The sequence below is a fragment of the Patagioenas fasciata genome, chromosome 10 (genome assembly GCF_037038585.1).
Source record: "Patagioenas fasciata isolate bPatFas1 chromosome 10, bPatFas1.hap1, whole genome shotgun sequence".
NCBI classification, from domain to species: domain Eukaryota; kingdom Metazoa; phylum Chordata; class Aves; order Columbiformes; family Columbidae; genus Patagioenas; species Patagioenas fasciata.
The window spans coordinates 11,562,440-11,792,421 of record NC_092529.1 but is presented as its reverse complement, the minus strand read 5'-3'; the positions used below and the strand labels follow the sequence as shown (position 1 = coordinate 11,792,421).

The 229,982-nt window shown below is 52.7% G+C and overlaps 9 protein-coding genes across 15 annotated transcripts; 1 reads left to right on the top strand and 8 right to left on the bottom strand.

Moving 5' to 3' along the window:
* Nucleotides 1-1,459: 1,459 nt before the first annotated feature.
* On the bottom strand, nucleotides 1,460-6,355 carry LOC139828698 (uncharacterized). Its single transcript, XM_071812841.1, has 2 exons — nucleotides 5,689-6,355; nucleotides 1,460-5,163 (listed from the first exon to the last, which is right to left on the bottom strand). Exons 1-2 carry the CDS (start codon nucleotides 5,781-5,783, stop codon nucleotides 4,449-4,451), a joined length of 810 nt encoding a protein of 269 aa, XP_071668942.1. The 5' UTR covers nucleotides 5,784-6,355; the 3' UTR covers nucleotides 1,460-4,448.
* Nucleotides 6,356-6,544: 189 nt separating this feature from the next.
* On the bottom strand, nucleotides 6,545-11,568 carry LOC139828803 (uncharacterized). The gene is made up of 6 exons (XM_071813340.1): nucleotides 9,122-11,568; nucleotides 8,716-8,784; nucleotides 8,130-8,201; nucleotides 7,869-7,940; nucleotides 7,679-7,777; nucleotides 6,545-6,846 (listed from the first exon to the last, which is right to left on the bottom strand). The coding sequence occupies exons 1-6, from the start codon at nucleotides 9,216-9,218 to the stop codon at nucleotides 6,545-6,547; spliced, it is 711 nt and encodes a 236-aa protein (XP_071669441.1). The 5' UTR covers nucleotides 9,219-11,568.
* Nucleotides 11,569-16,280: 4,712 nt separating this feature from the next.
* On the bottom strand, nucleotides 16,281-20,986 carry LOC136105769 (acylamino-acid-releasing enzyme-like). The gene is given in 23 exon segments (XM_065845588.2): nucleotides 16,281-16,432; nucleotides 16,499-16,605; nucleotides 16,673-16,775; nucleotides 16,845-17,035; nucleotides 17,152-17,240; nucleotides 17,325-17,405; nucleotides 17,486-17,569; nucleotides 17,643-17,781; nucleotides 17,853-17,941; nucleotides 18,027-18,078; nucleotides 18,169-18,266; nucleotides 18,337-18,397; nucleotides 18,541-18,662; nucleotides 18,739-18,779; nucleotides 18,849-18,940; nucleotides 19,029-19,166; nucleotides 19,239-19,402; nucleotides 19,480-19,555; nucleotides 19,640-19,727; nucleotides 19,808-19,934; nucleotides 20,016-20,166; nucleotides 20,508-20,855; nucleotides 20,858-20,986. Coding segments are annotated over 23 exon segments (2,637 nt in total). The 5' UTR covers nucleotides 20,948-20,986; the 3' UTR covers nucleotides 16,281-16,326.
* Nucleotides 20,987-21,004: 18 nt separating this feature from the next.
* On the bottom strand, nucleotides 21,005-113,671 carry BSN (bassoon presynaptic cytomatrix protein). 3 transcript variants are annotated; one of them, XM_065845484.2, is made up of 12 exons: nucleotides 113,424-113,671; nucleotides 88,927-89,326; nucleotides 63,676-64,452; nucleotides 36,681-37,112; nucleotides 28,636-35,256; nucleotides 25,809-27,927; nucleotides 24,773-25,521; nucleotides 24,398-24,491; nucleotides 24,133-24,276; nucleotides 23,875-23,929; nucleotides 23,692-23,788; nucleotides 21,005-23,157 (listed from the first exon to the last, which is right to left on the bottom strand). In XM_065845484.2, the coding sequence occupies exons 1-10, from the start codon at nucleotides 113,591-113,593 to the stop codon at nucleotides 23,889-23,891; spliced, it is 11,547 nt and encodes a 3,848-aa protein (XP_065701556.1). In that variant the 5' UTR covers nucleotides 113,594-113,671; the 3' UTR covers nucleotides 21,005-23,157; nucleotides 23,692-23,788; nucleotides 23,875-23,888. The 3 variants fall into 3 exon arrangements, with proteins under 3 accessions (XP_065701556.1, XP_065701557.1, XP_071669248.1); XM_065845485.2 differs by having other exon boundaries at nucleotides 24,133-24,273; XM_071813147.1 differs by lacking the exon at nucleotides 113,424-113,671 and adding an exon at nucleotides 95,107-95,293.
* A 2,567-nt stretch (nucleotides 113,672-116,238) lies between these two features.
* On the bottom strand, nucleotides 116,239-137,639 carry TRAIP (TRAF interacting protein). Of its 2 annotated transcripts, XM_065845985.2 has the most exons (15): nucleotides 137,462-137,639; nucleotides 136,210-136,267; nucleotides 134,877-134,960; nucleotides 130,768-130,807; nucleotides 128,060-128,187; nucleotides 124,984-125,078; nucleotides 124,291-124,404; nucleotides 123,266-123,353; nucleotides 121,633-121,722; nucleotides 121,326-121,414; nucleotides 120,405-120,560; nucleotides 120,156-120,204; nucleotides 119,531-119,653; nucleotides 118,934-118,984; nucleotides 116,239-117,525 (listed from the first exon to the last, which is right to left on the bottom strand). In XM_065845985.2, exons 1-15 carry the CDS (start codon nucleotides 137,557-137,559, stop codon nucleotides 117,397-117,399), a joined length of 1,392 nt encoding a protein of 463 aa, XP_065702057.1. In that variant the 5' UTR covers nucleotides 137,560-137,639; the 3' UTR covers nucleotides 116,239-117,396. The 2 variants fall into 2 exon arrangements, with proteins under 2 accessions (XP_065702057.1, XP_065702058.1); XM_065845986.2 differs by lacking the exon at nucleotides 121,633-121,722.
* Nucleotides 137,640-138,002: 363 nt separating this feature from the next.
* Nucleotides 138,003-145,308, bottom strand: CAMKV (CaM kinase like vesicle associated). The gene is made up of 11 exons (XM_065846055.2): nucleotides 145,119-145,308; nucleotides 141,861-141,969; nucleotides 140,584-140,715; nucleotides 140,433-140,507; nucleotides 140,219-140,357; nucleotides 140,020-140,140; nucleotides 139,672-139,747; nucleotides 139,454-139,590; nucleotides 139,293-139,371; nucleotides 139,132-139,219; nucleotides 138,003-138,943 (listed from the first exon to the last, which is right to left on the bottom strand). The coding sequence occupies exons 2-11, from the start codon at nucleotides 141,953-141,955 to the stop codon at nucleotides 138,680-138,682; spliced, it is 1,206 nt and encodes a 401-aa protein (XP_065702127.1). The 5' UTR covers nucleotides 141,956-141,969; nucleotides 145,119-145,308; the 3' UTR covers nucleotides 138,003-138,679.
* A 6,590-nt stretch (nucleotides 145,309-151,898) lies between these two features.
* On the bottom strand, nucleotides 151,899-160,396 carry MST1R (macrophage stimulating 1 receptor). Of its 2 annotated transcripts, none has more exons than XM_071813148.1 (21): nucleotides 160,313-160,396; nucleotides 158,420-159,730; nucleotides 157,023-157,211; nucleotides 156,816-156,941; nucleotides 156,563-156,739; nucleotides 156,194-156,363; nucleotides 155,926-156,103; nucleotides 155,693-155,838; nucleotides 155,418-155,579; nucleotides 155,058-155,151; nucleotides 154,735-154,962; nucleotides 154,508-154,654; nucleotides 154,274-154,433; nucleotides 154,101-154,193; nucleotides 153,801-154,022; nucleotides 153,640-153,720; nucleotides 153,379-153,560; nucleotides 153,199-153,308; nucleotides 152,922-153,087; nucleotides 152,706-152,842; nucleotides 151,899-152,626 (listed from the first exon to the last, which is right to left on the bottom strand). In XM_071813148.1, the coding sequence occupies exons 2-21, from the start codon at nucleotides 159,662-159,664 to the stop codon at nucleotides 152,353-152,355; spliced, it is 4,287 nt and encodes a 1,428-aa protein (XP_071669249.1). In that variant the 5' UTR covers nucleotides 159,665-159,730; nucleotides 160,313-160,396; the 3' UTR covers nucleotides 151,899-152,352. The 2 variants fall into 2 exon arrangements, with proteins under 2 accessions (XP_071669249.1, XP_065702122.1); XM_065846050.2 differs by having other exon boundaries at nucleotides 160,349-160,394.
* Nucleotides 160,397-161,618: 1,222 nt separating this feature from the next.
* Nucleotides 161,619-166,683, bottom strand: MON1A (MON1 homolog A, secretory trafficking associated). 2 transcript variants are annotated; one of them, XM_065846053.2, is made up of 6 exons: nucleotides 166,465-166,683; nucleotides 165,365-165,506; nucleotides 164,664-165,131; nucleotides 163,688-164,453; nucleotides 163,447-163,594; nucleotides 161,619-162,977 (listed from the first exon to the last, which is right to left on the bottom strand). In XM_065846053.2, the coding sequence occupies exons 2-6, from the start codon at nucleotides 165,489-165,491 to the stop codon at nucleotides 162,837-162,839; spliced, it is 1,650 nt and encodes a 549-aa protein (XP_065702125.1). In that variant the 5' UTR covers nucleotides 165,492-165,506; nucleotides 166,465-166,683; the 3' UTR covers nucleotides 161,619-162,836. The 2 variants fall into 2 exon arrangements, with proteins under 2 accessions (XP_065702125.1, XP_065702126.1); XM_065846054.2 differs by lacking the exon at nucleotides 166,465-166,683 and adding an exon at nucleotides 166,030-166,441.
* Nucleotides 166,684-166,900: 217 nt separating this feature from the next.
* On the top strand, nucleotides 166,901-223,829 carry RBM6 (RNA binding motif protein 6). 2 transcript variants are annotated; one of them, XM_065846051.2, is made up of 23 exons: nucleotides 166,901-166,989; nucleotides 172,518-172,627; nucleotides 174,692-176,030; nucleotides 176,790-176,879; nucleotides 177,797-177,866; nucleotides 189,004-189,077; nucleotides 207,491-207,565; nucleotides 209,144-209,204; nucleotides 210,291-210,359; nucleotides 211,461-211,712; nucleotides 212,209-212,369; nucleotides 213,117-213,211; nucleotides 213,702-213,744; nucleotides 214,335-214,395; nucleotides 215,349-215,440; nucleotides 216,132-216,284; nucleotides 217,299-217,388; nucleotides 218,144-218,233; nucleotides 218,836-219,105; nucleotides 219,668-219,742; nucleotides 220,350-220,447; nucleotides 221,679-221,790; nucleotides 223,546-223,829. In XM_065846051.2, exons 2-23 carry the CDS (start codon nucleotides 172,584-172,586, stop codon nucleotides 223,669-223,671), a joined length of 3,540 nt encoding a protein of 1,179 aa, XP_065702123.1. In that variant the 5' UTR covers nucleotides 166,901-166,989; nucleotides 172,518-172,583; the 3' UTR covers nucleotides 223,672-223,829. The 2 variants fall into 2 exon arrangements, with proteins under 2 accessions (XP_065702123.1, XP_065702124.1); XM_065846052.2 differs by lacking the exon at nucleotides 166,901-166,989 and adding an exon at nucleotides 167,209-167,227.
* The last annotated feature ends 6,153 nt before the right edge of the window (nucleotides 223,830-229,982 follow it).

Below are 229,982 nucleotides of genomic sequence, written 5' to 3'. Positions count from 1 at the left end.
CCTGGGGGGGCTGACACTTGCCACTGACAATGCACCTGTTTTGGTAATGCTCTTTCAATGAATAGTCATAGCATCTTTAAAAAAAATGCGATGTCATGATTCACACTGCTAATTGGTTTGTTCTTACTTCATTTTATTATTAATGGCTTTGTTTCAAGATATTGCTGTCTGTTGGCTAAAACCTCTCCAGACTCTACCCTACTGCTCTGTAACAAGAACTCCTCTGCCCAGCCGCAGAGCTCAGTGCAGGCACATAAGGAGCTGCACGTATACAATGTTCCTGGCGGGAAAAGTGATACATCGTGGCGGGAAGCGAGCGTGTTTGCTATTGGCGGTAGCACAACAACGAATCACACACGGCACAGCCATAGTGATATGTTTAATGAATAGGCTGGGCGGGAGAAATTAATGAATATGTAACAGGTACCAGGAGTGGCAGCAGGGATATGTCTGTAGCCCTGTCGGAAGAATTTTATCCTCTGAGTACCTCAGCCGATGCGGATGGGAGGAGGGACCACCTGCGGCCGGGGAACAGGATCTATAGGGGGGTTGCGCCTCCCCCATTTTTAGAGACCCCGCAGGTACTCCTGTGGACTCTCCCTTTATTAGATTTTTAGATTTTTAATTTTTCTTTTAATTTTGTTTTCATAGAATCATTTAGGTTGAAACAGATCTTTAAGATCAAGTCCAACCATAACCTAAATCTGGCACTAAACCATGTCCCTAAGAGCCTCATCTGTGTGCTATTTAAACCCCCCCAGTGCTGGTGATTCCACCACTGCCATGGGCAGCCTGTTCCAGTGCTCAACAGCCCTTTCCAGGAAGAAATGTTTTCTCACATCCAGTCTGAACCTTCCCTGGTGCAACTTGAGGCCAATTTCTCTCACCCTGTCATTTGTTACTTGGGAGAAGAGACCAACACCTTCCATGCTACAACCTCCTTTCAGGTAGCTGTAGAAAGTTGACCCAATCCACATGGTATTTGGAAGCATCCAAGTGTCTAATGAAGTTAGAACACTGTGTAACATTAGCACTGGGGGGAGCTCTTCTAAACAAGTACAGAAGTAGTTTTCACTTAAATTACAAAACATTCACCTCATTAAAAAGATTTAAAACTGACTCAGTCAACAACAGTGCCCTGGGAAATCTAACACTATAAAGAATCTCTGTAAGCAAGAGATGGTCATGTATTGTGATCAAACCACAATAAAATGTAACCAGGGAAGACCTTTGTTGTGCCTCCAGTACATCTGCTTGTCACGCTTGTGTTCCTGGAGGTGCTCTTGATGCCTTCCCTCTTTTGCTGGGTATCTGTCGTGTCCCAACAGATGGGATGAGGGATGAGTTAACTCTAGACGTGACACGCGCCCTGACTCAACAGATGAGACCAGGTGTGAGTTAACTCTGGGTTAATTCTGCGCAGTTATGTGAAGTGAATGACAGACAATCACCTCCGGGGTCCAATTCAATTGTGAGTTTTACTAAAAGAACTTGTTGGAATACTGGTTAGAGCGAATGGTGACTTGGCGAAAGTATAACAGAACTTGTCAACACATTAACAGCGAAAGTCCTGCTACAAGCGGTATATTGACAACCATCAGTAGCTATAATATGAAATTTAATCAGAAATCAACAGCAGAGCTTAAAGATGGTGTTATCCTTCTATGTTCAAAAGGGAAAGAGAGGAAGAGAGTGGTAGAGAAGGAGGAAAACTAAGGTATAAGGGAGAGAGAAAGAGATACATATATATATATATGGAGAGACAAAGAAATTAGAGTATAGAAAAAAGGAGAGAAGGAAAGAGCAGAGAGAAAGGAAGAAAGAAAAGTGTGAGGGATCCAGTCTCTTACAGCCCCACAGTGTGGACGACAGGACTTGTACGACGATGCGTGGCCTTGGTGTTCCACAGCGAGGATGCTGGGTTCAGGAGTGCAGCATCCTCCGATGTCTGGTATTCTCTTGGTGAGGCCGAGCTGGTATTCCCTTCGGTGAGACTGGTAGGCCGGTAATCCCTTGATGGTGACTGGACAGGTCCTTATATGAGACTGGTATTCCCCCCACTACACCGTGCTGTTTTAGCTGGGCTTTTTATAACTCCCAGAATAGAGGAAGGTCGGGGGGGGGGGGGCAAAAGCGCTGATTGCGAAAGAGGGACAAGTCTGGACAAGTCCTGGGCCACGTTGAGGGTCTCCGCCTTGTGTCATGCAGAAATCCAGGGGGAAATGGTGACTGCAAAAGATCAACAAGTTTCGACAAGCCCTGGGCCATGATAAAGGGGTCTCAGCTTTTCCCCTTTGTTTGCCAAGCTTGGCATATCACGAGATGGGGCTATGTGCCCTCCAGCACATCCTCCATCTCCTGTCGGTCAGCCGGCCTGATCTGTGGCTCGTGAGCTCGTCGTTGATGTGCAGATCGCAGTTTCTCCTGCTCTGAATGTGTCTTCTTCTGGCTGAACTAGTCACAATGTTTTCAGCCATGATCCTTATCAATACTCAACAGTATCCCACTGGAGGACGTCCATGGTCAGAGGATGCCACTGCAACAAACGTTCCCTCACCTCACAGACCCTCCATAGGGCCTGTGACTGCCCAGACCAGGCGCCTACCTCTGCCGGCTTGGCAGATCCAGAGACTGGCTTGGCGGTTGAGGAGACCGGCTTGGCAGATGAGCTCTGGGGAAGGAGGCTGGGGGCTGATCCCACCAGTGCAGGGAGAGGAGCTGGATGGCCTCCTGGCCTGTCCCAGGCACTGCTGGACCTCAGCAGCCATGCCCAGCCAGGACACCCTACCCCACTCTGACGGAGGTTTGCAGTCCTGGGCACGCTGACCTCCTCTTCTGAGGTTGTGTGCACAGTAAAAACCTCACCCAGGGAGCATCTTGACAGGGGGCTCAGCGCCCACCCACAATGGGGTCCATACTTTGCAGCACCCCCAGCTGGTCATGGCCATCAATGAGTGTCCATCAAGGGCCCATTAACCAAGGAAGATGGGGTGGCAGGTGCCGGGTGCCACCTCCTGGGTCCTGCTGCATCAGGGTGGGCTGGGAACGGCTCAGGGGATGCGGAGACCATCTTGGGGGATGTGGAGGCCGTGCTGTAGGCGAGCGCTGGAAGCTGTGTTTACTCGGGGGCCGAAAGCCACTTTGCTGGTTCATCCTCGGTGGGGCGGCCACAGCCAGGTTGGGTGGGTGCAGGGGCCATGGGGAGGCTGGGTGCTCAAAGTCTTCTTCGGCCTGGGGCCAGTAGCCACCGTGCTAGTCCCTCCTCATCAGGTGGCCAGGCTGGGAGGCCCTTGGGGTCATGGGGTCAGCAGGCATGATGGTTTGGGAGGCGGAAGTGGCAGCTGCTGGGGTTGGGTCCAGCTCTCATGGATGTCTTCATCCCTGTCCCAGCTGTCCGGGCCAGTGGGGGCTCTGCCATGGCACCCCAAGCCCTGCCCGGGGGGGCTGCCTTAAGCCCCTGCCAAAGTGCTGGGGTGATGGGGGACGATGGGGTGGCGGGTGCCGGTTGCCATCTCGTGGGTACTGCTGCATCATGGTGGGCTGGAACCGGCTCGGGGGACGAGGAGACTGGCTTGGTGGATGTGAAGACTGTGGTGTCGGTGGGCGCTGGAAGTCCTGTCTGCTTGGAGGCTGGAACCCACTTTGCTGGTTCATCCTCGGTGAGGTGGCCATAGCCAGGCTGGCAGGACGTGGGGGCCGTGGGGAGGCTGAGCGCTCGAAGTCTTCTTCAGCCTGGGGCCAGTAGCCACCATGCTGGTCGCTCCTCATTGGGGCCATGGGGTCAGCGGGTGTGATGGTTTGGGAGGCAAGAGTGGCAGCTGCTGGGGTTGGGTCCAGTTCTCATGGATGTCTTCCTCGCTGTCCCAGCTGTCTGGGTGTGCGTCCCAGCTGTCCGGACTAGTGTCACAGTGATCCAGGCGTGAGGGGCAGCCTCTGGGCAGCCACTTGCTGTGAAAGCTTCATCCTGCACTCCGTGGATGGAGCTGTGGAGGCTGCTGAAGCCTGAGTTGCAGGTGGGCCCATTAAGGGCCCATTAACCAGGGGGGACCCTCCTAATGCAACAAACATTCCCTCACCCCACGGACCCTCCCTAGGCCCTGTGACTGCCCAGACCAGGTGCCCATCTCTGCCTCCCGCACCATGCACCAGTCAGGTTGGTGTCTCTGTCTGTTGCTGGTCATGGCCGAGGGCTCACCCAGCCCCTCTGGGCCCCACCGCTGGTGGGGGGAGCCCGTGCCTGGCTCCTGCCCACCCCGTGGTCAGCCAGGGCTGTGCCCGGGCCCGGAGATCAGCCAGCACTGGTGCCTGGAGGGGTTTGCTGTTGGTACCACTCAGACATTTGTGTGACAGCTCAGTCCCTCTTTATTTGGATAGAAAGGGCTGATCCCCAAATCACTTGGTGGGGGCTCTGCCATCGCACCCCAAGCCCTGCCCTGGGGGGGCTGCCTTCAACCCCTGCCGAAGGGCTGGGGTGGTGGGGGACGAGGGGGTGGCGGGTGCCGGTTGCCACCACGTGGGTCCTGCTGCATCATGGCGAGCTGGGACCGGCTGGGAGGACGTGGGGACCGGCTTGGGGGACGTGGGGACCGGCTCGGGGGACGTGGGGACCGGCTTGGTGGATGCGGAGGTCGGCCTGGCGGATCCAGAGACCGGCTTGGCGGTTGAGGAGACCGGCTCGGTGGTTGAGGAGACCGGCTTGGTGGTTGAGGAGACCGGCTTGGCGGATGCGGAGACCGGCTTGGCGGATGCGGAGACCATGGTGTTGGTGGGCGCTGGAAGTCCTGTCTGCTTGGAGGCCGGAAGCCACTTTCACGGGTCATCCTTGGTGGGGTGGCTATGGCTGGGCTGGAAGGACGCGGGGGCCGTGGGGAGGCCGGGCGCTCAAAGTCTTCTTCGGCCTGGGGCCAGTAGCCACTGTGCTGGTCCCTCCTCATCGGGGTCACCGGGCTGGGGGGCCGTGGGGGCCGTGGGGTCAGCGGGCGTGATGGTCTGGGAGGCGGGAGTGGCGGCTGCTGGGGTTGGGTCCAGCTCTCATGGATGTCTTCCTCGCCGTCCCAGCTGTCTGGGTGTGCATCCCAGCTGTCCGGGCCAGTGTCCCAGTGGTCCTGACGTGGGGGGCGGCCTCTGGTTTCCTTCTTGGCTCTGAAAGCTCTGTCCTTCTTTCTGTGAATGGAGCCATGGAGGCTGCTGAGGCCCGAGCTGCAGGCAGGACACGGGAGCTCTCCTCTGCAGCACGGCCCAGAGCTCGCACGGCTCACACCACAGCTGAGCTGCTGGCTCCCCTTGACCGAGGTGGACACCTGCACCTCAGGGCACCGCCGAGCAGGGGGTCCCTCTGGGCAGGTTCCCCTCAGGAGCGGTGACAGTGCACATCTCGCCTTCTAGGGCGACCTCATCCCCACACCTTCTCTTCCTGCCCTGGCTTTGCCTGTGCCTGTCGCTCCTGGGGCTGCTCTTGGCCAGGCAGGGTCAGCCAGAGCTCACTCTGACTCCAGCCAGAGCAGATCCCGAGGAGGTGGCCCAGGAATTAACAGGCCAATTAAGGCACCCAACAGCAACGTGAACTTCAGCAGAATTCTTTGGCCAACCACTAATTTGTACCTTCACAGCAGCCTGAGCAGAAAGGCTTCGTGGCTACAGACAGGTACCTAAGGAAGCAGTTGGAGTGACAGGAAAACAATAACTCACTTTTTTGCCTTCCTCCGCCGCCAGATCAGGAAGGCCACCACTGCCACCATTATTCCAAGTGGCACTAAAGTGATGGTTAGTACTGTCTTTATCATACAGCTCTTTCGCACATCTTGGGGGCAGAGAGGAAGTTCGTCCTCTTTAGAATCGGAAACATCTGCTTTCCCCTGGACTTCTGAAACATCTGCGCGTCTCTTGTCGGTCGCACCTGTAGGAGCAATTCTGTACTTTACTCTGTTCTGTGCACCACTGGTAAGCCTGCAGCACCTTTGATATAGCCAGCAAGTTCTCTGTTGCTCCCAGTGCTGGTGCCTGGAGGCACCATCCCACCCTTTGGGACAGGGTGTCCCACCGACAAAACTCAGAAGGCCACAAGGAGAGCACAGGGTGGAGCGCAGCAGCTTCACCGTTCGCTCCTTCAAGGGACGCGGACAAAGCCCAACCCTGCAGCAGGGAGTGCCACCCCAACCCGAGGGGACGGAGTCAGGCCTTCACAGCAGGCACTTGAGCCTTGCTCTCCCCTTCTGCCTTTTCTCCAGAATGGGCACCACTGCAGGTGCTCCCAGGTTTCAGGACGTGCCTCCTTTAGGAACTCCCAACGGGATCGATCAGTACCTGAGTCAGTTTGAAAAAATTCATATACTCTGCTATGGTGGACTTCTCCTGGCTTGGGCAACACTGCCAAAAAACAGAGACGACAGGTAAAGCCTCAGCACAGCTCGGGCACAGAGCATGCAGGTTCCCTCCAAGCCCAGTCTGGCAGCCAGGGCATCACTTTGGACCCAGCTCACGGGAAGGATCCCGCTCTGTGCTGCTCTTGTGCTTCTGGGAACTCACAGCAAGATCTGGGCTGCAGCTACAGCGGGAGGTACATTCGTAAGAGAGTCCCATTTCCCACCATCTGTGGAATGGGGTCCAGAGGCCCCCAACTCAAAACACTTTCAGCTTTGGCTGCTGACGTGACGTGCAAGAGTGGGCACTGGGGGAAGAGCCTGCTGCCACAGCCCGGTCCTAATGGGTGACACCGGCTGATCACGGGACAGCAGTTACCTGGCCGACCAGTGTCTCGCATCCCCTCCAGTTTTCCACCAGGGACTGGCAGTGAGTGGCTGCTTCCTTCTGGAAACGCCTCCTTCTGCACAGCCTTGCGGTCCGTATCTTGAGAAAGAAAGGGGGACAGCTGGATCAGATGGAACCCTTCCCATCAGGGAGATGGCATCTGCAGGAGGCAATACTTCTCAAAGGCACCAAAAAGGATTAGAAACAAGGCCTGGGCTTTCAGGACTGCGCCTCGTCCCCACTCCAAACAGCCACGCCTGACCTGCTGGGAGACCAGGCAATTGCACGCGACCTCCTGGTTCCCATCTGGCAAACTGGCAAGCGACGCTAAATGCCTCCTGCAGGGCGGACGGGAAGAATTTGCAGCCAGGCCAGCCAGGGAAACAGCCCTTCAGAGAAGGCTCCTCCGCAAGGCCCTCACGCCCTTCCCCCTGAGCAGCAGCCATGGCCACATTTGTGCCAGCCCTGCTATCGGCCTGCAGACAGGAAATCGAGCTCAGTCCAAAAAGGCAGCAGAATCAGCATCTCCACCAGATTCCCAGCACAGGAAAGGGCAACCAGCATTACTTGGGACCTCGATCCCGCCTTGAACCGGCCCTGTGGGCAAGCAGTGCTACATGTGAGCTGAACACAAGTTCAGCACACACCAGACCCTCCAATCTGTGTGCTGACGCCTGCACAAACCAGCTCTGAGCCCTAATGGTGAAATGGGGGCAGCAGCTGCCCCTGGCTCTTGGCTGGAACCACAGCTGGCAGCAGAGGCTCTGCACCATCTCTGTGTCTCACCAGAGCCTGCAAGGAGTGAAAGCCAGCATCACTGCGAGGCTCTGATCAGCCCCTTCCCACTGTGCAGGCCACAGCGTGTCCAGATGTGTGGCTGCATCCTTTGGCTGTCCTGTCTCATATCTAATGCCGAGTGAAATAGACCCACCGTGTCCTCCCTGGAGTTCCTTCAGAATTTGCTTCCTGAATTCAGATGCCTCTGGGGGCTTTTTTCCTCCTTCAGCTTGATACTTTGGTCTTGGAAGACCTTAACAGAAAGTACGAGGTTCAGTTTTATGTCAAGACATTACGGAAAAACAACGCACAGCTTGTGAGGTCAGCAGAGACAGACTACTCACCCCTGCGACGCCAGCCAGGCTGTAGCCCAGCATCCAGGCGAGGAGCTGGAAAAGTCCTTCCTACGGGCACATCTGTAACCGAACACCCAAAGAAGCCTCTGTCATCTACAGTGATCTGCATCAGCAGAACCGAATCGCAGCTGCAGTGAGGAGAGGGCACACACGTGCCGGTCTCTGTCCCCACGCCCGAGAGGTGTCCGTCCGGAGGACCCTTGGGCTTGCAGCTGGCAGCTCAAAAGGGAGGAAAAAGCCATGACGTACCCACAGCATCTCCCGGAGCCTCCATCCTGGAACCCGGATGGGAACCTGGATCACCTTGGCCAACAGGCACGGCTGCAAACAAGCGCAGGACAGAACAGCTCCGTGACACAGTGCAAGTCACTTGTTCAGCTTGGAGCGGCAGGGAGTGCAATATCAAAGTGGGGATTATTCCACGGCACTCGTCCCTCCCTCCCACTCGGGACATGTGGCAAAGAGTTACCGTGTGCCTGCAGCGGCACCGTACTGGGACAAACGAACCACGCGTGGAGCTGCTGGGAGAAAGGACTCCCTGGAGCTCACAGCTGCTCTGACTCAACCCCAACAAGCCGCTGGCTTGGCAGCTGGCACCGGCAGCAGCTCAGGCTCTGAGGGGTGGGCAAAGACACTTTCCCAAGGGAAAGCGCCCTGGGACACATCCCTGAGCTCTGCCCGTTCCCGCTCTGCTCTGCTCTGTGTCTCTGCTTTGGTCACAGAAGGAGAGACTTCCCTTACCCACGGAGAGAAGATTAAAAGGTTAAAGCTCCTTCCCCACACTGAAACATTATCAACGTTTCTTCCTTCAAGGAAAGGGACATTGAGAACTTACGACCAGGACGACCCAAGGGCTCCAAGCCAACAGCCAGACGAGAGGATTGATCAGGGCCACCACCCCTATCTAGAAGCAAGCACAGATGGATATCTTCCCGTTACAAGGTTGGATCTACTTGCTGCCTTAGTGAACCATGGGCACTGGAAGGGGCTCAGGTAACTACACAGGAGCCAGGCGTAGGTCGAGCTTCCCAAAGCTGCAGAGGGGCCTGGTGACCTCTTGGCTGGCTCCTGGCAGCTTTGTGAACATTCTCCCCAGGCCACATGCAACACTCCTCAAGGAGCAGATGGATCAAGACACAGAGGAAACCCTCACAAAGCCCTGGAGGAAAAGCCATCCTGCCCTCTTCTTGAGGAGAGGAGCCTGCTGGCCGTGAAAGGCTGCACCAGTGCCACCCACTTACCCGCTCCCTGCGCTTGCAATGGAGCAGCCTGGGCAGTCCTGGCGTGCAGGGCCACCAAGAGGAGGAGGAGGGGGAGGAGGCGCTGGGCGAGGGCCATGGCACCCGCGCTTGCACCACACTGCTTTGCTGCCGCTGCTGCTGCTGCCGCTGCTTTCGCTGCCGCTGCCGCCGCTGCTGCTGCTGCAGTGAGGGCAGGGAGCTGCGCGGTCCATTCATATGGCTGTCACGGCACTGTGTGGCTCTGTGACCTCACAGACCCGCTGTGACCTCATGGCTGGGCCGAGGCTGCAATAGGGGAGAGAAACAAAAGGGAAGGCAGAAACTGGGATTGAGATAAAACAAAAAAAACTACTAGTAAATATATATAAGAGGAGATAAAAAATAGTCAAGGCAATTCCTCACCAACTGTAGGGTTTCTAGCTGCATGAAGAAAATTAACTCAGTTTCAGTCAAACCAGCACAGACACCTACAAGGCTGATAGCTATATTCCGCACAGTTCTTTGAGCCCTCCCTTCTCCTCCCTGACACCCTCCAAGGGTGCAAAGCTTGTGATTGTTTTATGTGTCTGTGCTAGGGGGAGACCACAGCCTTACAGGAAAAGCGTCCCAATGTTTGTGCAGCACCCTAGCTGGCGTAGCTCAAACGTCTAGAGTCAGACACCGAAAGTTAGACAGATGTCAAGGAGTCCGTGACACCCAAGGGGAAAGAGCCCCCAGTCCTGCTGTTGTCTCAACAGGCGGATTGCGTCTAACCAAAGGCTGGTCTAGCCTAGGGTGCCTGGCCTCTGGGAGAAGCCCAGGACGGCACCTAAGAGCAAGGCGAGCAGGGGAGAATTCCCTTGTGTGCTCTCCTGTGCCCTGGTGATTTAGAGCATCAGTGTCATGAACAGCAGACAGGCCTGGTGACCTCCTGGCTGGCTGCTGGCAGCTCTGCAAACACTCTTCCCAGCCACATGCAAAACCCCTTGAGGAGCGGACGGACCGACATACGGCGCCTCGGGGCTTTCTGACCGGGAGGCTTTCGCACACAGAGGAAAGCCTGGCAAAGCACTGGAGGAAAAACCATCATCCACGCTGCTCGGGGAGACACGTTGAAGCCTTCAACACTTTCACCTGCTGTTGGCAATAGCAACCGTGATCTAAGCAAAGGCCTCAGAAAGGACATCAGGCTCGGCCTCCCTTTAGTCTAACAGGCCACGTGCTTACTGTTGTACCCCCCAAAACTGTCTTATCGGTGCTAATGAACAGCCTACCTTGTAACCGTGTGTCTTGCTTTCCCGACCAGAGGGCACAGCCTTGCAGCACAGCACAACCCTTAGGAACGGCTCAGCCAGCCCGTCCACTGGCTGTTCAGCAGGGGGTGGTCACCACTTGGTTACTCCCAAGACAGTAAAAACCTTGCTCAGGGAGCATCTTAACAGGGGACTCAGCACCCACATGTGGAGATACTTTGCAGCACCCTCAGCTGGTCATGGCCATCAATTAGGGCCCATCAAGGGCCCATTAACCAGGGAGGACCTTTGTTGTGCCTCCAGTACATCTGCTTGTCAGGCTTGTGTTCCTGGAAGTTCTCGTGATGCCTTCCCTCTTTTGCTGGGTATCCCACTGGAGGACGTCCATGGCCAGAGGATGCCGCTGCAACAAATGTTCCCTCACCCCATGGACCCTCTGCAGGTTGTGTGACTGCCCAGACCAGGTGCCCATCACCGCCTCCCGCACCATGCGCCAGTCAGGTTGGCGTCTCTGTCTGTTGCTGGCCATGGCCGGGGGCTCACCCAGCCCCTCTGGGCCCCACTACTGATAGGGGGAGCCCCGTGCCTGGCTCCTGCCCACCCGGTGGGCAGCCAGGGCTGTGCCTGGGCCTGGAGATCAGCCAGTGCCGGTGCCGGGCGGGGTTTGCTGTTGGTACCACTCAGACACTTGTGTGACAGCTCAGTCCCTCTTTCTATCCAAATAAAGGGCTGATCCCCAAATCAATTGGTGGGGGCTCTGCCATTGCACTCCAAGCCCTGCCCTGGGGTGGCTGCCTTCAGCCCCTGCTGAAGAGCTGGGGGTGGTGGGGGACGAGGGTTGGCGGGTGCCGGTTGCCACCTCGTGGGTCCTGCTGCATCATGGTGAGCTGGGACCGGCTGGGAGGACGCAGGGACCATGGTGTCGGCGGGTGCTGGAAGTCCTGTCTGCTTGGGGGTCGGAAGCCACTTTGACAGGTCACCCTCTTTGGGGTGGCTATGGCCGGGCTGGGACGACGTGGGGGCTGTGGGGAGGCCGGGCACTCAAAACCTTCTTCGGCCTGGAGCCAGTAGCCACTGTGCTGGTCCCTCCTCATCGGGGTCACTGGCCTGGGGGCCGTGGGGTCAGCAGGCGTGATGGTTTGGGAGGCGGGAGTGTCGGCTGCTGGGGTTGGGTCCAGCTCTCATGGATGTCTTCCTCGCCGTCCCAGAGGTCCAGGCCAGTGTCCCAGCGGTCCAGGCCAGTGTCCCAGCGGTCCTGGCGTGGGGGATGGCCTCTGGTTTCCTGCTCAGCTCCGAAACCTCTGTCCTGCTCTCTGTGGATGGAGCCATGGAGGCTGCTGAGGCCTGACCTGCAGGTGGGACACGGGGACTCTCCTCCACAGCACGGCCCAGAGCTGGCACAGCTCACACCACGGCTGAGCTGCTGGCTCCCCTTGGCCGAGGTGGACACCTGCACCTCAGGGCACTGCTGAGCAGGAGGTCCCTGTGGGCAAAGGGTAATGGCCAAATGCTCCAAGTTTCTGTGCCTCCCAATCAGATACTCCTTTTTTCCCATTACAAGTGATCAACACTTCAAAATACACCCTCCCTTGTGGTCAGAAGTTTGGGAAAAAGCCACCAGCCTGTCAGCACTGCTGGAGCCCTTGAAGGGCCATGTGTGTGTAAGCATTTGTGCATAAAGGTCACCAGCGCAGGGCCTTGTCCCTGGCCATGCAGATAGGGTGCAGGAGGCCCCTGCCAGCAGCCTTGTGCCCACCCTGGCCTCCGTGTCCTTCTCCAGGGGTGTTTTTCAGTTGTGCTGGCCCTGTTGATGCTCAGCTCCGCAGGCTTTGCAGGCACAGGCTGTCCCAGCCCACCGCAGCGGCTGCAGCTGCAGCTGGCCGGAGCAGCCCCTTCCCAGCCACCATGGGCTCCCTGGCTGCTGGGCTAGGAAACGAGCAGCTCTGGCTTTTCAGCCATTCTGTACGTGGTGGAAATCAAGCAGAACTGAAGGCCAGTGCAGAGTGCTGACCGTTGTCATGGTTTAACCTGAGCCAGCAATACAACCGCTATAGCCACTCACTCACCCCTTCCCTCATCCCGCCCCAAGAGGGGAGAGAATCAAAAGGGAAGGCAGAAACTTGGATTGAGATGAAATATAAAACACTACTAGTAAATATATATAAGAGGAAATAAAAAATAGTCAAGGAAATTCCTCACCAACTCTGTCTACTGCTGAGCAGCCAGTCCCAGGAGAACAGTACCTGGTGCCAAAGCTGATCCCAGAGAGAGGAAAAGAGAGGAAAAAAGCAGAAAGGCTCAGAGGCTTCTGCAAAATGGCAAAAAGCCAAACTAAACGTCCTACACCAAAAACTCCCCTGGCTGTGCCCCAGAGCAAGCAAGAGCGAGAACACCTGAGAGAGCAACAGAGAACGTGCAAACCACCTCGAAGGTCCCGACTCTCCTTATACATGAAGCATGACGCTGATGGGATGCAATACTCTCACTGATCAGTCTGGGTGTCAGTCAAGCTCTGCCCCACCCATTCCCCCCTTCCTCAATGCCTCACACCTGTGGGCAGAGCCCTCAGAGTGTCCTTGGCTTTCAGACCAGAGCAAACGAAAACATTAACTCTGTGAGAGGGTGTTATTATCTTCTTCTCAAACTAAGTCCAAATAAGGACCATGCTATCTATAAAAAAGAAGGGTTCCTAACTGCATGAAGAAAATTAACTCAGTTTCAGTCAAACCAGCACAGACACCTACAAGGCTGATAGCTATATTCCACACAGTTCTTTGAGCCCTCCCTTCTCCTCCCTGACACCCTCCAAGGGTGCAAAGCTTGTGATTGTTTTATGTGTCCGCGCTAGGGGGAGACCACAGCCTTACAGGAAAAGCGTCCCAATGTTTGTGCAGCACCCTAGCTGGCGTAGCTCAAACGTCTAGAGTCAGACACCGAAAGTTAGACAGATGTCAAGGAGTCCGTGACACCCAAGGGGAAAGAGCCCCCAGTCCTGCTGTTGTCTCAACAGGCGGATTGCGTCTAACCAAAGGCTGGTCTAGCCTAGGGTGCCTGGCCTCTGGGAGAAGCCCAGGACGGCACCTAAGAGCAAGGCGAGCAGGGGAGAATTCCCTTGTGTGCTCTCCTGTGCCCTGGTGATTTAGAGCATCAGTGTCATGAACAGCAGACAGGCCTGGTGACCTCCTGGCTGGCTGCTGGCAGCTCTGCAAACACTCTTCCCAGCCACATGCAAAACCCCTTGAGGAGCGGACGGACCGACATACGGCGCCTCGGGGCTTTCTGACCGGGAGGCTTTCGCACACAGAGGAAAGCCTGGCAAAGCACTGGAGGAAAAACCATCATCCACGCTGCTCGGGGAGACACGTTGAAGCCTTCAACACTTTCACCTGCTGTTGGCAATAGCAACCGTGATCTAAGCAAAGGCCTCAGAAAGGACATCAGGCCCGGCCTCCCTTTAGTCTAAAAGGCCACGTGCTCACTGTTGTACCCCCCAAAACTGTCTTATCGGTGCTAATGAACAGCCTACCTTGTAACCGTGTGTCTTGCTTTCCCGACCAGAGGGCACAGCCTTGCAGCACAGCACAACCCTTAGGAACGGCTCAGCCAGCCCGTCCACTGGCTGTTCAGCAGGGGGTGGTCACCACTTGGTTACTCCCAAGACAGTAAAAACCTTGCTCAGGGAGCATCTTAACAGGGGACTCAGCACCCACATGTGGAGATACTTTGCAGCACCCTCAGCTGGTCATGGCCATCAATTAGGGCCCATCAAGGGCCCATTAACCAGGGAGGACCTTTGTTGTGCCTCCAGTACATCTGCTTGTCAGGCTTGTGTTCCTGGAAGTTCTCGTGATGCCTTCCCTCTTTTGCTGGGTATCCCACTGGAGGACGTCCATGGCCAGAGGATGCCGCTGCAACAAACGTTCCCTCACCCCACAGACCCTCCACAGGCCCTGTGACTGCCCAGACCAGGCGCCCATCACCGCCTCCCGCACCATGCACCAGTCAGGTTGGCGTCTCTGTCTGTTGCTGGCCATGGCCGGGGGCTCACTCAGCCCCTCTGGGCCCCACTACTGATAGGGGGAGCCCCGTGCCTGGCTCCTGCCCACCCCGTGGTCAGCCAGGGCTGTGCCCGGGCCTGGAGATCAGCCAGTGCCGGTGCCTGGGGGGGCTGACACTTGCCACTGACAATGCACCTGTTTTGGTAATGCTCTTTCAATGAATAGTCATAGCATCTTTAAAAAAAATGCGATGTCATGATTCACACTGCTAATTGGTTTGTTCTTACTTCATTTTATTATTAATGGCTTTGTTTCAAGATATTGCTGTCTGTTGGCTAAAACCTCTCCAGACTCTACCCTACTGCTCTGTAACAAGAACTCCTCTGCCCAGCCGCAGAGCTCAGCGCAGGCACATAAGGAGCTGCACGTATACAATGTTCCTGGCGGGAAAAGTGATACATCGTGGCGGGAAGCGAGCGTGTTTGCTATTGGCGGTAGCACAACAACGAATCACACACGGCACAGCCATAGTGATATGTTTAATGAATAGGCTGGGCGGGAGAAATTAATGAATATGTAACAGGTACCAGGAGTGGCAGCAGGGATATGTCTGTAGCCCTGTCGGAAGAATTTTATCCTCTGAGTACCTCAGCCGATGCGGATGGGAGGAGGGACCACCTGCGGCCGGGGAACAGGATCTATAGGGGGGTTGCGCCTCCCCCATTTTTAGAGACCCCGCAGGTACTCCTGTGGACTCTCCCTTTATTAGATTTTTAGATTTTTAATTTTTCTTTTAATTTTGTTTTCATAGAATCATTTAGGTTGAAACAGATCTTTAAGATCAAGTCCAACCATAACCTAAATCTGGCACTAAACCATGTCCCTAAGAGCCTCATCTGTGTGCTATTTAAACCCCCCCAGTGCTGGTGATTCCACCACTGCCATGGGCAGCCTGTTCCAGTGCTCAACAGCCCTTTCCAGGAAGAAATGTTTTCTCACATCCAGTCTGAACCTTCCCTGGTGCAACTTGAGGCCAATTTCTCTCACCCTGTCATTTGTTACTTGGGAGAAGAGACCAACACCTTCCATGCTACAACCTCCTTTCAGGTAGCTGTAGAAAGTTGACCCAATCCACATGGTATTTGGAAGCATCCAAGTGTCTAATGAAGTTAGAACACTGTGTAACATTAGCACTGGGCTAGGAAACGAGCAGCTCTGGCTTTTCAGCCATTCTGTACATGGTGGAAATCAAGCAGAACTGAAGGCCAGTGCAGAGTGCTGACCGTTGTCATGGTTTAACCCAAGCTAGCAACGCAACCGCGATAGCTGCTTAGTCGCCGTCACCATCTGCCTGCACTGTGTCTGCCGGCAGAGAGCACTGAGTTGCTGTGCCTGCCCCTCAGCAGTGCAGAGCAGGAAGGTCTGTCCCCCTCTGGCAGTGTCAAGGGTGGTATGGGTGACAGCTGGGAACCGTCTCAGATCCCAGTAGCAGGCAGTAGAGCTGCCAGCCGCCTGGGCAGGGGAGAGGCACGCTGGTGGGGCCAAAGCTCACTCCTCTGCCAACACCCACCTCTGAAAGGAGGCTGCACCCATCCACAGAGCCCCTCAGGCTCCCCTGCCCACCTTCGCACCCTGCTCAGTTCCCGAATCCATGGGGCCTTGCTTCACCATGCTGGGCCGCTGGCACTGGCTGCTTGGCAGCACAGCAAGCTGCCACGGCACGTGTGAGCTGCTGGCGTCAGGGGCCTGCCCGGCGCTGTCTGCCCTCCCCGCAGCCGCTGGGAGGTCCCACCCTCTGCCGTGGCACACCGTGGCCCTGGCAGCACACATGCTGAGTCCCATGGGAGACAAGTCTGCTGGCCGTGAGGCCCAGGTGCACCGGGAACGGAGGTGGCACTGGCATTGATACCACTACGAGAGACACCTGGGTGCTGAGCTATACTGTTTATTGGGGGGCAGCAGCAATGGTGGCAAGTTAGCACTGCAGGTGCTTGAGCAGCCACAGCACCATGTTCATGAAGCCGTCAGCTTCAGCCTCGACACCAGCCAGCGCGTGGTTGTTCCCCGGGTACCAGAGCAGCCTGGAGGGGACAGAGACTTAGTGCTGTGCCCATGCCCCCCACCCGGGCACCCAGCAACCCACTCACCGGGTGGGGATCCCTCGGGCCTTGAGGGCACGGTAATACTCCAGCCCCTGCTTGGGAGGCACGCGCCGGTCGTCCTCCCCCAGCATCAGCAGCACCGGCGCACGGACCTGCGGGAGCAGCAGAGCTTCAGTGCTGGCACTGCCAGCAGGGAGAGGGACAAGGACAGGGCCGTACCTGGTCAACATAGCGCATGGGTGACTTGAGCAGCATGTCCGTCCACTGGGCTGGGTCTGGCAGGGCGTCGGGTGCATAGGACAGCCCTGTCTCCGTCAGGCACCTGCAGGCAAGAGGTAGGGGGGCTCGTGTGGGGTTAGGGTGGTGGGGGCATGGGGACAAAGGTACTCACCAGTCAGGGATGTCGGTGGTGGCCACCATGGAGGCGATGTTCACCACAGGGTTGCGGACCACGCAGGCATGGTAGGTGTTGGGGTACTGGCCGAGGAGGTGGCACGCCAGGAAGCCCCCATGCGAGCCACCCACCAATGCCACCCGGCTGGCATCCAGCGGCTCCTCCTGCAGCACCCGCTCCACGCAGAACTGCCGCCATGGTGGGGGGAACACCCGCTGAGGCAGGTTGGCCCCACTTTCCCTCCCTGGGGCACCCACAGGAGCATGGGGCACCCTGGGGTCAGGACCACATGCCACAGCCATACCTGCACATCGCACACGTCCTGCGTGCCCACGTTGCCCGGCAGGGAGGCCACGCTGTCCTGGCCAAAGCCCAGTGAGCCACGGTAATTCACTGCGGGGGGGCAGCATGAGAGCCTTCCTTTCCCCACCACAAGCACTGCACACCCAGCAGTGCTCGGGCCCCGGCGTCACTCACCCAGCAGCACAGCAAAGCCCAGGCGGCACAGCGCTGCCGGGTACAGCATCCACCCAGCCGTGAAGACGGAGTGGGGACCCCCTGCGAAGGGCAAAGGTAAAGGGGGGGTGATGCTGCCTAGCCAGGGCAGGCGCTACGTTGGGGCAGGGACAAGCTCTTACCATGGGGCATCACAACCAAGGGGGGCTTCTGGGAGGTGAGTCTCTCGCTTGGGCACAGCAGGATGGCATCAAAGTCCAGGCCCCCTGCAAAGGTGAGGTGGGGGGGTCAGAGCTCAGCAGGGGCAGCAGAGCCCAGGCTGGCCCCCCTGGCACTCACTGTACTGGGGGTGCTCCTGCTCCAGCGGGGGCCGCAGGGTGCGGATGCTCCAGCTGATGCCAGGCACAGGGGGTGCATCCTGCAGGCAGACCCACTGCACCTGCGCCTCCTGGCCAGCGCTGGGCAGGACGGCCACTTTCTGCATGGGGACAAGGGTTAGTTCTAGCGCCGAGGGACTGGTGGGCACTGGGGAGGGAGGCGACACCTTACCAGTGTAGGGGGGCAGCTCGGGGTGGAGAACCTGGCCACCAAGAGGTCCCGGTCCATGGTGAGGACAGACCAGCTTCCCTGGGGAGCATCTGGGCAAGAAGGGGGGTCAGACCTGCAGGCCTGATCCCCTCGCCGGCACCAACACTGCCATGGCCCTGATGACCTGCCACTCACCGGCCGTCAGCGATGTCGTGGCACCCGTCACCGTGTCCACCACGAACACATCCTAGGGGCACAAGGGCAGAGTCCAGCAGAGTCCTGACATGGCTCAGTCCCGCCACGTGCCTCCCTGCCATCCCAGCATTGCAGCCCTCACCTGCTGGCTGCGCTGGGCCGTGTCCAGCACCAGCCTGCGGCTGTCAGCTGCCCAGCACAACCCTGGCAGGGCGCTGCAGTAGATGCCCGGGAAAGAACCTGTAATGAGAGGGGGGGGGTGCTCAGCACCGCTCTGTGCACCTCTCACCACCCCCAAGGCTGTACTCACCCCATGTCTGCCGTGGCACGACCTCCAGCACCACGCTGGTGTGCTTGGTGTACCAGTCGTACTGCAGGAGACATTCACAAGGTGAATTTTGCAGAGTCTCAGGCCCCACTGCAGCCTGGGGAGGGGGCACCACCGCCCTCCTACAAGCCCCCAACCCAGCACAGACACCCCACCACCTCTCCAGTGCCCCCTGGTGCTGCTCACCATGCGGAGGCGGCTGCACTGCTGGTGAGGGCCTAGGGTCTCGTTCTCCAGGTAGACGATGCGGCAGCAGTCGGGGCTGAGCCGTGGGGACCACACAGCCCTGGTGTCCTCAGAGAGCAGCTCTGCATGGGCATGAGGGGATGGTGAGGGGCTGTGGGGAGCTGGGGTGCTGGCAGGACCAGGGTGCGTGTCACTCACCGCATCTCCCCCCCGTCAGGTCCACGTAGAAGAGCGCTGAGCTGGGGACAGAGACAGGTGTCACAGCAGGGCCAGGGGACTGTGCTGTAGAGTGCCCCTCAGGGACTCACCGGCGGTTGGTGCAGTGGCGCAGTCCCAGGCGGAAGGGCTTGTGCCACCAGCCCACGAACACCACGCCAGTGTCACCAGGGGACCAGAAAGCCTGTGGGGTGGTGGGGAGTGAGCAGCTCAGCCTGCCACTGACCCCCAAAACCTCCCTGTTTTGGTTCCCCAAGGCACCCCGTTGTGACCTGGCCAGGGGAGAGGTGCTCTGGGATGCCCTCCAGCACCGAGATGTTGCTGCTCTCGATGTCCAGGACGCAGAGGACAGGCACACTGCGGGTGGTCAGTGTCTCACCCCAGTCCTCATGGTACGTGAAAAGCTCGCCCTGTGGCACAACCCTGTCAGCCCCATGGCCATTCCCGCTGGCCCTCACTGGCTCAGGGAGGGGAAACCCCACCTTGAGGGGCACGTCCTCCTTCTTGGGGTGCCCTGTGTCCTCATCAGAGGTGCTCAGCTCTGGGGCTTTGCTCTGGAAGAAGGACTCGGCCTTGGGACGCTTCTTCTCCGCCACATAGAGCAGGTGGGTCTCCGAGTGTGACCAGGCCAGGCAGCCAAATTGGTCTGCAGCAGGGGGTCAGGCACCAGCCCCCTGTCTCCCCAGGACCCCACATCCCCCCCAGCATCCTCCAGCCCCTCACCATCATCATAGACACTGCCGTGCTTGTCCAGCACTGTCAGATCGATGCTCTTCACCTTGCGGTTCTGATCCCAGACCTGGGGACAGAGATGCCAGGGTGTCCACGAGCTACAGCGTGGACCTGGCTGTGAGTCCCAGCAAGTATCCAGCCCCCTCCTCACCTCCAGAAACTGCTTCTCCTTCTCCTTGCTGGGGACCTTGCGCAGGACAGCCTTCAGCGCCCCGCTGGGGGACTCCCGGCTCAGCAGCCTGCAGGAGGGTGGGTGCCCTTCAGCCTCCACCACCAGCACACCAAGGGGATGCTGGCACGGGGACAGGACCGGACTCACTCATCCTTGATCTCAGAACAGGTGCCAGCAGGACCCGAGTAGACGACGGAGGCCCCGTCGTGGAAGATCAGGTACTGGCGGCAAAACTTGACGTTCTCGGCCCGCGGCAGGTCCCGCTGTGACCACTCTGAGAGGAGCTGGGTGAGGACACGCGCTGTGTCCCCGCGGGTGGGCAGAGACCTCCCGGAGGGACACCCCACCCCCGTACCGGTGTAGAGGCTGCAGTACTTGCCCCCGTACTGGGTGGTGACGTCGGGGCCGATGCAGGCGGTGCTGAGCGTCGGGTGCCGGCTCAGTTCCCGGTAAAGCTCTTCCATCTCCTCCGTGCTCGTCGGCACCTGCGGAACCCGCCGGGGTGGCTGCAGCGGCGGGGGGGCAAGAACCGGGGAGCAGCGGGGCACAGGGGGCAGTTAGCGGCGCACCAGGGCACATGGCGGGAACTAGAGGGGGCACTGGGGGCAGTTACTGGGGTACCGGGTCGTACGAGAGCATTGGGGCAGCACCGGGGCGCGGAGCTGGGGCAGTCACCGGGGCACCGGGGGGATTGGGAAGGTGCCGGGGGGATTGGGAAGGTTGCCGGGGGCAGCTACGGGTTATCGGGGTGCAGGGCCAAGGCAGGGGTGGTGCCCGGACGGTGCTCCCGGGGCGGGCACCGGAGACAGTGACGCCAGGGCACCCCCACTCTGCCTCAGCCTCTCACCGGCGGCTCCATGTCGTGGCGGCGGGGGCGGCGTGGCCAGCGCCGGCACTTCCGGGACGGAGGGGCGGGCCCGGCGTCTTGCGGCGCCTCCCATTGGCTGCGGCGCTGGGCCCACCGCCCGACTTGCGGCGCCCCCTGGTGGGCGCGGGTGGCGCCGCCAGAGGACAACTCGGTCCGACCCCAGCCCAGAGACACCGGTTCGTCCGCTGCCCCATTTGGAGCGGAAGCCCGGGGCCAGGGCGCGGCACCGCAGCCTCTGGGCCGCTCCGGAGCGGTTTCCCGGGCAGGTGGTTGCAGCACGGTGGCTCCGTACATAGGCCGGGGGTATCGGAGCTCACAGAGTCCCCCCCCCAGGCCAGCCTCGGGTGTGGGCGGCAGAGCCCACCAGCACTTGGTGCCGACCAGCCCCACGGGGCTCCCAGCGCGGACACCCCCTCCATGCCGGGGGTCTGGGTCCCGCCCCCTTGCCGCAGGCAGGAATCGGGGCCAGTCCGTGGTTTGTGTCAAGTCCTTTTTATTCTGTTCCCACAGAAACACCTGGTGAGGGGGCAGCTTCTGGGAGGGAGTCACGACACAGCGGCGGGGGCGGCACGGTACGGCACGGTACGGCACGGTACGGGGTCACTACGGGTGGCACAGAGCACAGCAGACACGCACACCGTTACAATGTTCGGAGGGAGCGCACCCGGCATCGCGCTGACCGCTGGAAACGGCGCCCGGCCGCGCTCAGCCCTTCGCCTTTGCACCCTCCGGCCCCGGCCAGCACTGCCACAATTCGGGCTGGGGGCCCGGCCCCACAGGGTGAGCTACCTGGCCCCGGTCCCGGCGGGCACAGAGGCGAGGTGGCGGATGCGAGACAGGCCCCAGCGGGGCTCTCGGTCCCGCCTGCGATTTACACACTGTACAAGTATTTACAGCGCGAGGAGTGGCGGGGGCCGGGGGCCCGGAGGAGGCACCCGTGGGCTGTGCACTTGTCATCCGTGGGGAGAGGCGGCAGGCATGTGCGGGCCAGGGCTCTCCGCGGTGGGGCTGCCCCACGGGAGCACTGCGCTCCCCCCAACCCTCCCCGCCTTGGGCACAGGCAGAGCCCGCTGCGAGGGACCTGCCACGGAGCGTGGGCTTCCCGCGGCGACCGGGTCCTCGATAACAAGTGCACAAATCTGCAAAGAGCTTTCAGTACAGCGATGGACTGATGGAAAAGAAAAAAAGAAAAGTCCAGGCAAAGAACAGCAAGCACTGAAAGGCGGGTGGAACCGTGCAGAGAAGTTGCAAGCCATGCTTTACGACGGGACAGACGGTCACGGGCGCTAGGGCTGCCCTTTGGCAAAGTGGCCCTCCGTGGGTCGAACATGCCACGAATTCATACGCACAGGTGGTCGATAAAGAGTAGTTCTCGGGTCGCCCGGCAGCACACTTTGCGATGAAACCCTTAGGCGCGACACTGAACTGAGTAGCTATTCACAGGTCTTGTTCTGGAGTCGTGGTATTTCCTTGCATAGAACATCAGGTGGGCGAGGGGGCAGCTGCCACCCGCCCCAGGGGGCACCAGGGGGGTGCTGCCGGCGCGGGGAGGCGGCAGAGCATGGGTGGCACACGGCTGTACGCTGGCAAGCCCCCTCCTCGGGCTGCCTCCCCCCCCAAGAACCCCCTCCTGGCGGGGCAAGTGGGCTTTGGCCACCGCGCTGGCCGTCCCCGCAAAATGGCTTGAGAAGGACTTGGATTGCACAGTAAGAGGAAGGATTCTGCCGGAGGCAAAGCTCTCCTGATCTTGTTCCATGGGATTTGTGCTCTTTTGTAGCCTCCTGCACTCTATTGCTTCTACAGACGACAGCCCGTGTGCTAACTCATCGCACAAAGCAAAGAGGAAAGAGGATTTGGTATAAAGGTAAAAAAAGAAAAGCCCCGAAAGCAAAATAAAATAAACCCAGAGAAACTGTGAAAAAAGGACCCCCCTGACGACACCCCGTGTCCCCCCCGGTGTGGATGAGGTATACACAGAAATCAAAATGGGATGATTAAGGCTGTTCTCGAAAGAAAAGGGGTGCCCAGCGGCGGGCGCGCTGGCTGCGTGGCGAGGGCGAGCGCGGCCCATTCGATGCTTCCAATGGCTTTGGGGCAGCGCCGTGGGCCGGGACACATGGCCACATCGGCAAAGGCCGGCCGTGCCGCCTGTCAGAGTCCTATGGCCTCGTATTTCAGTAGTGAAACAGTGTTAGGTCCTAGCTGACGCGCTCCGGGGCCCCCCAGGGGGCCGGGAGCGGGCCGCAGTGCAGGGGGCGCAGGGACGGCCCCATGGGGTGGATGGGGCTGGGAAGGAGGAGCGGTGCCCACAGCACCCAGCCCTCAGCTTGGGGCGGGGGAAAACCTATGAAGAGACCAGAGCTGGAGTTTGGAAGGAGCAACTCTGTGTATAATCTTGAGAAAGGGCCACAGCCCACCTACGAGGCCTGACCCGACTGCCCGGATCAGGCCCATCCCCTGAGGGCGACCATGGGGCAGAAGGTGCATCGCCCACCCGGTGCTGGGGCTCGCCGCGTGCCGTGCCGGAGCTGCTTGCCAGGCGTGGGGGGCACCCACCCCAGGGCATCCGCTGGGCCCCCATTTGGCCGCCGTTTGGTCCAGCATCCAGGGATCACCCTGCTTTCAAAAGCTTGTGAGAGACAGAGACAGGCATTAGTCCGAGCGGTGATGTCTCCACGAAGGGGACCCTGCCGAGCGGCAGTGCCAGCCCAAGCGAATAGGTGGCGGCGAGCCAAGATGTGCTGCTGGGGGAGCAGCTGCTGCCCGCCCCCGCGCTGGACGGGTTCCCGGAGCAGAGCTGGGGCCGCCCAAACCTTCCCTGCAAACCCAGGGTCTGCACCAGTTTCCACATGGCATCGGCCCACGCAGTGCTGCCGGGACCAGGGAACAAGGCTGAGCCCCCATGCCTTGGCTTGCGGCTGGCACTTGGGGATGAGGATGGGGACAGCATGAAGAGGATGGGGACAGCATGAAGGCGATGGGGCTGCACTGTGTCCTTCTTGCCCCAGGGGCCGGGAGTGCGGCAGAACTGGGCTCAGCAGGTGCCAGGGGGGACAGGGGTGCCATGGGAACCTAGGGATGGCACAGCAGAGGGGACTCATGTGATGGAGGGGATCGGTGCAATGGAGGGGACCAGTATGTGGCCCTGCCCCAGGACACTCACTGTTATACCCAGAGTCCGGCGCCGTGTGCTGAATTCACTGGCATCTTCATAGGTTTTTCCACGGCAACGACTCAATCTCCATTTGCTTCCCAAACTCCTGCAGCAGGAGGGAGTGGGAGGGTGTCAGCTGCAGCCAGGGCGGGAAGAGCCCCTGGCGCAGCATCTGGTGCTGGCTGCACTCACCTTGTGCCGTTCTCTCACCAGAACGAAGTGAACTTCTTGCCGAAAGCTGACACCGCTGCAGGGAAGTGAGAAAGGCATCAGCATGGAGCAGCCACGCTGGCCCTCCACCTCCCCATCTCCCAGACCGCTGCATTTGCCCCAAACTGCAGCAGCACCGCATCCTGCCATCTACACCTGGCCACCCCTGCGGCACCCAACCCCATCTTAGTGCAAGAAGAGCATCACTGCGCTGTCCCAGTCCCTAGGAGCAGCCCTCACCTTCAGTCAGTTTGCCTGCTTGTTCTGCTGCCCCCCCCGGCAGGATTTTGGAGAACACGCTCTCTCCTTCCGTTCCGGGCTGTCCTGTTGCCGGGCCGGCAGGACCACGCAGCCCGGCTGCCCTTGGACCAGCCTTGCTGTCTGCTGCATGATAAAGGAAGCCACCGTTAGCAGGAATGGGCCTGGTGGGAGCTTCAGCTGAGCTCCTGGGGTGCCAGGCAGCTGAAACGGGGGAGGATGGCACTATGTCCCTGGGCCCACTGACCTGCTGCTCCCAGGGGCTGTGCCATGGGCGCTCTCCCCGGCTGCTGTGGCACTTTCGCTGCAGGTTTGGATGTGTCTGTCTGCTCCGCTTTTGGCTGGAATGAAGAAAACAGCTCTCAGGGCTCACCCACACAGCAGAGCAGCCTATGGGGGGACCTGGGCTGGGAGGTGACACCAAAACCCCCAAATGCTGTAGGAAAATGGCCCTGCAGCCCCAAAAGTAGCAGGAAGGGATCCAGGGCATAGGGATGTCCCCCCCACGTTCCCTCAAGAGGATGGCTGCTTCCGCAGCATGCAGGGGTGGGCAAGACAAGTGAGATCCACCTTGCCCCATGGTTCCTGTCCCCACCCCTTCTCCTGCCAAGCCCGTACTTACCGCTGATGCTGTGTGCCCACCAGGCTGTGCATGGAGCGTGGCCGGCGCCTTCCCCACCGCCTGGGCTGGCCCTGACTGCTGTTGCTGCGGTGGCCGGGACGATGGGGGTCCCTGGGTCCTACCCCGGGCCTCAGGCTGTGCCGAGCTCCCCGGCTGGGCAGCCTGCCGTGCTGCTGGCTGCTGCCTGCCGGCTGGCTGCTGCCCTGCCTGCTGCTGCCTGCCTGCCGGCTGCTGTGGGTGTGCGACAGGCTCTGGCTTCGGCGCTGGGGTGGCCAGCCCATGTGGCTGGGGGGGCTTCTGCGCTTTGGGGGTCTCGGCGCCATGGTGGTGTGCAGCGGGGCGGGATGGCGGGGCGTACTCAGCAGAGCCTGGGCCATAGGGTGCAGGCACGCGGGGTTCAGGCTGCTGCGCCTTCTTGGGGGCAGCTGATGGCCCATGGCCACGTGGTTCATGGCGGCCAGGTTCCCGCGGGTGCTGCTTGCCCGAGCGCCGTGGGGGCTCGTCGCTGGCATGCCGGGATGTACTGGCGTGGCGCCCGTACTCTCCATGGTGCCGGTGCTCACGGTGCTGGGGGTAGTCGTCGTGCTGCCATGGGTCCTCGTCGGGGGGCTCGTCGTAGTCATGGTAGGTGTGCTTAACTGGGGGTCTCTTCTGCGAAGAAGAATGGCCGCCATAGTGCCTGGCCCTCTCCGCCCGTGCCTCCCTGGGCTTATCAAACCAGTCTGTCTCCTCCTGACCCAAATGATAGGCTTCGGAAACCAAAAACAAACCACAGTCAATCTCTCACTTGAGGACCCCCGGGTGAAGCCATGCAATGAGGTGGGAGAGGCAAGCAGCGGGCACACGCGTGGGGGACAGCCCGCGCCACTGGGGAAGGGACACAGCACGGGACCGGCTAACACCGAACATCCAGGGCAGGGGGAGGAAGGCACATGTCAAGCAAACTGAGGCGGTGAGAGTGTCTCTGCGTACGAGCGGAGGGGCATGCCCCGGGGAAGCGCCATGCTCTGGGGTGCTCACCACGGGGAGCCGTTACCTTCGCTGTCCGAGACAACGCAGTGGGCATCGTCCATGCTGTAGCCCTCCTCATGCTTGTACAAGTGACTCCTTGGCACATCTTTTATGTGCTCTTGCACATCAGGCAACGAGTGGCTGGAGCAGAACTGGGAGCAGGGATCCCCTGCCGACTGGGAGCCCGGCCCTCCCGCGCTGCGTGACCCCCCCACCGCCTTCCCCAGGGGGCTGACGGGGCTCTCCTCCTCCGAGGGCTGTGTGCGGATGGGCGCCCGCCCCCGACTCTGGCTCATGCTGAGGGACGAGGGCTTGGAGCCGCCTTTCTGAGAGCGCTCCATGCCCTCCCGCTCATAGGACTTGCTCCGGCTGCCTGCCTCCCGGCCAGAGGGCTTCTCCACCCCGTAGCTGGAGGAGCGGGTTCTGCTGCTGGCAGAGTAGACCCGCTCCTCCTCGTCCACCAGATCCCGGTTGGAGACACCGTAGTACTTCTGCTGCTCGTAGACATTCTTCTTCAGGCCATAGGTGATCTCCTCCTGCAGCTTCTTGGCCCTGGAGGCCACATTGCTCCCACCAACCGAGGTTGTCACCACGTAGGAGGCCAGGTCTGACTCCACATCTTTGGCTTCTTCGATGGGAGAAAACTTGGAGATCTTTTGCTCCATGCCTTGCTTCCTGTGCTTGCTGCGCTTTGAGGAGACAACAGCAGGTGCCAGGTTCTTGGAGGAATGCTTTGGCAGTGCTGCACTGGAGCTGTGCTTGTCAGCCCGTGAGGAGTGCCGGTACTCGCTGTCCCCATAGTAGTAGGACGAGCCAGCAGAGCTCCCCAACACCCGGCCATTGCTCTCAGTGCCCCGGTGGTAGCTGTTCTTCCCTCGGTGGTCCGGACCATGGTGGTCATAGACATCCTCCTCAGACTCCTCCTCAGCTTTGGCATAGCAGCAGGGCCGGCCAGAGCCCTCAGCATCCCCCAAATCGCTCTTCTCTCTGCCATGGCGGCTGTCAGTGCCTGTGCTCACCGGCTCCGCTTTCTGCCCCTCCACTGCTGGGCTCTCCTTGGTGAGCTCGCTGATGTCCTCGATCATCACATAGTTCCGGGGGATGTTCTGCTCCAGGCTGGTGTAGAGGGACTCGGACGAGAAGCTGGCCGAGGGGCCCTGTGCTGCACCAGCTCTCTCAGCCGGCCGGGCCTCAGGTACCTTGTACTGCTCGTAGCCACCACTCGCTGTCGTGGCACTGAAGGTGACATCGGGGACGGCAGAGGAGCTGGTGGCCGTGCCGATAACCTCATAGTTGGTGGGGATCTTCTGCTCCAGGTCAGCAAGCGAGGTCTGCCGTGGCTTCTGGTGCCCGCCAGTGACCTCGGCCAGGCTCTGGAAGAGGGAGGGCTGCGTTGCTGGCACAGCGGCCACCCCGGCGAAGGCGCTGGGGGTTTGATAGGGGTTTTGGGGCCGGTAGGCCGGCTGGCTTGGGGTGCCCAGTTCCGGGTACGTGGCACCAGGGGCCGGGAAGGCGCCGGGAGAAGCAAAGGTGGGCAGCGGGGCCGCTGGCAAGCCATCCTGTGTGGTGCTGGCCGCGGGGTATTGTGGGGGCTGTAGGCGTGGTGGTGGGAAGGCAGGGGGGCCGGGCGGAGCAGGGTATGGGTAGGCGCCGTAGGAGGCAACAGGGGCAGCAAAGTCAGGGTACTGGCTGGTGGGCGCGGGGTGCAGGGCAGTGCTGTCGTAGGTGGCGAGGCGCAAGCTGTGCAGGTCGCTGTCGGACAGGTAGTCGCGGCGGTCCCCGGGGCCGCGCAGGTAGGGGTGGTCCCGCCCACCCCCCCGGTCCTTCAGCAGCGACTCCTTGCGCTGGGTGATGCCCAGCTCCAGGTACTTCAGTTTGGCATCAATCTCCTTCTCCTCCTCGTCCAGCTCTGCCTGCTTCTTCCGCAGCTTGGTGGCCTCGTGCTCCACCAGCTTTAGGTCGCGGTCCAGCTCCTTCAGCAGGCTGGCCTTGGTGACCGGCGCTGTGGCCTTGGGGGCCAGGCTGCTCAGGTAAAGCTGGGGGGTGGCCGGGCTGGCCAGGGGGACGTGGGGCTCCTCAGGCGGTGGGCTGGGCAGCGTCCGCTTCACCTTGCGCGCCAGCGGGCTTGACTGCAGCCCCCCAACCTGCAAAGCCAAGAAAACCTGGTCAGGGCTGCGAATAGGTGTCCCCTCATGTCCCCCCTGAGCATTGCGGAGCTTCTCCTGTGTCCTGGGGCTGCAACGAGACAGCCCCCTGTGCACACGTTCCCCCATGCACCAGGGAAGTGGCATTTATGTAAAAGCGCAATAAATAGGATGGAAGTAACAGGCAGGGCGCTTTCCGTGAGTAATTACCGGGGTGGCAGCCAGCCAAGCGCTGGGTTGGCCACGTGCGTGCTGCCGCCTGCCACAAAAACTGCTCTGCGTCCTCAGGCACCCAGCAGCAGGGCTCGGGGGAGCAGCCGGGGCTGCTGCTGCCCCAACAATCGCCCCAGGGCAATTTGTGGGGCATTTGGCAGCCAAAGGCAACTTCGATGCATGGGGACAAAGGTGGAGCGAGAGCTGCCGCAAGCCAAAACAGAGCCGTGCGCAGCACCTGCGCCTCGGGAGAGGAGGGGAACGCAGCTGGGGCAGGGGACATGGGACAGCCCCGATCCTGCCACCCAGCAGCAGGTCCTGCAGCTGGTGGAGCTCCAGGGCCTCCCTCCGGCTGCCACTCCTGTGCCCGCTGGCTGCTGTGGGAAGCCAGCTTTTTAAAATATCAATTGCTGCAGCGCTAACGAAACTGAAATGTCCCGAGGTGCCTCCTGGGGCTGTTCCCCAAGGGAAAAGTTGTTCTCTGCACTGACATACCTGGGTGCTGGGAAGCAGTGGGTGCTGGTAGAGGGAGAACCTGTCCTTGCTGGCCTCCTCAGCGGTGGGGCTGATGGGCTTGGGGTCGGAGAGGGAGCGCTGCATGGTCTTGATGGGGCGCGGCAGCGTCTGCTGGCGCTGGGCCGAGTCGGTGAAGTGCTTCTGCGGGGGTACGTGAGCCTTGTTCAGCCGCTCGCTGGTGGCAAAGGAGGACTCCAGGAGACGGTGGGGGGACAGGGGGGAGACAGGCGAATAGAGGACCTGAGGAGAGCGGGGCGGCTGGCGGGTCACCAGCTGGGAGAGGGACTCGGCCGGCAGATGGGACTGGTAGCCGATTTCCAGGGGATCCGGCTTCTTCTTCTCGAACTTGCCCAGGGTTTGCTGCCGGACAGTGTGGGGGTCCAGGGGGCCCGTGCCCACCATCTGGATGTTGGTGGAGTAGGGGGGGATGGTGGTGGGCACTGTCAGCTGAGGGACCACCACGCCGGGCTGGGGGGCCGGCTCCGGCTCCGTCTGGCAGGCCAGGCTCTCACCTCGCTGCGTCTTCTCCGGGGCTGAGATGTACTTGACGATCTCCACCCGAGGGTCATGGGTGGTGATGTGGATGGAGGGGGAGACGCGGAGGAGCTGGTCAGGCTCTGTCTGCACTGAGCAGTCGCTGATGGTCTGGATGCCCACGCTGGCTGTGCCACGGGCCGTCCCCTCCGTCTTGCCCTCGGTACCGGCCTCGGTGTGCCGCGATGGCCGGGAGCGCCGGCGCCGCACAGGCTGCTCCCACTCCCCGCTGTCCTCCTCGTCCGTCTGCACGCTGCAGTCAGCACTGCGCCGCACCCGCCGCCGCCGCGACAGCAGGTACCGCTCCTCACCGTCCTCCTCGTCTGTCTGCACGCTGCTGTCTGCTGTCTTCCTCGCCGCAAAGGCCTCCCGTGCCGCATCCTTCTCGTAAGCATCCCGCAGCCGTGGCATCGAGTTCCTCTTCTTCATACCCCGGCTGGGCTCCCAGGACTCCTCGGCCTGCAGCGACATGTCTGAGGCCGAACTGCTGAGGGGCCGCTGCGGCGTGGGGTAACGAGGGCCGGTGGGTCCCTCTGGCAGTGCCTGTCCCGGCGGGGGCCATGCCTGCCCGTTGTGTGGTGGGCCTCGTGGCAGCTCGATGGGCCCCTCGGGCGGGCGAGCGGTGGGCTCAGCGGAGAAGACGCTTTTCTGGCGCTTCTGCTCCTCCAGTTGCTGCTGCAGCTGGTGCTGGAGCTGGTGGATGTGCTCGAGCTGCAGGCGCTGCTGGGCGAGCTGCTCCCGCTGCAGCGCCAGCTGTGCGTGCCGCTCCTCCTGCTGCTGCTGCAGCACCTGCTGCTTGATGCACTGCAGCTCCTGCAGCTCCCGCTGCACCAGCAGCTGCTCCTTTTCCCGGTGCCGCTGCAGCTCTGCACGCTCCCGCTCCAGCTCCTCCTGCAGCCGCAGCTGCCGCAGCTTCTCCAGCTCCACGCGCTCCCGCTCCAGCTGCAGCACATGCTCCTGCTGCTTGCGTTGCCGTTCCTCCTCCCGCTCCCGCTCCTCTCTCTGAGCCCCATCCGCTGCTGCCTTGGCTGCTGTGGTCACCTGCCCGCCCTCCTTGCCAGCCACGGGTGCTGCCGGACCCTCAGCACGGGGAGCAGCCCCTGCCGGCTCTGCTTTCTGCAAGCCGCTGGAGGGGGCAGCGGGGGCTTTGGGAGCAGAGCTGGTGCCTGCCGGTGCTGTGCTTACGGGCTTGCCCAGGTAGACAGGCGTCTCCATCAGCGAGGCCGCCGGCCGGCTGGGGGCCGGGTAGCGGTAGAGGCCCTGTGCTGCCAGCGGGACACGGGGGGAAATGAGCGGCAGCCGGGCCAGGCTGGCCAGCGGCACTGCCGCCACACTGCCCGGGCCGTAGGGTCTGTAGAGCCCGCGCAGCATGGGCCGCAGCACCGAGGCTGGCTGGGTGGTGATGGGCAGCGTGGAGGCGATGGGCGTGTTGATGGTGGAGTAGATCATCCCATCGGCAGCTCGCACGGTGGCGGTGGAAGGGAACATCTGCCGGACAGCGCCCAGGCGGACGCCAGGGACGTTGTACTGCACCAGGTTGCCGAAGCCCTGCTGTGCCTCGGGGAAGGAGGGGTTGTACACCCTGCTGGGTTTAGGGGGCGCAGGGCCCTGCTGCTGAGCTGGCAGCCCCCCCGCACCCCCTGGCCCGGCACTGGGGCCGTAGGGGAGCAGGTCGGGGCCGTTGGCATGCCGGCCCCCATACTGGTCCATGGAGTTGAGGGCAGCGCACATGCGGCTGATCTCGCGTGCGGTGGTAGCACTGTAGTGGGCCAGGCTGGACTCCTGGAAGCTGGCCAGGTCCCCCCGGGGCGAGAAGCGGTAGTCGGAGTAGATATTGGAGACTGAACTGTACCTTCGCATGGGGAGTGGGTGGCCCAGCAGCTCCCCTGGCTGGCGGAGGTCGGAGAAGGAGCCATACTGCAGCCCCTGGCCTAGGTAACCCCCCTCGGCGAAGCCCACACTGTAGGAATGCTTCATGGTGCTGAGGTCCACAGCAGCATCACGTGCCGGGGAGGGGAAGGGCTGATCCCCCTTTGTGGGATAGTAGCTCATCCCGATTTCAGAGAGGTTCGTGTCGGACATGGAGGAGTAGAGGCGTCCGAAGGTGCCGGTGGGGTAAAACTTCTGCTCCTCATAGAGCGCGGGCGCCGGGGCTGGCTGCTCCCGGTAGGGGAAGGTCTCTGGCAGCTCCGGCTCTCTGCTGCCGTAGAGGGGAACACTGGCTTTCAGGCTGGGCACCACCGCTTCCCCAGCTTTCTTCTCTGGCATCTTGGAGGTGGGGTTAAAAGCACCGGTGCAGCTGCTACCGAAGGGGAACTTGTAGACCATGTCACAACAGGCCACCTGGCTCTCCGGCTTCACACCCGTCAGGTCCAGCACGTTGGCTGGCAGCTCCTCCTTCAGCACTTTGGTCACAGGGCTGGCTGCCGCTTCCTCCATCTGCACCATCATCACCTGGGACTTCTTGCTGCCCATGGCAAGGAGCGGGCTCTGGCTCTTCAACTCCACTGGCACCGCCCGGTACAGCTCTGAGCCTGGCTCTGGTGGGAAGGGCTGCTGGAGGCCGCCGACATTCTGCGACCCGCCACTCTGTGTGATGAGCATGTCCTTCTTCACCACCTGGCCTGGCACGCCGTATCTTGCAAACTTGGTCTGCGGGGCAGCAGCGGGCTCAGGCTTGCTGCCGGCCACTCCACTGGCTCTGACAGTGGCTGTCTGGACACCCTGCTCCACCTGCTTCACCTGCGCCAAGCACACCGGGCTCCCAGTGCCCTGCCCGAAGTCCACCCGGCTCTGGAAAGGGTCTCCATACACCACAGGCTGCTTGGACTGCGAGAGGAGCATGGGGGAGGCGATGGCCAGGCCGGTGGTGCTGGCTGCTGCAATGATGGCGTGGGGCTGTTCCTGGGCATTGAGGTTGATGATCAGGGGCTGGATGGCCGTGGACTGCCGGCTGGGGATGTGATCCAAGGTCAGGCAGTACTTCCTGGCCTCGGTGGCCAAGGAGGTGAGATCCATGCCTTGGTCCGTGATGATGATGGGGGCGGACTTCAGTGCAGTCCGTAAGTCCACGGCATTAGTGCCCGATGCCTTGGGCCCTGGCTCGACTCGGGATGTGCCGGGGATGGAGGAGATGCGGCACAGGGAGATGTTTTCCGCAGGGAGTGCTCCCCAGCCGTACAGCCCCGCGATGCTGTCAGCAGCTGAAGTCACAGCAGGGGTCTTCTGGGCCTGCTCCTTCACTGGCTGTGCCCTGATGTAGGCTCCCAGTGGCTGCTCCGGCGCTGGGCTGTAGCCATGTGCTGGCAGATGCCGGCTCGTCCTGGTGGGGGATGAGGTGGGGGACGTCAATGAGCTGGAGCTGGCTGGCTTGGTTTGGCTGGCTGCATCAGCTGCCAGCGTGATCACCATGAAGGGGGAATCCTGCGAGGAGGGCTGCCGGGCCAGGCGTGGTGAGCCTGCCCGGTGCGGTGTCTGTGTCCCCTGTGCCACCATGGGGGAGGAGGTGGGAGGGCTGGCAGCTGCAGCAGTGGGACCCTCATAAGGGAGGAGGGGGCTCTGTGTCTGCGTGGAAAACTCTGCAGTGGCCTTGACAGCATGGGTGGGGCTCTGCGTGGGGGAGGTGGGTGAGAGTGGAGTGCTGGAGCTCTTGAAGAAGGGGTGCATCTTGGGCGGTGGGGGCTTGCTGTCGCTCGTGGCCGGGAGCTTCTCCCTGGCTGTCTGCACGCTGATCTCCACCGACGCCTTGCTTCTGCCAGGGTCCTCTGTCTGTGAGCCATAGCTGACTGTGCTCTTCACTGGGCTGTAGCTTCTGCTGGCTACAGATGGGGCCTCTGGAGCTGGGGAGCCATAGCTCTGCAATGTGCTCCCAGGGCCACTTGCCGCTGTTGTCACCGTGCTGGTAACTTTGCCATAGGTGTAAGGAGTGGTGGCAGCCTTGGATGCCAAGCTGGGCACTGCTGGGGAGCTCTGGAGCTTGGCTGGGTCTTGCCCCTCTTTCGCAAAATGCTGGGTTACCCGAACATCGGGAATGGCCTTGCCTGCACTGCTGTCAGAGGTGGCGAAGGAGACGGGAGCAGAGAGCTGCGTGGGGCTGGTGCCGGGGGTGAGGGGACCCCCGTTCTGCTTTAGTAGGTCGGCGTAGGCGCTCTCGGCATTGAGGAAGTGCTTCTCCTGGTATGCCTCCTCCTGCCCCTTCACCTTCTCTCCCTGCTCCAGGGCCAGGTCAAAGGAGGAGGACCTGCGCATTCTGGAGATGCTCTGTGAAGTCTGCAGGATCTCCTCATACACGGCTCCTGCCTTCGGCAGGGTGCTGGGGTAGCTGGGCTGGGAGGGGCGCGCGGGACTGCCCTCGTACTGGTACTCCTCACCGTACTGGTACTCAAAGCCATTCTGGCCCTCGCTGCTGCGGTAGCCAACCTGCTGGTAGGCACTGCCATAGGAAACAGCTGGCTGGGCCTGCTGGACCTGCTGCTTCTGCATCATCTCTGCCTTCCTCATCATTTCCTCATAGGCTTCCTCGGCGCTTTTGAGGGGCTTGCTGGTGGGCTGGGTGGGGCCGCTCTCCCCCTTCTCTGTCGGGGAGTACAGCGACATGAAGGTGGGCAGGTTGTACTCGCTGCCCGACTTGTACAGCTTGGAGGCCACGGCCTCGAAGCTCTCAGCCTCTGAGTCAATAGAGGGCGAGTACTCAGAGCAGGAGGAGCGGTGCAGCTCCTCCATCTCTGCCGCCTGCCGCAGCTCCTCGGTGGGGGAAGCGTCCTCGATGGGGGAGAGGTTGCTGGGGGGCGTTTTGGAGCGCTCCCTCCTCCGCTGGGCCCTCAGCTCCTCCTTGTCACGCTTGGTCTTGCGCGCCGTGCTCCGGATGCGCTGCTGCTCCACCTCCCGCATCTTCTCCTGCTCCCGCAGCAGCTCCTCTTCCTCCCGCAGCTCCTCCTCCTCAGATGAGTCCTCGATGGTGGGCAGCAAGGGGCCATGTGAGCGGTGGCGAGCCTTCCTCTGCTGCTTCACCTCCTCCAGCCGCTGCCGGCGGCTGGGGCTGCTGTCACTGTCCTCCTCCAGGGAGGAGATGGAGGTGGGCGAGGTGCCTGAGGTGTAGCTGGGCGTTGTGGCGGGCAGGGTGGAGGAGTACTCGCCGCGGGAGCGCTCCTCGGGGGAGCCCGTCAGGCTCTCCATCTCCAGCTCGGGCTCCCGGTCCAGGCTGGCATCTGCCTCCTGCCCCATCTCCATCTCCCGGCCATAGCCGGTTGTGCTGTTCAGCTCGATGGTCTTGAAGCGACGCAGCCCGCCTTGAGCGGTGTTCAGGTCATCGCCCTCTGCCACCTCCAGCTCCTTCCTCTCCTCCTTGTAGAGGCTGCCAGGGCTGTGTGGCAGGCGCCGCTTGGCCGACGCTGGCTCTTTGCCCTTCTCTGCCTCAGCCTTCTGCCCGGCTTTGGGGATGCTGTACTTGGCACGCCCGTAGCCTTCCTCCTCCTCCTCCTCGAGGTTGTCCTCCTCTGCACTCATCTCCATGATCTGCCTCCGCATGAACTCCTCATCGCTCACCTCTGCCTCCTGGCCCTTGGGCCGGGGGGGCACCGGAGAGAAGCCCCCCTCGCTGCTGTCCTCCACGTAGTCATGCCGTAGCTTGCTGCCAAACTCATCTGAGGACTCTGTGCTCTCCCGCCGCTCCCGCTGGTTCTCCCACTCCAGTGAGTCCTCATCTTCCTCCAAGATGTCCTCCAGCTCCTCATCCGAGTCAAAGGCTTCGGGGGTGATGGAGAGGTATCGTGGCCGCTGCCGCTGCTCCTCCCGCGGCTCTGGGCCACCTTTGCCGCGCTCAGCAGGCTCCGGTGGGGGACCCCGGCCTTCCAGGAGGGGCCGCATGCTGCTCTCCAGCTTGGTGAGCTCAGAGGGGCTGGGGGGACTCTGCCCGGCCAGCCCAGTGCCACTCAGCTTCTCCTCCTCCTGCTGCACCAGGCCGGTGATCTCGCTGTGCGAGCTGGAGATGCCATCAGAGGAGTAGCCGGTGTCACTGAGGCTCTGGGGGCTGCGGGACAGGTCCGGGGGGTACGGCTTGCTCCCCTCCTGTGGGCAGGGCAGAGCACAGTGTCAGACCTACACGGCTTTGGAGCTGCTACCCCCGCTGCCCCACCAAACCCTCCCCTGGGGAGCACGCAGAAGGTCTGGGCGGCGTTGGGAGGCTGGGGGCTGCCCCATGTAGCTCCCGATGGCTCGTCAGCAATTTGTCTGTGCGCTAACGAAGGCAGGTGATGGGGTGCTCTGCGTGCAGGGGATGGCACAGCAAATGTCCCCGGGGTGCAGGCATCGTGGGACATATCAATATGTTTAAACAACTGGGCCCTATCAGCCTTATTTCTCCAATAACTAGTAGGAGAAGGCTGTCTAATGGCAATATCCTTTTTTTTACTACTCACTACTCAGAGGCTCGAGGTGGCTGAGCTGTGTCGTTAAGCTGGGGTACCGATGGCTGTGTGCCCTTCGCTGGGGCGGGGGAGCACAGGCAGAGCTGCCGCTCGTCCCAGGCAGCTACCTGCACCAGGACAAGCCCAGGCACTGGTAATTGGGGGAGGCTATGAGGAGGGGACGGCCCTTGCACCCCTGCACCCAGCCAGACTGGCACAGTGGCACTGAGGGAACATGAGCTTCAGCAGCTGCAGCTGTGGGGATCTTTAATGAGCTTTAATTTCCCTGACTGACAGGCCTGCCTTCAGAAGCGCGGCAGCCCCCAGGACCCTCCTTAGATGCCAGCAGAAATAAACAGGCCTTTTTAATTGATGTTACAATTAGGCAGGGTGGGGGCAAGCCTTTGAGCCCTGGGGAAAGCTCTGTCACACTTTGCTCTGATGCTACGGGCAGGACCTGTCACCCCAGGGAGCCACCAGGCACCTTATTTGATTTCAGTAGTGCCAGCAGACAAGGATAGAGCAGCCTCTTCCCCAGGGGCAGCTGCCCCCCCAGCTGGTGGGGACCTCCTGCCGTGTCCCCTGCCCACAGGGGGGTTGCTGGCTGCTGCTGGGATGGCTGCTCTTGGGGGAAACTATCCTAATGCAGCCAAATGTTTCCCCAAACCATACTGAATTTTAAAAATGGTGGGATGAGGAGCTTGAAAAATGCCAACTGCTGCAAGACAAACTGTTCAGAAACGAGTTTTCCATTTAACAACAAATTCAGCTGCCCTTATATTATTTAAAACAAATCCAAAGGCTAAAGATTACATGAACTATCGCATTATGCCCATATCGATCTAATCCTAATAAAGAGCAGGCAAACACCAGCATGCTGCTGTAGAAGGTCCCGAGCAGTTTGCAGCTCACCCTTTCCCGTGGCAAGCGGCCTCCAGGACACGGTTTCTGCTCCGACTCAGAACAATTCCCCATCTGAGCATTGCTGCTGGTGTGGGCAGGGCTCAGCACTGCGCCAGCCCCGGGGACACGCAGCCCCAGGGCTGCTCAGGTGGGGACACAGGGACACGCACCCCCAGAACTCACCTCTTGCTCCTTCGCTCGCGGCGCCTCGGGGGGTGCCCGGCTCTCCTTGCTCTCCCCCTCCACTTTGGGGGTCTCGCTCTTCCCTTTTGGTGTGGTGGTGCTCTCGGGAGCTCTGGAAGGTTCCGGGGCAGCTTTGGGCAGCGGTTTTTCCTCTGACGGCGCCAGGGGCTTCTTCTCTGGCGGGGCAGGGCTGGGGGTCCGGCTCGGTTCGGCAGCCCGCAGGCTCCGCGCAGGCGAGGGCTGCCGTTCCGGGGGTGCCGCCGGTTCAGCGGGTGCCGGTGCTCTCTGGTGCTGGCTGGCAGCTGGCGGCTGGTGCCGGGGGGAGCCAGGGGATGGTTGCTTTGGGGCAGGCAAAGGCATGGGGGCTGGGTCACCAAGGCTGCCTTCGAGCAGGCGCTGAGTTTGGCAGTTCAAGCACAGCCATTCGTTTTTCTGCAAAACAGAGAAAGTTCTCTTCAAACTCCATGAGATTGGTCCCAGTGGGGGTGTCACTGAGATCTGCTGATGGGACACGCAGTGATGGTGCAAAGGACTCAGCCCACACAAAGCAGATAACTGGCTTTGGCAAGGCCAGGCGGTGAGCAGGCAAGTGTCATAACGCTGGCATGGGCTGTGGAGGGGTGTGCAGCATTGCAGCTGAATCCTACAAACCATCTAGAAGAGACCAACCATCCAGCTCAGACCTACCCCTGTCCAGGCCTCAGTGATGTTCAGCCAGAGGGATGATGGCTATGGCACATGGATTTCACACTCTCCTCCACGACACCTCAGTATCACCAGCTCTTTTCATCTCCAGCCTTGCCAATATTTCAATTTTAAATGAAATGAAACAATGAAGGCAGATTGCTACTGTAGCTTAACACTTTTTTGGCTCCACACAGCTTCTCTTTCCTCAATACAATAAAGGTTTAATAGCATAATCATAATACTTAAGGATCTTTTTTTCTAGGTTATCAGAAAATACTGGGTACACAAGTATGCAAAAATTTCCCAAAGATATTACTCAAAGTACACGCTGTGCAGGAAAAGAACAAGACAATCTTGTCTAGTGAAATTCTCAGCAAGAGCCATCGTTTTATGACCTGGAAAAAGCCGCTTGCACGCGGGGCGGTGAGTGGCAGAGAGCCCGCGGGGCTGCGGCGGGGGCTCTGCATTAGATCTCAAGCACTTTCCCCTCACGGGTCATGCAAGGGCTATTTTTACCCACCCAGGAATGTCCAGGAATAGGGGCCTGACATTTCCTACCCTTTGATGTTTCATAATCTTAAATCTTTTTAGTTTTGCTGCTGACAGTCTGATATGCTCCAACTCCTTTTCCCCAGACTTCTTCTTTGCTGATCCGTTGCTCCTGGAGCTCAGGGTGGCCAATCTCAGGGGGCAGCTGGCCCCAAGGAGCTGTCATGCTATTAGAGACATGGGCTTGGTCTTCAGCTGGATCAGCCTGGGATCAGGGCTGCAAGCCAGCCCTGTCTCCTGGAGCCACAGAGGTCATGGTCTCCATGGAGAAGATGAGGTTCACCAAAATAGTCTCAAAAAAAAGGCCTCAAGTTATACCATGGCAGGTTTAGATCAGTTATTAAGAACAATTTCTTCCTGGAAAGGGTTGTCAGGCATTGGAACAGGCTGCCCAGGGCAGTGGTGGAGTCACAGCCCCAGAGGGGTTGAACAGATATGGAGATGAGGTTCCTGGGGACATGGGTTAATGGTGGACTTGGTGGTGTCAGGTTAACAGTTGGACTCGATTACCTTAAGGGTCTTCTCCAACCTACTCTACGGCTCTAAAAACCCCACCTGTGAGATGGTGGCAGCACAACGGGCTTGGCACCTGCAATCAGGAGTTCCCCTGTTTTGAGGAGATGCTGGCGATGCTTTGCAGCTGGTGGTGGCCCCGAGCAGTGGGTGTCACCATGGACAGTACTTCACTCCCGCAGACACCTGAGCCAGGAGCTGCCACCAGCCCATGCTGGCTGGGGAGCGAGGGGCAGAGATGCTTCTCCTGCAGGGAAGGGGCACACGTGCAGCATCCTCCCACCACCCCACAGCAGCCCCCGGTCCCACACAAACATCTTAGGAATACAGTAGGGGCACAAAAAAAAATCCCTTTCAGCGCGGTAATAGTTAATTACTGCTTAATCAAAGAAAAAGTCTAATTAAGGGGCAAGTGCAGCCTATTGTATTGTAATGATTGCATTTATCTTTTTTTATTTCAGAACTCGTTCTTGTCCCCGTGTCTCTGAATCAGACCTCCTCGCCCCGCTCCAAGCCGTAATTATTTCAGACTGCAAAGGCAAAAGTGATTGCATGACACAAATTGAATCTCTGCCTCACGGAAATGCGCGGCCTTTCATTTTTCTTTGAGGAATCCCATTTTTCTTCACCAGAGCTCCCTCCCAACACTGGCATTGAGGGAGAGGTGTCCAGCCTGGCCTGGGATGTCTGCAGGGATGGGGCATCCATCACTGCTCTGGGCAACCTGGGCCAGGGTCTCACCACCTTCAGTGTAAATAATTTCTTCCTCATGTCCAGCCTCAATCCCCTCTCCCTTAGTTTAAAACCATCACCCCTTGTCCTGTCCCTACAGACTGTGCTAAAAAGTCTGTCCCCACAAAACAACCTGTCCTGCCCTGTCCAGGCCCTCAACACGCTCCCTGGATGGGGCACTGACCATGCCTGTGCTGTCCCACTCTGCCAGATCATGGTGGCTGGAAGCTCTGGACAAGGGGATGGGCACAGACTCTTTTGCCCCACTGGGGTCAAATACAAGCCAATGATGACCATGGAAGGCCAAGGCTGGCCACCAAGTGTGGAAACTGAGTGCCAATCAGGTCCCATCTGAAGAGGTGGCTCTTGTGCCCACATACACTCTGGCCATTGCCCTGCTGGGACAACCACTATGGCAGGGCACCTGCAAAAGGTGTTACCTCCCAGATCATCCAGTCCTTTTGTCCAGATGTACAGGCTTTGCACAATCAGAGGGTCAGGGTGGACATCAGGAAAAGCCCCTTTGCTGAGGCAGTGGTGCAGCCCAGGACAGTCACCGTGGGGTCTCTGTCCTTGGAGAGGGTTCAAGACTTTGCTAGACTAAGTCCCTTGTGTTGATGGCTCCTCTGCCCTGCATGGCAGACTGGACTGGAGACCCCCCATTCCCTCAGCAGCCCCTCCCCAGCCACGGGGATCTATAGCTCTGCAGACCGGTCTGAGCATCCTCCCTCGCGATGGTCCTGCCCGTAGCTCCACAGCCATTCCCCTGGGCAGCTGCCCCAGTGTCACCCACTCCAGTGTCACCCTGCTCTCGCAGACATGATGGCTCCACTCTTCATGGGACTGCACCGGGAAGGGGAGAAGGGAAAGATCTCTGGTAAAAACAGCCCTGCCAAAAAGATTGTGGAGCTCTGCTCTGAGATAGCCTTTGTCCTTCACAGCCTGCAGAAAGGCTGGGGCACAGAAGGGAGGCAGGAACCAGGGAATGTGGCAGGTGGAGCTGGCCCTTGGCCTTCCCAAGCTGAGAGAGGTGCCGGCCAAGCCCCAGGAGACACCCCAGACAGGAAACAGACACATGTTGAGTTTGCATTTTCTCTTTTGGGCTTTTCATTCAATACGCCGGGGCTCTCCCATGCCAGGGAGACCCTGCCGACAGTCCAGCACCCTGTGTTTTAGTCTGAACCCCCACAGAACATCACTATGCGGTTACAGCCTCAGATGGCAACAAAACAGGGGAGCGTTTTCTGTCCCGAGCTGTGGGAGAGCCCCTGGCCTCGGCAGCAGCACTGCGCAGAGCCCTGTGTATGCTGCGAGCATGGGCTGTGCTGGAGCTGCGTTTGCCATCGCGTTTGCCGTCACGTCCCGGTGCTGGCTGCAGTGACCATCTCCAGCAGCAGGAGCTCCAAGCTGCCCGGCTCCTGCACCCCCGCAGGAAGGTGTGAAATCTGCCCGTGGCAGCTGCGGGGAGATGGAGGCAGGAAAGGCCACCTGCACCCAGCGGGAACATCCCTGGCAAACCTCTTCAAGCGCTCAGTCCCCATCTTTAAGAGCCCTCTGCAGCCCAACCAACACCTAGCACTGACACTGTCACACTGCTGGATGCTAAAACCCTGGGGCTCAGTACAGATGCTGCGTCCAAAGCACCTCACAGCCCTGCACCAGTGTTCCAGGCTCTGTCGGTGACAAATGACCCACCCTCTCCCGCTGTCCTGCAGCGTTTTCAGCTTAGTGTTTGGTTCTCCTGCAGCCCCTCTGCTCCCTCCCAGAGGCGTCGGCACTGGAGCAGCTCCTCCAGACGTGTATCTTGGCCCTGGGCATTTCCCAGCCAACACGGCCAACAGGATTAAGCCACCCCTGAGAAAAATGCAAACATGTGACGACCAGCTGATTTACTAACAGCTTGTAAATCCCCAGCCAGATTAACCAGATCCCATGAAGATAATAATAATTAGGCTGTATTTAGTGCTTTGCATGTCCAAACGGTTGGATGGCCAGGAAGTCAGTGTGCCCCTCACCGGGGCAGTAAGCGGGTAAGGAGCTTATAGCAAAGGCACAGCAGCGCCTGTCTGAGTCCCTGTGCTTAGAGACGCTGGAAACCATGGTCCCCATCAGGATGGGATGGGGGCTTGCTCGACATCTATGTTTGCTGCACTGCGGTGCAGGCACAGGGGCTTTAACCACATAGAGGGCAGGTGATGGGAGCTGGGGCCCATGAAGACTGTGGTGCACCGGCAGCACCGCTGGGATGCAGAGCGGGGTGCAGGCGAAGGAAAGCATCAATAATTACAGAGAGGGATGAAACCAAACCATTCCTGAGATGCTGTCTTCAATGTCGAGGCACTGGCAGGGCAGGGAGCGCAGGAAACCAGCCAGCCTACACCCCTGGGCAGTCACCATCCTGACTCCTGGGCTCCCAGCCTTCCTTGCCCCCAAACCACTGGGATTTGCAGAGTTATGGGAAAACCAGGTTTCCAGCAAGAGAAAAGAGCTCTGGTGGGGGCAGGAGGGAGCCCGGGTGCAGGGCAGCCCTAGCCAGTGACCGAGAGCGAGTGGCTGCGTTCCAGCCATCGCAATAGTGCGGGAACAACTATTCCGGTTATTAATTGCACACCACGTGAGCGGTGTGGGGAAACGCAGGATGCGGCCACAATGCCGGCAGGCTCTGTGCCGATGGCTGCCCGTGCTGCCTCCCGGGCCAGGGAGGGTTTGCCACAGCCCAGCCTGCAGGGCGACACGTGGGGATGCGGTGTGAGGTTGGCGAGCATTGGGGCCTGTGTGCATGGGGGGTGTGCCGGGCTCCCCCCGAGCTCTGGCATCCACTGGCAGGTGGCCATAGCCACGCTCGCCAACCTCCGCTGGGTTTTACCCTGCAATTGTTTTAATCTACTAATGGGCAACAACAGAACTGTAATTAACTAAAATAGAAGTCTTCCAGCATAATTTTGGTCACCGTTACTGCTTGGCAAGTTAATTAAATGCTGAATCCCCCAGCACCGCTGGGTTTTTTTTAAGTGACGGAGCCAGCGAGCTTCAGCATTGTGGTTGCACATGAACCTCCTGTTCAGCAGCTCAGAGGTCTGAGAGCCTTGGTGGGAGATGGCGGTGCCAGAGGCTTCCCAGCTTCCCCAGTTAGCTCCTGGCTGCCAGTCCCACTGTCCCCATCACCCCCAAGGACCTCAATGTAACCTCTCAGGCTTCCAGCAGATGCACAGCAGTGATCTTCATCCCAATGCAAACTGCTCCCTGCAATATCATCCCTAGGACTCCACCCAGTTATTTATGTTCTGTGGCATTATTTTACAAAATTTAAATGATATCTATTAAAATACCAAGACAAAAATCTGTGCAAAATTAGATAAGCAGCATGAGGTATAAGTATCTCACAAGCCAGATCTCATTTCCCAGCATTAAATGCGTTGAATCTCACAAGAATATTTCATTTATTTGCTGACAAGTACTGTGCATGGCTCATCACTGTGACAGATGGGTGCCTGGAAAATATGGAAAACACTTCTGGTATCTGAATCAAGATCCAAATTAACAACAAGAACCTCAAAAAAATCACTTCTCAAGCACTCCTCTCAGTCTTGCTTGAAGGAAACCTCCCGTTTTGGAGTGCTCCTGACATCCAGCCACCTTCCCCGCACTCTCCCGCAGCAGCAATGGGAGCATCTCACTGCGTGATCCCACTTCCCAAGCGCTTAGCATCCTCCTGCTACAAACACCCCAGCTCTGTCTGTACTGGGGATGGCTTTCAGCACAGTTTTAAAGGAAAAGGACTGAGTCATGCTTGATCACTGGATGCTGGGGCTGTTTCAGACCCATCTTGTGCAGTGCCTGGGGTCTGGCTGGCAGCAGCCTCCCCGGGGCTCATTCCTTTTGGATGCCACTGCCTGAGTGCTGGTTGCTGCTCACTCACCTTCGGTGTCAGCCCATTCCCTCAGCTGAGCTCTCCCAGCCCCTCCAGACCACCTCCCCACAGCTGGAGGCACCACACATCTCTGCCAAACCCCTTCCACCGAGCCGCTGTTGTTTTGGAGGGGCGAGGGTGTGTGTGCCGAACCCAACAACCAGCGCTTCTCCAGGATGCTCACCTACAGAAGGGACAATGCACATCACAGTCCCGGCCACAGCAAGCTCGCAAAGCACGTTTGCAACCTCATGTGCCATCAGCAAATAACCACGGGCCTGGTTTTACCTCCTCCCCAGCCCTTATCTCTCCAGGCGCTGAGGCAGGGATGGGATTCGAGATGGGGACGAGGAAATGCGTCGCGACGGTGGAAGCACCAGAGATTGGGAGGCAAGATGGAACAAATGCAGGAGATGCTTGTCGAAGCTGTGCCTGCGGCGGGGAGAGGCCAGAGAGGTTTCAGGTGGTCCCAGTGACAGGAGGGGACCAAGGGGGACCAGGGCAGGCAGAGGTAGCCCTGGGGACAAGCAGAAATCAGGCAGAGCAGGAAGTGCCCTGATTGTGCCTTTTTTTTCCCTAAGAACATCCTCAAAATTCCACTCAAGCTAGATGCAGAGCTGCCTGCACCTGCGCTTGCTAACTGCGTTTATGCCAGCACACGCGTGCTGCTTCTGAATTTACGTATGCATATATATATATATATAAATAATAATAAAATCATTTTAGTTGGAAAAGACCCTTAAGGTAATTGAGTCCAACCGTCAACCCAGCACTGCCAAGTCCATCACTAAACCATGTCCCTAAGAACCTCATCTCCACGTTTGTTAAACCCCTCCAGGGATGGTGACTCAACCACTTCTCTGGGCAGCCTGTTCCAATGCCTGACAACCCTTGTGGTGAAGAAATTTTTTCTCATATCCAATCTAAACCTCCCCTGGTGCAACTTGAGGCCATTTCCTCTCGTCCTGTCATTTGTTACTTGGGAGAAGAGACCAACACCTTCTATACTACAACCTCCTTTCAGGCAGTTGTAGACAGTGAGAAGGTCTCCCCTCAGCCTCCTCCAGGCTGAACCTCCCCCATGTCCCTCAGGTGCTTCTTACAGGACCTGTGCTCCAAATAAAAATCTATACATAAAAAAGGCTAAACGTGACTCAAACACCGCGCAGCAGAGCAGGCGAAGTTTCTCCAGCCCGGCTGCCAGTGTGCTGACATCTGCCTGGCCAGGGAGCGAGGGGGACTGAGGGGTCCCCAGAGTCACTGTACATCCTTCCCATTGCCCAGCAGGACTGGTGCGGGCAGCAAAGAGCCAGCACTGCCTGATGTGATGCTGCAACTCCCAGCACAGTCCCCAGGGAAAGGACCACACGTGCTTCCCACAGCCAGCCGAGCTTCCTTGGCCGCCTGCTCCACACTAATTGACTTCATTACCATCAACCAGGCAAGTGTAGTGCAGCCACGGTTCAGAGATTAGCCCAGCTGAAAACCACCACAGTTATTTCAATACCTTGCTAAATATAGCATCTGACTAAGTAACCCAGTGATGTGCTTCAGCCTATTCTGTTCCCATGTCCTCTCTCAGGCTGATGGAGCCAACAGTCCCTCCCCAGCTCTATTTTAGATATGTGTGATGTATCAGTGGCCTTCACACCTCAATAATGTGATTAAAAGCAGTGCAGAGTAAAGAGCTCACTGGGATGAGCTCTGCCTTGCAGGGCTTGTTCTCTGCCTCCCATCTGCTCTGCTCCATCCCTCTTCCTTCTCTGCGCTGGGACCTCTCCCGGCTGGAAAAAAACACACAGAAAGAGAAGGTAGGAGTAGCTGCAGACGATGGCTGAGCACTGGGGCTGCCATCAGCCGTGCCGGGAGGGAAGGACGCGGGCAGCAGCAGCTCCCAGCCCCAGCTCCGCCACAGCCGCAGGGGAGATGCTGATTTTTCTCCTCCCTTGCTACTGGCCACAGCAGGGATGCATCAGCCCTCCATGACACAGCCCAGAGGCCAGAGAAAACAGCCCCTGAGCCTACAGTCCAACACTCCAGCAGAGGATTATTCCAGCTGAAAGTCTTTGACTGACAAGTCATAGTGACACTCCCCTCCGCTCGCCTTCGAGGAATCGCTGTGCTCTTGCCAAGTCAGCTTATTCCACTGCAGAGCCGATGGCCGGCAAACAGCCCAGCGGGGAGAACGCGGCTGTGGGAGAGCTGCAGATGCGGTTTCCACCAGCATGGCCAGCCTGGGCCACCCGTGGCTTCTCGCCCGCTGCAAACCCAGCAGCCTTGCTCCAGGGTCGGGCATGGCCACCCTGGGCAGCCCCAACTGTGGCAGAAACAGAGATCTGCATAGAACCAATGGGCTTTTTGGTGTGCTGATCCACGGAAAGGGACATGTGCTGCTCTGCTCTGCCCCCTGGGCTGTGCCAGGGCCCCCAGCAAGGCTCCTGCCCAAAACTGGCTTGCTGGAGGCTAGAGGAAAAGGTCAGCATCTCTCCCATGTTATTAGGAATTGTGGGGTTACACTCAAGCTCAGACCGCTTTTCGATATTGTTATTTCACTGTCAGGCCTAAATAATTTTATTCCCCAGAGCTGGGAAACAAGCTTGCCCTCAAACACCTGACTTGAATGCCACTGGGTGACCAGTTCGGAGGGTCCAGCTGCGACCCCAGAATAATGCCCCCTGTGCGGCCATAGCCACCTGCCAGACCCCCCAAGCTCATCCCTGCCCACCTTGCACCACCTCCAAAATCAGGGCAGCTGCTGCGGCAGGAAGAACCTTCTGTATTTTTGGAGCTAAAAAAAAAAATGGGATCTTTTGAAATGGCAAGAATGTTTCTAAGTTAAAGGATTGAAACTATTTTGCAATCAAGAAAGCGTATTTCCAAACCAACCCGATTGCGAGAGCCTGGGTGCTGTGTGGGCTGTGTGAAGGGGCTGCTAAAAAAGGGTACACAGCTGTCCAAAATTTGGAAACTGGTGCTTTTGCAGAGTATATATAGACATCCCTCCCCACTCAACATATTTCCTTCTAGTTCATTAGATAAAAACGTTTTAAAAAATCAGTAGGATATTGAGGAGAGCACTTGGATGCTTTGGGTTTTTGCCCAAGCCACGGGACTGATGTCCACGGCTGCGGGTAAGCATCCATCGCCCTGGAAATGGCCTGCGGAGCATCCGTGTCCCTGCCGTGCCTCTGCAGTGACACAGACACCCAGCGACACACCAGCTGCCATTGGGGACAGGAGGTAGGGACGCCAGCTCCCAGCATGGCAATGCTGGTGGAGATGAACACAAGCAGGTTTGCCTTGAGACGTCATGAAGGTGACACATGGAGTTGACACATGGAAGCCAAGCAGTCTTAGGCAGGACATGGGGCATCCTCTGTGCTACTATTTGGAGAAGACAAGACTAGTTTTGGGGCCAGACGCAACCACCAAAAATGCCCATCTTCACTCTGACCCACAAAGTTCACCCACCACCATGTGCACCAGCTCATCCCCTCTGCACTTTGGTTCAGATAAAAGACACTCTTACTTCACACGGTCCCCATTGTTGGGCAGCAGTTTTGATACTCATTTGTTGCTATTTCCAATCTGGATGTGCTCCCTTTTTTTCCTTGGCCACTGGACACCACTACAAATCTTCTGCCACCTTGACCATTACCCGATGGCCCCTTCTGCAGTGAGAAGGTGGAGACAAAGCTGCCTCTGGCCTGGGACAGGCTTGAGATGGAGCATCTATTCCAAAAAGTGGGAGAAACAACCCACCCAGGCTGGGCACCTGAGGGTGCCATTGCGGGAGGAAACGTGAGCACAGTACTGCATATTTAAGGAAAAGGAAAATCACAAAGAGTAAGAAAATAAGAGGAACAAGAGAGCAAGTCTCAGATGCTGAAAGTGCTTTTTGTTTTCCTTTTCACTGAGCCTTACTATTTCTCTGTGGTTTATCTTGGAGAAAAGCTAAATTAACTACCAGCTCAGTTCCGAGAGACTGGATCCAAATGGATGAAGAATTAAGAAGATTTTCTCTTCACAATAAAATCCAGCCAAGAGTATTAAAGCAGCAGAGGGTTTGCTCTGGTTTTCAAAGATTAGCTATGGCTGTCCCAAGGAAGACAATCTCCCATTTCCCCGTTTTGCTCCAACATGACGTTTATAAAGCTGTCTGGGTCATTTACAGTCATTACAGACCAGTCTGTGATGACCATCATGTAACCACGCAGAAGAGAGGACATGGCTCTTGTCTGCTCTTCTCCCCTGGCTCCCTGGCCCCTCTCACCCACAGACACACCAGTCGCTCCCAGTTCACCCTCCTCAAGGACCCCTCCGGGTCCCTGCTCCAGCACTGCCAGGATGCACCCACTGAGAAACCGCATCTTCTCAGCCAGCCCTGTGCTAACATCACACCCAGCTCCGCATCCAGCACCAAAACCCACCAGCACAGCAGCAGGAGTCTGTTTTTCCCCTACCGATAAAGAAGTAATATATTGTTCATTTCTGTTTGAATCGATCCAGCCGTGCATTGTAATTTACTCTGTGATGTAGTACTCCTTAACGAGATTTATCAGCCTGCCAGCCAGCCTTATCTGTAACAGTCCCCATTATCGGGATGTATTTCTCAGCCAAGGTTAACAGCAGCAAGAGGATCTCCAAACGCCAGCTGCATAATAATAATCCTGTAAGAAAGCCCAGGAGGTGCATGTCGGGTCCAGCATAGTCCAGACCTCGGTAATCACGGATCCCAACTCCCCTTGGTGCATGAGCACAGTGCAGACACAAAGTGTTTCTCATAGCCGTGCTGCTATTTCACATATGTTTGATGAAATAACCATGTCTCTTCAGGAACCGTTTGGACTCGTATATAGAAGATTCAAGTTTGCAGCAAAATAATGTTTGCTAAGAGAAACCTGGCCAAACTGTACAGAAAACAAATATAACATTGCATTCATTTTTGCAACAGAAGAAAATCCAGGAAAAGCTAAGTTTATCAGAAAAGTTTTATTTAATCAAAATCTTGGTTTTTCATAGGCACTAGAGTGTTGACTAAAATATCAACTAGCAATTTTCTGCATCTGATAAAAGCAGATTCAAGCTGTCTGATTGCTCTATTTTAAATTGCAAAGAGTCCTGGGTGTCTATCAGGCAGCAGCCACTCGCTTCCAAACCAGAAGAAAATCTGCATCTTCAAGAGGTCCAGCATCCTTCCCATTACGAGCTGCTCAGTCCCCAGTCCACTCATCTCCAAACCAGTCCAGTAGCAGCGAATGGGGTTTGAACCTATTTCATTATTATGATGGATTATTTTCAAAGCATCTTGGGGGGCCAACTGCTGTACAGTTTGGAAGCTGAGGCCATGCCAAACTGATGTCTAGCAGTACCTGAACAGTTATATAATGCTTCCAAAACTTTAAAAATAATTATAATATTTTCCTGGGAGACAACCCTACATCAGCAGAGACTGAAAACCCCATGTGGAAATGGCTGAGGGTACCCAGGGCTCTACTGCTGAGACCTACCAAATCTACCTTCCCATGGTCCTTGCACATTGGGTAGATGTCCCACCGGAGGGGACATCTGCTGGCAGTTGTCCTCAGCTCTCCCAGGCCCTGGGCAGCAAGCGGGAGATCACCTCATGGCTTTCAGGGCTGTTCAGCACTTGGAAAATAAGATGTCAAAGGACAAGGGCTTCACCTTTGGGTGGAGAGCAGTCAGGTGATGCATAGACACTCACAGGTATCTCAGGTACCTTGTGACCTCACTGATCTCAGCCCCTTGCCCTTCGCTCTTTCTCCATCCTGTTCTGTTCCTATTTCTATGGCCTCTGCCAGGATTTTTGCCCTGAAATACATGTGTTCCTAGAGAATTGGAAGCTTTGTTTTCTGTGGGCAACGCTGTCTGACCCCATTCAATGACTGTTGCTTCAAAAATATACCCTGTTCCAGGCTTCAAGATTATCAGTCCTGATTTCAGCAGCAGAAATATTTTAATTAAATGAACTACCTTTATAGAATAAATCAAGTGATAAGCCTGAAAAATTAACTCTCATAATCTTTCATGCTCCTGTGCAGGTCAATAAACTATTACAGGAAAAGGCTGAGAAACATTCTAGAAACACGGGTTGTTACAACAGAGACAGATGAGCCGTTTTACTCCCTAATTATAACCATCAGCATATTTTCATGCTCGGGCCTTGCACACTCACTCTTCCATCCCCTCACCTTGTGCCCACAGCATAAGCCAGCAGCTCCCAGACTTCCCTGTCTGGAGAGCGTCTCCCTCCCTGTGCTCATCCCATGAGACTCCTGACTCCATTGAACTCCTAAAATCTGGGCCATAAGGGCACATTTGGAGAACCCATGAGTTGCCTACAGAGAGGGCACGTGGCTTGGCAGGTCCAATATAATTTTCATCATCTTTAAGACCTATTATAAAACTTAAGTTTATTTTCAAAACCCTTTTAACTTAAACTTATTTTTAAAAGAGCTGATAGCCCCCCAGCTGCCGGGTGGTGATTTGATGGTGACCCCGACCTGGAAAGATGTTCCCACCAGTGGTGACAGGTCTCTCTGCAGCCAGGAGGTGGGAACTGACTACAGGCATCAAGGTGGAAGAACTGAGATTTTGCATCTCAAGAGTAAACACAGCAAGAATGAAGCTGAGAAGCCAGAATGAAATGAAATGGTGAAGTCCACATAAAATGGTTGCTTTAAAGAAAAATAATGACATGGATCTTTGCTCAGTTAAATATGGATCTCTGAAGGCATTTCCTTTCCCGGCTGCCCTTTCTGCAAAGACAAACAGATGCATGTGGGACCTCTTCGCTTCCTGAAGCCTCAGGAGGAACCACCCCATGCAAACCCTTTAAGTAATTTTAAAAGCTCTGCTTTAAGAGTAGTTCCGGGCCAGTCCCGAAGGAAACCTGCCCCTCTGAAGGCTGGCAACACTCATCTGCCTTCCAGTCTGAAGAAAAACCCAGATCTGTTAAAAATACTGCTGCCTAGCTCCAGTTTGCTCTTCTTTTCCTGATGTCCTATTTGCCGTCGGCAAGCAGATGACTGTTGGTCATGCTTAACAACTCCGAGTAAATCAGGAAATTATGTAAAGCTGGGAATTTCACAGCTCCTTTCAGACACGAGGGTGTTTGCTCCTGGCAGCCCCCGGGATTCGCTGCAGCCCCCTTGTCCCCCCACCACACTCATCCCAGACGTGGCCCCAGCCAGGACAGAGCCACAGTCAAACCCGCAGGTCCTGTCCTGACACCCACGGTCACACGTTCAGGGTTTTTTGCCAACACAATACCTTATTTCTTTGGCAAACTAAAGGGGGTTTTTTGAGAGTATTTGTTCTCCGAGTCAACCAAACACCGCTGAAATTGATACTTTTCTGCTTCGACATGCTTGGGAACCAAGTGCTCTTCGTGCTTCAATTTAAAATATCCTAACCAAAAAAAAACGCCCACCAAACTCATGTCAGAGATCTGCCTGTTAGTTATCTCCAAGTCATAGCACAAATAACGGCCGAAAGCCTCTAGCTGTGGGATGGGAAAACACAAAGCATTCAAAGATGCCATCTGAAGATCCCAAAGCAGATCTCTGAATTAAAGAAGCCTTCTTATCACTCCCAAAGGTGTCTCCACTTTCCCCAAATCCTCCCTCTGGGCTCCAGCATTTTGCTGTACTGCTTGCTTCAAGTAACTTGGGGCAATGAAGTCCCCAAGCTAACTCTGCAAAATATCTCCCCACTTCCCAGCCTCGCTATTCTTCCTAGTTTTGTGTTGTGAGAAATGTAAAAGTGAACGCAGGGCCCTGCTCCGCTGTGCCATTTCTGCTGCAGGGCACCGACCACCTGTCCTGGGCATTTGCTCTGTTGGGTGCAAAGGGGCCCTCAGAAAATCTCCCTTTGAGATGTTTCATCACACCAAGGAAGAGGGTGGTGAAGGTCCTGTGTCCACTCCCCCACAGTCACTCCTCTGCAAAGAGAGACAGGGACAGAGCACTGAGGGACAAGAAAGGCATGCAGGACTTGGCCCTTCTCCACTTAAGGTCTCTTAAGGTTTATTTCATTTCACTGGCTAAAATTTGGGCAGCTGGTCTCATCAAATCATCATCTGCCTCAGGAGTGAGATGAGCATCCCCAGGGCGGGGAGCCAAGTCTCCTGCAAGGAGCCACCCGATGTGGGTACTGCTCTCTCCATCTCCGTGGACAGGTGCCTCCGCTGCCAGCTCAGCCTGGTACAGACACCAAAAACCAGACCTGACAAACCCTACCCCCGGCAGCAGCAGCTTCCCCCAGACCACAGCAGAAGATGCCCAGCGGAGGGTCCCCCCGCGCACAGCACACCTCGTCCTCAGCACGCTCCTTATTTTAGCAGGCAGAGCAGATGGCAGTGGGAAGATAAGGAGGCAAAGCAGAATCAAAGAGAAAGCTTTTGCAATAAAGCCCCATGCTGTGCTGTGAGGGTTTGGTGCATTTTGACGGTCATAACCAGGATGAGCTTTGAGACAGCTCAAAGGTTTGCTGGTAGGGGACCTGCAACCATGGGGAGCAGAGGTGGGGAGAAGCCTGTCTTGGTGCCCAAGCACCACTTCACAGGGACAGCTGGCATTGGGTCAGCATGGCCTTGGTGAGGCACAAAGAGAACAGAGATAATCCTCAGCAAATGGAGGCAGAGCCCTGGCAGAGGCTTTCAGCCCTCACAAGAAGGTGCCTCGGCTCCAGCAGCTCCTGCCTGCAGGGCTGGGGGAGCCAGGACCTGTCCCCTGCCCTGACATCACTGTAGGTTTCTGCACGGCTGAGCCCGAACATCTCTCAGGGCTGCTGCCCAGGATCTTCACTGCCTGAAATGCAGGGGATCCTCTGCAGAGCACCCTGGTTTTCCCTCCTTCCTGATGCCCTGCAGAGATAGGGACCACGGCAGCAACAGGCAGGGATGGGTCCAGCAGCGCCTAGTCCTGACCTGGGGCTCCAGGACATGTTGAGAAGATGGTTTATGCCCCACCTGCCCTGTGCAGCCCCGTGCCAGCACAGCCCCTTTGTCCCCCAGAGACTGCACCCCCTAACGTGGCTGCTCAGGACGTGATGTCAAGGGCTTTGCAAGGCAGACGCCACCCACATGGGACCTGACAAATGCCATGAAGCCCAAGCCATCCCGCTGTCACCTTCAGCCAGTGTCATGTTCACCAGGACCAGCGGGATGAGGCACCACAGGGCAGGGAAGGGGAGCCCGCAATAACCCCAGCCGCATCCCCCAGGTCTCTGCCTCCATCGACAGAGAAAATACAATGCCAGCAGCTGCGCCTTTGTAATTGTTTCTCTTCCAGACACCCCAGAAAGTTGTTTAAGTTACAAAGTATTACCTGGGGCATTTGCATCAGCTTCTTAATTAGCTGAAACAGTTTGCTTTGTCGGGGAATCGTTTCCAGGAGCTCCTAAACAGCTTTTAATATCAGCTCTAGGAATAGCATCAGCAGGGAAAAGCATTTCTTCTGGGTGGCGAGTCAAGCACTGGGCTACACATCTGCTCCCCCCGCACCCCCCACCAATTTCTTTCTGCTATACAAAGAATTTGGGCCATTTTTTAACAAGAAGTTCCTTATTCCCTCCCACCAGCACAGGAGGCTCCCCAGGCGGAGCTTTGCAAGCTGGTCTGTCCCTCGCTCCCCGAGGTGCGGGCAAGGGCACATCAGCTCTCGCCTCCCCGGGAACCGCAGCTCCCATGGCAGCTGGTGCTGGCAGAGAAGGGTGTTCATGTTCCACTGGGACCGCACCAGGGAGAGCAGGAGACTATGGACCACCAGGGACATAAAACAACCTCTCACCCACCCAAAAGGAGGGCTCTTCAACACAGAGAAAATGTGACAGCATTCCCTTTAGCGGCTTGTTTATTTTCGCATCCTTTCTAGAAGATCTCACTTTTCTAGGTGCCATTTCAAGCAACATATTTAGAAACTCTTGGCAAAGTAAAAAACAATAAATAATTTTGGATGTCCTCTTCCAAGAGGAAAGACATGGCAGCTCCCACTCACAGTCTCCAGAGGGCACGGCAAAACCGCAGCTACGCTCCCCTTTAAACTAACATTTTGTGGCCTGTTTCTCATCCAGTTTCTTATGCCTGGCTGGGATCACCGTTAAAATTTGAAGGATTTAAAATGAAAATTAACTGGGTGACAAGAGCACCCACACTGATGCCACTTGCAGGCAGCACCCCCATTGTCACCCCCGATGCTGAAGGTGACTGTTCCCAAGCAGATGTGTGGGGGGACACGGAACAGGGCATGGCAGCAGTATTCCCTCTGTGCCCGTGCAGGGGGATGGAGACATTTCCCACCTACAGCCAGATCTGGCTGAACTAGGGAGAAAAGGATAATGGGGTAAACCCAAGGAATTCTTCAGAAATTATTCTAGCAAATCACCAAATAACTCTACAGATAATTTGGATGCGACAAAACCTTGAATCTGCTGTTTCACCAACAGTCCGTGATGCACCAGACCCCAAAGGAGGATATTACCCAAATGTACCTATGGTAGCACATGATACAGCTGGCAAGCCTAAGAGGAGCCAAACAGGATGGCAGAAGCTGTCCCCAGGGTTGTTATTTTTTGCTCTTTGGTGCTGGTGTTTGCACAATGGGAAAATTTTTTAGAGAGAAATACATTTTCTATTAGAGCAATCAATATCCTTAGAAAGCAGACATGGCCCTGGAGCCGTCCCCAACATGGCCCCTGGCACCCTGCCCCGCTTGGTGAGCTTCTCAAGGGACGCTTTCTACAAATTCCCCATTTTCTCAGGGAATGATCACAATTTGATGGAGTGTTTTATTCCCCAGGGCTTCTAAATATTGCCTACATGATCAGACCCTTCTGCAATGCATCCTGGCCTAACCTCATTTATTTATGGGTAAGGCCAGAGCAGGAGCAGGGTGAGCGGGCAGGAAGGAAAGCGGCCGCCTGCCCCCACAAAGTCGCATCTTGGCCCTGAGGGAGGCGGGACATGAGGCCACTGCAGGCACCGGCATCGCACCCCCAGGGCTCCCCGAGCTCCAGCATGGCCACGCGGTGCGGGATGGATGGTGGGGACAGGGAGCACCCCCCTCACCTGGACACTGCAGCAGAGTTGTCACCAATGTTTTGCGGGTCAGACTTCGCGGTGCCAGAAATAACAGGGAGCAAAGGCAGATGCAGGAGGAGAGATGGGGGCTCCCCTGGCCCCAAACACAGGCAGCAGCTCACAAACCACCAACAAGCAGCAGCCCAAGCACCGGACAAGCCTTCCCACCCACTCAGGGGAGCAGAAATGGGATAAAAATCAAAGATGCAAAAGAGTGCGATCAGTGTAGGATCAAGGACAAGCATCTATGTTAATGCTTTTTCTTATAATTACAATCACTTACATTAATAACTGCGCCTCCTCACTAATCCCTCCTACACTTCTGATTATTGAAAAGGAGCTGTTTTCCAGCCTGATGTGAAAAATGAGTCTACGGAAGCATCAGGCATTATAAGAAATCCCGTCTTAGCATCAAGGAAGCTGCAGCATGGCTTTCGCTCTGCCCAGCAGAGCAGCTGCCACTGCTCACATTCTACAGAAACAAAACAAAACCAAAAAACCAACAACCACAACAAGCAACATGGGAAAACAAAGCTGTTTCAGTTTAAATAGCAGGGGCAGAGATCATGTTCTGCACTGAACAGGTTCACCGAAAGCTGGGAAATGAACAGGGAGTGGAAAATGCAGGGATGTGTCTTTCCCTCTTCTACTCTGCAGATAAAACACACATGGAGGAAGTCGGGGTCCACGAGATCGAATAGCTCGGATGCCCTGACATCAGGTGTGCAAAGGCTTTTAAAGATAAAAAGAAGCAGCTGAAGCCCCTGGGGTGGTCAAAATGCCTGTAAAGGTTTGGTACCCAACTCCTCTGCACAGTGGGGTGCAGGTTCCCAGATGTCATCTCAAGAATTTCCTTTGGGAAGCAGAAAATAAGTATAAATAAATTAAAAATAATACATTTTCTAGCATCTGCTGTTTTGCCAGCCATCACCTGCCCTGAGGTTTCATGTGGGCACCTGGTTCTGCGAGGATCTCACACCTCCAGAAATCCAACCACCCCTGTGAAACATCACCCTTTCAACTAAGTAGCAAGAGACAACCAAAAAGGTGTTTAATCATGTGTTTTCAGCCAGTTCCTGACCCCTATATGTCTGAAAAATTAGTCAAAAGGCAGCCTTTATCCGTCCGCAACTCTGCGTTATGAGCAATTCCTGCACGGAGAGGTGAGGACGGCTGAAGTTCCAAGGGCTGTGAGGTGGCCATGGGTCACGTTAATGAGTGACCACCGAGATTGAAAACCAGCCCGGATAACATAAGAATGAAACGTTGCTCAGAATCTCCATCCAGAGACCTGCATGCACTCAGAGCCTTGGCTCGCTTCAAACACAGAGCTCGCTTTTATTTTCTATTTTGATTTTGCATTTCTTTGTGGTGCAGGTTGGTACCATCCACCTTTCCCAGCTCATCAGCGCAGCAAGCAGGCCACGAGGAGGAGGAAGCAGTCAGCAACTTGCTGTACCCCTTGGTCCATTCAGCTCTTTGACTTTTAACATGCTGTGAGGTTTTATGTTTTTAAATAAAAGGCTGAAGTGCCCCAGCTCATGCTCCCTGGTCCTTGCTGCCGCCTGCATTGCCCGGCAAAGGGATCACCATGTGCAGGGCACGTTGCACCAGAGCTCTGCTGAACCCCAGGCACTGTAACAGTGCAGAACCTCAGTTCCCCTAGCAATACTGATGTTACAAGGCTTGCTTTTTGACCAGGGAGAAAGCTCCCATGCCACTGGAGACCAGACTTCATGTTGTGTTGCAGGGAGACTTAAGGAGAGGGATGATGGTGAGGGTTCAGCTCTTCGTCCCACACCTCCTGGCAGTGCCACCACGCTGTCAGGGACCAGGCAAAGCCCCACAAGCCATTTAACAGAGAAAATGAACCCCCAGCTGGCTGACTCCTGAGCATTCACTTGTAACTGTGCTGATAATGCTGTTTCTTTACACAGATTTTCTTCCCTTGCCCAGCAGCATTTTCTTGAACACTCAATGTACTTCTCCAGAGATGTGATCTCACAGTAGTCACCTCACATGGCTCGCCCCAACACACAAGTAGTTGGGAAAAATTTGGCATCCCAGCACATAGCAAGGACTGAATGCTGAACCAAAAATACCATAAAACTGCCTTTTGGGTCCTGTCGGCCCTTGGAGAAGGCTGCAAACCTGACTACCATGCAGGTTTGCGCTTGCTTTAGCAGCCCAAGACCAATGCGTCTCCAACACCAGGAGGCTGTGCTGCCCCCACAAGCCTGCCCTGACCTTGGGCTTTACCAGCAACAGTTCTGATGTGGAAATGGATACTAGAGCCTGGCCTGAACTACTGATGCCCACCCCAGCACGTGCACATTCCACTGGTAATCCCATCATCAGCACCGTCGCTGGCTTCTTCCCTTGCACGCCCACACACTTCACTGTCAGTGGTCTCCCTCTCTCCTCATTCTAATTTTGTTCCATGGACCTTTACAGATACTAAAGACTGTGGGACAGAACTCCAAAAGGCCACTGGGACTGCCAGGAGAAACTATGCTGCTTTGGAAGGCAGATCATCACCAACAAAGTCAGCCCAAGATGTTCCCATTGCAGCTGGAAAACGAAGCATTTCTTCTGCCTCCCCCTCAACCCACTCAGAAAGCCAGTGTTACAAAGTCAATTAAACGCTCTATTAAGTGTCCCAACACATTCCCAAATAGAGCACTAACACGGGGCGTTATAAGAAGAAAAAGGAAGCAGCAAGCTCCAGGTTGTATAATGGCCTGTGCACACATCAGGATAATCTGTGCCACCTCCCAGGGGGTAGGAATAGGAGCTGAGCATCTGAATCCTCTCACCATCTCCAATAAAAAGAGCCATTTCTCTCTCTGCTGACTGCACCTTCAGACTGAAACTGATTGATACAGGCCCATCAGCCTCTCTGTCTGCTGCTAGTACCTGCCCAGGGACCGTGTTCATCCACTGTCAGTCCCCATGGTGCTGCTCAGAGCACATTGCTCCAAAGGTCCCCTCCAACATTCTTGTTTTGGTAAGAATTGTGTCTGCCATAGGGAGATGTTCTCCATCTCCAGGGCAGGGGCTGCTGGTGACACAGGAGCCCATGCACCTCACAGAGCAGCCTGGATTCGAGAGTCAAGGCTACTGTGTCCCATCCTGACTCCCAGCCCCACTTCAGCCCCCTGGGCTCGCAGGGGAGCTGGCAGGGAGCCCAGCATCGCCCAGCCCAGCCACAGAAGCTGGTTTAATTACAGTGGGTTAAGCAGCACAGAAAACTCCTGAGTCACAGCAAGCTGTTAATTACCAACCTGTAAAGGGATTTGAGGGCTCACGGCGGCGAAGCCGACTCCATCTCGTCCTGTCATTAGCAGCGCGCTTGGTTTGACTTAAGTTTATGTGACTGACCTGAATATTTATACCCCTGGGGGTGGGGTATTTTTTAAAAGCCACGATTTCTACACAAAAATTCAGGAGAAACACAGCAATTGCTGCACTCCATGGCCCTCATCTCCAGCTCCCTCTTCCTCCTGCAGGAAACTCCAGGGTCCAACCCCCTGCCCACCCCTCAGTGTGGCACCTCGCTCCTCCTCCTGTTCCCCAAGAGGGGACCCAGTTGTCAGCATCTAGTTGAGCCCCAGGGACCCTGCCAGTCATCATTGCAGGACTTTGGTTTTCAGGAAAAACAATGTCAAAGGGGTGACTGACAACAGCTGCTGCCTGCTACACCAGGGGCTGCAGAGCGTGTCCATCAGTACCCTTTGGCCCTCTGAGCCCGGTAGGAATAGCAGGACCTGGATTCCTAAGGAAAAATAATGCCTGCAAACTTTAAGCATCCATCTCCACTTGTTACCCATCTATCCTGTCACCGCAGGCAGGCGGGTCTTTGAGAAGGGCTTCACACACAAAGCATCATGTGGAGGAAGGACACGGGGCTCTCCGGGGCAGCGAGCTGCCAGATCCCCAACACAGGCTCTGCCTGCGCCTCAGGATGGAGGTTTTTCTTATGGCACTTCCATCCCATCTTTGCCCCCACAAGGAGGTGGGGGTGCCCAGGAGCCACGCACGGCCCCAGACGCCAGCCCGGGACAGCGCTGATCTGGCGGCACGCTCTCACCACAGCTAATCCTCTTTGCGATCAGCAGCTACCGACTAATTACATCCCCAGGGAGTGCACAGACCCTGTGGAAGGGGCTGGGGCACATGGTGCACCAGAGGTCCAACAAGGGCCGGTGGATGCCAGCTCCCACCGCAGTGAGGGCAGGAGCCCAGTGCTCCTCCCTGCTTGCTTTAGCCCCTTCTATGAAATTTACGTGCCAACACCAAAACAATTTCAGCACAAACCCTTTCCTCGGCAACCCCTTTCTCTAAACCCATCCTTCAGCTGCTGGAGTTTTTATCCATTTCACTGACCTCCCTTTTCCGCAGGCATCCCTCCCCGCAGCCGAGAGCAGGAGCTGCTGCGGTGGCTCCTGCAAGTAGGGCAGGATCAGCCCATCCGCGGCGTCAGCACCTCGCACTGCACCATGCCCCGGGGAGATGTTCTGCTCAGGGCACGGTTTTGCCCAGCAGCACAACTTGGACCACGACGGAAAGAGAAGCTCAGTGTTTTCTGGAAAGTATTTGCTACAGCGATTCACCAGCTCTGTGCAATAAAGCTATCTGAGCCGTGTTTGCACCCGGCTGCAGGTACAAGGGGAGCAGTGGAAGGGAAACACATTCCATGAAAGACCCAAGCACATGCTGCCCCTGCATCTTGACTTGTGATATCACATGCAGGATAATGCACGTGTTATAATATATACATACTTCATAGGCACATAAAAAGGAACCTAATAGCATTGACCAGTGAGACACAGCATGTCCACGACAACACAAGCATTGTAGAAAGTATGGTTTTTATAACACAGAAAAAAACAAATGCCATTCTATGGTCTGGATGTGGCGTGGTAGGTATCAAAAAACAGTAAGAGGACTCTCGCACCCACTGGGGGTCAGGACCTGGCACCCAGGGATCAGCAGCATTCTTCAATGAAACTCATGACAGCTCCTGTTTCAGGCTAGTTAATTAGGCAAAGGGGCATCCTGCCATGCTTATTTAGTAACACAACATGCATAGTTCATTCCTGCCTCAATACAAAACCCCTGGGGCCATCAGGGTTACTGGGAGAGCATTGTGCAGCACAGGGCAATCACACTCCAAGCCAGCTCTTGCCGGATCACTTGATCCCTTGGCAAACCAGGCTGTGAACAGCTGTGATTCCTTACACCCCAGGTGAGACAGCCCAGCACCTTGATGGAAACCTCCTCCCTGCCTGCATGTCACCAGGCTGAGGCTGCAGGGAATTTGGGAAAGCCCCAAAGCACCAGCTCTGACTTGGTGGGAACAGCTCGAGGTGCTGTTCCCAGGAGCTGGCTACTGGAGGAGGTGTGATGAGGTGGGAGGAAGCTCCGGGCACCTGTACTTCTGTTCTGGCAATTCACATAAACAACTTATTTAAAGCTGGGTAACGTGCATTGTGGCAAGCAAGCAAGAGAAGTGGAGGTCAGGCACACTTTTGGGCTTCCTCTCTGCTAGTCATTCACAACCTCCAGAGCCATAGACTACCACAGCCCACATGCTTCTCCTGGAATGTGCTGCCAAAATGCCACGCTTGTACCTGAATTCTTCAAGTGTCCTAGGCTCCCAGTCCTCACCATCATCTTCTGACCATGCCCAGAAGCTCTCCGAGACCCAAGGCTAAAGGAAAGCCAGCCCGGCTGATGGATCTCCTGGATCTCTGGGCTTGGAGGCACCACCCAGCTGGTTGCAGGTGGGATGCTCTAGGAGCAACCTTCAGCTGGACCAGAGCACCCAAGCACTCAGCCCAGGAGAGCGCAGAGACAATGAGGGAACTGTAAGTCACCTTTGCCTTTGGTGGCTTGGCACCTACACAACTCAGCTGTTTGAGTCCACAGGAGAACCTCTTTTAGTATTTTCTTCTCTTTTGCTAGGTTTGAGTGTGCTCGGCTGAATGAAGTGCTGGGGAGGAGGTAGCTCCTTGGATGCCTCCCCAGGTGGCTGCAGAAGGTGGGATGGGATGACAAGGACCTGGAGCCTCCGACTCCATCTTTAGATCAGGAGTGGGATGGGGACGAAAATACCATGAGTAAGTAATACTGCATCTTTCCAGGGAAATCAGAAGTTTTAGAGGGCTGTAGATAGGGGTGAAAGCCCTCCCCACTTCCTGCATTTCCCTCAATTTTCTTCTCCCTATTTCATAACAGCAATTGCCGGACACCAACACCTCCCACACTCCCCTGCTGTTGAGAGCGGCCCAGAGATTTGACCAGTTGCCCCTCCTGATGTACCCCTCCACATGTCCAACTAGTTGGGACCTGCCATGTCCCACTGATGGCCCATGCACGCAGCAGAAGCACACATGGATGTGCAGCAGGAGCTCTGCTTCCAGCAGCGTGCAACACCCTAATGCAGTCTCACCTCCATCAGTAGGCTAATGCATCTCACAAGGTCTCTCCAAGCATGCAGCTCCACTTCCCAAAGACCTGCTCTGGCCACACGCTCCCTCCAAGATCCACCTTAGCCACTTGCAGGGACGATTCCTCAACAGTTGTGATGAATTTGGAGGTGAGCCCACGCTGAAGGATCAGGGTCAGTGAGCGTTAGGTTGCCCTTCACCTGCAGCATTTTGCGTGATGCCACCAAGAAGCTTGAGCTCCCCCGGTGAAGTGGTGCTGCTAGTGTGGCCACTAGATACCATCATGTTACTGGGGTCACACCGCCCCCCCAACAAGGACCAGCCTTGGTTCGGATGATGTTTCCCACCAAGCTGTGACAGCTCACACCAGCACAGGGAGAGCAGTCTCCCTCAGCACAAGTCCATGAGTACTTCTGGCAGTGAAGATGACCTAGTTAGTGAAAATACACGTCCTGTATGAGCATATGAACATTATTTAGGGCTTTTTCCTCTCCCAAGACGGTTACACAGTTTTGCTGTGAAACTATAATCACATGCAACCCACCTCCAACACCACGACAAAGCTATCACTGCTCACAGTGACGACAACTCTATTCGAAGAAAACAGATTCTTTTAGCGCTGTTTTGCTGCAAAATTCCATCCTTCCTCCCAAAACCAGGCCACAGTGGCCCATGCTCACTCCCTCCCTGCAACTTGGGCTGTTTGAAGCCAGGCTGGAGACTTTGCCCAGGCTCCAGCGTTCCGTGCTGAGAATGCTGCCTGTCTCCACCCAGCTCGAACTCCTCTGCACGTACCTGACCTCAGCTCACATTTCCTCATCAGCTCACACACAGCTTCCCAGGGCAGTTCGCAGTCAAGGGCCTAATTCATAAAGCAATTAATGGATCAAGCCTCGCTACTTCAAAGAGCGAGTTCTGGTATTTGTGTGAATCTCAGGGCTTGGAACAAGCTTGTATGAGCTGTGGGCAAAAAGAGGATCAGACCACAGAGCAATTTTCTCAAATCAAGCAAACCTAAAGCCTGAATGCAATAACAGATCTTGCAATGTTTCTCTTTCCTCAGAAATTTTCGATCAAGAACATTCACAGCTCAGGTGCTGCATTTCTTCCTCAACTCTTACCGAAATAAACCCCATAAGCCCAGCCATCCATTCTGAGCTGCATAATGACTCTCTGTAAAGGGAAACAAAACCCTAGACATCACAAAGCCCAGGTGAGACCTCACTGTGGGGTTTCACTCTGTGTGAAAGCACATGGATATCGCAGTGCTGAGCAGCAGCCAGAAACCCTAAGATGCACACAGGTGCAAGGGTGAGTTTACCAAGGGTGTCTAAAAGGGTTTACTCAAGAGATGAGGGAGCCAAGACAGAGTCCAGCCTTCAAAATCTGAAATTTAATCCCAGGTGTCAGACAGTGACCCTAGAGACAAGCACTGGGGAGAGGTCATCTTTCCATGGATCCTGCAGAGAGTTCCACATTACCAGGCACAACCTGACCCCAAATTAATTCTCTAATTAATTAGTTAACAGGCGGGTGCCAAGGGGAGCACATTAAAGCCATTACACCAACCCATGAGGTTTCTGAAGTCTCGAAACACATCATTGCCCAAGGACTTCAACATGGGGCTTCAGCCCTACCCAAGGGACCACACAACCCTTGGACACCTCCTCTTCTCACCCAAGCCCTCAGGGTGGGAAGGAGGCAGCGGTAGGAGCAACAAGCAGAGCATTTCAGTCAAAAACAGCATTATGTACAAGGAGGAGGCCATCTGACAGCTTTACACCTCCGCACACGCTGTGTACCATGCCGGGAAAGCGGTTCTCCTCTGTCACAAACAGCAGCAGCTTCAGGAAGAGGAGAAAATTACTGGGTGTAATTGAAACTGCAGGGAGGAGCTAGGGACATAAAATGTAATTACCCACTGTGGAACAGAGCCAAGATTAGCAATCCTACTTCTGGTCATTTAAAGTTCCCATTAACTTTTCCTTGTGCTGATGATTTCGGTTTTGTGTCTTACTGGCTGTGAGATGGAGCACTTCCAGAAGAAAGCCCTGTGCATCCTCTCATAATGGTCTCAAACCACCTGAGAGGAGGGAGTGAGGGTCTAGACTTTAAACAAGGGTGTGGAAGATCTCCTTCTCTAGCTAGCAAAGGGGAGTAGGATGATGCTCCACCTGAGCCCCAGTTGCACCCCTCTCTTCTCCAGGCATCAGTGGCTGGAGCTGGCTAAGGTGCCTTTTTAGTGCTTGGGAAGATCATCTGGGTGGGCATCACAATTCAGAGACCTCCGTGACTACAGCTGGTGAGAACGGGTGGACCTCGGACCATCTCAGCCTCCTTCTCCTCTCCTTTCACTCCATCTCAGCAGGCTGCACCATCCCCAGCCAATTCACATTGGAATGACACCCTGGACATGTCCACAGCCCCCCTCTGCTCAGCCACTCCCCGGTCCTGCCCCGGGTACCATGGCACAGGGCCCTTCCATCCGGGGACGGCAGCAAAATCCAACAGGACATCGTCTGCCCTTAGCTGACTTGAAATCCTCTCGTTGAGGTCCTGCCACCTTCCCACTCCATGTTAGCTCCCTGACAGCCTCACCACCCGAGGATGCAGGAGCTGCAGAACACTCTCCACCAGCCTCCTCCCAGGCCTGGCCAGGCGTCCCCCTGCAGCACCAGGAGGAGGATGCTTGTTGGTGACTCTGGCACCTGCATGACCTGTTTCTATTTCCTCACCCTGCCCACTGACTCCTTGGACACCTCTGTGGAGCAGCGGGCACTGTTGGGGGTGCTCCAAACAGTGGCCATCCCTTGCTCCACTCCTCTTGCGAAACCAGCATGAAATCAGCGTATAGATTCGAAATCCATCTCCGTCAAGAGATGGAGGACCACAACCTCCAACACTCTGGCTTCACCTGGCAGAGACCAGGCTTCAGCAGCTTCTTACAGGTTTTTCCTTTGAAGGAAAATGCACCATGTTTTCTCCATTTTAAGCAAGGCGAAAGCACCAACCCCCAGTTCAGAAGGTGCCTGCCCCCGCCAGCCCCCTTACCTCCACCAGGTGAGGCGTGGGGTTGAAGCCACACATGTTGCAGACTTGCTGCCGGCAGCTCGTGCAGGTGTTGTAGTTGGGGGGCTCGCCAGAGCCCACGTTGATCTCCGCCTTGCAGAGCGGGCATGAGACCTTCGCTTTCGGCACTTCCTTTGGCTTGACACCCTGCTCTGGCTTGCCCAGCTTTGCCGTCGGTGCAGCACCGGCCTGGCCCTGAGCCCCCGCAGCTTTGGGACCAGCTTCTTTGCTGGCATCGCTGAAGACAATTTTTGGAGGCACTTTGCCAGGAGATGGCTGGCTCGGAGGTGGGGCCTCTGGCTGGACCGACATGAGCGTGCTCGCCTGGGTCAGGAGGGATGCCCCAAAGCCAAAGAGCTTCCCCGTGAGTCCCTCCTGGGCTTGCTCTTGTGCTCCAGCCCCGGAGGCCGGAGTGGTAGGCTTCACCCCGGGGTCTGCCACCATCTTTCTCTGCTCAGAGGAGGAAGGCTTCGTTTGCTGATGCTGCGGGGAGGACCTGGCCACCTCCTGAGGTTTCGGCTGGCCTTGGTCATGCGGTTCCCTCTGCGGCGTGGCGGGGTGAGGTTTGGGTTGCTCGGGAGGCTGGGCACGGGCAGCTGGAGGGGTTTTATCTGCACCCGGTGGGTGCTTGGCTGGGGAGTGGGAGGGGGACGGCGAAGGGGAGTGGAGCTGCTGCTGGCTCTTGGAGCGAGGAGCGGTGGTCATGTCCATCCCCAGCGCCCGCTGCATCTGGCAGTTCAAGCACAACCATTCCTGTACCTGCAAGACAAGGAGAGGACATTGGTAGTGAGCAGCAGGCAGGCTATGGCCAGCAGCCCCAGCACATCCTTAAGGTCCCCTAAACAAACCCTACACAGCTAGAGCAACAAGTCACCAACCCCTGAAAAAACACATTTCAGCACCACATTCTTCATGAAAAATATCTCTCAGTCGTGGCAAACAGACCCCCCCTCCCCATCTGTCACAGGTACTCATGGCACAACACATCAGTGCAAAAGCTTTAATTAGCTTTGCTTTGCTCCCAAGGCTTCTACTGTGAAGCTCCTGCTGCCACGAGGCTCTGCCTGCAGCCAGCCTGTTTCGTGCCTCCCCCGGGGCAGCAGGGTCTTTCCGAGGGCTCCCAGCCCCACCATCTCCCTAAAGCACATTTCTTTGTGCTCCTGCTTGGTGACCAGAGCCAAGGCCCCTCAGACAGGAGCAGAAGGCTGGCAGGAGGGGCGACTCCACAGAGAGATGCTGCTATAATGCCTGTGTACAAATGCGACGCTCCCCAGCACCGGCACGCTGCCCGCTGCCACCAGGTACTTCCCGGGGAAAAACCACCATCAGATGCCCAGTGTTTCCCTGGGGCTGGCAGAGATGTTTTTTTGGGAATCAGTGTGGTGGCTGTGATACTCCACCCAAAAAATTGGCTCTGCAGCCCATAAGGGACAATGTGGGGCGGGTTCTCCTCGCACAATGCATCTGCGCTGCTGGGCAGGCAAAGTGCCGACCAGGGAGTAAACAGGTAATTTTCACTCTCGACACTATGAACTTCTGAATGCAAATGAAAAATACAATGCTCTCTAGCTAAGTGGTGATAAATGAAAGACTTCTTCCCTTGAGAGATGTTACCTGTGACATATTAATGTCTGAATTAAGTTAATTAAAGAGGCTGTATGAAAGCTGTGTGTCTTCCCATACAGGGAATCCCCAGGATGCTCAGCAGCTGTACAAATATTAATATATAGCCCAGTCAGCAGGACAACCAGGTCTGCCTGCAAAAGATTTCTCCAGGACAAGCAACTAAGGTGGCAAAAAGAACCAGAGCAATCCCAGAAACTGGAGCAGCATCCAGGACAAGCAGATCCAGAGCACCCAACAGTTCCCAGTCCCTGCACTCTCCTGGGGCTGCATGAGATGCAGATTTTCCTGACTTTCATTGTAGGAGCTGTTTTCTCACCTTGGTGTTACAGATCACCTCTGAGACTCGATGTAATCCCACCGCAGAGACACCGACTGTCCCGTCTCCTTGCCCAGCCCCATGTCTCCAGGTCTGCCTGGCCTTTTGGTTCTGCACAACTGACTCATAACCTGCCTGCAGGGTTTTTACCCCTATACTGCAACTACAGGCACATTTTAAGCTTTTTTTGCCTCACAGGAGCTGTTGGCAGAGATGCAGTTGGGTGTTTTGGCAGCTCCTCTGATGGGACAGGACAGTGAGTGCTGGGAAGGGAGACCGATGTGCCCTGAACCCCTCCGCACAGGTCCCCTCCCCAGGAGCATGCTCATAAAGCCATCAAATAACAAACTCACTGAAACAGAGGAAATTCAGATCAACTAGGAAAGATGGATTAAAACCAAAGGGCGCCTGCTGGCTGCACCCCTTGGCTCCCTGCCCAGCCCCTGTCTGCCCCGCCAGGTTGCAGAGAGCTCCATGTTGCCTTCATCTCCAACAAAGCTCTTCCCATCGCCTCACAAGCCTTGTTGCACATCAGCTCCATCTTTTTCTCTCAGCCTTTGCTGTGTGTGCCAAGCTCCCACACCACTATCCCCACCAGCTTCTGCTCCAGTGTTTCACTCGGAACCCAGTGAAAAACAGCCTTGATTTTTTCCCAGCAATTTTGCATTACATTGTTGGTTCTCCAAGCTGCTCCAAATGAGCCATGTTATATTTAGCTCCTGAAAATACTGCTTTAGTTTTTAATTTCTTATGGTCTTGCTGTCTGTCTTCTGACATACAGAATTCCTTGCATTATTTTTGCTTTCACACCTCCTAGAATTTCTTCCCACTATTCTATTTCGGGAGAGCGTCTCCCAAAATCCCATCAGCTTTGCCTGCCGTCCCCATCAGCTCCGATTAAGGGAGAACCAATCCCTTGTATTCAGGTTCCCTCTCCCCACAAAGTTCCCAGTATTCAAGAAATACAAATCTTCCTTCTCTGCATAATCTCCTCGCCCACAATTTAAGACCCTCCAGCAAGGTGGAAATCAGGGGAAGAGAAGATATTCCAAGATCTACGTGGGGGCTGTTTCCATTTAGATTTTAGGGGACCACTATCACCATATACATAACAGAGGACACGCTCCACACTCCTGTTTTTGTGCAGTCTGTGTTTATTGCAGCCTGGCACAAGATTTAGCTTATTTTCTGGACTGGGAAAAACACTTTGCCACTCTTCTGCATAAATTTTAAAGCAATCAAGCAAAATATTGAGGGAATTCAATTGATCACCCCTGACTGTTTACCAGCTTTAACAAGAAGTGGACACTGCTGGTGAATACTCAACAGCTCTGGCTTTGCAGGAGAATGGCTCCTTGGGCACTCAGAGGTACCAGCCCCACATCCTGTGGCCTTGGAAGCCGCACACAGCTCATGGACAAGCCCACCAGAATCTTCCCAAGCTCAGGGGCTGGAAAGCAACGTGGTCATCGAAGGCTTCTCACTCTCCACAGTAAACATGGCTTATGCAACTGAGACAGAAAAAAGCCAGAGGGCTTTCAGGTGGGATGGAAACCATCGAATTGCTCTTGGTGACTTCCTGAGGAATGACTGAGGAACACCTGTGCTGAGGAGCAGGAGAGAGCTGCAAGAAACAGAGCAGGGCTGCTACCCAAGCAAGCATTTGAAATGTAAATTTATTAATAGTTGGGATTATCACAAATTGCCTGACCAGCCTCTGCTGATGCAACTGATGACACAATGCGTGGATTACACAGATCAAAGACAACTTAAAGGATCCTGGAGGGAACACAGTAAAGAGGAGGGGTCAAGTCATCCTGCCAAAGATCCTTCCCCCAGGAAAGAGAAAGGAGGATGGAAAAGCCTGGGCATAATCTTTACTAATCCAACCCCTGAAAGTTTTGATTTGGTGGAGAACTGGGAAAACAAGATGCAGAAATACATGAAACAGAGGACTATTCAGCTGGCTTGTGTCGCCGTCCTCTAAATGCTCCTCTGCTTGCCTGTAGATTCACCATACAGAGGGAAAATGCTCAGAAAATATAACAGAGATAAGGGCAAGAATGGGAAAAGAATAATTTGTTTTTTCAGCACAACGAACAGTCTGGGTCACTAGCAAAATGAAATGTCCATCAGTAAGAAGAGAAAAAACCCTGATTATTGAAAACTCTAGTTCCAGCTCACCTTGTGGGAATGCTGGGGTAAAGCTGCGTTCTCTTTAATACCCTGAGACTGGCTGCTCGAGCATGCTAATTGCCTTCAGCCCTGGGAATCTGACTGGAGGAAATACTGAAAAATACAAAGAACATGGGGATGTGGATGATAAGTCTGAAACCAAACTGGTGTCTCAATGAAGAGCAAATGGGACTGGCTAAAAGTGAAGGTGGCTGCTGTGCAAACCGGAAGGCACCATCAGAAATATAAATTCAAAAACCATCACAGCTCAGCATACCGATGTCAACCAAGGAGGCTCAAAGTGCTTAAACCCATATGAAAAACAAAGGAACTTCAGGAAGAAGTCTCTCAGAAACTGTAAGAAGGATCGATTGAGGGCATCAGGGACAAAGGCCACCCTAGAAAGGACATGGGTCCATCCCTGGGTGGAGATGGTGAAGCTGTTAATGAGACAGATACGGCGAATGTGCTGTAATTACTGTCATCGAACAGTTGGGAAGAAGCAGGATAACACTCATTACGAGGATGAAGCGTTTCCAACTTATTAGCAATTGAGAAGAACATTCAGCAACATCTACCAGCACCAGAAGATATTTAAATTTGGCAGATCTGAGCAATTTTGCATCCAAGAGATCCAAGAAAGCTAAGAAAACTGCTGCATGCTGATGTTCATTTCTAAGAGGAAATTTTAGAAGACTTCAAGTCTTCTGCTTCAATAGCCAAGAAGGCAGAGGTATGGCCTGAAGGGCAGAGCCAGACATCTGTCTAAAACAGAAAGACAGCACTGGATTCTGGCAGCAGAGAACCGAAGGGCACGCATATACGCCAGTCAACGTGGTTTTTGGGAAAACAGGACACGCCAAGCAAACCTGATTTTATTCTCTGCACATTTGATATTAGTAATGCACAGAAGCAATATTCTTGATGTCGAAAAGGTGTTTTGACCTAGTAATGCATGACATGCTGACAAAAAAAAAAGCGCACACTATAAAATATGAATAGCGAATACGCTAAATGGATTTCAGACTAGTTACCTGTCTGAGCTGGAAGACAACGAGGATTCACCACAACTTAAGTATCTCACTGTGGCTAACACCACTCACACGCGGCAGATTTCGGTAAAATGATGAATACCGATGAAGACGAGTCTCTGCTGCCTGGCAAAGCTGCGCTCACTCCGGAGCTGGAGGTGGGAGTGAGGAGGTGGCTCAGCCCCCTCCTTCCAGCACCCAGGGACTCCTTCCAGACCCCTCCACGGTTCCGCACTGGCATTTTAAGGAGATTAGTAAAACACTGCAGGAGATATAGACTGGATCTGTAAGAGTGATGCTAGGGATGCAGAAAAATGTCTGAAATGAGAGAATTAACGAGGTTGATCTTTTTCGTTTATCAAAGAGAAGATTAAGAAGTGACTTGATTACGATATAGCAGCACATTCGGGGAAACAATATCAGGTACTAAAAGGTTCTTAATTAGGCAGAAAAAAGCATAAAAAGAACTAATGACTGGAAATGGAAGCCAAATATATTAAGCATCACTTTTAACAGCAGATGTTTCTAACCATTAAAGCAAATTACACACATGCTGTTGCGCTCAGCAGAGTCTCAGGGAAGTAAAGCTTGCAGGGCTTTCATCTATAGGGTGTTTGGATCATCCTGTCTTTACTGACACATGGTATGTCAGCACTCAAGACCTGAGCTGCACCAGGCCCGTACACCGTACCCAACGCACCCACCACCACCAGCCTCCCCCTTCCCACCACCACCAGCCTCCCCCTTCCCACCACAGACCCCTGCAACACCCCAGAACATTCCTGTGAAATTCCTCTAAGCAGCAAGAAGAATTATAGGCGGGCACGTGCACGGCAGGTCAGACCCTGACTCTCTGCATAGAGCAGGGGTTTGCACGGGCATGTGGCGGGGACAAAAAGCATCCCTGTACACTGCAGCTTATCAACCTCTCGAGAAAAACACCACGAAAAGCACCCAGATAAAAACGATTTGAAACAGAGACAGCTTGAGCTTAGAAAGCTTCTGAAATTATTCTAATGCCACCTGTTTTAGGAAACTATGTGGAAACAGTCCGTCCCCTGGATTTGTTACCAGGAGATGCAAGGGATGCTGGTAATGTGCAGACTGTTTTGTTCTCCTGAGGTAAGACAATACAGCTCTCAAAGTAACCTAAGTATAGAGTTCAGCCTTTGCAGTAGACAGGAAAAACTTCAAAATGAGCTGTAAGCAGAAAGACTTCTTAACTGAGCGTGTGAGGTCTCTTCAAGCCAACAATTAGGATTATAAGGAAGAATAATTTTGTTTTTGCTGAGGGTTGGTTATTTTGGACCACTTGGAGGCCACCCAGGATGTTATCCTACTACATAAAAATAAAAAAACTGAAAAGAACAGGAGAGCACTAGATGATCATTTTTAAGACTTTAGAGACTTGAGACTGAAAGGTTCTTCACCAGCTCTGCCCATTTACAACACCTCACGGCAGCCAAAGCCATCTCACCTTGCCAGCTATGAGACCCTGTCTCACATATAGAGGTCATTGTGCACTTCAGGAGAACAGTTCATCTGACTTGGTTTTGGTGATTATTTTGGGCTGGGAAAAGCAGGTCCCAGGTCATCTCAAGTCAAGCATGGTCAATCTCATCCTAGGTAGGCCACTTTGAACAGGACAGAGCAAACAAGCTTTATTCAGCAGAATATACAACCCATCCCCCTCCTCTGGCAAGAGACAACAGGGTGCACAGCAAGCTGAAAAACCAGAAGCCAAGTTCCTGGGAAATCAGAAGAGAAAAGGAGCATGGGTTTCCTCCAAGTTGCCTAAAATGCATATTTCATATTCTGCAAAACTGGAAATCTTGGAAGAAAACACATTTGGGAAGAGCAAGACAGCAAACCCTCAGCAGGAACTCTTTGACTCCAAGAGGGGGTCTGCCCCAGAGCCACCTGTCGTGAAGCCAACCCCCAGCAGACACACCCCAAGGCCATGGTCACAGCTCCCTCCTCTGCTTTTCGCAGCCACCAGTACAGCCAGAACTAAACAAGTACAAAAATACCCAAAGCTGTAGTTGAGTAACTGAAGTACTGTGTTAATCAGCTCATAGAGAGGCTCCGTGCCAAGAGGCTGACTGGATGAAGAAGGGTTTCATTAATGGGTGCGACTGGCGTACCCTGGAGGAGCCCTGCAGCAGCCTGGCCTCTCCCCAGAGCTGCCCATGACCTGCCTGCCAGTGTCCTTAGGTGCCTTCAACCACTCAAAGAACCATCGTCCTGTGAAATCAGCCAGTCAGTGAAACGTCCCTTCTCCTCCGTGCTTCCCAGATCTGCTCCGGAGGAGCTCTCCAGGGGGTTCATCTTGCCTTTCACATCGTCCCGCTGAAACCTGCCACAGACATGTACCCCGCAATTAAAGCCACATCCCGATCCAAGAGCAGAGGTGGTGCCAGAAGGCAACCCCCAGCTAGAGAACAGAGGGAACAGCAACCGCGGTAGGAGCTGGGAATGGTTGCAGGAGAGCAGGTAAAGCTCAGCAGATCCTGGAAGAGCTGCTGATGCATGGAAAAAACTAAAGGTACCACCTGGAGAAGGCTTCCCACACCATCTCAGACCAGTTGGTGGAGCGTACAGCAAATATATGCCTTATTCTGAAGTGTTTGGGTTGTTTTTCAAAGCACAGCCACTGCTGTTTTCTCCTGTAGCAACACAAGGAAGTGCTGGGGGCAGGAAAAGGAGCCACTGTGGCTGGGATCAGCACACGGCCGGCGTGCAGATGCAAGAAAAAGCCTGCACAGCATCCTGTGGAAGCTGCGATGTGGTGTATGGCCAGGGTCTGATCGGAGAACAGACATCTCCCAAGACACCTCTGTAGGAGCAGGAGCAGGAGCAGCTCAGGGTGCAGGAGCTGCAGGGTGTCCGTGGCCATGCTGCTCGTCAAGACATCACCAAAATTGACGCCTGCACCCAGGTGGAGAGGAGGCGGATGCAAACACGCTGTGAGCGTGGGCTGAAGCTTCCTGGTCCAAATCTAAAGCACAGTTTGAGCAGAACCCAGGGCTCCGGAGGGACTGTGCAATTAGGAGGCTTTTGGCACTTAATTGACAAGGGAACTGGTCACTGAGGCACTTCTGAAAAAGGCCACCTTATGCTCATCTTTATCTTCAAACATCTCAATACAAACAGAATCTAGCCCTTAGCACTCTGCCCAGGAGGGGAAACCACCGAAGCCATCAGTAATCATCCTGCTAACTCTTGCCAGAAAATAATCAACTTGCTCGTTTGCTGGCGAGCGAGAAGAACCAACCCCCAAACTCATCTCCTTTCACCGCAAACAACAGATGGGAAACCGCGTTTGTTCAGAGAATCGAGCTGTGGAATAAGACAGTGCCATTTCATCCTATTAGTCACTTCTTAACCAGTTTCCTTTTCTCTAGTTAGCACTCCCCCAACTAACCGCAGGCTGCTGAAGCAGGTCATCTCCTCTCCCCAAAGCGTGTCGGGAGGCATTAACCCACCAGAGGCTCTGCAGATGCTCTGGGTTTTCAAGGCAGCCTCCAGCTCCTGCACCCCACTGTTGGGATGAACTTTACCCACACCATGCAGCCACCGACAGAGATGCAGCAAATGTTCCAAGAAAATAACTGCACGCTGCAGAGGTTTGCCACTAACCTTGGTCTGCCGTCACCCGTGGGACAGCGATTCCCCCGTGGCATCCCGCATGGCCATGGTGCCGATCAAGCTGCCAGCTCCTTGGGAAGCACAAGGATCCCCTTCTTCACCACTCGCCCATGCTGGCAGAGGGAAATGGATGGGCAGGAGGAAACCTCTCCAGTGACAGACCCAGTGCTGCTCCTCCAACCCCCGGCCCCCCTCCGAGAGCGGGTCCACCTCGCCAAAGCTAGGCACTGCCTATGTAAGCAGCGCTGCCGCCCCAGGCGAAGGGACAAGTCCTTCCAGTTCATTAGGGAAGGTTTCTTGTGCAATTTGCTGCCTGACTAGCTCCTGTTTAGACAGCCTTTGTTCCCCATCCCGCAGAGGCACATGAAAGGTTTGGACGGCTGCACACGCTCAGGGTGCTGTCCCTTGGGCTTTGTCGGGGGGACCAAAGAGCTCCCCAAAGGTTTTAACCTCTCAAGCTTTGCATGCCAATGTGCTTTAAGTGCAGCCCCAGGTCCCTCCTGCTCCGTGACGTGGGACATCCCCAGGAGCCCTCTCAGACAAGGACAGCCCAATGCCTCGCTTTGCCTTTTGCTGCTGCCGAAGGACAGACGTCCCAAGTAACAGGAGCCTCTGGTCCTGCTCACTTATTGTCTTCTGCAGGACTAAAATAGAAGCCTGGGAGGGAGCAGGGAAGCTCAAAACTTTCCATTCACCACTACCTCCTGCTCAAGGCCAAGAAACACATGAGGCCATGGGGTTTCTCTGGGTGCAAAGTGGCTGCCACATACATCAGGGATGCAATTTGGAGCTATAATGCTATAAAAAGCATAGGCTGCTTTTGATAAATAGACTTGTAACAGATTAGTTGAAAAGCAGCCCAGTTTTGTATCAGTAACACAGAATAAAATCATCATTCGGTTACTGCGTGGCACCACATTTATTCAGTTACAACAGGGCCCCGATGCAGCCTGGCCCGTGACTTTCTGGCTCCTTTGGGAACCCTCCCGGACAACTACAGCAATAAGAGATATCAGCTGCAGCTCAGGGACTCAACTAAACAGCCTGGAATATCCAAAGGTCCCTTTATGCCGCATACTGTGCAGTTCTGTGGCAGCACCAACATCAGAGTATGGCACAGCAGCAGTCAGGGTATAGAGGATCACAATCCTGTGACCCAGTAGAAAACATCTAGGACAGAAGTTTTCAAACAATAAAGACAATCCTGGTGCTAACATAAATAACTCTCAGTGTTTTCAGAGACAGTCACAGGCCAGGTGTTATAGTTTCACATTTTCTCCAGACTGACGGAGCCAAGTTTGGTGTCATTTATCCTGGTCCAATATGTATTTATGAGTGAAGCCACTGGAATGAACAACTTCTGCAAATGAACATGTTGGAGTGGATCAATGTGTCCAAGCAGAATGTATTTTCTGTCTTTTTTTTTTTTTTAATTCTGGATTAAATATGTAATAAATGCTCTTGTGGAATTTAAGGCCTGAATATAGACAAGCCATTGCACAATCTTTTTACATACCTAAACAGATTTAATTGCCCAATTATTCCAGATAAACACGATAAGTTCCCTGTCATGAATAATTTATAATCCAGCTAGCCACACAATCTATGAAACACCAATCTATGGTTGCAGCAAAGGAGAAGTGAGCAGATGCCATGATCCTGAGACGTGTTGCTGGGTGTCCCTCCTCAGGAGCTGACCGCACTGGTTTCCCCAGGAATCCCATCAGGTCATTGCAATGGAGTTTAGGAGCCGCAGAGCAGCCCAGCGGGACACAGGGCACTGAGGATGGAGGTCTGCAGGGCCAGCACGAGGGCCAGTACGGCAAGGGAAGGAGCACTGCGGTGGGATGGAAAGTCCTGTCCAGCCAGGACCTACCGCACTGGGGTAGGAGAGACCCAGGAGAGGGACCTGGAAGGTGTCCAGAAGGAGGGTTAATCCTAAACCCATGATAAAGCCATCCCAGGCAGCCCCTTTCCATGCTGAGGCGTAACGAACCACAGCACCAAGCACTGTTCTGGGAAACCTGTTGTACCAACCACACATCGATGGGCAGGAACCACCTCCAGCAACCCCAAACACACACAGAATGCCTTCCCATGGGGCTCAGGGCCATAAAATAAACTTTAAGCATCTTAATGACTCTTCGAGATGCAGATGAGAGGCACTGGGTAGGCTCTCTCCAGCCTGGGCACCCAACGCTGCCCTTCCCTGCCCTGCTCTTTCCAGTAGATGCTCCTGAATCTGAATTTTATTTATGCCACTGCTTTGTTCCAACATTCCCACATTAAAGGCTTTGGGATTTCACCCTGGTGTTCAGCAGCAGCAAGAAGAAAGAGCTGCAAGGGCCTCTGGAAGGCTTTGGCTCTGTCCTTGCCCCCAGGCAGGACCAATCCAGCCTGCATGGCTGCCGGCTGGTGTTTGTCTAATTTGGTCTTTAAAACTTCCCACCTGTTGTGGGTTTACAGGCTGGGTAGCAAAAGGCGGAAGGGGCTTCAGCTTAACCATCCTAACTGTTAGAAAATGTTCCCAAAATATTAACCTCAACCTTCCTTGCAGTCCAAGTCCATTACTTGCCATTCTACAGAACACAAACACTGAACAGCAGCAATTTTGTTCATTAAAACCAGCCTGTGAACAGTTTCCCTCCTGAAAGCATCTGCCCAGGGGAGCACGTCCCAGGATCAGGGCCACAATGTGTAAACTGTCTCTTAGAGGTGGCCGGCCACCACCTTCATGCTGCATGACTCTTGGTCTTGATCTTCCCTTGGGGCTCCATGGCTTTTAGACACAAATAATGGTTTTCTGCATTTCCAGGTACAGTTCTGTGCATTTTTAGGAGCTGCTCAGGCAGGTTTGGAGGATGACGTGCTACAAAAGTTGCTCAGCCTTGCATGGTCCCATCAAAGCAGCCTACAGACCACCTGCTCCAGTCCCACCTCTTGGCTTATCTTCTTCTGGAGAGACCCACTCGGGTGGCCCTGGTGGCTGAAATGGTCCTACAAATATGGGCCATGAACACCAGAAACAGTCTGTTCAGTTACCAGCTATTAATACCTATTTTAGTAGAGTCCAACTGTTAACCTAATGCTGGCACTAAACCATGTCTCTAAGTGTCAAAATCTACGTGTCTTTTAAATCCCTCCAGGGGTGGTGACTCCACCACCTCCCTGGTCAGCCTGATCAACCCTGGGTAGCCTGTTCAGCCCTTTCGGTGAAGAAATTTTACCTAATATCCAATTTGAATCTTTCTGTGTTGGAATTCCTATCCCCATCCCAACACACCTGGACCCAGCTTGAAGTCATCATCTACTAAGTAAAATATATCAATTCCAACACAAAAATCTGTAAACAATTAGAATTTGAACAGACACCTGTAAAGCTGTACCACTGTTAATGGAGTTTTTATAGCCATTACGTAACCTCTAAGCAGGGGACACTTAATTGCAAGCCATCTACAATAGCAATCAATGTGTCTTCAAAAAAAAAATTACTAACATGGACAAATACAAAGTAAGATTAAAATCAGGATTTTTTGATCTGAAGTCATTATTGCCACGGAGATCTAAACTGGTGCACCCCAGAAAGACATAATCAGAAGGGGTCCTGCTGTCAGCAAGGCTGCCTCTTACTATCATCACCTGAGCCAAAATCTGAAGATACCCAATCAGGAGAACCCTCCTGATGGGGCCCAAGGGGTCATCATAGAGCAACTGGCCCAGGACCCCTCAGCCCAATTTCAAGTCTTGGGCAGGTCACAATGAAAGCTGGTTTCGTTCTGCTCAAACAAGGGGCTGAGTCCTTGGTTGTAAAACTAGAAACCATTACAGAAGAAAAAAAATTTCAGATAGAAATTGCTCAGTTAATACAAAAAATATTGCAGAGGCAAATTATTCCTCTACATTGTTGAGGTTCTTAGCTTTTCTTTGAAATATCTCCAAATGACAGCAGCTTTGAGTCAACACAAAAGCCTCTACCAAAAAAAAAAACAACACCAACCACAAGGCCCACCATGCAAGAATTCTCTGACAAGCACCCTTTCTGTGCAAACACGCCACTGCCAACTGCTACTTGAAGGCTGCCTTTAGCCCCTTATTGCCCCCACAGCTGGCTGTCGTACTCCACGGTACACAGGGAGTGTCCCCCTTGCTGAGACAGCACTCCTGCTGCTGAGCTACAGCGATGTCTCTTGCACCGGTGGCTGCAAAGAGAAGATGGCATAAGAGATGGAGATGCATCAGACACTGGTGCATGCAACCCAAGCAATAAATACCACAGGAATAAATCAGGTAGTCCATTTGAACGAAGTATTTAAAGCTCCTTGACGAGGGCATCCATCCACACCATCATAGGTGACAACTCTGTCTGCAGGAACGGGCTGGTGTTTAATGAAATCTCAAATTAACTTGTCAGGCAGATAAAAAAAAAAGCTTCTCTTACTTGTAAATAGTGTATTTTCAATTAAAGCATCACAGCTGTGACAGAGCTATCTCCAGGCAGCCATCCTATGCCTCTGGCAGGATATTTTTGAGAAGGCACACAGTTTCTACAAAAGCATTTCTTACTCGAGCCCTACAGCTCAATACATTGTCTGCAGGTGCCAAACACACCCAGCACCTCCACCCCAGGTCCTGTCCACCAGCACTGCCGCCGCGGAGCACGGTGGTCCAGGGGACCGGCACCGCGGTGCATCCATCCCCGCAGACAGAACACCGCGGAGGATAAAACCGTGCAGTTCAAGCTGATTTCACCCCCTCTTTGATTTGCTCCAATGTCAATTAGAAACTGCTTTTGGAGAGAAACAATAAATCCTGTCACTGTGGCCCAGCTTCAAACTCAGGAGACTCCAGTGCAATCAGGAGGTCTTGCTCCTGATTTTCGAGTGCTGTGCAGCAAAACCTCCAGCTGAGCAGCGGGAGGCGTGCTGACCGTGAGCAATCAGACCCAAACTGCCTTAAATTGGGCAGAAAAGGGATGGATTGGCTGGCAAGAGGGAAGCAGCAGGACCTGTGCATCAGGAGGAGGAAACATTCTGCATCCAAATAAATACCACCCTCCCATAAGCTCATATCTGCCCACAGACTCATCTGTTGGTGTGAACCCCCCAGCCTGGCCTGGCTCCAGGCACTCTGTGGAAGAAGGAGAAGAAGCGGGTCTGAACCACGGTGTGCAGCAGGCATTGGGTTGCAAAATGGCACATGGACAACAGCACCTTGGGGGATGCTGCTTGTTGGTGAACAGCAACCCACTCACTCAAGGAGAGGGTCTTGCCGTGCTGGGACCTGCACTTCCCAGGGGAACATGGGAAAAGTGGTCAGCTGGAGAAGATGGGGGACTTGGAACAACAGCCTGAGCTAGCCAAACGCATCAGGAGTGCAATGAAGCCTTCGCTTTTTACATAGAGTAACATAGCATCAAATGTTGGCTCTTGGGTGGGATGGCATGGCTCTGAGACCACTTCCTGCAGGGGTCATGGGGCTGCTTGAAGCCCTCCAGATACTACATTCTTCAAACTATCAGATCATGGGGCTTTTCTTGGCAGACCTGTGAAAACTTTACCCCCAGGATCTGCATAAGGCATTATTTCAACACATCCCCTAGGTGTCAACGAGAATTCAGCACCTGGAATTAGTTATGGAAAACAAAATTTCAGAAGTCACTTGGCTTTTTGTCTTCCTAATTCAATAAAGCAATAATGATCATCTGCTGAGAGCAAGTAATGGTATCCCAGAAGCAGCTCAAAGACAGATGGCAGCAGCAGTGTGCCTGCTTGGTGATATTTCTCAAAGCGCTCTCCAATTTGAAAGCCACAATCATATCATTTGGAAAATTAATATGGTAGGTCAGAACATAAGGTAGAGTTTGTAAAAACTAATTTCAGGGCATTGGCTGGGCTGGCCCCGTATCTCAGTATTGACTTGGGACTCAGAGGAAAGACACACACACACACAAAGAAAGAAAACCACACCAAAAACCAACCAACCAAACAAAAAAATCCCAAAACAAAACAAAACAAAAAAACCCATGCATCAGGATTCATGTCCTAGTCTGACTAAAGTCCTTTGGGCAGGTTGCTCAAGACCAGATGAAAGCAGCATGTCTGGGTATGAGAACTCATAAACTAACTGTGCTTCACCTTTTGGTATGGACCCATTCTCTGCCTCAGCACCACTGGTCTTGCATTAGCACAGTGTGCTCCACCAAACACCAAGGGTATTTGCTTCTCCTCAAAGCCTGAAAGGTTTCACAATATGTAGAGTACACACTGCCCATTGCAGGCAAAAGGGAGGCATGTGTGCCCAAGCATAAGCTTCTACCCACAATAAGCATGTTCATTGTTCCTGAGGAATCCAGAAATTCAGGTAATTCAACTTGCCCTCAAGGTAATTTTAGCACAGACCACTATTTTTTAGACAGACCTTTCCACTAGACCTGGTATTTTATCTACCAGGCATCATAGTCTGTTCACAGCGGGAAGGAGCAGCAGTGCCTTTCAGGAGATCAGGAGAAACACAGGTTGTCTCCCACGGAAGAAAGAAGATGCAGAATGTCTGAAAGCACAGGAAGGGCTGAGCAGAACAAATGCCTCACCCAGCACCACCATGAAGCTGGTTCTGGAGGAAAAACTCACCCAAGGAGCTGCAGGGACATGGACTTTCCAGCTTCCCTTGCAGCAGCTCAGCCCCTGCAGTTCACCCCTTGCCTGTGTCTCCAGGCAGTGGGGTATTTTACAATTAAGAGAGGCAAAAAAACCCTTAAACTAAAATCCCAAGGGGAGTTCCCATCCCTGGAGCCAAGTCCAGCAGTGTCCCCACTCTGGCACATCCAGCTGGTTGCTGCACTATACACGTGCCCCTATACATTTGCATCCTTATCAGGTGTTTATTAGGGAACACTTGCTGAGCCCGCATTTCTTGCTGAGTTACATGCAGTGACAAGCTCTTTTGCTCTTTGGGGACAGGGCTTCAAATAGCTGCTAGCTTGTGGCAATTAAAACGGGCCGAGCGCTGCCACCGACGCGGCCAGCCTGCGCTGTGACTGATGCAAGCGCCGTCTGCAGTGCTCTGATAAGGATGGGGGATGATTCAGAATAATCTAGGCTTTGCTGAACGTACGAGCCCGAGCATTTGTGCTTCTGTTTCCATCTAACAGGAATACTGTGCCATGCTTGTTAGAATGGGGAGAGGGTGGCTGGGGGTAGGTGGGTATCAAAACTTCTCCATGGGACTGACAGACATGTCTGTCCTGTCCACTGCTCAAGCCTCTCCAGCTCAAGGGTCTGGACAGACACAGCCAGGGGGTGACAGAGCAGGTGGGGAGGGAGCAAAAAGTCATTGTTAAGTCGTCTTCCCATCTTGAAGGGGTTTGTGAGCCATGGCTGGGCAGCAGGGCTGCTGCACAAGCAGTTGAGGCCCAGTTAAGATGCAGGAGGTAGGCAAAGTGGGCAGGGGGCAAGGGACGGACACACTGGCCCTTCAGTCTTCAAAACTGACTTCCAGCTGTTTTAGTGTCATGTTGTGTCCACCTTGTATCTATGCCTTACCTCATTTTGACAAACCTTTAAACCCACAGACCTGCCACATAGTCTGCTCCACACTCAGACCACATCTTTCCCTGTTGAGCCATTCCAGCCCCTTGGCTTTGATGTCACCTGGGGCAGGACACCAAGCCAACAGCACAGCCTATTCACACCATGAACAGACTCCAGAACTGAAACATCCCACCCTTCAGCTGTTCATGATGAAAAGCTACACAGCCCAGATAAAACAGCATTTCAATCAGAAATAACCAGATTTCACAGTCCAATTAGCTCCATGCTCCCTCAGATAAGGGCTTTCCAGGAGCACAGGTCCATATTACATCTCTGAGATGAGGAGCTGGGTATGACAGGAGGGTGAGGTCCGGGAACAAGGCTGTATGAGCTGCAATTAAGGTGGTGACGAACACCTCAGCAGGCAAAAACTGAATGCAATAAGGTCTTTGTGGGACAGCACAGGGCTGTTTTCAAAAGTCTGATACTTTTCAGTCTGCCACACTATGTAAATCCCTCTCAGCACCTAAACGTGGCCATGGCCAAGAGACAGACAAGGGTTAGGAAGAAGCAAGTTGGGTTTCTGGTGATAGGAGCCCATGCAACAGTGATGGGATAAAATTCAGGCCAAAAGAGACACTGCTGAGATGTCAGCAACTCTGCGAAGCACTGCTGTCTTTAAGGACCAGACAAGCCTCACCCATCGTTACCAACCAGGGCACCTCCACCTGCTCCAGGGCTCTGCCACAGGGGAGCATCTGACACCCCCCATTATAACCACCCTGCTCCCTGCTGCTTGTAGCAAGATGGTAAATAGGGATTAATTCAACTGGGATTAACTCAATCCCCCTTGAGGCACTGAAAGCACTTGAAGTTTCCTCGCAACTGTTTCCCAAAAGTAGCGTTTTACCACCAGGCACCCATCGCGAACAGGACCATATAAGTGAGGACTATAAAGCCCTGTACAACGGCTGTGCTTTGGGATATTTTGTATGCAGTGAGCAGGATCCTGAAGGACACTTAACCACGTGTGAAATTTCACGTGCTCGACGGTAGGAAAACCTTGAGCAGCATCCACATGAGCAGAATAGCTCCATCCAGCACCACAGGCTGTAAATTATCTTACTTCTCTGCCCAGGGACATCCAGGGGAGGGAACAGAAAGCAAGCAGCAGCCACAGCCAAGCTTCCAAAACACAGGGAGCCTCTGACTTGGAACCCCACTCTGCTTTGGAGAGCTGGACAGCAGTTTCCTGTCCTCGTCTTGCTTTTCTTTTTAGTTATAGTGATAGGCGAGCTGAGAGCTGGAGGAAAAGCATGTCCCATCCAAGCAAACAGCTTGTTGTCACTCCATGTACCAAGGGGAGGACAGCACAGGGTGGTGGTGGCTCTGTGTGCAGCTCACTGGGCTTGGTATTTATCAAGTGACAGAAGATGCCAAGAAGAAAGCAGGCAGCTTCCCATCCCTCAGGAGCATTCATCTTTACTTGCAGTTGTTTTTCTCACCCCTCTCCACCACAGCATCACTCTGGTGTGTGGGAAGCCACACTCTCACATCCCTTCCGAACAATTTAAGACGTCACTGTGGACGCCAATGCGTCCCCACAGTCAGGTCCCTGCTGCCGTGGCTCATCAGAGCCATCCGTCAGCACAGGGGAGCCACCATGAGCAACACCAGCCCTGTTAGTCACCGGGAACTGTTTAGCCAGGATATTTTTTTGACATTTTCCACAAGTGAATTTTGCATTATTTGAATCATCCACACGGAGCGCAGAGAAAGGCGGCATACTGGGAGGAACAGCCAGAATTACTCACAAGCTCTTTTTTTATTGTTGTTGGCTCTAACTGAAATTGCGATCTGTCCAACAGACAAGTCTCATGTCACTGCAGAAGGCTGAGAGAAGCCCCTGCTCGGGCTGTAGTGGGGGCTGAAAAGGCAAGCGAGCCATTTATATGTAGAAAGCCTCAGCAAGTACAAGTATACTACACTCCAGCTTCATATTAGATACTTTATTCAGTGCTAATCATACCATTAAAAAAAAGAGCAGAAGTAAACAGTCCACCCAAGAGAAAGTAGAAGCACCCTTCCCTGTAAGCACAGGATGAAACAAGGGCTGGGATACACGATATAGGGATAAAGGTATTAAAAGGCAAAGGTAATGGAGAGGAAAGGCTAAAATGCAAGAAATACACATACAGACACACAATCTGTTGGTCCACGGTGATACATCGGTTCCTATCAATATTGTCTCATCATAAAAATATACAGAATATCCACTGCAATCACAAAAAGCATATTTTTAGTGCCTATCTTTTCCAGCATGCTCACAGCACAAGGTGCTCTCGAAGGGAGCTGGAGGGCTGCTCCAGGCAGGCACACCCCTGCTGAGCACCAGTCCTGGGCAGCCCCCGCTGCACGCCAGCCCCAGCCCTGGGGACAGGAGCTGCCCCGTGGCCATGGCCCAGGACAAGCATCCCTGCCCTGGGGGCGCTGTGCAGGGCAGAGGCAGCCCCAGTCGCAGCATCCTCATGATAAATCAGCAGCTGTGCTGAGCTCTTGGGAACAGCATCACACGCTGTGCATGCAGGTCACTCCTGGCTGAAGCTCTGCTAAAGACAAACCATGAATTGGAATAAAACTCGCGTTTCTCTCCCATTGTGCAGCCCGATCCAATGGAAAATTTCTCCCGGATCTGCAACGTAATGCTAACAACAGATTTATTTTTATAGCTGTATCATGAAGAAGGATGATCTTGAAAGACAAATCATCCTGAAATGGGCAACTTGACTCAGCAGCTCCAGGGTCCTGACAGATGCAGGGTGCAACATTGCCACACACAGATGCAAAGAGCTGTCTAACACCACGGCAGCACACAAATCCTGCTTGCCCGGAGGCATCCTGGGTTTTGACCTGATCACAGGAGGAAAGACATGCTCCCGAATCTGCTGAAAGCTGCACAGCAGAGAGGACCGCTGCTTACAGAGCCAGGCCCACAGCCCTACCTCCCCAGCTACCCGCTCCTCTAGCACAGCCATCACAAGCATGACACCTGGGGGGAAAAATCCACAGGGGATGCCAGACCAGAGAAACACTTATTGTTAAATATTATCCCACTACAGGATCTGCTTTTTGAGACCCAGCACCCATTCTTTAAGAGGAGAGGGAACTACAATATCTAAACATAGCCTTGCATTTCTGCACAAGCGTGATGATATGTCTTTGAGATGCGATGCTGCACGTCTGCCAGGAGCTAAGGCTGGAGGTTGCTTCATGGCCAGGAAAATGAATAGCCAACGAGGTCCCAAGGGCAGGAGTAAACCTTGTTAGGTTTGCCATTCAGCAAGAGAAGAGACTGCGTAAATATAATCTCGTGGCTCCTCCTCTGCCGCCAGATCTGCTGCAAAGCACTAAACCAATCTTGGAGCTGCTGCACCCAGAGAAACCTTGGAAATTCAGGAGACACCACACCAGCATCACCCCACAGCTTCTCAGTGAAGAGGCAGGGAGGAGGACTGCTTTAGTTGTTTAAAAAGGCAGGAGAGATTAAATGTCTCATAAAAATCATGTTTAATTATCTGTTGGCAAGCAGTATATTCACCCTTTTTCACACCATGCTCACCCCTTGATGGCCCCTGAGCTTGCTGGACACAGAGTCCCAGAAACCACCACATCAGCACCCAGGAACAACAGGGCAGCGTGTCAACACACAACATACTGTAAAACATGGCTTTGAGCCACATAAATTACAGAAACATAAATTACAGTCGTGCTCCAATGACTTCAGGGCTACCCAGACCACAGGGAGCTGAGCCCAGCGACTCCCCCCGAAACTGTTTTGGCACCAATTAGACCTGGGGTGAAACCGCTGATGTCAACAGGGATTTTGCCCTTGCTTACACAGCAGACATCAGAAACCTGTAAATGTTTGGACGTTCAGTGAACGACAGGCAGGAGATGAGGGATGAAAGGAGGAGATTGGAGATTTACTGTATTAATAATGGCCATGGTTTTAATGTAGAACTAACAACCCCTCTGGGCACCCCTAAGCACGGCCCTTTGCTCGTGGGGCCGCTGAACCAGTGGTCACCAGTCAAACCAAAGCCTTCTGAGGCGTAGATACTTCAGACGGGGCTGTTAATTCACAGAAACAGCAGGTTTTACTGAAAATCAGATGCTAACATGCTGCAAAGAATAAAACTGAAACAATGAACCACATGAGAAACGGGTTCTTGGGAAAAGCGGCATGCGAACAACTCCACAATTCCCAGGACATCCAGTCTTTTTTTAAAGTCATCTGCTAACAGAATGAGGCGATGCTGGTGGAGATGGGCTGGAGAAGGCTTGGACAGAGGCCACTCCTGCACTGCTCCTCCCATAGATGCTCTGCTGAGCACCCAGTTACCCCTCAGCTGCCCTAAACTCCTTTGTTCCACTTTACCTGGATTTTCTTACAATACTGAGCAGAAAACTATCTACTGTTACATTACAAGAGGATAAATATGGCCCCATACTGTTCATTCATACTACTTCACTCTCCTCTCCTCAGCTGATGGCCTATTTTCCATTTAAAAATTTACCTAAAAACTTGAGATTCCTTTTGTGGATATATCCTCCTGCTACAGATAACTTAAGAGCTGCCACGAGATCTTTCTCCTCTCCTGACAAACCACCCTAACGGCTGTTGGGAAACCAACCAGCAAGCTTTTAATCCTTCCTGAGACTTTTTACGTTTCACTTGCTGAAGGTCTGATCAAATGTTGGTGATGATCTTACATGGCACAGAGCTCGTAGATAACAGATTTATTATCAGATATTTAAAATATTTCATCTTTTCATATTACGCTATATTCATAATGCAAAAAAGTACAAATGATGTCCTTGGTCGCCCTAAACAGAGCTAAAAACATGGACCAGTGTGGGAGATTTGAGGGATTTTCTTGAGGCTGAGTTGTGGAAGGGTTGCTGTTAGATGGAGATTTGTTACTGAACCAGCCAGGAATTTCAAGGCTGGGAACAGGACCTGCCGTGGGAGAGAAGCATCTTCGAAATAACAAGGCCCCAACATGGTGTAAATCAACAGACCTATCAGCAGTGAGACTTCAGTGTGTGGACAGCTCGTGAACATAGATGATATCCAATTAGCAAATGCGTGCTTGGAGCGTGGACGCCTAATCAGGAAATAACTGCATATATAAGGAGGCTTGTTTCTGTAATAAATGGCTTCGCTTGAATTCATACTGAATTGTGTGGAGTCCATCAGCTTTCGCCCTCACAGACCAGAACTGAAGTTTAACAAGTATTACCACTTCATACAGTCATAAATATAGCAAACACATTCAAAATGGCTTGGGGACAAAAGCAGGGACTTCAAAAAGAAAGTAATTTTGTATAAATATTCTCCTTTTATTCGGGGTGGGGGGGAGGGAAAAAACCTATTGCATGCACCTGATTACTTACGAAACTGCATCTGATGAACACAATTTCAAATTGAAAACAAGCACAACAAAAAGGTAAGGAAGAATGCAAAGGTTTTTATATAACCCCCAGACGGTTCCAAGCAAACCTATAGGCAGCCAGACACTTTGAGTTTCATTTCAGCACTAACTAAAGCACATATTTTAATGCTGTGCCAGTGCTCTTGATCAAAATCAAAACCAAGTTCTACATTTTTTAGGTTTAGCACTTTAGCACAAATTAAAAGAAACCCCCAAAATTTTAAGAGGACACTGAAGAAGAAATTAATTTCTCACATTAGCCATGTGCAGTGGCACTTCAAACACCCCGAGAACAGAAAGGCCGCCTGCAAGTTGCTCCTTGTGATACCAAACAGAGCAAATCCAATCAGATGAACATGCTGCAGGATCAGTCAAGCAAAAGCCACAGGAGCGGCATTACAAAGTGAAAGATGTACAAAAAGAGGATTTTCTAAACCTATTGTACTGGCTTGAAACTGAGCTATTTTCCCCCCAGAGAAGACGACAGAATTGCTGGTACGGTCCTGCAGAAAAAGCTGCCCAAAAAACCCCTCAAAGACAACACAGATGAAACTAGAAAAAAGTTTTAATGAGAAATTAAAAATCCTAGTAGAACGTTAAGGTTGCAGTTTTGCATTTAAAATAACACATCTCCATTCAAAAGCCCATTTCCTGCACAAGAGCGTAAGCGAACTGTTAAATTTTACCATGCCATTTCATAACTTCTTGTCTTTAATGGTGCCATTACAGCTCCCTGCTGCACATTTCCCTTTGCTTAAAATATCCATCTATGGCAAGAGCACTGACCTTCAGGAATAAGTGAATGAACGAGAAAACCAGCCTGCCAGCACACCACCAAACTGAAAACGATGACAGTGGTTATTTTGGAGCATAGAGATGAACAGAGGGAACAATATGATTACCTACATGTAAAATATTGAGTGACACCAACATCAGACAGGAACTTCTGTTTGCCCAGTGTTGTGAAACAAGAATGAGCTGGTGCTCAAAGGAATAAGAAGACAGCACATTAAAAAAAAAGATTATTTTTTTCTTTTTCTCTCAACAAGCAATCAACTCAAGATGCCATAGAGACTAAATGCTTTGTCATGATAGAAATTCATTACTTGCCTTTAAGATAAAATGATCATCAAACCCACATTAAAAAGAATTAAATAAATATAAGACAGAAAAATAATTTTTCAAAGGAATATATATGCCTCTAAGCAGAAAGTATCACCTAATTATGGAGCCAAGGTGTTTTGTTAGGGAATATGGTTAACCATCCTCGGAAAAATCTGCTTTTGCTACTTGTAAGTGGCAGGATGAAGCATGATGGACTACAGCTCATACACTAAGCCTATTGTTATTTTATTTATATTTATATAAATTATATATTTTAAAAGCTATTGTATAATATATATATATATTAAAAATACATACACGTATCGGAAGCATCAAGCTTAAATAAACCCCAGGCTTCCAAAAGGGTATTGGAAGTCAATGCATGCGGCTGTGTTATGCCAGGTAAGTACCAGAGCTCACACCTTGCCACACGTGTGGTCTCTGACAGTCCCACAGACTGCACAGGAGAGGATGTACCAAGTAAAACACAATTTTGGTTTTCTTTGGTTTGGTTTTCTTAGAAAATGTGATTTTTTTTGTGATTTAACCCTGCTAGAAAACCTTGAAAGCAGAAAGAGAAGTTACAAGTCCATATCCACTGCAGTGCAAAGTAGAAATATCAACTATTCACATGAAAATACATTCATAAGGAAATGCAAATGGAAAATATAAACCAACAAACCACCCCTTTGGCAACACTGTGCAGCCACCCTGCAGCACACCGTGAGTTTGAGGGACCAGACTGGATGGATGAGGATGGACAAGCAGTGGAGCAGGTGGGACCAAGTAGGTCCATCCTTGGCAGTTTGAGAACCAAGAGGAGAAAGCCCAGAGCTCCCACACCTGATCTCTGCTTTGAGCTGGACTAGGTGACCTCTGGAGGTCCTTCCCAACCTGGATCCTACCACCAAGAAAGAGATCAGCCTCCGAGCTGCCACCCATGAACCCTTTTTAGCCCCACCAGGCTGCTGCAGACACCTTTTCACAGAGCTCTAGAGAAGCAGCACTGGGATTTTGCTGAGGAAAGCCAGTCACACCTCATGGCGGCAGCAACCCCCGCTGCTCCCCAGCCCGCCCGTCACACCGGCTGCCAACACGCTGCAAACAGCGATCTTGGACAACTGTTCTCATCCCCACCTCCCTCAGTGACCTACTTACAAGTCATAAGGGTGCTGGGTGTTGAAATGTATATTAAGCTCAGAAAAAAGAAAAAAAAAAAACACAACCCACAACATATCTTCTTCACCCCAGTTCCAATTTTTTTGATTTAATGTTTAAAAATGCTCCACAGTCAATCACATTTCAGAGGGCAGATAGGCCTACAGATACAAAGAGAACACCTAGAGATGTAACGCAGAGACTCTGCACACGCACATTTTAACGTGGGTGTCTGCAAGAGAGACTCAGGGCAGGGGACACCGCAGGCAGAGGAGACAGGTCCCAATTGACCAGAACCAGAGCAACTGGTGCATTTTTGTTTATTTGCTGTTTAACTGCTACTATTCAGAGTACTTGGTCAACTTTTAATGTAATGCTTGGCCAACAAAATAAACATTTAGCAAATCAATTAAAAAGTGAAACAGAAAAGCAACCCATAGCATTTCCTTGCAGGAGCCCAAATTCCCACCTCAGGGCCCTTTATTAAAATCTGATACTTTATGCTGATCTTTGCAGAGGTTAGTAGCTCTTTACTAAGGTACAAAAGCAGCATCCGTGTCCCTTCCCACCCTGCGTGGAAGTCTCAGACCTGACAGATGGGCGCGGGGAGCCCTGCACCCCAGCCAGCCCCAGCACCCTCCTCCCTGCCACATCCACCCCCAGGAGCCCAGCACATCCACATCACACACCCCGCACAGTGTGAATCACTCCCCAGTGAGGCACCATCTCACACACAGATCCTCACACTTCTCCTGCCACCAAGCCCAGTGTTGTCTGAAGTTCGGCTGCCACCAAAACATCATCCCCTGGGATGAGTCAGGTTTAAGATGCTCGACACCTCAGAGTTGCCAGCAACCCCTCTGTTCCCCTCATGTTGTTTACTCCTTCAACATCACAGCAGTTTTGTGTATGTAGAAGTCACCTCAGCCAAGCATCCTGGGGTCCAAGCAACAGAGACTAAACCTCTCTGGTGGTCTACCATTTCCCTTTAACTAATTTACTTCTCCCACCTCATTATAGCTGCCAAGAGCAAAAGTGCAACTTCTGTGCTTGGAGAAAGCAAGAACCTCTCCCTATAAACCTTGGTGGTGGTCACCCCACCACCCACCCAAACCGTCCAGGAAGGCTGCTTGAGGAAGAGGAGACGTTACCTGGGTGAGGTGCGGGTTGGGGTTGAAGCCACACTGGTTGCAGACCTTGCTGTGACACTGGGTGCAGGCGTTGAAGTTGGGCTGGCCGGGGGAGGAGGTGAGTTCTGTCGTCTTGCAGATGGGGCAGAGCGTGCTGCTGGGGAGGGGGGCGATCTGCGGCAGCGAGTAGGGAGAGGTAGGGGTGCTGCCCCGGTCCGGTGACACCGAGGGAGACCTTCCCGAGCCCTGGCTCCTGCCGTCCACCTGAAGCATCCTTCGTGGTCCCTCTGCCGCCACTCCGGGCTGGCCCCGGCCCCTCATTTCCCGGGGACTCTGGGTGCTGGGTGCAGTCTGGGCGAGGGAGGGGGATGGTGACCGCTGGGCCCCAGCCTGATCCAGCTGCTCTGGTCTCCTTAGTGTGCTGAAACACCATAAAAAAATATACAGAATAAACCAGATTTAGTACATTCAAATGACACCAGTCAATGCAGAAAGTATGTTAAGGTCCCTCTTCACCCCCAAAGCCCCAGCTTAGCCAAGGAGACACAGTAAAGCCACGCTGCAAACCAGAGAAATTGTTCAGATCAGCAGAAAGATACACTTTACCTTATGAAACAAGGCACAATTTCAGCTTCCTCTTATATAACCCATTAGCAGAGATGTAATTGAATTATTCGGTGTTTTCCATGTTGAACTTTAGTCAGAAAGTCGTACAGAAAATGTGAACAAGGAGTTTGGGGCAGCCCAGTCCCCTGCCAGCCACGGGCTCCCTGTCAGCTCTTCTCCAGTACAAACCAGCACTCCAAGAGGCAGCAGCAACCCTAGGCTGCAGGTTGTGGGGTCCTTTCCGCAGGGAGACGGCCTATGTGTGCTAAACCATCTTCTTATCACCTACTTTTATGAGTTGCTGTGAAACAAAAAGGCAGCAAGGAGCCCTGGCTACTGAAGGAACAGCCCTCTCAAAGGAGGCAGCAGAACTACTTATACTTTCCGACTGTCAAGCTGCCCCTGAGCGAGTCACAGGTGAAAGCAACTGAGGGCTGGTTTCCCAGGGGCCACAACAGTGGGAAATTAAGGGAGTGGACATAAGGTTTGCTTTAGGAATCATTATTAAAAGGAGAACTCTGGGGAACAGGGGCTTGTGTGGGGATGGCTGGCCACAGCTGAACACTCTTCTGGGTGATGCGAGTCTTCACTGGGCAGAAAACCAGCTGGGATGCGTCAGGTCACCAGGATAAGGCTACAAAATCTGCCTATGAAACCCCAGCTCCCCAGGAGGACCCCTAGGGTTGACATTGCACCTGCTGCTGCTCAGCAATCATCCTGGAGCCTGTGTGGGATGCTCAGCACCCCACAGCATGTGATCCAGCACCCCACAGCATGTGATCCCTCCCCCCCAGCACTCGGGGCGAGGGGCGAGTGCTCCAGGGAGCTCTGGAGCAGCTACAACTGCAAGAGCTTTGAGTTCTTGTGCTGCAGAGTATGAGATCCTGCCCAGCCCACCTCCCGCGGTATTGCAGCGCAGGTACCCTGTGATGTGCTGCTGACAGACCGTGAGTGCAGGAGAACGGATCTGCCATGCAAGACATTTATCTAAGTACAGAATAATCTGGTGCACCTGTTTATCAGAAAGGCCCACAAATATTTCTCAAAAAGGCAGAAGCCCTAATGCCCCCATTACCTGTGATCTACAGCTGTTTCAGGAAAAAAATTACTCAGAATCTCAAATTTAATAAATTGTTGATTTACCCAAGCAGGGTCTGACCTTATGAAGGTTTAAAAAGGGAACTTAAATGCATAAAACTAATGAAATTCAAAGTGCATGTTGCCACAGTAATAGTAAGTCAGATGAAAATAAATATTAAAATAGCACTTTGGGAATACTGTTCAGCTGCAGATTGAAACCCACTTCTCTGAAGGAGGCATTGCACAATAATAATAAAGCAAAGCAATAAGGGAGTAACTGATCTGTTCCAGACTAAAGAGCAAACTGCACCTGGCCCTGCAGCCAGACACCTGCAATCGGTGCCATTTGCACGTGCTGCTCCCCCATCGTGGGCACTGACACCCCTGAGCCGGAATCGGGATTTGCCTCTGGATGCAGAGGGTTGCAAAACTGCTGCCCCGTAAAACGTGCGGCATCGTAGCTTGTGCAGATGGGAGAGCACAGTCCTAGACAGCGGGAGAAAGTACTGTCGGAAAGCAAAATGCACTTTCTCTCCTTACATTTAATTCTTATGGAAACAGTATTCATGTACTAGCAAACACACTATCCTGATGGTGTATTATGTAACACTGAAATAACATTATTTGAAGAAATGCATGTATATATGGTCAAATAACTGTAGTTTGGAACAGGAGAATGGTTGTTCCACTGCAAATTTCAAAATTCAATTTATTTTTTTCCTTTTGATACAAAAAAAAAAAAGTTTACCACCAAGTAGGAATTCAGACCAGGTCTGACCACAGAAATAGCATGAAACCATAGTCTCACTTTCCAGCTCAGTGAAAAATGGAAAAAACGTACAGCAGCTACCTGCAGCAGAAGTGTTCAGTAGTATATTAGTAGCTATCATTTATTTTTATAGCTGGTATCAGCTGTACTAGCAGTCTGGCTTAAGTACCTTCCTTATACAAAGAGTGAATTTTTTCAGCCCAGGATGGAGCTTCTTCACCTTTCAGGTGCAAAGGAACACTGTGCACCATTCCATCCGGCTCCCAGCAGCAGTTTCACTCTTTTTTAACGTGTTTATTTATTTTATAATTACCCAAGATGCCCCAGCTGCCCCATGACACGGGCTGGGCTGTCTCTCACTTGCACCAGTTGAACATGTCCATGAAATTTTAAGCCCAGAAGGAATCATCTGGCCTGTCAAATGCAGTAACTAAATACAAGAGAGCTGCCCCAGGAAAGAACATGAGAACAGTCATGTTGAGTCAGACGCAGGCCCACGCTTGTGGCTTGCTTTACCAGGATGCTCCAATGTTCATGTCTTGTACCCATCTACAAACCCTTTTGTTGTTGTTACCGAAGTCCAAACTGCAGCTTGTCCCCGTTTTTCACTACAGCCCTCTTCATCACTGATAAAAATATTAACTAGCACTGGGCTGCTAACTAGTTCCAAAGGCATTCCTCCCAATGCCACTAGGTCACTCATTAACAATCAAATTGGGATATCTTAATAAGGCAGGGTTTCACCTGCCTTATTGACTCTGCACCACCCTAATTGTGAAATTGCTCAAACACCTCCACAGGTCCAAATTCAGCAGCACTCTCACAGATACCAAGAGAGTTATAATATCGTCCAAGTAAAGAATATTGAGTGCATTTGACTAAGCTCATTAACAATTATACCGTTGAGGTTTCCATTTATTATATTCTGTCTATTAAGGCTTTATCGAGACAAGGTCAGACAGGCAGTTCTATTAATCTGCCCACAACCACCGGCAGGTTGCCAATTGCTTCCTTATTTATTTTATTTTTAAATTGAAAAATTATGGCTTTCTTCTTGCTTTCCAGAACTCCCTCAATTTTCCACCGTGAAGCTGACACAGCATCAAACCACGCCACGGCCAGACTGGCTGGTTCAGTGAAAGAAGCGTCTGCCCGTCTCCTGACATGAAGAATTGCAAAACACCCACAAAAATTAACCCTCAGCCCCAGGCTAGGGAGAAGGCTGAACTACAAAGGTTGTTCGCCACGTAGCCCAGAGCTAAAAATCACCCTGACAGGTTAATCTGTACCCAGGTCCACTTCTCCATCAGACAGCTCTCCTGATTAAAAAAGCACAGAACTTCCTGTGTTCCACCCAGGAACAAGCACAGATATGAAACCAGCCTTTCTATTTAGGGCTGGTGCCAACGTCGTGGTAGGCTGGGAGAACAACTGACTGAGACGATCAGAAGAATGAACAGCATAATGAAAACCAAGGGTCAAAGCCATTCTCCTCAAAATCAAGCTCAGCAGTGTAAGGTGTCACCAGCACTTCGGATTTTTTATGTCTGACTTTTTTCCCTTCTGTAAACATTTTTTTTTTTCTTTAAAATAACAGGAATTGGAAAGGCTTTAAAAACAGAATCCCGTTTACAGCCAAAACAAACGTTAGACTGTTGGTTAATGTTTAATTTCAGAAAAAGATGGTTTGTCCTAAACCTAACTTCTAATGGCATGGCCATATCAGTGAAAAGATGCCGGCAGCTTTAGGAGAGATGAAAGTGATACAGTGACATAGTATTGGTTTACAATCCTTCTCCAGTAAACTGGTACAGCCTGGGAATTCCCAGGTGAAGGCAGTGCCTGCAGAAGGGAATTCCTCTAATTTAACTCAGATAAGTTCATTGGGGCCACTAAATTTTACAGACAAGACCCAAGCTTGGAACCAGCATCCCAAGAGGTGTCAATGGGTCCCTTTTCATACACGATGCTAACTGGGGAGCAATAACCATCACAAGGTAAATGCCAACACCATTAAAATCTTTGCTATAAAACAAATAATAATGACATTAAGCAAAATCTACGCACATGGCTGGTAACTCGGTCTGGTTCAGGCAGAGTTTGTGGAGAAGTTCAAGAGCGCATGTGCATTGGTTTACTCCTAATTTCATGTTCCCCCCTTGAACACGGCAGCCGCATCCATGTGCTCAGCTGTCACCATCCCTGGCAGCACTCACATCCACGGGGAACTTGGCATCTCTGAGCCCAGTAAATCCTTCGGGAGCCGCAGCCCATTTATGCAGCTGGGAAACAAGGACTGCATCCCTTTCTCTGCCTGGTGGATATTTAAATGGGTCTTCTGCTCGCTGGGCAACTGATCTAATTACTACATTATAGTGTATAAAAAGAACATGAAAACAAATGGCACCATTGCCATCATTTCACACAGAGCATGCCCTGCTCAGGCTTCACAGAGAAGAGCTGGATTTGTCCACGGAAGGGAGCTTGTAGCTTCACATCCATATCAAAAATAAGCAAAATGGGGACAAGCAAGTCTTTTCGATTAGTAGGAAAAAAAAAGGGAAAACAAATGCCTGATTACCTGCAGTAAAACCAAGTGTATGAGAAGCAAATAAATCAAGAGAAAGCACAAAAAGACAGAAGATGTGTAGATGCTCACACCCAAAAGAGGGAGGCTGGGTTAACAAACAAGAATTAGAGCTGCTCAGCTACGAGCAGAGATTTGACCTACTTGGTTCGACTGAAACCTGATGTGAACATCCACATGACTGATTTTAAGAATCACTGAATATAACCTATTTAGAAGAAAAGAGGTAGCTAAGGAAAAGGGGAGCTGCACTCTACGTCAAAATGGCACTGGCTTTGACTCAAAAATTCATAATTCCTAATGCTTGTGGGTCAGCATAGGAACTGCATGGGATAATATCAAACATTAGCTGGTATATGCTGCCAATCAGCAAGTCAGGCTAGAAAATAGGACATGTAACCTTTTACTAAATAAACAGAAAAAGATGTGTCTGATGGGGAGGGCCTCCAGTTTCAGCTACGTGCTCTGAAAATCTCCTACTGAAACATTCACCGAGCTTGGGCGTTTTATCGGTGGCAGCTTCGTAGCTCTAAACGTGCTACACAGGGAATGCTGTATCGGATTCTGCTTTGACTAAAAAGGAAGCAGTTACAGAATTAAAAATCAGCACCTGCTTAAATACAAGTGCCCTCGACTTAATTACATTTCTGTCCGTGCAGGAAGAAGTTTGTGCTGGAAATGTGTGTACTGGATGGTTTAAAAACAGCGAATGTCACACAGCTGAAAACAAAACAGAAAATATGAAATGGTGACTAGAAACTGTCAGGGAGCATTTTGCTAGATGCCAACACAAGCACTCTCGTGAATGGCCGCGGTGGTTAATGCCTCGCTTTTGTGAGCAGTGGAAAAACCCCATTCTCCCGCAGCTTTTGCTCCAAGGCTGCTCTATCCCCACCCATCAAATAAGATGCAACTTCTGTCAGGCATTTTTCCCATGACCGAGGTGTCCCTAACACCCACCTCCTGATGCTGAATGGAATGCTGGAGCTCCTGGGCAATCATTTGGGCCCCTAACCTCCACCCACATACCTGTTCTCATAAATACAGAGGAACGTGACATCCTCAAGTCCTCTGCCTCCCTCCTAAACCCCCCTGGGGCTGGAGTTGAACGGGGAGCTACCACGCAGGCAGCGGCATAAGCCACTTGCCCTTAACATACCCGCCAAATGACCTTCCCCTGAGGAACCGCATCCCAGCACGGTGCTGCCATGGGGCAGGCAGCACTGGGACACATGGTCTGCTGGATTCTTCCTGTGGCCCCTGGTTTTGCAGAAGATAACACACTGGGCACTGCTGCCAGCTTCTCCTTCGTTTAAAAGGCAGAGGTCTACGCAATCCATGGAAACGTAACAAGGACCAGACGTTTTCCCGTTTACATCCACACTATAGGGGCATGACTCAGTATTCTGCAAAGGCAAGATTAGGAAGAGCCTCAGTCCACCACAAACCAGTTATTTTCCATCTTATTAGCATTACACATGGTTCAACCGAGAATCAGCAACAGGATAACCCACCAATGTCACTCACGCTGCTGTATGAAGCAAGGTTGTCAAGAAGCATCTGCCATCTTGTTAGATGAATCCTATGTACCGAAAGCAGGATTTATGACTGATTTAAGCTCTAAATAAGCATTTACTTGCTTATCTACATTCCTGTACACTGCCTTTCTGTAAGTGTTTGTGAATCATGATCAATTACATTTGGAAGAGATGATTGTTACAGGTCCCTTCCAACCAAACCTATTCTATTCTATTCTATTCTATTCTATTCTATTCTATTCTATTCTATTCTATTCTATTCTATTCTATTCTACTCTATTCTAATTTTGCCATGTGGCAAATAAATACTTAATCTGCACCTAACTTGGCCCTAGTACAGTTAAGAACAATTTCCCTCCAGGTGCTTTGTGCCATAAAACCAGAGCAAGGGCTGCTCACACCCACCAGCCCAGCAACCCCAAACTTCTCCCCAGAGAATTCCCAGGTCTGACGTCTACTGGTCACCCTATGGAGACCATGGTGAACATCAGCAACTGGTCCCCATAGAGTCCAGAACAGCCTCTCTGAAGCCCAAGACCTGAACTGGAATCAGGGGAGACTTTTGCCCCCCTCCCACAAGCACTCACAGGCCAGAAAGTCACCAAGTGACCTGCAGACCCCCACATGTTGCCCTGGGGAGATGCTCTTTCAGCTGCCAATGCCCAAAATGTGCATCACTGCTGTCAGGATCTTGGCCAAGCCCCTCAGAGCCTCCAGCAGCTGGCATGACAGAAGAACCTGCAGGTGATTATCTCAGTCCAATATATATCAAAGAGATTTCTTCTGAGATAGCTTTACAGGAGCAGGCACACTGAAGGTTGAAAGATTTGAACGGGTCTCCTTTCCAAGTGATTTAACTGTCGCTGAGAACATTTACAGTCTTGAACTTCAAAGCATTAAAATCTCTCGAGGATAAGTGGGGTGTCTGATATCCATTCTGCCTCGGTGTCAAGGAAAATCTATTTCCTCTGCTACAGCAGAAAACTACATGTAAATCTTCCAGAGAGAGAACAGGAGCTGCTTCTAGATCGTGATGCAATTAGCTGCATGGCGTACGAGGAGAAGTACGGCAAGCTGCTGAGAGCCGGGATGCAGACACGAAGCAGGAGCCCAGCTTCACCGCGCCTACAGACACGCCATCCCCGAGGTGAACGCCAAGCTATTAGAAATGTCCACTGGATTTCTGATCCAGTGCCTGCATCTCTCTGGGCACTGAGGAAGTACCTGGAAGATATGAAGCAAGGAGGAACGGTAGCTCTTCCAGCGCACGGGTGCAGTTGGTAGGTCAGCTTTGGACCATGGGTGTGGGGGAAGAGCAGCCTTGGGGCCATCAAGGAGAGCTGGAAGGAGGGGAGGCAGCAGCAGCCCCTCCGCTGTCCCTCAGGATGCTGCCGAAAGGGGGATGCTCAGCACATCTGCCCGGCTGTGGGGTCATTAAGTGTCCCCGCGCTGAGTGCACCAAACTCCACGTTAATTGAGATGAGTGCTGGGGGTGGCCGTGCCTGGGGGATGCTGCAGGCAGGATGGTGAAGTTGCCTGCAGAGATTCTCTCCTCCTCACCGCAGGACTTGGAAGCCCTGCGAGAGTGGTGAGAGCCTGGCCCAGGTTGCCCCACATGCTGGATGCCCCATCCCTGGAGACATCGCAGGCCAGGCTGGACGGGGCTCTGAGCAACCTGATCTGGGTGAAGATGTCCCTGCTCATGGTAGGGGTTGGACTGGATGAACTTGGAAGGTCCCTTCAACCCAAATCATTCTATGATTCTAAATGATGGAGAGCCCTGCCACCGAGATACAGCCCCACAATCGACACCAGGAGCACATAGTGAAATGGCGGCTGAAATGGGGATAAATGTCCCCAGAAGTCCCAGGGCGGGGTGAGCTGGAACCATCTTTTGAATCAGGTTTCTACCCACCTATTCGATGTATGGCCTCCATGTTCTTCCCCAGCCCAAGTGATTGCTGTGAACCAGTCATTTATGTACGTTAAACATCATATACTTTATAAAGGGTTGTGACAGTCTTGAAAATAATGCAGGCACCAGAAAGGACAAGTATGATGGGTAAAGTACCCCAGCCATGGAGCAATCTCTCCCCTCTGCCTCCCCCCACTTACATCTTATAACCAAGCTCTAGCAATTAAGCAGTAAAATTGCTGATTGCCGTGGTCACGTTTAACTAAAGACCTTTATCCCAGTAAAGCATGAATTACTGTACTTATGAAATGCCAACAAAGCCACAAGATAAACCACGGCATCAAGCAAAGGAATTTTTATGGCGCATGGCTCATGAACGCTTACTTTGTAAATCTATAATTTTAAAAGTCCCTCTAGAGAGTCCTGCGACAGGCACGGCGCCTGCTCCCAGATGCCAAAACTGACGATAGAAACTTTCTGTAACAGTGACCATAAGAGACTCAGCTTCAATCTGTTTGCAGGACTGGAAAAAAGACACAAATACACGACTACTACACTGCTCAGATTTAATGGGGAGGGTGGGGGAAAAAGAAATCAGTAAAAGTGAGAAATTTTGTTAAAGAGAAATTAAAAGCAGCATATGGAAGGGTAAGAAAGGGAAATTTCCATGGCATCTGTTAGCACATTAGGGCCTCCGGCACAACGTACACTATCAATAAAAGGTTTAAGACGTGGCCATAACAAGGTAATATAATTAAAGAGTGGCACAAATAAGGCTACAGGAGTAAAAGGAAAACCTTTAAAAAGTAAAAATTGTATCTAGATCGGGAAAAACCACAACAAAAAACCAGCATATTTTGGCAATTTAAAAACTTAATAAAGCATACAAAAAAAATCCCTTACGGAACAATTCATAAATTGGGAAAAAAAGAAAATCTAAAACTTTAGAAATAGACAATCTGCCAAGGAATCTGAAAAACTGAAAGAAAATTGAAATGCAACAGAAATATTTAAGGAATGCAAGAATGTAAAAGAAAAGATAAATCCAGCCTTTGCCATGCTGTTTGATAAGGAGAAATTGATGAAGGTTCCCATACCAGAACTGTTTCATATATAGGATTAGTCTGAAAAATTGCCTCAGGAGGACAAACGTTCAGATAAAAAGCTAGAAAGAAAGAAGGAAAAAAATAAGTAAAAGGTGGTAAAATAAGGGGAAACCTTCTTGTGGGTTAATAGCTGACCACAATTGCAGACACTGAGGACAGAGGTTGTCACAAGCAGAGTTGCAGGCCCTGCCATGGGATACGTTCATAAATGGTCTGGGAAGGAGGGGAATAATCAAGGGGCAAGTTTGCTGAGACATGCAAATTTATTCAGAGCATTCAGAGCTAAAACCGAATGCAAAGAGCTTGAGAAGGCTCTCCTGAAATGGGTGCCTCGAAATACTGCAGCAGGTGGAATCCAAGGTCAAGGAATGTGGAATAACGCATAGAAGAGAATACAACCATAGCCACGCATGGTGATGGGCTCTAAATGAGGTACTGCCGCTCAGCAAAGAGTTCTTCAAGCCATTTTGGACAGTCCTCAGAAAATGTCAATGTAATGTTCATCTGCAAATATAGAATGATCTACAAAAAAAAAAAAAACCAGACAATTAAGTTATTTTGGGAAAAATGCATTCTGGAAAGCAAATCAAAGAGAAGAGCACAGGCAGCCCGTTCTCTTGACTCGCTTTTGGCTTTTTTCCCCCATGGCAAGTGGCACAAAAGGCTGGTTTTGCAAGGCTCCCTTTTGAGTTTTAGGCTTGATCGGTCCAGGAGCTGGAGGGGTTTCTGCAGCTGCGGGTGAGTGCCCCAACACTGAGAGCAGTTTGGGCTGGTGGGTAGAGGGGCTCAACCACATGGGTCTGGCTCCACCAGGACAGCATTCACGGTCCTGTCCACACCACCAGCAGATCCCTGTGCTCCTACGAAACCCCTGGCCACAAGAAATTTGCTTTTGACCATTAAGAAGCTGGGAAGACTGCATGGCCCCTTTTTTGGATGAGTTCCACCCATGTTTCAAAATTAAAAGCTGAAGCAAAAAAAATATATCATTATCCATCTCCGTGACAGCTTGAGTCAACCAAACTCAGCCCGGAACAAGGAACAACGCTCATTCCAGGCATAAAAAATAGGAAGATCCATCAGAAAGAGAAGTGCTGTTAAAAATGAGGCGGTAATGACATACCAGAAAGAAATCGGTTTGTATTTTTAGAAAAAGGAAAGAAAAACCCAGTTAAAACTGCAATTTCCAGGAGAGGAAATCAGACAACCACACTGCAGAGAGACAAACAGCTCCTGGTGACTGCAGCAACAGAAAAGTCCTGGCTTTGCACCCTCTTTGAGCTTGGGCAAATGAAACGTGAGACCTCATGTATTTTTCTTTTTTGCACGTGTGAAAAACTGTAGAATTTTTATCCGTCCTGCAGTTGCGTCCTTCCACCTCACAGCATTTGGGCCATCCCATAATTGTCCATCTAACTCCTCCACAAGCCATTTAGGTCCTTAATTTTTTTTCTGTTGTCGCCTCAGGTTGGCAGGAGAGCTGACATCTAAGGTGTGGAAGAGGAATCACGAGAAGATCATCTGGGCAGGGTCTGAGGAAACAGGGATCAACTCACATCCTCCCAAGGAGCTCCAAGTACTGCGCATGTAGGGGTACACAGTAAAACTGATGAGACCACACTTTCCTGCAAGGAGGAGACATTCATAGTTCCATCTAGTTCCACCCTCTGCCATGGGCAGGGACACCTTCCACTAGACCAGGTTGCTCAAAGCCCTGTCCAACCTGCCCTTGAACACTTCAGGGACGGGGCATCCAGAGCATCTCTCGGCAGCTGTTCCACTGCTTCCCCACCCTCATGGTGTCCAACATGGTCAGACACCCCTGGATGAAAATTTCACATCAGGTTGTGTTGGCGGGAAACACTTCTCAGCTGCAGAAGCTTCTCCATCCCTGACGTTCTCCATACCAGCACATATGGCCCGATAACATCTGTTATTAGAGACAAGACCGTGGTTGCAAGCGCCCTGCCAGGACAGGCTGAATATAGTTGTGTGTGTGTCTTAGATTTGTATTTGTATTTCCTGGGTTTCAGAGATGTGAATCAGAAGCCCAAATGCAAACAGCAAACCAAACTCAGAATTAATAAACATTTTTGCTTGTAAAACTTGTTATTCACAACAGGAAAGATAAAGCCAACCCCAAGAATAATACATTACCAATACAGTAAGAGACACCATCAACTTCAATATTTCAAGCTGTTCAGTTTAAATGTACATATGAAACAGGAGAGTCTGAAATCCCCCTGCCAAATTCTGTATAGGATCAAAGGAAAACACTTCTCCGGCGTCTGCAATCCTCTGAGGCACCTTGTCCCTGTGCGCGTTTCCCTGCCACACGTACCTCAAACCAGAACATTTGTCCCCAAAGAGACTGATGCATCTGCATATTTGATGTATCTGTCCTCGAGGTTCCATTGAAACGTTTGACTTGGCAGAAATGGAAGCAGGTAAAATTTAAGGCTGAGAAGTTGATTTGATAAGTGAGCCAGATTTTAGATATGTTGATAAGTAGAAAGTGTTTCTCATAACTCCCCAAAGCAGCTAGCTGATTTTGTTTGCACATCTCAAAGAAATAAGAAAGGCACAATAATTTTTTAATTCAGAGTGGTTGGGACTGTATTTTTAGTTAATAATAAATCAAAATTATGTCAGTAACTACTGACATGCATTGGATGAAACCGAGTTGTACAGCCAACAGGAACCATATCCTAACCCATTAACCAGTGCAGCTAGGAGGCACTCCAAGATGAGAAAGGCAGATAAAATAAAGTATAAAAGGGACATCTAAGGAGATATTTCACAGAATGGTTTACAGTTCTCTCCCAGAGTGATCTTGCTAGATGCCTTTTTTTTGCCAGGTTAAGGTAATCAATGGCATACAACATACTAATACGGACTGTCTTCTCCACTCAAACAAGAACTGATGGTCTGTCATTATTGTCATGTAACCAGTCAAAACCTCATCTAATAAAGTGGTAAACGGGCTTTACCAGCTCTGCAAACCACTCCCAAAACAGGTTCAAAGGACAGTAAAGGACCAGATGTCCCCTCTGCTGCCCAGCCCTGGGCAGTGGGACCTCAGCAGAGGGAGGGGGCCAGGCTGGGTGCCCTTCAGGACCAGCAGACTCCAAGATCTCTGCTCCTTATCAATGGAAACAACCCCATCTACAGGATTCCAAAGCAAAACTCCACAACTACCTGCAGACAAGTGGGGAAAAAGAGAAGGCTTGGAAATCTCCACTCCTTGGGACTACAGTGCTGCCCTAAATACCGAGGGACAGCCAGGGCAGACCCTGAGCAGCACGGAGCGATGTACAGCCATGCCAGCAGAACCCGCATTGCTTCTCACGTACGCTGGTGCCAGGAGCATTTACGGAAAGCCCCAGTACAATGTGCTCCAGCACTATCTGCTGCAGACATCTCGCAGGTTCATTTTGGAGCAGACGCAGCCCAGGGATATGTTTTGGGAGCAGCCTGGCAGCGGTTTCCTCGCCCTCCTCTGAGCCATTCCCAGCAGGGGAGCAGAGGAGCGCAGAGAAGGTCCCGAAGGGCAACGGTCCAAAGGATAGCTACCAAAACCTGCCTGGTCTGTTGAGAAAACTTGCTGGGAACAGGTCAAAGGAAACCCAAAATATGGTGGCTTACTGTAAGTGGGCAGAGGACAACACGGTTGATACACCTCAGAGGAAATATGGGGAAGATCTGCGTGCTCCAAGGACAACACATGGTTCACTGCTGGCCCTACAAGGACCATATTAATGGTCCCAAACTTGGAGCCCCACAACAAGTCCTGAACTAGGAGTCGATAACGCAACAGCAGTTACCATGGGCAAGCTACTGAAAAAGCACACTGCAAAATTAAAATGGAAAAAAATGTATTGCTCCATCCTGTAGACTTGGAGGTCTTTACTGAGCACAACGAGAACGATTTAGGCTGGGACCACCTCAGCTGTTTAAGCTAATTCAGCCAAACCCAGCCTGGCCAGGACAAGACGTGTCAGCATCGTGTGGCCCAACTGCAGCGCGGACGTACCCGGAAAGGCTTCAAACCATCAGGGTTCACCCTGGCAGTTAACTGGGGGGTTAGTGTTCAAAAATAAAAAAAAAAAAAAAAGAAAGAAGAAACCAAACCAAACAACAATTTGTCTCCCTAAGAAGATTAATAGGTGCATTTAAAGAAATCAGTCTGTAGGCTTAATGAGAAAGAGGCAGCAAAATCCTAAATGTGAGACCTCCTACAGTTTTTCAGTCCAGCTGTACGATCAAATAATAGTTTATGTAACCAGGACTGGAACAAAATAAATTAAAAGTAATTTCATGTTTTATCAAAGGAAAAAGTACAGTTTGGAATCAACGTGCAAAAAGGCGTAGTTCAGCACTGCATTTCCCCAAGCCTTTCACAAGCTTTGTATTTTCAGCTGATTTGCTTTTTTTCACAAGAGCAAGGCAAATTATCAAGTCCCTTAAGAACTTACACATTTCCAAATTTCAACTGTTCCTATTTTATAACTCATAACTTCACATATCTATAACTGAAATGTTTTCTTTAGATGAAAGAAAAAACAACAGCATGGTGTCCCAACATGCTGTTGTTCCCAGGCTGCAATCTGTTTTTTTCTGGTTAAAAAAATTCAAGAAGTGGTTAACAGCTACAACATGTCAATCTTTGAAAGTAATTCCCACACACAATTTCATCCTTTTGTAGACATTAAATATGGCAAAATCTCTTTGTACTCCTCACGTCTAGACTGAGGAAGGAAGGGTGCAAGCTACCGACAGACTCTTTCTCATACTGGGCAGCCCATGGTAGACCCATTTGGGTCTCAGGTGGGCTGGGGAGAAGGGCAGGACCCCTCTGAATTCATTCAATAGCTGAAGAAGACACATCTAACATTACCTTCATGCTCATGTACAACTTCTGAGGATGGAGCACCCTGAGACCATGTCAGAAGAGGTCGTGTACTCCAAGCGACTCCTAACAGAGCTCAAAATCCATGAATAAAGCCAAATTCCAAAATAAATCCGCACATTCATGATGCTACGGTCCTCAGGAGAGCACTGGACCTACAAAGCAATGTCCGCTGGAGCAGCGCTCAGAGTTCAGCATCAGCCTTACGTCCCTCTTGGCAACTGGAGAAACGTGTGAGCCCTGCTGCCAGGAAAGAATCAAAACAGGCTAAAATGCAGTAGTACACTGGCAGGGGAAAAAAAAAAATAAAAAGAAAGAAAAAAGGTTCAAAAGCTACTCTCGGTTATTGACATTTGGCCTCTGAAAGTCTCCCTGCCCTGTAATACCTGCACAGATACGTGTGTCTCTGGGGCAGGCGAAGGAGGGCATGTCAATACAGAATTTTGTCACATCTGCACCCGGCAACCTTTTGGTCCAAGGTGATTTTTTTTTTTCTGTGGCCTTCCGAGGAGCTGTCAAATCCTCACCTGAAAGCTGTGTGGGAAACTGCTTTGTCATGTCTGAGAAACCATGGCCCCCAGCAGGTCCCAGAGCCAAGAGGAGAATGGTCAGTCACACCTGCTCAGAATCCCTCAGAATTCAGCAGCATTTCTCAAGCAGCATGGATGCATCTTCCCTTTGAGCCACACAGCATCTGCCTGCTCTAGACTGTGTTATAACCGTCAAAAATGGGGGAAACCCTCCAAGAAGAGTGCAGGAGATGCTGTTCTCATGGAGAGCAGCCAAGCATGCTCAGAAAGCGCAAGTTTGGATGGCTGCAGGTGGGACAGGCTGGAGATGGCAGCCTGCACCTCACAGGGTGGTGGTGAAGCTGCGGGACATCCCAAGCAGGAGTCACAGCCCAGCACAGAAGCTGTTCACAGAGAACGAGAGAACACTGAGATGGGATGGCCTCGAGAGTCTTCAGGGAGGAAGGAAAGAGCTTCTCATGTGTCACAAGAGCCTGGGCAGAGCTTGCTGCAACTCGGGCAGTCACTGCATAACTGTGCTGCAGTGAGAAGACTCGGTGTCCATGAGAAGTCCCTTCCTTCCCTCCTGTACCACCCGCTGCCTGGCTGCGAACACAGAGGAGAGGAGCATGGTGGCCAAGCGTAGAACCACCGCATCATCTCCAAAGGCTCAGCTTCAAGTCCTGACCCACATGCCCCTGCTGTATCCCAGCCATGCAGTATGCCCCATCATCTGGCTGCAGAAGCAGAAACGGGTGAACATCCCAGACACCACTGCTCTCTGCTGCAAAACCAGCTGGACAGGATGGCTCAAGTCCAAGTTTGCAAACACACCTGGGCTTAAAGATGTTGTTGCCACTCAGAAGACATATGGAAGCTAAACTACATCTGCATGTCTCAAACATGTGGAGTACCGCAGGCAAATCCATTTTGGCTTTGCATAGGAGAGTCTCTCATTTAAGATCTTAGTTGTTACCTCGATAGTGGGACTATACGATGGGGTGACGAATGCTGTCTCTAAGTGGGTAATGGCCCCAAGGTCTCCCCTGCTCCTGTGCTCCTCCCTTTGCCCACTGGCACCTTACACACCCCATTACAGTCACTTGGCTCTTGGACAGGCACTGATGGTGTCCAAGTGGAGATGTTCAACTTGGTCGCTCTGACGTAAAGGCTCTTCCTCATGCCAGGGAGCAAGAGAAGGACAAGGTCAAGCTGCTAAGGCCACCTGGGAGCAACAGGTTTTCAAGCAGGACTGCTGCTGCAGGGGACACTGAGGACAGGGACAGGAGAAAGGTCTAGGGTCTCTGATATTCAAGAAACAGACAGGGCAGGAGAAGGGGTTTTTTTGCTGTAGCTCTTTTTAGAAGATGCCTAATACACTTTACTGCATCAAATATACTCGTATTTTCCCTCTATAGACAACGACCTAAAAGCACAATTAAATCATTTTTGACAAAAGAGAACGCACCAAGCTACTTAATCACATCTTCAGAGGGAACAAACCAGTATGAACAGCTAATCTACTGTACGTCACAGAAACTACAGTTTTGGGCTGAGGGAGACCAAATATTTTAGGAGGTGAAGCTTTTATTTAAGCTTCATGTAAGCATATATCCCATCACACCCTCTGGTAAACTGCTGCTACTCTTATTTGTGCTCACTGTTTATACATCTTGTTGCCATTTGGCCAGCTTGGACCTCTACACTCCAGATTTCATTTTACCTTTGTTAGCCATCGTGACCATCCTTACCACCCAGTGCCAGAAGTCAGGCTGGATGGCACGCCATCACTTTTTGTCTTAAGCCAAACTATGTCACTTTAAAAAGAGAGGAAAAACAATGAAAGTGCATTCAGCAGCAGCTTTTCTTGCCTTGGTGGATGATGTTCCTCTGCCCCTGAGGAGTTCAGCCTGGGCAGGGAGCTGCTGTTTCCTGCCCCATCCAGTCTGTTATGGGGCTCAGGTCTATCTCAGTATCAAACCCACAGCACTAAGCTACAAAGAGGCCAAGAGTCAGCGAGATGCCATCACCAGCACAGTTAAGTCATCTTTAAAATTAAATATGAGCAGAGCAGGGGTGAGGAGCCCCCCAGGAACACACCTTCCACCCTCACTATAAATCACAGCCCAGTGTTTATAGGATGCAATAAAACTACTCCTCCTTGTAGGCTCCTGAACAGCTCGTTGGAGGAGCTGGGTGTTCTCAGAAGGAGCCAGCTCACTACATTTATAAAAACTTTTCAGTGTCAGTGACACGAGAAGCGGTACGGCATGCCCGGCATGACTGACAGGCTGCACAGCAGCACTTCGGGGTCACGCTGAAGCTCAGCACCTCCAGGCACTAGAAAAGACAAAAAAAACCTGTTCATAAAAACAGTCGTGCCCATGGACTGATGCAAAAATAACAAATCTGTCATTCAAACAGACATTTGAAAACACATTGATGGCTCAACAGCAACAATCTCAATCCAAAGAAAATACGTGCAGCACTCATAACAGTTTATGATGTGTGGGACCGGGATGACCATTGGCACTTGCTGTCACTCACCAGCTGAAAAAAACCCCAAACAGTACTCAGGAGCAGCAGCTCTTATCAGCAGAGACAACGTGATCATCTTATTTCCACATTTAGCGAAAAAACAGAACAGCATTGCTGTGTAGCCTGTTTATCCAAACTGAGCTACCTGGCTCTAGGAAATGCTTTTGCCTACCCTGACTGCCTGCCCACTCCTTCTGAAGGTGCATCTTGTATGCTAGAATCACACAAATCACAGAATGTTAGGGATTGTAAGGGACCTCGGAAGATCATCCAGTGCATTTCCCCCGCCGGCACAGGAACACCCAGATGAGGTTACACAGGAAGGCGTCCAGGTGGGTTTGAATGCCTGCAGAGAAGGAGACTCCACAACCCCCCTGGGCAGCCTGGGCCAGTGTCTGTCACCCTCACTGAGAAGTTTCTTCTCAAATTTCAGTGGAACCTCTTGTGTTCCCGTTTGAACCCATTACCCCTTGTTCTACCGTTGGTTGTCACCAAGAAGAGCCTGGCTCCATCCTCCTGACACTCACCCTTTATATATCTGTAAACATTAATGAGGTCACCCCTCAGTCTCCTCTTCTCCAAGCTAAAGAGCCCCAGCTCCCTCAGCCTTTCCTCATAAGGGAGATGCTCCACTCCATCATCTTTGTTACCCTGCGCTGGACTCTCTCCAGCAGTTCCCCGTCCTCCTGGAACTGATGGGTCCAGAACTGGACACAATATTCCAGATGTGGCCTCACCAGGGGAGAGTAGAGGGGAAGGAGAACCTCTCTGGACCTACTGACCACCCCCCTTCTGATACACCCCAGGATGCCATTGGCCTTCCTGGCCACAAGGGCACAGTGCTGGCTCATGGTCACCCTGCTGTCCCCCAGGGCCCCCAGGTCCCTTTCCCCTACGCTGCTCTCTAATAGGTCATTCCTCAATTTCTAATGGAACTTGGGGTTGTTCCTACCCAGATGCAAGACTCTACACTTTCTCTTGTTATATTTCATTAAATTTTTCCCTGCCCAACTCTCCAGCCTGTCCAGGTCTCTGGATGGCAGCACAGCCTTCTGGCATGTCAGCCACTCCTCCCAGCTTGGTGTCGTCAGCAAACTTGCTGATAGTACACTCTATTCCCTTGTCCAAATAATTGAAGAATATATTGAATAATATAGGCCCCAGTACTGACCCGAGGCACTCCACTAGATACAGACCTCCAACTGGACTCTGCCTCATTGACCACGACTCTCTGGCTTCTTCCCTTCAGCCAGTTCACAGTCCACCTCACTACCTGATCATCCAGACCGCACTCCCTCAGTTTAGCTGTAAGGATGCTGTGGGAGATGGTGTCAAATGCCTTAGTGAAGTCAAGGCAGACCACATCCACCACCCTGCCATCATCCATCCATCTTGTTACGTCCTCATAAAAGTCAATGAGGTTGGTCAAGCACGACTTCCCCTTGGTGAAGCCATGTTGACTGCCCCTAGTGACCCTCTTATCCTTGACATGTCTTGAGATGGCATCAAGGATAAGTTGTTCCATGGGACATGAGTCTGATCTTGCAACAGGATTACTAGAAAAACACCCTCGGCCAATGGCGTGCCGTTGTGCTGTCACACCAGGGAGCTGGCAACAAGGGCTGCGCCGACAGGCAGGCGGGTTTGTTCTGGTGGGTGCACGTCCAGACGCACATCGAGTATTCCACAAACCAGTATAAACTGCAGGAATACACCACGGCACTGAATACCTGTTTGCAATAATTGGGAACATGATGGGAAGCGTCAAATTCATGCTCAGTTCGCAGAGCAAAGAAACAGCTCTTCTCAGGCGTGCTGGAGAGGCAGCACCCAGCATGACCCACAGTTTGCAGGGACCTGTCAGTCCCCGTGGACGCAGTCACCAGAGCTGTGGCACTGCTGAGCATCAGCAGAAGAAGCCGAGCACCAGCTCTCAGGGCTGTGGTGCACAGAAATGGCCCTGCCACAGCTGCAAACCGTGCAAGAACAAGCCAGAGACTCCTCCAAACCTTCCAACCAGCATGAGCCAACAGAGCAAAGCAAATCAACCTGTCCAAAATCATCTACATTTTTATTCCTGAGTGGAATCGGCATCGGCACATCCAGGCACATCCAGGAGCCCCTCGCAGCAAACGCACAGGGTAAAGAGGCAAGAAGTCAACACAGCATCCAGGCTGGTTTTAACGGAGAGAAACCCCAACCTCTGCAGCAGATTGCAAATCTGTGTATTTGTTTTGGAAATAAAAGCATTAATATTTTATGCCAAACATTTAGAATATTGATGAGCGTGTTCACAGAAGAGGTTTAGGAGTTACTTAAGCACCCAGAAGTGTGCTGTCTAACTTCAGTGGCCTAACGGTTGCTGTCATAGCCATCAAAAGTATGGAAAATACCTCTTGCTAAAGGGAAGACACTTTGCAGCTGACAGCGCCTGCCCATCACAGGAGAGGAAGACAAACTGAAGCCCAGTGGGATATTTAACACAGCAAATATTTTGACTTGATCTGTCAAGTAAGCCATTTTGTACTCCTCCTTTTACCTTTTATTTTGCTCACACAGGTTTTATGAGCTTGAAATGTTGCATACCTGTTCTTTCCCTCCTCACTTAAACCCAGCCTCAGCTCCCTCCTGACCCTCCAAATGTCTTATAGTAAATAAACTAATACTTACTAAGCATGGGTGCATGGCCAGCTTTGCCAGAGTGCCAGTCTGCGATTCAGCAAAAGGCCAGGAAAAAGCTATTTAAATATTTGAGGAAAAGGTTTTCCAGTGATGCCTCTGGTGGTACTGTCTTTGCACAGTCCTGCTCAGTCTCTGTGGGGATGGTAGTGCATGGAAACAAATACAGAGCTTGGTTTCTACACAGCTGTGAGCCCTGTGTATAGGTTATTTTTCCATCACACAGTCTCATTTTATGGCTTTATTTCTGGCATAGTCATACGAAAATGGACATCGACTGCTCATTTCTGCAAGCTGGTGGAAAGTGTCTATTTAAAAAGAAATCAGCAAACTTGATTTTTTTTTTTTAAATTACTTTATGTATATACTTATTACCTATAATATTATTGCTGTGGTGCTTATGGCAAGAAAACAGGCCAATATCCAGTAAACACAAGTGAGCTATCAAAAGGGCAGAATAGAGCATCTGAACTATTAACATTTTTCCAAACTTGAGCTATTTTCTCTAATTTGGAGGTGTGCTTCTTTCAGTCCTGCTTCTACTACGCTCTTTCATATCCTCCGATTTCTCTGACTGCCAAACAGATCGGTGTTAAATGTACAGCAGGGTAAATAGGACGGACACTTGACTTGCTGTCCCAAGCCAAGTGAAGGTTTCAGAGAAGCACTCACAGCACAGGTGGGATTCCGCTCAGTGCTGGAAGCTTCCCATCATGGTCACTCCAGCTCATAGCGTGCTGACCTGGAGGCTTGAGAAATTCAGGGGTATTGACTAAAGTGGCCTGTTTAGTATGGAAAGCAAAGGTCCCAGTGGTCTCTGCCAGCGTGTCATAGGAGAAAGCTTCCTCCTGGCCCCAGAGCCCCGCAGCCAGTCCAGCTGTTTGCAATGTGTGTCTCCCAGGCTGCGAGGAACAGCCACACCAAACGCACCACAGCTCCCACTGACAGCCCGGGCATTCGTGGCTGATACTCAGTGCCTCCCAGGAGACAGACCCTCTTCACCTCTGCTGTCCTTCAGCTTTAGCTCATGCATCCAGGCATCAAAAACAGCCTTTTAGGAGCTCCACAGCTGAGCAGCAGACAGAACGAAAACCTGAATGAATCGGCCATAAATCAGGTACAGACAAATGTGATCAAAAACAGCAGTAAAGTCTCTCTTCAGGACACCAGGAAAAACAGCCACCTAAAGCTCTGTGCCCGAAGCTACATTTCTAAACTTGGCGTCGTCTCTGCTCTGCCATCCAAACCCTTTTCATCAGTCCATCAAGCTGGACACTAAAATTATCTTGTCCCTTCTGCTTCGGGTGTCTTTTTGGAGGAGCAAACCAGAACCACACTGCCAGGCAGCTGGAAAGTTTCAATCCAAACACATCCACAACCGATTTCTGTTCCTTTGATCCTACAGGTTAACAACACTCCATCTTTTCTCTCCTCTCAGGTGACAGTGGGTCCTTTTTGCAGATGGGAGCAACCCTTCCCTCCCGCCCCGACAGCATCACCCTGCCCGGGTACCAGAGCCAGGCACAGCCCTCCCAGCCAGGATTTGGGAAGCACCATGCACAGGGTAAGATCTTCCCACCTGCACTGAAAACACCTTGCCCGGTGCAACCCCGCACCACCTCGGCCTTTTCCAGAGCTGCACCCGCCGGCAGGCCAGCACCGCACACACCTCCTTCCTCCTGCACCGCCGCGCCTCGCACAAAGCAGCCAGCAGAAAATCAAAGTCTGCAGATATCACAACCTGGTGAGAAGATGCTACTTTTTACTCTATGAAGTCTCTCCACAGTGCATGCACAGTTTCTTGAACACAATTATTATGAACTTAAACACAAGACCCCAGAATCCAGTGTACCTCATACACAGGGCAATAGTCTAAATATCTTATGACACAGAGCAAGCTGTGAAAAATTACACAGAAAAGTAATATTACTATGCATTTCATTGACTTGCATGAAGATTTAGGTTACTTAATTCAGAGAAAAAAACAAAACCAACCTGTCCAAGCAATGAGAGAAATTCACTTCCTCTTGCCTTGCTATATGGGATTTCTGGAGCCGTACTTTCGCACCACACACCCGCTGCTCAGTCAGCACAAGCCGCGCTTTGCTAAACCTTTTACAACATCTGGTCTATCTTATGTGACCACTCCTGGATCTCACAAAGCCAACTTTCTTCTTGAGGCCTGTTTTTTTCCTTCATTTCCACTTCGTTACCTTGAATTAAAATCCCTAAACGTTATCTCAGCCCCCCACACTCCTCCTACACTCATTTTTTAAACACTGGTACAGATCAGCATCTTCCCCATTCCACCATCACTCCGCAGCAGCCTGTGCCGTCAGCCCGCAGAGCCCCGTGTGGCCCAGCTCTTTAATTGTGTTAATTAATTGCAAGGGAGGGCAGCTCCCCAGCAGCAGCTCCCCAGGAGGGGCAGGAGCATCAGCTCAGCATGCAAGGGCTTGGGCACGGCCGGACACATCAAGGCAGTGTTTCTGGCAGGAGGAGCGAGGATGGGCAGCGTTGCAGGGCTGTGTCACTCCATCCTGCCCGCCTCATGTGCTCCAGGATCCCCACAGCCCCCGGGATCCCCAGCCCCAGGACCCGGCAGCAAATCCAGACCCGGGGAAGCAATGGGAGAGCCCCATGGCAGCACCAGAACAGACAGAGACAGCAGATCTGCACAGCTCCCTCAGCTGATCTTGTTATGCCAGCCCAAATAGCCATGTGGGTATTTAATTAAAATTGTTAGGAGCAACCTACGAACAAGTTCCCACTGGCAGATTCCAAAGCGGAGGGATCAGTGACTCTTGAGCAAGGGGAACTGGAAAAACATCAAGGAAAACAGGCATGATTTTACTCAGGGGTATTTTTTCACACTCTCTGTGTAAAAGCTAACAGAGATTTTACAAAAAAAAAGCCTGTCAGCAGCTCAAATGCCCTGTAGGTTCCCTGAATCCCACCTGGACAGTAACGTGCAGCCTGCAAGCAGCGATTGCAGCCAGCTGGCTAGGACCAAGAGGAAAGCACCGCCAAGTGAGACCGCAGCCTCCCGTCAAGGTTCCTGCTCATGTTTTCTCTGTTGGAAGTAACGCGACCAACAACACAAGCAGAGCTCATCCCCGTACAGGCAAGGTGGAGAGCCCGAAACACTGCCGCCTCGGCTGCGCACCGTGGGCAAACTGCCACCGAGTCCCCCGCATCCCTCCATACAACTTTGTGCTCCTTGCGTTTATTTTTCCAGATGGGGTGATATTTTCGGATCAGCTTTTTTTAAAGGAATATCTCCAACCTTACGCCCGCTCCTGAAGCAGCTCCTTGCTGGCTGGCGCTGCCTGGCAGAGGGAGTGCAGCTCAGCGCGGTTCCCCGCGAGGTTTTGCACCGGTGACTCCTAGCAGGGCTGCACATCCCTCCTGTTACATAATGGCCGTTCCCACTGGTGCCGTCTCCAGCTGGGGTGGCCATGGTCAGGATGTCTGCAGACCCCGGTGCCGCCAAGCACTGTCCTCCCACCCTGACCAGATCCCCAGCCTGCTCCCCAGCTTTCAGTTTACCACCCACCATTCATCACAACCCTGCGGATACAGAGCCCCGGTCACCCTCTTCTGCACCCCCCCTTTCCTCCAGATTGCGTCCCAAAATCTCCTCCAAGCCCTGGCTGCTCCTAACTGTCCTCTGGGCCCCATCCCAACCAGGACCTCCCCTCCTCTTGCCGTGCATGGCTGAGGCTCCTTAACCCCAAAACACATCCTCCCTCCTCCAGACCCCAGTCCCCCTGTGCCGCCCCAACCCTCACTGCTGGACCCTCACCCACCAGGCAGCACCCCCCTTTCTTCTGCCCCCCAAAATACTGTGCTCCCCCCCCCGAGAGTATGCTGTCCCTATCTCACCCTAAACCACACCCCTGCCTTCTCCCAGCACCCATGGGTCTTTCTGAGCTGCTCCCTGCCCTGGGACTGCACCCCCAGCAGTGACCTGCCTTGCGTGCCTCCATCTACCCCCTACGTCCCATTTATCCCCGTGTCTGCCCGCACCCCAAACTGCCGCACCGTGGTCCCCCACAGTTCGCACCCCTTGCAGCCCCTCCCTGACCCCGCCTGTCCGCATCTGCCCGCACGTGCCCCGCACACCTGCAGCTCCTGCCTGCCCCCCAAAACCCTGCACCCGCCTGTTGTACCCCGGACCCCCGCGCCCAGCGCACCAGCACCCGGCTCTGCCCGCACCCCCGCCCCGAAGCCCATCTGCCCCCGCACCCACCGCTGCTCCCACAGCCCCCCGCGCTCTGACCTGGGCCCGGGCCCGGGCGCGCTGCCCGGGAGCTGTCCGCCGCCGCCCGGTGCTGAAAGCGGCTTGGAGGCGGCGGGCGGCGGCGGGGCCCCAGCGGCGGCGGCGGCGGCGGCGGCGGGCGGCAGCTGCCCGTCGTCGCCGCCGCCCTCCAGGCTGGCCTCGTTGCCCATGGCGGGCCGGGCGGGACCGCTCCCTCAGCGCAGCGCCGCCTCCGCCGCCATCAGCCCCTCGCCGCCATCGCCGCCTGCCCCGCCGGCCCCGCGCATGCGCCGCCCCCCGCACCCGCCCGCTCGCGCCGCGGGCACGCGCGCCTCCCAGCCAATCGCTGCCCGTCGCCCCACCCTCCATCGTCCCCTCCCGCCCCGCCCCGGCGCGGGCGGCACGTGCCCCCCGCCCCGCGGGCGTGCGCAGGGGCAGCCAATGGCAGCGCGAGGCGGCGGCGGGCGCGCGGGATGGTCCCGCCCCGCCGAGCCCACCGGCCAATCCGCGCTTTGCACCCTCCGCGCTCGCCAGGCGGCGCCACGCGAGCTCACACCCTGACAGCCAATGAGCATCCAGTCTCCCGTGAGGTCACACCACGGCAGCCAATCAGCATCTGCTTCTGCATGAGGTTACACCCCGACAACCAATGAGCACGTGCTGCTGCAGGACGTCACGCCCTGCCTGGGTGGTCACAGTCTGACAGCCAATGAGCTCCCTCCTCCCCCCTGAGGTCATGGGCGGCCCCAGGACATCACACCCTGCCAGCCAATGAATGTCCCACACCCTTCTGAAGTCATGATCTGCCTTGGGATGCCACACCTTGCCAGCCAATGGGTGTCCTGCTCCCTATGAGGTCACAGGCAGCCCTGTGATATCACACACTACTGGCCAATGAGCACCCTGCTAGCTCATGAGGTCACGCATTGTCCTTGCAGGTCACTCACAGCCAGGCACTGCAGACGCAGCTCCCTGTGAGGTCACACAGTGCCTGGTGGGTGAGCACACAGGCTCTGGTGTGAGGTCACGGGCTCTCAGATGAGGTGACAGACCCATAAGGTCACACAGCGCTCAGCCACTGATCATCATTGCTCTACCATGATGTCACAGGGCTCAACCAATGGGCTCACAGGCTCTGCCCAAGGTGCAGGCTCAGCCCATGAGCACCCAGCTTCCCCAGGGAAGGTCACAGAGAGCCCAGCCAACCAGCACCTCCCATCCCCATTAGGTCACACAGCGCTCGGCCAACAGATGTGCCCCCTCCACATGAGGTCACGGGCAGCCTGATGCTGTCAGAGTGCACAGATGCAATTACAGCGCAACTACACCTCACCTGTACTTAATGAGAGGAGGCGCTAATTAAACCTCTTGTTAATAGCAGCACAGGCTCCCACTGGAGGTCACCCCACAGCCAGGGGCAGGTCCGGAGAGGGCAGAAACCACCTGAAAACAGCTGAAACCACCACCAAACAAGAGCAAAAAGGCTGCAGTTCTGGGCAGGGGCACCGTATAAGTGCAATAAAACAGAACAAACCCACATCAGGAGCAATTTCCAAAAGCAGCAAGTGCACAGAAAGGTGGAGGGTGCAGGAATGGATGGAAGGGGAGCAGGACAGGTGAGATGGTCAGAACAGGGCAAAAAAAAACAGTTGTTTTGCTTGTTTTTCTCCCAAGCACAGCAGACTCAGAACACCCACTGCACACTCAGGAGCAGTTTGCACAGCCAGCATCAGACTCCAGCTCACAGTCCAGCCTGGCACAAGCCCTGGGCTTCAACTCACCTCGGTGCCAAAACCCAGAAGAGCAGCTCAGGTGACGGCAGTTCAGGAGATGGTGGGAGATGGAGGATGTCACCACCCTGGCACACAGCGGGCAGAGCCAACAGCAAGCGACACTGAAACAAGAGTCCTTTGCTGAGCAGAGTTTGAGCAGCATAACTTTTTGGCTCAGGATAAGTTTATCTTTAAAAATAAATCAGATTAAATAACAGGGGGCAACAGACCCAGCAGAAGCTGAACATGAAGATGCCAGCCCAGGCAGGCACTGCTGTCCCTGTGGGAGGGGACACTGGCTACGCTGAGCTTCATGGGCAGGTTGGACCCTAGGTGGGGGGCTGTAGCTGAGCAGGGGCCCAGGCTGCATTGAGCAAATACCTTCCCCCTGGCTCCAACAGGTCCCCCAACCAGGACTAGGGCAGGACAACCCCAAAACCCTTCTCCATCCCTCCATCACTGGCTGGGACCAGCTCTGCCTTCATGGGTCCCATCCATCACCAGCTCTCCAGCACAGAAGCCCATGTTCCTCACCAGTCCCACACACGGATCATCTCTACTGCCTTCTCAGAAGGGTCTCCCTGAACTTGCTTCAGGCCAAAGAGATCCAGAGAACATCTGTCCTTTGTACACACACAAGCTACCTACTGGGAAGGGACAACGGCACCACGTAAGTGGGTCAGTAATATGCTCCCTGCAGAGCCTCTCCCAGGCTTCTCCACAATTAACTCTGTTAAAGTCTCCCCCTGTTTCCCAGCCCTCAGAATCTCCTTCTCATGTTCCTCTGGACTCTCCACCCATTCCTTGTTATTCAGCAGCCAGCCCCAAGTGCTGCAGACAAGACACAGCTCATGTTCTGCAGGCATTGCCCTTTCCCTGGGGTTCAGCATCGTTTCCATCATGGCTTCACCACACCGCAGCCCTTCCCTGCACCAGGACCTGCTTCCCCAGAGCTCATAACAAAGGTTTCTGGAAGGTCAGGCATATCTGTCACCCTACGCTCAGCACCTGAGCTCAGCCTTCCACCTCGAGCCACTGTAGGAACAAAAATGCTTAGGAGCCAGTTGTGCTAATAAGTGTGCACAGCAGTATGTTTTATTCCCTAAAGACATGTTTTTAGCCAACCCAGGTACTGAGGCTTCCAGCCCGAAGCAGCTGGAAGTGGGAAACATCACAAATCTGTACAGTACAAAGTTTGGTAGCAAGGTACCTCACCCAAGTCTGCTCCTTGCAGCTTGAACAGCTCAACTTCAGCCATTGGGCAAGAAGAGACCTCCTGTCCCATATCTTCAGCTGAAGAACCCCAGACAGGTTCAGCCCCAGTCTCCCCCTCCCCTGATGGAAGTCATTCTCCAGCACTTCTTCAGGCCCTTCCAAACTCTCAGATCACTAGGCAGGCAAGTTACAAAAGAACAAAAAACTCTACAATCTCATTAAAAAAAAGTAGAAATCCATACAAACAAGTTCCACACCAACACGTGCCAAGAAAAGAAGTGACATCTCCCTGCTTCCAAGCAGGGCAGGGAGTCACCCCCAACACCCTCTTCGCCAGGTCAGTGATTTCAGTGTCCAGGCTGCAAAACTGCAGTTATCTTCATGGCCCAAACCACGGCAAAGCAGAACGTCCCCCAGGTTTGGTGTGGGTCTCCCCAGCCCACACAGGCCTACAGCAGAGGGAAGGTGTTCAATTTGATGATGAATATACAACCACCCCGCAGCAATGCAGGCCAGCACTGCTCTGCCCTCTGCACATCTTCCTCCAGGAAACTTTCTTGGAACTATTCACACCAGGTGTAGAGCTGGTCCAGGTCCCTTCTCTGGGCTCTTGCTCCAGACTGACATCCCAGATCCCCTTCCTGCATCTCCAGTTCACAGCTGCATCCAAGAAATCAGGTAGAACTGCACATCAGAGAGCCCAACAGCAACTGCACAGCCCTGAGCAGGCCAGAAGGTGCGAAAAACCTGTTTATTCTGCATGAAAATAGGAGAAAGGAGGGGTAAAACGAGGCGGGTAAATCAGTCCAAGCATTAGGCAGAGGCTTGGTCTCCTGTCAGCTTGCTGCAGGGCCAGGATTCTCCCCAGGGCAGCTCATCTCTCCCATAACACAGTATCAGTGCTTTGCAAACAGCCCCTGCACAGCGGTGGTTGCACATTGCTCCATGCCAGGCTCTGGGCTCCGCGCTCAGCTCTGCAGCCACTGCCCAGCCGTTCCCAGGTGCTCTTACTGCAGGAAACTATCCAGTCTGGCCTGGCTGCTGCTGGAGGACGATGCGGAGGGAGCTGCAGACACAGGCCTGGAGACCTTCTTCTTGTTCCTCACTGCTAACGGGCGGATTTCTGCCAGGTTTGTCTGGAGGTAAAACTGTCAAGGAATTTATAGACCAAGGCCCTGGTGACACAAGTGATACAATACCTGCTGCAGACTGACCTGACTCACAGCCCTGGGCCCTGGCCATGCACCTGCACCCCAATTAAAACTCCCTGCAGGACAGGCTGGGCTTTGTCTCCCAGCTCACAGCAGAGCTCAGACATGGTTCCTGCCCCATGAGTCAAGGAATGCTTGTCACTTCTGTGATACTCCTTGCACACAAAACAGCATTTAAGCATCTACCAGGGCTTCAAGATGCACCTGGCATGTGTGAGCCAGGATATCGGTCAGGGAAAGGCATGGCAGCCTGAGTCTGCAGCCTCCGAAGGCAGAGCAACCCCCAGAGAAGAGCACTGGGAGCAACAAGTCCTCTTTAACTCACATGGCATTGAACAAACCTTCAGAGACACAGAAGTCCCAGAAACTAAACATGACTGAACTGTAACAGGTCTGAAACAGCTGCCTGCTGCAGCATTGCCCAGCAGGTGCAGGCCAGGGAAGCAGAGCTGCAGCATGACACAAACCAGCACGCTGCAGCGCTCAGGATTAGAGAAACAAGCTGCTCCTCTACCAGCCATGTGCAAGGTAGCCCTGGGACAGCCGTCTACCCTTCTAGTCCCCTCAGCCTGGCAGCACGGGCACATCTGGCCCCAGAGATCTGGTTCAGGCATCTCCCTGCCACTGGATACCTCCACCCCGCCACAATGAGGCCATGGAAGCAGCAGCCCAGAGCTTCCCAGCAAGTCACACATTCCAGCTGATTGTTTCTTCTCTGCTTCAGCCTCCCAGTTTCTAGAAAAAGTGCAAAAACCACCTCAAAAGCAGCACCAGGAGCTAGAGCAGTGCCAGAGCCACACGTGCAGCACACATCCCTCTGACAGTCCTGCCCAGGGAAGGCAGGTGAGAAGCAGCCTCTGTGGGGAGAAGACACTGTCTCAGTGTGAGAAGCAGGAATCAAGCAGCTCCCTCTGCACTGGGCAAGCTCAGCCCTCAGTTCCTCGCCCACCACAGGGCTGTCCACCAGCACAGGCACAGCCCAGCAGCAGTCTCCTGCACGAGCAGGGCCTTCGGCTGCAGGGACTGGCAGGCACAGGGCCAGGAGGCTGCACTGCTGCTCCCAAGGGCACGGGCAGTTCCTGCAAAGGGTACTGGTTTCCAGTTGATGTGCTTCCCTAAGTGAGCCACCTCTGATAATGCTCTCAGCAAGTTCAGGTCCTTGAAGCCTTTGCTGGGCTCAGGCTTGTTCAGAGCCAGATAGAGAGAAATTTGATCATTACATGAGGATCCCAGCCCATTTTTTGTTGGCTGCAGAGCAGGACTCCCCAAGATGGCCAAGACGAAAGAGGATCCACAGCATCAGTACTGCCATGTGAACTGCAGGAAAGGATACAGGCTGTATGAACTTTGTTCTGCCTCCCAAGCCATCATACCCCATCCTCACCTAGAAGAGAGAAAGAAATGAGTCTGGAGCAGCAGCAGAGAGCCTTGGCTATGTCTCCTCATGCTGGTTATGGGGAAGTGGGAGTCTTGCAGGCCACAGCTTCTGGGGAGGGGTTACAAGCTCCCGGAAACACTCAGTACTTGTACTAAGCCCTCACTTTCAGAAAAAGGCAGACCCAAGGATATTAGCAAAGTTGGGGTACCTTGGGCACTTTCTGAAGTGAGCAGGCCTTCTATGGAGCAGGAAGGCTTAGCGTTTTATCACTGGGATTGAGGAACAAGAGGAAAACACCCACAGCTCCAAGGAGATGGAGGAATGCGACATGGATGGCCATTTAGTCTGCTGTCAAAAAGGGAATGAGCATCTGTCATCCCTGGAGCTCTGCAGGACTGGGAAGTAGCCAGGTCATGTTCCAAGATTTATTTTCCACACACTGCTACGTGGCAAGGTAAAAGCCTCATTCGCTTCCTCCTGCAGGGTCACTTCAGGACAGCGGTGTGCAGTGCCAGCCCTCGACGCGCTCACCAACTGGATGGTCATACTTACAGTGCCTGTGTTCTTGTGGGGAGCCAGCAAGCTGCCTGAAGATGGCTTCTTGGAGATAGAGTTCCTGATGAATGTTGGCAGGAGTCCTTTAAGAGCATCATCCTCCAAATCATCTGCCCAGTTCTGTCCCACAAAATAATGAGAAAAGCCCTTTAACCAGCATGATCTACTGAATTTAGTCCACATAAAGGGAGCACTAATAACACAGACAGCTATTAATGGTAATGGTTACTGCTGATCTCATGTCAGGCCAGAGAACAGCAGCTTCCAGCCTCCCACCCTAGGAGGTAGGACATTGCACCCAGCAAGGCTGGGTGAACAGACCCCAGCTCACCCCCCAGCGCCTGGGGTCAGCTCCATGCGTTTGCCAAGCACCCAAGGCAGGATAATCAGGACATATGTCCCCACCCTCCCTCTCCTGCCTGGCTCCAGGAGGCCTGAGGCAGCAATTCAGTGTTTCTAGGAGACTGTTCAGCAAAGAACTTTGAAGCATGTACTGCAGTTCTGTAGATGGGCCAGTCTATGGTCACAGCATCTCCTACACAGAGAAAATGGGTCCTTTATCCCAGGCTTATTAACAGCAGAATCAAAGAGGTGATGCAGAAATTGAGATTAGCCCTTTTACCTCCATTGTTTCCTTCAGAACTTTCTTCGCCAGATTTACCACAGGAGGCCTGTAAGAAGCCCAAGGAGCAAATCAGCAGAGATTTTTTGTTCGAGTGGAGCTGGCAAGGACGAACAAGGCCAAGCAAATGATGACAAAACTTGCAGCACGACATCAGGCAGCTGGAGAGCTGTCTGATATCACACAGCAGCTTCCAAAGAAGCGAGACTGTGATCTCCTTTAGAAGTAGAAAGACGAGGAAAAACTCACGTTTTTTTATCCAGCTTTGGCCTTTTTGCAGGGCTGCAGAGACACCTGCAGGGCTGATGTTCAGGGGTGTCCACATCAAAAGTAGCATCTAGATTGATCTCATCACTGTGGGCCGGGCGATGGAGCTTTGGTTGCCGCAGTTCCACGGGAGCAGGGCTGCAAGGCCAGGCAAAGCATCAGCCATCGGGAGGCCACCGCCTGCCACCCAGCAGATGAGAGGAAGACAGAGCTGCATGCTACGTGATTTGAGTTGTGAGACAGCAGTGGGACCAGGATCAGAGCCCCATTCTGTTTACAAGTCAAAGAAAAGACAATCTGAATCCCAGAGTTTACAGTCAGTGTCCCAAACTGCTGTTCACCCTCGAACGGCCTGTACTACAACAGCAGCATCCAGAACATGCCCTGGCATGCTGCTGCTCTGCGTAAACAACCCAGCTTGCTGTACTGGGCTAACAGCACAGGTTCCTCGCAAGGAAGGGCTTGATAAAAATGTAAAAGATGCCATTTTTCAGGCTAGGTTTTTCTGCCTGGCTAAGATCCCTGATGCCCATACACGAGGACATGCTCACTGGAAGGCCAACTCTGAGGCAATCAAAGGCACAGCTTTAGAGATATTTCTCTGGCAGGACACTGACAAAGTTTGGCAAAACCTAGTCTGTTCTTCTACCCCATCTTGACCCAAACCCTCCAAAACACACACTTTTTCCAACTAAATCAACCACCACCTTGTCAGCAACAAAAAACCCCCAACCAATCAATCAAAAAAAATCCCACAAAATAGAATACAAGGAGTAAAATGACCATGCTATTGCAATGCCTGCCAGATGAGCATGTCTCTGCTTCCCCCGCAAGTTAATCTGTCAGCTCCTACTTTGGACCTGCCATCTCCATCCTTGGCCTTTGAGGATGCATGTCACTAACCTTTCAAACACCAGCCGACTGAGTGTCTCTCTGGTTACAGATGGGACCTTCAGAGTGTCCTGCAGGATGTCTATCTTCTTCTTCAAACTCTGGAGGGAAAAGGGAAAGCAGAGAGCAAGATAAGGAAAGATTTAGTTGCAGATACTTTGCCCCTTTTCTGTAAATCAGCATCAGGTGGAGCAAATTGGAGAAGTGAGGTGGCCTGGGTAAGCCAGTCAGTGAGCAGAAGCCAGCAGAACTCCTGGCTTTGCAGCAGCAGGCTGTGGCCAGCTGCCAGTTACTGCAGACTGAGGAACAACATTCTCACCAAGATCTCCTTGTCCGCATTTTTCAGATCCTTCTGGGTGCTTTTTAACTCCTCCTCTGTCTTCTCCAATTCTGAAGCGGTTTTCTGGAGCTGCAGAATGAACCCCCCCCGCAAACAGCAGAGTGCCAGTTACAACACAGAGCTCAGGGAGGGCAGAGATCCCCAGGGAGAGCAGAATTGGCTGCAGCACAAGCTGGTTGCCTCTGTTTAGGGTCTCAATTTTCCTGTCTGATCAACCTCTCCTCTCTCAGAGCAACCAAATACCTGCCCATTTCCTCCAGCTGCCTGCAGAGGGATCTCCAGGGCCGCTCACCCAACACAAATCTTCCAGCTGTAGCATTTCCTGAGCATCTATGCTTGATGATGGCAGCTTTTCCCTGCTTGAACACTTGGTGGCTGCATTCTGAATTCCTGCAGGACTTTGGACACACCAGAGTGCAGGAACTCCAAACCACAGGCCGGAGGCTGGTTGTGCATCAGCAGTGCTGGCACAGGGACAGGCCTGATTCACAAGGGGAAGCATGCCAGGAGCAGGGGTCAAGGAGTGGACCACTACCACATCAGAGACGTTTGTGGTGCAGGAGTCTGGGCCAGCCCACAGCGTGTCGGTACAGTCAGCTCTCGTCAGCTGAGCCCACAGCCATGAGCGCACTGACTCGTATCCTCCGGACACAAACTGGTGATTGCAGCTGGGCATGGCCTCAGCCCAGTTCCAGCAACAGCACCTCGTGCAGGGGGTTAACTGCCTTGGAGAGCAGCAAAGCAATCCCAGAACCTCCTTCTCCATTTGAGGCAGCTATGGCCAAGCTATGGTCAAGTAATGAAAAGAGGCTAAATCCACCCACAGTCTCTCACTTTGTGAACTTGGACACAGGGATGCCCGAGTGAACCCCTGCGCCTTGGAGAGCGAGTTACACATACACAATTTTCACGGGGACTAGGTACTAGAACTGGCAGAAAGTGCCTCCTGACATGAGCTAACCGAGGCCAGGCAGGGCTAGAGCAAGTGGAGCACAGCACCAGAGTCATGTCTGCAGCTCCCAGCTCTGTGTCAGGTTGGGACCAGCCCAGGCAGGCTCTGTGCAGAGCCACCTGCACATTCTCACCACACTCTGGGAACAGTGCCTGCCTCGGCACAGCTTCACGCAGGAGCCCTGGCCCAGCTGAGTTGGCTGAAGGCACAAGAATGGGTGTGACTTAGTTGTACCAGGCCAAGGCTAAGTCCCGCTCAACTGGAGCTGGCTCCAAATCCCTTACCACATTTCCTAGGGGCTTGATTCTGCAGCAGGAGGGGCTGGCAGCTCACACTTGGCAGCGTGGCAGGATGAAGGCAGTGCTGCTTCCAGAACCCAGTGGAAGTGGTAGAGCACCTGCGTGCTCCTGCCTTCCAGCCCCAGCTCCCTGCCGAACTGTGGCTGGCTCGGCACATGCTGCCCCACCAGCATCCCCAGAGGCTGTACTCACCGCAGCATCGCAGACTGACCCAGAAACCCCAGCCTGACACCTCCACACCACCCGCACCACTCAGGTAGTGCTCAGCGTGGGAGGAGTCACTGCAGACAGCCTGAGGCACAGTTATTGACAGGGACCTACAGACCAGATGTCACCCTGACAAGTTGCATTCTCCCTTTACCTTGCTATTGACAGAAAACAGTTCCTTCTTCAGCTTCTCTGTCATCTCACCAGAGATCTTCCGAGCCTCCTTCAAGTTTTCATATTCCCTGCAAAGAGACCAGAGGAGTCAGGTTGTTTGCAGAAGGATTGAGCCGGAACTTCTCAGAGACAAGCCAAGACCCTTAATTTGACACTCTACAACTGCAGAGCCACCAGAAAACAACACAAAAGACAAAAAAATACACAAACAGGAGACACAAAGCTCTTCAAGGAACAGAGCTGAGTGTACCAACACGGACCAAGTGTGTCAAACATAGCGCTAAACCATGGGGGAGAAAAAATACCACAAGGGATACCATGTCTGAGAACAGGGCACAAACAGAATCCACCAGCAAAATGGAAACCAGATCTAGAGACATTCCAGTTGCTAGTGGAAAAGACAGACAACAGGGCAGCCTCCATGCTGGCAGCTTTGCTTAAGTGACTTTTCAGACTTCACACTATTGGCCATGCATATTCACTCCCAATTACACCGCAGGGACACTCGCCTCATTACAGCTTTGTATTGAAGCTGCAATTATTCAGCTGCCATCAGACCAGCCTCACAGAAGCTGTGGCCTTGCCCAGCAGGATCAGATGGATTCCCAGGTAGGGGAGGGCAGTGCTGCAGATTGGCTGTGCTAGAGAATGCCCAAGGCTGCAGCGCGATGGAGCAGAGGGTATGACCTGGAGCCCCTCATTCCTTCATTTCCCCTCAGGCACAAGAGGAGAACGGAGGGAATAATAATCATCACCTCATAGGTGTACTGACAGCTCCAGAGATAGTTCCCATGGTGACACGCATGTCACCAGTGACAAGAGGAACAGTTCAGTGTGACAGGCTCCAATCTAGGTCCCCAGGATCTGTCAGGCAAAACCCGGCGGAGGCCCAAGCAGGCGGTGAGAGCTTCACAGAGCCCATGCGTCTGCTGGTCCTCGGCAGAGGGTTCTCCCTGAGCAGCCCAGGACAGCATGAGCCAGCTGTGCCAGGCCCGCAGCACCTACTTTTTCAGCGACACACAGTAGATGGCGAGCTGTTCCACGGCTGCTTGCCCGACTCCCATCTCTCTGATCATCTCCTCCACTTCAGGGCGCTGGCTCTGAAGCAACAGCTCAATCCTGCACAAAAAAAAAAAAGTATCCTCAGTTCATGAGTCACAAACAGAGCTGGGTAAGAGCCTGGAGCTCCGCTTCCCCCCAAGGAGCTGGTGCAGACAAAGCTCCTGCTGCAGGCACGCTGGATGTCGTGTGGGGAAACAGAGAGACAACTGCCCTGCCACAAGCAGGGCTTTTTGCTAGGGAAGAGTAGAGCTACACGGACAGAGAAAGAGCAGCTGTACACACGTACTGCGTATGAGGTGAACATCTTGGGCCCTATAGTGACTGTTCCTGGGCTGGGATTCTGCCCCAGAATCCCCTAATAACAGGAATGACCCGTAGCCACACAAAGCATCAGAGAGGAGGTCAGTGTGCACACAGCAGCATGCCTTGCTGCTGCTTAGGAAGAGCAGCGTCTGGAAACACGGCAGGGCAATAGCACAGACAGGCAAGGGCAACCCTGCTAATGCAGCAGTTTCCAACCTTATGGGGTAAGATGACCCAGTGTGTGGGGCTCGACACTGCAGCAGGATGGCAGGACCACCCCCCTTCGATGTGGGGAGAGGCACACAGCCCAGCCCACAAGGCTCAGGGTCTCACCGCTCCATGGTTCTCAGCTTGTTCCGCAGGCGGCGGGCCTCCTCCTTTGAACTTCTGTTATCCTCCTGCTGCTGCTCCAGGAATTTCATCTGCTTCTGCAGAGAAGCAAGCACATGCAGACCGTTAGGAAGGCTCCAGGGATTGTTAAAGAAACATCCTGGTTTATGCGCACTGCGGGCAGCTGGGAGCACACACTGGCTCTTAATGCTATCACCACCACAGCAGCCCAGGATTACAGCAAGTTTAGCTCCCTGCCCACCGCACCCCAAGCTCTGCTCCCTGCAAGCGCAGCAGGGTCTCAGCGCTAATCGCATCATGAGTCTGGCGCTGAAATGGCATCACAGCCTCCTTGCTGCTGAGAGCGTCTGGGAGCTGTGCAGCACCCTGACCACAGTGACAGTTTGTTTTTCAAAAAGCAAAGGAGTCCCCAGCAAGCAAACCTTGAAATTGCTCTCCACATACAGCTGATCCCTCTGCTTTAGCCTCCCAGTTCTCCTTGCTATTAGCTGCTTAAATAAATAGGAATGCTGAGTAGGTCTCTTCTGGGAGACCAGACACCCACCCAGGCACTTTTCTCACCTTTCCAGGCTCCCCAGTAGCAGGCAGCAGTGACAGAGAACCTCGGCTGGGCTGAGAAAGCACTGATCTGCAGTGTGGCAGAACAGAGGAAAGCTGGCCCCAGTCAGCACTGTTCCAATGCACCTGTGTTTTCTAGGTTTGTGTGTGCCTCACACAGCACCTTCGGAAAGCTCTGGGCCTGGTTTCAGCACAGTGCTGACCCCAGGGAGAGGCCTCGCCAAGGGCCATCGCCTCGGAAATCTCCCTTCCACACATAAGTTAAAGGATTTTATCCACTTCCTGCCACAGAAACCAAACATCTGTGAAACTGCTGGAGCTTTGCACAGGGACAATGTTGCAGGCTCACGTGTTACTCTCACTTAAGCAGAGCTTATCTTTAGCTCTTCCTAATCAGAGCTCTCGACACTTCAGGTCCCCACAGCAGCATTTTGTGATGGGCTGGAGTAGAGTCCCTGGCCTCAGAGAGCCTGAAAGGCAGCAAACTCTAACACGAAGGTTCAGCAGCAGCTGATGGTGCGAGCAGAAGATGGGAATGGCTCACAGTCTGTGGGCTTGACTGGTGTCGCAGACAGCTAAGCCTCTGTTTTCACTGCAGACGTTTAGTGCTTTAATCTTTAATGATGCAGCATAAGACAGTGCTTGGCATTCAGCTGGGAAACCCCGTACACCACAGAAAAGACACCTAGAGGTCCCTAATCCTTCTGCCCAGCTTTCATTAAAAGGACTTAAGCATATATGTAGGGTTCTGCAACCGGTAAGGTAAGCACAGAGCCTCCTCCTGAGGTGCCAAGTCAGGGAAGCCAAGCACAGAGAAGTTGAGTTGAGCAGCAAGCACCAGCTTCCACCATCACAATTGTTTCTGCAGGAGTAGGGAGCATCAGAAGCACCCTGCCTGGTACACCCAGAACATCTCTGGCATGGCCCAGGCTGCATTTACACCCAAGCAGGTTAGATATAATCCTGTGGGCAGGCAAAATTAAGTTGTACTGGCTCACGGCAAGGCCTGTCCAACATTAATTCCTTACTATATCTTTCCTTCTGCCCTGTGACAGCAGCACATTGCTGGTGTCAGGCAGACCTCCCAGACTGGTTCCTTTCAGGAAGAGACAGCAGCAGGTAACACACAGAAGGACAACCCCCACAACCTATCTACAAGCTCTCATGGGGCCACCTGGCCTTGCAGGTGCTATTACCACTTTTTAGTGTTTAAAAGGAGCCTATAAGAAAAATGGGGACAGACTTCTGAGCAGGGCCTGTTGTAACAGGACAAGGGGTGATGGTTATAAACTAAAGGAAGGAAGATTCAGGCTGGTCATGAGTAAGAAATCTTTTTACACTGACGGTGGTGAGAGCCTGGCCCAGGTTGCCCAGAGAGGTGGTGGATGCCCCCCCCATCCCTGGAGACATGCCAGGCCAGGCTGGATGGGGCTCTGAGCAACCCTATCTGGGTGAAGATGTCCCTGCTCATGGCAGGTGTTGGACTGGATAAGCTTGGAAGGTCCCTTCAACTTAAACTATTCTATGATTCTCCCATACTCCAGGGAACAGAGACCTTGCAAAAGGCGGATGATCCCTTCCCCACTTTTCAGCCTGCAGCCCACAACCCCCCGCCTGGACCCATCTTCCTGTGACAGGTGTGTCACCGGCACACAGCAGGGACTGCCCGGCCCACCGCCCAGGCACAGTCACTCTGCTCACTACAAGACATCTCAACAAAGCAGCTCCTGCTCTTCCCCTCTTCCACTTGCTGTTTACGCTCGGTACGTGACTGCACCCTGAGTCACTGTGTGCTGAAACACAACAGGAATATTTGATCCCTGGACTTCACACATTACTAACCTAACCAAAGGAAAGCCCTGGCAACAGAACAGAAACAGGAGAGTTAGCTGGATCAAATCCCACTCAGCTGAAGCTTGCAACTCCCCCTCCATATATTTCAGTTTGATTTCTCCTCCAATCTAACTAAGGAACTAATTTTCCTTGAATCCCGTCTGGCCTAAACCCATTTCAGAAGAACATTCTACCACAGGGAGCCAGTGTTTCGGCAATGGGGCACTGGGGCCAGTTCCTGCTCTCGGTTCGTGCTGTTACCTTTATGATCAGCACTGCTGCTTCACTAGCGAGGCTTGGCCAGCAGCCCCCAGGCTGGGCTGGCATCTCTCCCCTCATCACGGCCACCTCTGCCTTCAGCACAAACCACTTGTATGTGAGCCACAAGCCTGGCTTTTCCGCCTCCAAATCACCCCCGGGTGGAGCGTGCTCAGGACCTTGAGACCAGCAACACCATTTGCTTCAGACTAATAAACCCAAAATGAAAACCCAGCTTCACTGCCCTCCTGTCACATGGAGATCGAGGAGACAGGAGTCTTGAGGCACCAGATCCAAAATCCCGCCAGCACAATCTCTTTATCAGCAAGGCCTGCAGAGACCTTCAACAAAACTAACACCAACTGTGCAACAGTTGGTGCTGAAGTCCTGCTGGGGATGGGAAAGGTACCTTGAGAGAGGAGCACAGCATCTCTGTCTCTCCCAGCACCTTCTGGAGCGACTCTATGGTGGCATTGCGCACATCCAGAGTGTCCCTCAGCCCATCCACAATGGCCTGGCATTCCCGCTTTTCTTTCTCTGGAAAAGAAAACAAAAAAAAGGTCATGGTCCAGCAACCCAGACTTCAGCTGCCCCACCGCAGCAGAAGCACAACAAATAGCCACTGCTTGCAGTCTCAGGCTCCAGGCTGCTGGAGCTGCTTGTTCTCATGGAGCCATTTCCCCGAGTGCTGTCTGCACAAGGGTCTGTGCTGAGCAACTGCTTCTCCCAGTGCCAGCAGGCTTCAAGATTTTCTTTACTAAAGATAACAAGTTCCCTTTAATAGCTTTACAGTGCCAGCCCTGCTAGCACTAAGCTGATGCATCTTAACTCCTGCCTGCTCTCAAAGCCAGGCTGGCACAAGGAAAACATTTCTCTCTGGTTACATCGAGCTCCCGCAGAGCTGGAGAGCTGAGCTCCCAGCCTGTCCTCTCCCCATGAAGCCTGATACGCAGGGAAGCCCTTTGGGCGGCTGCATACAGCGATCCACCTCGCTGCTGCACCTACAGCAAGAGGCAGCAAAGCAGAGCTCAGCTGGGGGCTTTGCAGAACACATGACAGCTTACATAGATTCCCCAGAGCACCCACTTTTTGCAGGTCACAAAACTTGGAGTCTTGCTGTTCCTCCACACACAGGCAAACCAGGAACCAAACACATGCCTCTGACCACCAGAGAGAAGGTGATGGAAAACAGCACCAGATTTCAATTTGTTTTGTTGAGGCAAGGGAAGAACAGCTCATAAAGCAACCATCAGCATCAGGAGCTGACAGACCTAGGCAGGGAACAGCCAGCATTACTGAAAAGCTCAAAGCAGTTCATCAATGAGGGAAAGCAATAACTCCTCAGTCTAACCCTGCTGAGAGGAGGGTGAAGTCTTCAGCTCAGCATCTTTGCTAAAATTGTCCATGGCTCCAGCCTGATGATAGCAGAGAACCGGTCAAGGCCTTTCCAAAAGGCTGTTCCTCCTTGCAAACCACCCATTTTCAAACTGTGCCACCATGTCCCAAGGAAGCACTACCTGAAGTGCAGCTTTGCTGCTCAATCAGCCAGTAAAACTGCCATGTGGGACTGGGGAAGAAGAGCAGATCCCAGCAGAAACACACAGGTGGCAAGGGAAACCGAGATAGATTTCTTTCTTAGCAAAGCATTTTTTTCTCCATCAATCTGAATAACCCTTCCTCACCAGAGGCAGCACACCCTGGAGATGCTCCCCTGCATTTGCAGGGACTCCACAGCCACCAAAAGAGTCAGGGTTTCCCCCTCCTCCATTCCCAGCTGCCCAGAGGCAGATGGCAGAAGTCAAACCTCCCCGTGCTGCAGGAATGAGTTTGCAGCTCATTCAGTGCCTCCCACAGCGTCTGCTGGGGCTGCTGGCAGCTCCGCACCTCCAGAGGCATTTGAAAGCTGCTCAGAGACTGGTAATTACACAGCTCCTCTACAGCACAGAGCACATCCTCAAGTGAAGAATTTATACACAAGAACCACCAGAGAGCAGAATGCCCACAGCAAAGGAGACAGGAGGTGGGAAGGAGCTTCTCATTTCTATGAAAAAAGAATGGGACAGGGGACGTCAAATCCAACTTCTACTCACCAGCAGCTGAGAAGCTGAGCAGGCCTTCAAGCAGTTTTTCTTGGATAACATCCTAGCAAGAGTCCCAGCCACCTTCCCAGAATATTTGGCTCTCTACCAAGTCACTAAACTCAACCAAGCTGGCAAGAGAACATGCCTCAGAATAGAGACATGCAGACCATCCAATTCTGCTCTCAAGCTAACTACTAAATCCTCAATCTCCTGGCTATTCATGTCTGTCTCGTGCACGCAGGGAAAGCAGAGGAAAGACGATTCTCAGGGCGTGGGCGAGCCCCCAGCATTCTTTAAAGAATTTCTTTTCCCCCTTCTGCTAGTGTGTCTTTGGATTTCTGTCACTCAGACTGACATTTTCCTTTCGCTGCTCATGACTCATGTTCTGATGACAGGCTGCCTACAGACGATGCTTAAAACCCATCGACAAGTCTCCAGGGCTTTTGCTTTTCCTGCCTCCCTCAAACATCCTCTAAAATTAAAGATGGAAAAATGGAAGCGTGCACACTCTGAACTCAGTCTGCTCTTTGCGCGACACATGTGGCACTGCAACAGCCAAACAAATCCAAAGCCTCCCCACTGCTGCTTTTGGGCACTGCTTTTACGCCCCCATCTGTCAAAAGGAATGAGCCTTTGCCATGTGCAGCTGCGAGTTTCCCAGTGAGCAAACCAAGGGTTTTGCTTTCAGCAAGCCTGCTCCAGATACAGCTGTGCTCTGCACTTTTGTAGCTTGCGATTAGGAAGACGGGAAAAAAAAAAAAAAATCACATATACGTCTCTAAACTTTCAGAGAGCTCCCCAGCTACAGCAGAGCTGGGCCAGGCTGCAAATTCTGGTTCTGTCATTCAAGCTTTGTACGGCTTTAGGTGGTTTCACCTCAGAAAAAGCTGCTCCAGCACAAGAGTTTGCAGCTGGCATCATGCCTTTGGCTCCAGCAAGGGCCAGGCTCTGCACAGGGCTCCTCAAGCCCAGCCAAGCCGCCTGGCACAGGCAGAGTCCAGGACCTGCCGACCCCCCACTGGCAGCTGGAACTCACCTTTCACAGAGAGCTGAGCCTTCACCTTGTCCAGTTCATTCTGAAACACAACACAGAAAACACCATTAGGAAATGCCCTGCGGGAGCTTTCACCAGATCTTAAAAGGAGCTGAGAAGTTTCTCAGCAGGACATTTGCACTGGCCAGATGCTAAGAAGGGCCCACAGTAACAGCAAGAACAAGTTACAAGCAAGTACTATCAGTGGAAACGCAAAGAGCACCTCCAACTGGCATCCTTCAGGGGAGAAGAGAAGATCCCAGTTTCATCTTAGCCTTGTCAACCTTGTGTTTCTCACACTGTCAGTCATCTTGTTTTAGCTGAATAATTTTGGAAGGCTCTCAGAGAAACATAGGAAATCAGACAGGAACATTTTTTATAACGTTTTACCTAAACAAGGCAATAAGACAGGGATGTTGCCAGACTAACAGGACTGAGGGTTGCTTTGAACTGAAGTGAACTTTATTTGGGTGCAGGTGGGAGACAGGTGGGCAGGTCCAAGTGCCTGGAAAGGTAAGGAAGGGTACTATCAAAGGCACCAGCTGGCACTCTGACGGACGCTACAGTCACTGCAGTTCAGGATGCTGATATGCGTAACAGCTCAGTCGAATGGTCATAAACAGATCGGTGATAAACCAACCTGTACCAAACTAAGGGCACGTAACATCTCCTGGATGCCACGAGGGTCTGGGAAGGTCAGATGTTTCTAACACCTTCCTTAAGAACCAGAAAGAAGCAGCAAATGCCCCATAGCTTGAACTATAGATAATGAAGTGATGTAACTTATGAATACTGGCAAATAGCCAAAGGGAGTACGGAGTGGTTACAAAAAAGGGCAATAAATATATATGTGTGTGTGTGTATATATATATATTTAAATAGAGGGAGAAATATATGCAGGAAAGAGTCAACAGAAGATTACTTAAAAAGCTGTGTTAGAGAACTGCAGAGGAAAGCACATAACAAGTCAGGCAGGAACTGCAGTGGAATAAAACCACAATAAAATGCCAACACTGTACTGAAGCAGAGCACACAAATCTGTGCAACCCGGAACACAACATGCAAATCGGAGCTGAGAATAGCACTGCCAGTGACCATGGAGCTGATGGGAGCAGAGTGAGGCTCTGCTTGTGACAATAAAGGCATGAAAGAGAATACGGGATGTAAAGCTCAGTAAGCAGAAGGGACAAAATGCAAAGCCTAGCAGAGCGGACTTGGATTTGCCCCTCGGGGCACAACAGCTGGAGGTCTGACATGGAATTAACTCTGCTGCAGGAACTATTCTGGAGTGTTTGCATCAGAGTCCTATACAGGAACGATTAGTGAGCTCACCAGATGTGCTAATTAGCATGAAAGCAAAGAAATTCAGGGCTACTGCGGGCAGCTATGTAACATTACCTCATTCATCAACTTAATCTGAAACCCCTCATCCTCTAGCACAGCTCCCAAAGACTGCTCCCAATTTTCACTCTCCTCTTTCTGCCAGCCTGAGTTAGAAGACCACATTTTCCCAAGATCAAAGGAGTTTATCTGGACCACAGACAGCTGTCCTCCCAGGTTCCTACCCTCCTCAGCAGGTTTAGAGGCAGGAATCCTCCTCCTCCTGCCTCCCTTTTGCTAAGCTGAACAAGCCGAAGTCTTCTAGTCTCCTTTGAAATAAGGACTCTCCATTCTCAAGATCACAAACAGCTGGAAGTGTCAGGTTCCAGCCAGCCTCACCCCGAAACTCACAGTTTTCCTGTTCTGGGAACAGCCACATGGAGATTGTTCTGATTGCTGAGGATGACCTTTAGGAGCAATCCAGTATAACCCATGCTCAGCACCCAGAAACACTTGGACATGTCACAGCATTCAGCCTGTGCCCTGCAGCTGCTCCAGGAAACTGAGTTCCCTCCAGTGTTTCAGTCAAAACTGATGCCCAGTGTGGTGGGACACAACGCAGCCCCAATGCTCCTTTGTCTGCAAACATTTTGGAGCAAAAGCAAGAGTGAGGGATAGCATCAAAGACAATTATCATCCAAAAGATAATTTGGATAATTCTGCAGCCCCAGGAAGAGGTTTTGGATTCTGAGGAAGCTCCTCCCACCACTTAGAACCGGGCACAGAAGCCTGGTTCTCAGAGAGGTACCCCAAGTTCGTCTTGCGAAGATAACAAGCAGACCACAGCTACGCACTCTTGCTTTCCAGCACCACAAAGCGCACCCTTTTGCCCCAGCCTGACCTTTCCAAGGCAGGAGGCCAAACACTCACTTCAGGACATCTGCACAGACACAGCTCCAGCTGATTGCTGAGCCAAGTGCCACTTTATGCCCAGGATCTCAGAGGGACAGGCAAGGGTTGGCAACAAACCCTGGATTTGGGGGCTTTTTCAGGTGAAGTTGCTTCTGGCTCAGGATGTCACCAACTCTTTTCTCAGTTTCTAAAGAGCCTGGGAACGGCTCACTGCACATTTCCTTTGCTGAACTGCTGCCCAGGCCAGAACCAGAAACTCCATTGCAGACAGAACTCCAGTCTAGATGGAAATTTAATTGCACCTATGATGTTCACCCATGTTCTCCAGAAACAAGGCAGCACACAACATGTGTGTGACTGGTGACAACCCAGCATCAGCCCAGCAGCAACCTGAATCAGTGCAGGTGGCAGTAAATACCCTTACAAAAAGAGTGCGTTAATTTATACAGAAAATATTTGAGTTTTTCCCCTTAGATAGTGACCTCAGCATTAGAAAAGCTGCATTCTCAGGGCTAGATGTTCAGACAGCCATACAACAAACTCTGTAGGAGCACAACGAGTTACCATCAAGCTTGATGTGCAGGAGCGGCTCTACAGTCTGGCCCTTGAGCAAGGAATCAGCTCTCCAGCATAGCCTGCGTGGAGGGGGAGGCTGGGGGAACCCAGCTTGGGTCCTGGGTGGGGGGAAGAGGGAACTGAAAGTTTTTTCTAGGGCAAGTTTCTCCCGTCAACCTATTTCTGAGTCACTCATCTATTTACACTTGTGAGAACAGACCTGAATATGCGCTAAAAGAAATGTTTATCCGCTCCAGCCATTGCTGTGCTTCTGGGGCACACAGCTTCAAGTGGCCAGAGATGCTTTTGCATTTCCCCAGCACGCATACTTTGGCCTCTGGTTTCTTTATTAGCAGTGTTCAAGAATGACAGTGCTACTGACATTATAGTCTGTCTGGCTTTATTTTAAAAACATGGGATATACATATAGCATTGTCATGGCAACTGCTAATTATGGTAATCGCTGCACATGCTGATTCTAAACACAAGAGGGTACAAGCATCCCATTATACCAAGGTCAACCCATTACTTTTTTTTGGAACAGACAACTCCAAGACATAAGGAGCTGTGCTTCATCTGCACTAACCAAAGGAGGAGAACATGGAACAGCCGCTCTGCATTCATCCCTGCACACCCCCAGCTCTCCACACCTAAGGGTGGCACTTGGAGAACGTCACCCCGCACACCAGCTTGAGCCGGGTCCACCCCGAGGACACAGCCTCCGCACTGTCCACTCCCATTGGTGCAGCTTCAGGCAGTCCCTGTCCTCTTTTCTCTTGGGGAATCAAGATTTTATCACCACCCTGCCCCGCTTCCGTGCAAACCTGCCTGCACAGAAGTGAAGAGATGGTGCTTCCTCCAACAACCCTCCTTTCCCAGAGGGTTTGCAGGGCTCACACACAACCCAGCCACAGACACTGGCAGCAATTCGTTGCATTTGGGATTTTCCCCAAGGCTTTGAGGCTCAAGGGAGAGGCAGCAGTTGGTTGTTTATTTGATGCTGGTTCAGGTGGTTTCTAGGCAAGATGGGAACCAGAAGAGCAGTGAAATAGAGGTGTCCTCTTAAGTCACCACATGAGATATGGTCAGGAGAAACTCTAACCCACCACAGGGAGACTTCCTTGTCACAGAGCTGAGAGTGGGCCAGGACCAAGAGAGAGAACAGCGACAGGCAGGAGACACTGATGTGCTTCAACTCTGAATGATGATCACAGCGCAGCGAGCGCTAGCTCAGGAAGCAGCTGCTGGCAGAGGACTGGTAGCCCAGGCCACACTTCCAAGGTGCTGAAGCACCACACAACAGAAGAACCACCCAGTCACATTACCTGCAAGGTCTCCACGTCTGGTGCTGTCTGCTCCTCCAGTACCACATCAAAAAACAGCTTATTGATGATGTGTCTTTTGCTGACCTAAACACAGGAGACAGAAGAGGTTGGTGGGCACAGATATGGAAACACAACAGCTACAGGTGACAGACAGAGGGGAAGAAGGTACCACCTTGTCACAAAACCACAAAAGGCAAGTCAGATCACGCACTCGTGGCCATTAGTGGTGATGCCCTGCTTTGGCTCAGCAGAAGACCCCATACTGAGTTTCAGGACTGCAACTCCAGCCAAGCTCCTGAGCTGCAGCAGAAGGATTCAGGCATTTCTGAATCAAGCGCAGTCTGTTCTCTGGCAGCCAAGGCCCGAGCAGCTGACGCTGAGCTAACACGATGCCAGATCCTAAGACAGAAGTACGTGCTGCTTTCTGCAGGCAGAAGGTGCTGTAATTGAATTTGATAGCTCTCCACACCTCCCCCATGCAGCTACAGCTTTGTGTTTTAAGTATTATATACAGTCATGACACCAGCTAATTGCATAGTTACTGCTACATAAGATGTTATTTCGCGATAACTCCATGGTAACCCAGAGAGGTAAGAGGTAGTGAAGAACAGAGGGAATCAACAAGTCAGGAAAGGAACAAGGGCCAAGACCTTGAGAGGAAGAAAGAAGCATGAACACAGAACAAGTCCAAGCTGCAGCTGGCTAAAAACCTACATCTGAGCATAAGGCAACATCTCTTGCAGCCACCACTCGCCAAGACCTATTGCTGGCATCAAGGCTGGTGACACAAAGGACTTTAAAGAACTTCAGGCCACTGGATCCCCAAGCCTTGGCTTCCCATCTCAGCAGAAAAGCACATCCTTCCCTCCCCAGTCTTTGCTTTTCACAATGAAGGGCTGCACGCTGCAAAGCAAGGACTCCGTTATAAGGCCCATGAGCAGCAGAACAGGAGGCTCCCTGACGGTGAGCAGCAGGATACTCCAGAAACACAAGTCTGGTGTCCCGATTAATCTCTTCCAGTCCTTTCTGTCAGTATGTCAACACTTACTCAGCCTAAATAAAAGCCACAGAAAGCAGAGACCCTTTCTAGAGGAGCTACAACACAAACAGCAGCAGGGTGCCCTCAGACCAGCCCTCTGATCAGTGGGGTGGCTGAAGGGAGGGGGGCGCACCCTCTAAGCCATTGGAGAGGTATTTTGGGGGAAAGTTCTCTCATTTCACACCATGAACCTTTTCCTCGTGTCAACACAGGCCCAGACCATGGTTCCTCAGTGCCCCTTAGCAGAGCATCACACCACAGAAACACAGAGGTGCACAGGGGTGATGGTTTTACCTGGATTCTGCATTGTGGGCAAGTCCGGCTTGGTGCTGTGTCAAACCACTGGAAGAGACTAAGAAAAAAAAAGAAAAGCTACAGTAAATCCTTCTTACCAACTTAAAACAGAAGCACAAACATTTAGTCCAGAGGTGCAACTAACGGGAACACCGCATTCCAGCGCATGCGCTCTACCTTCACCTCCAAGACAATTCCCAGCTGAATTTAGCGTGCCAGCTTATCTTCACCAGGGCAGACTTTTTATAAAGCTCAGATGTCCCTGAGAGAGCCTTTGAACAACTGTAGCTTCACAGAAGTGAACGGATCCACATGCCGAGTGGCACAAGAGTTGCTATATCAGGATGCGACAGTTGAGAGCTCCCCGGTCTGGTCAGCTCACACGGGTGCCATCGACACCAAACCACCCTGCAGCGTGAGTGACATCGGGCCAGTCTCTGCTCTGAGACGACGAATGAAACCTGTCGGCCTCCCCAGGGGAGCTACTAATGCATTTTTCAACCAAACCATCACATCATACTCAGCACCATTTATTTTTGGAGCAGGGCAGCAGTCTGGAGCTGGCAGGCTACATATGCAAGCTCTGCCTCCTCCACTGCTGTCAGAGGGCAGCGAGTCCCAGCTGTGCCTCTGGCTCAGGTGTGACCATGGCACTGGCCAGCGGTGGCCCATCTACAAGGGAGATGGCCAAGGAGACAGGCAAATGCTGGCCCACTCCCCCCACACAGGACTGATTTCCTCAGGAGAACAATTTCCTTCCAGCACGAACACTTGCAAAACAGCTCCAGCAAAATCATGAAACTGTCTGGGGGACTCCACTCATAACTCAGCCCCGATGCTTCCAGACAAACACCCTATGCAGGGACGAAACGCCAGCAACGGCACCGCTAGAGCAGGGAGGGACCTCAGGGAGAGGGCCACAGGCAGTGGAGTGGCAGCGCCAGCAAACCCCCGCGAAGGGGAATCGCTGCCACCGTGGGCGGGGGCTCTGCAGGTGGTGGGGAGGAGGCAGCTCCTCAGGGACCGGGCCCGAGTGGGGCCCAGAGGGCACCGGGCACAGCCAGGGCAGAGCCGCCGGGGAAGGGGCTGCCGCCCGGGACGGCTGCGAGCGCCGGCACCGCCTCGCCCCTCTGTGGGACCCCGCAGCCCTACGGGGCTGCCCACTCTGCCCCAACCAACGGCCGCCGGGCCCGTCCCGAGCCCCCGCCCGCCCCGCTCCGCTCCGCTCCCCTGGGAGGCGGCGGCCGCTCACCAGGCGCGGTGAAAGGTGTGCCCGCACGGCACGGCCGCCACGTCCCGCTCGTTGTCGAAGAAGTCGGAGCAGATGGTGCAGTGCGCGCGGATGGGCATGGCGGGCGGGGGCGGGACCGGGCCGCCGCGCGGCGCCGTGCAATTCAAACCCGGCCGCCCGCCTGCCGCTTCCGGCCTGTTCCGGAAGTGACCTCACGAGGCGAGCGCTGGGACCCGCGCTTCGGCTCCAGAGCCAAGAGCAGGGGCCGGGCCTGAGGGGGGCGTGTCCTTGGGGCGGGGCCACTCCCCCGGGTCCTGCCGCCCGCCGCGCCCGTGTACCCTGAAGTCTAACGATGGCCGCCGGGCTGCCAAGTACCTTCCTGGCGGGAGGAGCTGCCGCAGGGCCCCGCTGCCCGCATCGCCCGGGCAGTAATGTCGGCTCCAGCATGCCCGGGCCGCCCCGCCTCGCTCAGCCCTGGCGGGAGCTGCGCCATGTGCCACCGGTGTGCGAGGCAGCTGCCGGCGCACGAGGCCCTACAGACAGACAGGGCAGGCGGCGCTGGTGCTGTCTCAGTTTGTCCTCAGCGGGGTCTTTATTTGCCAGAGATACAGCGCGGGGGGCACAGGGCGCACGGGGCGCCGGCGGCAGCCGCGGGCAGAGCCGGCCCTGCAGGCATGCAGCTGCGGGGAGGGAAGCGGAGACCGGAGGGAGGCACGGGGGGGGGTCGTTTGGGATCCTGCAGACACAAGGCGTGGGGGGCCGTGTGGCTGCCCCCGGGCGGGGAGCCCCATGCTCCCCCTCCCGCTGCAACGCACCCCCCAGAGGCCCGGGTGGCAGAGGGGCTGCCAGGTGCTCTGCCCACTGGGGCACCCCCTCCGTCCCGCGCGGCACCAGCCGCGGTCCCGCGCATGCACACGTGTCCCAGGGGGCTCCGCACAACACCCCACAGCCCCACGGGGCATGCGGCCGGGGGGGCTGCCCCGTATCTCTGAGCATCCCTGGGGGAGACGGTGGCGGGGGACAGACTGAGAGAGCGTGGGGGATGGAACAGACCGATCGGCAAAGCCACCGAGGGGGCCAGGAGGGGCTGGGGGTCCGGGGAGGACGGGCTCCATGCAGGGCTCTGCCCCGCGGCCGGCTCTCCGTCGGGGCACGTAGAAAAGGGGGCGGCAGGCGAGGGGTGGGGGGGACACCATGCCGGGGACTATGTACAGAGGGGGGCGCGGGGGCTGCCACCGCTCAGCCCGTCTGCTCGCTGGGGGCCTCGGTGGTGGCAGCGGCTGCAGCACCGTCCCCATTACACGTGGCAGCGGGCGGCGTGGCAGAGGCCGGAGGCTGCTCGGTGGAGAGCGGCGTGGCAGGGGCCGCGGTATCCGTGGCAGCAGCGGTGGTGGTGGCGGCAGCGGCGGTGGCAGCGGTGGTGGCAACGGTGGTGGCCGGGGCCGTCTCTGTCTGCTCGGGGGCCCGCAGGCGTTTCATAAGCGTGGTCACTCGCACGGCTTTCTGTGAGGGGAGAGGCGGGGGCTCGTGGGGGTTCTCCTGTCCCTAGGGCGTTGAGTCCCACACCAGAGATGCCTGTTGGGGGCTGGCGGGGTCGCAGGGGCTGGCAGACCCCCCGAGGCTGACAACCTTGTGATGGATGTTGAGCTTGACCAAGAAGGGAAACTGAGGCATGGGGCACCCCCACCCACCTTCCACTTGGCCCGGGCGAAGTTCTTCTCGATCTGGGCGCAGACACCATCCTTGATGTTCTTGTCGGAGGCAGCGTTGCCAGAGATCCTGGGGAGGCAGGGAGGGGTGAGCAGTGCCCACAGCCCCCCCGAGCCCCCTGCCCTCCCCTCCAGCTCCTCACCACTCATGGGAGATGGCCTCCTGTGCCGTGATCCGCTGGTCCTGCTCCACCTCCATCAGGCGTGTCACCAGCTCCTTGGCTGGAGACACAGGGCGGGATGTCAGTGCTGGAGTGAGGACAATGTGGGACCCCCTCTTCCCCCCCGACAGTGTGGGGCTCACCCGCCTGTGAGATGTCGTCCCAGTATGGCGGGTCGAACTCATAGTCCCCAGCCAGGATTTTGCGGAAGAGGTTCTTGTCATGGTTCTCGTAGTCATCCTCGTCTGCCTCCTCGTAGAAGGGGGGGTTCCCCGAGAGGCTGGAGGACAGGGTGTGGGGCTCAGCCCAATCCCCAGCCCCCAGCCCCCCGCGGCAGCCCTGGCCCTCGCCCCGCACTCACAGGATGTACATGATGACGCCGATGGCCCAGCAGTCCACCGGCCGCCCGTACCGCTGCCGCCCCACCACCTCCGGAGCTGTGGGGAACACAAGAGTGGCCCTGCCCCAGGGTCCCCAACCCCCTAGTCCCTTATCCCTGGGGTGATGGGGATGGGGAGTGGACCCACTGTGAGCACCCAGGATCAGCCCTGAGGTGATGGGGAGCAGGAGGGACCTACCAGGAACAACTGTGACCATCGGGAGGGACCCAGTGGGAGCCTCCAGGGCTGGTCCCCAGGGTGGCAAGGAGCAGCAGGGACCGGCTGCCTCCCCCCCACACCCGGTTGTCACCCACCCGGCTATCACCCACCCAGGTACTCGGGGGTGCCGCAGGGCTCCTTGATGAGCCCATTCTCCAGCTTGGCCAGGTGGAAGTCACTGATGACGATCTTGGAGTTCTTCAGGCGGTTATAATACACCAGGTTCTCCAGCTGCTGGGCACAGGGGCTGTGAGTGTCAGGGTGGGGGGCACACCAGCACCCAGGGGTGCTCCCATCCCCAGCACCCACCTTGAGGTTCCTGTGGACAATCTTGAGCGAGTGCAGGTAGGCGACAGCCTCCAGCACCTGCCGGATGACATTGCTGGTGTCCCTCTCCGAGTAGTAGCCCTGGTCCAGGATCCAGTCGAAGACCTCCCGGCCGGTGGCCCTGCCAACAGCAGCTCTGCCGAGACCTCCCTGGTGGGGGCATCCCCAGCCAGACCCCAACACCTCCCAAACTTACAGCTCCAGGAAGATGAAATACTCCTTGCGGGTGATGTAGACATCCACCAGCTGCAGGATGTTGGGATGTTTCACCCTACAGAGAGATGGGGGCATGGGGGGGGTCCCCACTTTGCCTGGCAGTGCAGGGACCGCCCAGCCCCAACACTCACATTTTGAGGATGATTATCTCATTTTTGGCTGCCTTCCGCACTTTCCGCCCGTCCCGCTTCAGAAATTTCTTGCAGGTGTACAGCTTCCCCGTCGTCTTCTCCTTGGCTCGGAAGATTTCACAGAACTCCTCCCTGCAAGGGCACCCACAGCCATAACCCCCCTACGACAGGCACTTGGGTGGTCCACAGGCCCACCAGCATCCTTCCGCATCCCTGTGGCAAGGGGAGATGCTGCAGGGGTGGACGAAAGCTGCAGCTAAAAACCTCTCCAGAGCAGAGGGGAAAAAAATAAAAGTGGCAGTGGGAAGGAATCAACATGGAATAAGCAAATTGCTAGGGAAGGAGGGAAATGTGCTGACTAAAAAGCTCCCTTCCCATGGCAGCTGGAGTAAGGTCCAGTGCAAAGCTGCCCGTGACGCGGAGGAACTGCAGCGCACCCCAGCATGAATGTCAGTGCCATGGTCAGGAAGAAGGGAGACATGCCGGTTGCTGGGGATGTGGCAATATTCTATTATTAATGGTGTTGGAGCCCATCGGCAGGGCCGGGGCTGCAGGGGAGCCACGGGGACGTTCGGCGCTGCTCTGGCAAAGCCTCCAGCCATCCAGCCCCTGCAGTGGTGCCAAAATCCTCATGGCCGCTGCTCTGGGTGCAAGGGAACCAGGACCGTGTGCTTTGGGACAGGCTGCCCAGAGGACGGAACAAACCTCCGAGAGCACCCGAAAAGGCCCCCCAAGAAGTCCTGGTGTTTCAGAGGCTGATGGAAAAATTTCTGGTGCGTATTTTGGGTTCAAATTGGTTTCAATGGGTCTGAGAGCGTCATTTTTTGGAGTGCTTCCTAATGGGTCCCCCAGCACAGCAATGTAAGTTAGGGAAAAGCGGCAGCTCTACTCCCCCCACATATCTGCCCTTTCCTTTGCTGAAGCAGAGCCTCCCTGCTTCCCAGACTGCTCGAGGGAGCTGTGATCATGGGGAATTGCTGCAATCCCTGCAGATTTGGGGGGAGGAAGAAGGGGCACGGGGAGCCGCCTGAGTGCAGCCGGCAGCAGTGGGGAAACCTTGCTGCCCTCCTTGGAGCTGATGGCGAACACCCCCACTCACCCACCAGCGAGAGGGATTAATTAGGGGACAACCACCCCAAAATGTGCCCTATCCAACCCAGCTGAGGACCAGCAGTGCAAAAGCCCCTGTGGGCAGCATTGTGCCGCTCCTCAGCCTGCGGCATGCAGGTGGTTGGGGTCCCCCAGACACCCCCAGGGCCAGGGAGGGACCAACTCACGTTTTGATGACCTGGCCCAGGTCATATCTGTCAGTCACCTCAGACGGCTGGTTATAATCTTTCTTGTCTCCCAGCGTCACGCAGCCAAACGGCATCGCAGGGCCCGGTGCTGGTGAGGCAGGGAGAGGCAGTGAGCGCCCCGGCACCACCACCCCGCCGGAGCCGCACCAGCCCCCCACAAGCCGCACTAATTAACGTAAAACCTGACAAAGTGCAGCAGCTGTTCGTGCTCCCCAGCTGCTGCGAGCTGCCACATGCCCAGTGTCACCAACATGCGTCCATCCCTGTGGTGTCCAGCCACTCTGCCTAGGCTCAGGCCACGGGCACAGCCGCAAACCGGCCCCTCTGGCCCTCATTTGCAGATCATTAATGATCTATTAAGCTATGGCAAGCGCAGAGCCCAGAGCACCCACTGGGGAGGAAAACAGAGGCAAACGGACCCTTTCCCATTTCTCAGGCTGGTTTTGCCCCACAATAACATTTTTGTAGCTGGGGCTTCCCCCAGCAGAGCACCGTCACACACCATCAAACATGCAGCGAGTTACAGCAGCCTCAGCTCACCAGCCCTTACCAGCCCCTGCAGCCCCATTGAAGCACCAGGTAGGTGGGCACCGCGGTTCAGCAGTACCGGCTCTCCTGCCACTGGCAGCAGGCAGGACACCGGCCCAACACACATCGGCTTCTCCTGCCCTTTAGGAATGAAGTTCTGCCCCTGGCTTTCCTGCCAGAAACCCTTTGAAACCAGACCCTGGTCAGCACCTTCCCAGCAAAAAAATGATCCCATGAAGTGATTTTTTTTTCCCTTTCCCACCCCATTACCAGGAAGAAGTTTCAGCTGACATTATTTTCTGATTGCTCAGGAGGACACAGAGCTCCCCAGGTCCCCCCAGCCCTCTCGGATGGGCCCAAGTGGGAACCTGTGACAAGATGCTGGCACAACACTGGAGGCACCCATCGCCTGCTGCTAAAGCTCCTGAAACACCAGCTGCAATGTGCCGGCCTCGCCGTGCCATGCCAGCAGTGAGCGGGGCCAGGCAGTGAGAGCCACGGGCAGGATGGCAGCGCGGGATGCCGGAGCCAGCATCGTGGGTACCCAAGCGCTGAGCCTGTTGCTATGGCAATGGGAGCTGGAGATGCAGAAAGCGGCACATCCTTTGGAGGGGGCAGGGATGGGCAGCACCCATCAGCACCTGACCCACCTGCAGGTGCAGAGCCCTGTCTCTGGCACACAGGCCCTGGGAAGAAGGTGGTTGTGCCCGTAGCACCCAGGGCACACTCCTAAATGCCCGCTGGGGTGATTGACCCCAAATCTGGGTGGAACATGGGTGCAGTGAGCCAGGAAACAAGGGGATGCTCCCTCCTGCCTCCATCCCTCAGGGCTGACCTGCCTCTGTGCCTGCCCAAGTGATGCGCACAGGACGGGTACTCCCGGCTCGCATGACACCTGAGCACCCTCCTGCCGGGAAAGCCCATGCCGGGCAAGAACACCTGTCCCTGTCCTGCTCAGGGTTCACCAACCCCTGAAAGAGAAGCAGAACATCCACGGGACACCCTTCCCTGTGCTGCAGACCAGGTGAGGCTTTCCAGCCCATGCTTGCCTCATCCCAACAGCTTCCCCAGCAAACGTGCCCTGCCTGGCACCCCCATGTCCCTGCGCTGCACGAGGCTGGCTCTGCTGTGCCACCGTTCCTGGCCAAGGGGTCCAAGGGCTGTCCTGGCAGCCGCTGGCGTGGCGGCAGGCTCGGTGACGGGGGCCAGCAGGGGCAGGGCTGGCCTGCAGGCGGGCAGGCAGGCTGCCAGCATCGGTGGCGCAATGCCAGGATTAGCCAGGAAGGGGACCCAGGCAGGATGATATACTGGGATTTTATTGCTGTCTCTGCGAGTGCTCAGCTGATCTGCACTCATAAAATTAGTTCCTGTTGGTTTAGTGGGGACCCATGCTGTCAGATCAGAGTACCAGCACCCTCCATTGCCCTGGACTGGCTTGGGGGCAGCACAGTGCACCTGGGGTACCCTGCAAGGGAGGCTGGTGCCCAGCCCCACATTGGGGTCAGCACCTGTGCCCCACAGGTGAGAGCATCCCCACCGTGGCGGGGGCACCCAGGCAAGGGGTAAATGAAGGGGTGAGTGCTCCCTCCCCAGGGTGCCAGGCGGGAGGCTGGGTGCTGTGCTGGCACCTGCGCACCACCAGTGTGTCCCCCCCAAAGCATCTAATTTGGGAGCAGAAGCAACAGCGGGTGTAAGACAATAGCAGGGAGGTGGGTGGCTGGGTGCGGATGGCATGGAGGGATGACGCAGATGTGCAGCCCTCACCAGCGGGTCCCCCAGCCCCCTGAGCCCTGGCTCTGCCCTACAGTGTGAGGTGCACTGGCCTGCACTCCATCCCCAGCCCCGCTTCTACCTGCAGCTGCTCTGGACATGTCCGTGGGGGGGTCCCCACTGCCATCCCGTCCCCCCTAGACGGAGGGAAGGATGTGCTGGGGAGAGGCAGAAGATGCAGCCCGGCCGAAATGGACCGAAATATTGTTGGTGCAGGCAGCTGGCAGGCAGCGAGTGTCGGAAGGGCTGCGCCAGCTGCACGCTGCCCGCAGAAGTGGCCCGGGCCGCGGTAGAGGCAGGGCTGGGGGAGCCCCACCGCCCGCGGGGACGAGCCGACCCGAACCCACCGCCCCCAGCCCCGGCGGGTGCGGAGGTGCAGCCCGGGCCGCACACCGCAGCGGAGGGCTCGGCCGTGGCCGGCTCGGAGCGATGCGGCAGCGGGAAGTGAGCGGGATGCGGGAGAGAGAGCCAGGGGGCCGGTCCGGGAAGGGACGCTCGGCGGCGGGGGCGCGGGATGAGGGGCATCGGCAGCTCCCCCCGCCACGGGGCAGACCCGGCGACTCTCCGTTGGACGCGGGTGAGGCACCGGGGCAGGAGCGGCTCCGGGGAGGCGAGCGGGGAGGCGCGGGGGACATCTGAGCTCCAGGATCTCGCCGTGCCCGCGACACCCGTCGGGGCTCGGGGTCTGCGGGACGCGGGTGCCGGCGGGGGCGGTGCGGCAGGGAGCAGCCGTCGGGGCGCACACGCACCCTGGCACGGACCGGCACAGCCCCGCCGGGGTGTCCCAGGCCACCGGGGAGCAGGGGGGTTAAAGTGGGGGACAGCCCCGGGCCAACAAGTGCCAAATCCCAGCAACGCCCCCACCCCGGGCCCGGCCCCCCTCACCCACGGAGCGGCTCGGCGGGGCTCGGGGCTGTCCCGGCGCGGCGCCGCGCTCACCTGCACGCCTCTCCGACTGCAAAGGGGGCCGCGGCCCGGGGGGGGGGCTGTGCGCCCCTTCCTCCCTCCCGCGCGGGGCCGGTGCGGAGCCGAGCCGAGCTGAGCTGAGCCGAGCCGAGCCGAGCCGAGCTTAGCCAAGCCGAGCCGTCGGTCCGTCGCGGCGCGGCCCCGCGCGCCCGGCGCGGCAAGTTGGGGGGGGGGGTAGGACCGCGGGGCCCCGCCCCCCCGAGGCGCCCCGCCCCGCCCCGCCCCTGACGTCACCGCCAAACTTCGCGCCCCGCCCGTCGGGAGTGGGAGAGGTACTCGTGAGGAAGGGTCACGCGTGGCGTGGGGACGCGCCCCGGCACCGCGGCGGGACGGGGCAGCCGTGTCCCCCGGGACGGTAAAGTCACCAAAACCGGGCTGGAGCACTGCCACGCCTTGGGGACCGGGGGACCCCATGGGACTCTGTGCCACTGTCCACGCGGTGGCAGCTTCGGGGCGGCGTAAATACCGGCGAGCCCCCGCGGCTTGCTGCGTTCCTGCTGCTGCCCAGCCCGGCGAGCCAGAGCTGCCTGTGCATGTCCCCTGAGCCACCGCCTGTCCCTGCTGTCCCTGTATGAGCTCCTCACCCCGCAGGTGGCTGCCCAAAGAGACGCTGTGCCCCACAGGCCACATCCTGCTAATCCCTGAGTGCTGGGGCAGCCTCGGTGTCACAGCAGCTTTACTGAGATGGTTGGGACTAATGTGAGACACAGAGCACCGGGATGAGCCATTGTGCCCTGGGCTGTGCCATGGCCACTGGCCCGGGATGGGATGAGGCAGGGTGGGATGGGATGAGATGGGATGGGATGGAATGGGATGGATGTGATGGGACAGGTTGGATGGAATGGGATAGGGCAGATGGGATAGAACAGGAGCAGGTTATTAGCAGAGTTGAGCGTGGGCTCGGTGTCGCAGGTATGTGTCCCCTGAGGGTACTAAGAGGTGCCATGAACTGGTGGACAGGCAGGCACACAGTCCTGCCTCCACACCATGGTCCTGTGAGACCCAGGCAACTTCCGTCATTCCTTCCCCAGCTTGCCCCCCGCCCCGCAGGTATTGTCCATGCCCCATGGGCCAGCTCAAGGTGCAGGAAAGTGGCAAGAAATTGGCCACTGTAATACCCTTAAGTGCCCACAGCCCGGGCTTGGGGCCCAGCACAGCCCCGGGGGTGCAGTGGGGCGCCCAGTCTCCCCCCAGAGCACCTTGCTCCTCATGCAATGCAATCGCGTGTGCAGTGACTCCCGCATGGCTGCGTGCTGTGTGCTGGCATTTGTGGCCCATATGGTCCCTCTTCCGAGCTGCACCCCCCTCCCATCCTCTCCCGCTCCTGCACCCACCAAACCCCAGCTCCCCAAAAATACCCGGCCCATGCAGTCCTGAGCCACCACATGGATGGGGCCATCCTCTCCTGGGACCCATAGCCCCTGGAGCCTGGGTCAGCCAAGGCACCCCGGCCACAGATGGTGGACAGCAGAGTCCTGTCCCCAAAGCCAGCATCTCCCCTCTGTGCACAGGGACACCAGCCAGCACCCCAAGGCAGAGGCACCCGAGGGCACCACCTGCACCCATCCCCTGTGCAGCACTGAGCCGCACAAGCCCCAGCCCCATCGCAACTTACGTCTGATAATTAAAGGCATGTGAGAGTGGGTGAATTAGCAGGGCACTGTAGTTTGAGCTTCTAATCAAGAGTTTAATCATACTGGCTGGCAGCAGCACAGCGCAGTTATTAATCTTTGCACCTCATGGGAACCTGGAGCATAACTCACAATTACCCAGCAGGTGCCCAGCGTGGCTTGGGGCTGCCCAGAAGTGGCTCATGGCATGAGGGATGGGCCAGCGCTCTTCTGGTGCCCCTCAGCCCAGCTCGTGCCCCTCGCCTCCTGGCACCAGCCTCCTGCCTATGGCAGAACAGCCCCAGGCTCCTGTCACTGCCCATCCAACCCCTCCTGGCCTCGGCTCTGCCTGGGCTCTGGGCCACCCCTCACACACCATTTTGGGGTGATCGGCTGTGCTGAGCCCAACAGTGTTTGTCCCTGCTGTGCCCTGCCCCACTGCTGAGCCCACCCTCTCGCTGTGCACCCCCTCCCTGACCACCCACCACCCCATGGACCTCCTACCCTGTGTACCCACTGCCCCACGCACCAACCTCCCTGTGCATTCACTGCCCCATGCACCCCCCCGGCCCCACACACCCACTGTTCCATGCACCCACCACCCCTCCCATTGCCCTGCGGTGAGCTCACTGCCGTGCGCGGGGTGACATGGCCAGTCTGGGGTGACACTTCCCACAGAACACCTAGAGCCCACTCAGGCTGCCTGAGGTGGAGGTGCCAGGGCTGGGGGCACCCATCTGTACTCCTTTGGGTGGGCGGCCCACGGGGCAGGGGACACGTGGCCGTACCCCTCTGCCCCAGGCTGGGGGTGTGGGACCAGCCCAGCCTGGCAGACTGGTGGTTGGCGTGGGGTGCAGTGGGGTGCAGTGGGGGGGGTGCAGCGTGTCCGTGACTCAAGTACTACGTGGCACCGCATTTCTGCGTGCTCGCCATCTCCATGGCAACCGCCAGGCAATCAGCGATAATTGCGTGCGTCGGCCTGGCAACAGGGCCAAATAAACCACATCCCTTCTTTTGGGGAGCTGGTGAGGTGGGGAGAATACAGGGGTGCAGGGTGCCATCAGGGGCCAGCAGAAGTGGGGGTGCCCAGTAGTGGGGCTGCCCTCCCCGTAGGTGCCCTGCAACACCCATGTACCCTGGAAGGTGTCAAGGGACATGGCCAGCAAGCTGCCCCACCAGGTGGCCATGTCGTAGCTGGAGGTGGCCTCGGGGGGACTCCCAGCTTGGGGAAAACAACACAGCAGCATGGTGACTCAACACAGGGTGAGGAGTGGCCAGTGCATGCTGAGGGCTGCCTGCTCCAGTGGCCCCGGGGTGATGTGGGTGACAGGGACCAACAGCGCCGTAGGGCAGTGGGACCACTCGTCCCCCAGGAGCAGCTCTGAGGCACCGTCAGTGTGATGGGCTGGGCTACCCTGGTCCCCAGCACGATGCAGCAGCAGGCCTACTTCAAGCTGCACAGGGGTTGGTTCCCGGGTGGACCCCGCGGGACCCCAGCAGCCAGCATGGGTAGAATGTGAGGGTGTCAGGTCATGTCCAGGTGGGAGGTGGCATGGGGCAGCATGTAGCTGTCCCACATCCCCACCATGTAGGAGGTGTTGGCACCAGAGCCCAGGAGTCAGGAACGAGCAAGGAGTGGGCCAGCACCAGCATGGCTGACACGCTGAAGGAGAAGCTTGGTCACCTTCTCCGTGGTTGGCATTGGGGACAGCTGAGCATTTGTGGCCAGCACTGCCACCTCCTCAGGGCAGGCCCCCAGCTCCTGGTAGAGGACATGGTACCACAGCTCCTCCAGCTTGTTCCAGGCGGTGACCATGCCATGGGTGAAGATGGGGCTGTCCACTGCCTGGCAGGGCACCACCAACCACAGCTGCTTGTCCCCAGCCAGCCTGCTTCTGGTGTGGCCTGTCCCCATGTCAATGACAACAGTGCACAAAGCCTTATACCTCTCAACTACCTTGGCCCCCATCACATCCCAGAGCCTTGCCTGGGCAGGGAGGCTTGGTCGCTGTAGTGATCACCTGCATCACGGCACTGACATTACATATGGCCTTGGGATTTGGTTTCCCTTCCCACTGGAAGACCTTTGAGGATTCCCTGAGGCTCCCTAGGGTGGTACCTGTTCAGGAGGCTTTTGTGGTCTTGAAGACCAGGGGAGGCTGATCAGGGTGAGGAGTTTCACATGTAAATCAAGCGGGGCTTCTCACCAGGGGAAAACTGGGCTGAGGAGAGGACTTGGACCAGGACAAGGACCAGGATGCGACTGGCATAGATCCTGAGCGGGTGCAAGACAGGGCAAGCCTCTCTGGCTGAGTGTGAATGCTGTCCCAGGGGCATAAAAAGGAAAAAAAGGCTGGAAGGTTTCAAGATAAAGAAAAGCTCCCCAGGGGCCACCAAAGCTCCCCAGGGACCAGCAGAGATCTCCAAGGGCTACCAAAGCTCCCTGAGGACCACTAAATCTCCCTAGAGACCAGCAGAGATCCCCAGGGGCCACCAAAGATCCCCAGGGGCCTGCAGAGCCCCAAATGTGTGCAGAGGTACCCCTGGCAGTGCGGGTGCCACAGGTGCAGGTGCCTGCACTGGGTGGGGAGCACAGGGGTGCCCAGGCAGCCTGCCCAGACTGCAGGCAGCGGGGGGGGCAGGGGGAGGTGCAGACAGTACCCCCCGCCGCTCACAGACATCATTAGCAAAACTTGCTGGTTTCTAAAAATGGAGCGGTGGCAGCGCGGCGGCCGTGCTTCGCGCCTGCTCCCAGTGTACCGGCAGCCGCTAAAAACAGCTCGGCCCTGCCTGCTGCTACCTGGCACTCCTTGCTGCACCAGTGACTACCGGAGCCACTGCTTTGCCCAGACACCAATCCTGGCACAATTTTGCCCATCTCCCGTTCTGCACCCCTCCCCAGCTGCCCAGCAGGCTGTGGTGGAGGAAAATGGGGTGCGGGCCACCCACCTGGGCAGCACCCACTGCCTGCACTTGGCCTTTGCACCCCATTTGCCATGAGGAGCCCAAAACCGCTGCTGGCACATGGATGCCACCGCGGTGGCACCAGCAATCACTGTGGCAGCACACCCCTGGATGCTGCCAGCAGCGGGACTGTGCCCGGCTCTGCCTGTACGCCCGCAGCCCTGCGCGGCCACTCATGTTTTATAGATGTCTCTGATTTTAATAATTAATCCCTGCTAACGACAGCACTTTCCCCAAATAAAACATTTAAAGTGCTGTGTGTGCAAGGCGTGCTGCCGGGGTGGGATGCTGGCTGCTCTGCTGCAGCCGTGGTGGGTGGGTATGGCACAGCATGGCACAGCATGGCACAGCATGGCACAGCCACAAGTGCCCACAGCTCAGCCAGGTGCTCCACTGGTTCTGCCTGGCCATGCAACACCTTAGGGTGCCTCTTGCCTGGTGCCAACCCCTGGCTGCCCGCCCCTAGGTGCCCACCCTTGCCAAGGCAGCAGCTCTGAGATGCCCCTAGGCCCCCCAGCTGAGGCAGGAGTGCTGGGTGCCGTGCAAGGTGCCACCCTGAGAGGTCCCCTGTCTGTCTCCTGTGCTATGGCAGTGTGAGCAGCACAGGTGCAGTTCCAGGCTAGCAGGGGCAAGCAGGGGCAGGCAGGGACAGACAGGGGTGGGTGCTGACCAGCCTGTGGTGTTAAAGGCCAGGCTCTCACTCCTCACCTCCTGCAGCATAATTAGGGCAGGATAAATATGTATTAGCATGAAATATATCATCTCCACAAGCACATTTGAGGGGGACAGCTCAAGGCCAGGGCCCTCCTCACACACATCACCATAACTGCATGAGCCTCATCAGCTAACAAGCAGCTTGCTGTGCCACCCCACCACAGGGAACTGACAGCCTTGTTCACATGGGGTGCCCCTAAGGATGTCCCCCAACACTCATCCTGCCCCATGCAACACCCAGAGTGCTTGTCTGCTCATCCATCCATCCATCCATCCATCCATCCATGCATCCATCCCTGCCTGCATCCCTCCCTGCATCCTGGCCACTGGTGGTGTCCCAACTGGCCACCCTGGCTGCACCCCCAGCACACACATCCCCCAATACCTCCCAATTTTGATCCAGCCCGTAATAACCACGCAGTACTGGCCCCTTCCCGTTGCCACAGCAACTTGGCAGTGGAGCTGAAATGGTGCTGCTCCATCCCACGCAGGCAGGGCTGGCACCCACACCAGGGGACACAGCCAATCCAAAACCCAGGCCAGGGGAGCAGCATGGCCCCATCACGGGGAAACTGAGGCACTGTGGTGGGACACACGCTGGCTGTGGGATGCTGGGACCCAGCCACCCTAAAAATACCCTCCTGCAAGCAGTGGTGGAATCATGCAGGTACAAGGTGCCAGTGGAGACAGACAGCTCGGTTGATCGGAGCTGACATGGCCACGGGCTTCAGCGCTGCTTAATGAGCAGCCAGGGAGGTTTATTTAGAGCTGACACTGGCTGTTGGACCTGCGTGGCTGCCACAGATCGGAGAGTGGAGCTGCCTGTGACCATGGGGCTGGAGCATGTTTCAGCATCCCCTGCTCATCCATCCAGCCCAAAACACTGGCCTCACCTCCCAGCTCAAGCTCTGGATGTGCACCCAGGGGGTGATGCCCATCACCAGCCCCCTCCTCTTTTCCAGTGGCTTCTTCTAGGGGATTTTGCCCCAAAATTGGGGTGCAGGGGACCTCCTCATCGGGATGAGCTCCTCATGGATGTGACATCTGCTACCCCTGCCAGCAACAGGAGAAAGACAGCTGGTCCGGCAGCAAGTGTCAGTGGGGACTCGGCCACTTCCCCTGCTCCTCGGCAGCCCCGGCACCAGCCCCGGGACAACTCCTGTACAGGCAGCTCCTGGGGCAACTAAGGTGGCATTAGGTGAGCTGGTAATGATGCTGGGTGGCCCCAGCATGGCGAGCACCAGGTGGAGAGGGACGGTGGTGCCTCGGGTGGCCATGCCAGCACCGGTGTGCAGGTGCCCTCCCGTGGCTGGCACGGGAATGGTGAGTGCACCCTCACCTGCACCCCCCGAGGTGGGTGCCCTGTGGGGCTGGGGACCCGAGGGAGCGATCCCGCCACGCAGGGGGACAGGGGTGCTGCCAGCACAGGGCATGGCCCCTGGGAAAGACATGGCCTCAGCCCAGGGAAAAATATAAATCATTTTTAATGAGCAATTTGAACAGCCAAGGGGCTGGAAAGGCCACGGGACCCCTGAATGGGCCATGTCCCTGCCCAGCACCTGCTGGGGCTGAGCCAGTGCACCACAGCAGAGCCTCACCAGTGTGAGGCTGCGCCTGGGGCCCCCAGCCTCCAGCTGCTGTGGGGCTGAGCCCCAGAACCCATGGCATCGCCTCACTACTGTGGGGCTGAGCCACCCAACACCCAGCCAGGGCAGGACAGAGCCCCACAGCACCCCACAGGTGTGGGATTGAGCCTGGTGAGCACCTACAGGGTCCGGGTGTGAGCCAGCACCCACTGCACCCGGCGCCTCCCGTAGGGAGGGTACCCCATAGCACCTAGCTGCATCTCGTATCCCTCCTGAGGGGATGCCATTATGGTGTATGGGGGCCTGGGAGTCTCCATGGTACAGGGTACCCCATCAGCACATGGCCGGGTCCTTCTCCTCTTCTTCCTCCTCCTCATCCTCCTCCTCCTCATTCTCCTCATTATCCTCATCCTCGCCATCAGGCAGCTGCCCCGGAGAGGCCGGGGGAAATGGGGGGCCACGGTCCAGGTTGACGTAGGTGACAGCCAGGTTGACATAGTGCTCGCCCTCCAGTGTGGCCAGAACACGCTCCAGCTCGCCCACCAGCCCCGCGAAGGATGGCCTCTCCTCAGGTGCCGGTGCCCAGCAGTTCAGCAGCACCCCATACCTGCCCCGACAACCCCATCAGCGCTAGCAGCCCTCCAAGACACCCACCACCACCCTGCCCACACCCCAGCCCCACTCACAGTGTGTGGGGACAGTGGCGGGGCTGTGGTAGACGTCGCCCTCGCAGCAGGTAGCGGGCCATGTCGTAGGGGTCCACCTCGGGGTATGGCGGAGCCCCTCGTGTTAGCAGCTCCCACATGAGCACCCCGAAGGACCACTGCCAAGCAGAGAGCTGCCATGGGGGGCAGGCAGGATGGGGATGGGGGACAGGGAATAGGGTTGGGTGTCGTGAGTACCACGTCCGACTTGGTGGTGAATTTCTGGGTCTGGAGGCTCTCCAATGCCATCCACTTGACAGGCAGCTTGGCATGACGGTGACGCCGGACGCTGTAGTACTCCTTGCCAAACACGTCCCGTGCCAGCCCGAAGTCAGCCACCTTCACCGTCAGTGTCTCATCCAGCCTGTGGGACAGTGTTTTGGGGAGGTGAGCCAGCAGGCAGCATCCCCCATGGCCACCCCTGGGCCCACAGGGTGACCCCACACTGGGGTCCAGCAGGCATGGCCGTACTCACATGCAGTTCCTGGCTGCCAGGTCCCGATGCACAAACTTCTTCTGGGCCAGGTATTCCATGCCCAGGGCCACCTGCAGCCCAAAGCCAATGAGGTCCTTCACCGTGGGGCTCTGCAGGGTGGGAGCAGTCAGTGGGGTGACCCTGGCCCCCACCACCCCCTCCCTATAGGTAGCCCCCTACCCGCTCCTCGGCACGGATGAAGTGGCGCAGGTCCCCGTGGCGCATGTAGGGCAGGACGACGAGGGGCAGCCCATGGCGCGGTAGGCAGATCCCCAGCAGCGAGAGCACGTGAGGGTGGTGGAAGCTCTTCATGAGGATGCCCTCACGCAGGAACTCCTCCACCTCCTCCACATCCGTGATGCCTACCAAGAGCCAAGCCATGGGGCATCCCGCTGCCGTGCTGTGCCACGGGACCATACCACTGGAGCAGGTGCTACTCACGGTGCAGGGACTTGATGGCACAGTGGAGGTTCCCCAGTAGCGGGTCCGTGTAGGTGCCATGGTAGACGCTGCCAAAGTGCCCTGCAGGGACAGGCAGCATGAAGTTGTCACCACACATGGTGAGTAGGTGATGCGACAACCAAATCGGGGTGCAGCATCACCTTTGCCAATGACCTGGTGGCGGTGGGTGACAAGCTGCTCCTCGGGGATGAGGATGTCCTTCACCTCCTCCAGCAGCTCTGGCCGCAGGTCCTCCAGGCAGCAGGATGTGACCCTGAGCAGGGGCATGGGGGAGCCACCACCTGCTACGCTGGCACCGGCGCCAGTGCCAGCAAAGCGTGCCTGCGGCCTCACTGGTCCGGGACTGCCTGCCGTGGGCAGTACTGCCAGGACCGGCAGAGGGATGGTGAGGGCTGGGCAGGCACCCAGCACCCCCCTACCCACCGGTGACACCCACTTACCCAGCACCTCTCTGTAGTCAACGCCAGGGCGCTGGGTGGTGGTGGGGGGGTCACTGCGGCCAGGCTGCACCAGCAACTCCAGGTTCTCCGTCCCTGGGGGCAGCGTGGGGTGGGTGGAGAGTGGTGGGGAGTGGGTGAGGGGCAGAAGGCTGCCCGGTGAGCACGGCACTCACCCCTCCTCTTGTTCCAGCGCCAGCGGAGCAGCACGGCGGCCAGGACGCAGCAGAGCAGGAAGGTGATGCTGGTGCCCAGGGCCAGGCTGGCGGCCAGGTCCAGAGAGGCGGCAGGGGGCAGCACCCAGCCCAGCGCCTCGCATGCACTGTTCACGCAGATCTGGGGGAACAGGGGCTCAGCGGGGATGGAGTGGGGGACACTGGGAGGGGGGTGCCCACCCAGGTGGTGCCTACCTCCACAGGGGCCCCAGCTGGGTGCAGGCGCAGCTCACGGGGCAGGCGGCACGTCACCTCATTCTTCAGCACGTTGGGGTGGCAGTGCTGGCCGCCCACTGTCATGGTGATGTTCATGCAGGCAGCCACAGTGTCCAGCCCCAATTGCTGCCCAGACACAGTGCTCTCAGCCCGGGGGTCCTGACAGTGGGAGCCCCCGCCCTGGCTCTCCCCTCTGCCCCACATACATGCACCTCGATCTCATCATCACCAGGCTTGAGGCGGAGGCGCCTGTCCTCCTTCTCGAAGGGATAGACCTTTGGCTTGGGGTAGTAGCGCAGGCGAAAGAGCCAGGGGCTGGTGACACCATCCAGTAGGACACTCAGGTTCCCCAGCGCCGTCTCCACCTTGCTCTCAAAGGGGAAGGCTGGGCTGCGGCACAGCAGCCGCTCCGGTGCCCGCGGGCCCTTACACTCCTGCGGGCAGGGGGATGCTGGCACTGGCACAGCACGGTGCCCACGGATGGGGCAGGCAGGGCCAGGGGGTGACAGCCTCCTGTCCCAGTGCTTACTGTAGCTTTGGTCCTCACACCACTGGCTTCAAAGCGAATCTTGGTGCAATACACAGAGTCCAGGTGGGTGCCAATGATGGTCAGCATCGAGTCCCTATGGCGGGCAGGGATCAGGGCGCTGGGGTGCATGTGACCCCCAGGGTGCATGTGGTCCCCAGGGTGTACATGATCCCTGGGGTGCACATGGGCCCTACGATGCACATGGTCCCCAGGGTGCATGTGGTCCTTGGGGTGCATGTGGCTCCCAAGGTTAACATGGCCCATGGGGTGCATGTGGTCTCCAGCACCTCATCCAGCCCGGCCAGGGTGGGGTGGAGGCTGGGGCCATCTGCCCCTGGGATAGGGACCCCATGCACTCACTCAAAGCTGCAGCTGGGGGTGATGGCCGACACGAAGGGGTCAGGACGGTACTCGAAGGGTAGAGGGGCTGGGAACTCCTCCCCATCGATCCACAGGGTCACCCAGGCTGCGCCCAGGCCACCAGCAGCAGGAGCCACGCACCGGATCACCCCATCACCCTGCCTGGGGACACAGCAGCTGTGGCTGGAGAGGACAGCAGGACTGCAGGGAGTCCCCATGCCTGTCCCCGTGCCAGTGACCCTGCTGTGCCCAGCAGCAGCAGGATTGGGCCATACCTGGGCTCCCAAGCCAGGGGACATTCAGAGCCATTGACCATCACCCGCCAGCTGCTCCCTGCTGAGAGGTCGGTGCCACGGAGTGAGAGGTAAGTGCCACCCCCTTGGGGGCCAAATGGGGGGTGTATGGTGCTGATGGTGGGCTCCTAGGCAGAGATGGGGTTTGGGTGGTGAGTGAGCCAACACCCCCCACCTAAAACCCTACCAGGGTGACCACTGTCACGGGGCCGTACCACGAAGACAAAGCCGCTGAGGGTGGCAGAGCCATGGACATGGAAGGCAGAGGGTCTGGCAGGTTCCTCCACTGTGAGCACTACATCCACCGGGCCCCCCACCGCTGCTGGGCCCCTCGGCTCCAGCTCACACACCAGCACATCCACAAAGTCCTTGCGGCGGGAGGTGGGCAGGGGTCTGTGGGGCAGAGATAGGGAGTCAGCCTCTGGCCAGGGGGCAGCCCTGGACCCTCTTAAGCCGCCATTCTCTCCAAGTACTGTGGCGCACCTGTGGCTCCTGCTCTCCTCCAGCAACACGGCACAGCCTCGCCGCCCCACTGCCACCCGGAAGGTGGGGGGGGGGCTGCGGTGAGGGTTGGGGTCCCAGTGGGAGTGGAAGGTCATGCCACAGAGTGTCACCCGTGTCCGGCCCCGCAGCGGGGCACTCCTGGGGTGGAACTGTGGGAGAGGCACCTGCATTGCCCTGAGCCCCAGAAGCCCAGAAATCCCATTCCCTAGAGGGTGCAACACCCATCCCATGGAGCAGGGTGTCCAGACGGAGCAAAGGTCCCACCATGTGCCACTCCATTTGCCATCTCCCTCCCCACCCGAGTGCCCAGGCGATGTGGGGTGCAGGGGGATGTCAGCGGAGACCTACGTCAGTAAGGACGGGGGGGCAGCTATCCTGGACCCAGGGGCCAGCACACTCGTGGCGGCGGGTGCAGCCGTCCCTGTCCCCACACCAGCCGCAGCCCATGAAGCGCTCAGCCCTCAGGCAGTGCTGGCACGTGGAGAAGTGGTGGCACCCAGGGCCAGTGACATTCAGCTGCCACACCTGGGGATGGAGAGCAGAGAGGAGTGGGCACATGGAACTCAGCACCTGCTCCACAGCCCCTGGTCCCCTCACTCACCTTGGTGCCGGCAGTGAAGAACAGCGAGTGGCCCTGCAGCCCCAGGGCACCCCGTACTGGCCCAGGCTCCCCCAGGGAGAAGTTGGCCAAGGTGAGGAGGTAGGAGCTGGAGCGCTGGAGCACCATCTGCAGTGGAGCAGAGCCAGGGGCTGAGGACACCCCCTGCCCTGCTGGGAGCCCCCCATCCCACCTGGGCCCCCACTCCACCTGGAAGATGCGTCCCTCTGCCGTGCCCAGGTGGGCAACAGTGACATCCCCCAGGGCAGTGACGAAGATGGAGGTGAGGAGAACACCAGCCAGGTGCCCATTGAACAGGTCCACCTTATGGGAGGCGGCAGGGACAAGGGTGGGCTGGTCCCAGCAGCTGGTGTTGGTCACCGGTGCCGAGAGGTTCATCTGCAGCGGAGCATGGGGTGAGCATCTTGCAACCAGTGCTGTCACCCTGACCCCCCACGCCCCTGCAGGTGGGCACCAGCTACAGCCACAAGGTATTTTGGGGAGTGCCAATTGCCCAAGTTCCCCTTCAGGCTACAAACATATTTTTGGGAAAAAACACATCTGCAACCCCTCCCACAGCCCCTGCATGGCGTCAGATCCTGTCCTCCCCTCCCATCCCATCTGGATGTGGTTAATGGTGGCAGCACTGCAAAACCAGCACCCCAAAGCCAGCCCTCTCTTTCCCAGGGCTTGGTGGGGGGGCTGGAGATGAAGGGGGTCACCAGGCACTGGGGGGTCCCACTGGCCACTCACTGATGCGCAGGACCAGGGTCCCCTCCCGGCTGCCCCTGCCAGCGGTGTGAGTCAGCGGCAGTGAGCTGTCTGCTCCAGCGTGGGGAGAGGAAGGGGTTGAGCTGCACCTCATTCCATGCCTGGCTGAGAATGCCGAAACTCATGTCACAGTACTTGGCGGGTCCCTGCCTGCAGAGGGGGCCCTGCCAGGGTGCCCACCCATCCCCATCCTGGCCATGCTGGGGCTTGTCCCTGGAACTCAGCGTTCCTGCCCCACAGCTGTGGCTGGTGAGAAACCCTGGTGACTAATTGCACTTCCGCCTGCGGTTTATTTACCCAGAGAAGGCAGCAGCGGCTCCAGGGCCGGGGCGGCAAGGCAGGAGTGGCCGGGCACCCCACACACCCCAGCCCAAGGAGCATCAAGGCCCCGTGGCTTCCCTGTCCGCCCCCATGCACATAAACAAGCTGAGGTGGGTGGCCATCAACAACCTGGCGCTGGGGACAGTCACTGCAGGGGCTGGAGCTGGTGCTCTCCGGGAAACCACACTAGAGGGGAGGGTGTGTGGCAAGTGGTGGTGTACCCAAGTGCCAGGATATGCGTCTGCAGCACCCGGCTATGAGGGCTGGGTGCCCAGGCTGGGGACCGTGGCCAGATCCCCACCAGCACCCTGCCTCCTCGGTGCGGCTGGCGCTGGTAAAACAGGGTGGCCCCTGCAATGGGCAGTGGGCAGCTGGTGGGGCTGACTCACACCTGGGTGATGCTGCTCTCCCACTGCCCAGCCCAGCCCTGATCACTCTACCAGTGCTTCCTGGCATCCCAGACCCACCTCCCTACCTCCCAGCAGACCCGCAGCCCCTCGGGACGCAGGACTCACATTGTGCGGGCAGTACTCCACTGGCTGGAAGAAGCTGAGCCCACGCAGCAGTGCCGGGTGCCCGGTGCCACAGCACTTCTCCATGCCCTCCTCTATGGCCTGGGCGAGCAGGCGGAGCGGGAAGGCGCAGACAGCTGAGTTCTCCCGTGGCAGCCGGCTCTCTGGCCGGCTCTCGGCAAAGGCTCCGAAAAGCACTGTGTCAGTGTCATTGATGCCAAGGTCGCGGGCCAGGCGCGCACCGGGGCGGGTGGCATGGGCAGCCTGCAGCACGTTGTAGGCGATGTCGTGCTCTGTGTCCCCCTCTCCGCTGTGCCGCCGCCGCCGGCGGCGCTTGGACTCGAAGCGGCAGTCAAGAACAAGCTCGCGGTAGCGGCGGAGGTCATGCTCGTGGGTACTGAGCCGCGCCAGACGCGTGTGATATGCTGCAGAGCCCGGCCGCTCCGGCTGCACCGTCAAGAAGTAGACATGGTCCCCATAAGTAAAGGAGTGCACGTAGTGGATGGTGTAATTGTCCTGGTAGCGTGGCAGCACCGTCAACCACTGGAAGTCATCCGAAAAGCCATCCAAGGTGCCCTTCAGCCTGCGGACAGACACTGACTGCGGACTGTACTGTGCTGCCACACTGCTGTTTATGGTGGAGCCGAGGTAGAAGAAAGAGGCGTAGGAGGTGGCCACCACAGTGGCACTAGTCCCCAGGGGGCTGGCCACGCAGTCAGGGCAGGACATGGGTCTGTTGCCTGTGGCTGAGTACAGGCAGCGCGTGGTTGCAATGGTCACCTCGCCGTTCTGCACCTCCAGCTGGTGCTGGTAGCACAGGCCATGTCGTGACGTGCCGCAGCTGTACAGCCACGGCTCCAACGGGTCCAGCAGCAGCAGGACGTTGTCTGTGTCCTCAGGGCCATCTGTGACAGCTGGGCACAGGCGGCAGATCTGGCACTCAGTGCTGCCCACTGGGCCGGTGATGAGGACGGAAAGGAGCCGCATCTCGGGGTTGGCCAGCAGGATCCGGTTGCGGACGGCCACAAAGACAGCAGCTGGACCAGTGGAGTCAGCAAAGACGGCAACATTCTGCACAAGGCTGCCAGCATCGAGGCCAGGCAACACATAGGGGATGGAGAAGTTCCTAGTGGCACTGTAGGGGATGCGGGGACACTGCCAGGCACTGGTGCCCAGTGGGGCCAGGGCAAGCACCAGCAAGAGGCACATGTGGCACAGCGGCCCCGTGCTGCACGGTGCCACCAGCATGGTGTTATTGATAGTGCTCAGCTCTGAGCAGGATTGGAACACACAGAGGATGGGTCACCATTGCATCTGCCAAAATAGAGGAGAAAGAGGTTTACCCGATGCAGGGGGGTGAGGACCTGGGGCAGTGCTAGAGCTGTGTGTGGGACTGGGGGTGCCAGAGACCCCTGGGGCCAGACCACAATTGGTGCTGCTGGGGGCAGAGAGACTACACCAAGCCTCTTCTCAAACACTGCAAATGGGAGGCGAAAACAGACTGCCTGCAGCAGGGGGACAAATCCCACCTGATGCCACCTCCTAGGTACCCTCACCTGTTCCCTGGCAGCTTCTGTGCCCCACACAAACCCACCATGACCCCTCCAGGGGACAAGAATGGGGACAAGGACCCCGAGGGCCCCCTGGAGCCAGGGCGGGGATAGGGACCCATCCAGCCCCTCGGGTCAGCAATGGGGACAGGGCAGTCCCACGGGGCTGGGACAAATTCCCTGTCAGTCCCCAGGGACAGGGGCCCCGCTGTACCGCGGGGCCGGGCGCCCACCCCCGAGCTCACCGGAGTCGGGAGCGTTCCCCAGCCGGGGTCCCCGTCGGCTCCAGCTGCCCCCGCCCGCCCCGCCCCGAGGCCGCACCGTCCCGCTCTGTCCCGTCCGGTACCGTTTCAAGCCGGGCCGTGCCGTGCCGGGAGCTCACCTGGGCGCTGCCTGGCCGTGCCGGGCCGTGCCGTGCCGTGCAGTGCCGGGGCGGGGCGGAGCGGGGCCGGGCCGGAGCCGCCGAGGCAGGACGGGGCGGGACGGGGCGGGCGGCCGGGCCGTGCGGGGCTCCCCGAGGGCCGGCACCGGCACTCCCAGCCCGGGGGTGCTGGGAGGCACAAGGGGCACAGAGGGAGCCACATGGTCCCGAGGTTCCAAGAGGGTTACTGGACACCACAGACGACAAGCTTGGGTGGGCACGATCCCTCAGAGAGACACAGGTGAGAGCCGGGTTTCCTGATGTAGGGCTGGCACACTGCCTCGGAGGCCCAGCACAGCTCAGTGGTTGTCAGAGGGTCCCCGTGGCTGGGAGGCGGCTGCCAGCATCCCAGGATTCATGCATGGTCCAGGCACGTTGGCACCAGTTGGCCCGTCTGCCACTGGCAGCAGGGGCTGTCCACACCCTGGCACATGAAATCTCTACTTCCCTGAAATCACCGCTTCCCCGAAGCTGCCTGTGCTGGCACTGCGCTTGTGACTCCCAGGCTGGTGGGGTGACCTTCTGGGGGAGTGCAGTGGGTTCAGCTTGGTGGGGTTCCAGCTGGGGGACAAAAGCAGGGCTAGGGCAGCCACAGCTTTGCCAGCAGAGCATGGGGGCTATTCTGGTTGTGTTCATTCTTTGCCCCGTGTCCCTTTCCCCCCATCAAGGGCAGTGGTGGGAGGTGGCAGCGCTGCTGTGCCCACAGATGCAGGAAGATGTTTTATATCCGGATGCGCTGCACAGATTTGCCCTCCAAGCGCCTTGCTGCCATCAGGCTGTGCACATGGACTTCTCCAGCCCGAGCAGGGCACCACCTCATGCTGCTGGGGGGGACTTTGGTCCCAGAAGGGGCTGAATATGCTGAAAATGGGCTCCCCTGCCCTCACCACCTGGGCAGGCTCAGCACTCCCAGGTTCCCGCCCCCGCATTGTGCAAGGCCTGGTGGTTATGCTGGCCTTACCCAATAGCTCCTTCCTCCGGCTGCACAGCTCCCGCTCAGTTTCGACATGAGCTGGCTCTGGCCAGCCCATCCCAGGGTTTTCACTGCCCCCACCAGCGGTTCCAGCACAGTCCTGGCTGCCTTGCACCGTGCCTCAGCAGCTTTCCCGGCATCCAGCGGGTCCCCAGGGCTGGACTGCACTGTATCCAAACTTGGACCAAACTTCCCTACCACCGTGGCCATTTGCACCGCCCCCCCAACACACACTCATGAACGTGACAAAGACTTGGCTTAGGGTCCAGATAATGTTTATGAGCAAAGACAAGCAATTACACTCTGGCAGGAGCATAAATACAGGAGAATAGTCCCTGCACTAGCCCTGACGGGTCCTTCCCATCTCCCTCGGTGTCTCAGTGCCACCCCGGTGGCTTTGCCCCTTCTTGAACACCCATCCCAGCAGCGATCAGACAGCCCCAAAAGACAGGGTCAGGCCATGCCTGGTGTGCTGCAGCATTCATGGGTGCTCAGCCCCACACCAGTGCCTGGGGACGGCTGGTGAGGAGGTGGCCCCCATGCAGCAAGCTCAGCGCAGCTGGCTCAAGGGGCTGGGTTTGGGGGCAGGTGCTCCCGCATCAAGAGGAAGACCCTCCTCGGGCTGGGGTTCACCAGCACCCCATGCCGGGGGGTTGTCCAGGGGGCAGTGCTTGAGCTGACCCTGTAGGGTCCACTGCCCAGGAGCTAGCACTATGAGCCCACAAGCACCATGATGAGCACCCTGGTACTCCAGGCTTCTCTGGGGCTGCTCTGTGCTTGTGGGGGAGGAAGCAGGACTCCGCTGCCCTGGTCAGGGCAGGCTGACCTGCCACCCTGCCTGCCAGTGTCCCCAGGTCATGGTGGGAAGGGTCCAGGTTCACACAGATGCCAAGGGAATGGAACCTGCTGGGGACAGCTGTGGGACTGCCAGGGGCTGCCTGGCACTTGGGGTTTTGGCTCCCCCAGGGCAGGGAGAGGAGCAGCGCATTCCCTGGGCCAGCCCTGTCCCCCACCTGGCTGGTATCACCCACCACCCGCAGGGACAGCAGCATAGGGGTCCCCTGAGTGCTGCCACATTTCCCCAGGGACACCCACCCTCATCACAGCCCCAGGACAGCAGAGAGGAGGGTGCCAGGCCCAGGGCCACAACTGCCCTCCAGCAACCTGAGGTACCAGGAGCCCTGCTCCAGGACATCCATAAGGAGGAATGGGGCCGGGGGCCACAGAGGAAGGGCAGCCTCCCCAGAGAGGGGCAGTGCCTGCGGATGAGAGAAAGTCCTGCTCACCCAATCCTCAAGCAGCTGTGCGCTCTGGCTCTAACACCCAGGTTGGACAGTCCCATGGGTGGGTTTCCCCGAGCTCCGGAGTCCCACCGTGCCCTCTCCCCTGGACTCATGGCCCAAGCTTTCCCAGGGGACAGGTGCCCCGGCACCGCAGGGGCTCCCCTGGCTGGCACCATGCCCTGGGCAACGTCTGTCAGTATGTCTGGGGCGTGAGGATGAAGAGTCTGTCTTCCTCCTTCCGGATCCACTTCATGAGCTTGTTGACAGCACTGATGGCGCCGGCCTTGGTCCCCAGGGGACTGTAGCATATGTAGAGCTCAAAGGCGCTGGTTACCTGCGTGAAAAAACAGGCTACCTGCTGGGCACATGTCTGTGCCTCACTTGGGGTTGGCTCTGCATCTTCCCCGCACAGGAATGGGGAGCAGGCACAGGGGCTCCAGTGCAGGGACATGGGGCTCCAGTGCAGGGTACCCTAAATGGGTGGCACCTCATTTGCTCAGAAGTGGGAGGACCAAACCTCATGGTTTGCACCCACAGTGGGTTTTCTCCGTGGTATGGGGGAGTTCACAACAGCACACGGCAGAGCCCGCAGTGCCAGAGCTCACCGGTCCCAGCTGCTGTCCTTGCTCGTCCCTCCCTGGCACAGGGGTACATAGTGACAGGCTGACCCCCAAAGGACCACACATGGGCTGGGGTAACCCTAGGGACCATGGAGCTGATGGTGTGTTGTGTCACCACCCCCTCACTCCACCATGCAGGACTGGAGAAGTTGGGCTCATCCACACGCTGCACACAGCCCTTACCCACGCCAGGAGGTTCTCCCGGGGGCCCGTGAAGTAGATGTTCTTCAGGGGCCGTGAAGAGTTGTGAGCCCGGCTGTGAAGGTACTGGTAGAGCCCCAGGAGCCTTTCCTTCTCCTCCTCCTGCACGTAGGGTGCCTCAATCTCGGGGCTGCAGGAACACAGCACCCTGTTAGCCCCCTGGAGAAGGGCGTTCACGGAGAAGACTTGTCCCACACCCCCAATGCTTCCCCTAGGGCCTCACCTGGTGAAGAGTCCAGAGCTCTTGGACTTGTAGATGAAGTGCCGGAGGTCGGGGATGCCCACCTGGGCGACACTGTAGAATGGGGTGCGCAGGGCATCCTGCAGAGCGTGGTGCACACCCCGCCGCCGCAGGCGCTCCTGGAAGCGCCGCTTACAGTCGGAGACGGTAAAGAAGTCCTCGCGGTCGGTGGAGACCAGTAGGAGGCACAGGTCCATATCCTGCTCCAGGTAGGAGATGTGGGCATGGAAGAAGCCGCTGGAGTTGAACTTGGGGAGGCAAATGGGAGTCCAGGCTTCACCCTCCCGGAAGGAGGAAGAAGAGCTGATGAGGTTGAAGAGCAGGTGGAGGTCAATGGGGTGGAGAAACTGATCCTTCTTCCTCACAAGAGACACCAGCTGGTTCCCTGACAGGAGGATGGAGAAGACCAGGCTCTTGGCCTTGGCCTGCTGGAGGCTGGTGCTGACAGCATCCCGGACACTGGCTGCCAGGGGCAGGCAACGCACAGCGCCCATGAGGAAGCTAGGGTCATGGGCCATGAGGTCCAGCAGGTTGTCGGTGATGCGCTCTGAGCCGGCCAGGAGCCTGCGCAGGTCGTAGTTCTGCTTCTGCTGGAAGATGTGGTTGAGCTGGGTCCAGGTGAGCAGGCTCAGGATCTGGTAGTAGATGTAGAGTAGCTCGTGGGCAATCTCCTGCTCCGACTGCCGGGTCCGTGCCACTGCCACCAGCACCAGAGGGCTTCTCCGCACAAAGACCACCTTGTAGCCATCTGCTCGGGAGGGAGTCCCCAGGGGGCCGGGGACAGACAGCTAAGCCTGGCTCCCCAGGGCTGCAAGAGGGAGCCAGGCTGCAGTGCCCCCCTCCCCCCACCCAAAAACGAATTTGCCCCTGGGGACAGTAATGTGGCCCACAGTGCCAGAGGCACAGTTGGGAAAGCTGTGACAATCCCCTGTCCCACTCCCCCCGCTCTGGGCAGTACCTGCATGGATGGATCGGATGGCATTTTTCTCAGCCTCCAGGAAGGACACCAGGGCCATCATGACGCCCATAGTGCTGGAGAGGGCCTCCTCAGAGCCATAGCGGGAGTACACGGGCTTGCCCGCCTCACTCAGCACAAAGACGTGCTTCCTGTGCATGCGCCAGGCATCCATGGTCACGTCTTCCTCCTCCTTGCTGGACAGCACCGAGTCGCGGCGGGCGGTCTGCGGGGACGGCTCCAGCTTCCCCTCCTTGCTTGGCCTCATCTCCTCCTCCAGGTCAAGGGCCATGCCTGTCAGTTGCGTGCTGAGCTCACTGAAGTCCTTGCTGATCTGCTCCATGCTGCTGGGCTCGGCTGGCTCCCCCCGCCCCTCCTCTGTGCTCCGCACTGTGGCTGCTCCGTCCTCCGGACTTGTCAAGTCCTCATAGGAACGGGTGTGCACGAACATGGCTCCCTCTTGGCCTGCCCCTGCAGACAACGGACCATGCAGTGTCTGTCTGCTTGTCCTCCACGCTGAGACAGCGAGCGGACAGACAGACGACACAAAAGCGATAGAGGGTTGCAGGGAGGGTGCTGGCCTCCTCTCCCCATCCCGTGGCACCCAGGGGTGCAGGTTTTCCTGGTGGGGAGTTGCCAGGGGGCCCATCTCCCCCTGCACAACAAGAACTGGTTTCACCCACACATCGAGCTCTGCCCCATACCTGGCTCTGTCCCCTGCGCCAGCCCCGGCGTGGGGCTCTCGGATCGCTCCGCATGCTGCCCATCTCCTGGCGCCAGGGACCCATTGGGCACTTCCCAGCTTTTCTTCTTCTGGACATCTGCAGCCATTCCTCACGGCAGGACCTGCGTGTCACCCACAGCGTCACCCCTCTGTGCTCTCACCCACAAAACAGGCCCCAAAACGCTCCACTCTCAAGTGGGGCCTCACCAGCACCCTTGGCCCAGTCCTGCTGGCTCAGCAGGCAGCACTGAGCTCTGTTGAGATGTCAGAAAAGCTGCTCTAATCCAGCAGGATTTCCTTCCTCCTGTGGCCCTGGCTCCTTCCAGCCCCCCAGCCCCAGCACCTTCATCCAGGCTTGGCCCCAATTTCCCCTGAGTGCTGGGAAAGCTGCTCAGGCTCCCTCCTGGCAGCGAGGGGGAAGGGATCCGGCCCTGCTCAATCCCAGAGGCCTCTTATTTGCACAGGGCGGGTTTTATGGCACTCCTTGGCCTGGATTAGGTGGCCGAGATGAGCTCAGGCTGGTGACGCTCCTTCCGAGGCCACAGCCGCTCAGGTGGCACAGCTCCCCGGGTGCACGATGCCCTGTCAAGCCCCCGCCCCCCGGGTCACCCCTGGCGCAAACCCGGCAGTGCCTCCGGCCCGTACCTTCTCCCTGCCCCGCGGGGAAACCGGCCCCGCAGCGAACACACGCACACAGCAGTGCAGGAAGGCGGCTGGGCGGGGACCTCACGCTGCTTCACTGCCGGAGCCCCCCCATAGCCCGACATCGGGCGGGCTAGAGAGCCCCGGCTTGGCTGTGACACCCCCAGCTCCAGCCGGGAACGCCGCACCTGGTGGGCTGGACACGCCCCCAAAAGCCTGCAGCCCCCCGGCAGCCCTGGAGGGAGCTGGGCTACAGGTCAGGGCCCCGACCTCTCCGGCCGCACCGCTGCCCCCGCGGGCCGGGGTCTCCCCGGGACCCCCGCGGCACAGTGCGGGGCCTGTCCCGGCCCCCCTCCCGCCCAGAGGGCCACCGCTGCCGGTGCTCTGGGGAAGTGTCAGGCCCGGGACCGCCCCGCAGTCCCCCGCACCGGGACCGACCTGCGCGGCTCCTCCCGTCAGCACCGGAGGCCCGGCGGGCAGCGCGGCGGGCGCAGCTGCGGCGGAGGCCACCCGGCAGCCCCCAGCACGGCCTAGACGAGGCGGGGGGAACGACGCCGGCGGCGGGCAACCACCTTCCGCCGCCGCACCCCCGGCATCGCGGCACCGGCGCGGCGGGATCCGCCCCCGCGGCCTGCCCGGGCCTGGCCCCACCGCCACAAGGTCGGGCACCGGCCCCGCGGCATCATGGGAGCTGTAGGCAGGACGCGCTCCCCGCGGCCGCTGCCCGCCCCTTCGCGACTACAACTCCCGGCAGGCAGCTGCAGCCGCGCGGAGCATGCTGGGAGATGGAGTCCGCCCACAGCCCTGCCGCGCGGGGCATGGCGGGAGTGGTAGTGCTAGTGCGGCGGGGGGGGGACTCCGCTTCCCAGAGTGCCCAGGGGTTGCAGAGGGGCGGAAGTTCCGGTGTCTCGCTGTGGGTGCGCTGGGCCTGGCGCGGAGGCCGCGGCTGCGACGGCGGCGGAGGTGAGGGGCGGCTCGGGCCTGCCGAGGGAGCGACGGCTGCGGTGGTCGCGGTGGTCGCGGTGGGCGGGGGGTTTTGGGGCCGTCCGGTGTGGCGGAACTGGGCGGGGTTCGCGGACTTGGCCGGGGGAGGGGCGCGCGGGTGCGGGGCCTGGCGTGAGGCGACGGAGAGGGGCGTCCCGGGTGCGGGAGCGGAGCGGAGGTGTCTCCTGGGGTGCAGAGGCGGAGCAGAGGCCGCAGAGTAAGGCCGCCTGGGATAGGGAAGTAGGGGCTCGGGGTTGTCCGCTGGGGCAAAGGGGGATCCCGCCGCCAGAGGGGAGCGGAGCGGAGCGGGGCGGGGCGTCTTCTGAGGGTCTCCGGGGTGGGAGTGTCACCGTGGTGCTGTCCTCGATAGAGGAGCGAGGGGTGAGCCCTTTGTCGGGGCCGCCTGGGATAGAGGAGCGGGGGGTTCCCCCAGTGGCAGTGGAGTTTTTCAGGATGGGGGCCGTCTCTCTGGGGTTCCCCGTGCCGGGGGTCAGTCCGAGCTGGGGTTGCCTGGGCTGCGGTAGCAGGTCCCGGCTCCGTGCCCCGGCGTGACCCCACGGCTGCGTGCGGACTCGGGCAGCCCGGTCCGGGGGTACCCCGGGGTGTCCCCGCAGCCATGCCTAGCGCTGGACCTGCCATTTGTGCCGTTGTTAGTGGTTGTGGTGTTTCTGGGTATCTCTCTGTTATTGTGAGGCCCTGGTCAAAATTAGGACGTCTTTCATAGCATATTATATGCATTTCTGTGAAAAGTGTCCCAGGACACAGGTGTTTTTAGAAGGGATGGATGAAAAGTGGTCCAGGTTCACACTGGGAGGCAGAGGAAGGTGACGGGGGTTGTTGCTGGGGATTGATTAGCTGACAGTAACCCCCAGGAGGGGCTGAATGGCATTTTGGACTGTAAATAAAGGCTCAGATGGAGACAGGACGTGGCTTGGTTACTCTGTGGTTATGAACTGCTGGAAGCAATAACGGTGAGCTCTCCTGTTTTGTTTTTTAAAACAACTGGCACCACAAGAGTTTGGTGTTGTTGTTGGTGTGTGGTATTATTTTGGAAATCCTGCTGAATCCCCTTCCCTGTCCCAGCAGGGTGTTGGTGGTGTGAGAATTGGGAATGTGCTTGTGAAGTCCTTTGGGACAGGCAAGGTCAGGATAGTAATGGGGGGTGTGTTAGAAATTCACCTAATTGTTTCCAATACATCTTTTTAAAAGTATAATTCAGCTGAAAAGCACACAAACCCCCTTTAAGTGAAAACCTGCAGCCTGATACCCCAAAGAGCTGCAATGGTTCTCTCTCCTTTCAGTGTCGAATTTCAGTGACATGTTTATGTCTTGCAATACTTGAATTTCACAGAGACTTTTTCCTTTCTTTAGCCTTACAAAAATTTTACTGAGCACCGACAGTTGCTACACAGCAAATTATTTCCTCTGTTCATTGAGTGTAGTCTTGTCTGTAGTTCTGTGATTGATTTCCTCTTGGTCTATAAACACCAAGTCTGGCAGCCTTGGCAAAATATGTTTGAAGAAGTATTGTAAGTATCAGAGTATTTTTCTGGAAATAGCATTTCTTTGAAACTTCACCTTGCCTAATCAGTCAGTAGTTTATCCTGTCTTCCCACAGATTTGGAAGACAAGGTGCAAAGTTGGGTGTAAGTCAGTGAGGAGGTGCTGGAGGTCTGTGCTGGTGTTCCTCCCTCTGCCCTTTGCCAGAAATCCTTAATTATTCCTTAAGAAGGCCAGCTTCTTAGTCTGGCTCACTTGCGTGGCTCTGATGTACAATGCCATTACTCGACTGTAGTAAGATGTAAATTGAAATAAGAGATGCAGAAGAGTCTGCTGTCAGGGTGTAACTGCCAGGGAGCATCTGGATCTGCATCAGACTCTCCTGTCTGCTGGGAGAGCTGTGGGACCACTGGCAACTGGGGAGATGAAGGCCACCAAAGAGCTTCCCCTCCTTGGAGACACCTGTCTCTTCACTGGAGCCAAGGCTTTGCTACCAGGAAGCAGCCAGCTGGGAGAGGAAGGAAATCAAATGCCATACTTTCAAGATGCTTTTCAGCCCTCCTGAATATTCAGTATAATTGTTAACAGCTAATTATTGTCTTAAAAGAACTCTAAATCTGGTAGTAGCTGGACCACGTTGTGCGTTCTGTGGTTGAAACGTCCTTTGTGCCATCTCCCTCAGATGTGTGGTTGTGACTTGAACTGTGGCAAGACTAGCTGGTGCACAGTTCCTCACAGCTGAGGGTGGATTTTTGCCATACTTTGCTGCTGGCCTGGCCCCAGCCTCTCTTAGTGTGTCTTTGGCAAACAGCTTTACTCATGCTGACCTGTCTCCTGGTGTCTGCTTGTGAGCAGAGAGGTGGGAACTGAGCCGGCTGTACCTGCCTGTGGCAGCAGGGTGAATCCTGATGGTCTCTGGGCACAGCGTGCGCCTTTTGGAGTGGTTGTGGCAGAGTGTTATGTGTGGAAGGTCTTGGCGTTGTTGGAAGCCAGTCCAAGAAGTTTCCATCCCTGTCCTGCAGTTTGCTATTACCCTGTTTTGTGGGGCTGTGTAATAAACTGTATCGCTGAAATAACCTGTGTTAAATATAACTCTTTTCGGGGGGTCATCTATGGTGCAGACCCAAAAAAAGCACAAGTTGGCACAACTAACACATTATGCCTTGCCAGAGGCATAGGGCAGAAATCATATCGGCTGAACAGGGACTGTGGGAGCTGGAGCTGCTGCCCATGTTATTGAACCGTGACCTCATCCTCATGGATGTGGCTGCACAGCTCAGCTGATCTACGCCAGACCTCATTTCAGTCCAACAGAATTTTTTTTTCCCTGTCTGATAATTTGAATATTATGTTCAAACAATTCCCAGCTGGCAAGGGATTTTTTTTTTTTTTTTAAGCATTGGTAAGCTTGTTGACTTGATGAGAACTTGAGTGCGGGAGGAAATCAAAAAAGGAAGAACAAGAAACACTGCTCTAGATGTCTTCAGGCTGCAAAAGATCGTAGATAAAAGGACTGGCTGATGCCAGCCAGCTGTAATGGTGACTGCTGTAACCATCTCTGCTCGCATGTCCTCTCTGTGGAGAGTGCAGTGTCAGTTCTCTCAGATTCACCTCTGAGAAAGACCAAAAAAATGCTAGTCCTTATGGAGGAAATCTTTGGGACTATGGATGTGCTTGCTGCATTGAGAACCGTGTAAAACATGAGCAGACCAGGGCTCTTGGGCTTGAGTAGCTGGTTGAATGAACCTGCTTCTTTAGAAACGTTCCTATGGCAAGTGGATGAGCAGGTTGTTGTACTGGTTGCCTTCATCAGCCCCCACACGGCTGCACCAGCACTCTGCCAGGCCTTACTGTCCCCAGCCTCCCCCTGAGCACTGGCTGGTGCAGGACAGTCCTCCACAACATCCTTCTCTCTGAACTGAAGAGGTATGGATTTGATGGGTGGACTGTTTGGTGGATGAGGAACTGGCTGGATGGTCACATCCAGAGAGTAATGGTCAATGGCTCGATGTCTGGATGGACACCGGTGACAAGTGGTGTCCCTCAGGGGTCCATACCAGCACTGTTTAACATCTTCATCAGTTACATAGACAGTGGGATTGAGTGCACCCTCAGCAAGTTTGCAGGTGACACCAAGCTGAATGGTGCAGTTAACACACCTGAGGGACAGGATGCCATCCAGAGGGACCTGTACAAGCTCGAGAAGTGGAATGATGTGAACCTCATGAGGTTCAACAAGGCCAAGTGCAAGGTCTCACACCTCAGTCAGAGAAACCTCCGGTATATCAATCCAGGCTGTGGAGAAGGACTTGGGGGTACAGGAGGATGAGAGATTGGACATGAGCTGGCATGTGTGCTTGCAGCCCAGAAGGGCAGTTGTATCTTGGGCTGCATCACAAGGAGCATGGGCAGCAGGTGGAGGGAGGTGATTCTGCTGTTCTCCTCCACTCTGGTGAGACCCCCCTGCAGCTGCATCCAGCTCTGGGGTCCTCAGCACAAGACAGACATGAACCTGTTGGAGAAGGGTCAGAGAATCTACAGAAATGACCCGAGGCTGGAGCAGCTCTGCTGGGAGGACAGCCTGAGAGAGTTGGGGGTGTTCAGCCTCGAGAAGAGAAGGCTCCAGGGAGACGTTATTGCACTTTTCAGTGCTTAAAAGGGGCCTATAAGAAATATGGGGGCAGACTTTTTTAGCAGGACCTGTATCGATGGGACAAGAAGTGATAGTTTTAAACTAAAAGAGAGGAGATTGAGGCTGGGCATGAGGAAGAAATTGTTTACAATGAGGGTGGTATAATACTGGCCCAGGTTGCCCAGAGAGGTGGTGGATACCCCATCCCTGGAGATATCCTAGGCCAGGCCAACCTGAGCTGGGTGAAGATGGCCCTGCTCATGGCAGGGGTTGGACTGGATGAGCTTGGAAGGTCCCTTCCAGTTCAAACAATTCTATGATTCTATGACTCTATGATTCTGTGACCCATGGAGTCACTTCCTGGTGTATGTCATAACCTGCTCGGTTGACTTGCTGCCCGTATGGCAGTGCTGACCTTTGGAAGCAGAAGAAAAAGGATCTTGCGTGCCAGTCTTCGAGGTTAGCTACTCTAGCCAGGCTTGGTGGTGACTGTATTGTCTCCTCTTCCACCGAACGGCTGCGGTGAATTTAAATCCTGCTTTTGAGCTGCTGTGTAGCAAGATCTCCTGACCTTGGTCTGGTGTCTCTGCTGCCCTCCTGAACAACCGTTGCAACCAGGTTAACCAGAGCAGGTTTGAGACCAGCAGGTTGATACCTGCCTCATTGTGCCCTAGTTCTGCTGCAGTCTTTTTTTTTTTTTTTTTGGGAGGGGGTGGGGTAGATGGAAGTACTTCCCATTTCAAGTCCTGGCTTTGGCAATGGACAGGAAATCTGCACCTTCCTGGCTAGTGGGAGGAAGTGGATGAAATTTTATGTGTCTGTTGAGACAAATGTTACCTGAGGCACTCAGCTTGGTGAGGGGAGTGGTGGGGGACAGTGCCTGTAGTGATTTATTGGCAGAACCTGCTCTGTTGTCTGTAGACTTTTGAGGGCAGAGTAGCCATAGCAGACCAATAGGAGTGATTGTTTCCTTGAACAGCAAAGAGCTTTTGGCAAAGATAGTTTGGATTAAACATTAATTGCTAACTGTTGTTCAGCAATGGTCCTTGTTGTTTATAGACTGTGTTGTTCTCACGTTTCTGTCTGCACTCTGAATAGTGTCAGACAGCACAGTGTGTTGGGAAGCTTTATGTTAATCAAAGCAGATATCAAATTGTTTGCCCACCCATATTGACAGTTTGATTTCAGAAGTTGTTTGACGCTTGCAAATTTGAATGTGGAGAAACACAGCAATTAAATTCATTTGTGCCTGTGGTCTTGTATATTTGTGGATCCTAATCAGATGTTATGCACACCTCTTCTAACCAGTGGTATTTTTCTTACATGACATGTGTTCTTTGCGTTGTGGCTTATTGCCATGTTATTTATTCAACAGATCGTGCTGTCTTGGTGTTCTTAGAGTGAATTAGGCATTTCTGGAAGCCTACCAGACAAGATCAAAATGTGGGGAGACCATCGACAAGGCAACAGAATGGGGTCTTTTCGGTAAGTATTTGAATGTATAGTTTTTTTCAGCAACATTCTTAAATACAATAAGCCATAGGAACTTTCTGTTTGTCAATGTTTCTGCACAGCCTCCCGTAAGCAGACTATTTTGGTAAAAGCTCTGAGATAGTTGTGGAGCTTGGTGTGATTGCCAAAGAGTAGACAAGTTAAGTGACAGTGTAATGTTCTGCATTTCTGTGAATTTTTTTTTTTCCTTTTTTCTCTTCTTTAACAACAGCTGGTTTTAGTATCTCTGTTTCTCCAAACCACCTTTTCCAGTGGAGCTGTTGTAAGCCAAGGCGATGAGATGCCATGTGCGTTTTGGTGCTATGTGCTGTTAAGACCTAGAAGAGAAGCACCTAATAGTGTGATGTTGATTCTCTTCAACTGTGGTGCTTGCCTTAACTTCAGGAATACTGGCACTTTCATTGCACACAGGATTTTATGAAAATTTTTGAGAGTTTAATTCTCTCCATGAGGCTAAGTAGACCATATAACCTTCATAAGACATTTTTGAATGTCACTAAAACTGTTTTAAAGAGTCATATGCAACTGGACCTGCACAACATGATATTTTTCATAGTTTAGATTCCTCTGGTTGTTAGTAGGCTCTGTATTTGGAAGAGGGCTCTTGGTATGAAAAACAAAACAAAACAAAAACAAACAAACAAAAAAAAACCAAAACAAAAAAACAAACCACCCAAAACCAAATGAACCAAATGGAGGCACCAAGAGCTAGGGTTTTCCTCTGCTGTGCATGATTCTTTCACCCTTTGCTCATGTGTCCACCTCAGTTATTTGAATATTAGCATGATAAAGGTACTTCCTCATGGTATACCTTAGGGTTCTGCAATAAAAATACTTAAAATAATTGTCTAGTTGTTGAGAAAGCTAATAACATTTGAGCTATGCAAACCAGTTTCCTCCAGAACATGTCTTAATGGTATTGATGAGTGATTGTGTATTGTGATTATATCTGTAGTGCTGTTCTACTAATTTTTAAGTGGATTTTATTTGCATCATTCTTTACTATATTGGGTGGGGAATTCTAACCTTGATTCAAGTTTTAATTACTGTTCTATGTGGTGGTGAAACAGGGGAGTGTAGCTTAGGAAATCTGTATATGGTTTGATTAACCATGTAAATGTCACCTTACATTCTGTTAGTGATTCTGTAGTGAAACTCGAAGAAGAACGTGACTTGCTGTAGTTGCTAAGGAATGTCCACTGATTTGGGTAGCATTCAGTGTTATTTTAAAATGTGTTGATGTTTTATTATTCTATATTTTAAAAAATGTATTGGAGCCTTGCTTAGATGAAACATCAGGTAGCTCCATCTCAAAGAAAATCTCACTGGATTTTGAGAAGCTGTCTTGAGAAAAAACCTCTTCCTGAGTGGTCTTAGGCAGATATCAGGAGAGCTCAGAGCTATAGTGTTGTAAACTTGGTGTCAGACAGCCGGTCTGGAGGCACAAGCGCAGGGTCATCTTGAGTGTTGATTGTTGGCATATTCCCGTGGGGCACCCACAAAGCCTGAACTGGCAGCTCGCAGCATTTTGCCAGTCTAGACTCCAGCACAAGGAAGCATCAGTGAGTCTCTGCAGTATGTTAATAGAGCATATTTGGTAACCTCTGCTTTTGTGTGCCTCAGGATGGTGTGATGAGTTAGCTGTTTAATACTGCCTGGAGAGCTTAAGCTCAAGTGGTTCCTCACAAGTGTGTGCTGGTGATGCTAATGAACACACACACACACCAGCTGCTGGAACCTGGCACAGCTGCAGAGCTGTGTGCAGTGCAGGACTATGTGGATTGCTGCCATCATTAACCCATTAATATTGCAGGTATTCCCTGTTGAGTGCTTCTGGAAATTGTGCTGAAATGGGAGCACCCAAGTTTACTTTCTCACATCTGTCGTATGCTGCCTCATCTTAAACTGCCAAACATCAATATCTTCTGCGGATCTTAGACTGTTACACAACTCTATAAAAGTTTAGAGAAGAATGTGCTGCTGTGTAGATTTGAGACTCTAAGCACGTTATGAATAATACTGTCTTTATTTCTACAGTGGGAGCCAAGAAGAAAGGTTTGCTCCCGGGTGGAACAGGGAATATCCTCCTTCCCTTGATAGTCTTGCTCAAGAAAGACACTCTGGCAACTTCTCTGGCAGAGAATCACTTCCTTTTGATATCCAGGCATTCACAGGCCTCCTCAATCCTCAGTTTGCCAACAGAGAGGAACCTTCTTTCAGCTTTGGAGCTAGAGATGGACCACGTAGTGACTTCAGAGGTGGGGAGGGGCACCATGATTTCAGGGGCAGAGATTTCCCACCACCCGACTTCCAGGGCAGAGATGAGTCCCAGATGGAATTCAGAGGAAGGGAGCCCCCCTCTTCCGAGTATAGGGGCAGGGATATGTACTCTGGAGACTACTGGGAGAGAGAAGGGCCACCTATGGAGTTCAGGGGTGGGGACGTTCCTTCCATGGACTACAGGAACAGGGAGACGTTCCGTATGAACTACAGGGATAGAGAAGCACATAATATGGATTACAGGGGCAGAGATGAAACAGACTTCAGGGGAAGGGGGTCTTTTGATCTGGACTTCAGAGGTCGAGATGGACCTCATGCAGACTTTAGGGCAAGAGATGTGTCTGAGTTAGACTACAGGGGCAGAGAGCATTCCTATTCAGACTTCAAAAATAGGGACGTACCTGATTTGGACTTCAGGGGTGTGGGCACCTCTGATTTGGACTTCAGAAACAGAAATGCACCATCGTCAGACTTCAGAAATAGGCACAGGTCTCGGTCTGATCAGGATTTTAGGAGCAGAGATGTGGCTCCTCGTATGGACTTTTCAGATAGGGAAATGCCTCCTGTGGATCAAAACCTTGTAGATTTTAGGCACAACCAATCTACTGTACCTTTAGCAGAAAGAGAGGGCTCTGGTTTAAGCACCAGCAAGAGAGAGGAGTCTGCACTTGGTCTAGATAGAACTCCCTTTGGTAGCCAAAAAGGGGAATTTCAACATTCAGAAGCACCAACCAGAGAAGAGGAATCCCTCGGATTGGGTCTTGAAGACGACGCTTCACACAGTTTCCAAAATAGCTGTGGACCTCTTCCTGCTCTTCAGGACCAAGAGGAGCAACCTCAGACCTTTGCTAACAAGCAGCAACAGCAGCAGCAGCAGCTTTCTGGGGGGGAGCAGCAAGGATCCGATTCTGATCTTGGGTTAAAGGGTGAAGGTGACCTGGATTTCCTCGGAAGGCAAGACACTGACTACCGAAACATCGAGTATCGCGATGTGGATCACCGACTGCCAGGGCATCAGATTTTTGATTATGAACATGGCAAGTCCTTTTCAGAAGGAAAACCCAGCAAAGATTCTAGGCCCTATAAGAACCTTCAGGTAGGTGGTTTTGTCAGTTGTTGTTTCTTTTAAATGTGTGTTGGCCAAAAAATGGAAGGAGCTGAGAAGGAGTCTTGCATTCATATCCCATCACTTCAGCTCTGTCCTAATTCACCTTCCTCATGCTCCGGGTTGTTTTAATGGGCACATTTTCTATCTCAGAAATGCATTCTTCTGAGGAGAAATGCAGTTTAGCAATTGAGAATTGCTAAATACATAAAACTAGATTTGGTTCAGAAAGTCCCCAAGTTGAAAATGCCCAGACAGAGGGAGTCGGAGGGGGAAGTAGGATATAGAAGAACTTACTTTCTTATTTTCTCCTGGACATCTCCAGGAGCACTAGTACCATGAGCACTACCAGAGATACATTACTGGCTTGAGTGGACCTGTGTAGACCAGTACAGCTGTTTTCGTGCATGTTTTGTCTTCCTTCAGAGTTAACTTTGAAATCTGAAGGTAATAGTAACAACTTAGTTAATAACTACTAATGAATTTGAATTTCCCACTGCTGGAAAGCAGAGAGGGGTCATTTGGCTGGATCTAGATCTCATTGTACAGCTCAATGAGCGTCTGAAACTACAAATGCTGGTTCTCCAGAGCTCTCTGAGTCTTAAGCAGTGCTGGGGTCAAAGGTCTGAGCCAGTCTGCTTATGGACCTTTGCTTTTGAATGATACCCTGCTTTACTTTGTTACCATTAGCATATCTTGTGAACTAGCATCCCTCATTTGTAAAAACCATCTTGATTGTGTGAACTCAAGGACCAAGATTACCGGACCTGTCCCAAATATGTGAAGCCAAGCAAGCTCATTCGACTCGGAGGAGTGCCTGAAACTGCCACAAAGGATGATGTAAGTCAGATGTTTTACATCCAAAATTCATTGCAAGATTTTCAAACCTTCTATCAAGTGTTTCTAAATGTACCATTTTTAAGCCTTGTTAATGTACTTCAGATGGTCTGTCATGTTCCCCAGGGGAAATCCAGATTTAGAAGTCATTGCAATGTTATTTTTTTATCTGATGGTTCTGGGTTTTGGGGAGTCTGGAAGTGACAAGTTTTTCTGCAGTCACATCTAGGGTGTTGGTGGCTAAAAACCTGCACTCCAGGCTCCTTTTGACATGCCTTATTTCCAGCATCACTTTATATATACCAAATATTGTTACTTTGTTATTATGTTTTGGACTCAGATGTGTAGCGTCTGAGTGTACTTGTTCATTCCTAGTTATTCGAAATTGCTTAAATGAGATCTTAGAAAGATGGAGAACATGTCTACTGCTACTACTGATTTTAGTAAAAAAAATCTAGACTGGAAGGTGAAAGAAGCTCCCTTTCAAAAAGTTTCCACATTGAGTTAGGACTTTTTTTTAGCGGCAGTTGCAGACATGAGAACGCCTACATGCAACAGTTTTCTCGAGGGTTAGCTGCGATGATCAGAGCTGCTGAGGCTTGAATCTAGAGAACTCCTGGCAGAAACCTTTTCCATCGGAGGATGATAAGACTCAGAACATGCAGCCCATGCCCCTTGATTTGCTTGAAGACAGTAACTGTCTGGTGTTCACTTATTTAAAGAAAACTTAAAAATACTGCCCAAGCTCAATTAGGAGTTCTCAGGTATGGCAGGAAATTGATGGGGAAAACCTGTCAGTTTGTAACAGCGTTAACCTAGAAAGAAAAGAAGTTTTGGGGAAAGAGAAAGGTACCTGAGCAGGTGCTTCACTTTCTGAGGTTTTGTTTTGGAGACTGAAGTGGATCTTGATTTTCCTGTAGATTCTCAACGCTTTCCAAGGACCCGATGGGACACCTGTGAAGGACTTGCGGCTGAAAGATTACAGTTCAGGTGAGAAGGCTTTTCCAGTGCTTCTGGTTTAAAGCTTTATAAAAGGGTGTTTTTTACACTGACACTCACTTAGGCAGTTTGGTTAAAGTCTTTGATGTCATAATTGTAGGTATTTTCTAATGAAAATGCCTACTGTTTTGTAGCTTGTCCTCTTGTCTTCAAAACTGATGGCTGCTGCTACTTCAGAAGTAAAACATGAGTCCTAGGGCCTCTAGATAGATGGAAGAGCAGCAGCAAAACCAAGAAGGCTGTTCTAATAGCCATCAAGAGTAAAGCAAATACTGAGATGGGACAGCAGGTTAATTCCCAGTAGGTTTTAAAAATTATTATTGAATCTTTTTGTATTGTTCTACATCCTCTTTCTGAGATAGTCTTACTGTGGAATGTGTCCTGCACAAATAGTGTTCTCAGGAGACCTGATGCATCCTAACATTTCTCCTTCAGTAACATGAACCTGTTACCCTTCTTAGATATGAAAACAGGTTAAAAAAAATAAGTTTGATGAACAGATATCCACATACTGGGTCTGGATGCTCTTCCTCATTCAGAGAATGAAGTTTTGCTGTACTTCTGATCAGTATGTATAGGATTCTGAAGAAAAATATTTTACGAGGCTGCTCTGTGAGGAAGTTGTACTGGAACAAAGATGTGCGATGGTAGGAAATGCAGGGTGAGTCCTGGGGAGATAATACTAGTAGGAAATACCTGGAAACTGGTATTTTTATTTATTTTTTTTAAAGCTAGGAAAGCAAAGGCTTCTACCTCCCTCAGTCCTTTTTCTTATTACCAATATGGGTTGCACGTGAAGCAGTTGGGATTCCTGGTGTCAATACCTTATGTAAAGGCGTCCTACGTGTTTAGTAGCTGGGGAGAGAAACTGGGGCAGTTGCGTATTTCTCAAGTATATTCTTGTTTCTGGAAGCTGTCAAAGGAGATTTCACAACCTTCTTGTGAACCTTTGAACTAAAGAACACCCTCCTGTCACAAAGTCTGGTCTGGCCCAGTGAGCAGGGTTTAAAGGGCACAGTCCATCTTTCTTGCTTCCTTTCCTCTTTTCTAAGCATAGTACAGCATGGCTGTCATCAGCCACCCAACACTGACTGCAACCCAGTAATTGCAACACACTCTTTTTTTGCTTGTGCCGGTGTGATTTGTGAGTTGTTTTTTTTTCTGAAACACATCACTTTTCAGTAATAAATCAACTTGAACTGGGAATCTCTTCGTAAGCCTTTTCTTGCGTATGTAGTAGGACTCACTGCCATCATTAGAGAACTGTTGTTGTCTCCTTCCCATTCCCTGTTTCAAAGGCTACTCAGGATGAGACACAATGTCTGAAGTTATGCCCAGAAGCTCTAGGTTCTGTTGGCAGTCACGTATTATAGGAGTTGTGGTTTTCTACCATCTCTCTAAAAGCTGTGTTTTCTTTCAGTCCGTCTCCTCAGCTGCAAAGTTCTTTTTGTTGCTTTTTTGTTTGTTTAAAAAGTTTTTCTGGCAGTTGTGGAGAGGGAAAGAATTAAATTAAAATTAGCTCATATTTTGTGAGCTATTTAAAGCAGTTGTTTAACCCTGTCCAGTCAACATCAGTAATTAAGCAGTCTAGCATCAATCTAGGTTACGTGGATATTCCAAAGACTTTGTTTTGCATTATGTCCTGAGGCCACAAATGCAGCTGCTAATTTAAGCAGCTTTCTGATCCTTGTTACGCAAGATGGATACGTCTAGGACAATAAAAGCTTCCTGAATTGTGAAAACAACTTCTTGAAATTGGGTAACTAGAAGCTTTAGTAAATTTAATCCAGCTTTTCACATTAGGTCATCCTATAGAGAAATGTGTGAAATTGAATTCATATTAACTTCTGAAAAGCTAAGTCTGTTTGAAACAAGAGGTCAGTCATGGGCTAAATAATGCTTTTACGGTGGGGTGTGTGTGCAAATATTCATAAGAATTAAAGGCAAACTTGCTGGATTACCAATGTCTCTGGGATACACCAGGGCCCAGGGGCTGCATTGCTGTGTCCGTTCAGTGCCACAATGGCAACTGGGCTTAGAGGAGGGCGTGCTAAGCCTGGCTCAGAAGGGTGCATGCTACCCTTGGCTCAAAGAGTGCGTGCTAAGCCTGTCTGAGTGGTTTGTTTATTGTTGAGTGCTGTTCAGAAATGGTAAAAATAACATTAATCATGAGTATTCATGTTGAGTGTGTTGGAGAGAAGAATGCCTGCAGCTGTTGGAGAACAATAACAGCCATAACAAATAACACACAATTAATTCAAAATAAGTGAGGTTCAGATCAGTTTCACAAAAAGATAACGCTTATCATAAAGCTTGTCTCAGCAGCTTCAACCTGATTATTCCACTGCATAATTTTTCACAAGACTCTTCTCTTTTGGGTAAAACATATGGTTGACATTTCTTGGAAAAAAGCAGCTCGACTTCTTTATAAAGCTCTTTCTTTTTATGTACTGTGTATGTGCAAAGGGAAGTGTATTGTCACTGAAGGTTGTACTGAGCATGGAACACTGTTCTTAATATACCTGCTCTGATTTTGGTATGCATTCAAACTGTTTATTCTTTAGATTATTTTCTCCCAAGCCCAGACTGAAATGGCATAGTAGTTCTATTTAAACCAAAAAGGCAGATATTTACAGACAATCATAAAATATCAAAATCAGACTTTATAACATTACTCTATGCAACATTAATGTGTCATTTTCACCAGTTAGATTTTTGAATTGATGTTTAGACTGAAAGTGTCAAAGCCGTTTGTGGGGGGAAAGCGGGCTTCTTCCAAGGTAATGTGTAAGCCTTGGCAGAAATAACCGTGTTAGATTGTTGCCTTCTCTTTCAGCTTACCTTTTCAAGTATGTTTGGTGATGTCTGTTCAATTAATCATTACAAAGAATAAAGCCTGAGGTGATAGTGGAATCTTCTTAAAGCTGCTTTAGTCTGTGACATCTCCCGGTGCCTCTTCACACGGTGGATGCGCTGCAGCTTCAGTAGATCCTGGCACTGAAGGCTTGTCAGCTGCTCTCTGAGAAGGGGGTTGTTGGTCAGGGCTTGTGAGGCCCCTCTGTCACATCTGAGGGTCCTTATCTCATTGGGGTCAAGGCTTTCGTGTGGGCCGTCCTCCGTGGAGCTGACAGTGCAGCGTGTGATGGCACTGGGCTGCTTGTGGCAGGGTGCCTGTCATCTCCTGCCACTCTCTGTGCGCTTGCATCAGTGCTGACTGCCAGCAGCTTGAAACCAATACCTTTTGACCTTTGAGGAATCCAACATGAACACACCTTGTCCTGGTTTTGATTTTGGTTGTATTTTAAACTTATCTCCTGCCTGATTATCATCAAGCTTTATTTCTGTTTTCCTAACTGATGTCCAACATAAGCAAAGTCTGACAGACCATCTTGAGTGTCTGATGTGCGCAGAACTCTTTGCTGAACACACATGTGTGCCCTGGAGAAGGGGGCCTATGGAACTATCTTTATCTTAAAGGGCTGCTTGTGATGAGTCGTTCACCCTTAAAAGATGCTGCAGTGATGCCTTAGTAATAAGTGTGAACACAAAGCGTACTGTGAGCCTTCTGTTCAGATTGTTCTCCTGGACGCAGACTGCAGTGGGACAAGCTCAGAATGTGCGTTTTCCAACAAGGATTTGCATTAATACCAGCAGTGAGGAGGGGCTGTTCAGGGAAAGTGAGCCTGAGAAATTGCTGGGAACCCATGAAGCTTTTCTGGCTCACTCTGGGGAACCGAGAGTAGTTCTTACTGAGCTGCTGGAGGATGGACACGCTAACAGAGATGCAGAGCAGCATGTGCAGAGAGGAGCTTTGTGAGGTGGACCTGGAGGGACCAGGTGAGCTGGATTGCAGTCAGAGGGAGCAGCGAGGTGTACTCCAGCCCCTTTATGTATCCTCTAAATTAGTGCAGCACTTCAAAAACTGGGAGATTTGGGTTTGCTAACCCTCTTCTGACCCTTTTGAGGGGATGCAGTGTTGAAGTGCACCTTGCCATATTGGGGTCAAATTCTCCATTTTCTGTGCCTGGAGGGCATCCCAAGGCAGCGAGATCTCCTTTCACTTAAAGTTCCTGTGGTAGCAAGCACAGCTCTGCGTTTGTCTACCCCACATGGAACTGAGTCTTGGCTCGCTCGCTGTAGTTGGTGCATCTTGCCTGTTGCGCTAATGATGCAGAAAACAGCGTGGCTCACTGTCAAGGCTGGTGCTAATGAACCAGAGAACAAATAACCTCCTCTTGCTGTGTTTAGGGCTTTGCACAGTGAAGGAAGGTTGTGTGACCCGCTCAACTGCATCAGCCATGAACAAGGGCATATGGATCTTGGGCACTTGCTGAGAGCTGAAGCGATTGTCCCTGAGCTCACAAGATGCTGTAGCACACACGGAGCTTCCTCCTGAGGCATGACCAGATGACCTGCTCATCAGCAGAGTTCTTCCATCTGGAGGGCTCAGCTTTCAGAATCTGGGGAAATACCTTCAGCGCTGGTCCACATGAAGCAATTGATTCTTGTTTGTAGCCGGAATAGCCTGGCAAGGACTAAAAAAAGCACTTAGTTGGAATTAGTGCATGGTCATCGATATCAGTCCTTGCCAGTTTTCCCAGCTGTGTGGGCTGCAGGCTTTTGGCTCACCTTGCTTGGTGTCAGGGCAGTAGTGCATTATCTCTTGGAAGCAAAAGGCTTTCTTGCCCATCTTTCCTCACCTGTGATGTGGTGGCTTAGGAAATAGGAAGTACAAATCTGCTTTAAGTCAGTTTTTGTGATAGTGGTCAGCCTTGGATCAGGTTTGTAAGGCCTGTTCAACAGAAAAAGCAACAAACACATCCATAAAACGTGCTCACAGCCTTTTTGACAGACAGAAGCATTCTCTTTGTAACCATTTTTACATATGTGCTCATTCTTTTTGCATCTCCAGCACAAAACTTCAAGGCTTTTCACAGTGTACTGACATGATTGCATTGGTTGCTTTTCTGAGTCAGTCAAACAGATCACGTATACTGGAGACCAGGTTCTGTCTGCAACACCTTCCCAGGTCTGCAGCTCCCAGTCCTCTCATGGGGTTCTGCGAGGCCCCAGCCTTCCTTGGATTCCAGGTTTCTGTATAAATATCATGTAATACTTTGTCTTTAATAAATCTACAGTGCGTATGGTCTTAGTGTTTCAGGTTTTTCCCTCCTGTCCACTGTGCTGTTGCACAAACTATCATATTTCTGAGCCAAGGATGGTTCAGAGCCATCTAGGGCTGTGACTGTTGTAGTTCCTGCAGTTTATGGGGCTGCCTGTCTCCACCTTTGAGGGCACCTCAGGCAGGTGCTTTCTGCATTTTGTCCTCCTGGATGTAGGGAGGAGGATGTATGGTAGCTCTCTACCTTTCAGATTATAGCTGTGTTTCATATCTTTTGGTTTCAGTGCCCTTCAAGAGAAGTCATGAGTGAGTGTGTGTGTGTTTTGTACAGAGGGACAGTATGAAGTGGTGAGCCTTTTCCCCACAGCCATGTGTGGCTTGTAAATGCTCAACCTTTTAAAGAAATTTGGGATAGGGCTTGCTGCAGATCATCCTGTTTAGTATTCACCAGCAAGCTTTTCTGGTACAGCTCTTCAGCTCCAGTAGCTCTGAAGACCAATTTGTCTGTGCAGTAAAGGGATCTGACAAATTTATGGATGCTCAGAATCCACCAGCTGGTATTAAGAGAGCTCTCGGCTTTGGCTTCGGAGCTTGCGTGAGCATCGATAGATTGCTGCTGTTCCCCGCTGTGCTGCGAGGCTGTCCTCGTGTTCTCAGGCTGTGCGGACAGCTTTATTTTCTCTGCTCGCCGCAGAAGGCAGCGCAGTGTTGCCTGTTCTCACTGCAATTGCAGGACTCGCTATGTAAGCACAGATACAGAGAACACCCTGTGTCTTCCAGTATTTTCTTGTGATATGAGGTGTTTACTCTTTAGTATGGATGAACTACATCTGCATCTTTCCTTGGAGGAAACTGAGAATCTTGTACACGGGGCTCATGGGCATATTACCAAAACCTCCCACAGATGGGGTAGGTCTTCCTGTCAACCAAGGAGCAGCAGATTCTCCGAGAACACTGTGCGAAATCCTGTCTCCACTACCCGAGCTGTGCAGAGGTCGGCGTGTGAGATTGCAGATTCCTTCCAGGAGTGTGAAAGTCCTTTATGTTTGCTCCATGCTTTATGCTGTAGTTGTCTTTGAAGCAACAGAACTTCTCTAACCTGGATGAAGCTCTGTAGAGGGTTTCCTTTGCTGTGCTCTGCTGTGCCATGCTGGCTCAGCAGGAATGTCCTTGCTTCAGCAGCCCAGCCATGGCTCTGCTTTAATGTACTGTTTCTCCAAGTCCTAAAAGTGCCCAAAGCTGCAAATGCTTTTCTTTTGTGGTAGTTCTGTCTCATCCTACAGAAGAAAAAACACAAGGGAAGTGTTGTTTGGATGGCTGAGAAGCCCTCTACTAACGGAGATTCCATCATCATCTTCTGCCCTCAGACTGAAGCTTCTGCCCTGGCAGATGGAGGGACCTCCACCATGCTCATGGCTGGCCCAGCCAGTCAGGTTAACAGTGTCTTTTGGCAACCTGTTATTTGGAGTTACTTTAATAGGAAGTCATCTTCTTACCTTCCAGGCCAGAGGAGGAGAACATCTTTGTGCTGCACCTCAGCAGACGGGGGGTTTGTAGCAGTTGTTTTTGACAAGGTAACTGACAGTTCACTGTGGACTTCAGGTTACCTAATGCCTTAAGCTTGTAGGGGTGGGATAACGTCACTTACTGTGACACTTCCTAGAACTAAGGAGCTGGATCACCTCTCAAACTGGATGCCTTTGTTGTGTTGCCATCAAGCCTTCTTTCCAAAAGTATCTTTGGTTTGGCATAGGCAGGGCTGCTGTATTTATGAGATCTTTTCTTTTGGCCTCCTAAAATTCCAGAGAGATTTTTTTTTTGATGTCTTCACACTGCTTACAGCTCCTAACAGAACAACATTATGGTTTTCTTTATTTAGATTTTTGACATAACAAATTATCATGAAGTAACACATTACTATGTGTCAGTTGTTCAGTAGAAACCGTGTGAGTATAGAAACAAGTCTTATTTTGAATCCCAAGTCTTTGATCTTTTTATCTGAAGCCAAAGAACAGTAATTTTAAGTCAGGCTTTCAGGATGTTTAGCCAAATCATGGTATGCTCACAGGGACCTGCTATTTGTTGTTAGATTTCACTTCACTAAAACACATCTGCTTCAGGGGTGAAGTATTGCTTATTCAAATGTTTGCAGAGCAGCTTCCTGGTGCTATAAATACGTTCTTACTCCTAAGTATTAAGCGATCATGCCCATTTTCAGTGCAGAAGACAACAGAGCCTGCTTTGGGAAATCCATAAAGATTGTGTATACATAGATTTTATGTGCACGCTCTCCTTGTGTTCTCCTTTTACCTGCTGTATACAGCCTGTGGTACTGTAGACTTGCACAGCTGAGATGTTGTTAAATAAGGTACAAAAGTCGTTTTACACAGTTGACCTCAAACATGGCGGGGGAGATGAGGACATGTGTGCTTTATGGCTATGCTAGGGTCAAAATCTGCATTAGTTAAAGTATTGGAGAACTGTTCCTGTTGGAAAGTTCCTTTGGACAGTGTAACTGTGCTGCAGCATGCTCAGGGGTTGTAGGGGAGAAAATACTGATTTGTGTCCTTTATAACAGAGTCTGTGTTGATCCAACATACTTCTGCCAAAACATAAAGCACTTCTTACTCCATTCTACTTTTTTTTTTGTGGATCCTGACGCTGTAGTGTTGTATTAGCCAGTAAGTGAAGGATGAAATAAAGAAGATACTTATATGCAAAGTTTCATCTGAAGATATGAATTCAGGCTGCCTTGAGGTAAAAAAAAAACACGCTGTAGTCTTTAGCGGTGGTTTTACTTTGCTGGTTTGATCACTTTGGTTTTAGTATTCTGACCTGAAGCATGCCAGTGGGTGTCTGAGTGCCATCATTCACAGGGGAGGACACCTTCCCTTGGGATGCCTGTTGAAGCAGTTCCTGCCATGAGGTGCCTGGCCCCCTGCCTCCGTCAAAATCCTCTGCCCTGCTTCTGGTACTGGCAGCTGAATTGCGATGTTCTGACAGGCAAACTGCGCGAAGGCTTCAGAAATAAAAATAGGCAAGCTCAGCAGCTGCTGCACAAAGAGCTGAACCAACCCTACAGAGGAGAAACAATGGTTGGTAGCAGAGCCTCTCTAGCTGCTCCACCTAAGAACCAACCTCAAGTCACTTGGTTGTGTTTCAAGCATTGCAGTTTGGGTATTGTGACTATTGCTGATCGTGAAAAAAAAATCAGCGCACATTGCATTTGGAAGATGCTCTGTAGCAGTGCTGTTGTTCCACTGGCCTCCATTTCAGTGGCCTTTCCATAATGGTCTAAAATGGAAGGATGCTCTGGTGGGGCAAGGGGACAGAGCAGGAGTGCTGTACCACCCCAGGCTGATGTAACTCTGTAGTTCTTACATACTGAGTGTGCGTGTCAGAGCCATGCAAAAGGCTGGGTCTGGGGACGTGTCAGGCCCCTGCAGATGTTCAGCAGCAGCTTGGAGAGGAGCAGCAGCTCCTGGCCGCTCTCTTGCACCACTGCGGTGCTGGCTGTGCAAAGACAGCTCGCAGGGAACCACAGAATGCAGTGTCCCTCTGTGACCCGACCACAAGAGCTGAACGTCTGGCCCGGAGCTGCTTTTTGGGAGGATATGGGGCTGCAGTTTCTGTTTGTGGTTCTTGCTGTACGTTACTACAGCTTTGCTTATTTGGGAGGTTGAGTTTGGTGGGGGAGAGCAAAGGTAAGAAAGTACACAAGGAGAAATGTGGTCTTCTCCTTAGCTGTCTCCATGTAATGCTTGGAAGGATCCTGTAGTGTACATTCCTCCGAATGTCTCAGTTTTTGTTTTTGTGTATAAAATTTAACGTTGCGCTCCTGATTGTTTCATGCTGGCTTAAATCCATGTATAAACCACTCATACACTTCATCAGGAGCAGGATGTAAACTGCCTCTTGTTGTAGAGCAAATAGAGTGAAAACTTCTACAATCTTGCTTTCTGTCTGTCAGGAGACCCCTACTTCATATGCACGTGGAAGTAAGATAGCACTCTGATCCTGCCTTGCTGCTTACAGCAGCTTTCAAAAATCCTCTCTCTGAAGGAGCCGTACAGGCTGACAAATATCATTCATGCAGCCTTTTTCTAAACAGGAAGGAGAGAAGCAACTCTACAGAGTTCTGGATTTGAATAAGACTTTAAAATAGATGGTATGAGCCTGCACGCTGTGCCTGGAAGCAGCAGAGGTGTCTGCCTGGAATGCAAACCAGCCTCCCAGCACGGGGCAGCACTGCTCCTGGAGAGCAGCTCGCTTCTGCGGAGAGGAAGGCTGCTTCGTTTGCAAACGTGATTTAGCGTGGCTGGAGCTGCCGAGGATGGACGCTGTGGGAACAGCTGGGTGAATTTGGTTCTGTTGATTCTGCCAGCTGAAACTGTACCTCCAGTTCCAGGTGCCCACTTCATGGGAGGGTATCAAGTGGCTTTAGCTGCATTCCACTGCAGATGGCATGCTGCTGGCCTGCGTCCGTCAGCAAGCAGAAAAGCGCCCAGATTGATAAATTTCCTTCTAGTGTAATTATATTGACTGAAATAATATGGGAAAAGGGAATAAATTCCTGTGGGAGGTGGAGGACAAGCTAGATTCGAATTGGAGACTCATTATAATGGCAGATGTTTAAAGTCAGGATTGTGTTAGAACAGTGTGCAAAGAGCTCTCAGAATTAAAAAAAAAAACAGTAGGGTTTGATGATGAAATAGTTTTGGTTTGCCTTGTCTCTGAAGAGGTGAAGTACAAAAGATGGTAAAGAAACAGAAGGAAAAATCAGAGAGTGCAGCACATGTTCTTTGGCATAGTTTCAGGGGGAGATGGGGGCTGTTTTCCACAGACTGGAATGTCTGGCCTGAAAGAAGTGTGTGCGCAGTCACCTTCCTGCGGAAGGTGGGCGGCTGAGGCAATAGGAACCAGATACATCCTTGGTTTGAAGGCACCAGTGCCAAGATGTGCATCTTTAGCAGAGGAGACAAGCTCTTCACCAGGACAGCTAGGTGTCTCACAGGGTACCATCTACACCCACACTGCCTTTCCTCTTGCTCCTAACCAGCCAAAAGAGCCGCAGGAGGGAACCAAGCGTTTCCTACTGCCAGGCGTCTGTGTGGAAGCGCATCAGCACGTGTTCTTCTGGAAAGTGCTGTTTCAGAGTCAGGTGGCCTTGGCGTGTGAAGGGTGAGGTTATGACTTTCTTGGAGCTACTTTCTACATCAAGGATGACTCTTAGGATGAGCTTATCTTCTGTAGTGTTCACCCTGTGCTTTACTGTGGGATGTAACATTTCAGTGCAGGTAACTGGACACAGTTGAATCAGTGGGTCCCTCCTGCCCCTGGCTGAGATGACAACTTTCTGAGGAGCGAGAAGAGTAAAGGCTCTCTAGTTTCTTACGTCTAAACTTGAGCTCCCACACCCTTTTGTTATGTGTACAATAACATCTATACCAAAATAAGAAAGCTGCAGTTCTCATTCCTGTACCACTGTGTTTTTTCATAATACAAAGGACTTGGACTTCAAAAGTAAGCAGGTGTTGAAGGAAAAATAGCACAGGCAAAGAAATTGCATTAGTTCATTCTGGAATATTGCTCAATTAAAATGCTGGCTCTTCATCTAAAATACATTCGCAGCAAGGTACTTTGGAATGACTTATCAACACTTGCTCTGGAGAATGCTGCCTCCAAGGTAGCACAAAATGTGAAACTAGCAATGGAAAATCACTATACCTTTAAAAAAACCTCAAAACAATTCTTTTTTGCCCTGAGGAAGGGTGTGCCTGTCACTGGGTTGTGTAAGGGGAAGTGGGAACACTGTACCATTAACATTCATGATAAACTGCACAATTAATCATCATCCAGCTCTTCCCTGATTTCTCTCCTTTTCATTCTGGAGTAGAGGGGTGGTGGTTGGTCATTGGAGGGAAAGGGAAATTGAATATTTAATGTGGCTTTCTTTATGACAAGGCACTAACATGACTCCCGTCTGTATTTAAATGCTGTCCCCAGGTTACGACTATGGCTATGTCTGCGTGGAGTTTTCACTCTTGGAAGAGGCCATCGGATGCATGGAAGCCAACCAGGTTGCTTTAAACTTCGGTCAATGCTGCTAGAAGATTTAATTTTTTTTTTGGTGGGGTGGTGGAAAGCCAATGAGGTTTTTTTGAACCGTTCAAAGGAAGATTCTTGTATTATACACAACATTGCGGTTTAAATGTTGTTTCCAGAAACTTGTAAAAGGCTTAGAAATGCTAGTGTGAGAAAGGTGCTGGACACTGTAGAGTCTGCCCTGCTCCCCAGCGTGTGTCAGCACACTGATGCCGTCAGAGGCTGGGGGCTGGCAGACCCCTAATGCAGGTTGTGGCCCTGATACTTTTGTTCTCACACTGAAACCCGATCGGAAAGATCTCTGCTTGCGTTAAACGCCTCCCCGGGCGTGCGTGCGCGCACACACACATACACATGGGACTGTAGATGAGGCCTCTGGTTTGCAGCTCTGACTTGCGCACTCTCCTTTTCCATGTGCCTTGTGTGCCAGAGAGATTCTTAATTGTGCATCTTCCTTATATCTATCCTGTCCTTTGACAAGCTGGAGCTGCAAACTTGAGGACTATCCTATGTGCAGTTGCACCTGGTAAATCTGAACGTTTCCAGCCCTTAAAAGTGAAAAATGGCTTAAATCCCAGTGAATGAATACCCCAAGGGGAGCCTTTATTCTGACCTGGTGTTTGAAGCTTGAGCTGTTGTCCCCCATACAAGAGCAAGGTGCATAAAATTCCTTGGTAAAACACAGATTCCCATCTCGCACCACCCTCCCTGTGCCCTGGAACTGCAGGTGATGGAGCACCCAAGAAGAACCCCTGAACAATTGATCTGCCTTCCTTCACTACATCCCTTAAGTCTCCTCTCTGCTGCCTTCTTCCTCCTAATTTACCTGAGTAAGAAACCATATAAATTATCTAAAGGCTTTTTACCTGAATCCCAGGTCTCGCTGTCATGGGAAGAGAGTCATGAGTCAGATTCAGAGCTGTTCATCTGCAAAAATGTACTTACAGTTAATGAGTCTTCACAGCTGGGGTTTCAGAGGTCCCACTAAGCATTCGCATTTGCCTCTATTTTCAGTTACAGAGGTATTGCCACTTAGAAAAATGTTTTGCAGAAATAATTCTGTTGCTGGGAAGGAGCCTGGCACATTCCCACTGGGGTGATGACAGTGAGCACAGGGAGAGAAGGCTCCAAGATTAATTATTACTTTTACCATCAGTGACAACTTCTATTTTCCCTTTGGTGTTGTTACAATTCCCAATTTATTTTGTTGTCACTGGGGAATCTGTAATTATGTATGACACACCTGTTAACCAAATGCTTCTCCATATTCCCTCCCCAGTTCTGCTCGCATGAAACAATGTCTTCCTATGCAGAACAATTACCAAATACCTCTTTCTTCTGGTGTTGATGCCTGTTATACCCGTTCTTCTGTTTGGAGCATCCTTATGTACTTCAGTCAAGTGTTTGATTTGATCAGATTTGGCCCATTGCAAAGAGCCTGTAAGCACCAGTTCTTAAACTGAACTGGGTGCCCAGCAAATCCCTGTGCATGTGCAGAGGTTCTGGATAGCAGCTGCCGCTTACATTGACCCTCTCCAGCAACAGCTCTAGCAGGACTTCAGGCTGGATAATATTTTACTGTGTTTCCCTTCCAACACTCAGGGAGGATGCTGCCAGAATCAAGCATTGGGGTCATGGTCCAGCTGTATGCTCTACCTGGGAGTCATTAGAAACAGAAAGGGTGTGAGGTCTTGAGTTTTTTTTCCTGCTGTACATGGCTGAGCCTTCATACGGAAGAAACCTGGAAGATGGAGTGGTTGGAGGGATCACCTCCAAAGCCTACACGTGCCAATCTTCACTATGTCTTCACTACTCTACTTTGTGAAGTGAGAAACATACTTTTTTGAGGTGACCCAAGCTATGTAAACTTGGTCAGGAGAGTTGTAACATCTGAATTGCCCCACACAGGTTGACTTCTCTAATTTGAACATGGGGAAAAAAAAGCCTTCTAATTATTTAAATTGAAAAGAAGTAGGAAGATTCGTATCTGACCTGCTGCAAGGGAAGGAGCTGACTTTCAAGTTCTTGGTAAAAGCCAAATAGAGCTATACAGAAAGGGAGTTATGCAATTCGATTCTCCTTAGACAATAGATATCATATTTTAATATCTTCCAGGGTAGACTTGTAAGATCATTTCCTCAGACTGATAACTAATCTGTGTTTTTACAAGCTGCAAAAGTGAAAACCTGTGTTAGCTGAGACATAGATTCTTTGGTAGTTCAGTTATTTTCAGAAGGTTACCAGCTATCCCTGTCAAACTCAACTGCTTGTGAGAGCATAAATAGCAAACCAGTGCCAGCCCACGGTGACATCCTAGCCCCTCACTAGTCAACCTCTCTCTTTCTCAGTTATCTGTAGGCTGGGAATAAATAGCTTTTGCAGAGATAGCGTTTTTTAATGCTTTTTAATGCCTCTTTTTAACTGCCCCTGCCTAAAGAACATTTTGCTACATCCATAAATTCACATGTTGTGAAATCCTTTTATTTCACTCAGCACAGACCATCACCCACTCAAGATCATTCCCAAATTTGCTAACTACAGATTTACCAGGTCCAACTCTCTCCGTTCAATAAGTCTAATGTGTATGTGACTGTTGTGATTTGAGGGGACTTTCTACTGTGATAAAGAAACATCCATCTTCTATGCTGCCCTACTTTTGTAGGGGATTTTCATTCCACTTGTATTAATTGCTGTAGCTAAAGTGATGAAAATACCCCCCGTATTCATTGCTTTACCTTGTTGATTGTTGCATGGGCAATTCATTACAGCTCGCAGGTCCCATTTACCGTACGTGAGACGTGATGGGTCGCTGTTATTGCTCGCGCAGAGGTGCTGGGGGTCAGGTTTGGGTGGGTGCAGCACCTGCTGCCAGCACCCCTGCCTGAGAGACTCTTTACCCCCGTCAGGCAGGTGGGCTCTGGAGTAGTTTTACAGAAACCAGGTGCAACCTGATGGTTGCAGTGCTCCTGTTGGTCTTTTGTCATTCGACTTGTATGAGAGGAGACCTCTTTTATGAGCTTCTTTTCCTTTGGAGAGGCACAGGTATTTTGAATGGAAAATGGGATTTCTGTTTGCAAGGTTTTCTCCTCAACAATCTTTCTCTCCTTTATTCTCATTTTGAAAGGTTGTAACATAGTATGGTATTTACCTCGCTGCATTTTCTTGGTGTTAAGGGTTGGTGTAGCCCCTGGTGTAGTAGTGTTCCTTTTTGGGGCACCAGACTGGCTTCTTGGGAGACAGCTTTGAGAATACATCTTGTGGCTCTTCTTTTCCATAAGCGTTCGGATCCCCTCAAGTACCTGAATTCTCTCTCGTGCTCCTCCTCCGTCTGTAGAACAAACATACGTAATAAGTTTGTTATTGAGTGTGAGAAAATCAGGCGGTAAATTAAATACCTTTCATGTACTCTCATGTATCATAAAGGCAGGTGAAGGAGGAGAAATGAAGAAATCTCTCCTCCCTGGATGTTTTACTGTTTTCAATGAGAGAGAGCTGGTTGTTATACATATGGAAGCAGAATGTTTTTTTTCAGCTTAGGAGCAAATAATTAGTCTTGACTGATTATGTAGTAGTGTCTCCAAATCCACTCAGGTCTCAAACTTAGTAACACTGGCAGTGTGAATATTTCCTAGCTTTCGTTGGTAGTATCCAACATCTTTGTAGTCCTCTCTTCCTGCTTCTTAAGTAAGAGGACAAAAATAGCAGAGCTGCAGCACGAACTTTTAAAAATACATACTTCAGGAATTATTGAGGAGGTCTCCAGGTGTGCACAAAAGTGGTTGTTCCAAGGTTTGCACCTGTGCCTTCCTGCACAGAGGCTGCACGTGCCGGGGAGCCGTTTCCCCGCAGTGCTGTGCGGTCCCGATTCAGCTCACTGAGCATGGCAGTACCTCCATCCCCTCCTTGTTCCTGCTGGAGAGGGTAAGAGGAGTTCTCACTGGGTTTTGTGGGTGCTCACTTGAGCACATCCCACCTCTGCGCAACTGGAAGCGTCAGCTGCACATTTCTTCTACTCTGAGCCCTTGTATCCATTCACGGTTGTGCTTTTCTGCATTTAGTGTGAGCATAGCTGCTCATACAGATCAGGCTCTGCAGGCTTTTCACTCTAGCTGTTGGTGTTAAAATCCACAAGATGCTTTGACAAGCAGGCAAAGCCTAGGACTTTCTGTCCTGAAAACATTGGCACTAACCAGTCACAGCTCCTTGTGGCTTCTCAGTGAAATACAGCAGGAGCTTGTGGTTATCTTGAGAATGCATCTGTGACCTGTAGCCTTGGGATATTTATTGAAACCTGTGGTGCAAGGAGTGTGTTGCAATTTCCAAGAGAAAATGTGTGTCAAAACATCAAAAATAATTGTTTTCCTTTTGGTAGGATATGACGAGTTTTGGAGTCAGGCATTTTTTCCTAGAATCTGCAAAATGCCTCCTGTAACAGAAGATGACACCCACCTCAAATGTATTTTCACGGGCTGTCTGGTATCCATCATTTACTTATTTGACGAGGTCACTCCATCTCTTTAGCTTTAACCTGCCGTTGAGGGTGGTGGTAACAATTGTGTCCACAAATATGCTGAAATCCGTTTGCATAATAGGCTGAGAGTGCTGGGGATGGCCTTGCTTTGGATATGTCCTTCTTGGATTATCAGCTGACATCTTCTGCTTTTCTTGGTGTATATTAGGTGCATGGATTTTGCTCAGGTTCTATCATGACACACATCTTTTTTTTCCTTATTAAACATGTCTTGCTTTCGACTGTGTGGATTTCTACTTCAAATGTGCATATAGAGAGGGGAAAGGCTGGTATACTTTGGCAGTGTTTCTTCTGTAAACAACCCAATGATTTGTGAAAATTTTCATGATCCAAGTGGCCCATGGAAAGTCCCCTCCAAAGCCCACCTTGTAATCAGATGAGTGGATTTCCAGGCAACAGAGCTGATTTGTTTTTTTTGTGTATGTGATTCAGTATGTGACCTTATCATGAGCTCGCCCTGGTCTCACATCACTGAGGCTCGACATGTTGAGTCAATCATTTGTTCATTCCCACTTGTGTCTCACTAATCACTGTGTTGTACTGTCATTTAATTGGAGTTGTAAGCCTCTGAGATCCATACAGAAGCGCACAGTGGGAGGCTCCTGGTGCTGGGCAGGGGCTTCCCTGTGAACAAGCAGTGGGATGTGCCTGTGGTGACCTGTGGCAGGGCTGGGTGCCTGGGTGTCTGTCCCTGTGTATATCCTGCCGTCATGCTGCAATAAACGCCCTGTCTGCTTTTCTGTTCAGAAGGACTGACTTAATCTCTGCGTGTTACAGAGATGTTGCTTGTGCAGAGGAGGGTGTCTTTTGTTGTAAAATGTAAGTGCCAAAAATTCTGGTACTGAAAATACTTCTCTGGACTTCTGTCATCTCAGCATCTTGTGTCATCTCAGTTATCCAAGCCGTGTGAATCCTCTTACTCTCTCTTCCTTTGGCACAGGAGATTGTAAGAGATCTTCTGCCAAAGACTTCGCACACTCTTCCTTCAGCAGTAGCTGCCCATCAATGTGTTTTTTCTAGCCCTACCCAGGCAAAAAACTACAACCTTCTTCTTGGCAGCTCTGTCCTGCCTTGCCTCGGAAGCAAACCATGCTAACCAATGTATTTCAAAATAAATACACTTCTAACTGGAAACATTGTGAAGTTGCAGCTTCTTGCTCTACTTGTGTGATCCCAGCTTGCCATGTCCTTGTACCTCCCTGCTGCTATTCCAAAATCCTGTGCTCCTTTTTTCCTTCCTCCTTTTTCCCTTCAGCCTCACCTTACCCATGCGATGTGGATTGTGTGCGTCCGCTGCTGCCGACCTGCCGCTCTGCAGTGGGATTGTCCCAGAGGACAGCTGCAGGGTGAGCTGCTTGGAGCACGCAGCAGATGCATCACACGACTTACTTAGTGTCTCTGGTTGCTGCTGAGGACATAGGGCCCAGCAGGGTTATCTCAGGACTGAAATATTGCTGTGTATTGCAGAACTGTCTATACTGTGTGCTGAAGCTCTCTTGGGCTGCTGTATAAACAGGTTGTTCCACGTAAAGCATCCCCCCGCTACCCTTCTGTAAAATGGCACTGTTCTCCCTCTGGCCTCTGGGCGTTTACCTTCTGGTTATGGGTTTGTTGGGATTTGCTGCCAGTGACATTAACAAATCTGTGTGATGTATCTCTGAAATACCCGTTCTTTCCCTGTACACCTCAAATGCCTTGTTAATCAAGTTTTTCTCTGTTGGAATAGATGTTCTATTTACAATGCCAGGAGCTTGAGCTGACAAATGGTAACAAATAGTTGTGATTGCCTGAAGTTTGTTAGTTTGTGAGTGTTGCCAAGATGAAAGTGCAGTCCTCTCTGTCCTCTCCCTATGCTGGTGGCCCAAAGTGAGGAACCACTGTCGGGCAGCTGGACCTTCAGTCATACCCGGCACAGCTGTTGTAAAAATGGGCATACTTAAAAACTTTTGCTTGTGGAAATGAAGTGCAATATGTGCCAGGGATAAGTTTGCTTTCTGCCCCTTCTGTAGTGATAAATTTGCATTGCAAAGCAGCTGTTGGCAGAGCGACACCTAAGAAATAGCTTTGTTTCAGTCATTGTCAATATGTGAAGTGTTTTCTTGAGTGACGTAGCATCATGCGCACTTGTCCTTTGAATTTGTTTGTAGGTGAGATTTTTGCCTTGAGCTAGAAAAATTTCAAGTAATCCTGAGCTGCTCTTACTCATAGATTGTATATTTTTATTGTGTTTGCATTCACGATGGGTTAATTTTCTGTGAAGATCTGTAGAAACTAAGTATGTTCTTGTGTAACCATTTGGAAGTTATTTATCATTGTAGCATCAAAGTGCTTCAGAGCAGCATGGTAAATCAGCTGTGGCACAGATAGCACATTACCACAATTGATAGATTGTGTATGTGGTCAGAAGGTGATTTTGGATGAAGATATAAAATCCCTTGATCAAGTTTCTATATGAAAGTTAATAGGACTCATGCCACAGATTTGCTTTGATGCTTTTGAAGTTGTCTTTAAGTAAGCTGGTGACTAACAGAACTGCAGATGCACCATCAGAAATTCCCTCTGTACTCTTAGAAGTGGATGATGCTGATGAAGTGACTGAAATTACTTAAAGGAGACACAGAGGCAGTGAGAGGGAAATGTCTGTATGGGTTCAGCTTACAGAAATAAAGGCATCTTGATGAGCACATCATAACTTTCATTTCCAGAGCAAGACCATTTTCTATCATAATGGCTTGCACAAGACCTGTCACTGTGACAAAGACAACAGTCTTTCTCGACCCTACCCCAGCAGCATCGCGGGGAACACCAGATATGTTCTATGAGCATATGAGCCACACTATAGTGCTAAGACTCCATCTGGACTATTTTGTTAGTGGGAGCACACCAAAACATTGTTGCAGTTTTCACTTGATGAGTCGTTTTTGTTAGCTTCAACAGCAGAGCTGTTTGTTCGTGATTTATGCTGTCTTGGCGGCGACAGCTTTTTGCTTTCCTTGGTACACTGTTGACGGTGGGTTGCTGGAGCAGGAAGGTAAAAGTTTGAGTCTAGAGGCTGAAAAAGATGTCAAACTGCATACTGCTTGGGCCTAAGGAAGACAGGAGTGCTGCTTCCTTCTCTTAGAAGGGCAATTGTCAGATTGCTTTTCTGGAGAAACTGTTCTGCTTAAGTACGGTTATGATAGACAGAGAGAGCTGGAATTAATTCCCTTCATATGTGGATTTTTGTCTGTTTTCTTCCCAGCTGAGGTTGTGTTGGACCTTTTTAATGTAAATCGTGGAAGTTTGGGTACCTTGAATTGAGGTACATTCAAAAGGTATCTTGAATTGAGGTACATTCAAAAAGAGTACCTTGGATTTTGCCATTTTCTCCTCAGGTTTTGAGAAACACACAAGAAAAAGGTTAAATTCAAGTGTTTCAAGTTTGATGGTGCAAGATCAAAGCTACAGCAGTCGGCAACTTTTGGTTGTGAATTTCTGTTTCCATTTGACCGTAACTGGGCTGTTAATGTTTTTGTGTAGAAATGAAACATGATTACAGTGGAAAACAGGGGCTGGCTCGCCCGAGTGGGCTATTGTGTCATTATCCATCAATCACAGGCAACAAGGAAACAGGTATTTAACACAGGAGAACACACGGTTATTATCTTCCCCATTCCCCTGCAAGCCACAGGGCACTTTCAGACTGTTATTAAAGCTTTAATACCCACAGAGATCACAAGAAACACTGTGTGCTGCAGGACTGGCAGTCAGGAGCGTTGCTGTCATTCCGTGTCTGCGCAGGACAAGAAAGCACGTTGAGTGGAAGAGCACCAAGGGTGCCTGCAGAAGACAGCCCTCTGTGCTTCCGAGGGAAGGCACAAACTTCCCCCAATCCTCTCTCATTTGAGAGAGGGAGAATTTTTTCTTGCATCAAGTCTGGTGACTTGTTCAACCCAGCGTGTGTGAACAGGACAGCAGCTGAGAGGTCCTCAGTGCCCCTGTGTGACCAGCTTTGCTCCCTGAAAGGGACAATAGGGAGAAAATCCTGAAGCTGTTTTGTACAAGGAGACAGAGGGAGGTGGGAAGTTCTTCAACAGAAGCTGCAAAGTGTGCAGGTGTCTTGTTTCAGTGAAGTGTCTGATGTAAAGTTGCATTCTACCTTCAGGCTTGTTTTCCTGCATTGTTGCACTGTGTGCATGCATTGATGTTGCATCTCCATCACTTCGTGCCACCTGTAAGTTCATTTAGTGATGTCTTCCACAGGATGAACAACTTCCAGTAGATTCCTCAAAAGACAGTGGTGTAAAATCAAGTGTGTCCTGTAATGGATTACATTTTTAATGAAGTCAAAGCCACAAAGTTGTAAATGTGAGATTCAAGTATTTAAATCTCTGAAACTGTTGTCTTTAGAACAAGAGGGAGAAAGGAATTCTCTCCTGTTTTTATAGACAGCAGGGGAGATTTTAGTTTTTGTGATGTACAGTCCATGTCTTAGCAGGAAATTTGCAATATTCAGATGGGCTTCATGTACCAGATTTGAGCCAGGATGGCATTAAAATCCCAAGCAAACACTTAATGTACTTTTCCATCAAGGGTCTTGGGAGAAGAGTTAATAGAGAAAGTAATTTTAAGTCCTCAGAATCCCAAGATGTATTTTCTTACACATAAAATCAGGTTGAGAAGTCTCACTAAGAAGTTGTCTCATGGTGTGAAACTGTACATTAATGATATGATGACTAAGGTATTTTACTGTTTATAATCCCAGGTTTTTGAAAGCCTGATTGATTCTTCCCAACTTTAATATCACTGGAGAAGAGAGCTGAGGTGGTTGTTTTGTTTGTTTTTTTTCCACTGACAAGGTGGTGTGCTGTGCCTGGTCCATGTGAGACTGGTATTTATCTTCTACCGCTGCCTCCTCTACCCATTGCACTGACTTCTCCTCCCTCTGGTGTGTACCAGGCCAGTCATTAAATGTCAGAAGTGCCTGGGTGAACCTTGTACACCTCAGTGCCCCTGTAAAGAGGAGCTGTTGGTCCTAGGGGAGCTGTGACACCCACTAGTGTGACATTGCACCCGGGCCAGGCTGTCAGGAGAAACTCCTTTGCTTCCAAAGGGCTCAGACAGTTCTGTTCTCATGCTGTGCCAGGTTACTGGGCAAATACTGACCAAAGAACAGCCGTTTCCCAAATCAGCTCCTAAGAGCAGCTCTCCAAAGAGGCAGCATCCACTCAGATCTAGAAATCTGTGCAGGTGCCAGGCTGAAGATGTGCCAGCTGCGTGGCGGTTCTATGTAGGCCTGGCTGTTAAGGATCTGGATGTAGCTTTCGGACAGGCCACCTCAAGGTCATGATGGTGTGCTGGGAATCATCCTTGAGATGGCCCAGGTAAGTGTTGCACTGCTGGTGCTTTTTCCCTGGCAACTGATTGGGTTCTTAGCCTTTTGGAGTCAGAATTTGCCATTAACTAGGAATCTGAGGATGTTGAGAAATGAAGTCTTCAGGGACAAAACCCTCCTTTCATCCAGAGCTGCTCCGTCTTCCCAGGGTTTTTGGGGCTTTTCCTTGTGGCAGAGGGGCTGTTCCGCAGGCAGCTTGCCTGAGAAAGCCTTGCCAGTGGGGGCTCTGAGACTTTAAATCTGTGGGTGCAGAAGTGAATTTGAAGGCTTGTCTGGGGGAGCCTCTGGACTCTTCTGGTCCGTAGTTACAGTTGGCGTGTTCTTAGTAAAGGTTTGTTGCTGTGCAGAACATCCTGTACCTTAATCATCCAGGTCAAGCCATGTCAGAACTGGCATGTAATCCCACAGTTATGTGCTCCAGCAAAAGGGCATGCTTTTGTTTGGATATGGGATCATTAAATGCCTAATCAAGTACGCTGAATTGTCTAGGAATAAATTTACCCCTTTAAGGCAGAGCTTTTCAGCCAGACTTTTTTCCAGCATATTTTGCATTGAGATTGCTCTTTAGTGTTTTGATATTGTGCTTCAAATCTATGAGTAAGGAGTTGGACCTTTTCTCATCGTTTTCCCAGCTTCCTTATGGGCATGGCTAATTGTAAGGTACCCTGAGGGGAAATCAAAGAATCATAGAATTGCACAGGAAAGGTCCTGGGGTGGATTAGTGTATTGTGCTAATGTGCCTCATCTTTATGTTGTTAAACAGTGTTAAGGGATGAGATGACCTTTGAGGAAGAAGGTGGCCCTGTAACAAAATATTGAGAAATAAGTCCAGGCACCATGGAGCAACATTTTGGAGGGAGAAGTGAAATCTGAGCTGGGAGCAAAGGGAGTCTTTGAAGCAGCTGCTGTTCAAACACAGAGCCCAGGCAGCAGACCATGATGAATCAGAAAAGGAATATAGATGAGGCAGAGCCATGTGGACCCTTCCCTAGAGCCATCTAAGAATAACGATGCTCAATATGCTAAATATTTAAACACTCTTAAGTTTTGATAGTTTTAAGTATACTTTTCAAAGAGAGGATTCAACCTGATTCATACTTCTGAGCACTGGAACAAGTGTTTGATATGTATGACCTTCTTAGCTCACCCCCAATAAGTCCATAACCATCCATGCTCCTCTTTGGCTGTGGAATGTGAGCGCAGCTGGTAACACCAGAGCACAGCACTTGTCCCTGTTGGAGCTGTTATCTCCTGATGCCCCCCGACCCTCACTGTCTGAGCTTTAGAAATCCTCTTCTGACCCTTTTGTACTGCATAGGAAAGCCTTTAATTTTAAAATTTCCTCATTTTTCCAGTGATCCTATAATGCTGATCTGCAGAGATGCCCTCTTGAGAGGGGTGAGGGAAGCTGAAGGATAGAATTAACTTTACAGGGCAACATTAGGGCTTTCAGTGGCAGGTAAAAGCTCTACTTTGCTTCACTGGATCAAAGAAAGCTTTCAGATGTGTTGAAATCTCCTTAAAGGGTGAAATGCAGAAGCCATTTGTGTTACCTATCACCCAAAGCTGGCCCTAGAGCATGTGCAATCCCAGGCACATTGTCTGTTTTTTCAAGCTGTGACAGATTGCTGTTACCCTTCACGGAGCCGTAATATGGACCTTGCCTGTACTGACTGTTTTGGTGGCATTCTCAGAATAGGACTGTGTGCTGACAAGTGAAGCAAACACTGTGTTTAAAAGATAAGCACTTTGAGAGTCTTAACTTGGAAGTGAATTGGAGTTCAGAATTCAGGCAATAAAATTGAGAGACCTGGCATTGTCTGGACGGCATTTTCTGTGTATATTTGCAAAAGGAATGTTGGTGGGGCAAGATGATTGTAGAAAGATACTGGGACTTGCTTAAAAAGAGTATGGCTGGTATCCAGGGTATTTAGAAATTGTAGGAAGAAAACCGAAGGTGTCTCAGCAGGCTAGATGAGGGGTGTCTGTGGAAATAAGGCTCTTAAAGGCTGCAGACTGGCACCTTCTGCTAAAGGACAAGTGACCTGGATGACCAGGAAGACAGGGAGGCCTGCGGAGGGGAGCAAGTAGTAGTGGAAACTTGAGTGTCGTGGTGGATGGTCCCAGTGCAAGTGAGGAATGGGTTTTGTAGGAAAGGAGTTTGAAAAAGAGACACCGAGTGCTATCTAGAATAAAATAATCCTTATGTAGCATCTTACTCTGTTATATTTATTACTGGATCTTCAGGACTCTCCAAGTTATCCTCCTAATACCTCAGTTCTGTGCTAGTGCCGGTTTTGTTCAACATGCCCATCAGTGATGTGCCTGAAGTTCTGTCGTGTGAACTCAGGACTGATGATGACATCTTTGGGCTCTCAGGCCTCCTCTGACCCTGAAGACCATAATGCTGAGCATGCCGTGCTGGTTGGCATCAGGTCACTGTCGAGACAAGCGTCTCATTGCTAAGTGCTTCAAGGTGATGCCACATGCCCTTCAGCTCCAAGTATTGCTGCAGCCCGGGAGTTAAATATAGCATCATAGAATCATTTTGGTTGGAAAAGACCTAGAAGATCATTGCATCTAACTGTTAACCCAACACTGCCAAGTCCACCTCTAAACCATGTCCCTAAGAACCTCATCCTCCATTCGGTGACCACTAACACAACCACTGTGCAAGATTCATTTCAGTGTTAGTCTTGATAGAGTCCTGTAATAATAGTATACAGTAGGTGGTTTGAATGCACTTGGCGATGTAACTGTTCCCCTGGGTTCCACCACTTGTCAGGCTGTCCTTTTCCCCTGTATTATAATATCTTGAATTTTCTGCCTTGGCTGTCAGATACCCTGCAGTAGAGTGCTGGATACTGATAGATCAGGCCAATAAAAACAAGTCCATGAGCTGCAAATGCTTAGGGGGTGGAGAAGGGGGCTGAGAGCCTTGGGCAAAGTCCCACTGGAGTAGGAATTTGCTTGTGGTTACTGTTCCTGCAGGCAGTGCCAGATTGCCACAGTTCCCTGCAGCAGGCTGCACTGCTCTCGTTTCTTCATCTCTCCGTGTCATGCTCTGTTTCTAAATGTTTAATTACCGACAGATTGTGGTTTGTGGGTTCACAGCTTTTCTCATCTGCTTTTTGTCAAAGGTAAGCAGATGTACTGCCTGTTGCTCTGTAAAGTTGAGTCCCTTGTATGGCAGCTGCCAAGGAGCTTGGAGATAAAAACTTAAGCATATGGAAAAAACGGGATGAGAAGCCAGCTTCTGTGACTGAGATGATCTTGTTTTGAAATACATCCAGCTGGTCTCATCCTCCAAGGTGTCTTGGTGTTGGCCCCCTGCTCTGTCCCGGGAAGCTGCTACCTCCTGAATTCCACAAGCAGCTGGGGATCTGTGGGTTTGAGGGACCCTTGTTGTTCAACCCCACCTGCCTGGGTTATCTGGAGATTATTAGTGTAAGGGGGAGAGCTTTGTGCTCTCCCTGCCAGCTCCCTCCTGCCTCTGGCCAGAGACAAGAGCCGTGCCAGGGAAACAGGAGGACATGCAGTAATTTACCTTGTGTCGCAGTTGGGGTTGTTATATTTGCATTTATAATCCATACTCAAATAGGAGAAAAACGTAAGAGCGGTCTGATTTGCGGTTACAATTAGATAACCCGACTTCTGCTGTTGGCTGCTTGTCTCCCTGTGCTGTTCCATGCATTTGGAGAGTAAGACTGGAAGACACCCGAAGATGGTGAGAGCTGGCAGTTCTGGGAAGTGCTGCTTCTCTACTACTCATTAATCAGTTTAAATCATTTTTAAATGATGGGTGTATAATGGTTTTTGAATAACCATCCTAATTATAGCAACTATGCGTGAGAGGGCTGAATTAGCATCACATAAACGAGATTAATTCTGGTATTTTAATGTGACTGCTTTGCTGTGCTGCCCGTAAGCATTCTTTTGTCATAATCTTTGTATGTGATTCTGTATCTATGTGCAAATTATATTTTCGGTTCATTTTTAACATGTGGAACCATGTCAGTCTTCTGACTTGATTGTTACTCAACAGGAAGGGTACCAGAACCTTTCAGTTCATGGCATGGATATTTTCCATTTAATCGAACTATGAAAAATATACGGAAATAATTAGCTGAAGTGGTGTTTGGCTGTGTGCGCAGCTCAACTGCTGGAGGAGATCTGAATGTGGTTTCCTCATGGTGCAGGCACCTCCTGTGCCCCCCTGGTTGCTGCTCTGTGGTTGTTGCCAAAGAGGGAACTTTGGCTTATTAATCCTCATGGATCTGGGGGCTCCAGAGCTGTTCCAGAAATGACCCACTGCTGCTCCTCCAGGCGTGCAATCTATAAAACCGAGACTGACGGTTGCTGTTCCACTGAGTCAGGTGCTTGTGACCTTTCATGTGACAAGGGACCAGGGACGGTGACCTGGTGTTACCAGCCCACAGAAGGAGCCAGACCAGGCTCCACCTTCCTCCACAGCAGCGCCGGTGGCTACATCCACATGTCTGTGTGGTTTGACAGCCCCTGTGGTAGCTGCTGAAGCACTGCCCATGGGATGAAACATGTGGAGAGCTGTCTGCTCATTGTTAAGAGGCTCCAAAGTGAGATTTTGCTGAAGTCTTTAATGTGTGGCCAAATTCAGTTAAAGCTGAAGTCTGATCTGATTTGAGGGAGTGTGCCGTGCTCCAAAAGCTCTCCACGTTTCAAATTTTCTAGGTCACTCTTGGATGCTATAAATTTTTTCCAGGGAAGCAGTTATCAAAAACTTTAACATTGATGATTTGTATTCTTCTGTCATCTCAGTCTTAGAGAGAGCATAGAGATACCTTTTTGGCAAGTTCTCCCCCTCCTCAACCCCCAGTCATCATCATTAGAAGGCTGTCAACAAGCATGAAAGCCACCAGCGTGCCAACTACATGCGATGTGAATGATTGGCAGCCGAAGCAGGCGGCTCGTGCTGTGCCCAACCTGCAGCGGGCTGTCCCCAGCCCAGCAGTGCCTGTGTCCCTTCCCTGGGAAGTGTGAGCACAGGTAAAGTTACCTTTACCACTTGGATCGTATTGTATTAATTTTAATGCTTCTGGTTTTATTGCCTTGGATGACAAAGAGCTTGGAAGCTGCTCTAGTGAAACCGGAGTTTCGCTGCCGAAGCCTTGTGCCCAGCTGACACGCAGTCTCCAGAGTGCTTTTGGAAGGATTTCGTCACCTGTGAATATCACAGCTAAGGGATTTTCCTGTTTTCTTTCCGGTAACCCATTCTTGTGGGTTTTGTCCCCGCTCAGTGAAGGGCATTGAGACATTGTTGCTTGCTGTGTGCGCTCTCTGCAAACAGACTTTACTGTTACATGGCATCGCTCTCTAGAACCACCTCATGGTGGGATTGCTCAGTTGATCAGAGTCTTCTGTCAGTAATATTTGCATGCTAAGCCATTAGCTATTATTCTAGGTAATGCAGACCTTTAAGTAGCTTCAGCTGAAACGGCTTCTACTGAATTGTGTCGCTTAGACTAGAATCCAGTATTGCATCTCCAACAGACCTCTAAGTGAAAAAACATGTACAACTGTGTTTGAAAGATATCAAACAGCAGCATAAATCATTTCTCCCTGCAGTAAAGTCCTGATGCTCTGTTTTGATGAATTTGGAAATTCAGGGAAAAGAAAAAAAGCAGTAGAAGCTGCTTGTGCCCATGGAAATCTGGTCATTTCCATGGCTGAGAGCTTGGTGTTCTAGGACTGCAGAGCTGTGCTGCCTTTTAAACCTTCCCTGGTGAGTCAACTGGGTGTTTACTGCTGCTTGTGAGGGGGAGGCTCCTGCCTGGGAGGACCAGAGAGACATTTCTGTAGCACATAGTGATTTAGAAAGAAAAGGCCAAGCTGCTCAGAAGTACAGGATGTTGAAAACCCACAAGGAGAATTAATGGGCATAGTGCAGGTGAGTCGGTGAGAGAGGTTTGGGGTAAAATGTGTGAATATGGAAGAGATTGTTACTGTCTGGATACCAGATAGTACATGTTGCATTCCTTGGGCTTACATTTGGTTTTGTTTGGTGGTGGTTTTTTCCCCTGGCACTGTTCCAGAAATTCTCAGAAATTCCAAAGATCTGCCCAATTACAAGTGGTGAACTGAAAATTACAGTATTATCCAAAACATTTTGCAGAGAAAAGGAATAAGATGTAGATGAAAAAAAGAACAAGCAGTGACAGGGACTAGAGGAAATAAAGGTTCTGAAAATATTTGGGATGGCATTTAGTAACAGAATGGGGGAATGAGGAATTCAAAGTCACTGAATTCTGACAATGTGTGTCCTAAACAAAGGACTCATTTTGATGTGTTAAATGATGATTGCAACCTTGAAAATTACTTTATCAAGAAGAAATCAGTAAGAGAGAGCTTGTTGAAAAAGTGAGCAGGCAATCAGCAGGGTGTTAAGGAAATTAGGGGGTAATTATGCAAGTGACACTTTTTGCAGTCTCTGAGAACTGAATTTGCAGCAGAGACCATCACCACATGCAATTAAAAACCATCTTCCCCAAACCCAAAAATAATCTTAAGGCTTTCTGGCGAGTTTTATCCCCAGTGGCTGGCAGAAGGATGAACCTGTGTGATGGATTGCCCTCAGATCTGGTTGTCCTTATTTCCCAAGCCCCCAGGGCTGGAGCGAAGACTCCGAGGACTCTCCCGGCGCAGGTGCAGCTCTGCTGGTGAGGATGCGCACCCTGCCTTCCCTCCTGCCTGCGCTTGCTGGGTCCTGCTCTGCTGACCCTGCCTGCCTTGTGAGTGTATGATGGAATGTGGTGGCTGCCCAGCCTGGGAGAGGGAGCATCTCCATCTCAGAGGGACAAGCAGTCCCAGCGGCACAGCCCGGATGTCCATGTTCCTGTCTTGCCCAATTGTGTTTCCTCACATGCTTTAGCAAAGGTAGGAACCTGCTGCCAGACATGCAAAGTAGGCAAACCCCATGCTGTGAATAGACCCTGAGGAGATTTCTTGCGCCTGAGGTCGCAGCTCTGTGCACTGGGTGCACACACCAGCCCACAGCAAGGTCCGGGGACTGCAAGTCCATGCTGGAAAGCAGTACTTGAGCAGCTGGCAACAGAAAGGAAATGCCTGAAGTGTTCAACGCACATAGGCCTGCTAGGAAAGGTTCACCTTTGTTCCTAAAAAGCAAACTGCAGGAGTGGGCCTGGTGGAACCCAACCTTACAGGGTGGTGTCTGTGGTCTCCAGCTTTCTCCACTGTGTTTTTTTTGTAGGGATTAAAGGATTGTTGTACTGCCGCTGAGTGATTCCCTCCCATGAACTCTTCCCTCATGCTTTACGTATTCCCTAGTATCTCCCTCATGTTCTGCACAGCGATTTATGTATGGTTGTATCATGACTTCTGAATAACAACTCTGGGAGCTTGTTTTCTCTTGTTCATGGTTTGCTCTGGGGGCTCTTGTCTGGCTAGCCTACAAGGTCAGAGTACCTGGGAAGCTTCTGACTCACCAGAGATCTCCAGAATAGCTTTACAGCTCCCTGACATCTGTCTGTACCATTCAGCAAGGGGCCAGAAGAGCGACTGTTCTGGGGTTTGGGAAACCTGGGTCTGAGTCTCGTCATTGTCACCGAGTCTCATATTGTGGTCTGGGAAATACAGACTGGCCTGGCATTGCCTCCAGTGACACAAGGTGTCTGATGGCTCCGTGCATCTGTAGCTCGATCTGTACCCTGCATGCCCAGGCATCGTCTGTTGTCCACAGCAGATGAGACCCACCAGGAGTCCTCACTGCTCTCTGCTTTTATGGGATGCTCTGGGCAGGAGCTGGGAAACTTGCACCTGTGGCTTCATTTCACCCTTAAATCATCTGCATTTCAGCAAAGCTTGTGGATTTGTTGGGCTCCTGACGTCTCTCCGAGGCGCGGTGCCTGGAGCTGGTAGCAGTGTGTGTGTGTAGGCAGCGGAGCTCCTCTGGTGCTGCTGCTCAGGTGCTCGAGGCCAACCCCAAGGACATGCTGGCACACTTGTCTGAAGGAAAGCCAGGGTTTCAGGAGTGACATGGAGACTAACCCAAGTATGAAAATTCTCTCACCTTGGTGATATTTTTCTTTGTATTCCTCCTCACGTAGCTGCCTTGAGGCCAGCCTGGTGGTGGCTGGTGTGGAGCAGACTGTTCAGCTGCCCCTTTCCTGCATGTGGACAAAAACAGGTTAAAGCAACTTCCCTCTCATGCTCTGGTTACTCTGTTCGTCCTGGGAGGTGACAAAGCCTCTGCCTAGTTCCTCTGGAGCTGACATGCAGCTTTGTAGCCCCGTGCTAGACCAGGGCACAGGCAACTTCCTTTCCACTTCCACAACAAAGCTCCAGCGAATTGTACCGGGAGACTTTCTCCCCCTTTCACCCTGTTTCACTGTGGAACCTTTAGGAACCAGAGCTTTAACCCCTTTCTTTGCCTCTGAGCAGTCTGCGTGTGCTGGGCACATTCGTCATTTACCCCCTTGTCTCAACAGGGAACTCTTTCGATCGGTGGCAAAGAAGTGACCCTTGAGTACACGCCATCCCCAGAGTTCTGGCGCTGCAAACGTGTAAGTATGTGATCAGAGAGCAGTCCTGTGCCTCCCTGCTGGCAGTGGTAGCAGAGAGGAGCGTTAGATATTTGTTCAGTGGGTGAAGGTCACTGACACTAATACCTGCCCTGGAGCTCTTGCCTCTTCTAAACTTTGGTGTTTTTCCCTACCTTGCTTTTGGTACCACCTTTGAGTGTGTGTTGCTTTAGTACAGGTAACCAGTGTTTTAAGCACAGTTTCATCCCTACGCAATGGTTCCCTTTTAACATATGGGGAAAATAGTGTGCGGATCCTTTTTCCTTAAAAACCAAAATGAGACAGTGATCCTGCCAACCGGAATGCAACAGGTTTTCATTTGCCTTCACTGCCCAGGTAACCAGAGCTTTCATCAGTGTAACAGTAGAAACCACCCCTCTTCTCGCGCAAGAACCTGCGATCTAGATTTGAGTGCAGTAAGTGCATCAGGGAAGGAAGCATGGAAACGAGTTCCAGTCCAGGCAGCAGTTGGTACAGACTGGAACTGACCCATTTCTGGGAAGACACAGTTGCCCGAGGGTCGAGTTTGTGCCCATGCCCTTCCCACAGTTCTCCCAGAACAGGTGCTTTGGGCTGCAGCGGGCTGGGGAGCAGTGAAAGCAAAGTGCTGCTTGCAGGGAAGGGATCAGTTCTGGTTGGACTCCTGCCTTGACCGCTGGATCCCACTGGGCTACAAAGACCTTAATCCAGGCTAACTGGATGCACGCCTATTGCCAGTAGAGCCATTGCTCAGCACCTCGTCTGTGCTTGCAACGCTCCAAAGGTGAGGTGGAGACAGCAGTTTCAGGTGGTGGTTTCACAATAGTGCTCAGTGCAGTGGGAAGTAGCTGGAGCGTATGTCCCCGCTGTTGCTGGGCACCTGCGTAGCCTGGAAGAGCTTTCTCATGCCCCAGGCATTTGCAGGGGTGTAGTTAGAGAAAAAAAAAAAATATTGTACGAAAGAGAAGCAATGCATTTACAAAGAGCTTGAAGAGGAAGTTAGCAATGCTGTGTTTGGAGAGCTGTGAAGATGGGGCACTTGGCTCTTTCCACAGTGGCTCTGGGTGGGAAAACCATGTGAGCCTGTACAGTTCTGCCTCTTGGCTAGCAAGCACCTCTTCACTGACTCTCCCTGGGCAGCAAATTACAGTTTAGCTCAGGTAAGGACTTTGTCACTGCTTTAGGAGTGAGTTGAGATTAGGGAATACAAAGGTAACTTTGGATCCTTTGAAATAAGAGGGTGGCTAGCAGGATGGTGCCTGGCATGGAGCCTTTTGGTACAGCGTCACGTGGGTGGGTCCTGTCTCAAGGATTAGTGAAGTTACCTCCATGGTGTAAACAAATCTCTGCTCAGAAGTTGTGTGAAAATCCTGTTCCTAAGGCAATTCCAGTGGTGAACCATGGGAGGATTTCCCTTCCGTTCCAGCAAAGGCTCCTGCTGCCATGACCCATCCTGTCCCTCAGGTTCTCACTGCAGCTTTTCTGCAGCTGTTACTTTCTGAAAGCGCTGCAGAGTCTGTCTTTCTGGAGTGGGTGCCTTTAAAACATACCATCCTCATGCTGTTCCATATTCCATTGCAGTGTAAGGTGTGTACTGTGGGCTACAGATCCTCCTGTTCCTACTGCAAGCTCCCAAGAGATGGTGAGTATATCTGCTCCCCCTGCATTTGGTCAGTTAAAAGTTTCATCTGCCCTGACAAGTAAGTTTCTCTTCTGGCTTCAGTGTGACAGATCTCTTGGTGGACCAGCTGAGCACTGTGAAGGAAAATTATTGATTTTGCTTCATTTAGAGCCTTTTCCCTGTCCACACTAAAGATGTTGCATGCAGATGGGTTGCTACCAGGTTCTCTCTTCTGGTGAGGCTTGGTGGAGCGGTGTCTCTCTGCACAAGGCCTTCCCTTCCTATTGCTTTGGCATTGCCCTTCATCCACGGAGTTCCAGGCTGTGTGTCCTCTAGGACTGTGAGCTAGTGCTGCCAGCTGTCAGTGAGATGACTTCTCCTCAACCCACCTTGCTTGGGAGCTGCAGCTGCGTGTTTTTAGTGTTACTCTTTGGAGTCTCTCGGATTAGAGGTGAATCCAGGACGTGCATCGCTGAACTTGCCTTGCTAACTGTGAGAAGTGCATGGAGGGGAGTTCTGCATCTGCAGGAGCTTCTCCTCACCCCACCAACACCTTTGCCTTTTTTTGAGTGGGAGTGTGTGAGAGCCAAAACATGCTTCTTTGATAACTGATTTCTTTGGGACGAGCAGGTGTTCCAGACACTCTGTATCTTTGAGCAGACTTCAGTGCTTTGCATTTCTTACCCACATATCCCAGGCAGAAGGGCATTAAAATAACTACTGCTGCAGAAGTCTGAATTTACTCAAACACTGTCCCCACGGTTGTGCTTTCCTTGTGCTGTGGCTCCTCCATCAGCCTTATGAAGGCAATATTCACCTAACTGGCCCAACACAACTATGAATTGTAATAAAGCTGCCGAGGAGCAAATTAAACAGAGCCTTTAAGATGCTGTGAAGACAGATTGTAGTGCATGCTGCTTACCAACTGGTTTTGTTGATTGTGAGAACATGTATAATAAAGTAACCTCTCTATGACTGTCCTTTAGTTGCTGGGTGAAACGAAACAACTCTCTATGCATATACAGACATTACTGCAGCTTTGTGTGAGTTCTTACGTGCTTTGTGACTGATGGTCTTGAAATGGGTTTTAATGAGCCTCTCTTACAGGGAGCAGAGCAGGCCCAGAGTCCAGAGGTGCTTCGGAGGGAGAGGACACATCAGCTGAGCAAGAATTCAGTAAGAGAATTGTTCTCCCCATCCCCAGGATCATCCTCATGTTTGTGTGATTTGCATGAGCAGTTTTCACAGCTGCACGTGCAGACTGGCTTCATATGCAAATGTTACATGAGGTTCTGCTCATGAAGTGTAGCCAAAACTCTGCATGCTGCAAACTGCAGACAAATTAGTAGAGGCCTGTCCAACATGAGCTGTGCTGACAGACAAGCAAATCATTGTGCAGCTTTCTCAACATTTATGTGCAAAATTGTCATATGTTCTGCCATGCTGCCCACTGCCCAGAGAGAACAAGAGCAGGGAGGTGGTCTGGGGGACATTAAAGAGTGAAGCTTTGCTGTGGCGAGTCTTGCACTCTCATTTTTCTCTTTGTGGAAAGAGGCTTCAGCAGCAGGTGCAGGTCTGGTGATGTCTGACTTTGTAGCTTTGGCTTCCCTTCCAACAGCTTTAGCTCAGGTAGAGATCTCTTGAAGTGAAGCCAGATGCTTCAGAGGCCTTCAAGCAGAAACTCAATGGGATTTATCTTTTCTGTATTGCATAGAAAGGCTGGGGACCAGGGTGTTTCACCATGATATCTGCCTCATCTGCAGTAAGGAGGCACCTGATAAAATCAGCAATTGTGTGATGATGCATTTCACTCAGTGGTCACAGGCATCTGAACCCAGTTTTCCTCTCCCATAGAGACAGGGTGACAGTTACTGGTTGATGTTGTTCAGCTATGGGTGTTCACAAATATATCTGGCATAGTGAGGATATTGCTGCTGTGTGGGTTGTCCTGGTCATGGGAGGAACACATCTGAACCCATCCCTCATTCATGTGTGCCAGGCAAGAGCCAGTCCTAAAGGGAGGCCAAAACACCTCTTGTCTCATACAGGAGAGGTAAGGTAAAGGAGCCCAAGGTGAAACAAGGTAATGGAAGGATCAGCAGTTTCTCACATGTCCTTTACACACCTTGTGTCTGCAGAGTATTCAGACACGGGATATGTGAAAGCCAGAGCAGGTTAGCCTTTTATAAGGGCCTCTACTGCAGTGGCCAGAAAATAGAAGAAAAATACAAGGTGAAACCCTGTATGTGGAACCAGTCAATTTTTCTTTTCTAACAGCAGAGACAAAGCTTGAAAAACCCGAGCAAGAATTATCGGGACAACCAGGATCTCCAAAGCAGCCTCTCCAGCCTGCGATTCCTGAGCCACAGCAGGAGTGCCAGCCTCAGGAACAGGAGCCCAGGAAGAGAGATGAAGGGAGGGAGCAGAGGCCCTCACAGGAGAGGAGAAGTGACATGGACCAGCACCAGGAGATGCCTTCTCAGAGACAACCAGAGGAAGCCACACCACAGGATGGTGGAGGAAGCAGAAGTGAGTGACACAGGGCCCAATTTTTGATTCTTCTTGCTTGCACTCCATGAAGCCATCAGCAGAATGGGCGGCATTTCGCTAAAACCTCTGGAGACTCTTTCCATGTTGTGCAAATCCAGAGCATCGAGCAATGGTGGGATGTCCATCTCCAAAGGTGCTGGCAAATTGCCTTTAGGAACATTAATTCAGAGCAAACTGACTTCAGGGGGCTGCAGTTAACTTAGCACAGCAGCAAAAGTCTCTTTGGCCAGGAGTTACCTGGGATGAGCTCCTCAGGGGACCTCCTTTCTGCTCTGTTTTCTGAGAAGGGAAGGTTAGCAATTGGAGGGGGAATTCTAAGCATCTTGAGAGTGAAGAGAAAAAAAGCGTTGTTGCTTTTGGTGGGTTTAGTTTAGACCTGTGCTGTCACAATAAACTTACGTCTGAATTATCTTTTTTTTTTTTTCCTTTTTCCTACTTTTTCTTTGCTGTCCACCTCCCTTATTGTTCTTCACAGCAATTATACTGAAGCGCATTACACGGTTCACCCCACCAGAAGTGATTGTGGGGCTCCTGGCCCCATATGTGCGTCTGTCCACATCCAACGTGCGCATCATGAAGAACAAGGCTGGCCGGATGGGGCAGACCTACGGCTTTGTTGAACTGGAATCACATGCTGTAAGTAGTTTGCCGCTTTCACATGCTCTTCCTGTTAGCATCTATTGTCTGTAGAAGCAGAGAAACCACAGAAATATAAGAAATCACTGTACTTGTGAGGCAGCTGTCTGGGAGTAAGTCGTCTCTTCTGCTTGTCTGGCTAGATTCAGGGAATATCTGATACAGCTCTTGCTCTCTGGCTTTAGGAACCAAAGTTTGTCTCCGGTCACAAGCTGTGATGCTGAGTGAGTTTCGTGCCTCAGTACGCGTCTTTGTAGATCCTCCTAAACATCAGCACCTCTTACACAGTTATTTTGTTTGCAGGGAGCTTGAACTCAATGATTTCTGTCTGCAGAAGGCAAGCATCTTAATGAACAGACAGTCCCATGTTGGAGGGTTCACATTTTCTGTTTCTGCGTGACTCCGAGACTCCATAGCTGTGCTTTGGCATTGGTCCAGAGTGTAGTCACTAAAACTCTTTGAGGCAACAGTGGCCATGATGCTGCATGGTCTAGCAGCCCTGAGAGAATGTAGTCTCCAGCTGACTGCTGAAAATGGCCATAGGACAAGCAGAGAACCTAAGAACAGGTTTATCTCTTTTTGTCCCATCCTAAATACCTTTCACTGATATTTAGTCAAAAGTGTTGTGTTTCCTATCCTATTTTGATCAGCATGTAAGCACAAAGCCTTCCTGTCAGGCAGACTGGATCTGGGAAACAGGCTTGTGTTTTCTTCTCATGGATGTGAAATTCTCCTTTCCTTTTACAGGAGGCAATGAGGTTGCTTAAGATCCTGCAGAATCTGGATCCCCCTATCTGCATTGATGGACGTACATTGGAAGTAAATCTTGCTACAGGGAGAAGGTAAATGCAGATGATGCAGCAGGGTTGTCCTTTGATGTGCTGCGAGCCTAGAGCTGTGTTGTCAGATCAGGTTCTTAAAGGTTGTCACATGAATTAACACAGATGTTCCTGCAACCTAAAAGTGTGTTGGAGAGGTGAAGGCATCAGAGCTAGGAGAAGCTTCAATGACTGAGCAGTATGGGATTAATCACATTGCGTGGGCTCTTGTTGTTGTCCAGCCATCAAATCCCATTGTGAAGGAATTAGTTGGTTCAACTTTTTAAAGAGCAATGGGAGAGATTCATCTTTGTGGACACAGCACAGAGACTGGTCATAACTCTTGTGGTGACAGTTATCTGCAGAGTCTCTCTGTCTCCTGGGATGGCCACAATTCATCACATGGCCAACAAAGATGATCTTTCTGCCTTTATTGGTCCTGCTGATCATTTTGAGTACACTGAGGTGAATGTGAAACCAAATTGACATTAACCTGTAACATCTATCTCAACAGGAATGACTATGGGGACCGTGGAGACAATTCCTACTATGGTCCGGTAGGTCTGCACAGCTTCCCTGCAGGTCACTGGAATGGGAGGGAGCACCGGGGGTAATAGCCCTGACTTTGTTTAGCTTTTTTCCTTTGGGCTGCTGAAAGTTCAAGGTGTTTAAGATGGGCTGATAATGCTCAAGTGTGCTCTTCACTGCTGCTGGGCCCCTGACACTGTTTATAATGTGCATAGAAGTGCAAGGCAGCGTGCAGATGCTGCATGAGGCAGTTCTAGGATGGATTACTCTCTACCACGCTTTACAGAGTGACTTAATTGATGACTGATCTCGGTTGCTGGAGTGAATGTCTCTTCTCTAGTGCTTGTTACTAGACTACAGGGCTCTTCCCTACTGAATGGGCTGGAGGCTTCAATATAGATTGCCATGAGCACGTCTTTTAAAGATTCATGGCAGCTACAGAGGGCTTGTGCTTCGCAACACTGTCCATTGCTCTGTAGATGAAAAGCTGTCTGCTTGTACTCTATTTAGGGTAGCTACATGAACTGATTTCCTGAATTTTGGGCTGTGAGAGGGAGGAAAAGCAATATGATGTTTGTCAAAGAGTCTCTGATCTGTTTGTGTTATTTGCTTACTCCAGGGCAGAAGGGGCATGAGAGACAGGAGGGGCGGCGAATCGCAGAGGCGCACCAGAGCACAGTGTAAGTTAAGCTCTGCCTCACTCCTACTGTGGAGACTTTTCTTCCTTAAAAGGGCACTGACATGTAGAAATCAGCCCAAAAATATTTTTAAAGGCCAAGAGTAGGTTTGTTTGCTACACCCACTTCTGAGTTCCTTTGCCAACTTTGTTTAGTCACATTTTCCTGTCTGATGATGTGTTTCTCTCTACTCTTACTGTGCAAAACTACATACAGATAAAGGAAACGTTCTGCGTGCTTTTCCTTGTTGTGGTAAACTGATGGGATAAGATCAACCCAGCAATTCCTAGATGAGACGGAAGAAAATATACTTTATGCAGCAGTGCCAGTAGCCGGGAGAACATTCCTGATTGTTTTACAAACTTATATGTAGTATTGCTGAGCTCTGTCTCATCACGCTTTGGAAATGAGAAGCATTCCTCACATTATGGGCCTACCCCTAAGGCCTTTGGATTTTCCTGTTGAAACGGTTTGCTCCCCTGTCTTGTGGGGAACTTTCATGCACCCACAGGGCAGCCAGGGATGTGGGGAACATCATCACTTTAAACAGAAGACCATTTGAAAGAGCACAGATCTTGTTCACAGGGGTGGATGGACACATAGCTTGATACTCATTACCTCATTCATAGGAAAATTGCTGAATTTTTTAGCTTTGTCTTGTCAAATGTTGTGGTCTGGTGATTTCAGCACAGCCTCTGTAAGTGTGCTTTGATGTGAAAGTTTTGCCAGAGTCCTAAAACAGAAGAATTGTGAAAACCTGTCTGTCTACTCCTTAAAAAAGAGAAGATGCAGGTAGAGTGATGTTGGGATACACATACCTCTCTTGCCAGGAGAGAAAAATCTTTCTTTCCCGATCTTTATCCTTTCACCCGTGTAATGTTTGCTCCCACTTTTGTCATAAAAGACAAGTTCTGCCTTTGGAAGATTCTGGTGTTAACTCTTGTCTCTCTGTACAGCTCCATCAGATGTGTCCACATACATTTATGATCCTGAAACTGGGAATTACTACGACCCCATAGCTGACACATACTACGACCCCAGGACTCAGGTGAGTGTGTGGGAAGGAAGCTTTACACGTAGAACATTCTTACAAACTGCCCCTTCTGGAGAGATTTCACAGCTAGGTCCTGAAGACAGGAAGCATAGGACATATGGAGGCAGCTTTGTTTCTCTCACTCAGTCCTGTATAGAAGGGATGCATGTCCCAAAATATCAGTTTAATGAGAGGCTACAAACCCATTAGCTGTGTGTTGAACCAGTTCCTGTAGCTGCTTATTTGGCCTCTGAGGTGCTGCCTTTGGAGGGTTTTTGGTCCCCTATTCGTTGAGTAGACTTACGGCCAGAGCATCCTGGCTAGATTTTACTGAAGACACGTGATATGCGACTCTCTATATTAAAAGATGGACAGCAGAGCTATGTTTTCATCTGTGGTTTCTTTGCTCACTGACCCCAGCCAGCAGTAGTTACAAATATGCCAAAAAAGAACCATCAGCAGAGATTCTTTGGGACTGTCATCTTGTTTTCATGATACTGGACATGTCTGTGTCCTGGGCAAGCACGGCAATGCTCTGATGACCTCACTGTGGTCAACTTTCTTCTGCCCCAACAAATTTCTGAAGCCTTTACCCTCAGCTTTCTGAGGCTCTTGCTGTGCTGATCTCCCCAGCCCAACAAGGACAATAAGCCCAGTAAGAAGATTGCAGGGGTTTGGCTAAGTCTGTTCCAAATGCCTCTTTCAGAGAGAAGTCACGATAGACCGAGAAGCCTGTTCATCACCTACAGAGGGCAAGAGGCGGCAGCACGGAATCCAAGAACGGACAAATGAAAGGAAGGAGCCGCACAGCAGGGACAACAGGGACAAGAAGGAGAAAGGGAGAAGTACTTCTGCTAAGGTAAATCCCTCCAGGCATCAGAATGATCAGAGATCTGAGGCCAGGAGGCTGGCATAAGATAGGTTAGAAATTAGAGAATAATTTACGGAGGATTCAAAGAAGGGGGGACAGTGAGCAAAAAGCATTAAATACTGACAGAGCAGACCAGGAACGTGGTGGTTGTCTGGCCAGGTGGGGGTAAGTTCCTGAAATTTTTTTCTTGTGACATTAAGTCAGGGCTTCTTATACCTTCTTCATGGTAAAGGACTCAGAAACATCCATGTAACTGACACACATTTCCCTCACACTACTGAAAGTACTCAACTGTTGTAGCAGAGCCAATGGAAAAATAGCAGAGATGTTTAAACATAGCAAGTCAGATAATAACAGAGATCAAGCTTTCCTCTAACCGCAATTCCTGCCCCCTCCAAACACCACAGACAGGCAGGAAGATGAGGCAGACTGTGCAGGCAGGCTGCAAAGGTGAACCAAGATAGAACACAGATAGGAGTCTGTGACAGACATCCTGTACAATCCCTCCCGGAGTCCAGCCCTAGTCCTGGGGCAGTGCCCTTCAGTGTTTACCCCACGAGCAAACACCGTGTGGGGACCTGCTGGGGTGGAGTATCTACCCAAAGCAATGTTTGAGCACGAGGACCTGGAGTAGGATCTTCTACAACAGTGCTGTGACACTGACTGGGCCCAGGGATAGTCAGGAGAGTTGGCAGAAGTGATTGAGCAATGAATGCAGAAACATCATTTCCCCTTTGCCTTTGAGTCTGGATGTGCTCTGTAGCAGGACCAGCCCTGGGCAGTAGGCACCCAAGGGGTGTAATTGTCCCTGAAGGGGACACTGACCTAGGACAGACATGGTCTTGTCTGAGGAGGGTGAAAGCATCTCCAGTAGGAGTCCTCATATCACTGTTCCAGGCTGCCTGGTTTCTGTGGATGCTCAGACACGGCTTTCTGGCTACTGTGTTCACTCTCTGACCCTTGTGCTGCTGCTGGCCTAACACTTGGTCTTGGGTTTTTCAGAATGAGCCTGGAGAGGAGAGGTTCTTTACAGAAGATGTCTTCAAAAAGCCATTGCCTCCCTCTGTGAAAAAGGATGAGAGTGCAGGCCTGGTAAGATGTTGCATAGCGCTTGTCTTCCCCAGTAAAGTCTGAGTAGCTGATGAACCAGAGCATGTCCAGAGCTTCAGACCAGTTTTCTGTAAAGCGTGCAGATGTGAAGCTTCACCCTAGCCTGCTTGTTGTGCTGCTGAGTGTATCAGTGAACATCGCAGGCTCATCCTGTTGCAGTGCTGGGTGACTGCAGTCTCTGGTGTCTCTGTCCAGTGTAAAGAAGATCCTCAGAACACCACCGCGCTGGTTGAGCCTGGCCATGCGCTGTGCCAGAGACACAGCAGAGAACACTGGTGTTGTTCTTTCCCCTCCCCACTTCTCTAGTACTTGTGCTTTATCTCACCTCTCACATCCAAGCAGGACTAACTCTTTTGGGTTTTTCTGCTCCCATGCTGGCTGTGCGGGTGGCTTTGTGCCTGGTCTCCGTGTCCTTTGTGCACACACAGAGGTGTCCAAATGTGACCTGGCCCTGCCCCAGCTCCCTCCCTGGTCTGAGGCACAGCTGGGCTTCTGTCAGCATCACAGTCTGGCAGAGTGACAGGGGAAGAGGCTGGGACAGCACGGTGAGCTGCTGAAAGCAAGGGCATAGCTCCAGGAGAGCTGTGAATCCCCCAGGAGGGGAATGTCTCCCACCAAAAACACCATCTCTGCCAACTGCCTGGTTTCCTTGAAGACCTGTTTAAATGGGTGCTTAGCTGTTACGTGCACTGAGTCTGTGCTGTGAGAGTCGTAATGCCTGATCTTGACTGTTTCAGAATGAGCCTGGAGAGGAGAAGTTCTCTGCAGAAGATGTATTTAAAAAACCATTACCACCCTCTGTGAAAAAGGACGAGAGCGCAGCTCCGGTAAGTGGCTTCATAGGATGGATTTTGACTTGTTTGAGCTTGGGTAGAAGACTAGGGAGGCTCACCAGAGCCTGGCCGTGACCTTGGGTGGCAGAAGTGCTGGCTTTTCGTGCCAGAGAAGGGAGCACTGGAAACGGAATGGTGAAGGCAGTGTGTTTTATAGCTCTGAGCTTGTTTGCAGGTTTCTAGCATGGGTCTCCTCACTTGAGTGGTCGTTAGGCAGGAAAATTTTCCACTTCAAGAAGTCTTGAGGACAGAGAAAGGCCAGACCTCCCTGATCTCCATTGCTGGAGGAAGTGACTGACAGCAGGTCCCTGCCAAAGAGCTGCTGCTGCAGTCAGCTTCTTGTGTGGCAGTTTGGGAAAGCCTGGCACCAAAGCACAACCTGTCAAGAGAACAGAAGGGTTCTGCCGTGTGATGTTTAAACACTGACCAACCAGCTTCTTCCCATTCCATGCCCATGCTGTTGGGATGGTGCTCTCTGGCTCCTGGGCTGGAACAGAGAGAGAATTTGTGGGGAAACTGGGTGGGGAAGCAGAGCCCCACGTGACAGAGCAGGCGTGATGCTACAAATCATCACACTCTTCTGCCTCTTCCCTCAGCCCAAGGTGGTGAACCCTCTGATAGGACTTCTGGGAGAATATGGAGGAGACAGCGACAATGAAGAGGAGGAGGAAGAGGAGGAGCAGTCACAGGCACAGTGGCTGCCGCCTCCCCACCCACCAGCACAACGCAAGGAGCAGGCGAGGAAGGCCAAGGCCAGTGACGACAAGCTGACCGACTGGAACAAACTGGCCTGCTTGCTGTGCAGGAGGCAGTTTCCCAACAAGGAGGTGCTCATCAAACACCAGCAGCTCTCCAACCTGCACAAGGTACAGGGGAGCTAGTTGCTGGGGGGCTGCGTGTGTGCTGCAAGCTGCCGTTGGCTCAACAGCTTTATAATGTACAGGGAAAAACGCGATGGCTGGGTGGGAAGAGCTGGGTTTGACACAGTAGCAGGTTCCAATCAAAGTGCTGTTCAAAGCATTGTGTGAGCTGCTGGTTCCTGTCATGGGAGTGCTGTAACATTAAGGTGTGACTTTTTAAGCCATAGGGAGGTAGCTCAGGCTTGGGAAGAGCGGGTGCTGGCACACAGGAGTGTGATAGCAGTAGGAACTTAGCATTTGTCTCCCCATGTTCTGTGCTGCCTTAGAGCTCTTCTTGGAGGGCCAAACTGCAGGTTAAAATAGAACCAGTTGTCTTCCTTACTGTGGAGAGGAAGGGCTCCTGCACTTGGGGGGGAGCAGGTATTCTGGGCTGCAAGAGAAGCTGCTGCAGTGAGTATAGTGCAGGTGCAAGAGAATGCTGCTTTACCTGCCCTCTGTACGGGCGGAGCAGATGACCCTGGCAGCTTGTGTCCTCTGCTGACACTGGCTTCTGCTTTCTTCCTTCCAGCAAAACCTGGAGATACATATGAAGATCAAACGATCTGAGCAGGAACTGGCATATTTGGAGAAGAGAGAGCGTGAGGTGGGTCTACAGTGATGGGCAGACTTCTGGTTGTGGTCCTGTATTAGGGGGTGTTGGTCCCAGGCAGAATCTCCACTTCAGCACCTGTATCTGCAGCCAGGGCATCAAACTCCTCCCAGAGAGTCTTAGGCTGAACTGTGGACACTGTCTGCATTTGGACCTGCAGATAGAACTGTGACTTCCAGGAGCAGGCCTCTCTTCTCCCAGTGGGGTCTGAGTGTGATTCTGTTGTCCTGCAAGCCAGCGCTGGGCTCTAGACTGAGTGGGACCCAGATTTCCATCTAAAATTGAAGCCGTGTATGGACCTGGGCTGCTGCTGCCTGGCCAGGACTGGGAGAGCTGTAACTGCCCATTGTTGGGAAGGCAGCAGAGCTGTTTCCAGTGCTGTAGCTGGAAGACTGCAACCACAGGTCTGGGTCAGCCCAACAGATGCCATCAGGACAGCATGAATGGATTGTGTGTCCTGGAAACATGCAGGGTTTGTGGGTCCCCAGAACATATTTGCAGCCAGCTGAGATTGAGATAAGACCTGGCTGCAGAGCAGTTTCCTGTGGGGGCCTGAATCCTTCATAGCTCCTGTACTTATTTTGTTATTTCTGTTATGAAGGGGAGATATAAAGACAAAGGAAATGAACGGAGAGAGAAATTCCAGCAGATGGATTCACCAGAGAGGAAACGACTCAGATACGACCGGGATTCAGAGAGGTAAATGGCTGCTCCTTGTTCAGGCTCTTTGGGGCTGCTGGTACTGGGATGGCATGTGTGCCACTGGCATGCTGAGGCCAGGGATCAGCCCATGGGGTGGATCTGCAAGAGGAACGGCCAGACAGGCTGGGATTCCTGTGGGGAGAGCAGGATCTTGTGGTGCAGGACTTCTCAGAGAGAGCAGGTGAGCACCAGGGGTGTGTAGTGCAGGGGTAGAAATGAGGGTTTAGGGGACAGTGGAGACAAACTGGATGGGTGAGATGGGGGTTTGAGTGTGCCTGGCCAGACACAGGGTGCAAAATGCTTGTTGCAGCTACCTCATCCTTAAGGCACTTGCTGTCCCCCTGTCCTGGCACCCAACCATTGACAGAAAGAGCAAAGCTGTGTTTCCTCTGTTCCACTGACTCAGAGGAATGCTGGGAGCTGTTTCCATCTCATTCGGAGTAGGTGGAGGAAGAAAGTGCGTGCTGTGCGGAGCTCTCGGAAGGCCTGCCTGCCACGAGCTCATGTGTTGCAGCGGGCTGAGGAGCTGCTAGGTGTGTGTTGGGGACAAAACTGGTTGTGTGCCTTCTGGTACAGCACCTCAGATGGGGACCTTTACTCGGTGTCTTGCAGTTGAAAAATCTGCGTTTTCTTTTCCCTCTGTTTTCCTGGAGTAGCTGTGGAGAAACTAAAGCAGTTTGTCTGCAGTGTCATCAGCAGCCAGAAAGGAGAACTTGCCTGAAGGAAGCTATTTTTGCGTTGAGCAGTTTTTTAAATGATGGGCTTGGGTTAATGGTTTTGGATGAGTAATGACCAGGTGGGAGAAAGCATGTCTGAATCAAAAACTGTTGAGCTCAATGACCACAGCACTGGGAGAAAAGACAGACCTAACAGAGCAGCAGGGATTAGACTTCACTTTCTTGATATTGCTAAAATTCAGATTAAGAAATGCAAGCACAGGACGCTTCTGGTTTGCTTGTATCATAAATAGTTTGGAGCCTGATCTCATTTCCTGTGCACTGGAGTGTTTTTTGTGTGGTACAAGAAGTTTTACAGTCAAAGCTGTCTGAGTCCTGCACCCAGAATCCACCATGTTGGATCCCTTGGGCAGTATGCTTCTTGCAAGCAACTTGGGTGCCCCTCAGGAGAGGCTGGAATATTGGTGAAGGTGCAGTTAGCGGAACTGGAAATCCCTGGCATGTGTTCGAAGCCCTGCAAAGCCAGACAATTGATTCTGCCTCTTTTGCAGTGACTATGACCCCAGGATGGATAGTAACAACAAAGGGAACCGCATGTTTCAGTCCACGGGGTGGAAGAAGGGCTTCAGCCACAACCAGCAGGGCACAACATCCCCGATGGAGGTGAGTCTTCCCTTGCTTTCCAGACACATCCCTGTCCTGCGGCCAGTGATGTCTCCCAGGACAGCTGGAGCAAATTTCCGGCCCGCACAAGAATTGGGCTGCAAGTCTCTGCACTGCATGATGGAACAGTACATGTGTGCTGATTAACTTGGCAGGCTGGGAGGGACTGCAAGCGTGTTGGCAGTGAGAAAAGATTAGAATTTATATGGATCTGGAGTGGCTGAGAATAGAGTAACAGTGAGCAGGGAGGGTGTGAGTGCCTGATCAATACCTGCCCAAAGCCAGGCTGGGGTTGGAGCAGGTCACCAGTTGAGTGCTCTGCAGCCGCATAAGCTGGGGAGAAGGTGAACCTTCTCCTGGGAGGTGCGAACACAGCCAGAGGCACAGGGTACGTGATATCGTTTGTCTGCTCTGCTTGTGAGGCTCTTGCTGTTGTTCTGGACTGCAGAAGAGAGCACTGGGGTGCATGGTCTGGTGAGGAGCACAGTCCCTGGCAGCAAAGGGCTTCAGGGACAGGCAGGGCTGGGTAGATCCTGCCTTCTGGGACAGGCTGGTCTCAGTGGACCTTAATTTACTGGAGAGAGTCTATCTGACAAGTGGCACGGGGCAGGGACTGCCATAGCTTGCCCAGGGGCACGTGAGCAGCACTGTGCCCTTGTGGCTACCATCACTTGTGGTGGCTTTATCGTCTGCCTGGCTCGCTGCCGCAGTGTCAGTGCTTCGCCGAGTGGCAGGCAGCTTGCAGCGCAGCTCATGTTGCGACATTCAGCTTGCAGTCAAGTTTATCATTAAAGGCAAATATTTGAAGCTTTGTGACGTGTGTTTGCTTGAGCCCACACACACACGAGGCAAGATTTCCTCTTCAGTGCAGACAGCAGGCACTGGCCCCAGCTGCTCCTCAGTCCTCAGGGAAAGTTTCCTGTGGCCACAGGACGGGCTTTGCCGAAGCGCCCGCTGCAGTGATGTGCTCTGAGGGGGTCTGACCTCTGATCAGGGCTCCCTGGACCGTCTGGGGAAGCTGATCGTAGAGCACAGCCATCGTACAGTCCTACACAAGCCTCCCAGAAGGGCCCCAGAGATGTGCTTTCTTCTCACTTCCAAGTCATGCTGGACAAAGCCATGTGCCCACTTCGGCCCCACAGAACTTTGATCTCTCAGCCTAATTGATCACATCTCTGGTATTCAGATAAGTCAGACTTAAAAGCAAGAGAAACTTCCAGCCTTGGGCTAGCTCTCCTGGGCTAACTCTAGGCAGGTATTACTGAATAATTCAGAAGCTGGCTGCAAAAGCCAGTCGTTAAAAACTGGTTGAAATTCAAAGTGAGCTACCAGAGCCCATGGGAGCTCTGTTAGAGGAGAGAACAGCTGAGCTTGTGCAAACGAAGGCGAACGGCAAACAGCTCCCCAGGAGCCCGGCTCTCTTGCTGGCACTTTCCTTTACTGTTTCGATCCTCGCTCGCACACGCTGCCTGGTGTCTGCTGGCGCTGCCTGTTTTGGCTGCCTGCTCACACCCCACCGTCTGCTCGTGCTGATCGCCGTGGTTTGGTTCTCGACAGGCATTTGCTGACTGCGGTTTTGTTGCCTGCAAAGGGCCAAGAGTTTCTCCCAAACAGCTTTTGAAGAAACATGGTGCACTTGCTGTTCATCCTGGATCCGCACGGGAGCGGTCGGCTGTCAGCCTGGGGAAAGCTTTTTCTTTATGGGCAGTCACCAAAGAGGATTGATCGCTAACACAGGCTGTGTCTTGTTTTCAGGCAGAAAATCGGAAGAAGGGCCCTGGCCTGGGTGCCCCCGGGAAGCCCAGCAAGCGGCAGTCCAATGAGACCTACCGCGACGCTGTCAGGAGAGTCATGTTCGCCCGCTATAAGGAACTGGAGTGAATGGTAGAGAAAACCCCAAGCCTGTCTCTCTCCATCTCCGTCTCTTTCTGTCTGTGTCCTGTTCTCTTGAGGGTTTGGTCTGGGGTTTTTTGTTGTTTTTTTGAATTGTTACAGGTTTTGCTGCTAGAGTTTTTTTTAATAAAACTGAAAATTTGTCAGTGCTTGTCTCGTGCCTAAAATGGCATGTTTTAAAAACATGGGGTGCTTTGGAAGATTCCTATTGTGTTTTGCTCTCTGCTGCTGAGGTCCCTGGGGCTTATGACCATGTCAGTGGGCCTGGGACAGGTTGAGTCACTGCTCTGCAGCGCATTCCCTGCCCGCTCAGGAACAGATGCTCCTGGTGCCATGTACTTGTGGGTCAGGATGTGATCTGGGAGCGGGGGATGGCCCCAAGGCCTGGTAGGAATTCGGGAGCAGGAGCAACCTGTGTGGAATTCATCCTGGCTGTTAGCAAGGACAGCTGGGTTCAATTAATAGCAGGAGCTTAATGGCTAAAGGTGGTCTTGCTAATGCTGGGTGTCATCTGGGCTCCCCAGCCAGTGCAGAGTTGCCTTCTTTCCTTCCCACAGAGCATGAGGAGGGCTGGATCTGGTGGCAGTGGTGTTGGGGATGCTTGTGGGGACATAGATGTCCTGGTCCAGGGTGGTCGAGGCTGTGTGGTGGCCTGCAAGGGATGGTGCTTGTCAGAGGAAAAGTCATTTTGGGCCAGTGCTGCTTGTGCAGCCCCAGGAGAGGCAGAGGCAGCTCCTGGGCAGGGGTGTGTCCTGGGGGTGGTTTGTCTGAAGCACAGTGAACACGTGTGCGCATGTACACAGGGCAGGGACCATGGGTGACAAGACTGAGCCCGGCCTGTGCAGATAAGGCTGACACTGATGGCGGTGGCTGGCGGGAACAGGTGGACAGGAGGTGGTGTGGAACTGCACTGGCTGGCACCCAGCGCTGCTTGCTGGCAGAGAGCTGGCCCAGCATCAAACATCCCTACAGAGGGAAAACAGGAGATGTGGAAGCTGAAGACAGCAAGATGTGGAGGTGAAGGGCCACCGTGCAACACCCTTCAGCTACAGGGAGCACAAGGCCTGTCCAAGCTGCTTTTCCTCATCTCCCAAACTAGAGCCTGAGTGAATAGCACAAAATCTCAAAGGGTAGCAAGCCTTCACAGTCCTCCTAGTGATCTCCAAATGAGAGCAAAGCATTTGGTGAAATGTACAGGAGGATGCCCTGGCTGTACAGAGCTCTGCAGCCTGGCTGGCAAGATGGGGCTTTGGTCCTGGGATGCGAGGGGGAGGATGGGGAGGACGATGGGCTCCTGGGGATGAGCTCCCTGGAAGGGAGCGGTGGTGGGAGTGTGGGTCTGGAGGAGCAGGCTGGTGCTCTTTAGTCTGAAAATGATTTGTGCACAAGGGGGAAAGAAAGGGGACTGCGATGGGACATGGTTTTCAGCAGCACTGGAGGGAAATGGGGAACTTGGGGGGAGATCAGTATCTGCTGCACAGGGTGTACCAGGCACCCACGTGTGCCAAAAGTGAGCACTCACAGCATGTCATTCCCAGACAGAACGGGGATCCTTCACAGCCACCAACTGCAGGAACCGGTTATCTGATCTTATTAATTTGCTAAGTGGGTACATCCATCTTAGTGAAAACTTGTTAACAACTGATGGTACATAATTAATTAGATAATAAAACAGATAAATGTTAGAGCAGCTTCCTTTGGACAGATGGACCTCACTCAATGATGTGTGTTCCTTGGCTTAGCTTTGCCTTCGCGTGCTTGCTCGCTTGTCGTTGGCGTGATGTGCATATGGGGAAGGAGAGGCAACGCGGCACTTGCCTTGTAGACCGATTGCCAGGTCTCGAGTCAGGAACATGAGAGGAACAGGAATAGACTGCAGTGAAAAGAGGGAAAAAAAGATCTTAAAAAATAATCTAATTGCAAGGTGCATCTGTCTCCAATTGAGAGAAATCCTTCCTCAGTGGAGATAGATCTACCTCCCATTATTTATGTTAATCATCGAAACACTAAATTTCTTGGCTTCCATTATTCTGAGGATCATAGTAACTGATTATAGGAAATCAGGAATATTGCTTGTGGCTTAAGATGTTGGAACAATACTGTGTTACTCACAAAATATGAGGTTTCAAGGGGGTGTGCTGTGTGTGGCTGGAAAACGCCACTCACCTCGACTGAAAAGAGTATCCCTGTACCACCAGCTCATGGAAAATCAAGGTAACCCCCTACATTTTGTATTGACTTAATTGCTCTGAATTCCTCTTCCCCGAGATAACCCAGTCTCTCTGTATTCCCTTAAAGATGTGCATGTGTATATAAGGTAGGTACATAGGAATGTACATATACATGTGGGAATGGTGTCTACCTGTGTTGTGCACCAGCTGGGGGATATCCAGGATGAGGGAATGTGGAGGAGCACTCCAGTGGGGTTGGGATGAGGTGACTGGGGCAAACAGATAGAATAAGGAGCTAAAAGCATTAAAAAGCAGCAACAAGCCAGGAAACCTCATATTCTCTTAGGAAAGCAGCAGCATAGGTGGTAATGTAGAAACCCTGACTATTTGTCACTGGTGTAGTAGCTTTAATATCTTTAATATTTTTTTAAAGGATGGTCACCTAAAGCCACAGCTGCATTTCAACTCCTTTTATATCTTATAATTAATTTCTTTGTATTTCAGAACTTATTCACAACTGTCCTAGAGCTCTTGCCATGTCCAGTATGTTGCCTGGTGTGCCATCCTATGGTGATGGGCACGCCTGAAGATTGCCATTTATTTTTATTTCTTGTAAGGTCCAGCCAAGACTGTTGGAACAGCTCACAAGGGAAATCCTGTGTTGGAGCAGTTGATGGGCATGGAGAAGTCGTTCCCAGGAGGACTGGAGCAATTGTAGCCAGCACTAAGGCCAGTGTGAATGGGAGCTTCATGCATGCAAGAAGCAGGGGAAGAAAAGGCAGAACAAGGGGTTCCAAAGGCTGGTCTGTGAGGGTAGGGAGAGACACTGCCCCAGGGGCACGGCTGCTGGCCTGTGCTTGGCATGGGGATATTTTTAAGAACAGGAGCCCTAGACTTCATGTTTCCAAAGGGGAATGGAGCTCACCATTTAGAGGGGAGGAGGCAGAGGACACAGGCTGGGCAGTGGTACTTGGACCCCTGCCCACAGAGTCCCATCTCTGACCTCTGTCAGCCCCAAAGGTTTTTATGCAGGAGGTTGATCTGAGGGCCTCTGGAGCAAGAGCCACTTTCCCAAAGTAAAGCAAGTAGATGCTTCTAGACATGAGGAAGAAATTTTTTACACTGAGGGCAGTGAAACACTGTCCCAGGTTGCCCAGAGAGGTGGTGGATGCCCCATCCCTGGAGACATTCCAGGCCAGGCTGGATGGGCTCTGAGCAACCTGAACTGAGTGAATATGTCCCTGCTCATGGCAAGGGTGGCACTGGATGAGCTTGTAAGGTCCGTTTAACTCAAACTATTCTGTGATTCTAGATAGTCTTTGATTTTCAATATTTATTTATATTAATATTGATACAACAATGATTCAGGGCCTTTTAAGTGGAACATATTGATGTTAAGAGCTGGAGTTGTGCTTTCTAAAAGGAAAACAGCCAGATGAGATGAGGGAAGAATTTGTAAAGGGGAAGGAGAAAAAGAGATTTCCCTCCGCAGCAGTGAGCTGCTTCAGGGAGAGCAGAGGTGTCCCTGGAGGGGGGCTGGGGCTGCCCCACTCAGCTCCAGCACAGCCAGGAAAGGACAGAAGCAAGTTGTCCTTCTGCAAGGTGGGCACACAGCTTTTCTGCTGTCAATGGAATAAAACAAGCGCTGCTTTATCTCAGCCATGGCTTTCTCCAGAGTCCATTCTGAAAAGCAGAAGTGACACAGCTTTTTGCTAACATGATTCCTGTCCCCCTTCCCCCAGGGACTGGCACAGCAAGGGGGACAAAGGCTGCAGGCAGCAGCAAATACACACTGTGGGGATCTTCCCTCTGCAGCGTGGCGCCAAAGCAGGAGCTCGCAACTGCTCTTTCTGCAGACCAAACACACTTACTCGTTGCAGAGAGCGCGAAGATGGCCCAGAAAGCTGGCCAAGAGGTGAGCACAGGATGAGGTACCTGCCCTCCTGCAGCACAGACCTGGCAGAGGAAAACATGCCTGACTAGGGTAGTGCAGAGCCTGAGACCAGAGCTGGCTGCATCTCCTTGGCCTGGCAGGCACTTTTCAGGACCCTCTCTGAAGTGGTTTACACAGTTTGGCATAGAAAAATCTCACATCTCTGTAGCCCAGGTACATCCATTCCATCAGTGGCATCAGACCCCCTGTTTTTTCTCCAACAGAGGCAACTTCTGATGCTCCACAAATTTGGTTTCTACCACTCAGCTGCAAGTGAACTAAAAACACCCAGCCCCAGGGATTTCTTGTCTAATACAACCAGTGAACAAGTGCAGCTGCTGCTGGACATGAGGGGCATTGCAGGCTTGTACAGCTACAGCTGAACTTGGTGTCAGGCAACTCCCCAGCAGGCAAAGCTCTGCCAGGACACCCCCAAAGCACAGGACATTAACAAGCAGAACATGAGTGGGCTACAGCTCTACTGCTAAAATCTTTAGGAGCAAATACATTCCAATAAGCCATTTTTAATAAATATTTCAAACAAATCCAAAGGCCTTGTCTTTATCTGAAATGAAAGAGCAGAGTAATAAAAATCTGTACATGCCTCTAGTTGAATGTGGGAAGACACCTGATAAGTATCATGAACATTTTTAGTCATTTAATGTTTTAAGAGGAACAGGAGTTTAATGTTGAAAGGAGGCTGTCACTCAAATCATGCCCCCATTTTAACGTAGATTATGTATTTCTGTATTCATCCATATACAAACAAGAAAGACTATTCTGTTCTTTGTTCCTTGCACTGGGGACATTATGCTTTCAAATGTCAGCAAGTATAATCTTTGTGAAACCACACGTTTGTAGACTTCCATCCAGTAGCAAATATCCAAAGGAAGATGAATGACATAAGTCACATAATGACTGGAATAGCTGAGATAAGCAGACACACAAGCCCTTGTCTAAATTCTGGCTCTATTTCCTTTGCCTGCACATTTTGAGGGGGATCTGTTTTGGTCAAGTTGCTGCTTGGGTGTGTGTGGACAAGGGGTTGAATGGGATGAGATGGCACCAGGCTGCCTCACAGCAGCATCTCTCACCATGAGTAAAACAGCCCTGGCCCAGGGAAATAATACCATGAAAAAGAAGCTTCTTCCCTACAGAAAAGGGCAGCCAAGAGGACACAGACCTTCCACATGAACCTCCTGCTACTCAAGCTCCCCAGTGTGTGCTCAGGGTCCTGCTGCAGCACGTCCCTCACCACGTGCTCCAGCCCACCCAGGCCAGGAGGTTGTCCCTGGACTCACACTGCTGCCCGGCCTGGCACCCACTGCCCTCTTCCCCAGGATGCTGCTGGGAGGAGAATCAGTTGTGCTGGTTACTCCCAGCAGAGGAAAAAGGCAGAAGCATTTGATAAGACAAGGGGTAATGGTTTTAAACTAAAATAAGGTAGATTCAGACTAGATTTAAGGAAGAAATTTTTTATGCTGAAGGTGGTGAAACACTGGCCCAGGTTGCCCAGATTGGTGGTGGATGCCCCATCCCTGGAGACATCCCAGGCCAGGCTGGACAGGGCTCTGAGCAACTTGAGCTGGGTGAAGATGTCCCTGCTCATGGCAGGGGTTAGATGGGATGAGGTTTGAAGGTCCCTTCAACCCAAACCATTCCAGGATTCTACAGCATTTCCAGCTGTGGAGGGGGGACCCACAGCTTACTATGCCAGTGCTGGCCCATCTCCAGCACCCACCTCTTGCACTGGGGCACACAGGACTGGCCCTGGGAAGCACGAGTGGATCAGCAACCCAGCCGTGGTCAGCACTGCCACCAACACTTCTCATCCCCTCCAGGAGCACAGTTCTGCTCCATGCATGTGTTGCTCAGCCCGTTTGCAGCCTGGAAGAAGCCAGTCCTGTCCCACCCAGCTGTTAATGTGCACCTCACTTCCCTGTGGAGCATTTGGGTGTGTTGCAAGGAAATTGGGGAATGAGAGCATTAATTACAACCCAGGGGACTGCCATCTCACACAATGGAAGGATGGGCAGGTCCAGAAACAGCAGAGAGCTGGATAACAGCTTGAAGCTCATCCTCTGGAGCCATCTGCAGTCATCACCTTACAAACACCACTGCTGGGGATAACCCTGGTGAGCATCTCCTATGCTGCAGGATCCATACGTACCATATGACTTCATGTTGTGTCATGT

What these genes read in the sequence shown, in the direction of transcription:
- LOC139828698 (XM_071812841.1), bottom strand. Translation starts at nt 5,783, where the DNA reads ATGATAAAGACAGTACTAACCATCACTTTAGTGCCACTTGGAATAATG. An exon ending in CGGCGGAGGAAGGCAAAAAA is followed by an intron (nt 5,164 to 5,688) that starts GTGAGTTATTGT and finishes CTCCATTCACAG; the next exon opens with AAAGAAGGACAGAGCTTTCA.
- LOC139828803 (XM_071813340.1), bottom strand. Translation starts at nt 9,218, where the DNA reads ATGGCCCTCGCCCAGCGCCTCCTCCCCCTCCTCCTCCTCTTGGTGGCC. An exon ending in ATTGCAAGCGCAGGGAGCGG is followed by an intron (nt 8,785 to 9,121) that starts GTAAGTGGGTGG and finishes GCTTGCTTCTAG; the next exon opens with ATAGGGGTGGTGGCCCTGAT. An exon ending in GGCTCCGGGAGATGCTGTGG is followed by an intron (nt 7,941 to 8,129) that starts GTACGTCATGGC and finishes GTTCGGTTACAG; the next exon opens with ATGTGCCCGTAGGAAGGACT.
- BSN (XM_065845484.2), bottom strand. Translation starts at nt 113,593, where the DNA reads ATGGGCAACGAGGCCAGCCTGGAGGGCGGCGGCGACGACGGGCAGCTG. An exon ending in CCACGCCTCACCTGGTGGAG is followed by an intron (nt 37,113 to 63,675) that starts GTAAGGGGGCTG and finishes TCTGTTTTGCAG; the next exon opens with AAAAACGAATGGCTGTGCTT. An exon ending in CGCGAGCGAAGGAGCAAGAG is followed by an intron (nt 35,257 to 36,680) that starts GTGAGTTCTGGG and finishes CCCTGCCCACAG; the next exon opens with GAGGGGAGCAAGCCGTACCC.
- TRAIP (XM_065845985.2), bottom strand. Translation starts at nt 137,559, where the DNA reads ATGCCCATCCGCGCGCACTGCACCATCTGCTCCGACTTCTTCGACAAC. An exon ending in CACACCTTTCACCGCGCCTG is followed by an intron (nt 136,268 to 137,461) that starts GTGAGCGGCCGC and finishes TTTTTTTCTTAG; the next exon opens with TCTCTTCCAGTGGTTTGACA. An exon ending in GGCTCAGCTCTCTGTGAAAG is followed by an intron (nt 128,188 to 130,767) that starts GTGAGTTCCAGC and finishes TTTCTTTTCCAG; the next exon opens with AGAAAGAAAAGCGGGAATGC.
- CAMKV (XM_065846055.2), bottom strand. Translation starts at nt 141,955, where the DNA reads ATGCCGTTTGGCTGCGTGACGCTGGGAGACAAGAAAGATTATAACCAG. An exon ending in GAGATAATCATCCTCAAAAT is followed by an intron (nt 140,508 to 140,583) that starts GTGAGTGTTGGG and finishes ATCTCTCTGTAG; the next exon opens with GGTGAAACATCCCAACATCC. An exon ending in TATTTCATCTTCCTGGAGCT is followed by an intron (nt 140,358 to 140,432) that starts GTAAGTTTGGGA and finishes TGCTGTTGGCAG; the next exon opens with GGCCACCGGCCGGGAGGTCT.
- MST1R (XM_071813148.1), bottom strand. Translation starts at nt 159,664, where the DNA reads ATGCTGGTGGCACCGTGCAGCACGGGGCCGCTGTGCCACATGTGCCTC. An exon ending in TGGAGTACTGCCCGCACAAT is followed by an intron (nt 157,212 to 158,419) that starts GTGAGTCCTGCG and finishes GCTCCGCTGCAG; the next exon opens with ATGAACCTCTCGGCACCGGT. An exon ending in GAGGAGAGCAGGAGCCACAG is followed by an intron (nt 156,104 to 156,193) that starts GTGCGCCACAGT and finishes TCTGCCCCACAG; the next exon opens with ACCCCTGCCCACCTCCCGCC.
- MON1A (XM_065846053.2), bottom strand. Translation starts at nt 165,491, where the DNA reads ATGGCTGCAGATGTCCAGAAGAAGAAAAGCTGGGAAGTGCCCAATGGG. An exon ending in AGCTCTGGACTCTTCACCAG is followed by an intron (nt 163,595 to 163,687) that starts GTGAGGCCCTAG and finishes GTGTTCCTGCAG; the next exon opens with CCCCGAGATTGAGGCACCCT. An exon ending in GGGAGAACCTCCTGGCGTGG is followed by an intron (nt 162,978 to 163,446) that starts GTAAGGGCTGTG and finishes TTTTTCACGCAG; the next exon opens with GTAACCAGCGCCTTTGAGCT.
- RBM6 (XM_065846051.2), top strand. Translation starts at nt 172,584, where the DNA reads ATGTGGGGAGACCATCGACAAGGCAACAGAATGGGGTCTTTTCG. An exon ending in GAGGCGCACCAGAGCACAGT is followed by an intron (nt 214,396 to 215,348) that starts GTAAGTTAAGCT and finishes CTCTCTGTACAG; the next exon opens with CTCCATCAGATGTGTCCACA. An exon ending in GGAGAAGTACTTCTGCTAAG is followed by an intron (nt 216,285 to 217,298) that starts GTAAATCCCTCC and finishes TGGGTTTTTCAG; the next exon opens with AATGAGCCTGGAGAGGAGAG.